The sequence below is a fragment of the Vespa velutina genome, chromosome 9, assembly GCF_912470025.1.
Source record: "Vespa velutina chromosome 9, iVesVel2.1, whole genome shotgun sequence".
NCBI lineage: Eukaryota > Metazoa > Arthropoda > Insecta > Hymenoptera > Vespidae > Vespa > Vespa velutina.
The window spans coordinates 1,924,162-2,212,519 of record NC_062196.1 but is presented as its reverse complement, the minus strand read 5'-3'; the positions used below and the strand labels follow the sequence as shown (position 1 = coordinate 2,212,519).

The following is a 288,358-nucleotide window of genomic DNA, read 5'->3' as shown; positions in this document are numbered from 1 at the left end:
ACGTGCTAAGATGAGAGAACTACATTTTTGAATTATCGTAAAACGCTTTTACCGGTTCGACAGTTTAAACGTTTAATGTCACGCGCACCTTTATTGTGTCTAGCAAAGCGGAAAGTATCGAACGTTGACGATCTCCCGTGGGATAAAACCAATATCCCGTCGTCAGAACTGGGTCAAAACTAACACCTTGAAAGCATTTAAACTTAGTCGCCGAGAGAGATAGAGAGAAGGAGAAAGAGAGAGGGAGAAAAAGAGAGGGAGAAAGAGAAAGGGCGAAAGAGAGAGGGAGAAAGAGAGAACGTCTCTTGGGTTTCCCATGCATATTGTCTAGTCTACATAGAATGCATATTCCACGAATGGCGGAAACTTTGACTGCGACAGATACAGGATATTCCAGACGGCGGACTAGTACGATCCTTCCTACTGATTGTAAACTAATATCCCGTTAAACTTCGTGTAAAATCAGATAACGGAATAAACACGAAATACAGTCATTAAACATTATCCTCCAAGCAGATCTACATATTTTGTACAGGTCCATGCGTAACTTGTCGAACGATTTGCGGAATTTCGATATGGAGATTTCACGACAATGATAACAACAACCAGGCCGGTCCAGAGAGAGAGAGAGAGAGAGAGAGAGAGAGAGAGAGAGAGAAGAGAGGAAGAGAGAGAATCGCTTGAAAGCGTGATGCGAAGCTTATTTCCGTGGGAAATCGCGTCATATATACATATATCGAATGACATAATATGATACTTTTTTTTTTCTATATAACCATTTTTTCTCGCGATATTTCATATATAAAAATGTTAATATCCCTATCGAGGCATTAAATATATTTTATTTTTATCCTGGATACTTTTCTTCATATTTGCATGCAGATATAAAAGATTATCAACATTTATATCCTATTTATAGTGTTCCTTTATTGACAATGTAATATTATTGTTGGATTATTGTAACAAAGAATTTGCGATTTTTAACAGTAGAATAAGTGCTTAAATATCAATTATCGATGATGCAAACGTTTCATTCTATTGTTTGTCAAATATCTATTTATAAAGTCAATGAGTAAATTTAGATGCAGAGAATTACTCAGTAAAGTTGGAAAAGAGAGATGACTGGCGGAGGTTAAGAAGAGAGAGAGAGAGAGAGAGAGAGAGAGAAAGGGAGAGAAGGAGAGAGCAAGATTTGCTTTTCATTGGGAATTCAAGTGTGTTACGCTTCGTGAAAACACAGGGAGAGCAGTAATTAAATGTGAATTATTTAGAGTACGTTTTTGTGCAGAGTCAGCTGCAGATACCAAATATCCATGAGCAGCTATGCCAAAAAGAAAGACGGTCCGTTTCGCCGCTGGCGAATTTCTATATGTGTGACCATGGAAGAATTGCAGATGGACTCAGAGTAATATTAGGAAGTAAATAAATAGAAAAGATATCATGAACTAAAAGGAAATATTCAGGAAAATAAATAAAAAGAACTAAAGAATAGAAATCACCAAATCAAATAGAATTCATTAAATCTATCAATTTTTCTCTTTTCTTTTTCTTTCTCTTTTCTAATTTATTTTCTAAAATGGATTTTACAGATTTCTCATATTTTGGTTATAATATATGGTAAAATATTTTTAATGAACGAAGACGATGAAAAGGTATTATAATGGTTTCACGATAAAAATCGTGAAACTCTTATCGAGAAGAAGGTCGAAAGTTCGGTTAATTACCTTCGAAAAATCTTTCGCTTGAAGTCACTTTAGTGAAAGACTACATGGGAGAAAATACAGCGAAAGAGTTGTATAAGAGAGCAATAGAATTGTAGTAATCGATGGTGGACGGTAGGTAAGCAGATATAATATTTTCCACTCGAAACTTTCGACGAAAAAGCGAGGCAAATCGCGAAAATCCGCTGCCCGATGTAACATACGTTCAGTACGTTCATTCGAGTATGATAATCGGTATTGATCGGTTACTACCAGACTTGAGAAAAAGAAAGAATGAAACAAAGAGACAGAAAAAGAAAGAAAGAGTTAATTCTACTATTCTGGCGTTTTTCTCTCTTCGAGCTTTCCTTTCTCCATTTTGTTCTCTTTTCCATCTCTCTCTCTCTCTCTCTCTCTCTCTCTCTCTCTCTCTCTTTCTCTCTCTCCATTTCTCTTCTTTCTTGAAGTCCTGCGTGTTCAACCGTGGCCACTGTGGCTCAATATATCGGATGAGAAGCCACCCCTACACTTTCCTTCTCGCTCTTTCCTTTTCTCTTCTATCTTCAACCACGAAAACCACGAAACCCTTGTCGTCGTCCACATCCTATTTCGAAGAGGAGTATCCCGTTGTTCCGCTTAACCCTTTTCTCTGTTCACTTTTTTCCCTTCGTTGAGTCCGGTGTTTTCTCTCTCTCTCCCTTTATTTCTTTCTTCTTTTCTCTTTCTCTCTCTCTTTCCCTTTCTTCCTTTCTCTCTCTCTCTCTCTCTCTCTCTCTCTCTCTCTCTCTCTCTCTCTTCTCATCTGTGTCATTCTTGCCAATAAAGAAATCACGTACCAAGTTCAATAATACGCGACGTGACCTTGGTAATTACCGAGAATGGTTGGCTCGAACGTGATGACTCTTTTATTGGCGACTTTTAATTACAGGAAAGCTTCCTAGAGATGGTTGATATTGATCGAGCTTGTGGACGATCAAAAGTTCGATCTTTTGGTTCAAGTGAACCAAAGAAATATTTTATTTTATTATATATTAAGGGATACTGTTTTATGAGATTAGATACAAGATATAAATAGAATGCGTATAAATACTTACTGCGAAAAAGATGAAGGATCGTAAAGATAGATGAAATCTTATAGAATCTCATCTTTCACGTTTAATCCAAAGCTCTTCACCTTGACTCTCTTCGTTTTATCTGGCACTTTGTCATAAATAAAAAGGTACGAAGGGTTGTCTCGCCGCCTTACCTTTTATAAAAGGCGTGATTTACGAGCGACTGTTAACATCCGTGTAAAAGGCGTTTTAATCCACACGTGACGTTGCGCGCAATAAAGGCGTCAGCTGGAAATATTTGGTCCACATTGGCCGTTCCAAAATCTAGCTTACGATCGCAACTGCTGTTTCTTGATATCACCAGAACACATTGTCTTCGTGTTAACGAGTACGATGTCATCGATTTATTAAAGACGTCATTGACAATGAGCGTTTTAATAACAATTGCATTTAATTGCTTTTTCTGGAATAGGATGCATCGTCAGTGATTCATTTAAAAGGTAACATATCAAAATTTGAACCATCTATTGTCTAATAATTTCTCCCTATTCTAGATTCATTAACAATTTTTTCTAATTTATAGTTGTTAGATATATCGTATTATTCGTTCGGAACGAAAGATATCCTTGAACAATTAAGAGGTAGATCGATACATTTATTACATGTTACTTCATCTAATAAAAAATACGTCCATAAAGAACCGTTATAGATAACGAACTAATTGAATGATGAAGTAGAAATTACCTTTTATTTCTTAATACTTTCTCATATTGCTTTTACAATGGAAGCAAGCCGTATTAGATATTATCGACGAAAAGTAAGACATAAAGTCGTAAAGTTTCATCTTCTCGTTCTTGGGAATTTGATGAAAAGACGGTCTCTTTCTGATGGTAACTACGGAACGCCAACGCTTAGAAGTTGAAAGTTTCTGGTTATTATTAGGAACATCATGTAAATACCTTTGAGCGTTTATGTACGCCTTTTTATTACCTCCAGTGGCCGCTTCTAGAATTTTCTTCCGCGCGAGTATCCAGGAAAAGTTTTGTAATCGGATGACGAACTTTTCAAAGGGAAGGAAGGCCGAACTTTTCATCTTAGCGGCTCTCTGTGTTTCAAACGTCGCTTCTACTTTTCCTCCTTCTCTTCCACCTTCTTTTTCTCCTTCATCTCCACTCCCTCCTCATCGTTGTCTATTCGTCTTCAAACTTCTAACCCTCCATTCTCTTTCCCATCGTTCGGTTGCCTTTTGATAGTTTTTGGAAAGGTTACAAATGAGTGCTAAATATCGTGAAAATTCGTAAAAAAGTACTTTGTTACGCGTCGTTTGTACAAGAAGAACTTGTATAAGCTTACCTGTCGCAAGTGGATATTAAATTGTTTGATCTTACTCTTTTGCGTAAAATGCGTCGCACATGAGGTAATTTACTAATTGCTTGCTTTTAACTACACTCGAGAACTACATAGTTGCTCTCTTTATCTTTCCTATATGTCGTATTACATACTACACATAAAGTAAAGTGTCACGAAGGAATAAAAGTGTTTTGCACGGATCAACGGATGGATAACGTAAAAGAATGTAGAAAAATCATATAAAATGTTTGAAAAGCTAATTCGATAAATTTGATAAATCATATATTTCTTCGTTAATTCTTTTCGGTTGTCGTATAAGCACACCAGGCAAGATTTATCTTGGAGTCGTTCATAAAAAGCTTAACTTTCTCACAGTCTGGATAATAGAAGCTCGGTCCATCGATGCTCGGTCTATTCAGCTTCTAAAGAATCGGTTTCGAAGGCGTTATCGTCCTTCCTACAATAATGCACCGGGATTATCGATCTTCGACACGTCACGTTCGCCTTCGTCTTGCGTCACTCTTCAGAGCTCATAGACCGAAAGAAAAAGAAAAAAAGGAAGAAGGTAGGTAGTATAGACGAGGTTAAGGGAAAGTGTCGGTGAAAGAGGAACGAAGCGAGGATGGTCCAGGAGCAGCCTAGCTAATGAAAATCCTTGAAAAAATCGACTTTCACTCAAGATGGTGTTGGTGGTGGTTAGCTCTCATCCTACCGCCCGTAAAACTGGAGAAGACGAAGGATTTTCTCGTAACCTCCGGCTCTATCGGCCATACCACCATCGAGTTCCATCCAGGGCCGTAAGCTTGGAAGAAGACACGAGAGGAATTCAATCTGGTCGATGTGACTAATGAACGAATAAAACGCTTTTCCTTGCAGCATTCCATCTTCCCTTCTTCATCTACTTTTTCATGGTAGCACAAGATAACTAGACGGCACTACTCTTCTTAAGAAAAGAAAGAATTTATCGAGATCATCGAATTTTCAACTATTTTGAATCGATGCACTTAGATCTGTACATCGATCGAAATCATTTTTAGGATCTCTTTGAATTTGGAAACTCTATCTTTAGTTTGTTTATGCCATAGAGATGGGCAACTTTTTTTCTGCCGCGACCCACACAGTTCCCACTAGGAATTAATCCGTTCTCCATTATTTATGTAAGTTCACTAGCCATTACTTCAACCGATTATTCATAAATAAATAGAAGCAAAAGTCGTGCCAACTCACGAGGGTGGGGCTCACGAGGGTAACATCAAATAGTAAGGGTCGTCTTCTCCCACCTTTTCGAAGCAGACAACTAGGACCGTGAGTTACATGTGATCATCAGTTATCGACCTCTGACTTACGTGATTGATTTTTGTTCGTATAATTGTTTGTGATTTAAAACATCAAACAATTTATTCGTCAAACATAGTTTCGACTATGCAATTAACGTGTGTACAGTGCGTATGGCATGTCGATTAAACAATTCTGATCTATTTCATGCTTTGATAGTTTCAAAAATGTATCATTGAATTTTTGAAAGCTTAAATCGATTTTGAAATATTTCTCCATCAAAAATATAATAGTCTGTAGGTTTTTCGATTTTTCACTATCAATGCAATATGATTTAAAACTTTAGGGATGATTTAAATCTCTTTAAATCGAATTATTGTAGAAAAGGAAAAATATGTATTTCTTATTTTTATCTGTTGTATCAAATCATGAAGTATCATTAAAATTAAAGGTAGCTATTTTTCAGATTCACCATTAAGTCATAATACGTCCATGATCATTTACAATATTTCTTGTTTTATCTAAGTTGAACGACGATCCAAAGATGTCAATTCTCTGTAAATCAATTTCTACAATGTTTCAGAATCGAAATACATGAATTTCGAAGTGTAGTGAAAAATAAACTTCTAAAGTTTCAAATAAGTGTTCATATTTTAATTAATTAAATCATATCCACAAATCTAGGCAACTACTTTTGAGAAACTACTCTTTTCATATTCCCTAGGCGATAATCGTTAAATCTCGAAACGTAGAACGATTTAATAGAGCCTCGCATCTCGCAGGAAGCTTTTACCTTTGGGGAAAAATTTTATGATTAATGGCGCGGTGTGGCTGTAAGGCACGGTGGTCGAGTAGGTACGTGCGTGTGCTTTGAAACAAAGCGCGGCGCTTACTTTACGAGCGCAAAAAAACGAAATCGTACGGCACTTGAAGTACCAACGCTCGGAATAGGGAACGGCATCGATAGAGATTACGATTCGGCACGAGCTTGCAATGTTGCTTGAATCGATTTTTCCACGAACGCCATTCTCTCTGCTTTCTCCTCGAAGCTCATGCATCATTTTTAATGACCGACAATATAAAGTTCGATGTGTTTCGAGTTACCATGAGAGTACGTTGAAACAAAGAACGACGAATAAAAGAAAGATAGAGAGAAAAAGACACACAGAGAGAGAGAGAGAGAGAGAGAGAGAGAGAGAAAGAAAGAGAGACAAAGAGGGTGCAAAATAGCGTCATAGAAGTTTGAAAAAGCTCGCTAGCAAAATGGGTATATTCCGAAAGAAAGTTTCAAGTTGCTCAACTATATGCTGGTTACCATGTAACTCTCGTACCATGAAAACGAAATTTAAGGACACTCGAAAAAAGGGACGATGATGTACGGAAGTAGGAAAGAATGAAAAAAAAAAAAAAGAAAAAAGGGGAGAAATACGTATAGGCACAGAATTTAGAGGAAAAAATTACTATGGATTTACATGACAAAAGTTCGTAAACGCTTGCAACACTGAGAAATAATCATTAATTTTTTATATTTACAGATTTTCATAGTTAAAATTTTACTTTTAGAGATATAAAGAATATACAGTTTAATGAAATTTCTTTCATAAATTAATTGGATTGTGATATATTCTGAAAAATTTCAATTTAATACGTCTCTCGTACTGACTCTCATTTGTCATATAATAATTTAAAAATTCGATATTTGAAATAGCCATCGAATGAGTCGCATATATCTAGAAATCGTGTGTGACACGCAACGTGATCTTTTCTTCCTTTTCTCTCTATCTTCCTTTTCTCTCTGTCTTTCTTTTCTCCCTTTCTCTTTCTCTTTTCCTGTCTTTGTTGTTCGTGATCGGAAGATGATTTATTGCCAGCGCGTATAAATTCTTCGTAATTTATGCACAATGACTACCACATTTACATCTTTCTATCTATCTATCTATCTATCTACTTCTTTCACATATCCTTTCCGTCTCTCTCCACATTTGACCCTGCCTTTCTTTATCTTTCTCTATTTCAGTCGATCAATCTTTCCGTTTCTCATATTCTCTTTGTATTTCATCATATATCCAACTCTCTCTAACTTTCCTTTTCTCTCTTTTAAATCCTTTTCACTCATATGCTCTCATTATTTAACTCTATATAATGTCAGAGTTTTATTCGGCTGTCCACTATTTTAAGTACGCATTGTGTAATTTTCACATAAATATTCAACGACCGTGATTTATCTTTCTTTAAACTTTTTCCTTTTACGTGCATTATTTTGGTGCGTTTACGATGTGAATATTCCATTTATGTTTTTATTGTAAGTTTTTTATATTTACATGAAAAATCCACATATTAGATGAGTGTTACGATTATCTCTGCATATTTTTTAAATTCCATTTAAATATATATATATATATCTCAGATGTTTTCAGATGTAATAAAAATAATAAACCGTAAAATAATCTTTTCTTTTGTGAATGATCAACACGCAAGAGAAATACTCAATAATTATTTCACGGTATCGTTGGCCATCTCGTCGTCGGTTAATTTTTCCGAGACGTTATTTTAAAAAAGAACGGAAGAAAGGTAATAACATGGAACGATCGAACATAATGAAAACGCTTTTGATGTCCGATTAAGCAAGCGACAAACACGATGCCATTGTGCGTAATTATCTACGAGTATTACGCGTAATCACGTGCGCTTTCGAGCAAGAATGGCGTGATCGATTCTCGTGTTTATTTCCTGTTTCGGTTCGTAGCTTTTCCCGTATTATTTAGATATAATAACGTTAATGCCTGGCTGGCTTCAATCGTTGCGTTAAAATCACGCGGTATTTCAAAACCTACGTGAATTATTCAAATACCGCGTATATTTATCAGATTATTTGTCATTTATTTATTGATAAAGCCATCGATTAATAAAGAACAATTAAGAAACAAACAATTGTCATCAGATAAAATCTGGTTTATTATACGATCATATTCTTTAAAGATATTCATAATCATTATTTTCTATTTAATTTCATTGATATCGAGATTTTAATTCGTGATTTTAAATTATATTTATCATAATTATCAACATTAACTTTAATTTCCTTCAAATAGTTCGCTGTTTCTAAATATTGATTCTAAAATAGCAAATTTATTATTTTTTTTTTACAATGTAGACAAAGTAAGAAAAGAGAAAAACAAAGAGAGAGAGAGAGAAAGAGAAAGAGAGAATTTGGTGCAACGGCACAAGTGTCTTTTGTTAGGGATTACAAAACGCTCCGTCCGGAACGGAATCCTCTTTCGGAAATTAACTTCTTCGGTGCCGCGGCGCGTCTCACGCTCTTCCTCAAGCTTCTCTCGTTGAGACATCCTTTTCCTACACCTCTCTTCACTCTTTCTAGGAGACCATTATCGTCGTGGTTAGATACTCTCTTTCCAGTGACACGGATTGCTTCTTCTTTTCTTTACGATGGCGGTTTTGGCAACAAGCTCATCGTAAATTTGGCTGATAATTCTTCCACTAGCCGCATTAACCTACATTACATACAATTTATTATAGTTTATAACTTGAACGCTCCCCCGTAACCCTTCCTCCTTTGCGGTCGTCTCACAGTTTGCTAGTTTTGTCCTTGGCGACTCAATGGCTTGCCAAGAAAAAATTTCTGATAATTTAGAAAATGTTTCTGTCGCTGTTACAACAGTTTTTGTTAATTTTTAAACAAATTTATTTAGTACCTTTGTGATTAAAGAATAAATCAGATTTTAAAGGTTACTGGAAGTTTACAAATTATTCAGGATCGATATAGACCAGAAAGATTCTAGACAATAAATGATATACAATTTGTACGATATAAAATATATTTGTATTTAAAAGTAAAACTTTTACATTGAAATCAAATTTATAGATTATGACTATAGAGAGATTTTGAAACTTAGAATTCATTTTGCTTATATCTATGGTATAGACTCAGAATCTGAAAGACTAACAACCGAAGCAGAACTTATAATCTAAACAGAACATATAATCGAACAAAACTTTGTTCACGGTATTTAGAATAAGGTGACTTGGATAGAATCTGGTACATACGACCTTATTGTAAAAGCCCGAACTGTCTCAGAAATCTTTGATTTTAGAATCAAAGATTATGCAGACTAAAATCAATATTTTAGAAACGTTTAGGTTTGCAATGATCAACGCAAAATGTAATCGGTTTTGAAAAAAAGAATCATTATCGAATCGCAGTTTGCTTCGACAAAATCTATTTTAATTGTTAACACCGTCAAAGAAAAGTATCAACGTTTTACTTGTACATATTACAATAAAGAAGAACTATTTCTATAATTTAAAAATATTATTTGCCTCGTATATGAAAAAAAAAGATATGAAATATTCCATTTTTTCGATAAATATAAAATTGTAAAAATTATGAGCATATTTATGGTAATTTATATCGGATATTAGATAAGTTAATTTTAATTTACTATGCGTAAATATTCACTTTAAAATATGATAATGTTCAAGTAATGATATATAAAGGATAGTAATGTTTCTTTCGTTTTAATGTCTACGCGTCATTTATTTTGTTGATCTTCTTTCTTTATTTAAATGAAGAAGAACAACATTTTCAAGTGTCTTTCAAATTCTATAAAACCTTGCAACAACGTTTATCGCGGAAATGCAAATTCATAATGTTGCGTTTAAAATGTCGTAGGAGAAGAAGCCTTTAAATGTACATCACTTTAGTAAGAATTTATTATCTCAGTAACTCCTTCTTCATACACAGTCATATCCATATGTGTATCTATGTATATCGCATACGTAGTCACTTGGTATCTTAATTAGTAACAGAGGAAAAATATGGGACGAAAGTTACTTGGCAAATAATTCTCAACTAGGAGGTTATATTTTATGCTAGAGTACGCTCAGTAATACACGTGAGTTCGTATAAAGAGAGAAAGGAGAGGAAATGGGGAGAGGTGGGTTGAAGGAACGAGGAACACCAAATCCATGATGGCGTAAATACGTATGCTCGGGATGCAAGTACACCGATACTGAGCGCGTTGGCCCTACAGAATGTACGGTGAGTTTGGTTTGTTTGCCAAGATATCTGGGTTAATGAGAAGTTAGCTAAGCTATAAAGTAGACGTAGTCCTATTGCGTATTCTCCGCGTGAGTAAAACGAGTACCATCTAGTGTCATCTCTTATTTTCTTTCTAAAACTTAATATCTTAATTATCAAGTAACGTCGAATGATGATTGAAAAATATTTCACATTATTCACATTCAGAAATATATGAACCTCATATAATCTTGCGATCCCCCTTTTTATTGGTATATATATATGTATATATAGAAAGAAGTTCATCGTCATTTCATTTTCAGAGTAGAAAGAAAAGAACTTAAGGGTGGATCTGATTGGGATAATTCTATGTCGGGAACATTTTCCTTTTTGTTCTTGTAATTCAGTTTTAGAGATAAATATATAGATAGATAGATAGATAGATAGATAGATAGATAGAAAGAGAGAGAGAGAGAGAGAGAGAGAGAGAGAGAGAGATGCAAATAAGAATTTCGTGCCACGTCTCTCATTAGACCGTCTTGATTATACTCTTTCTTTGAGTGCTTTCTTTTATTCGTGGAGGATCGAGGTTTATTTTTCCAAGATTTGCAAACGAAATGGAAGTCGTCTAATCGAATGGTTCGTTTTTTGTTTGCAACGAATAATTTGATAAAGAATCAATTTTGAATTTCTTTGTTTCAAATTTAAAGTTTACTTATCGCACGTATAATTAATTTGTTTCTAATGGATACGTTTTTAAAAAATCTCAGAGTTAGTCGAAAAATGTAACCATTTTCTTTTTATGAACAACATTTGGTATCACGGCGAAAAGCGTATAACCATTGAAAAACGAATGTCCACGTAGGAGGATTTTCAGCTTTGTTGTATGAAAGCGGCTTAAATACAATTTCTTGCCGAAAGAAAATATAAATTTTCGTGAAAAATAAAATCACGAAGTTACAGAAAATATTAGTAAATATTATTAATATTATTATTATTATTATGAGTATTTCGAAAACATATATATATATATATATATATATATATATATATATATATACGTATTTAGAATTTTCAAAGAATGAATATCAAAGTGATATTAAAAATCTTATCGCTATATTGTTGAAAATTATTTCAAATTTTACTTATACGATTTTTGCATATACAAAATTCTTTGCAGAAATAAAACGCGGACATCTCATTTCCGTAATTGGATTTGGAAATGCGAAGGAAGATTCGTCGACACGTAACTCATTAGTTCACCTTGGCACGAATCTCTTCTTTTTACTTCTTTCTCATCCTCTTTCTCTCTTTCTCTGTTATCTATCTATCTATCTATTACTCCTTCCTTCCCGAGGATTCTTTTCTTTAGGATCACAGAAGCCGTTCAAGCCATGTGCCAGGAGGCATTCACCGGCGTCTCATTTTCGCGTTCGGTATCCTCGAGAATATGACAAATGGATCTCTATCTGTGGCCCCTCGAGAATTTCGATAGAGATTGGGCAAGGAACAAGAGACGGGGAAGAAGATGGAACTTAGAAAAAGAAGAGAAGGGAGATCTGGAGGACGAAACTCTGAGAAGCTTGAATTCGAAATCCTATTTGAATGTGATCCCTTTAATCCAGACTTGCAACGGATTACAGAGATAATTTTGGTGAATCGCGCCTAATCAGCTTTCGAATTTGAAGTGTGCGGACTAAGTGCTTCCATGGTCCGTTTATTTCATGTCGATTGAAGAGGCTAAGTACTCTCTAACGGATTTTAATATGGAACCGTTCTGTCCATATCTCAAGCTTCTAAGATATGATCGAGCTTTTCGACGACGTCTTGGTTGGTCGACAAGAATATGAACGGGATTATCGGTAACCTCGATAACAAGGCTAAGGAATCAGAGGGAAGAAATGGATTTTCAATTTGAAGATTTTACGAACTTTCCATTTGACTTTTTAGGTACTTCTCTGGAGGTTCTTATTTTAGCGATAAAAGGAAAGAGATAGTATGAGTTACTTAAAAATAATATAGTCGGTGACATTAATTCTTCTATTAAATCGGAATGATAAGAAAAATTGTATCGGTATATAAGAAAGAAAAGAAAAAAATTGTTCTGGAAGTTAGTGAAGAAAAGATCGTGCAAGAAATAAATTTAACTTTTTTCGTTCTAACAAAATTATATGTCAATAATAACATATCTTCGATATGTTTCCAAAAGCGACCAACTCAATTTTGTGTTTCGGCTAAGCGTCGAATCCGTTCGTTTACGGTAGACGAGCTGATCGAGATTAATCGCATTCCATCGGTTGAGAGCGGCCTTCTCTGATTGACGACGACTATTAATACAGGTCGTCAGGTTGCACGTACGGGATAAATCGGGGATGCCCACCTCCTCGAGCCACACGCGGAATCGAGCGTGACTACGCACGAACGCGCGAGTTCCCACCATTATCTATGCGTTATCGTCCGTTCTCTCTCTCTTTCTCTCTTATATATATATATATATATATATATATATCTTATATATATATAGATATAGATATATTATCTCTCTCTCTCTCTCTCTCTCTCTCTCTCTCTCTCTCTCTCTCTTTATATATAAAGAGAGTGAGAGAGATTATATATATCTAGATATATCTATCTATCTATCTATCTACTTATCTATCTTATTTATTTCTTTGAATTTTATACGCAGGAGAAATTCTTTTGTTAGATAATATTTAATGAGGGTTACGATAAAATATATAATATATATATGTTTTATGATATATAATATATATATTATGATATATAAATGAATATTTAAATAAAAATAATAACCAATTGATATTAAGTTAATGTAGCTATACAACGAAAACAACTGAAATTTTATAAACTCGTATGATGGATAAGATATTATGATTCGGAAATAACATAGGTTTTATGGGTATTATAAATTGAAATTTTTTGATGTTCATTTTTCTCCATTTCTAATAGTTTCAGATATATTTAAAATTTCAATAGTTATTAAATTATTTGATATGTCTACATAAAAAATAACATGAAGAAAGATCAATGATAATTAAGATCGTCTTTAATGAGACATGATTTAATAAAACCTTTGCTTTCAGTACTTCCTGTCATAATTTTACGGTAACTTTAAATTTCGTCTCGAATCGCTAATCGAGTGTAGAATTCGGAAAGTGCCGGACCTTTTTAACGAGATCGAAATTTGGCGTATGCCGTGAAAGAAAAAGTTTGGAAGTGTTAGCCACTGACACGAAGTTGTGTCATTCACCGTCGATACATGCGTACACATCGTTTCCTCGTTACTTCTCGCTTGCTCATGCGCGCGCGAATTTGAGCGAAGTGGAGAGGAGAGTCGGAAAAGAATGGAGGTGAATAATTCATTGAGTTTCATCCGCACTTGCGGTTGCTCGCGGCTAGTACAAAAAACGTTGTTCGAACAAATCTACCCTTCCTTTTCATTTCCCACTCTTTCTTTTTTCTGTCTATCTCTCTTTCCTTCTCTCTCTCTCTCTCTCTCTCTCTCTCTCTCTCTCTCTTTTTATCTATCCATCCAACTCTCTTTCCTTTCTCTGTCTATCTTTTCTGACCATCGTCACGGTTTACCCTCCCCGCGGCATTTATTCCTTTTTTGCTTTACGAATTCATAGTTCGTTAGCACCTGGACAAACAGAACGTAAACGCGACCAGCATGAATTTTATTCAACGCTGTTAGATCTACTACATTTTGTTTCTATCGTCATCGGTGAAAATTACACAAAAAAGATAGAAAAATAGGAAGATAATAAAATTTATTTGACTAAAGAAGTGGTGCCTAAGTTCTTTTTATAGATTCATTATAGAAAAGTACGATTTTCTGAAGAAAATGTCACAATAAATACGTATATCGATTATCGTATTGAATGGTCAAGTCTTTTAGCAAAATCAATATGAAAACGCTATCGTCGTTTTATTTGTTGTATAATATCGTAATGGGAATGGACGTTGTTTATAACAATTCATCAAATAAAGTGAATGTGCGAGAGAAAATTTTGAAAATCAATGGTAACACGAACTATTTAAAAAGTTTCTCGTTCATCTGCATTCCATATGAATTTTGTTCTATTTCGCTAAAATTTAGCTTCTCATGTACATCGAACATGACTTTATCTGGTGTGTGTTTCATCGAAACACATATCGTTTACGCTTATGTAAAAAAAACACTGTAAAATTGATATAACACTTACCATCAAGTTTTTATTTTACAAGATTTCTTTTCAAGTCAATTACGATTGAAAATCGATAATATTGGAACTTATCAACGTTTCAACACTATGGTTACCTTCTTTGAAATTCTATAGGATGAATAAAAAGGAGAAAACAAATTTTTCTAATCCGAGAAATCAACATGCACGGATCTTGAATGTTTATCCGTATTTATATGTTTGAACTGAGAAGACTGATGATTAATTTGGAGTTAATCCCCAATTTTTGTGGGTGACGAAAATGTATTCGTTGTTTTTCTCATACAATTTATCAAAGATGTTTTTATATCATTTGAAAAAGAACGAAATCACCGTAGACATGACTATTTGCAATCTCATTTGACTAGGACAAAGAAATAGCATCTGTAAAGTCATAAAAAAGCGGCAGTTTATTTCTTCGGCACGAAATGGTCATTCAGCTTCTCAAATTTGCCGGAGCAGTGTCTCGTTGCGTTACGACCATCAATCTCGATGCCCACGTTATTAATCGTTATACGCTATGTCATCAACATTTTCACTGGTCAGCCGACGAAAATGGTACGAAGAAAAAAATGCGTTTTTCACGACACGCACGCAATACAATAACGATCTATGCGTGTAACAAATTTTTATTGCACTAATGTCTCTCTCGCGATCTGAAAATATACTATATTGTAGCAGACGAAAAATATATAGGATCCTTTTTGGAAAAAGTCTTTTTCATGAGTACTGAAACAAATGGATAGTACTTGATTTCTTTTCACAACTATACCAAGAGAAACTTTATATCGGCGAATGTGAAGATTCATTAAAGTGAATTTTGAATTTTGATAAGAAAGTTTAAGAATTCCTCTCGAATTCATTTCGTGAACAAATCAATAACGAAATGCAATAGAACGAGTTGAAAAGGTTAAGAGGTTAAAGTAAACCATTCATAAATCAAAGTTCGAATCAACTTTTAAAGAGAAAAAACTTCATACTAGCAAAATAAAGTAGACTCGATCGAAATATCAATAAAATTATTTCGAGTTTTACGATTCTGAATTATTCTCTATTTCGACGAACAAAGGTAATTCTTCGAAAAAGTACTATTCATTTCTATTTTTAATCACACTGCTCTTCACTTAATAATAAGTTGTATTTTTAATGGAATTATATTGGATATGAAAAGTACAAGTACAGTATTACTATTTATTGTGGAATATTGCATCTTCAGCGCAACATTGGAAATATGAAAATTTGTTAAAAACTTTTTCAAAAATTTTATTTTCTTAAAAGAGCACATCTATTGTGAAAACGAATTAGGGACAACAACAGAAAGGACTTTTACATATTTATTTTGTAGCACCTTTCATCTTTTTCTTACATATCGATTACATATATTTATAAATTTATATATGTTTCGGTTTTTTTTCTTTTTTGTTGAAAATTTTAACCTTTTCATCTTTCTATTTCTTTCCCTCTTTTGCTTTTATTACGCATACTCTGTTTTTCTGAATATGTCTCGTAAAAAAGTTAGGTTCGTAAGCGTAACTAATGCTTTTAACGACGGTGTCCGTGCCGACTCGATAGCGGATGTTGTTTCGAGTCTTGTTAAGAGCCGCAATAATCACGAAACGTGGCTCATCAATTTTCAAAACTCGTTACGTTTCGAGTATACGCGAAACGGTGTTGGTATGGGATACAACTGTAAAAGAGTATTGCATCTAAACTGATATACAATTCGTAGGTAGATACGTGCAAGCGAACTCGAGCTCGAATATATGAAAAACGAAAATCGATCGATATAAATGAGATCAGGCGAACTGCAAATTTTCAGATTGTATTCAGCGCCTATAGATATTTATCTTTCTATGGATTTTTCGAAATCAATGAAGGGCCATCACGTCGTGTTTTCGTAAGAGATATAGATTTCTCGATCGTTTTAATAGAATATTTCCATTGGAGATTTCCAATTTAAGTGACTCGAGCCATTGTTATCGTATGGCGATAAAAAATCAATGGAAAACGAGCGTTTATTTTGATCCCATCATTCATTCGAACATTTCAAATATTCTTTATACGATGTTAAATTTATATCACTAAACATTGCATAAAGATACGGAAAGATCAACGGTTTAGAAAATCGATTGTAATAATTCATTGAATATCTGTATCAAAAACATTTTTACGAAGTTAATCATATCATATTGATAGTATTGGCGTAAAAATATTTGAACAAAAATTTTTGAAATTGAATAACTTTATAAATCAATCAAAAAAGAGTGAGAGTCAAAGAGAGAGACAGAGAGAGAGAGAAAGAAAGAAAGAGAGAGAGAGAGAGAGAGAGAGAGAGAGAGAAAGAGAGAGAAAGAGAGAGAGAGAGAGAGAGAGCGAGAGAGAGAGATGGAGAACTCTAAAATAGTAAATAACGAAATATGCATGGAAAGTATATGCTATACGAAATATATCTCAAGGCTGTTCATCACCTTTGATTTTATAATGGTTTACGTCAATAATGAGTATAGGCGTAATTTTTAAAGAATATTGATCAAGGAGATTTTATTTTAAAGATGAAGGTTCAAGCGAGGATATGGGTTTTTCGTATTTTATATGGATTTCTATAGATATCTATAGATTTCAAATGCATTATTTTCTTTTAAAAGAATCATGACAAAAAATAGTGTTTTTTCGACAATTCATTTTTCAAATGAGATCATGTTCATCAAAATTTTTCACGAAGTTGTTTCGTTTAATGATCTCCTTGACACATCGCTGCAAAAGAGAAGAAGCACTTATCCTCACTAGTGATTTTCATATAAACGCTAGAATGGTGTGTGGTTTGTTTTCATGAAATAGCCGATTGCTTCCTTGTTTGGTATGTGTAAACTGATGCTCAGATTCTCTAATCCATTCTAAACACAAGGAAACGTGTTTCGTCGTGCTTATACGAAGAGGCCACGGTAATTTATTCAGCCATTTTAATGAGCTTTCGACTGATGAATTTATGATAAAAATAAGCAAATAAAGGTTCAGTCGTTCATGCTAATTAAAATAATTTTGCTAATCTTATAAATAATTTTCATAATTATTTAAACAATCTTTAATATATACGGAGTACAATAAACTAATATTTAAGCAATAGTACATTCAGTTTAACGTTACAAAGCTCGTAACACGCGTTAAATATAAAATAATTTTAGTTAATGTCTTAATAAAAATAAATTTTCGAATGCAGAGACAATTGCCTTCACTTAATGTCAACACAAACGAATTTTCAGAAAATTTTGTTAGTTATTGCATTAGTTTTCTCTTAAATATTGACGAGTAAACATCTAAAATCATTCTTTCTGTACGGGCACTCTTCAATACATTATAATTTTCACAATATTCTAATTATTTAAGCAATCTTCAATGTACCCGAAGTACAATAAACTAATATTTAAACAACCGAATATTCTTAACAACATTATAAAGATCGAAGACACAATAAATATTAAATAAATCCAATTTAGTCTTTCAATAAGCATAAGTTGAGAACTTGGGAGGTAATAATTAATAAATAAGATTATTTCGAGGTACGTGAACTGTGATCAACTAATAATTAAGCGATAGAATATTCTTAATAACATTATAATGAATATAAAAGATCAATAATGTAAAGTACTTAAAAATTAACATTTCAAGTACATCTTCAATTTAGCTTGAATAATTCATACTTTCAATTAATTTATAATAATTGAAGCAATATGTAATCTTTGCGTATCATAATAAACTAATATTTAAACAATAATACATTAATTTAAATATGTTATAGCTCGAAACACACATTTAATATAAAATAAATTTAAATTAATATTTTGAAACATTTACATTACGAAGTCGCGGTACTTGTTTTTTTATAATTTGAACAATAATGAAGTTTTTACAAATAAAGATTGAAACTCTGCCTTTTCAAATGGGTAAGCTTAAATAAATTATACTTTCAATTATTTTTAGAATTATTTAAACAATTTAAAACATGTGCGGAGTATAATTAATTAATAAAAAATAGAATTAAATTAATATTTAAATAGCGTTAAAATTTGAATGCGCGATCGCTATCTGTTTACGTCAGCAAACATTTCGCTGACTTTAATTATTATTGAAACAGTTTTCTTTCGCATTCAGTAGATTAAACATCGAATCAGACTCTTTCTAAATGAGTACATTTAAATATATCATACTTTCGATCAATTTATAATTATTTAAATAATTTCATACGTATGCGGAGTATACTATTTCATATTAGAACAATCATAATAATAATTTTCTGTTTCAGAACAGCATTACAATCGCGCGCGAAGCAATAATATAATTGAGTGTTTGTATTTCTAAAACAAAAATCAAAATATCGCGAAATAGAAGGAGTGTTTATTCGTTCTCAACTGCGTGGAATGCAATTTAGAATCAGTGTTTTTTTACAAAATTTTTGCTTTTTTAACAATCACTTACTACTTAAGTTTTTGCTTTTTTTTTATAACACAAACTGTATTTATAAAAGACATTAGAATTTTGCGAATTAACTTCAGTGACCATTGCGAATTAGAGTTAGTGCATTATTGAAGAGGATCAACCAACATCAATGTCAACTTATCTTATTTTTAACCACTTACGGATTATCCATTTCCAATTTCATCCTAAATAGTGAATAATTTTTTTGGAACCATCTCAGAACTCCTTAAGTAGTACGAGAATTTTTAAATCCCTCCTATCACTCAATCATGTCGAGGACGAAAGGTTCGAATCGGCATGAGTGATTGATTGTAATTAATTAGTAAAAGAGCATTAAGTGATCACGAATAAATTTCTTTGGAGATTTATTGGTGAATAGTTTCTTATTTTTTGATTTATTTATTAGATCAGAATAGGGTGTTCTTGTTTCATACAGGTTTATAATTATTTGCAGTTTGAATATTTCAATGCATTTTTAAATATATTTCTCTCGCGGAAATATTAAAGAATCGGTATTAACAAGTTCTAATAAAGAATGAGCAAGAAAACATTCGTGATGGAACATTCTAGATGGAACATTTCTAGATTACATAATTTAATGATTTTTTTTCTAACAATTAGGGTAATATTTTGTAAGAAGGAGTGTCCAAAGATTTTTCATTATATTTTTAAATAAAAATTAATTAAATATTTAATCAATTTTGTTGACGAAATAAAAGTCTCGATTGAATCATTGCTTTTAAATGATAAAAAAAAAAGAAGTCGAGTAGAGTCATTACATTGAAAAAAAAAAGTTGAGTAGTCATTAATAAAGAGACTTGCAAAATTATAACCCGTAGGTTCTAGAATAAGTTCATCAATTTTTAACTCAGGATTTTCAGAAATGAATGAACTAATTCCCATTTGCGAATAAAATTATTTCATATTGTATACATTTTTAATATTAAAATCGAGTCATTAACTGTTCATTTTCTTCTTTTCTTTAAAATTAAATTAAATTCATACTTTTATCTCCCATAAGTACTATATTTCTTATTTTTATAATATTATTTTCTATTAAAATCATAGTCACGAAACGTATAAGATATGACGATTATGGAAATCACTGCAACTGTACCGAATAAAGATGCACATGGGGTTGAAACATGCACGCTGGGATGCGTGTCAAGTTCTTTCTCTGCCATGTGTTACGGAAATGAATATTTATTTAGATTAGAATCGAGAATTTTTTATTTACTTTTCCTTTTTTTCGTGTCAAATAAAATTAAATTCAAAATTTTATCTTTCATAAGTAATACATATATATACGTATTTCTTTTTTTTTTTCTTTTCATATTTCTTTTCTTATTTTTTTTTTATTTTCTATGAAATCAAATAATATCAGAGTCATTAAATTAAAATCACGAAATGACTTTTTAAAATCACGAAATGAATATAAAATGACAATTGTGGGAAAAAATAGCACTGTACATGGGGATGAGACAAGCATCCTTAAATATATGCCATTCTCTTTATTTCCACAGGAAAGCGATGAAGAATTAAACATTTTTCATTTTTCGATAGAAATAATTCAATGTAAATTATGAAATATATCAAAGTTATGGATATTTGAAAATTACATTTAAAGGAACATAGATTTATTCGTGATATACGCGGGTTACGAAGACGATAATGAAACGTATATAGGAAATAGATAACGTGATAGTATTGATTTAAAGTTGTTCGTATTGAATACACAAATTTTTATACGGAAGAACATAAAACCTTTTCGATTAGATGAAATGTGAAATGGTTCTTTTCTATTTTATGATTAAGATAAATGTATTTCGTCGTACTAACTATTTTCTACGCTTTCTTCTAAAAGACATTGAACGTGATTGAGATTTTATTTGATGTTAAAAGAATAATAATATAAAAGTAAAATAATCTTTATATTGTATTTTTTAACGGCTAATTTAATGGTACGGCTAATTTAATGGTACGACTAAGTCACCGGCTATTTTAAGCACCCTAGGATGAGCCCTTGAGTGCGGGGCTTTGAGCGAATTGCTTTCTCTCAGTATTGCGTAAAACTCTCCAGTGAGATCCTTGAGAAAGTCCTTTGGATATGGGCCCTTGGGAGGGGCCCTAGGTGAGTCTTCTTCTTGCTATTTTAGTTTTGCTCGGATCGAACGATATTCAATATGTCTACCTCTTGTTCTGAGTTTCATTCTCACGCGCACGCATATTTCGGTTTTTTTATCTTCTCTTTCTTTTCTTCTCATCTTCGTTTACTCTTCTTATTCTTATCTTTGCTTTTCCTTTTTCTCTTCTGATCTTTGGTTTTGCTTTTTCTCTACTTCTCATATTTGTTTTCGCTTCTTCTTCTTCTTCAGGCTGGATAATCAAGAGATACTTTCATCTGCGAGTGTTAGTCCTTAAGAATTCGATTTATCGACTCAGATTCGATGTATCATCGAACGGCTTGGTTCACCATCGAGTATTTTACATAAGTAGGGATAATATAGGGAGAATACTCGCGCGTATGTCGACAGACACAGGCGTGGGTGTTCGTGGACGCGATTAAAAGTCCTATCATGGACTTCATTTTATTGTTCGTAATTTCGATTAGAAAATCAAGAATGCGGACTTTAAAGTAGTCATCGTCAATCCGTAGGTCTCCACAAACAGCAACCTCCACGTGGTGAGACCTGGTTGGTATTATTTGTTATCTATTAAAATCTGATCTGATGCAAGTACTACTGGTCGAATGGTTGCATATTTCAATGTATTTTCAAAATCCCTTTAATCTAATTCTGATTAAACATTAAAATAATAACATTTTAAAATGATAATAATATTTTCATAAATTAACAGATTCGATATAGTAGAATTTTATGAACAATATTAAGTATATAAATTAGCGACCAAAATCAAGATTTTGTTAATTATTTGGTCAAAAATAATAATTAATGAATATATACTTATATATTACATATTATTTTTATAAAAAAACAAAACATTAGTTCGTTTCCTCATTATCTATAAAGAGAAACTCCTAGCATTATTCTTTTCATGATTAAATTGGAATAGTTTTATTTATATTGTATTATTAGTATTACTATAGTAATGATATATAATATAATAATATAATAATAAGAATAATGACAAGAAGAAAAAGAAGTAGAGAAAGAAATATATTTATATATATATTATATAAAATAATATTTCATATATAAGTATTCATTAATTTTCTTATCAATTATATTTATTAACCTTAATGCATTTATATCGTAAAAGCTATCTGTGCTATATCGTATTTATCACGGATTACTCGCACAGACACGCTATCATAGGATATAAATGTGAGAGAATGAAACGCATGAGTTCATAGTCTACTAGCACTATCTATTCTAATCCAAACTAAACCGATCATTATATTATGTGCGAAAGGGGTATAAGCTACTCAAGCTTATAGACTGATATGGTAGTGCATGAGGGTGTTCTCAGCTTGCATTTGTAGTATATAGTTTGTCCATATCTGTCGCTGAAGTCACATACGTTTCAAACAAAAGGTGATGAATTACATTAACAGGTTTGTCGATTTTGGTCATTCTTACAAAATGCAAAATAACAAGATCTCTAAAATATATTCGTATTTCTTAAAATTCTTAATATATAAAAATTTATAAAGAAATTTTATCTTTTTTATTGTTGCTATAACAATAGTACAACTTTAACAAATTTTTTAAATACTTCATACATTTACTCAAACGTTTAGAACATTTTGTTTAGTCTAATCCAAACCGATCATTATATTATGTGCAAAAGTGGTATAACTCAATCAAATAGACTGATATAGTAGTGCATGAGGATGTTTTCAACTTGCATTTGTAAAACGTAAAAATATTATTTAATTCCAAAAGTATTTGAATACTTTTGTAATTAATTGTTATTAAAAAACAGAGCATTTTTCTCTTTAAAACGATTTATATTTCATGTTTCTACAACTTTCCATTCCGAAGATATGACTTTTAATATTATTATTCAAAATTCTATAATGTTGTGTAAATAGCAACGTAAAGAAGAATCATAGTAAATAGAAAAAATTGTTTATATTGATCAGTTGGCAGGTGTTCTGTAAATTCCAGGAATTCATATAGGTCACTGTGTCAATGGCTTCGTTAAGAAATTATATAGGTCAGTAATTCAATTCGAACATCTAACATTTTTATAGAAATATCTTTGGAATTAAAAGTTGTAGAGACTTCAAACAAAAATCATTTCAAAGGAAAAATTATTCTCCATTTTATAGTTAAACAATTAACAATGTTTAATAATATTTAATAACAATATATTATAGACAATTTCTAATAAAATATTTTTATAATCAATTTCTTGTAAAAGAACATCGTATAATGAATGTATATTTACACATATATACTAGTTTAACAATTTGTTATAAACAATTTAAAATAAATAATGTTTGCATAATTAAAATTTTATAAAATTTATAATCAAAATTATATAAATAATATGATACAAACAATTTAATAACATATTATATTAACACTACGTTTGTTGAAAATGTATCAGAAGGGCAACTTATTTATAAAAAACATACGAACGAATAGATCATTAATAAATAAAAAAGAAAAATTAATTTATATTTACATACATATATCAGTTTAACAACTTGTTATAAATAATTTAAGATAAACAATTTTTATAACTAATTACTTAGTTATGAACAATTTATTAAAAAAATGTTTATAAATAAGTTTTTACAAATTTAAATACATTATATATATTCGTTTGTTAATAATATATCAGAGGTGCAACATGTCTCTAAAAACATATGAACGAGGAGGTTATTAAGAAATAAAGTTATTAACAAATTAGCAAATATTTGAATTATTTTGAGAAATATATAATATTTTAAAATAGCGAAAAGAATATTTTCAAAAATGCTAAATTAAATATAAATTACAAGCTTTGAGAATGTATTATACATATAAACAAATATTTATTTTCTATCGATCGAATACAATTTCTGTTGTTGAAATTTTTATATCCTTTACTTACTTACAAACGTGCTATATCTCTAGCATGAAAATTTTATTAGACGACGAATTACCATTACACCGAGAAAAATTCCAAAAGGGTTGGCCGTTGCGAATTTCAGTTTTCTACCCTTCTGATATAGCTATAATACTTGACCATGAGGTTGGAACGTAGATCGCCGGCCAATTCTCGTAATTTCTATTTTTTCTCTCCACTTACAGTACGCGTGCTCGAATGAATCCGGTACGAAATTTGAGAAAGTAGGGAAAATATAGAATAGACTTTGAAGTGGAAACTTTCGGAAGTAGTGTTCGTCCTTTATTAGGGATTTGAGAAAATAATGAAATATTCGGCGAATATTCGAATTATCCATCATGAATTTTAAAATTAATTATCGACTCTCATATTTTATTTCCAAAGTAAAAAATGTCTGCTATATCTAAGATATTCGACATTATTACTCATTGTTGTGTAGCTGTATTTTTCAAAATGTGTCATTTTATTTAAACGAAAGGTATCGGCATCACTTTTAATTTTCTTTAGCAATATATATGTATATATGTACACATATATCGATCTTATATTTATTTGTCTTGTTTCGTGTTATGACGATTGTTAAAAATTAACTAAAGATTCAATTATTTTTGTCTGAACATTACTAAGATTATCATCATCAGGAGAATTGCATGAAGTAGCAATTGAAAAAATGCCTTAAGGATAGTGCGTACTACGTAAAGGAAAGGATTGACGGATGACAATTATTACTCGGGGAAAGTGTCAGATATTCGAAGCATCCGAAGCTCATTGGTTCACAGCTGACGTGTACAAGGAAATGGCATTTAACGGATTAAAAGCGTGCTTGCAGAGTGCTAACGTGCGAGCGTTCGATAACGGGAGGCTAACGCTACGATTTTTCGCACGGTCGACTACTTTTTCGAACCGTCTGCGCGTTAACAGCCAACCGGACTTATCGATTTCGAACAAAAGCACCTCTCGCTCTCTCTTCGAACCACCACCATCGCCACCTACCCCTCATCCTCCTTCTCCTCCACCTCCTTCTCCTCCTCCACCACTCTTTCTCTTCCTCCTCCTTCTTCTCCTCCTGCCACCGCTTTACGCTCTTTTCCCGACTTTTTTTTGCTGGTACTGCTGCTGCTCGCAAATTGCTTTTCTCCTCGATAAGATCTATCCGCGAAGGCTTCCATTTCGGTTATCGCTGCCATTCGAGTACCTTTACTCCTCGGCGTTCCAGCAAAGGTCGTCGAGAGATATCGAGATATTTCTTCTCGAATATCGCGATACGTTTCCTTTTAAAATATTACTCGACGATATTTCGTAGTATGGAAATCGGAATACATTGACGGAAATTATAGGATTCTGTTTTAGTCCTTTTGAAAATATACTAATTTCATCTGGTCAGAGAAACATATTTATTTGTTAAAATCAAAGTTGATTGAGGACACTTATAATTATATGCAATTTGAGTAGATTTCTCGTATTCATGGTACGAGGTAATGATAGTAGTAGCTTTGATTGCTCGATATTGATGTATATACGCTGTTATTGACAGTATTCTACGCGGATAATATTGATCAGAGGCCTAATGTATACACCTAACTTGCTGTGGGTAATTAACTACCGTGAAATGGTACTGCAAAGCTAATTTATTGACAAATAGATTATTCCATATATTAATGGTGAATATTCTTACAGATGTTTGTCCATAAAAAATTAAGAATTTAAGAATTAAAAATTATTCATTATTTTTGATGGCGAAAATTTATTTGAAGAAAATTTACGAACTGAAATATTAAAACAAAACTAAATATGAATATATTTGCAACCAGAATGGCAAAACTTTATTAATTCTACTACTTTCCTTACTCTAAACGTATTACTTCTAACGGTTAGTAAAGCGTAAATTTTTAATACACGCTTGCCATTAACTTATGTAGGTATGTATAATAAACGACTTGTATAGGAGCATCTGCCCGGTATCGTGGCACATAAAACCTCGTAATTAAATGGTGAACTCGTACGTCCGGAGAAGCTCTTGCTCTAGGGAATTTTGCATATTTTAAGTTAAACGCTGTATTCGCGATCGAACGGAAGAGGATAACTCGAAAAGTTTCGTGAAATTCGTATGCCGTAGAAGATTTCGAGATATCAAGCGCGATACGTGTGTGCCTAGAAGCGCGCGTGCACGCTATCGTACTGTGAAAGTTTTTATAAGAAAACCGTTTAACTCGCATCTACGTGTGCGGCTGCGAAAATCGGTAGAGAGAGTTAGGAAGAACAAAAAGACAATGAAGAGGAGTACCTATTCATACGCGAGTCTTGGGAAGAACGTTAAAAATCATTTATTGCAGTAGATATTTGTTTCGAGCCCACGAAATTGAAAAAGGAATTGGTATTCTCGTTTTCAGAAAGATAAACTTATAACCGTGGTAAACTTTATACACTCGATTTAAAAGTTATTTCGCGCAGAGACGTGAATAACGTTTATGATTTTTAATGAGATTTTATCTTTCATATGTTATTTTTTTATTTGTTACACATGCGGTAAAAGGTAAACAAGTATCATACTTAGAAATTCTCTGTTAAATTTATATCGGCCTTTTTTCGTACAAAAATTTCGTACATAAGTTTCGAAAAAAGTATCGTACAAAATATTGGACGAACAAATCGGACGAAAGAAGATGATAGTGGGAGAAACGGCTGTTTCATAGTATGCCGGTAACACGAAATAATATTTTTCGGTTTATCCACAAAGGAAGAACTCGTGTCGGAATCCAGGTCGCCGTTGGAAAATCTCCGCTGGTCGTTCGTTACGTTCTCGTCTAGTTGTTCATCGCTCTTTCGCTTCGCGAGATATCGCAACGTCACGAGCTATGCGAACGCTGGTAAAAAGATGAAAAAGGATGAAGGAATACGCGAATACAAGAATGGGATAGAAAAATGAGAAACACGAAGTTGGAAATGGAAAAAAGAAAACTAACGCGAAAAAAAGAGATAGAGAATAAGAGGTATACGGATATGAAACATTCGTACGAGAAAGAGAGAGAAAGAGAGAGAGAGAGAGAGAGAGGGAGAGGGAGAGAGAGGTAAAGATATATAGAGAGAGAAGAGGAGAGGTCTCTACGTCCTGAAGCTCATAAATTTTACCGGTCTGTGAACCTCCACCGGTTCGTAACTCGTTCGACCGCGATCCGAGCTGCCTGGAGCTTCGTTGTAATTAACATAGGACGATGCGCGGTGTAAATTACGATTATGCATGATTTACCGGTCGTGATAGACCATGGTTGAGCCATCTTGCGACCGTTCCTCGTCCTTCGTTCCACATTTCCTGGCAGATTTACTTTAACATCGATCTATTTCATATTCGATACATTTTGAATTTAATGAAGTATAATATTTTCGTAAAATTGATCATTTGAACGATTTAAGAAGAACACTCGAGAAGGAACGATTTATTGTACAAACTAACGAGACAGGAAAAATGTTGAATTTTTAAGCGTTTTTAAAGTTAGTAAAATTCTTTTGTAAGTGTATTGCGTGATTAGGCTATTTCAAATAATTATTAATTACAAACTCTGTCCGACGTCAAGATTTGATTAAGGATGATTAAGGGTCTTTGTTCTTTATCATTCATGTCATTGTCTAGCGCATGATTCATGCGTGGTATAACTTAGTACATTTTCAGACATGCAAACAGTCAATCCAATATACGAAACGATGATCCGTCCGATTTGGATTCATCTAGTTACTTCGATATCATTGCATTTTCATTCTTATTATGGAGAATCATACATATTAGAAACAGAATACATCGTTTCTAATTTCCTAAATGTCTGAGAGATATATCACATGTTCTAGTTGATAACTATTAAATACTTTAGTGATATAAACTATAATAACTAATATCAAGATCTCTGAGATTATAGAATAAGAATTTTTCAATTCTTGGTAACTTGAGAGCAGATAAATATTGCTACGAAGTAATAAATATTTCTTTTTACGACAATTATTTGTCATAGTCTCTTTGTGAATTATTTGTCATTAAGTTTATCATTTGATTACTACGCAAATTCTAGCAGTTTAAATGGAAAAGGAGACAAGACGAAAAGTGATAGGAAAATGAGAAGTGACTAGACTTAGAAAGTTACGCGACGTAAAACTAAGAATTGTGCTTGGCCTTATGCTTGATTCCGCATGCGGACTTTAAATGGTTACATTAATCTACGTCTCTCTTTCCGTCTTGATTTATTTCTGTATGTCACGGACTACGGATAATCGAGTTCCGTCATTACCATGGAGATGCTTGGAATTCTACTCTCCTAATACGACATGCATTTTCTCTTTCTCTCTGTTTCTCTATCTTTCCCTATCTTTTTCTATCTTTCTCTATCTTCCTTCTCATTCACCTTCCAACTCTTGCATATACTTGTCCATAGATTGCGGAAGAAACGTAACGTGAGAGGCAGATCCGTTTCGGTGGAAACATGGAGTATGACGACGTATTCTTCGTCAAATTAACTTTGAATTCTCTTTCGTATTCTCGTTCGACGGTGGAAACGAAAACTCTATCGTTCGTATTTCTTTATTTGAGTTCCTCGTTGTCGTCGTCGCGAACAGTCACGCAGGTAGCAGTGCCATCGCGAAAGAAATTTCATGTTTTTTATTATGGCAAACTATTTGCGAATTTATTTTCGAGGAAGTAGCTGAAAGACCAAAGGCAGATGGAAGGAAATGAGGACGTTAAATCTATGAAAGTGGAACAAGCCATTATGCGTTTAAAGCAATTTACGAATATTCGATAAATGATGGCAGTCATAAATACTTTCTGTTAGTTCCAAACGTAGACGAAAAGGATTATACGCGAAACTGGAGGATGAAGGGGTTCATTGTTAGGACTCAGACTGATTCTCCTTTCTCGTTTCTTCAATGTTCTTTCTTGGATATGTCAACAGTGATCGATCATTGCCTATATGAGGAAAGATTAATGTCACTATTTTATTATTATTACTCTCATATATGTATGTTCTTAAATTTTAGGAGAAGAAAAAGAGAGAGAGAGAGAGAGAAAGAGAGAAAAGAATGGACCAAAAATGAACAGCTATAGTGAAACTATAATACTAGTTAGATACTGCTATGTTATCAGGTATAATTAATTGCAAGAATTTGTTATATCCCGTTCATTGATTTATTTGATTTGTATTAATTTCAGTGATATATGCCATGTCAAAATCATTTAATACATATATGACGTTAATAATAGAAAGCTTTATGAATTACTTACCATTATCTTTTGTTACAATTAATCATCTTAATGAACATAATTATACGTGAATAATATGAAAAATATCGTAAAGATTCTTTGATTCGTGAATTATTTGTACGCTTAAAGTTGATATTTCTTGAAAAGTTATCGCTATATCTTCGTTTATCCCTTGGGAAACAAAAGGGAAATCCGTGCCAGAGAATTTACCGCGACGTAGAAACTGTTTGTAAGGTACCGTAAAGAAGGAAGAGAAGGAGAATGCAAAAGGAAGAGAATGCTGGATTTCAAAGATGTGTCGCTTGAACGGGCAAATCGTAGCGGAAGTGCCATCGAGCGAGCACGATCGATTCGATGTTTCCTCGTCGCTAAGATTTGCGCACGCACGATGCCGTTTCCTTCCTTCCTTTCTTCCCTCAGTTACTTCTTTTTCTTCTCACTTCGAAGCACACATTCATATACGTGACCTTTCATACGTGTACCTTTCACATTTTTCACATATAAGCGCGTCTCCATGATTTCTTCGATGATATGAAAACGGAAAGATCGATGGTACTTTGGCAAAATATCAAAGACTTTGAGCTATATTGTGCAAAACTTTCTCTCTCTCTCTCTCTCTTTCTCTTTCTTTCTCTCTCTCTCTTTCTCTCTTTCTCTCTCTTTTATATACTCTTATTTCCGCTTTCGTACTCGTACATTACGTACAACCGAATGCATGAATATCTAAAACCGGAGAAGGTCCTTGTATTTGGCTTTTCTCGAGCAAACGGAACAACTGTTTGCCAACCTTACCGACCCAGAAACGCACGCGAATGCGTGGGTGCGAATTCGGCGGCAAATGTTTGGTTTCGTAGGATTCGTTTTAGGTGCATGTACATTGGCAAATTTTCCAATTCTTCGCTTCACTATCATTCCTTCTTCCCACTTATCTCATTCCTTTGGAAGAATCAAATGCAACTCGTTTATCTTTTTCCAATCAACAAGATAATAAAAAAATACAAAACACAAACAAGATAGTGAAACTCGCGTGAGAATGTTTTATCATTTATTTTAAGATCATATAACTTGAAGATGTAAAACTTTAGGTATTCGATTAAACTCAAAATTTACATCATATTAGCGAAGATAATGTAAACTTAGTTTTTTTTGTGAACAATCAAAGAACATTTTTAAAATATCGATCAAATTTAATAGATTTATTTTATGTGCATAGAAAAAAAAAAAAAGATGAAAATATATTTCGTTGACATTCGAACGAAATAGATAACGTGCTATATTTCATCTGTTCATATCGACGGACATCAGAGAGAACGTTTCAAGATTGAATGGAAAAATAAACAGACGGATATAAAAATAGAGAGGTGCAATGGCATTTCTTCTGTCTCGATTTCGTCAAAGATTCTTCGTTTCGCCCGCTCCGTTGAACACGCTCTCGAGAGAACTGCCCACTATTACCGTTTAAATGAATTTCATTCTTTATTCCAAAAAACGATTTCACTTTGAACCGCTTGTCGTATTCTCGTGTAAATTGACTATGAGTAATTTTTATTTTATAAATTTGAACAAGCAAATTGTTATATCTTTCATTCGTATAATAGATAAGAGTATTTTAAGATTAAGATAAAAAGGAAAAATTTTTTAAATAAATAAAAAAGATATTGAATGTGTATCTTAATAGATGTTTTACATAGAGATAATAATTATTAGATAGTCAAAACTGATTGCTATTATATAAATGATATCGTAATTATGTAATACTGGCTAATAATACAGTAGTTTTTTTAATTCATCAAGAAAATGTGAACTGACATTTGGAAATGGATGAACGATAAAAGAATTAGCATAAATGAAGAACTTTATGATTAAACGTAGAGAAGAATCCAAAAGAATTAGGATTACATCATTTTAACGGCTCTAAGAGTCTTTGAACTCGATCTAGCATAAAGTACAAAGAAAGAAACGAACGGTTACGCGATCTTTCTTGAATAAATGCAATCGATTGGAAACTATGTAAAAAAAGAATGACTCTCCATGACTCTAGATAAATCGTTTATCTTGCTCTTTGTTACAGTTTCATTCGTTTTTCTTAAAAAATAATAGCTTGATTTCATCCCAAATTCGGTTCTACGTGAATGCTATAAAAAATGGCTCTTTAATCTTAATAATGTTAACTATATTTTTATTAAAATAGTGGAAATAAATACTTATCAATAGTTTGATTTTAAATGACTGAGTCACTGAAATTGCGACGAAAGTTATAGATGACAAGCAAATTATAGGTATTATGTAACGAGGTATACTTGGATGTTATAATTGCTTAGTCATGGAATTATAAATCTATTCAAACACCTTGCAGGATTTAATAGATTGATCTGATAAATATAATATTTATATGTACATATATTCAAATCGTACATTTTTTTTAGTTTATTGAAGTACATGCATTTTATCTGTGATATGTTGTTGAAATTGTTTCATAAATAATTACTAAGAACTTTGAAACCATATCATTCATTTGAAAGTCGTAGTAATTAGAAAGATAGCGAGATAACAATAAAGAATAGAACTATATAAAGGAAGATAAATGGCATTATATCCACTAATTATAAGTTAGAAGACACTTGAATATATATATCAGTTATGATAAGATTCTGAAGTAAAAATTATTATATGTGAACGTGCATACATGTAAAATACATAATGTATATATAACCAACGTATTATTCGAATGAGTTTCTTATTGTAAATAAGTGTGATTAAGCCACAGTATACTTACCTACGTATAGGAAATACAATCGGAGGAATCGTTGTTTCAAGACCGTGTGAACTTATTGTGAACTTATTGTTTATTTTTCTTTCTTTATTCCTCTACATCGTATCGTATTTGTTTAAAAGTTAAAAAGAAAAAAGAGATCATGAAATCATCAATCGTTACTATAGTAACATATTTGTCGATTCTCAATGTAGGACTTATTGACAGTGCAAGAATTTTGATTATCATTTCAGTTCCTTCTTATAGTCATCAAATTGCCTACCAATCTATTTGGAAAACTTTGAGCTTACGAGGTCATCAAATTACCTTGGTAACTAGCGATCCAATCCCCGACAAAAACTTAACAAATTTCAGGCAAATTGACATTAGTAACAATTATAAGTATATACGAAGTATTAACTTCCTAGAAACAAAAGGCAAATACTCGTGGCAGGCTATCTTGAACAAATATTTTTATGAAATTTCAAGTATTTTAGCCGAAAACATTTTCGATCATCCTGATTTCAAGAAAATCTACGAACCTAATAGCGGGGAAAAATTCGATCTTGTGATAACAGAAGCCATTATAACGCCATCCGTTTATGTCTTTGCACACAGATTTAAAGCTCCTTTGATAGGTAAGCATAAGAAAATTTTTTTACCAAAAGTGAAAGAAGTATACACGATTAAATATAAGTTTGTTAATCTACAAAAAAAAAAAAAAGAATAAATTAAATTGTAAATAAGTTAAATTATTGACAAAAGACAATCGAACGACAATTAAACGTATTATTTTTTTGTTCAGAATACTTAATTTTTTTACTAATTATTAATTCATCGCATAATTGCGATCATATTTATAAATTACTACAACATGTAATTTGATTAACAATACGAGATTTTTTTTTTAAACAAACCTTTGTCCCTAACAAATTAATATTTGTATGAATCAGTATTTCTCCAATAATAATTTAGAGGAAATTTACTAGTCGAGATACAAGCACGTATTACTGCGGAACTTTGTCATTAACGATATGATAAGCTATAATAAGAATGGATGAATTTTATTATGATTTCTATAAGATTTATAGGAGAATTATATTCTGGAAGGAATTATTTTACGTTTACTAATTGCAAAATTATGTAAATAATGTTTGTATTATAGATTCTATTAAGATTAATTTCCTCTTATAGATTAGAGTTAATATTATTTTAAATAATCTTATAGAATAGAGTTAAAATTAAAATTATCTTATAGAACAATACATATATCTACTCCAGTAAAAAAAATACTTTTTTTTATCAAAAGTCTAATTTTATCACCTGTTAAATATTTTTAATAAATTCAAATATTTTTAATAAATTCAATGAAGTAAAATCTTTCAGAAAAATCTTACATATCTTATCAGTTTCATCTTATATAATTCATTACGATTAGCGAATAAAATAGTAAGGTAGTAATATTATAATAATTTATTTGTTGTAATTTTCTTTTATAAACAAAGGTATCGTAAAAATTATTTATTTTATTACTAATATAATTGTTAATAATAAAATCTTACAAATATTTTGAATGAGATTTTAAAAAAGAATTCTTATTATTGTGTTTCTATTGTGTTTCTATTCAATTTTAAATTCGTTTTCATTTTGTCTCATATCTCGGAATAAAGATCCTGTTCAGCGGATCAAAAGATTTTTTTATCTCAAATCTTTATTTTATTTTCCATCTACTAAATTTTGCCAATTCTGTTGTTTATAGGTACATATTCATTAGGCCTTTTACAAATGTCTCATTTTGCCTTTGGTAATCCATTATTACCATCGCATCCTTCAACTTGGGAGATTGATGTCACTGGTTCGAATGTACCTTTTTGGACAAGAGTACAAAATTACGTTATAACGTTATGGCACATAAAAGTAGATTGTTATAACATATTCTATAAACCTCAACAAGAAATTGCAGAAAAGTATCTAGATAATATACCTTCTCTTAAAGATTTAGAAAAGAATATGAGTATCGTACTTGTTAATCAGCAAGAAGAAATTTCGTTTAACAGACCTAACGTTCCCAATATTATACATTTTGGTGGTTTACATATAAGAAATAAATTGAATCCTTTGCCGAAGGTAATTTTTTGTGTAATTCAACCAATACTTTCCATAGTTATTTTAAGGTCAAGTATAATGATTAAATCTTTCTAGGCATTACAAGAATTCGTAGATAATGCATCGAATGGTTTCATTTATGTTAGTCTTGGAACAAACGTACATCCATCAATGTTCTCAGATAAGTTGAAAAATATATTTTTCGATACTCTATCGAATTTATCGGTAAAGGTTGTGTGGAAATTCACGGAAAATTTTTCAACTATACCTAACAACATGCATGTCGCAGGATGGTTTCCACAACAGGAGATTTTAGGTAATATAATTTAGTAATTTAGAAATGATTTTTCAATTCCTCGTTATGAGCCTATGTATTCTGTAGATAATAATTAACATCTTTGTACTTTATCTGTTATAAAATGAAAATATAGCACATCCGAACTTGAAGCTGTTCGTTTATCAAGGTGGACTTCAAAGTACGGAAGAAGCTGTATATTCTGGTGTACCTCTTGTTGGAATACCAATATTAGCTGATCAAGACATGCAGGTTAATAAGATGGTGAGTTTAGGGGTGTGCAAGAAAATCGATATTTTAGGAATTACGAAAGAAGTTTTAAACGAAGCGATTATAGAAGTTTTAAATAACAAAAGGTAAATTTATAATTATAATAAGTTCCCTAAAAATTAGAGAAATTTCTCTGATAATAAGCAAAGAATAAAGAATAATAATAATATTTTTTCTTCAGTTATAAAGAAAATATGTTGAACCTTAAGAAACTCATCAAAGATAAACCAGTTGATATGATGGACAAGGTCATTTGGTGGATAGAATATGTTATTCGCCATAAAGGTGCGCCTCATCTGCGCTCTAGCATCGTGGACGAACCTTGGTATCAAAGATACAATACCGACGTCATCGCCTTTTTAGCCGTTGCATTGTTTAACATCGCTCTCCTTAGTTTATATATCGTTTATAAAATACTAGTACTTATTATAAAATATTACGCAACATCGGTGATAGATGAAAAGAAGAAAATTAGTTAAATGAATATATATAAAAAAGTAAAATAAGATTTTAAACTGTTTAAATAAAATTGTAAAAAAATGAGGCTTGAACCGATAAATAAATATAGAAATCAAAATTTACATATATAAAAGGCTTTAGTGTTATCTCCATATCATTTATTTGATTAAATTAAATTTTTATTTTAATAAATTTTATAAAAATTCTGTTATCATACGCAAGCGCCAAGTGTCGGTTTATCGATCGCATAGAAATTTCATGAGACACAACGTATCGAGAAAAACGAGGCCATTGTGACTATGCGAAAAAGTTATATTTGGTGAAGCATTGGAAATTGACACAAGAATGTTATCGCTTACAAATCGTATTCATAAAAAATGATATAGTTACAGATAGAGTCTTCGGTAAAATTTTATCGTAACTATGAAAATTTCCATAGTTATATGAAATGTTAAATATTAATTAATTTGCAAAATGAGCTATAAAATTTCCATTTTGCGTCATTTAGCATATTAATATTATTTATCGTAATATATGCTAGTATAAATTTCATAAACTTAAAAATGTTGAACTCTCGTTATATTTGGTGAAGCATTGAAAATTGACATAAGAATATTATCGCTTACAAATCGTATTCATAAAAAATGATAAAGTTATAGATAGAGTCTTCGGTAAAATTTTATCATAACTATGAAAATTTCCATAGTTATATAAGAATATGTTAAATATTAATTAATTTGGAAAAAGATATAAAATTTCCATTTTGCGTCATTTATCATATTTATATTACTTATCGTAATATATGCTGATATAAATTTCATGAATTTCAAAATGTTAAACTCACGTTATATTTGTAAACTTATCTGATGATTACGTTACAATTGAATTTTTTTCTTAGATACAAATAACACACAATAAACGAATCTATCTTTTGATTTATCAGATTAAGAAAAGGTAAAGATCAATGAAAAACAAATGAACGATTTTCTTAAGTTTTATTAAAAACTTCCATTAGAAACTAAATGATTCAAGTCGATAAAAAGAAAAATGATGTTCCAAATTGGACTATAAGATTATAATGCTTCAATTACTATGCTTCTTTGCCAAAGAATATTTGTATATAAGACAAAAAGATGATGGAAACGAAGAGAGAGAGAGAAAGAGAAAGAGGGAGAGAGAGAGAGAGAAAGAGAGAGAGAGAGAGAGAGAGAAAGAGAGAGAGAGAAAGAAAGAGAAGAAAAAGCAGTGAAATCTTTTCGTACAAGTAAAATTTATTTTTCCAATTTATCATCGTGGATTACGCTTCGAAAACAATTTAACCTTCCCGATAAAATTTTCTGAAGAAAGAAAGATAGATAGATTGATAGAGATAGAAAGAAAGAGAGAGAGAGAGAGAGAGAGAGAGAGAGAGAGAGAGATAGAAAGAAAGAGGGACAGAGAGAGAGAGAGAGAGAGAGAGAGAGAGAGAGAGAAAGAGATAAAGAAAGAAAGAGAGAGAAAGAAAGAAAGTGTAAGTAAAAGTAAAAACGATGTAGGAAGACGCGAGGGAGATCGTCGTAACTCCAGCATCGAAGACTTTACGATGTGACAGCAACAGAGAAACGAAGAGGCGTATCAAAAGATTTCCAATGTCCGTGTCGTTTACTTTATCCTTTCGCTAGGAACTCTCCGTGCCATTATCAGTAGAAATCCTTTTTTATTCTTAATGTAGCATTCCCAAGGGGTTATCAAAAAGAAAGAAAGAAAGAAAGAGAGAAAGAGAAAAACATCGAGATCAAAAAGAGAAAGGAAGATATGTATAAAGGGCTTCACTCGAAATTCATCTTCTAGAAGGATTTAATCGTTTCTTCGCTCGACAGTATTTCCTTTCGCTTTTTTCTTTTTCTTATCTTTAAATCCATCTTACGAAAGATAAAAATCTTTAAAGGATTCACAATGTCATGAACCGATAATGGCACGAAAGTTATTTGTCAGAAGATCAACTGAAAGATCACAAATAAAATGATGGCTGACTCGACGGAAGTATTTATGCGTGGAGAAAAGAAAATATAGAGAAAATTAAGAAAGAAAGAATGAGAGATAAAGAAGGAAAGAACTAAAGCTATACCATGATTTCGTTTAATGCAATTTAAACGCCTGTTGTTCGTGTTCGCGTGTCGTTATGGAAAAAGTTTTACAATTATTACGAGCGAAGATGATTATGTCTTCTTCTTTCTCTTTCTTTCTTTTTTTATTTTCATTTCCCTTTTTTTATTTTTGCTGCTCACAAATAACAACTTTAATTTAATTCGGTCTAATTGTAAAACGAGAAGTTATGCCTCGAGAAAGATTGTTATTATTTTGATATTATATTAAAAAAGATAAACGATAATCGATTTTTTAATCTTTGTTAATATTTCTTGCAAATGTTCACGAGCAACGAATATTATCATATGATCGATCTTTTCTTTTATACCAATGAACGTTACTACATGAAATCAGCCGGTGAGATACGATCGAGTAAATAAATAGACATGACAAATAATCTACATTCGACGTTGATTTCATTTATGTGGTGCGCACGATGTGGTTAGTTGATTTACAGAGATATAGAATTGTGGATATTCAATTCGTTTTCGATAACCATTTAATAGCCTATAATGTAATTATATAGATATTACATCGTAGAAATGTAATTCAATTTTGCAGCGACGATAAAAGCATTAATTTAGAATGGACGGAAAAAAAGCGAGCGGTGAACTTTCACCTATTCGATGCACTCATCATTATTCATGTAATAATTTCCATAAGGATCTTACATTCTTAAAATAAGTTTTATTTAATATAAATTTCGCCATCTTTAAACGAATAAAACTATCCATCTGTTTAAGTTCAAGATTTAAAAGAAACACATTTGAGTATTTGTGAACTTGCTAGAATGTATTGTCGTATAAAATCGGTGTAATCAAAAGTACTATACTATCTTCTGTGGTGAATTTTTTGGTGGAGCGATTTTGTAGCTGTCGCCTGAGGCATCGACGAACGTGATATGGATACGCGTATAGCGTTACCCAAGATAATTACGCGAGATTTTGCTTGCCGAAGCACGATCTGTTATTTCCTAAACCCTTTTACTCTTTCTCTTTTTTCTTACCCGCCAGCTGCAACCGCAACAGAAAGCTATATAAACGAAATAGCCTCTCTTTCTCTCTCGTATTTCCGTAGCCAGCTTTTGTTTAACTCCTTATTCCGTGATACGAAATTCAATCTATCTTTCTTTCTCGTGAATTCAACTATTTCTTTCGTCGATTGATCGCGCTATTTAACTTCTTCCTTGTTTAATTATTTTCATGGACTTTTTTTTATTAAAAGATTAATTTTAATATGCAGTTATTAGTACTTACACATGTATGTACATTTCTATAATATTTATCTAAAAGATCTAAAATATATTATCCTTCTATTTAGTTATAATTATTTTTAAGAAAATTGATTGTTAATGTTGCGTCGGGAGGGGCGCAACTACGAGAGTGTTTTCAGATACACGTCTATACATGGGACCAGCGATGATAGCCGATTTGCACGGAGGATCTTTCTCTTTTTTCTAGTTGTCAGAGTTATAAACCTGCGATGAATAAGAACGCGGCATTAGGATACCGATGGATGAAGGTCATCAGCAAAATGCCGCTTGCCGCTTTCCCGTAAATAAAATGAGAAAACGCACGTTCTTGTAAAGGATCCTGTGTAGCTCATGAGATAGATGCGCGATAATAAATATTGCGCGAATTGAAGTTATCACAGTATATTTATTGAAATAAGATATAATTGTTGATGCTCTTGTATGATAACGTGTAGTTAGTTGTGTTCTTGCGTTTTAAATTATGCTGGATACTTCCGATTAAGGCATAGCCAGTGATATTAGTAAAACTCGGCTGTTTTATTGATGAATGTGAATGCTTTGATGCGACTATTTATAGATTTCTCTCGAACTATCTACGAAGGCATTGATGAATTAGGAAAGAAAAATGGAAAGAGGAGTTTAAATAAAAAATGTTCGGAAAGGAAAACCAATATCCTTATTCCTCGTGGGCCTGTCAGGATAGTTCGTTCGAAATGTTGAAACATTCTCATGTGTGAACCTTTGTCTTGGTGACCGTGTGGACTCATGAATATTGCATTGGTATTTAAAAGTTAAGCACCAGACAAATTCTTACCTCCTCTCACCTAGGCGTCTACTTTCATTATTTATTATATACACGTATTCTTACCATATGCTCATTTTCTTCTTAAAAGTAATTGTTCACTTAAAAGTTTTTTAATAATAGTTGTTTTATTTGCTCGAGAGAAAATAAATTTTATATCCATTTAAAAACCACTTCGAGTTTACTTTCAAATATTCAGTGCCACACTCATTGAGGGGCTTACTATCAAACAGAACTCATAAAACTACATTTATTTGACATTTATTCATGCTTATCTATGGTTATTTATTCTGCAATGAATTTTAAATAAACGTGAAAGAACGTCCAAATTGACCTGTGGTCGAAAAAATTGAGAAACACATATTTGCATCTAATAGTGTACAACGATCGTTTTCGATAAACGTATATATGTGTCCATAACACTCAAAGAATTCATTCGAAGGTCTCATATTTTCTCCATTATTTTTTCACAAACATTTTCGTACTACTACTAACTTCTCTCAGAATACAAAACCGATTCATATTTCCAAAAAAGCTCTTTCATAGTAATATTTCTTTATTTCTATTTGAGAGCATGTTCCAATGTAATTATTCTTAGATATGTAGTTAAGATAGTTCTACATTCAAATGAATCATTGCTTTAATTTTCACTCTTAGAATAATCGTCTTTTGCGTATAACATTCTGTTGATTAATGACGAGAGCGTTTTTAAATGCGCTTTTTGCACCGGACCAGCGATGATAGTCGGTTCGCACGGAGGATATGTCCCCCGTCTTGTCCTTGTTGTCCGAGCTATAGACCCACTGGTCACGATGAATAAGGGCGGCGGTACTATGCTAGGATATTGTTGTAGGCTGTCAGCAAAATACTACTCGCCGCGTTCCCGCAAATTAATGGGAGAACGCGGATTCTTTTAAAGGATCCCATGAGAAAAGGAGAAATAATTGCACGATATTAAGTGATACGCGCTATGTAAATTTCTCCGTGTATTTGATTAGATAAGTTACAATTGTTCGTGTGCCTCGTATATGATGTGTAGTAAGTTGTAATGGTTGCTTCTGAAGGAGGCTTGAGAGCTTAGATGTTGTGAGTATGAAAGACGTGGCTTGACTGCATTTTGGTCTATTTTGAAGTATCCACGTAAATTTAAATGAAATTGGTAAAGAGCGGAATTTGACATATGGAAAGGGAAAGAATAAATGCCCATTGGTCAGGTATAGTTCATTGGAATGTTTAAACATTCCATGTATGCCCCTTTGTTCTGGTGCTCTTGAAGATTATAGGGTGTCAATGGATATTTCTAGGCTAGGCGCCAGACAACCCTTAGCTTATTGAACCTAAGCTTCTACTTCTACTATTTATGTATTGGCCGGGTTGATATATTATAGAAACCCAGATACTTTACTAAAAATGCCTAAGGCCAGACAAAGGTGACCATGTGTTTTTTATCTAGCTAGCATTTTGTTTAGCTAATAGTCAATAGGTTCCCAAGGATAACTATTTCCAATAGTGTTATATGATCCTTAAAAGAAAGTACTGTTAACAATGAAGAGACACACGTGTGCGTCAACACATTCTTCTTTCATACCACGCATATTACTTTTGCCTATATATTTTTTATCTATACGATACATATCATTTTCATTCACATTTATTCCTTCACGCATGCTAGAATAGTGTCAGTTGAGAGGCTTACTCAATAGATATTAATGCATTCCACTTGATTAGGGTACGTTGTTAAGGAGCATGAGAGGAGAAGGAAGAGAAAGTGCTAATCGATGTAGAATTTCGCGCTTACACCTATGATGACTTGTCGACGGCTATTAATTATTGTCGCCATTAGTAAGCTAATTTCCAAGTAATTATTCTAATTTCTAAGGTAATCAGACTGCGAAACGATGGATAATTTTTAAGCGATTTAATTGACCATGAAAATTATTAAGGCATTTATGATAAGTGAGTTGTCAATATGTCTTGATAGCTAGCATAGTTCTACATATATTAGTGATACTAATAATATGTATAGAATCACTACTAACTAGTGATGATGATGTTACTTATACATAGATATTACATTCGATTCTAATAATAAATAGGTGTCCGTGATTAGCATGTTCAATTTATAATCAATGATTAAGCACAAGTCACATTAATTTCTACCACACCAGTATAATTATTATCTATGATTCGAATATGGATGATTACTATTATTGTTACTGAATTGTTGTCGTAAACTATTATAAAATTAGGGGAGATGAACATCCTTAAAGTCTTCTTTTATATTAAATTACTATTTAATTAAATTTATTATCATATTCTTCATAATTTTACATGAATGCTCTTTTCCGAACATTCATGTTTCAAATTAGAAAGAGAATACGCATTTGAAATGTTTCATCGTTGTTATTCAATAGAAAGATTATATAGTAATATGTCAAAGGACAAATAAAATAATTCAATATCTTATTTCGTATTCTTGGCCTTTCTTATGAGAAATAATAATAGTTACAAAGAGCTTGTGAATACAACATGGAAAAAATCGGAAGTTACAAAGAATTGTCATTCGATTCGGCAAACATTTTCCTCGTTAATCGGAAAATCGGTATCAATTCGATTTAAAACGTTTCTTCTCAGTACGATGACGGAGATTAAATCTTTTTTGTTTCATCTTATTCCTTCACTTTTCTGTTTTTATCGGAAATCGAAGATGGGAATTTCATTTCCTAGTCGACTAACGAAGTTTACTGTCTACTTTCTCTTTTGTCACTTCTTAACGATCATATAATATACTTGAATAAAGACAATAGTATCGATAAATGAACACTCATGTAAACTATCTGATATATACTAATTTATTTATAAATGAGTGAATACACTAGATAACATATCAATGATATATTAAGATTATCTTCAAATATCAATTTATATTCGCTAAAATTTCTAATCAAGCTGATCGAGTATTCTTTAATGACAGATTTTATCTTTAACGATCAATCACGCATAAAGATGTATACTGATGCTTAAATAGGGGAAATAAATCATGTTAAACACATATATATGCACAACGTTCTAAATTATTATCGGCAAATTAAATTTGATTTCTCCAAATTATAATAATTTAGAATTTTAAAGAAAAATACTTAAGAGATATTATTCTGATTCAATGAAATATATATAATATGTCATTAAGTTTTATTAGTAAATAATATAAGTATATAAGCATAATAAGTAATAAAATAAGTCAATAGTTTATTATGTAACAAATATATAAGATTCTGTATCTATGTACAAACCATTCTTTTTTTTTAAAGTACAATATTTTCAATTTTATATATATGAATAAAATCAAACGCATATTATAGTGACAATTCATAAGAAAATACATATTTTACTTTAACGAGCAGATACAATATTGTATTTGTTTGTATTTGGTATAAAATTAGTTATTTTCCGTTGTTTGATTACATTTTTGTACCATTCCATTGACATTTTGGGAGTTCTCGTTCTGTTGGGAGATGCAAAATCAACTTGGACAAGACCAAATTTTTCACTGGAACGAAAAAGTATCATCAACAAACATATTTTAAAAAATACTAAAAGTAGATAACTTTTATTTTTAGTTTTAAATTAGTAATAAATATTACAGGTAGCCATTTTCCCATTCAAAGTTGTCTAGCAAACTCCAAGCTGTATAACCTTTGATGTTACAACCATCTTCATATATAGCTTGCAGCATAGCCTTAAGATATTCAGAAAAATAATTAATTCTTATTTTGTCCATCAATGTACCATCGTCGGAAACACCATTTTCCGTAATAATAACCGGTGGATTATTGTATTTATTTTTTATTACATTAAGAATCTTTCTAAATCCCTCAGGAACTATCTAAAAACAAAATTTTAGATTTTTAGTATTGTACATTCATGATACTACATAATATTCAATTACGTTTAGTTCAGTATGTTTCATAAGTTTATTTAATTATAATATAATTTTTAAAAGATTAGTAGTTGTTTATTCGATTAATGGTAGAAATCGGTAAAGTTTTATTGTAATATTCATTAAAATCTTAAGTTAATAGAAAATATTATTAAGAAAACGTTAGGTATTTTTGAAGTATGATATCCGATAACTTTTATTTTTATTTTATCAGAGAGACAATTCGTTAAATATTCAATAAATTTATAAAGAAAAAGCTATCAGTATCGTGGCATGAAAAACCACGTAATAAAAATGATCAGGTTCGAGAATAAATGTATATATTAAAAAATATTTCATTGATTTTCCAGTATTTCCCTCCGATATCAATTTTCTTTTCATCGAATATTCTCGCATTGTTTAACACAAAATCGATTGTGAGCATAGGTTTATATAAGTTTATATCGTGGAAACTGTGTTTATGATAAGCATGCAATCATGATCAAGCTTTGAGCGTTCTTCCACGGATTAAACATTATGCATGAATTATGTACTGTGTAAATTATTTATAAGAAGAGACTTCGGGCGATCGTTACACTTAATTGCGGGAGATACATATTTAAAATAAATCAAAAGAAAAGGTGAGAAAGAAGAAAAAACAAAAAAGAAATCGTTAGATGTATTCGCTTGAACAGATAGTCCGATCGAAAGAAAATCTCTATGTAATAATAAATTAGAATTACGAAGTAATGTTTATAAAAATATCGTTTAAAATTGACCTTTAACCACGATGATCCAGAGGATGGCCATTTTGGATCGTAGCTAAATTTAACTCCGCTCTCTCCGTACCAAGGATCGTTCGGTCCCTTTGGTACAATTTCGACCAGATTAGAAGTATAGTGATTTAAGGCGAAGAAGTCTGAAGTTCCTCTGTGTTAAAAAATATATAGGAACTTGTATTATCGTAAGTATAATAGTATTAAATTATTGTAATATCATTTATGAGTTAAAATACATATCTACTGTATATATTCAATCCATTCTGGTGTGAATTCGGGCAATTTTGATTTGGAGTATCCTTGAATCCTACTATTTTCTGCTATACGATTCTTCATAATTTCTGGATAATCACCGGTTTTCGAATAAATTGGATGACTTAACCATCCGCAAAGAAATTGATAGGCTATTTCTTCCGCTTCTAAATCATTTTCATTCTTGGCAAAGTATGCGGAACACGATACGACGATAGAGATCAATCCCTTTTGTTCAGATCTGAATTCTTTGTCGTACATATGATATACCTTGGCGTGCGCTTTCAGTACATTATGCATGCATAAATAAGATCCAATTTCGGTTAAATTTTTCCCTGAAACCATCATTCAAATAATATTTAACGTTTAATTTTATTATGCATTTGATATATAGATGTATAATGTGTACGAATTTTAATTTGATTATGTTTTAGACTTACCTGGAGCTTTCGTAATTGAGCCGTAACCTTCTCCACATAATATAGCTGGTTCATTTATGGTATAGAAAAGTTTTACTTTAGGACCAAGCTCTTTGAAAACGATCCTTGCATAATCAACAAAATATTCGATGATTAATTCGTTAGTCCAACCACCTAATTTTTCCAAATTTTCCGGAAGATCCCAATGATATATTGTAACGTGTGGTTGAATATCCTTTGCGAGTAGTTCGTCGATAAGATTTTTATAATAATTAAGTCCTTCTTCGTTCACTACATTAGAAAAACCGTTTGGCAAGATTCGAGACCAGCTAAGTGAGAATCGATAAAAGTCAGCCTAAAAGTAATGATAATTCTTCTATGATTCACTCTTTATTTAGTCGAAAGTTTGAAATTAATTAAATACGTACATCTATATCGCTAATTAACTGGACATCTTCTTTATACTTATGATACGAATCGCAGGCTACGTCACCATTACTGTGATCCCTTATTTTCGATTTATTATCATGAGTAAATACATCCCATATATTAACACCTTTACCTGTAATTATTTCATATAATTTAATTGTTTAATTTTTACCATTTTATATTTGCATCATTAAAGAATTTACTATATTCGATTTATAATTATATGATATAGGCAGTGATTAAATTTAAAAAAAAATATTAGGATTCATGAAAATGAGTCCTTTTTCTTGCGCAACTTTGTAAGATACACGAAAAAAAATTGGATCTTCGGATGGTCTAAAATGGAATTCGGAGTAGTAGATTCTTCCGCTTTCCTGGCAACTGCTCTAAATCACTAAGCTGTCCAGGCCTTTGGGTCAATCTTTTCACGAATGCCTACTTATTAGATATGAAAATGTTCATTTCTATAATACCATTAGTGTTCCAGGCTCCTTCAATTTGATAAGATGCTGTAGCGACTCCCAGTTGAAATCCTTCAGGGAATTCCATATTTATAAGAGCTTCAGTCTGTTTCAGCATTGATCTGAAATTATAGACAAACATAATTAATTTATACTATATAGAAAAATTATATATATTATGTATATAGGAAATAAGTACATACTTCGCTAGTAGCAACATACATACTGTCGTCTTTAAAGGAAAAAAATATTTAGTAATAGCCATTACAAAGTTCATTAGTTAGTCAACAACGTAATAATAACTCTTCGTACTATAGACTGATTGTATCCAAGGTTATATATATTTCACTGTTATCAATATGTCAATTTATCTTATATTTATCGAAGATAATAGATCTTTTTTTTAAAAAAGATGCTATAATCGACTTTGCTAGAATTAAAAATTAATTTAATTAATCTCAAATAATTATAGATATTTTAATAAAAATTTATCGTAATTAATTAAAAAAATTTTATCAGAAAGATAATGATAGCAGATACATAAGTTTCCAAAATATTTGGAAATAATTTGCAATTAAAAACGAAAGCTTAATAAACGACATTTAAATTAGTCACTGTTCTTTGTTAATACCGACAGAAATAATAATTATAAGTGAAAATAATATTCATAAATAACTAACTTGGAATAATTTAATAATCTATCAAGGTGTTCTTTTCTGTACGGACCTATTATCATGTAAGTAATTGCAGTCAATATCTTTATTTCGAAAAAATATTACAAGTTTATGTTAGTTGATAAGAGTTATTAAACTGATAAGAACTTTACGATTAGTCTTTATTTACGACTTTAATAAATTTATATAAAGAACTCTATAGTTAGATATAAGTATTAAAGAAAATGGTCTGCTAATAACATGTAGTTATGAATTCTATTATCTTATCTTACTGTAAAAATATAAATATATTTTAACATATCCATTTTGATAAATTTTGACATGTTTACCGTGACGTATTTCTATTTCCATATCACCTTTTTTTTATCTCACTTTTCGACTTCCTGTCTTTATGTCTATGTTCTTGCGCGTTATTTTCTATTTGTCGAACCTCGTCCATTTCGACCGCATTAAAAATCTCTCTTTAAATGTCTTATGCGCTATTATATCTTTTATCATTTGTTTATCATCTTACGCAATTTATATTGAACATCCAAATAAACAGTACAGTTATATAAACGTATTATCACAAACTTTTTTGATTTTCGCATTTCTATTTAGCATTGATAAATGTCTATTTATTTAGATGATAGTTCAAAATTTTCCATAAAATAACGTAAATTCATATTATTATTTGCTAAGCCTGATAACTTTAAAATTATAAATAGAATTTGCTAATATAGTATTAAATATACGAATGTATGTCGAATAGATAGTTGTCTCATTTCATGTTTCATTATAAAACAAATTTTACCAAAATATTTATAGAGTTGAATGATCATGAATAGCAACTGCTATTTTTACATATGTTGTTGTAATTGCTTTAAAAAAATCATAACTAAAGAATCATAATTTGAAAATCAAATAATTGAAAACTATAGTCTCCTTTATGAAAATTTACGTTTCAGATGTGGTATCATTTTCAAAAGAGGATATGTTCAAGGTTCTATATTTTATTACTTTTCGCCACCAATAAGCAGATTTTTTCAACGTTCTCTTCCTTTCCGGATCAGTGAAATTGACATGAACAATTCCAAAATTTTGGCTGCAAAATAGAATGATAGTGATTCATCTTTTTTTCGGATTTCCTCGTAGAACTAATACCAATTTGTCTTTGTTTGACATCATGACATATTCACGATAATATATTTTATTGATATAATCATATATTATTATATATTATTATTGTTAAAATATATTATCTTATGTGTACATGTTTATATATCTTTATTTATTTAATTAACAATTGGTCAATTTTGTTATATCTAGATTTCTATATAAATTACGTTTTATTAACGTGAACAGTCAAATTGCAGTCTAATGATTTCAATTTACCTATATCCACTTGTCCATTCGAAACTGTCTATGAAAGACCATAACAGATAACCTTTAATATTAACTTTATGACGATATATGGAAATAAGCATCTCTTTTAAATATTTCCAATAATATCTCACTCTATCATCATCGTTGATGGTATTTTCGCTGGAAACACCATTTTCCGTAATATACATGAGCGGATTATTATATTCAATTGCTAATTTTCTAAGAATGATATCAAATCCTTCTGGTACAATCTAAAAGTAAAAAATATATTAATGTTCATCTGTAAGAGTATTTTAAATTTCCAACTTGAACATTATTTATAAACAATGAAATATTCTATTCGTTGTATCATAAAATTATGCATGTTTTTCCATATAGTGCGATTATGAGGATGTGATTAGATTAGATTAGGTAAATTCACCTTCAGCCACGGAATAGTATTATTTTCCCAAGTAGGATCTTGATCTTCTATTAGTCCTTGGTCGTTATAGAATGAAGGTTCTAATTCAACGTCTCCCCGTTCGACTCTTGCAGAAGTGTAATGATCTATTGACAAAAAATCGGAAGTACCGCTGATAGAATGAAAAGATTCATGAAAACAATTACAGTCTGAATGTTTGATTAACATTCGATATTTTGATTAATTACCGAATATAATCCACCCAATTATCTCCAAGCTTGAGTAATCGAGATCGTGAATAACCTTGTTTTTGACTCTTCATATCTATCAAATTTTTCATTATATTAGGATAATCACCTGTTTTAGAATATATAGGATGAAGCATCCAACCTATTGAGAATTGAAATGCTATTTCTACGGATTCTGAGTCATTTTCATGTTTTGGATAAAAATTATTTACGTGAGCATTGATACCAACTAAGCCATTATAAGTATCTTTGAATTCTTTCTGATACATTCGATAAACACGAGCATGAGCCTTTAACATATTCTCTCCACAAATATATTCTCCAATGCCGCGTAAAGACGATTTAGAGGGTGCGTGAATTCCCGTAGTATAAACGTTAATACAATTATCCGATGGTTCGTTCAACGTTATGAATTTCTTTACTTTTGGAGCGAATTCGTTGAAAGCGACTCTAGCATAGTCTACAAACCAATCGACCACGTGTGGATTCAACCATCCTCCAGCATCTTCGATTACTTGAGGAAGATCCCAGTGATAAAGTGTTATGATAGGTTCGATATCATTAATCAATAATTCATCAATAAGGTTATGGTAATAAGTAACACCATCTTTACTAATGTTGTTAGAAAAACCAGTTGGCAATATACGTGGCCAGCTTATGGAAAAACGATAGGCCTTTATCTATTAAGTACGATATAAATTAATCTTTTAACGATAAAACAATAATCATGTTTCAGAGATTTTGGACTAAGAAAATCTATAATATTTGTAATTCAATTATACAACAATATTTCATACTTACCCCGACATATTTTAGCAGAGATACATCTTCTTTAAATTTATGATACGAATCACTAGCGATATCACCGGTATCGTTATTGACGATAAGTCCATTTCTTTCGTGAGAGAATCGATCCCAAATACTTTCTCCTTTGTCTATGTTTTCGTATCACAAAGAGATAGGAAGAGAAAGAAAAAAAAAGACAAGTTGGAAAAGTTTCGAAGATATAGTCACAGACTGACAGATTTGAATTTAAAAGAACTACCGCTAACGTTCCAAGCTCCTTCGATTTGGTATGCTGCAGTCGCAGCACCCAGGAGAAAGTTCGGTGGGAACCTCAGGTATTCCTCATTCTCCTCCGACAAGTTGTTCCCCTGCGTGGATCTAAAAGAGAAAAAAGAGAGAAAGAGAAATATATATATATATATATAAAGAGAGAGAGAGAGAGAGAGAGAGAGAGAGAGAGAAAGAGAAGAAGCGTGAAAAGAAACTTTAGAATTTCGTTGGTCGAACTAGTAAGTATTTTATCGCGTATCGATCGTACTGAAATTTCAATAAAATCCGATTTTTGAAGAAGTTTAATTTGCGGTGCTATTTCTCTTCTTTTGTAGATTCTTCCCAAATCTAATTAATATTCAATAAGTTGAATAAAAAAAATTCAAAATAGTCTTAAACGATTTTAATATTAAATAAAATTTTAAATAACAATAATTCTTTTTGTTTGTTCCTTTCCAATTGGCAATAATATGAAATTGATAAATTTTCATTATTTTTATAATGTTGGATTTATTAAGTAAAATAATAAACTTACGCAACGAAAATAAAGAGAATAATAATTTTCCTTGACATGATGCGCCTCATATCTTTCGTAGAACTGTTACAATTATTTTAGTTATGCCTTAAATATATGATAATCATTGAACTATATTCGTTGAGGTTATCGAAATACTTTAATACAGTTGATTAAATACATTTTATCGGTTTGAAGGAAATATAATGCGATTTGAATAAGTAATTTTAAACACAATAACAGAATAAATTTACGAATTTAATTACTTTGCTTTCTTTATGGATTGGAATAATATCATTCCTCGTAGAAACGATTAGAAGCATGTAAAAAAATTTCATATGTTATTAAATATAATTGCTTGTAATTGATAAAAAAAAAACCGTGTAGAACATTAATTCATAATTATAAATTTCTAGGATATTATTTTTGCCGTCAGCGTAGAACAATACAAAGATGATTGAAATATAAAACTCATTCGGAGACACTTCTCTCTCTCTCTCCCTCTCTCTCTCTCTCTCTCTCTCTCTTTCTATTTCGTTTCTCATGCTCGGAAGTTGACTAAAAAAAGAAGAAAAGGTTGGAAACAAATTAAGATTCTTTATTAGAGGTAGAATACTAGATGGAACGAAGTCTTTTGGTTGTTCGGGATATCGTCACCATGCACCATCATTCCCGTTGAGTCTTTTATCGCGCCTTACATTTTGTTTCACCAGCGCCCATTTACTTTCATCCTTCCTCCTCTTTTTCCGCTTCCTCATCTTCACCTTTACGAGAAATTAAAAGCGAAAAAGGACGCTGACGGCAAAGAATAATGCACTCAGTTTCTAAAAGGACTTGCCTGCCACATTGAAAGATTTTCTGGCTCCTCCCTTCCTATCTCTCTCTCTCTCTCTCTCTTTCTCTCTCTCCCATGGGAAAAATCTTCTCGCCTGTGGGAAATACGTATCCTGACAGGTAATCTGCGCGAAACATTCGGTTCAGAGGTTATATAACCCACGGATAGAGAAATACGTAGACAAGAGAGAATTTCGTTTCTACGTTTGTACGAGCGGAACGTATCTCTATCACTTTCTTTCTCTCTTTTTCTTTCATGTTCTTTCATTCTTACCATACAGTTTCTTTGTTTTCCCATACAAATGTACCATACGAAATACATCCTAGCTGAATCTCGTTCATCGTGACGCTAGGCTTAAGGATGATTTCTAAGAAAATGGTTCAAAGTATATTCTGTTTTTCCTATTAAATTCTATATAACGATATACGCTTCTCCATGTTTATCTATCACCGTTATATCTATTTCCTCCCGTATTTTATTCTACTTCCACGAGAAAGAATGGTTTATCGACCTCTATAGATAAGTAAATAAACCATATTTTTGTAATAAACAGTAAGCGACCATATTTTCGTATTAAGTAGATATAAAACTTTTATTATAAAAGATTTCGCTAAAAATGAATATATCTAGACAGATTATTTTTAAATAGACGATCATGATTCTTAAGTTAGCGTATATGACTCAAGCGAAATTTTTATTTAATTCCAATTGAACGAACGAAAAATCTCGAGAACCATCATTGAAATCGAATTTACTTCATATTATAGTCTTAGATCTGCAAATGATACAAATGATAATACTATAAATTTTTCGTGATGTTATCGTCCAGATAATAAAGTCGATATATTTTTCTATTTACCTTACCTTGATGGTTGGTGTAGTGGACATGAATAAATAGGATTTCATTGATTGAACATCAACTACTTAATGATGATTCTAGGACATCAAATATAATTGATCTAAACATTTATTTATTAGACTTACTTTGCCCTGTCTTTCTTTTCTTCTTTCTTTCTTTCTTTCTTTCTTTCTTTCTTTCTTTCTTCTATTTTTTCAAATATCTTTTTATTACTTTAGGTTTTAACAATTTGTTCATTTGGTTTTAATTTGGAATACGACATTTGTCGAATTGGTTTGGCAGATAAAGTCGATAAGAAAAGCAAGATTACGGTGTAAAGCAGTATTTTGTTGAAAAGGACGCAATATCACAGTTTCTTTGAATTAAGAACAAACGCTAAAGTCTTATGTATAATTACGACTGTCAAAGGAGAGATAAAGGAAAGTCGTAGGAGACGGTAAATACGTCGTCTGCATTTTGAGTATCGTCGGAGACACACCAGTAAGGATTTGAGAAAGTTTAATCCGCCTGTCTGTCTTTCTATCTTCATTTCTCTTCATCTACGTATCTCTTAGAAGGAGTAAGAGGTAGAATCTCGCACGACGTAAGATTTAGATTCATTAAGGTGCTTCTTCTCACTTCTCTCATACTTTCTTCGTTTCTCTCTTTTACACTCTCTGCTTTGGCTTCTCACTAGTTTACCCCCTTATCTTAACCTAACAGGCTATTGTTCGCATAATGCTAACCCCACGAAATATTGCATCAATAAAATTGCCATGAATAAGTTTACGGTGGCATAAAATTGCTATCGTAGTTTGTGTTCTTCTGAAACGGGTATTCCCTCGTTCAAATAGATTAAGTCAATTATATTTGAAAAGAGGAAGAATCTATTGAGAACCATTGCACTTAGATCGACTAGTTTTTAGAGTATGTATTAATTTTAAAATTTTCAAAGATAGAAGGAATGGTAACACTGATTACCAGTTGTTTCATGAATAATACACTTACAACGATAGGGCGAGAGTATTCTTATTATCGTTAAACCATGATGATTCTCTAATTGCTCGTAAATACGGTAAATTAGATCGGTCATAAATAAATTTGTACGTATACGTACAAATTTACAGATACCACACTATAGATGTACGTATATCAATGATTAATGATTTCATACGAATTCCAACAAATCTAATTATGCGCAACGTTTTGTTGCTGACATTATTCATGCATTGTGGAATTAAGATTTAATTCTGTCAATTAGCTTTTTATATATAATATAATAATACAATCGAGTTATTAACACGATTTACGAATGAACTGCACATGTGTTCGAATAAACGTTAAATTAATGATCAATTGATTACGTTAAAAAAAAATGAAAATTGTTCGAGTAGAAAGGAAAAGACATGTTTGCTGTTTTAAACGCATGTATATCATATAGACCAAAAAAAGAAAAAAGGAAGGGTAAACTGTGGCAGGTGACGAAGCTATAGATAAACGAAGATGTAGAATTCACGAGTAAAAAAGAGAGAGATAGAGATAGAGAGAGAAAAAGAGAGAGAGAGAGAGAGAGAGAGAGAGAGAGAGAGAGAGATAGAGAGAGATAGAGAGAGAAAAAGAGAGAGAGAGAGAGAAAGAGAAAGAGAGAGAGAGAGAGAGAACGATAGAAAGGGTTCGTACTGTACAATAAACCATTCTTCGGGAAGCAAAACACGACGGCCGGCGCCGGCATGGTCGAAGCCTAACGTGCTGCTTCATTATGCGGTGCGACGTGGCAAAGTGCCAGGGCCTTTGATATAGAGGGTGGCCACGTCGTACCACCAACACCACTACTATCACCACCAGTATCACCACCACTATTACAACTACTGCGTTCTAGTCCTCGTTCATCCATCGACTCACCCTTCCGTCTTTCTGCCATAGCATGATCAAAGAGTATGTGTATGTGTATACGCGTTTGAGGAAGAAAGACAGAGAGAGAGAGAGAGAGAGAGAGAGAGAGAGAGACTCGAGAAGTAGTTTGTGTGCTCTGATGATGCTCACCAGACTTTCTTCGAAAGATACAAGCGAAGAAAGAGGATGGAGATGCTCACGAAAGTAATTATACGGCCCCTACGTGCGGGACGATCGGCTTCTTGGATTAAAGGAACAAAACTGGTCAAAGGGAGAAAGTCTTTTGGGTTAATTTGACGGAAATTTTGTTTCTACTATTGTTTCTTTTCTTTTTTTTTTCTCTTCGAAAGATCAGTTCTTTCCTAACTATAGTTTTGGTTTTTTGTTTGAGCCACGAAATCGCGGGCACAAAGAACAAACTCAACATAACTTGTTGCTGAACTACGGTGGCACAGTAAAAAGTCATCAGTATTAATCTTGCGCCGACTTTCTTAAGTTATCTTTTGGCCGATAATTTCATGCGAGACTTAATTAATTTTAGTAGACTTTCCGAAGAATGTTATCAAGTTCAAAGACCGTGAGACGTTAGCTTTGGCTAATCACACCACAATGACTTTATTCAGTCGGATGAAATTGTAACAAAATTTCCATTAGATTTTATTCTTAGATTAGTTCATTCAATTAGTATTATAAAATAAAATTTACTTTCTTACATTAATAAACTAGTTTAGTTCACTAGAGCTTAATTCTTATATCTATATATACATAGATATATACATATATATATATATATATATATATATATATAAATATATATGTATATAAATATATATATATATATATAAATATATATATATATATATATAGAGAGAGAGAGAGAGAGAGAGAGAGAGAAGAAATAAATCTCGACAATCGTTCTCATATTCTTGAAAATAGGGCGGTAGAAACTAATAAACCTCAACGCTTATATGTTTCAAAATGTGAGGCGTTACGGAAACAAAACGTGAAAAGAGTTCACTTAAAAGTGGCAACGGAAAGATCGTATTTTCTTGTGAGTATTAATAGTTCGTATAACCAATAGCGTATAAACGCGATACAATACATCGATATTATGAATCTTGAGGTGGAAAGCATTATTTGCCCTACTATCTCATAAAAACAGTCTCGAATACGTGGATAGCTAACGGAACTATTCTAGAATGCTTGAAAATGGACACTAGGTCAAAAATATTTCGATGATTAATGTAATGTGTTTTGGTTGGAAGTTTTCTTTGATCGTTTTTTAATTATCTTTTTACTTATATATATGTATGTATATAAACGAACCATTAGAACTTGTAAATACAGTCAAAGAGATTTTGTTATTAATTATGATAGTCAGTATCTATTAATCGTAATGAATTTTTTTGAAACATCGTAATTCTTTCAAATGCATTTAAAAAATTAAACTAAAAAGAGAACAATTATAATAGACAGGAAAATTGATCATTTTAAAATTGTTCGTTCGTCATCGATAAAGTAAAACGAATATGCTCAGAAATATATTTTGATTTAACTCGCTTTTCAGTTAGCATTTATTATTTTTCCATTAATTGGACGAATCTCTGTGTAGATTATAAATTTAATAAACGTTGATTATAATTTCAAATTCTATGTAGATAGATCTATTAATGCAACACTCAAGTTTTATCGATGAAACATAGATACCGATTTACTAGTACTTTGTTATTAATCCCATTCGAATATCGCAATAGGTATGTAGGAAAAGCTCCGTTTAACCAAAACTCTCCGTTAGGATTAGAAATCGTTAAAATAATCCTCATGGCCCTCGGGGATTCATTAAGTGTTGGAAAAACGTTATCAAATGGAACACCGGAAGGTGTTTAACGTCTATCTACAGTATATGATAATTACAATGCAATATGTAGCATATGTACATAGGATCGATAATTATCTATTTTGCGAATATTACTCGCAACACCTATTGCATTCATAGGATTGTAAATGGTATATCGATACCGGATATTGCAAAACACGCTTTTAAATTATATGCTTTTCATGCTGAAGGTACCTAGATACATTAAAATTTATTGTTTCAAATAAAATTCTCGTTGGATCTCTTTTCCCTTTTTCAATTCGATATAAAGCTTTTCCAACGAGCATTAGGACACGATGGAAAGAACCAGGCAACGATACATCGTCTTTTTTTTATGTCGAGTAACGCGTAGGAAGTTTCACGAAATGGATGATAAAGAGAAAAGATGACATTGGATAACGAAGTTAGCCAACGTTGTCTGTGTGCTACAGAACAGAAAGAAAATTGGCGAGTGTCCTCTCGTCGACGTCTCGCGTTTTTAGAAAAAACGTTCGGAGACGCGCAAAAGGCGAATGCTTGGAAGAAGAAAAAAAGAGAAAAGAAAGTGTAAAAACGTGGATAGAGAGAAGTTGGTCAGGAAAAAGGGGAAAAGCCTTCGTTGCTTCGAACACTATAGCAGTTGGCAACGTCGCCTAGAAAAGTCGACCGTTTATTTGGAGACTTTTATTTTCGCGAGAAAGAAAGAGGGAAAGAGAGAGGGAGAGGGAGAGGGAGGAAGAAAAAGAAGGTAGAAGGGGGCGAGTTAACAGTGGTAGATCGAGTTACCCGAGGCGCTTAAGGATGCGACGCTCATAACAAATGGTGGTTCGTCTTACGGCGAGCTACCAAGCACTTATTTTGCATACTGACGGATAACTTTAGACGAGACGATGATGGCAACGTCGTCTCCTTTTCCATACGATGTTAAAGTAGTACTCGTACAATTAATGTCAGCCATCCTCGTTTTTCTTCGTGGATAAAAGTCTAAATCGGTTTATGGACCGATAAAAATAGACATGATTTTTATTGCTTAAATATAAATTTAAATATTACATTGAATAAGCAATAGATCAAAGAAAGAAAGAAGTTAATAGTAGTATACCGTATTGTATCAATATGAGCCTTTCATCTTCTTCTTTCAGCTTGATGTTCAGTACTTTTGCAAAACTTTGATAATAGCAGAATTTTTTCGTAACATTCACAGATTTTTCAAATTACATTAGACACGTCGGGAAAAGGAAATTATATTTTATTTCATTTGAAGGATTGCATGTTAAAGATTTTATTCATTTATTTATATTTACTGTACATTTTTTAGATGGATTTATAAACTTTCGAAAAAAGTATATGATGATTCCATTTCTTAATATCTTAATGTTTGTTTTAATAAAATAGAACGAGTTACGATGTTGCAATTAAATGTGCAATAAATCTATTTATAAATATAACATTCAATTTATAGAAATATGATTCCCGATGAATATTCTTTTTTCAACAACAATATTATTTTTTTTTCGCCATATATTTAGTGATATTTCTAATATTTAATGATATTGAATGATAATTTAATATCATAATTTAATATCGTAATTTAATATTTGATAATAATATATTTAATAATAATATATTTAATGATATTGATATTTCTAATTTCATCAACACAATCTCCATAGCTACTTCTATGATAATATCATATTTAAATATGATATATAAATTAATTTAATATACTTGGCTTGATTTTGTAAAATTATTATATGAAATAGTTCGAATATTGATCATATTTGTAATTAACCATTTATAAACTTAATAGGAATTTATTTGGGGATCTAGAGGCAGTATTAAGATGAATTATTTATTAGAACTCGTATTGAAAGTAAAATTAGATTAAATCCAATAATTGTCTAGTTAATGCGAACTAATGACAGAAAGGAGATGTTATCAGAAATACATTAGAAATAATTTCCAACCGACAAATTCTCTCAAGTGATTCCCCGCAGCTATAATATATCGAATGTGTTGCAATTATAAATGTGTTAGAGTTTTTGCTTGCTCATGTAAATATGGATTGCTTACTTAATGTTTAAGTTGGCAAAAATTCGTACATTTAAATAAATAATAAAAAGAAAATCTTTAACAGTAATACATTAGAAAAATCAATTAAGTCTTTTTTGTCCTTTCTTCTGTAATTTCATTTGTCGAAGCGATATGAGTAGTAACGATAGTAGTAATGAAAGCACGACAACGAAAGGCATAACATTGTCCGACGTTTATGATTTACGATCGACATGCGGTCGATGATACCTTTTCTTTTCTTCTCTTTCGTGTACGTGGAAAACACGTACACCCACTTTTCACTCTAATCGACTCAACCTCCATCATCATGCAACGACCTTTCAAAACGCGTCAAAGAGATTCAAGATGGAAGAAAAGAGCAACTCTCTCTCTCTTTCTCTCACTCTTTCTCTCTCTCTCTCTCTCTCTCTCTCTCTCTCTCTCTGACTCTTTCTGTCTCTTTCTTTCTCTCTCTCTCTCTCTCTCTCTCTCTCTCTCTCTCTCTCTCTCTCTCTTTCTCTCCTCTTCATCTTTCTTTTCGTGCTTGCTGTTAGAAAATCGAGGGTGGTTTGACTGATTCTGATTTTTTATGATGAAGTGAAAGATCTCTCTCGATTTCTTTTTTTCGTGAAAAGCATTGATAGGCTCTCGCAACAAAGAAATAACCCAAGAAAGCAAGATATAAGAGCTTGAAAAATACTAAACTCTGACGCGTTTGTATTCCTATCAAAATGTTCTTTTATGTATTTATGTTTTTCTAAAAAATAATAAATCGCAATCTTGGATTGATGATAATATTTATATTTTTAAATCGTATCTGCCATCTTTTTCTTTATCAAATGTTTATATTTATTTACGTATCGAATATATAATTCAATATTTCAGTATAAAGTGAAACATTTTCAATAGTGAAACATTTATGACGATCATTCTTTTGCGTTCTTATATAATGTTCATATCATATTGACCTAGTTTATAAAATACCTTATGCAAAAATGTGGAATATATCAAACGGCTGATGGTCAAAATGCGTGATGGATCAAATTCTAATCGATAATAGCAAAGCGTACTAGTGAAATACGTTTACATAATTTATTTTCATCTTGACACATAGAAAATATTGCATGATGCAATATTATTATAAAATTACGTTTGAAAATTGTTTGAAATAATATTTCTAATAGAACAAATAAAATCTTGTAAAATCTTACTAAGGAAAAGCAATTTATTGATAAAATTTAGTCTTGTTAATAATAAGGAATAAATTGTTTGATTATTTAGAAAAAAAAGAGTATTAAATTTATACTAGATTTATATAATTTTCTTGCAGATTTTGGTCGATAGAATTCTATCCGAATATAATTTATTTATGAATTAAAAAAGTGAATATATTTTTTACGTATTATCGAATGGTCTAACTTTACGCATATTAAAGAATTTAAACTGATGCTTTTTTATAATATTATAAAATGATCTTCAGACGATATTCCATGATATCGTTGAAATCGTCGGTATAACGGGAATTTTTATCAAAAGCGTCGCGTCGCGTCGTGAAAATCAAGAAAACTTTTCAAGTAGCCGACCGTAAAAGTAGCGGCAGTAAGAGAGAAAGAAAGAGATAACGATAGACTAAGAAGTAAGAAAGAGAGAAGATGGTCAGAGTCGAGTTCAATACGATTCCTTTGACCTTTTTGCCTTTTACCATCGTCACTTTGGCCTCTGCATTCATCCTACGGTATATTAAAGCGATTCTTGGCTCAGCTTTTTGATACAGATCCAAGAATACTAAAATTTAATGTTTCGTGCATTCTGCTAGGATTCTAAAGCCGCTGTCTGTCTATAAAATTTCTAATGTAGTGCTGTGACGTTTGGCACCGTGAATCTCAAAATGTTATCATTATTGTCTTATTGTTCTCTGTTCAGTGCCCGAGAAAATATACTTTAAGTAGATTCCAAGAAACACGTTTGAGATTCATGACATCAAGAAAATGTATCGAGTAATATAAGTACTTACATTTCCTCTTCATGTAATATCATAAATGATCTTCTCTTTAAATTCTTTTCTTAGATTTTTTTTCAAGGAAAGCAAACTCTTTGAGAAAATTTCTTTGAAAATATGATACATATTCAGTAATATCTTTCTTAAGAAATCCTTTGCAAGTTCGAAGCAATCGAAAAGAAATTCAGTGTCGCAGTGAAGTTCCTTTTTATTAAAACGAACAAATCTCTATACTTGATTCAAAGTCATGCTTCAATATCTTCTTTATTAAAAGGCAAGTATTATATATTCTTGGATTCTACAATGTTTGATCGATGAGATTTATCACTAGTAACGTTTTCATAAAAAAAAAAAAAATTCAGATCAAAAGTTTCAAGATAAATTAGAGAATTAGTTTCATTTAATATATCTAATGGATAATGCAATTCTCATTAAGATCGAAAAAATGGATTTATTAGAATATTCAACATTAGATACGTTCAAGTTTCGAAAACGGCGTTATTGCATTTGAAAAAGTTACACCAGTCCGGCGATTACTTTGACTCCATCCAAAAATATATCAAGTACGAACACGATAGCTTGCGTTCTGATGCGATAACAACCACTTTAGCATTGTTTCTCGGGCACTATCGAAGTCGTCTTTTCAATGGTATGAATTATAATATAGCGTTTCTCTATCTTTGATAGAAAATCTTTCATTTCTTGAATAGTCCAAGTCATTCAATCGATAGATAGATATACCTATTATAGGTAGATAGTACTCAGTTTTCTATAACTATTATTTGTAAACTATTTGTGGACTATTTTGAGATATAGATTGTAACAAAATGAATGAAAAGTTAGATACAATAAATTGTCTACAACCTAAAGTAGATTACATCTTAAACTTTAAACTAAACTTTCGAACGTAAGTATGCATCTTTTTCACAACTTCCTAACTTGTCTCGACGCTCATGGTGTTTCGTGCTTTCCAAGTTTAGATCTTATCTGAATCTGCAGTTTCGTTTTGTAATTTATTCGTTTCCACTTTCATCGAAGCACTCTCTTTGACAATAAATTAGCTAGTGGATCGTAAAACGTAAGTTTCTAACGTGCTTTCGAGCTTTGTCGAAGTGTACAATGTCGCGGTGTAGAAATGCGCATGGTTACGATGCCGCGACAAAACTTGCCAGAAAATGTATGTAAATAAGGTTTACATATTCAGATAATGCGCGAAGTACACAGTGCCGCGGTGAACAGCCGGTGGAGCCTGAACCAAATCGTAATTATGCAAAGAACTGATGAGAGAACTAGTGTGAGTCTCTGTGTAGCCGAGAACACGAAGATAGATTTATATTCGAGGGATCGCAAGTGAGTTGCTAAAATGTTTAAGTTATTCGTCGAGGTGACGCCAAGCTAGACGATTTTCGAATTAACTGATCGATTCGAAGTTCGGTCGTTAATCTTCTTTAAAAACCTTTGCTCTCAAAGTTATTGCCTTCTTCATTAATGCTAGGGAGTCAGTAGTTGTCGACTGACAAATGGATGGTGAACGATATAGAGAAGAAAAGGACTTATTAACGTACAACAAAAATTTATGATTTTTGGAATTCAACAAAACCGGAAGGATAGAAGAATTTGAATGATATATTCGGTTTTTTTTAAAACGAGAAAGCACAAGGAGAGTAAAGTTCTTAAGTTTTTTATTCGAATTTCGAGGGCAAGATAAATAAATTTTAATAGGAACATTGTAGATTAGAACTTTCTCTCTCTTCGTATTATATCAGGAGATTCTAGCAGAAAAGATACGTCGATATTTTCTTTTTCCACGTTAATGCCAAATTACCGAAAGTTCGTACTTTTCCCACGCAAGTGACTTCGCGTATTCCACTTATAAAAGAGAGAAGATTCGGTAGACCAAGAAATCTTCTGAAATCCTTTGTAGAAGAAACAAAGAACGATCGATCGACCGAGGAATCTTCGAGGATCCTTTATAGAAGAAACAAAGAACGATCAATCGATATTTTTTTAGAATGACAGAGGTCATGGTTTCAAACTTGTTTGGAGTATAGTACCGAGAGATATCGATATAAGAGATGCTTCGTGTGAAGGGTTTGCTGCTTGGAGACAATAAGACATTTCTTCTTTCCGGAGATTAAAACGATATTTCCTCGCTTTTATTCTTCTTTATTTCTTTCTCTTCTTTTGTTTCATCTTTCCACCTTCGTACAATATTTTTAGGAAATACTTGTCGGAAGAGCTTTAAAATCTCGTTTCCTTTTCAGAAACTTATAAGACAAGATCTTCCTTTACTATGTTTTACTATTTATAGAGAAACTTCGACACATATTATTGGGTTGAAATTTCTGTTGTTCTAAAAATAAGAACTATATTTCTATCTACTCTCGCAACATGACAATTACAGATAACATGATTTCCTGTTCCTTTCAAGCTGGAAAACATGTAATCGGTGTTTCGTTCGATTCTGACGACGTTCCTTCTCCGAAAAGCAAATCACGCGCTCTCCTCCCTTCTCACTAATACTTTCTATTGCGCAGCCAGAGTCGCGAGCGGGTTGATTCGATCTACTCCCTCATACCGTCCAAATTAATCCCGTTTTAATCAAGAACGAACAACACCCGACGATTCCGCGTAATCGTGCAAGAGAGAAGATCGGATGAGGAGTAGCGGATAGGAATGGAAAAGAGGGTAGTGAGGTAGAGGAGTTTGGAGGGGGTGGTAAACCGTATCGATGAGATTTCACGTACAAACGGCACTGGAACGGATTCGTCCGATCGTACGGAATTTCCTTGTGCCGGGGCGCAACGACAGTGCAATTTTTTCGTCTATTAAACGAGAATTCGATTGCCGCTTGGCCGGGCCAGCTTTGTCGATTCCGCGATGGCGCAGAAAGCTCGCGGCCATCGCGCATTCTAACCCACCCAATACCCTTTTGCACCTCTTTTTATCTCTTTCTCTCTCTCTCTCTCTCTCTCAATCATTCTTTTCTCTCTCTCTCTCTCTCTCTCTCTCTCTCTCTCCCTCTTGCGAAGCTACATTATCAGGCTTTCCTCTTCACCGTCGTCGCCCTGGCCTGCACGCAATCTCGTTTTTGCAGGCAGACAGATGGAATTTGCATTTTGGATTCCAAGAGAGATAGATAGATAGAGAGAGACACAGAGAGAGAGAGAGAGAGAGAGAGAGAGAGAGAGAAAGAGAGAGAGAAAACGACGAAAGCGATACGGCGGTGGCTCTCGTCGGTAATAAGATAAAGCCGCGAATGGCTCGTTCGAGCCAGCTCATTCAAAGTGTTGCCCGTCCTTCGCAGTTTCTCTCGCCCTTTCGCTGCTGCTTTTTGTGCATATAAACCGATCACGAAATTTCAAGAGGCTAGCCACCATTGACCGTGCGAACCAACTTCCTACTATTATATCGCGCTTTGTCCATTTCCTCGCTGATGGATTTTCCAAATTTTGCACATCCATTCTTTGTGTGTCCGCTCTTTCTCTCTCTCCCTCCCTCTTTCCTTCTCTTTTGAACTGTTCAATATACATAGTACCTATACACATAGTACCTATATGTGTATGGAAATATATATAAAACTTTTCCAGTTTTGTATATCCACTTGATAGACAATTGATTTTGATATAATTGGAGGAAATAATCTACAAAATATAGAAACGCAAACTACTATTAAATTTAATTAATGAATTATTTATTTTTTTAAATATCTATTTTATATGTATAGCAAAGAAAATAAATTCGTAAATACGGTAAAAAATGGACATAATGAATAGAAACTGTTGTTATTTGCAAGAAAGCACAACACATGAATGGAGATTCCTACGAATGGGTTATATCATAGATACCGCTTAAAATGCTTTTCGATAGTACATAAACGTTTGAATAAATTATTCTAGGGTAAGCCAGGCAAGAACATAATCGTCGATCGTTAAGTGCATTTTCATGTAACCTACCTACTTCGCTTTCTCATAAGTATCATTTTCGATGAAATAAACTTTAGGATTCAGAATACTACATAACAATGCGTGGCAAAGGGAATAAACATAAATAAATTCTTATTTTATGAATGATTATTTTTCAAAATTTTTCAACGATTAAATAGTAAATAAATCAATCATAAAAATTGAACGGTACGACTAAAATTTGAAAAAAAACAGTAAAATGTTTAAGAATGAAAGATATTTAGGTATGAATTTTTACAAAATTTTAACGTCATATTTATTAAAAAGTCTTCGATTTCCTTGGATTACGAGCATTCAGCATATTCTAGAGAATTCTGCAAATTGTGAGAAAACTTACTTCGCAATTGATCACTAAAGTCGCATTCGCATCGTTACGGCAACGTCGTCGACAACGTAGATGATCGTAGTGGCTGCGGCTTTTAATCAAACTACCTTATAGCACGTACAAATATTTGGCCAAGGAAAACTAGTCGGACGAGATTATCGGCCGAGATGGAGGCGGAAGTGGAAAGTGCAAAGTGCGCATTCGGAAGAACGCATAGATCAGACCAGATTGTTGACCAGCCCTGTACGAGTTCTTCCACTATCCACTCCATTCCTTCTAGTTTTCCATCACAAATATTCTATCATTTATTTGTAATAATAATAAGAACGAAAGGAAAAATAAGACGAAAGTATAATCTTCATGATTTCACTTTTCAAATAAACAAAAATCAACGATTTTATTCCAATTCTTTAGCAAAATAAAAGATAACTGTTTGAAAGTGATCCTTTTCATTCTTTCAAAGATGTTTGTTGTCTGTGTTTGTGTGATAATAAGTTTTGTACGTATTTTCAATATTATTGGGAATATTATTTTCAAAATCAATCTAAAGCTATTTACTTTTCATTAAACTCCGTAGATTTTCTCCAAATAAATAATCAAGGAACGAAAGAAAAAAAGATAATTTTTAAAATATCATTACTGAATTTACGATTATTTAATAATATCGTAATTGTTTTATTTTGTTTACTTTTTCATCATAAAAATGTCACATTTTATGGCTTACGTAAAAGCACGTTTTAAATATAAATAAAGGGAAAAAAGGATACCGGAGGAAACACGGCTTTGGAATTCGTCGGTAAAAGTAGACACGTGAATTCGCGACGATATACGTGCGAGAAATCCTGACTGACGTCGGAGCTCGCAATTCGAATACCAAATCGCAAAATAGTCGTATTCAGCATCAAAGAAAGATGTGCGTGGGTAGGCTGCTCTGAGAGTAAAATGAAACAGGAAAGAAAGAGTAAAGAAGAAGAATATATGAAAGAAGATAGTTTTTCGCGTGGAAGCAGAGTTATTCGTGAATTTAACACGATTTTATTATTTATTTAAAAACGAAAATCTTTCCGTACTTTCTTTTACTCTCTTTCTTTTTTCTTCTTATACCATTAATCCTCTCGCTCCGTCTCAATTCAATCATGAACGTGAAGCCTGTACCAATCAAACTAGATTAATTACAGTAAAAGATCAAGGAACTGTCAATATTTATTATTAATGTTTGTTATTAATATCGGTATCGGCGATATTTAATTGTGCGTTTTCTTATATTGTAATATAGATAGATATATCAAGAAAGAAAGATTATCAAACTCATCGACAAAATTAAAAAACTGATATAAATTCATTTGATGAATCATATATCATTTAATTCATCTTTATTTGCAATTATTGTAATTATCTTCTTTCATTATACAAATAAATTTTATTTCATATACATTCATAAAATGTTTGAGTAAGTCCGATTGAAAGAAAATGTTAAATCGTTTAACTTTATTTTTTCAGGTTAAGAGCAAAAAACCTCTTTCAGGAAAGGGTAAAAGTACAATTTTTCAAGGGTGAACCAGCAGACTCTACAGGTGTACCGTGTGACTCTCGTACGCATATATCATTGGCGCACACCTCTTTCTCTCTCTTTCTCGCTCTCAGTGCATAAACAAAAGAAAGTACCGCCGTAAAGAATCGGCATCTACCCTCTCCTGGCCTGACTCCACTTTCCTCCACCCTCTTCAGTTCTCTCCAATCCGCCCTAGCCCGCCCCAGTCCGCCCCAGTCCGTAACGTAACGCAGGAAACAAGACACTTCGCGCTTAAATAATGCATGAGGAAGAATATTTACTGCCTCGGAGGCCGAGTGTATAGCCATGCGTTGCACACAATGCACTTTCAGTGGCGCTTGTATCTCGTTCGTGGGTGCGAGTCGCATTCAACTGCTCGATATTGCATCGAGATAGCGTTCATGTTGCTTTTTTAGATCGGTGAATATTTTCGACTTTTTCGAAAATGAATAAATCTTTTGAAAATTTCATTTTCTCTCGAATTATCGTTTTTATTATGAAATCTTTCAATTACTTCAAATTATTTCTTAAGACTGATAATATTATATTTATTTTATGTAATAAAAAATAAAGAAACAAAAATTCGTAGCGTCAAAAATATCCAATCAAAAAGCTTCTGACGGTCGAAAGACTCCTTAAATAAGTGACAAGCGTGTCAGAAATAATTTATCGCGCAACAGTCTTTGCCTCTAAAAAACAGGTCGAGTCAAGAAATAAATTATTCAATAGAAGGAAATGGGTCTGAAGGGTAAAAATTAGTAATCTGTTCGATTTTCCATGGTAAATTAAGAAACATTGGGTTCGACGTTAACACGTCGAGCTTACTTTTACTTTCAATGTATTACCCTTCGTTTTTTTTTTTTTTTTGCAAATAGATGAGATTTCTGAGAAGTAAGAAAAATGGGTATTATATAGGAACGATGGGTCGAAGGAACACAAAAAGGATAGAAATATCGCTCATAAGTCATCGTGTGAAAAAAGATCGATGAGGTGTCGCCGAAGATATTTATGTCGATTCTGTCTCATGACGTCACAAGTGTTAAGGGAGTAATCAAATTTTAGCTCGGGATGTCGGTAAACACGTCGGATATTTAACGAACACTCAAGCGAGCCCCTTATCTTCAATGATTTTCAACTATCGGGACGAATCGTTTAAAGCGACCGGAATAAAACCTTAGGTTACATTACGTTACGTTATATCATTTTCTATTTCCGAAGAAGAATTTCTACATTCATTTCTTTTACTTGCGATCTCGACGAGAATTGGAGAAAGTTGATTCACGCGCCCAACCCCAAATAAACCATTCCTTTTCCATCTTTGTTCCTTAAAGATTATTTAAAGTTCATCACTATTTTTTTTTAAAATAGATTTATAATATGAAAATATTTTATAATATAAGAAAAAAGAATTTAATGACTGCATTAATATGATTTTGCAACAATTTCTCGATACATCGGCTTTGAAGGTAAGTATGAATTTGAAAATAAACTACGACGCAAAGGATATAAGTTAAACATGAAGAACACTTATACCTTTGATCATGACGATAAATGTAAATATGAACAGCAACTATATTTGACATTAGCTATAACTCGAGACTCTACTGACAGAGAAAGATTCTCTCGGTAAATCAAAATCGAAGAATGTATGTAACTGTATTTTTAGATAAACTTATATAGATCGAAAAATAGAAATCGAATTCCGTTTAGAAATAGAGTTGGTTACGACTATCGAATGGTTTAAATTCATTTTACCAGTCTCGGGAAAGAGTACGTATTCCGAAGCTTGCAAATGCAAAAGGAGTCTGACATGAAAGAGTAAAAAGGAGAGAGATAGAAATATCTAACTTTTAACACTTTTGGCAATTTTGTATCTATGCTGCGCCGTCTCTAATGGTCTCATCTTCATAATTTTCATTTGCATTTATATTCCGTTATTATTCCGGAACGCGAAGTTTCACTGACATAATGGCATTCATGTGATTATTTTAGCCAGTGTGAGTGGAGAAGAAGAGGACTGCAACGTTACGCCAATGCATGCTCCGCCACAGCTCTGCTACCGTACAGTGACGTAAATTACGCCGAAGTTTCACGGTAAGATTAATACTCATTACGCCATTCTACGAACACTAAACGCTATGACACTTTAATCGTCTGTAGAATATACGTGAACGTCACCGTAGAAAGAGAAAGAAAAAGAAAGAGACGATAGAAACGAACAAGAACGAAATTCCTAAACGAGCCATTAAATCGTCCCATTGAGGAATCGCAAAAATGCTCGAAAAAAATCCCTATTTAAAAACCTATTTTTGTCCTATTTTTTGTCAAGATATGTGTGTATCGCAGAAATGTTAGTACCAATTTCAAAAAATACATTTAAAATGGAACTTTACAGAAAGTAGTATAATACGCAATCGAAGAAAGAATAAAAGAAGTATTCCTAGAAATTCTTCTTTTTCTTTAGAAACTTTTTACAATTTAAATACTTATTATCTTATATATTTTATTTTAATATATTTTATATTTTTTAACATCCTAATTTTTAATACTTATCTCGTAGTTAGATGAAATATCATAAGATATACACCGTATATTTAATATCTCGAACGAGTTGAGGGAAAATGTTCAGAGATTTTCTTGGCGTAACTAAAGATTCGTACTTTTTTTGTATCTTTAACCCTTCCTTGTGAGCACGGAAAGGCGCGATAAAATTCACAAAATGGAAAAAGAAGGAAAGATAGAAAAGAAAGAGGAAGAGAGAAAGAGAGAGAGAGAGAGAGAAAGAGAGAGAGAGAGAGAGAGAGAGAGAGAGAGAGAGAGAGGGCAAATACGAAGGCTGCTTTTGCTATCTCTTTTTTTAGTTTTAGTTCTATCTCTATCGCAAACCCGAGACCGTTTATATTTTCTCAGCAGCGCATTCAGACGAGGTTGCGTCCTCATTTACTTTGGAAATGAAGGTGTTACGACGAGAAGGACGCAGGACCAAGGGCTTCCTTTTTATTGGAACTTTCTACAAAGCCATTTTGCATTTTTCTTTCTTTAGAGCAGTACAGCACCCGTCATCGAGCTTTGCTCTTTCCACGTGTAGAATTCTTCTTCATGCTTTCCTTTCTACATTCTTTCTTTCTTTCTCTTCTTTTTCCTATTCTCTTTCTTCGTCCTCCTTTCTCCTACGTTCACTTCTGTTCGTCTGCACATCGAGCAAATTACTTTCCGAGTGGCTCCTCCAGTTCATTGCTCGTTGCTCGTTGCTCGTTCGCTTTCATTTATCTTTCCCATCCGATCCTTAGTGTATCTCAGCCTCTTTCAGGATATCCTCTCAATGGATATCGACCATTATTAATCTCTGAAAAATCGAGTGGTAATCTCATATCGAAAAGTTTTAGCAAACTATACTTATGCTATGTGAAATATATATATATATATATATATATATATATATATATATATATATATGTGTGTGTGTGTGTTTCTTTTACATATGTGATATTGATCGCCAAATTTTTTCAAAATACTAAATCAAATTTGTTCACTGTATACACTAAATCTAATGGTATAACTTTTGGTTTGTGTAAATTTGAAATACTTAATTATTGCTTTTTTTTTTTAATTTCAATTTCTAGTACTTATATCAGATTTATTTGCAATAACGTTTATATAAGGTTTAAAAATATACCATAAACGTATTTTATCGATCGAGATACGTGTATTAGAACCATTAAATTCATAATTGAAAGCGTGACATTTTCGATGAACTAAGTCGTTTAATCACAGAAACGTTTATCAAATAATATTATAATAAGAACAGAGCTAAAAGAATAGCTTAATTGTTATGTTACTATGATTATATATGATATATCGATTTCGTATCTAAGTTTCATTTATTTTCAACTTCTTAAATCAATATGAAAAAGACTATGATATTGTTCGAATGAAAATTATATCTATAGTATTATATAATCGAATAAAATTATACTTTATTCTTTATTACAAATATAGTAACTTTTAACGATTTATATCTATTTTTATATTGAACTTGAGCCTTAATCGTAGCAGAATACAAAGTGATATTTTTCATATTTTATGGTCCAAGAATTATAATTATAATTTTTTTTCTTTTCTTCGAAAAATGTATTTCATGTTTTTTGAATAGATATAAATAGTAGGATATTTATCAAAACTGTTAATCATGAAATTGCTAAGAAGCAAAATTTGTGATAAAAGCGGTTGAAAAATTAATGTATTTCCAATTCGTCTAATTACAGATATTAATATATATAAACTTAAACTATAACCTATTGAAATATTTATATATTTCATATTTGAAATATATTTATATATTTCAATATAGATGTATGGTTGATACCAAAAAAGATAAAATAATAAACTCCAAATAATAACACTTTTGTTAACAATTGTATCAGAACCATTGAATAAAAGAGAAATACTTGAAGTTTGTAAATTTTGAAAATAGTGAATAAATGTTTTCAACGTAACAGAACATGTCGTGTATATTCCTGGAGACGTTGTCGATTCCTTATTCCGAAGTAAACGATTAATTATTTATTTTCCCATTTACCGAGTGGTATACCAGGCAATATTCAACCACCCTTCTTGTTCCCTAGTTTCATGGCGGTGGATGTAGCTATGCGTTTACGTCCCATCGTGTTCGTCATATACGTTGTACTTTGGCATAGTCGGCATGGCAGACAGTCTAATGTATTCGGCGCCTTAGATATCGACATATACAGTATCATTATATAGATACATGAACATAAGTGACACATAAGTTCTTGATATGAAAAATTTATGAATAGCGACTATGTAAAGACCAAGCATGCTTCTAATAAAGCTTTTAATCCTTTGTCTGTCCACGAGGTTAATGCACATCGAATATGATATAAGTGACTAACCGACGAAAAAGTTTTCAAATAAATAGATTATTTAAGGTTTTTCGAGTTAATGAGAATTTTATTCTTTTGTAATCATAGGTGATACCAAATATGCGCACGTTTCTAAAGATCTTTTTTCTTCTACAATTTTTGCTCTTATCATTAATTGATCTTTATTTGTATCTTTACGCAAAATAGTAAAAGGTAAACAATGTTCGTTGTAGTTTCAAGGAGAGTTCGATAACATGGAAGTTTGGTTTACTGTGTCTTTCGGCTCTGTCGAGGTTCGTTTGCTGCAGTAACTGCATCCTCGAATGAAAACAAACACATCGTCTCGCCGTTGGATATAACCATCGTATTATGGTATCATCGTTTGAGCACAGAGAACAGCTAGCAGGTAGAAATTAGCATTCTTGCTAATTCAATGCTAATTCCAAGAGCACATGCATATACATACATGCGCCCATATATATAGACAAGCCTTAACTGTAGTGTACCTCAATCTTACAATATTTTAATCTTTATGAAGAATTTGACAGCAGACCTCGTGACTTCATCTTACGATTTTCTCCTAAATGTTTCTAAGACGAGACATGAGCGGACGTTAAACCCGTCTGTACCATATGAGTGAATCCTTCTTGGGAAGAGATTTAATAAAGAATTAAATATTGAAGATAAGTCTGATTTTGCAAATGGATGGATTTAACTCTAGATTTATTAAGGGATCTAACTATCCATAGCGCTCGAAAAATGGATTTATTTTTATAAGTCTACAAACTCAAAAGTATCAAACAAACATTTTTTATTTCCAACCACATGGTAGTTAGCTTAAACAATATGTCATACAAAAATTATTTTTAAATATTTGAAAATAGTAAATAGTAAAAAAGTAAAAGTAGATCTCTGTAGTGGTACTTTTGAAAAAAGAAATTATTTTCCTATTCGTTAATATTGTGGCTATAAAGTTGTATACGGATTTTTTCTTATATTGAGAAATGGGCTGTAAATAAACGAAATACTGTTTATGCACAGAAATTTGACAATGAAAAAATTAATATTAAAAAAAGTAATTTACATATCGCAAAAATCGTAGGCTACTTTGTAAATAATGTATCTGGAAGTATTATGTCCAAATTTCAAGTCGATCAGTCCGGTAGTTTCCGAGATTTCTTTCCGATTAAATCGAGAAACATAGTTCCGAGAAAACTGCAGAAGAAAGTCAGTGTCCGGTTATTTGAGTGATAAAGTGATTTCTTTTTACTCACATTTAATCAGCGATTCCTGGCCCTTATAATGTTCTTTCAGCAGCAGAATGAGTATCTTGAAATCCTTTCTGAGATGATCTGCGAACTTGGCGAGCATCTCTCATATTTTCTTGTGCTCGGATCTCCGCAGTATCGCAATGCTGCTTGTCGACTTTCATTCGTAACATCGATGCCCGATTTGCAGATGCATCAAGTTCATCATTGACAGAACGCTTTTATAGCCATCGTACACAAACTTTGCAGTACGAAGATTTAACTATTAAATTTATCACTTTGCCCGAGTAATACCATTAATAATCGTCGATACGTAAAGCGAAGAAAATCCTCGTTTGCGTCAACTTCTTCAGAAACAGTCGCAGCTGTCCAATCGTACCTAGAAACATCTATAACTCAATTTTTCAAATTTTAATATGGCTTAAATTGTTCGCTAAACTTCAAAGTTAATAAAAATGCAAAAAAATAATCGATTTTTTCAAATTTCTTTGGTCAAACCTCTTGAGACACATACTATCACATTAATGGATTTAATGCTTGGATAATTAGGAGTAATTGTAGCGATAATTTTTCTTTAGATTTTTTCGTAATATTTAATTCAATAAATATCGCTGTATTAGTAAGAACGTAATTCGTTCCGTCGTAAAGCTCGGAAGTGAAATACGATAATGTCGTATAGTATCAAGAAGGAAGGAAAATTGTTCTTTAATGAAGAATTTCGAAATACCTAATCAATTTTATTGTACGAAATCGGAGGTGCGAAACTACAGCGTAGATTCGCTCATACCGCTTACACAACTCGCACGCAACATAGATCCTTTCTAGCGATACCAAGTGGAACGATCTCTCGTGCCACTTACAATTTCCTTTCCGAGAAAGTCGGTTTTATCTTTACTCGTTGTAGATGCACACGTCGGAAAAACGATCTTTAAAAGGTTAACACGATTTTCGAGGTTTATCTCTGTCTACCTCTAATCTTTCGAGCAAGTATCATACGATACGTTGTTCTCCTTCAAGCTTACGTAAACTTTACACTATGATGTTAAGGATTTTCGGGGATTACTGTATAACGTCTCGAAAGATAAATCAAGAAAGAGAAATTCGTATTTCATAAGGAGAAATATCAGACTGAGAATTTTAGACGATGTTTTAATATGCAAGGATAGCTTTAAATTATGAACGGAATAAATTCAAATAATTTCTTATTTTGTTTATTTTTGTATCTGTATATATGTATCTACATATATGAATCAGATATTAAGTAAATTTATAGAATATATTGTATACGATGGAAAAGCTGAGTTATAAAGTAAAACTTTATCACATTTTAAAACTATATAAATGAAATCCTTTCAGATTGGTACAACATCACCGAGGGAATCATCAAGTTCTATGTGTTCTACATTGAACAAATCCTTCAGAAGAGATAAATGATATGAGAATACATGGATGGCGTTTTGTTCGTACTCATGATATATATGTAGCTATGCGAATTTATACATAGTATTATTATGATACAATCGCACGAAAGTTTTTAATAGCTAACTTTATTTAAAATCGTTTGACTATGGAGAACGCAAGGATGAGATCTGAAAAATCATGATATTGAAAGTTCAATATAGAGGATTGTAGTTATTAAAACATATAATGGTATCAGATTTCGAAAAATACATTTATATCAGACGATGTATACACAGATTAAATATAGTTTGTTGATAGAAAAACTAAATTTATATTCATAGATAAAAAATTAATAAAATATTTTGTCTACGAAAAAGAAACAAATACATGCACGATGATAAAACGTATAAATCATAATTGATGAAAGTACATCAATATAGACACATAATGATAAGTAAATATAATATATATTTAGCAAATGTGCTTATATAGAAATAACGCAAAAAATAATCAACGTACCAATTTATAGTCAAGGATCATTATAGACTTTCGGGTTCCTGGTCGTACAGGAGACATTTAATTCATGTCGTAATTTCCGAGAAAGAGAGAGAGAGAGAGAGACAGAGGAAGAGGGAGAGAAATAAAAACAGAGAAAAAAAGAGCATCATCAGGAGCAGACCGGATGCTGCAATTCAATGTAAGGTACAACATTTATGACTGGGAAGGGTTTATGCTTTAAGGACGATCTACGTGGTGCTTTCCTTTCGTGATTTACGACATCGTTAAGTGGTGCACGAGTAATTTTAATTGTTTCGCCACACGAAAGCCAGCTCTCACGCATGAACACAAGAATGGAGAAGGGGTTAGCGCTACCGAGAGACAATGCTAGCCGATTAGGTCGTCGTTGTTCTTCCAGTTGAAGATCCGACACTCACAGTTTGAACGTTATCGCTGTCGTAAACGAGCTTCGAGGCCGATTTGAAAGCGAGTTTCCTGCGTTACGATTCTCTCGGCGAAGTATAAAGGAACGTTTAACGGGACGTTGGTTGAACGGCTTGGTGCGTGGCTGGGCGAACCGAAATGAAGCGCTTACTGAAATTCGGTTTCAAAGTGAGATAACAGCACTTCCGGTCAAACTGTCCCACTATTGTGGTAATTAACGAGAGTCCCTTATTTAAGCGACTTGGTTAGTTTACGTTTACTCTAATAGCCATTGTTCTAGAAAATTCATATTGAAGATCGACCGTATTAACATCTCATTCCAAGTAATTACAAGTCATTGAAATCAAGATCGCAAGAAAACTTTACCGATAACAAAGACAAGACTGTTATCTTAACTTTCTTAATGTTGCCATCATGCAAATTGTATCGTATTTATAAGTTTAAAAGAAATCGAAACTTTTTACTACTTAATTAAAATTGTATCTAAGGACTAATCGTATGACGATTTTTTTCAAACGAATATTGATCCATCTTCCGTGTTTGAATGTATTCCCATCGAATATGAAATATAGTTATTTCTATCTCTACACATTCTTTCATTTCTAAGTCCTGTGTTACGTAATTACACAAAATTCTTCGTAATTTTTCATTTATTGGAGCATCAATATTTCAATCCCGTTATATCGAAGAATCAGGAATGATTGAGTTAATTGAATTAATTTAATTCTTATCTACAAAATTAACAAAAAAATCAAATACAAAAGGAAATACCTAATAAAACGTATAATTTCATATTTATCTAGTAGGTATGTATTTTATGATGAAAAGAAATTCAATTAATTTATATTAATTTATATTAAATCCTAAAAAAATTCGATCTGCGAAATTCAAATAAATACGATCATTCGATTTGCTCTATTAGTTTTTCAGTTGATGCTACGGTTTGTTCTTATTCTACTAGACCGACCTTCATATTCGTAAAACGTATCTTCCTTCTTATCACCGTTTCATCATTTCATCTCACAAAAAAGGTAGATGGGAGACATCATAGCTATCTCTAAAAGCACCTAACGTAATAAGATTTTTTTTCTGTGGTAACATAGATCCATGGTCCTCTCAAATTCTTCCATCCATCGAACATCGTAGACCCTAAGATACAGGAGAAAATGAGAGGGTGAAACGGTATTCACGAGGGTGAGGGGGTGGATAAGGTCGACGGGCTTTCCTCTTCTCACGCCACTTCCACCGCTTCATGCATAATTCCAATATGTGATAGAAATTGTACGGTAAGATAGAAAGAGAAAGAGCTAGAGAGAGAGAAGAGAGAGAACAAGGGAAAGAGATGGAGTCTCTTGAATAACTTATCGGTCGCTTGTTATCGTGCGCATCCGAGGTCGAGCCGAAGGATAAAGGTAAATTATTTATTACCTTTCGAAGACAGACCTTGGACATGAAGAGGAAAAAGAAAGAGAAAAAGACCAAGCTGAGAGAAAGACTTCTTTGATACACCATGTGATTACTTCAGAGAATAATGCATAATCCAAAAGAGGACAACGTTCAAATTATGAGCGCTCACGAGCACGACGATTTCCATTTGATGGTGACTATACCAAAGAATACTTGAACAAAGAACCATTTTCCCTTTACTTTTGTCCACTTGTAGATCTCGTATAGGAAATATCTAGTATCCCTTTTAAATGTAATGGTCTTCTTTTTTTTTTATTATAAATAATAAAGTTAAAAAATTAACATCAAATTTAAAAAAATGATACGCTGATGGATTTAACAAATAATATGGAATTTCATTTATTTCAAAAATATTTCGAGTTGTATATAATTCAGCTATATGTATTTTCAAGTTATAGAAAGGAAGCTGCTCAAGTTGTTTATGATTTCTGGGTGGTGAAGTTGGAATTATACTAAATTAAAAGATTCGGAATAATCACCAATATACGACGATGACGTCCGTTGGATCGCTTTTTTCATCGTTAATATTCGATGGAATTTTCCATCTAACGAGACGTCAGGGGGTACCACTCCCACCCTACCCTCCTCTTCCCATTCCCAATTCGATTCCCTCGAAGAACTTTCATTCTTTGGCGAAATTCAATTTCTACTTGAATCGCAGATCCTGCCCTTTCTACCGAACGGAAGGCAGCTAATTAAAACGCCTCCGAGATTTGCATTCTTCGATGAACCAAACTTGGCCTCCTCCGTCTCATTCCCCTTTACCGATTCCTTTGCTTTCTTTTTAACGTTAAAACAATTCAGGTTTCCTCGCTAATTCTACTCATCGAGATAGTCCGCCTGGATGGAACGTTTCGATGAAAGGTGAAAATTTTTAAGAAATTTCTAATTAATCGTTTCTATTTTATTTTCTTAGGGACATATCTGTTGAGCATATTGTTCAATGAATCAAAAAAATCGTTGAATTTTGTTATTTGAAGAACATAATACGACATCTTAAATCTTCAATTTATAAATCTCATCAATAAAGATTTAACGAGGACCTATTAATCAAATAGATATCTTTGAGATGTCGATTTTATCGAAGTAACTTTTTGGTTTGTCGATTGCTTGGTATCATGAACAGTGATACGTTTCTGTTAAAAGTTAAACAACGTTATCGAATGAGGATTTAAAGATTCTCTGGTAAGGTTTGGCATTGAAGCGAAAGCTAAAGGAAACGGTACGTAGTGAAGGGTCGATAGGTCGAACGTGGGTAGGATTCTGCCGGGATTCGAGAAACTGCAATCCATCTTCGTCCTATGGTCGAGCAACGGTTCAAGTAACGGACCAAGTGTTGGTCTTCAGACCGGTTCGAAGCATACTCCTCCATCATGTTCACCGATATTCTCATCTTCTTCTCCTTCTTCTCCCAGGTGCACACGTACATACACGTATATGGACCTTCTTGTATTTCCTTTTACCGGTTTTCTTCCTGTGCTTTTCTCAACGATCCGCTTCTTGTTCACCGTCTGTTCCTTATCTCTAACCATTTTCCGAGTCTAAAATCTCGACTCGACTAATGATGCCCCGAAGGAAAAATAACAGCTTTAGCTTACCTACAATTCTCTCTCTTTCTCTCTCTCTCTCTCTCTCTCTCTCTTTCTCTATCTCTCTCTCTTTCTTCTGTTTTATATATTTTCTTTATTGGTATAGACACTTGAAAATAGAAATCGAAAAAGAATATTGAGTATGTAACAAATCATATTAGTATCGAAGTGCATTTATTGGCTTAAAAAAGTTTTTATTACGTTAGTCATGTTTATTAGAGCCCTTAAGACGAAAACATGTTAGTATTATTCTCTCATTCACGTAATTTTCGCGAGATAATTCGCGAGATTAAACGGTCTCAGAGTGTTTGGACTCTGAAACAATTTACTCGCATCACATTTTATTAGCCATGTTTGTATTTGCAGGTTCAAATGCAATAAACACATTTGTTATACAAACGAGGACGTCCTTAAGCAAACATGCTGTGCAAAACTAATTAAAGCCGAATTAGAATGGGAACCAAAGTACCATTTATCTAACAACAAAATTATTCTTTTAACTATCCATTTTCCGTTGCTAATTAAGAAAATTGTTTATAATATTCGGGAAGAATTTTCAATCGATCTGGGATCAGTCATTCCCTTCTTTCTATTTTCACACAAACTCTGCCTACATTTCTTGTCTTTTCTTTTTCCTATTTCCAAAAATTGTCGGATGGTTTTGCAAGATTGTAAGCTGTGATAATATACACAGTTCAATCATTGCTACGAATGAAGTAACAACTAAGATTGACGCATATCATTCATTGGAAATTAGGATTCACCAAAAATCAATCCTATAAGCATCCATCAACTCTCATGATAACTAAAATCATCACTTATAATTTAAGACTCATCAAGAATCTAAATAGCGATTAGTGTAATATCGATTGTAAATCTTCTTATCATATATGATAAAATATAATATTCGGTATTAGTGCCCAGTATTAATAATTTACTACAATCTTTGAGTGTCTTCGGTATTAAGTTACCAAAGGATAAAGCGTTGCTACTAACGGTCTACATATCTTACAAAGGAAACACAGTAACGTGCGTACGCTAGTCGAAGTTCATTCTTGGCATATGGATAATTATAACAAAGTATTTCGTAATCGTTCGATTCAAGTTCTATCCAGGTCAGAAGACTTAACAAGATAATCACGTTTGGCGGGCATATTTCACGAGCATTCTACTGTGTAGCCGATAAGATACGCTAAAGGATATTCAAGCATTTGGATTCATCTTGTCTTTCCACAGTTCTCCATTCCCACGAAACGTTCGAGTTCATCTTACTAATTCGATAATTATTAACGTATCACTTAACAATGTCTACTATCATGGAATGTAATATCATTTACATCGTTTCTTCTAACAAGACAGAAGACAGAAATGTATTAATCGGATAAACGTGTTCTTTTATTTTATCTACGTATATTTTTAGCCCCAATAAATTTGTCTCTCATCGATTATAAAACATCAACCGATAGAATAAAGACAACAATTTTGGATTAAATTGTACAAAGAAAAAACTTATGATTTGGGTAAATTTATTTCGCTTTCTAATTCTTTTCTTCTTATCGGACATTTGTTGTTTCCTTGAACTACAGAAAAGAAAAGGAAACGAAAGAATAAGTCTGCCGTTTTTCATTTTCCGGAGCAAATAGCTTGAACCAAAGTCAGAGCTGCCATCGGTATCTCTAAGCCCGTGCATTTCTTTCAAATAAACAAGATCCTTTTCTATGAGCAAACCATTAATCGCGCGTCCACGGACAAAGTGATACAATCCGTTGAGGTAGGTCGAGCAATAATAGATGCTACCGCTGTATTTCGAGTTGTTCGCTCCTTCTTTCGAAGGGTTTTTTACTCAATCTCATTTGCTGGTGCATTCGAGCGCGTCTAACGAACCTAAATACTTTTCCTCGGGTTGATTCGGGTGGCCGCGAACCAACTCGCAAAAGATTATCGCTGTGTTTCGTCTCTCCTTCCTACTCGAAACGCTACTAACTCATTCTTTTTCTTTTTATTTTCGATCCTCTCTTTTCTCCTCCACCTTTTCTTCTTTTTCATCTTCTTCTTCTTCTTCTTCTTCTTCTTCTTCTTTCCCGCTATTTCATTCTTCATCTACCTCCTTCTCCTTCTCTTACCGATTTCTAGCCTCTACGATCCTTCATCTCCGCCCCAATAACCTCTTTCGTTCGACTCTTTTCCTGCCTTGACCAAGTATTTCCTTCGCGAACCAAACCAAGCAATCCTTCAAACCCACACCACCTATCCGAACCTCCTTTTCACCTGCACGTTTCAAAATTCTTTTTCTTTTCTACTTTCCTTGGTCTCTACAAATCCGGATATGCTCGACGAACCGTAAGAATGACTATTTCCACGTTCTTGTACCGACATTCTTAGATGACTTGCTTCATATCGACGACTTAAAAGTGTTTGCATTTTCTTCTTTCCCTTCTCCGTTTTTTTTTTCTTTAAATATTCATCTATATTTTTATCTCTTCTAGTATACGATAGAAATCGTTTGTCTTTGTAAGGATATATTGTATTTTCGAATCTTCTTTTTTTTCTCTAGCAGATAAAAAATCGTCTATGAATATTTTAAGTAATATTACGAGTTTTATGGATCATTTTTAAAAGTTTAACTTAGAATTAAGTTATCAATCTTTAAAAAATAGTACGATAGTATTATAATATAGATTTTATTGTATCTTAAACATTCGGGAAGTGAGAACAGTATGTTCCCTTTGATGCGATGTAAATCGCATCTTGCACTTTCTATGTAATATTTTTCAGAAAACATTTTCCCTCACATAACATTTATTCTTTCTTATCACAGCTTATAAAACACTTTAGTATAAAGGAAATACCGTTCTTGTCTTACGTACTGCCTATACTTATGGCGAGATACTTTAGCAATATGATATTATAAAGTCTAAGTACACGTTGTAACGATTCTATTTCGTCACCACTTAAACCAACACGATCAAGCATCAAAAACAAACTCAGATATGAGAAAAGTTAATAGTTATATTTTATTTAATGAATAGAACAAAAATATGTGACAACATATCGTATTGTATAATATAGAACAGTGTAATGTTCATATCAAGTCATCTGTTATAAAAACTATATTTTATTATATATATAATATTTTTTATATTGTTTAATTTTATCTTTCACCTATCTTTCATTTCCTGTAATTGAAAAATTAGAAAAATTAGCCGTATCAAGTACGATCGAATTACAACTTAGTTTGATTTATAATACAAAGCAAATCGATTAAAAAATGAAAAACCTTTACGTACTTTTTAAGATTTTATAGAAAAAGAAAACCTTTACTGATACATTCAAATGATATATATTTCCTCGCAGAACTCAATCTATAACGATCCATAGAAATTTCTCGTTTTACGTAACGAGGATTTCAACTTCGTCGAATCATTTGAAAGATTTTCCCGTTCCTTTCGTAGAATCACTAGAACGTCTTCGAAAATCGCGAAAGTAGTTAAACATGGAAAAGAAAAAGAGAAGGTCGAGTTTGAAGTTCGAAAGAAGAAGGAGGAGTTTCTCGGAAAAAGAGGATCCGTATTTTGATCGATAGCATCGAAGATAAGATCTCATTTAAATTAAGTTTCTTTCGGGCCTTTTTCTCACCTTTTACCTTAGAACCTCGGAGATCCTCTTCTGTAACAAGCTTCTCCCTCGACAGAAACATTGGCTACGAGCGAGAATGGTCTTATCAGATCCGGTCTGCTTAATACTCTATTACCGAGTACAAAAGCGCGGAGAACGTTCAGTCGAATTTTAACGAAGTCGACAGCTTTTAACTTGACTTCCTCTAAATGTTAAATTCAAAATTATGAACACAAATTTCGCATTCGTTCTGTCAACTATCAGTGGACAACTTTTGAAAGAAGTAAATCGATATGATCAATGTAAAAAGTAGAAGGTATTGAAATTTAATATCACATCATTTGACAGCTTACGTATTGATAATGAAAATTCGACGAAAATAATGTAATACAATATATTTCGTTCTAATTTTTTAATAAGAATTATACGATTTAAAACTATCGGTATCACAAATCCATTTAAAACACTTGTAAGATCGTTAAGGATCGTAAAGCGTTCTGATCTCTAATCTCGGTAATGAATCTCTGCTTGAAATCGGATCAATCTAGAAAAGACAAAGAGAAGAGTGCATTGGAAAAGGAAAGGCTAGGGTGATCTCTTTGGCGCGACCTCGATTTGCTAAACGTCAGACGTCGCATTCTCAAGAAAGAATCTTATCAGCAGTTTTTCTGTAAGAGACAGACAGAGAGAGAGAGAGAGAGAGAGAGAGAGAGAGAGAGAGGAAAAAAAGGGAATATATTCTACCTTGCTACTTTTTCTCAGATTCTTTTAAAGTGCAATCTTTTGCGCAAATGAGGTAAAATTGAAGTGCTTGGAAATAAATGGGCTATCGCAACGGGCACTGCGTCTGTCTGCGACAAGGGAAAGCATATTGAACGTAGCTGCAAATTGGAAGCTCTAAAATAATCTCTGTAATCTTTCTTCCTCCGCTTTCTATCTGCCTTCCCTTTTCTTACGTTATGCCGTTCCCTTCTGTCTACTTCCTTCATCTTTCTTTTTCTATCTTTCTCTTTCTATCTGTCTATCTATTTTTACCCTACAGCACATTCTTCGTCTTCCATGTATCCTCTTCACTCCTCTTTCAGCTTTTATCGACGAGATTGCGTGCACCTGCAAGGCTTTCATCACTATACTAAATCTATGTGTGTATATATGTACCTAGCTAGCTACGTGTTGCTCACGAAAGGGCTTGCTGCTGGTTTGATCATATCTACCAGCTTAAAATATCATGGCTTCCTAGCTGGAAATGAAACAAGCGTTAGTTCTTTCCCTCGCATCAGTTTTACCGTATGGCGCGTATAAAAGAGTTGCAAGTAATAGCTGTTGTCCCGCGAAGGGAATACAAGGAGGGAACTTGCGAAAGGGAAAGACTATGCACGAAATTATCTTGTAAACTATTTTGTTCTCTCTTACGACGATCTTGTTTTTCCCTGTTTTTCTTTCTCTTTTGTTTTTCATTATACAAAAAAAATGTATAGTCGTCTTGAGACGGGATTAAGAACATTCGATAATCCCCTTCAATTTCTTTTTTAATAAATTACATAAATTTCGATTTAATTAGCGAAGTATACTCTAATAGTAGAATATAGGACACTTAGAATTTGTTCGAATATATTATCAATTATTCGTCTGAATTGTTTCCAACATCAGTTGCGTTTCCTTTCTATATATATACATCATAGTCTAGTTATACGGTTTATCTTCTACTAGGAAACAGCTATGACGTTGATTCGTGAATAGGAATGATGGACTACTTTATTTACTGAGAAATGGGATACTACGAATTGCCATCGACGTTCTCGTTATGATAAGTATGTATTACTGACATAAGTGCTTTTATATTGTACCGTTGCACTTTAACATTTCCAATCGATTGTGAGATATAACAAAAATTGAAAAAATTAAGATCAATTTTGTTTATTTGATTAACGTAGGTTTCAAAAATGAAATAATTTATATCGATGAATTTAATCCATTTTTCGTTTTAATAACTCAATGCTTATGTAAAGTCACTCTTATCGTCATAAAAATAGTAGCAGTACGTTTTCTCTTTCAAAGCTTCTCATGCAAACTGGATAATCGTCTATCGTACGCGATTTACTTAGATCGTGAATATCGATATCCTTTATCCTGTGCAGAATATCCTCTCCGTCCAGATCCCACGAGTATTTATGGAAGGTCTTGGCCAAGAACCGATGTATTATCGATAGTATGTTAGGGACACGCTCGGTGGAGATAGGATAATGATCCGATAGGATGAGAGTTGGGTTGAACTTTTGAACTTTATTTTCTGATTTCAGTGTGTTATCTGTTATCGAATCTTTCCAATATCATTTTCTTCGATTTATAATAACATAATTACGAAAAAGATACGGAGAAGAACGTATTATTCTGACGTTTATATTATAAATCGTAGATTGGATAAACTAACTCTTTTTTAATAAAAACTATATGAATTTATAAAATTGAAGAAGTACAATTCAACAAACACTATAAGTAAAAAGAAAGTTCTTAGCAATACTATCAGAATTTATGTTCGGATTATCCCATAAAATACTTATTTTATTGATTGTATTCTTGATAAATAAAAAATAGAATACAATACGGCTAGAATTTGAAAGTGAACTTCATAAAGTAATATGCTATTTTATAGAGTTTAAGTTGCATCTTTGGAATATCGTAAATATTCGTAAGCTATCACGCAGCTCGTTTCGAGAGAAAATCTTTTCTGAAACAGGGTATTCCTTGTACGGCCACATTATAACTCGATTACGTGACCGCTACGAAGAGAGTAGCTCAACGTCATTCTATCTTTGTTACAAACTTTGACTACGAAGCTTACACTGATGTTAGTAACGATAATAACTCGTTATCATGCTTTCTTGAAGGAAACAATTGGATATTAAAACACTTGAATGATTGTTAATTTTTCGTAATCGTGTTTTTTTTTTCGTAAAAATGTGTTTGTTTTCTAAACAATATTATATATATTTACAATCATATTCAATATTTCTAAGTATTTTGGCCAATAAAACGATCGAACACCAATAAGAATTCCAATAAGAAAATGAAAGCTTTTCTCGTTCAAAAGTGGAGGTATGAAAGGGGAATTGGAAAGGACGGTAGAAAAATCGTTACGACGAAATCGCACCGTCCATAGTGCAATGTGTATACGTACACACACGTATAAAAGTATATATACTCGATGGAAACGATGCTTCTTCGAATTCATTTGCTCGGGGTTAAGATCGAGCGGGAAATCTGAACTAGAACCGCTTTTTAGATTGGAAAACCATTCGAGCCGAAGTGTGCGATAATTCGACCTGACCGGAGCTTCGAATTCACCATCGAACGAATTCAACCAAAGCTTTCGAACTTGCGAAAGAAGAAAAGATGAGGTGGAGAAACCGAGCTTTGAATTTTACACACCCGACATGTCCAATGTTCGATACGGTGTAAACGACCGTATTAGGTTGAATATATCGTACAAGAGAAAGATAGAGAAAGAGAGAGAAAGAGAGAGAAAGAGAGAGAAAGAGAGAAAAAGAGAGAGAAAGAGAGAGAGAAAGGGGGAAACAAAGAAGGAGAAATAAAAAAGTTGAAGAAAAGAAAAAAGAACAAACAAGAAAAACAAGAATAAACAAGAAAAGAAGAGAATAAAGAAGAAAAGAAGAGAATAAAGAAGAAAAGAAGAGAATAAAGAAGAAAAGATGAGGACGTGTGTTCACCGTTACCTCTATATTCGCAAAACTCTAGTGGCACAATTCAAACCATTATTCTGCATTACCATTTTGTCGATACTTTTCAATAGATATTTAAATAAGACTGTGACTACTTGGAGCTGAGGCGATTTTTCAATTGCTGTAATAACCAATTCTGAATAGCTGCATGGCTCAAGCGTTAGCATATTCTAGTAGATGTAAGTAAAGGAAAGGATAGCAAAAGAGATATAAAAAGATAGCAAAGAATGAATAGGTTTTCTGAGAAAATAATCTTAAAATGGGTTATCCAAAGAAGAAAAGAATTGATCTTGCTTCTTTTTAATATTACATAATTACAAAATCGAAAGATATTGTGGTTTTATCTATAGCTCATCATTTTCAAGATTGTGATACTGGATACTGATGGAAAACATATGTACTAGAAAAAGATAAAAGACGATGACAGTAAATGCATCGAGTTGGCGAAGACTACTTGGAAAGATTCGAGCCGTTTTACGATGGATTTATATCAGCCGGCATGAACCGTTAACCGCTTCTCGGTTCGTTCTTGTCAAGAGCGATTTCTTTCTAAGATCGAGAGGTTGACTCTCGATTGACCTTTGCATCGATCGTCAACGAGGTTTCGAAAGGTCGAACAGAATCCATTGAAGCTGGAAAGTCTCTTTGGAACTCGATCAAAAGAATGTGCTATGGACTTTCTTCGCGTATAATCTGTTAGACGTTTTATATAGCTTTTCTTGTTGTGAAAAATTATATAAACTAACTCCAATAATATTTTGTTTGACTATTACTTTATTACGAATATCAAAAATCGATATTTATGTAACATTTTTGCATGCTAAACATATAACATTTCGATAAATTAGCTAGTTTATTATTCTATTCTAATGAACGCGAAAATGAATGGTGGAGTTGGAAAGATAAGTTAGATTCGAATGTAATCGATAATTAATTAAAAAGCTAACTCAATTAATTATTCAGTTAGGCGATAATACGTGGGGAAGTTGCGCGTACAGAGATCTAGGATTTTCGTGGAATTTACCAAATGGATCTCTCTCTCTTTCTCTTTTACTCTTACACTGTTTCCTATCGAATGAAATGATCGGCGTTTCGCGGCATTGACGGTGGTAACCTCCTGGTATGAGTCCAAGCGTGATGGAATTGGTAGATCATGGAATGGTCGCGGCAATGACACCGTGAATCCGACGTATACTGGGAAACGAGTTGTTGAATTGCCCATTGATTGCCTTCGCTTGCCATTTACACCGGATAGCATTACGTGAGATCTGGCTATGGGTGTTGGAGGAGGAATCGAACGAGGAAATAAGCTATAGCTGCATCGACACCATAAATGAAAAGCTCTCTTTGTCTGCTCTCGCTTATCCTGAATCCTGGAATTTAATCCTTGTTTCCTCTCTCTTTCTCTCTTTCTTTCTCGTCCTTTGTTTTAGTCTTGCTCTCTCGTCCTTTGTTTCGATCTCTCGCTTTTTTTTTTAATTCTCTCTTTTTCTGTCTCTTTCTCTCACTCACTCACTCACTCACTCATTCATACACACACATATCATTCTTTGTTTCTGTACTCAACTTCGAAGTAATTTATAATGGATTATTTAAAAGTTCGATTTAATAAAAAAATTGATCGAAAAGTTAATTTAATAAAAAATTTACATTTGTCTCAGGTTTTTGGTGATTATGACAGTTTATCAATCCTAGTTTTATAATGGTTATTTTAATATTAGCGATGAATGAATAATTCTTGAAAAAATTCAAAAAAAACTATATCCTTGTATAGATCTTCAACTTCAAAAATTCATTGGATTCATTGCTGGAGTAAACACTGTTTTCGATATTTTTTGTAAAAATAAGTTTCGTATAACGGTGCCTTTTTAAATCGGCGATAAGAAAAAGTGAAGGTTCTATTAACAAGAGACCCACTACAAGGTTCTATCAACCCACTACAAATTTTCATATACATGCTTGAGTGATATGTGTTTTATTTCCGTGAATTAGCCTGTTTGTTTGTATACAAACAGTGATGTTAGGATCGTTTGGTCCATTCACAATAGAATATTTGTTTAAACGTTACATCGTTCATAACATATGTTAAATATAAAATAATATTAATTAAATATTCAATACACTTAAATCTTAAACTTCGGGTTGTTGCTTGTCCAATAAAGCAAACATTCGACTTTAATGATTATCGAGTCAGTATTATTTTATATTTCGACAAATAAACATTGAAATTCTCTCTTTTCATACAGTTAAACTTAAATAATGTACACTTTCAATTATTTTATATTCATTTAAACAATCTATGATGTACATATAATACAATTAACCCATTTATTGCTATGGACGCACATATACGTCCAGCAAAGGCTATCAAAATGGCTTATGAACGCACATATGCGCCCGGCGAAGACTTTAGTTGTTTACTATTGTCTCATGTATATGTTCAGTCCCCAGCGATTGCATCTCGGGTCGCATGCCACTCAAACGAAGCACTTCAATTTAGAACAACTCGCAGTCAAAGAGTTAACCAATATTTGAACAACAGTATATACAATCGCGAAGTAGAGTCAGTATCGGTCGTGATAAGAAATTCATTTATAGTTTTTTATTTTCATCTGCGTTTTTTATCATATTTTGAAACAAGATGTCTATCGTCCAAGCATCAATGAAGACTTAAAGTAAATAAATTTTAGTATAAAAATTTTCTCAATAATTTCAAATGATTTTTCATTATAACAATAATATTAATAATTCTGTTCGTGGTTTTTTTTAGAACATTATTGCAATCGTGCGTGAAGAAATCAAATGTTGTATTGCTAAAATAGAAAGGCCAAAATCGACGAATAGAATCAATGTTGATCACCGTTTATAAACATTTTGAAAATGATAAGAAACTCATCTGTAGTTAGCTTTTCGTCAATTAATAATAAGCGTTATTAAATTTATATGTACCGCGAGATACACCATCGTGATATTGGGGTTTACTCCATTCGAAAGAAACATAAATATTTATTTCCTTATATATGTATATTAATTTTATTCTATTTAATTTTGAATTAATATTGCAGATAATTTATTCTTTTGTTCTTTTTTATATTTTTGGTGTAATAACAGTTTTTCTTTCTTCCTAAGAAAAAGAAAAGTGAGTTCTTCGATGAAAGTTCTTATAAAGAAAACGAAGGAACTCTCCGATCGCGTGACTACTGTAATTGCTGTAAAGTAGGTGTGTTTTGAAGCCATACTTCAGAGAACTTCTCTAAGTATTGAGTGAATTTTTAAGTTTCTTCTAAGATTTTGAAGTTTCTCTGATCACTCAATCATGTCAAGGACGTGGTGATTGGTTTTAATTAATTTGTATAGAAGAGCGTAGAGTGAATATGAGTAATATTTCTTCGAAAACTTATTAGTGATTATTTTTTTTATTTTTTTTATTTATCCTATGTTATTTATCCTATAATATTTATTGGATAAAGTTTTCTGATTTTTTACGCGTTTATAATTATTTTTACTTTTAATATTTCATTGCATTGTTTTATATTTTTCCCTTATGAAATAAGTGAAGAATTTGGTATATTAATCATGCAAATTTATTAATATGATATAAAATACATGTTTTATATCGTAATTCGTAGCAAACTAATTATACACAGATACATTGGTATCCTATATTCACTAGTTTTAATAAAAAATAAATAAGAACAAATTCACAATCGCCAGTAAGACAATCGAGTCATATCAATATCATTAGTTATGCCTCAATCGAAGATATCCAGGACAATCTAAATCACAACCACACAATTAACTATACATTATTACACAAGAACATCGACAATTGTATCTTACTACAACAAATATGCTGTGATAACTTCAATTCGCACAATATTTATTATCGTGCATCTACTTCATGAGCTCCACGGGATCTTTTAAAAGAACGCGCGTTCTCCCATTAATTTGCGGGAACGCGGCGAGCAGTATTTTACTGATGGCCTTTAACGTTATCCTAGCCTAGCGCCGCTGCTCTTATTCATCGCGACCAATGGATCTTAAACTCAGACGATTAAGAAGAAACTATTAGAGAAGAGATTCTTAAGAAGAGACTCCTTGCAAATCAACTACCATCGCTGATCCGGTGCGAGACGCGTATCTGGAAACGCTCTCGTAGTTTGAGCCTCTTTACGACATACAGTTTTTATACCTACACAAAGCGTATATAAAACAATACTTATTAATAAGCTTATATATCGATACTATAAGTGTGCGGTTGTAACTGTTTTTTCCTATTGAGCTTGTCATTTATATTTTATCCATATCTATCGTTGAAATCACACACTTTTCGAGAGATAATAATCAAAAGATAATAAACAACTTTAATATTTCCATTGATTTAATAATAATATCAACAGATTAAACTCTGCTTAGCATAATATTAAATATCGAGATAGAAATTAAGTCCATCATAGAGGGAAGAGCAAATCTTTACATATTTGCTTATATCCGTGATTTTCTATCTACCAATATTACTTTCATTTAACAAAAATTTATGAAAAAGACTACGTTGCAAGAAAGATATTAAATTTCTTAGCTACGAAACGGTTGAATCTCGGGTCAGGTTAAGAGAATAAGGTCGCTTAAAATCCAATATTATGTCCTGGCTATATTTAAAAGACACTTAAATTTCAAACTACATTCAGGATAACAAAAAGAAAGAAAGAAAATAAAAGAAGGAAAGAGAAAGAACAAAAAAATACGAAAGTCATAGAACAATTCCATTTATGTATGTAGCAACATCAGAATGCTTTCCGACATACCGAAAAAGGAGTAAGAGAACTAGAAGGGGTTACGTGTCTTTCAGAACAAGGATCCACCTTGCTCATCCACCCGGAAATTGGCCACATCTGTGTGGATACTCGTTACTGCCAGACTGGAGTCCATGTAGTCCGGCTTTATCGGCAGCTACGAACGACGAAAAGGAAGGGCTGAGAGAAAGAGAGTGAGAAGGACAGTCTAATTGAACTCGAGGAAAACTGCTTTGGAAAGCGTCCTGTTGTTTCTAAAGCGTTGTTTCCCTCAAAAAATAACGACCTACTTTATCTGAGAGTATAAGCGCGATAATCGCCCTTGGCTTAGGACTACACGAAAAACAGGAAACAGAAGAAAGTAGAAAGAGTGAGAGAGAATGAGAAGAGAGAGAGAGAGAGAGAGAGTTCTTTTTACTTCTCTCCTTCGTATCGCGAAGATATTAACGTTCATAAACGAAATCAACGGATTATCTTTTATTGTTTGTCGTTTTCGTTATAACGCAAACTCTCCTCTCCTTCACCTCCCTCACTCTTCTTTATCACGAGATTCTTTTCCGAGGTGTAGCTCTTTGTTCCATTGTTCGCATAACGATTTGTGTCCCTGCTTTTTCTCACATAAAGTAATAGCCACCTTTCTCTTCTGCTATGTAAAGTTTTAATAGAACGAATCGCCATATTAATTTCACTTGGTACCATAATTTCTCCGACGATTTGGTATTTTACGAGCTTTTAACTTTTTTTACGACTCTTCCATGATGACAAAAGATTTTATAAGTAAAAAAAAAAGTACGATTTTTTGAAATATTTGAGAGAAAAAAAATTATTTTCGAACCGAGAAGAAAAGGAATGAACTTCTTGTAGAAGAGAGTGAGAGAGAAAGAAAGAGAAAGAGAGAGAGAAAGAGAGAGAGAGAGAGAGAGAGAAAGAGAGAGAGAGAGAGGAAAGGATTAATGTCCTGCTTCTATCTTTTTAAGAAGAGATGAAAATCTGATTGAACAAATTGTCAACGCGTTTACGCACTGGCTAAAGCTGTGGACAACGTTATACCATCTTATACTACATCCAAACGTAAACTATACTAACTCTAAGCGCATTTCTCTGCAGACATTGTCTTAAACCTTTTGCCAAGGAATTGTATCCGAACGTAAGAGGAGCAGCTGCTGGTATAGCAACAGAGGAAGGATGGTTTTCTCCTGTACACATGTACATACACGAGTTTTGTTAGTTTAGGAGAGCGACTTTAATGATTGCGACGTTAATCGCGTTTCCCTTTCTTATGCGTTTCCGTGTTTCAGTAATCTATCCTCGGTGAATGAAAATATTCAAAGAAAATGGGAATTGGAGATACTACGTAGTCCTATTAGTGATTTATCGAAGAAAAAATACTAATATATTATCTGTTTGAAATAGAAATTATTGAAAAATATATTGCGTCAATTGTACATATATATATATATATATATATATATATATATATATATATATATATATATATGTTATTTAAAGAAACATTTTAATATACGCATGTCATTTATTTATACATCAGTACAAACGTATTAATAAATTATATATTTCTGACTCGTGAAAATCTTTAAACAATTATCATTTAATATGATCTATAATTTTTCAATACTAATATCATATATATTAAAGATTTAAAGAACGTTCTTCATAATTAATCAAATGAATTCTATTACTTTTTCTATTTAATTTAGAATCTTCGTTCACAAAAATATTTTACAATCGATAGGAATCGAACACGTTTAATGTCTACTAGTCGTTCGTGGTTAACATAAAGGTCGACGATTCGGAGAGATACGTAGAAAGTTCAAAAGCTCGAGATTATAGAGTTACGCTCAAGTGCACTGATCGTATTATTGACAGTAGATCGGACGATAGTAAATAATATTCGCCAGTTAATATATTTATTGTATTTATACAGGCCACGGTAAATTGATATCGACAGATATTCATATTGTAACGAAGAAAGAACTATAAGAACGATATTTTGCTAGCTCAAAAAAGGAAAGAGAAAGAATACGCGGATTAAACGTCTCTTATAACAGACGTTAATTATGTATTTATATGTACGTAAATATGTACTAGAATTTGTCATTTACACTATATGGAAACATTTTCTCTCTGTCTCTTTCTCTCTCTCTCTCTCTCTCTCTCTTTCTTTCTCTCTCATCCTATTTCGTTAACTCGTCAAATGGAGAAGTTAGAACACAAAATATGAGTGAAACACATGAAATGAGTGAATTATGAAGTGAAACACGAAAGGAGAGAGAATACAAATATATATTTGGTTTATGTGTTTACTACTCATTAGAACAAGTCATGCATGAAAATATTTATTTCTTAATTTTCATTTATTTAACTATGAATCACTTTACCATTGCAAAAGAATCTAGAATTATCATTGTTCTAATATCGAAACTCGCAATTTTTGTTTTACTTCCTAGTAAATCGCTGAGTTTTAGTTCACAAACTATTCAATTAAACAATCATAAGAGAATTTTTATGTAATAGTGGATATAGATCGATTCAGTTATAACAAAAAAACATGGCGAGTTTCAATGTGTTTTAATATGTTTTAATTACACTTTATTAACACCGAAGAAAATTAATTTTTATTTTTTGATATAGTTTTCTTTCGTTTATCTTTTTCTTAATACGAAAGATACTTTTGCAAGAACAACTAAATTATATTCGTTGAACTGAAATTTTTCTATCGGTACGTGAACATATGTATGTTGGAGTACGTAGGTAGCCAACGTGGAGTACGATTACTACTCAGCTTTATATCGCTCGTGACACTCGAACGTGTCGACTTAACGAAGCTTTTGCACGTAAACTAGTCGGTTAACACGAGCAACGATCTGGCGGACTTTTGCTGGCGCTGTTACCAGTATAGATAGCATCGAATTTGGCGTCTGGTAGCACGACTCCATTTTTTCCCCTCGATATGGGGGTTATTTTGCCAGTTCGGACGGTTAAAACGCATTTGCTCGTAGAATCTAAAAAATTCCAACACAGGCCGTAAATGAAACGCAAAAAGCGTTATGCTGGCTCGTTCCCCGAGGAAATCACTTTACTAATTCGTATCTACAATTTTCATTCGAGCTCACGAGTTTGTTTTTCATTTTCGTTTCTTCTGTTTTTCACAATACAATTGAAATTCTATTTAACATAGTTGCAGTCATTGCTTTCAGAATTCAACAATAATCGTTATAATAGAATAAAGAAGATATCAATGATTTATTTTTTTTCAATTGTCTTTCTCTCTATTGGCCTCTCTCTCTCTCTCTCTCTCTCTCTCTTTTTCATTTTAAAAATTCCTCGAAGATTTTAATTATACATTAGCATAATTTAAATATAATAAAGAATACGTTCCTAAAAATAATGAGAAAACTTTCTTAATGTGCAATAAACAAATGAAGCTTACATCATCATTCACTCCTTTCTAAAATATTCCGTCACCTATAAAGAGAGTAAATTTTTCGAATATATTTTTCAATTATTGACGTTTGAGTGAAATACTTGGCGTGAAGGGAAATTTTCCAACAGAAAGAGAAAGAGTGAGAGAGAGAGAGGGGGGGGAGAGAAAGAGAGAGAGGGAGAAAGCAGACCGCTTACCATTTCTGTAACAAAAAATCCGACTAGTCGAACGATGCAGCTTAAGTGGGATTGTGTTTGATATGTATTTCAAGGAATAGAAATAGGTAGATCCAATAAACATTATTGACATTGCGTCATAGGAAAAACAGTTAAAGAAAATAAATTATCTTATATTCGTCATAAAAAATATACGTAAATACTATTTCTGTATTAATATAATTATAAAGAGAACAATCTTATTAATATATTTTATTTGCAAATCGTTCGATATTAACATTAAAACATTAAGTAGTTTATATGATTATTAAAGTTGCTTATTTTTCACAACAACGTTCAGATTTAATTCATATAAATTCATCAGATACCGATATTTATACGAGATTACATGACAATACCTTAATAAATTAAAATAGATAAATTGAATGGAACAATTAAAGAAGACACTGAACTGATTAAGAGATTTAAGTAATCGTAGAAAAAGAAAAAAAAAGCATATATAACGGGTGTTATGATTACGCTTGACATTTTATAGGTGAAATCGTAGGTTGGTATGAATACTACCAACGGAGAGACAAACAACCTGACGGGATTTTAATGTTCGCCATAAGGGTACCTGATTGATTATCGAGAAGTTCGATCATTTCCGTTCGAACTTCGTTCGAATACCTAAATTGGCGATCGTTGTAATCTGACTGACATTGATGGATGGAATATTTTATTCGGTTATAAGCCATGAATTATAGGCATTTCACCCTCTATTTCCCTCTCGCTCTTTCTCTCTTTCCTGTATGCGCATACGCCTTGTTTCCTCGCATGAATCTGTCATCAGGTATGACGACTTTATTGTGATGAAATATCCGAGCGATGAAACGGAAAACGCGAGCGTATTTTAGCGAACAAAAGTGCAGTCCCGATATCGACGTTGATTGGGCTATCATATTTTACTAAGTAAATATTAATTTCGATATAAATAAACCACCTGGGTAAAGGTAGACAGATATCATATAGAAATAAGTCAACTTTCAAAAGAATCTTTTTGTGTAATATTTGCACATATTTGAATCATTAATTCTACGCTGAATGAATTTTTATATTTTATTGAAAAATATCCTATCAGAAAGGAAATTACCTTCTAAAAATAATAAAAATTACCATCAGAAAAAAAAGAAAAAAGAAAAATCAGAAACAAAAGTTATAACAAAACATTTTCATATGCATAATACCATGCGTTTAAATTTATTTACAAAAAAAAAATATATGAACGAGTTATATAACAATAGAATGTTATTTACTTATAAATACATTAATTATTGCTAAAATTAAATATTACTTCTCTTTTTTTTCTCGAAAATGTAAAACCTACAATTAATTTTGATCTAACACTCGTAACAATTTCATCATAACGACTTTTAAAAACTGAGCTTACAATACAAAAGTAAGTCGATTATTTTAGCAGGACTCTTTTTTATTATATAAATAAGATCAATAAAGTGTATATAAGTAAATATTTAGCGAGAGTTGAAGCGGAACAAATAATTATTATAACAATTATTATAAGAATTATGTATCACCATTAATACGTTTTAAAGTGTGGGGTTAAATTTATGACAAATCAGCTTCTAATAAGTTTCTCTTTATTTAATATTTTTAGAAGCAGTAAATAAAATTTAATAAGTGTTGCTAAAGACGTAGTTTGAAATTTAACGCGATGTAAATAGTTTATTAATAAACTTTTTCACCGATATAGCTTATCAAATCTGTGTTGTAATTAAAGTTTAGTCATTTTACTGTTATTCCAATTTAGTGAATTACGACTGAAATATCTAGTCTTGCATCGAAGACAGCTCAAGTTGAGCATTCCTTTGATAAATTCTTTAAGATATCTTGTAGACAAATCACTCCATCGAATTCCTCTTGAAGTTCTCTTGCTTTCAAAAGATACCTACCTACGTGTTTAGAAGCGAACAAATTCAAAGTTTCTTGATAACTACTTTCAACCTTTCGATGAAAAAGAAGATGAGCTCATTTAATCCTTAATTTAATTACTATCTCAGGAAAATAATCTTTTTTCATAGGCGAAAATTATATAAATGTTTTATTTTATTTTACAATCTAATGACATTGAATATAATGAAGAACGCAATATATAGGAAAATTGTGCTCTTATATATAAAAAAATAAATAAATAAATAAATAAAAAAGAGAGACGAGTTTTATCAGTAGAAAGTTCTTAAGCGACGTGCCTAGTTTAAAGTCCCTGCAATCACCCCGAGAGAGAACTTTTCAGTGGTACTATCCATCATGATCGGTCTTACGTGTGTTACTTACAAAACTATGCTTGATAACACGGCTCATTGACGCTCCTGTCTCCAGATTCGCAGGTTTCTTTTGATCAATCACAGGGGAGATTAATCATGGCGCTCCTGTCTTGACTAAACTCGTAAATTCTGTTTTTCAACCATGCTCGATTCGTGTTCTCTATTATTCATTAATCCTAGTAACGTCGAAAAAAGATCGTTCCCTATCGTCTGTCGTTTCTCATGCGGATTGGACGACAATTGGTAATTGTCCGCATCGATTCAACTGATAAATTAAAAGACGAGGACTTTTCTCTCGGTTCTTCCTTTTAGATATTGAATCCATCGAACATGCCAAATTACTGATATGTTCATATAACATTTTTTTTATCGTATTTGAAAAAATTTCCTTTGCAACAAAAGAAAAAAGGAAGAGAGATGCAAGGAAAGAAAGAGAGAAAGAAGGAAAGAAGAAAGGAAGGTCCTAGAAAATATTTCCAGCTGCTTGGTGTCAGACACGTACTGGAACTCTAGGTACAGTGTTACATACCTAAGTAGCTCTCAGAACCATAGCACTTTGGTAAAACACCTTGTTCCCACTAAGAGAGTATTTAGTATGCGAGTTGAGCTTTGAACAGATTAACTTAGCTATCGTGGAACATGCTGGTTCCTTGCAAAGGTTTTGATGTTGACGTTGCTCGCGTGCCACGTGACTGTCTCCAAGAGATTTCGATTTCACCAAACGCGATCGAGACGAGAGGTTCAAAGGCACCTAAGGAATATTTTCATCGAAAACATTATACATCTTGCGCTTGTTGATGTAATTGAAAGATTTTGAAAAAAGAACGATCCTATTTCATTTTGTTTTACATCGCCATCTTAGTTACGTTACATTTAATTTTATTATCGAGATAATATTTATAAAATTCTTTTAATAAATTTAATTAATTTTTAATTTTCATTACCATGTATTCTCGTCACTTTTTTGTCAATAAACATAAGGTTTATTGAGGTTTATATAGGAAGGTTAAATATCGGTAATTAAACAAGGAAAAAACTGAATTTTTTTATTCATTGTGATTAAACGTATCGATCTTTGTAATAAATACAATTCTTTATTTCAACAAAGTACAGTAATCGAAAAAAATGATAAAAATTTGTATAACTAAATATTTCTCTTATGCATTTCACTTAAATGACTCATTACGTTGATTCTTGATTCGTTCATTGTTTGCGAGTATGTTCGAATAAAATCAAAAGTTCGATGTTTCTTGTTTGGATTAAAATTATTGTTTACTCTGTTAGATACATATATACATATTCCAGTCGCTTGATTTTTTTCTCTATTTCTCTTCTGATTCCTTTACTTAAAAAAAAGCCAATCGCATTACGTGCGAAGAAAAATAATCGAAAGATTTTAATTCATCTCGTATTACTTATCGTGAAAAAGACAGAACATAAGCAAAATAATGCAATTTCCCATAGTAATAATGAAAAACCATTTCGTGTACTATTTTTATTTTTCTTATTGATTTATTAGAAATTTGAACAGAGATTTATATCATTTAAACAAATGCAAAATATTTAAAAATATTTTGCGTCATAGTTTAAATTTTTCTTTTACTTTTTTTCTTAATTTTCTTAATTAACAGTAAAAAGATCGAACAAAAAATATCATCTCAAGATAGCTCCTTCCTGAATAATCTAGCATGGTAATGATAATGGTTCCAAAACTTTCTTCAGAAGTAAGTAATATAGTTGTTTTTCTTTTAGATCGAGTGTAACTTCTTATCGGCTTTGAGGAAAAAAGGGCAGATACATCAATGCTGCATGGCTCGTATCCTTCGTAATAAAGGTAAAGTGCATTATGTATAGATTAATCTACAATAAAAAGTACTTTTATGTTTATTAAAATGCAACGCGGTGTAAAATACTTCTGCAAGTATTGTATTCAATAAAACGGCTAAGTGTTCGTTTCAAGAATCTGATAAAAGCTTTTTCATTTTTTTTAAATATACTAATACTTATATGATAGACAATGTATGTGTGAGAGAGAGAGAGAGAGAGAGAGAGAGAGAGAAAGAGAGAGAGAAAAAGAGAGAGAGAGAGTTGATTCTTAAAATGGATGACGTGAGGTGAAGAATTTGCACGGATCATTTTACGTAGATAAAATATATATCCTGATCGTGTTTATCCGAGATCGCATGGGAATGTGCGATCGTGAAATAATGCAGAAGAGGAATACCTATCTACATCGAACAAAAGGATAAGTTGGAAAGAAGAAAACGGTGAATAGTCGACTGTAGTTTTTGTGATAAATTGCACGATCTGGTATCGGTGTACCAGAGGTGAATATGAGCCATATGTTAAAGTTCAAAATACACTCAGAAATAAGGTATCCGGGTGCATATCCATTGGAAACTTCTGACACTTTAAAGCGTGCGCATACTGCGTTTTCCGTATCGTGTACATGAAGGGAACGACAAATCACACAATCACAACGTGCGCGGCTTACTATTCACTCGATTTATTTCTTGTATCCCTTACCTTGTGAAACGTAGATATGTTTAAAGATGTTTATTTGGTAAACGATAAGCGATACGTCATCGTACCTACGTTTTGAATCTGGAATCGAATTTTTCAAGAAAATTACACTGCCTCATGGTCGATTTCGCGTACACCAAAAAAAGATAGAACGATGGAATAAAAATATATATAAAGAAAACTTTGGAATTCGACGTTTATATATTTAAAAATTTTTGTTATACTTACACGTATTAATAATATGTGCATATTATAATAAGACGTGAAAAATATTGTGCTGCAGGAGTTACTCTGAATTATTACTTATCAGTCACAAGGAAAAAAGTTTAGCAAAGGTTTATGGTTATCTCAAGAGTAAACAGCGATAAAAAATTAATAAAAACAAAAGAAAAAAGAAAGGAGATAAATAAAGAAGGGGTACAAAGACGACAGAGTTGTCAAGGAAAGAGAAGTAGAAGAAGAAGAAGAAGAAAAAGAAAACAGTAAAGATGGAGAAGAAAAGTGGAATACAGCAACGGCAGCATCCGCATAATATATCGAGGAGGGCTTGATTCTGGCAGCGCAAACTACTTGCTAACTTTGTAAGACGAGCTACGCAACTCTGACGAAACTCTTTGCCGACTACTTATAAACTTATCTCGCACAGTACGCCTTTAAAATGATATACATACATCCTTTCCTTCTCGTAAGGATAAACGATAAGGATTACCATGGAACGGCCTACAAAAACAAAAAACTATACATAGGTAAAAAAAAAACGAAGAGGATCATTCAGAAAGAGCAAGCGAGTGTGCTACGTCGTTTCCGAAGAGAAAATTAGTTTTTTATGGTCGGCTGATTTGGAAGAACGATAGAAGCCAAAAGAATAATGGTGCTCTTTTCTTTTCAACTTTCATTCTTTTCTTTTCTTTTCTTTTCTTTTCTTTTCTTTTCTTTTCTTTTCTTTTCTTTTCTTTTCTTTCTTATTTTTCTTTCTCTTTAGCAATCGTCATGGTGGTCATTGGTGTCTTTAGAAGCTTTCAGCGTTTCATAATTAGTCGTGGTATTTATTTCTATCTAGAATAGGTATCGTGACAAGGCGAAAATATCTACCGAACATCTTTTGGAATTTTTAACTGTGGATAGAAGAACAAACCGGAGACTGAAAGTAAGTTTTTCACAAGACTTTCCTCGTTCATCTTTTTTCGAAGCTCTCTGTTATTCCTTGTTTCTACTTTGTTTCTTCCTTTTCGCTTTCAGACTGACACCGGAGACAAATCGACGTCACCCAGTGGTGCAATATCTCTACTGATTTACAACTATTTTTTTTTCTCTTGAGCGCTCTTCGGATTGTCTAGCGAGATAGCGTATTTCAAGCGGAGATCGATTTATTTGTATTCGCCTTCGTGCTTGGTACTTCAAACTTCGTTTTTAAGCTCTCCTTAGATATAGATTTCTCTTTAATATTTTATTATTTATTAAAATTATTACTTTTATTGAAGAAATGTTGAAATCAATTGGAAACAATTCGTTCCAAATACATAATGATTCAAGAACGAAAAGTTAAATATTCGAATGTTCATTGATTCATGTTTTCATGTAAAAAATTATAATAAATATAAAAATGTAGAGTAATTCTGCGATTATTTGTACATGCATGTGGTATGGTACTGGAAATCGATGCGTGCTCTAACGGGAAAGCGTAGAGAATCAAACAGAGAGAGAGAGAGAGAGAGAGAGAGAGAGAGAGAGAGAGAGAGAGAGAGAGAGAGAAAGAGAGAGAGAGAAAGAGAGAGAGAGAGAGAGAGAGAGAGAGAGAGAGAGAAAGAGAGAGAGAGAGAGAGAGAGAAAGAGAGAAGCAACATCGTATAAAACACATACAAACGTAAATACGTGTACACATGTTTCTGCATTCGATCGTTCGTATCGTATCTCTGCCTCCTCTCTGGTCGCTCGTCTATTGGTCCACGCATGTGTTTGTGTCCCGGATATTTCGTGCATATATGCACGTGTGTTTCTCGTTTCAGATAACTTTTCCGCGCGAGGAGGTTAACGAGGGCAACGTGGAGGACAGCGAATGAATATGGATGAAATATGCATTGCTTCGTTATTGTTCATCGGGCGGCTTAGAAAGCTAGTACTTCTCTCTTTACGCTCGTCTCTTTCTGATACGTTCAGCCTTCTCCCTTTGTATATTTGTCTCTCTTCTATTCGCCTTCTATTCCTCTTCCTAGGGTTCGGCAGGTTTCCACTTTTCATCACCATATATAAGTTAGTATTCAATGGTTATACTGGTAGATCATACTCAGGAGAATATTATCTCTATCTCTCTATCTTGTTTCCCTTTATCATCCATTTTCATCTTTGTCTATCTTGTCATTTTGAACTATAATGATTCGTTTCTGATTTTGACATAGCTGTCTATAATAATCCATTAAAATCAAGAAAAATAAATAATAAATAAAATATCGTGAACATTAATTTCATATTTTAACCGGAAACCGCTCAGGAAAATAATATATGCCATAGTCAATATTATTTACAAGACAGTATCGTTTGGAATATTGCTCGCGATGTCACAATTCACAATACATTTTAGTGGAATATTTTTGTTTCATCATGTTTTTGTTTTTTTGTCGTTTTTTACATCACTTTACATATCCGTTAAATTTTTATATAGACAGAAAACGAGAAATATTTTTTTTACGATAAATAAATTTATTAATTGAAAAGAGTTTCAAGTTCTAAAGTTGAAACTACAATGATATTGGAATTTATTCATGGGATTCAACAAATTTTCAATCTCTTTTCCTTTATCATAGCCTCATTTTCAAAGTCACACATCGGAGAAGAATCAAAGATATTGCTTCAAATATATTTTTCTCACATTATTCAAAAGAGGAATGCGACGGTTTTTGAATGAGTCCGGTTACGCAGTCGCAAGAAAATTTCACTTTTGGTAAGCATCATATGGAAAATGTTGAATAGAAATATCCTTGAATTCTTTATCACTGGAATCAGGAAAAAATATCGATTGAGAAATATTTTGACGTCAATTTAATTATGGTTAAGAGTAAAAAATAAATAGTATTTGCTTATAACACATATTTCTTCTTGGATAAATTAGTAAACAAGAAATGAAAAAGAAGTGTGACAAGACGAAAGAAAAATAGAGAGAGAGAGAGAAATTTAGTAAGGATTATAGACCACACAGTCACATACATAATATGTGTTTTTCCGTAACTATTAACTACGACATCGGCCTATTCTGTATCTGCTTCAGTATAGTTGAAACAATTCCATATCAAAAAGTCTCATCATTCCATCCTATCCTCTTTCCATAATTCCAATCGTATTTTATCAATTTCTAAAGATCATTTGATTTATTCGATCATGCTTCATATATCATATATCCATGTGTTGCGATAATCTATAATAATAATTGCAACTATATTTTCTTAATCAGTATATTATTATATTTTCTCACAATGTATGATAATTATAAATTTATGAATTATTATAGATCTGCGGAGGTCTATGCACATAGTATCAATAAATATTTCCTGATGGAAATAATTCATGTAGTATGTTCGTGTAATCGTAATTGGAGCAATGGATTCATTAAAGTATCTAAATCAAAATGTTCTCAAAGGATAAAAGAGAAAGAGAATACGCATGTTCAGAAATTTTTATATAGATAAAATTTCTGCAAACAACCTCTTTATTTCTCATATGTGAGCGAAGGAACTTTGAGATCTGGTCAAACCGTAATGTTCATATAGATATATAGGTACTATTTGTTTGTGTTACATATACAAATTCGAAGCAATTAATCGTGAGTGATATTTATCGAGTTCCATCTCTGTTTTTTTGATTCAACTTTATCTTTTAATTCTTTAACTCCTACAAATTTAATTCTAAAATAACAAATAGGATTTCAAGGTGAACTTGTAAAAAATGGATATTACGAATTAAATTGTTTATTACGACACTATTAAAATTAGTCTTAATTTATTGCAGTACTGTCAAATATAATTCGTTCTGTAGATTGAAGTAGGAAAGAGAATGCAATATTGTCCTTTAAATTCGGAACAAGAAAGTAGTTTCCTTTATGAAAGTAATATGGTAATTTACGGGTCACTTTTCAGGACACCTAACGTTGTAACGTATGAAACTAATTGTTTATCAATGCACAGCGGGATTCTTTGGCATTGCAGCAAGAATACACGAAGATAGAAAACTCGTTAATAAGGAAATAAATATTCATGTCCAGCTTACGTACGCGTTGACAGAGAACTAATTTATAACTTTAAAACAGCACTTCATCGACATAGCTCTTGACAGGTTCGTTATTCATAGAATAAATAATTCATGTAAAAGAAAGAAGGAGGGAGAGGGAAGGGTGTCAGCACCTAAGCCGAATAATCATAAAAAGCGTTTCAACTCTTTGATCAAGGTGAGACGGCTTTGAAATGTCTAAAGGTTCACAGAAGGAAAAAGGAAGAAAAATTTACAAAGTCGTTCTGAAAAACCAGCTAAATATTCATAAACTCTCGAAAGATACACACCTAAAGACTCATCGAAAAAAATAGTTGACGTTCAATAGTTACACAATTATTTTATAAAAATATTGTCTGTAAAATTTTGCGGAATTCCCGTCTACTTTCAACAACAAATCTTTTTATATACTGTCGTCATATCAGAGTCTATAAGTATTTTCTTTTGAAAACTATATTTAAAATAAAATACATATACATCGTTGTTATGAAGACATCGTTACATCAATAATGACATGATTATATAAGACTCTTGCTTCGCGAATCGATTATTTAGTGGATCGATTTCAAAGAAGAAAGCTCGTCTTGCGAAAACAAATAGCAGAGCTTTTGAGCTTTCGGGATAAGAATCGACAAGGAACGTGCCGAGCTTACTCGGAAGTTGATTTACGCGCGCTCGTAAGACTCCCGACGTTATGAATATATCACTGTCATATCGATGTAGTACTGCAGGTACCTACTGCGCTTGAAATTAGTCGCTTGACAAAGTACTGCAGACGGAGTTTCCAAGTTTCTTTTTTATATTTTTTGCGCACTAATAAGAATGCTTCTGTAACATAATATATAATGTCTTTGTTTTCAAAATACAAGAAAGTTAAAACATAATATACAAATATAATATTTTACCGATAGATAAATTTAATAGCGATATCTATTAAATTAAAAATCAAGAAGATTTTTTGAAATAGATAACAATATCTATTTAACCAATCTAATGAAATATCATATATAATTTCGATTAGTTTTAATAATTTTTTGATATATATATATAAATTAATGTAACAAACTTTTATTTTATCATGCAGATCTAATTTGAATAGTATATAAGATAGTTTCACTGTTACTAACTTGATCATCAGAACAGTAGTTGATAGCATGACAAGCACAGAAGGTAGTTTCTTGGAAAGTATATAAAAGAAGTTGAAAAATCGATGCGAGAATACCGTCTGTTTCGTCGCATCTGCGACTTTTTGCGTAAAAGTTCGTCGAATTGGTAGACGAGACACCTTTTAAAAGCGTCACAACGACGTTAAACTTTGGCATTGAATCCCTTAAATCGTTTTACGAATACGTTCTTTTTTGTTGGATCGTTAAAAAAGATATGTCGTACGTAAAGAAAAGAAGAATAATAGTTGAAGAAGAAATAGAGAGATTTGTAATATAAAACAACCGTTATATATGTGTATAGAAATAATCTTTAGTTACGATATTGCAATATAAGATTGTACACATATCTGTGTGTAAATATGAAAGAACTAAAGTAAGCTATTTATCTGAGAGAGAAGTGGAATTTTCTTTTATCTCTAAACAGCTGAGATTTCGAACGCATTGTGGGTAAGGAATACAAATACATTAGATAGTATTTTTAATAATAATATAATATTTTTATAATAATTTATAAATACATTACATTGTATTTATATTTTATTTAATACTTCATGCTTGATGTTTATATAATATTATTTTCGTGTTTCGAGATTGTTGAGTATTAATTAATCTATTTTGACAACGAACGATGAGATTCGTTTACAATTCGGTCGGTCGATTTTTATCTTTTTTTTTATTTTTTTTTTTTTTAATTTTCATTCTTTCAGAGAACATCAAATTAATAGCGGTGAATATGTATACAGATTTGACTGAAATTTGACAATATATAAAAAGAAGACGTCGAAGTTTAATGAGGACACACAAGTTTTAATCTTATTTCGAATTTATTTTTTATTATTTCATATATCGCAAGAAAATCTTAATACATATACGTATATTCTGAAACGTAGTGATACGGTTTCAGAATAGCAATAAATTTTCCTCTGGGTTCTCAATATTTCTGTTACCGAGTGACACCTCGTCGCGAGCGTTGAATCGATAATCGTGTACACTGCCAACGAACACGCTCGATGAATCGTGAAATTACAGATGGCTACATATATATATATAGATAGTTCGTTATGATCTAGAACTTTGACGATACACGAAAATGTAATCCATGTATTACCATTAAGAATCAATAGAATATTTCTATATGATAATAAATTCAACACCATAGAAAGGTATGATATTAATCGAATTATAATCAGCATTTCAGAGATTGAAATTTTTAGACGAAGTTTTAACATCTTAAAAGATAACCAAATACCACAAATAATTTCATCTTTTTATACTTTTTTTTTTTCTTTATATCGCGACAGTTAAACGCTTGCCTTTTTAAAGAACCATTCTATTAACGAAACTATCGATCAAGCTCATGTCGACAACGTAACTACGTCATACTGTGATCTTCACCTTTCGTACTTCGAAAAAGGTCTTGCACGGTTATACATCGAAGTAGCTCATAGAATTATGCAAAACGTTGTTCTTCCTCCCCCCCCCCTCCAAGAACAAGAAGAAATCTTGTAAAAGAGATAGTATAGTATAGATATAGTATGGTAACCATTGTAAGAAAAGACCTTGATTGTCTGTAGAAGGAACAAGAATGAGATAGAATTTTTAAGATAATTTTAAATTTACATTATTACAAAGAAGGAAAATTGTATTTTGGGAATTGGTCTAATTTTTATAATTTAAAATTAGTAAAAGTATACGAATATCATGTGTTCTATCATGCGTTATAATACAATCGAAAATAATTATCTGTAGCAATTGCAAAAATATGAAGAAAATGTAACACCTGTAAAAACACGGTTATTAATTATTTTCCTGTTAGTATAGTGATAAAAATATTCATAAGATAATTCAGTTATTCTTTTTTAGGTAGATCATCCTATACGAAAGATTTGTAAAGCAACATAGCAGATATGGAAAGAGAGCTGAAGGTGGGGGATTGTATGTAATTGACCTCGGCAGGAACAAAGCTTACTCATTAATCAACGGTGACGTACGGTTGACGTCACGTCCCACGAGCCCTGTGCAACACAGACGAGCTTGCCGGTCCATTTATTTACCATTAACGGCTCATTAGTGCAACGGTACTCTCGCCTGTCGATCTCTTGCGAACGAACGTGCGTGCTTGCTTGCTTGCTTGCTTGCTTGGTTGAGAGCAAGCGAGCGAGCCGATGTGGTTGCTCGTTCACAAACGATGATACTCTTTCAGCTTGCGAACGAGTATCGGCCTACGGTTTTCGAAATACCGCCTACATCGTCGATGAGCATTTTAGTAGCGGCTAGATGGTATACCCTTTGCCATCATCGTTGCTGTTCACGACGATTATTCGCTGGTTTGCGTATGTGTACATTCACCAGAATTCACCAGAAATTCATAGAATGCTACGAATTTGAAATAGAATTCATCATTAATACGTTTATTATTACATTGGCATGGACGAAGAAAGAAAAATATTAATTAATAATAATCTAAAAAAAATGTCTACTGGAATAATGTTATGTTTGGATATAAATTTTCGTTATCTTTCATAAGTAATTTTATTTATTATTTTTAAAAATTTGTGTTATTATGGATTATGCGAATTTGAACATTTTTCGATTGAATTCGATATACAGAAAGAAACGTATGTTGCAACACAAAAATAAAAACTAACATGTCGAAATGAATTTTATAAGAAACGAGAGAAGCGACCTAGTCCACGATTGCAAGCGTACTATCGTTTATCGTCTAGTCGAGTAGTGGGAGTATCGATTCTGCTGATGCATCGTTCCTTCCTGAGTGTTCCTCTTTTTTCGAATTCTTTAACAGGAGGGAGTACAAGGAAAGGCTTTCAAGAGTGCAGAGAAGCATTTTGCAAATCATTCTGCATGGCACGATCTTCGCAACGTTACGAATGCGTTCTTATTAGTATTCTCGAATACTTGGAAAGAATCGTGACTTTGCGAAGTATTATTCATTTTTCTTTCTTCTTTCTCTGTCACAAAATTTTTCCCTCTTTTCTACATTCCATTTGCAAACTGAGTCGCAGTACGCCGTAAGCGTAAATATTTTAATTGTCACGCTTAAATGATATTCCAAATGCTAATATAACAAAAAGGTCATATAAAAAGTCGTAACGCATCGTCACGAGTAGTATACAGACGTGTAGTATAAGGAACAATAAATGTAATATGCCAAAAGACCTTAAACGTTAGAATAATTTTTACATCGGCAAGTTGTATTCAAGGTTCAGTGTCGTAAAATCGTAGGATGAAATTTCAACTTGTAATGGATGCATTCGAAAAAAGGAAAGTTGATCCATTCACATAGTAGTCCTGTTTCGTTAAAAATTCTTCAATGGTAAATATAGAACCTCGACTAAGAAAAAGAGAGAAAGAGAGAGAGAGAGGGGTTTTGCAAAAGAAAGGATCACTCCATGGATTCTTGTTGAAGAAATAGAAGTTGAATAAAACAGTGGAAAAACTGAGTAAGAAGAAGAGACAAATAAGAAAGAAGGGATATAAAATCTCTAGAGTATGTGGTCCAACAAATAACGTGTGTATTCAATACACGTAGCGACGTTATGGTAATAAAAAGAGGTAATAACTTGCTTTAAGAGAGATCTACGAGGTGTCTCGTGTCTCCAACTTCCTCCATCTCTTTTTCTATTTTTTCTTCGTTGCCAAAAATGGCCATACCTTTCGGCTTTCTTCACGGAAGAGATAAAGAGAAAAAGAAATTGAAGACAATTACGTAACGTCGTTCGTAACGAGTGTATTAAACGTACCCACGCTATCGTTCTTTTTATTAAACTCTTTGAGACAGCTTTATTAGTTTTTCAAAGTAATGTCGTGGCTGTTATTATGAATTTTTTGCTACATATAACTTTCAAACGATAGAGCACTTTTAGGGTATTAGTGTAACATAACGATAAAAACAATCGTTTTCTGGTGAAAATGAAATCGATGGAATGAAACATATTTTCTTATTTGTACGTTTCAATGAGTCTTATGAAAATAATGTCGAAATAATATATGCTCGATAATAAAAATACTTTACTTGAAATTTTGGAATTTACTTTTATACTATTGTAAGGTTTTTCTCTATTCATAGAAATGTAAAGAAGATTTGTTGTTCCATAACACTATGTATATATATACATACGTATACATACATCATGAAAATGTCCTTTACAATGTTCGTCTATTCTTTTACTTGGAGACAGTACGCGTAACGTGTTTCTGCGCAATTCCAATGGGGTGCAATCCACAGTGGTTTACGGTACATAAAAATGCAGAGCGAAACGATACCACGATTTTATATCGTGATGCTTCATGCTCGTTTCGGTTTGCCACGAAATTCTCCGGAACAATGCTACATAGCCGATAAAGTTTTTTCGATCTGTTATCTTTCTCTTCCGACCATTCTGTAAAATTACTTTTCCCAAGGTAGTCTAAATATAAAAAAAAATAACGATCACATGTTATATGATCTTTTTATGAATTTAATTATTATTGTTATTTCTCGATTTATCGATTAAATGTATCTATTGCTTATTAATTCTTATAACACGTTGATAATTTTTATAAACAAATATTTTTAATCAATTTAGCAAAATTTTACACAAAGAGAAACATATTAAAACTTTCGTCGCTAAATTATAATAAAATTAAAGACAATTGGAATACTAGTTCGAATTGAATTTCTTGCACTTTGTTTGCTGCCAGAACAAACTTGGAAACCCGAGGGAAAACTCGAGTAATCGTACTAAAATCTCGAAACCGATTCTTCCCGGTCGAACGAACGTATCGTTTCGTTTCTATTACGCATGGTGAGTCCTCGCGTCGCTTTCCTGTTGATCGGCCTTTCGGCTTCCGTCGTTTAAAACATTTTGGATCTCGCGCTTGGTAACATTGAGCGAGATAGGATTGTATGCTGTGCTATGCTGTTCTGTGCTGTGCTGTGTTATGCTATGGAATGGGAGGTTAAGGGTCATTAGGCACGTAAAGGCGTATTCTACGAGAGCATTCGACGAATCCTGATCACGTAGGTAGAGTCGATGCAGGACCAGGTAGATCCATTTTACGTTTACCGTCTAGGTAGTTGTTGTCGTTGCTAGCGAGCTATCTCCCACGCATGCTCTCATTCGTTCGTTCGACCGTTCGTGGAGTCCTCGCCAGGATAATGTCCGGATTCGTATTCCCACGTGGTGCCAGGATCATGTAGATCCGGCTGCCATTATCGGGAAATCCGCCCATCGAAAACGTGATACCTACCTTTCGCGCCACGTAAATCAAACCGCATCGTCAGCGAGCGCGAGATATTCCCAAACGCTTTACTCTGACCGTGATCTTTCTAGACCACTCCGAAGTATACGAAAGTATTCTCACTTTTCTTCTCTCTATCTTCTGAATAATTCGTCCCATCGGTATCGGAACTGACGCATATCACGTTTTTAGTACACACATCGACGATCGAAGAGAGAGAGAGAGAGAGAGAGAGGGAGCGGGAGAGAAAGAGAGAGAGAAAGAGGAAGAAGGAGAGAGAGAGAGAGAGAGAGAAAGAGTGAGAGTTCATCGGATTTAACGATAGGATATTTGCTTCTACGTGTGAGCTTTCGATCGCATTGACAGAGGAAATACTTGTTTGCAATACTCTTTGTAAATAGGATTTTAGAGATACGATTTTCTTTTTTTCTTTTTTTTCATTTTTTAATTTTTTTTTTTTTACAGAAACCTTCGTTTTCAATTTTTATCATGCACACAGCATAGATATATCGTACAAATATGTAATCTGTTTATTCGCACTTGTCATGTTCAATAATAATTCTTATCTACGATACATTTACAATGTGAGTCAAGAGTTGTGGTTATTGCTGTTTACAAAATGATATCAATCAGAGTTAAATTTATTGCAATTTTAATTTAAGCCTAATCGAAACCAATTCTATTATTCTTTGGAGGCTTTAGATCAAGCGTCGATTATTTTAATTCAATTTGGTTAATTGATAAAATACTTTTTAAATCGTATTATTTGCGTATGTTATTTTGTTAGGAATATTGTTTATATAATTCTCAAAATTGCTTAATGGAAAAGATGATAGAAACTTCTTTTTCATTTTTCTTCTATTTCATTTCTTTTTTCTCTTCGTCTTCAATTATATTTGACATTACATCAGATATATTTTCTTCGAACTTTGTTTTTTTTTCCCTTTATTTTCGTATCGAGGCCATGAAATTATGAGTATAGGTGAATGAGAGCTTTATTGGAAATGCAATATGAGATGTACTGGGTGTTGTACTTTCTCCCATTCTCCATAATTCCATTTGAGAAAGGAATTTATTTTATTCTTAGCATTTCGTGTTCAGTCACGGGATTTCTAGATAGAGCCGCTGTAACGGCCCGATGGAAATATCATCGGCTTCTATACTCTCACGTCTATGTATCGACATCGAATCTCGGATGAAAGGGATTTTTTGAACGTTTTCATATTGCTTTATAAAAAAGGAAAAGTTATATTGTTGGATCCTTGGTGACAGAAACGATCTTTTTCATCAAACGTTATTTCGATTCTAAAGACTTTTGATATAAAAAAAAACGATTTATAATTTTTGATAAAAAAAAAAGAGAGAACATCATTATAATCGAGTAAATTAAGAAGCTGTAATATAATGATATCCGTGACAGCGAACGTGTTAGGCATAACTAAAATTATAAAAATAAAAATCCAAGATAACAAATGCTGTTTCGTATTAATCGTTTTTGTCATGCACAGAGACAGAACATTAGCCGTAGCTTATTCCGTTGGGAAAGCTTTTAGGTTGGAAAGGTGTGTGTCGAATGAAAGAGAAAACGGCGAGTTTTTTTAACGATAGCCATGATAAAATTTAACGTATCTACATCTGCTTTCCATTCTTTTTTTTGTCCTTTTTCAACGATCTTTCGTCTTTGCCTCCTTCCCTCTCTCCCTCTCTCTCTCTCTCTCTCTCTCTGTCTCTTTCTCTCTCACTCTTTCGTTTTTTCTCTCTTTACAACATCCTATCTTGCGCCCTACAGTGTTCCAAACCCGGGCGACAAAATAAGGGCTATTTCAATTGTGGCGCGTTAAACCGCCGGCAATTACCGTTAAAATTACACGATACTTACTGGCGCACCGAAATTCTGCATTGCGGCGGGCTCCATTATTTCTATGGTACTGTGGCATAGGAAGTATAGGGTGAGGCAGCAGAGAGGCAACCAAGGGCGTGGTGGTAGTATAGAGATAGAAAGAGAAAGAGAGAAGGGGAAAGTGAGTAAGATAGAGAGCGTTTGCACTCATTCATTGTGAATCGAGCATTATGTTAACGACTCTTCAAAATCATCTACGTGCGCTTTTTGTCTGAATATGCTCAGGTGTGTAGAATGAAAGAGTCACTGATTTGCCATCCTTTCCAAAATACAACATTTAATTTTTCTTTTTAAATCATTTTTGTCGGAAATATCAAATCTTTTTGATTCAAACTTGCAATAGAAAATGAAAGTATTTTTTAGTATTTTTTTACTTAGAAAAGAATTTATATGAATAATTGAAAGTAATGTTAAAGATTAAAAATTAAATTTAAAATTAATGTTCGAATTTCGGGAGTTATATTTAGCGAAAAAAAACTTAAGATTCTCAGCTATAGAGATGATATAAAAAAGTTAATTAGTCATTGATTCACGTCATTTGTCAATAGATTCGAAGAAATATTCATATCGTATATTATATAATCTTGCACGTATTTTTTGTTTAATCCGAATTCCTTATAAAACAATTAACTTTCCGAATGTCTAAAATACCGCTATGGTTTCGCAAATAAAACACCTTTCGCAAGAACGACCCTAATTCGAGAACGCCCGGGAGATCGATGAGGAGACTTGCGTTCTAGAAATTCTTGTCATGGTTTGTTCGATATCTTGGTGGTGCCTGGAGTAATAGAAATTTGCGGTGCGAAAATTCGGGCTCGTTTATAAGCCACGATGACAATAGCTGGTACGACGATAATTAAATAACGAACCGCGAGGGTAATTGATTGAGTGCGAACAACGGTGACGTTGTCGTCAATATTGGTATCGAATAAAATACGCAGTGGAAGTGGAAGTGGTAAAAGGAAAGGATATCTAATAGAGGTAGGTGGTTTAATAAAGCATCAATCCAACAGGCTCTATATGTATATAAACATACACTTTATTATGATAATTTATAATTGTTGTTATTCACAATGAGTATGCGTGGTTAACGTACTGTAATTAGATGTACAAACTGGTCTATGGAATAATAACCTAGAGAGACTAATCGAATTGCGACTAATTATTGCACACGGCCAACGTTTCAGCGTTTCCGTGGCGATCTCTTCTCATTGATCGGCGTGATGACATGTTATTGTAATTTCGTTATTTCTTTTATCTTTCTATTTGATGACAATGAGCAAAACGTTTTAATTTGTGCTCTTTCTCCCGCCCCCTCCCTCTCTCTCTCTCTCTCTCTCTCTCTCTTTCTTTCTTGTTCTCTGTTTTTTCTCATTCTTTTATAGAATTTAACATCAAATGATAATCGATTGTTCTCTCGATTCTCAAGAGCGGTAAAATTTTGTTGAATCTACAATACTGATCGAAATCCTTCGAATGAACATTTGTTGTACAAAACAGTTCTTGTTTTCAATTTTGTAATATGTTCGGTACAGTGTAAATATATGAATGAGATATTATTGTTTTATTTATAAAATTAAACTCAGTATCATGCATTTCGAAATGTACCGCATTCTATTAGATTATCCAACATATTGATGTTTCTAATTTATCACATTAATTCTAGAACATATTTTGTCCTTTCCTTGTTCGATTCGATTTACTATAAAATGAGACCAGATATGATAAATGAGAGAGAAAAGAGAATGATAATAAGAAAAAGGATTTAATTTAACTGCAAATTATAAGTAAACGATTATCTTAGATCTTTCGGAGAAAGATTTAATTTTAAAAGAACAAAAGTACAATTTGATTTTATTAAGGTCAAGTAAGCGATTTCGTTTAACGTTTCTACAAGAGAAAATCGATCGACTGCACCTTTTAATATCGATGGATTTTCTGTTTCTTTTTTTTCTTATGATATTCCTGTTCTTTTCGTGTTAAAATTTTTATATTCTCACAGGCCAAAAAGAGAAAAAGAAAAATACAAAGAGAAAGAACAAATATTTTCAGAAATCGAAATGTAAAGAGAAAAAGATAATGGATAAAGATCAATTTAAAAAAAAAAAATGTATAATGTTTTGAAAACTTTATTTCACATACTTCTCACATTTTATTATTTTTTTCTTTTTCAATTTAATTTTTGCTAATTCAGTTTTGAACATTGCAAAATAAATATATATCGATATAAAAGAAAAAAATCAAATTGTTAAGAAAGATAATTTCATGATGTAAATGAGTTTGTATGATTTATAAACTAAAAAATAACAAGCAAAAATCAGTTCGTTAAGAGAAAAATATTCAATTCAGTTTATTTTCGTATTGGTCGTTATTTATTAATAGAATATCTTTTGCTAATGAAGGGAGAGAGAAAGAAACAAAGAGAGAGAGATAAAGAGAGAGAGAGAGAGAGAGAGAGAAATAGAGAGAGAGAGAGAGAGAGAGAGGGGGGGGGGATATAATTACTGATGGAAACTCTTCGTAATAAGCAAGAAAGGCATGTTAAATATGTGGAACAGTGCACCTGTGAAAGTACAATTTATTTGCATTTTTCATGTTTATCGACTCTGGCGAAGAGGATAACAAACTATACCATCAGCATATCAGTGACCGAATATTACGAGTGTATTATCGATTGATCATTAAAGCGAAAGGTAAAATATACTTGGCGTAATTAAAACGATTGTCTGATACATTATAATCAAATATAAAAAGTTATTGGTGGTTTCCAAGAAAAGAAACTTATTGGTTTTTTTCTAAAAAAAATATAATTATCTGATGTTTAAACGAATATTTTTTATATTTTTATTCTCATAAAAACAAGTTTACATTTAAATTTGATTACTTTTTGATTTTCAAGACTGACTCAATTAATTAATTTAAAAGTCTATATTTTTTATAAGATCAAATATTCAAATGATTATCATCACCGTCAATTTGAATAATAGATATTTTGCAAAATCTATAGGACAGTAAATTTCTCTTATCCGACTTAATTGTTCGAGATTATAGCTCGCGAGTTGTTAATACGATATGTTCTTTTATCGACGTATAAACGTTGTAAATAAATAAAAATTAAGATAATTTATCGAAAAAAATTCTTAATGATTTCGCCAAGATATTTCATGTGTTTTATGAAATGAATATTTCATATTTATAAGATCATATAGCTGATTTTGTAGCACCGTATAATAAAATTTCTTAAAAATAATTATATACCATTATTCGACATTTTTATTTACATGCTAAATATTATTTTTAACATAATATACACTTTCATATTCGCTCACGTACATGCATGCATATAGAATCGATTTTATCGAAGTAAACGTTAGTCGATTTTGTAATTTCTTTCTGATTTCTCTTGCTGTTTTTTTTTTGTATCCACCTTTTGCTTTTTATCTATCTATTTCCTTTCTTCTTTTTTCACATTGCATAGATATACGACCAATCTTCTTGCACACCTTTTTATCCGTTTTAAAAAAAAGAAATCTAGTTGCCAGCTTGTAATTTAATTAAATCGATTATCTCACCTCGTTAACCTTTATTATCGGGAGTCAGGGATAAATGAGTTTTCGTTGAAACGCATCAATAGCACTGATTAACATTTTTGAAAGGGAGAGGAGCTGCATCAAATATTTCATAAAGTAACGCAAGACTATACATATATTAGTCTTATCGTTTCGCATGGGATATTCAAGGAATTAGGTTGTATTAATTGTATTGATTTTTAATATCATACGATGAATTTTTACATTGCACTTTTCGCGCATTATTTTTATCCGCCGAAGCCAAGAGCCATTTAAATATGGAGATTAAAAGTATCGTAAAATAATCCTGTCCTATCCTATTATTTTATTAATTACGTTGTGTGTGTGTGTGTGTGTGTGTGTGTATGTATGTATGTATGTTTGTATTTCTTTTCCTATATAATATATATATGTATATTTCTTTTCTTCATTTCAGCTTCCTATGTGTAACATATTATAAAAATATGTATGTGAAATTCTGATCGCACTGTAAAACGAGTTCCTGTTCCTCGTACGAGGCGTATACTGTCTTCCTACGTTAAATGTAATTTTCGAAAGATTTATTTACAAATTATACAAAAAACAAAACTTTTATCTTTTAAAACACGTTCGATGTATACATTTTAACATTCCTTTTAACATCATTCGAATCTTCGAAAATCGAATACGACGAATCTTTCTCGAGAGAAAAGAAATCATCTTTTTAGAGATCGAAATGCGTGAACCATAGAAAAAATAGATTTTATAAATCAATAATTGTCTTCTGCAAAATTGTTATTGTAAAGCAAACGTTTTTGATGATAGCGAATAAATAAATTAATGAATACACGTCAGCAATGTATGACGTGTATATTTCGAATCACGAAAAACGAAACAAAAGAAGAAAATTTACAAAGCCTCTGCGGTATATCATATATATATACTATATATACAAGCGTTAGAATTTTTTTTACGAAATGTTCGAAGTGAAACGTTTTCGTGTAAAGCTCAAAAGATTTTTTCGCGTCTTTCTTTCCTTTCTCCTTTTTCTCCTTTTTCTCTTTTTTTTATCAAGTCTTTCATCTAGTTTTCATACAAAAGCTGTACGAAACGCCTTAAATCAATGATACCATTCCTTATATCCTAAAATTGGCACCGTGTATGTATAGTATACGTGCACAAAGTTATAATTTTTTTATGTTTGTGTCAGTAAAGAAAGAATGAAAGTGGTGTGTGTGTGTGTGTGTGTGTGTGTGTGTGTATGAGAAAGAGAGAGAGAGAGAGAGAGAGAGAGAGAGAGAGAGAGAGGGAGAGAAAAGAGAAAAAATAACGATCAATTAAAAAAAAAAAGAAAAAGAAACGAAGAAAGATTCAGAACGAAACAGAGAAAGAGAGAGAGATAGAGAGAAAGAAATAAAGGAAACTATGTTACTTTGCGTGACTTGTAAGCATCTCGCATAGCGTTACTTTTCGTGTGAAAAATAAATCTCCGGTACCGATACTTTTCGAATTCTTCTTCCCGAGGAAGAAGAAAAAAAAGAAAGAGAGAAAGAGAAATAGAGAGAGAGAGAGAAAGAGAGAGAATAAGAAAAAAGAAGAAAGTAGATAATGATATTTACAATTACGTGATATCTCTTGGCGGATCCTTTTTCGCGTTTCTCGTCGAGGGAGATCGACTTTATTGTTCGTAGAAACGAGTTTCGCTTTAGGAAAGAGCGGCTAAGTTCCTCCTGTTCTCATTGAATTGATAAGGTTTTGTTGAGAAAAGAAATCAAATACAAATGCATTTAATTTCTATTTCGTTTCTTTTTTCTCTTTTTTTTTTCTCTCTATACTTAATCTCATCCTCAAAGTCGATCGCTGTAATATATAGAAAGTATTAGTTTGACGTATTACGATCGATCGACTACAAACAGTTTATAAAAAATTTATAAAATGCTTTGTTTGAATTTATATGGTAATTCATAAATTAAAATAAACGAAAAAAGTAAAATATTAAAATTTGTAATTATTTATTATATATAATGTAAATAATAAATTATAATTATTGAACTCGTTTCATCCAAACGCGAACTTGTGAAGTTTCTTGCGTTTACAACTAAGATACCGGAAGGATTAATTGTCGTCGTAGCAACACGATCTCTTTGGATCGTTGATAAAAATTAATTTTACAGTTTCGGACTTTATAAGAATTTTGTATAGCATCGTATTGTCAAATAATCACACAAAACGAAAAACTTTTTTCTTTCTCCCTCTCTGCTCTTCCCTTTCACGCGCTCTCTCTCCTTCTCCCTCTATTTTCTTCTTTTAGACTTTTTTTTACCTATCTCTCATCCTTTGGTCTAAGCTCACAAAGTTCCATTCGAAGAGTCTGGGCCAGTGTCCTCTCTTGATTGACAGATAAAAAACACCACAGATAAAACACGTAGAAGACGTAAAAACGATAAGAGACGTTGAAACGCGTTTTCTTTGCTATATTTCTTTTTTTTTTCTTTCTTTCTTTCTTTCTTTCTTTCTTTCTTCCTTTCTTTCTTCCTTTCTTTCTTTCTTTCTTCTTAACGTACAACTATAAAACAGTTTCATACCACTCACGAAATCGCGGGTCGCAACGTTCACCGAGAGCGGATAAACACTCGCGCTGAAGATTCTTCTCTTCTTTTTCTTTTTCTTTTTCTTTTCCCGCTTCTTTCATTTCTTCTTCTTCCGAGTATCGTAGAAGCATCACGTTCAATCGTAAGACATTCGTTCGACAATAAAAACCGTGACTAAAGTGTCTCAAGAAGATTTTGAACCAAAAGTGCTGGTGCTGTCACACGAGATTTTCCCTTTCTCGCTTGGCGACAGGTCCGTACACTGCAACGAGGTGCCCTTTCCAATTGTTCGGACTTGTTGCTGTCTTGTTCCAACTGCACCGACACGCTCGCGACACGAGGCGTTGAGCAATTCTCCTCCTACGACAGAGGATAATTTGACTTAAATATACCGTCATCATGAATTGATCTTCTAATTTTAAGTTTCGTAGAATCTTTGAACTTAAATTAAAAAATGTAATAGTAACAAGATTTGGAACTTGTATGAACGTTATTTAAAATCTAATTATTGCAAATTTATCTAATTGGTAGATTTTACTCAGTATATAAAAGCCATTTCCATAAATTCAGCTATATAAAAATAATAAATGTTGAATACGATTGCGAGTACGAGAAAAGATAGAACTCCTAATAAGTTTTTCTTGTAACAGTCATTATCGTAGTCTTTCCTGGCCTATTTTCCAAACTCGTTCTACTTGACACAAGTCGAACGAATTTGCAATAATTATAAGGGCTAACTTTGTCGAAGACGAAAAAGAAAATTGAGGAAAAGAGAAAATAGAGCTTGTAAAAGAAACGAAGGAAGGAAGGAAGGAAGAAACGCTACGATCTGAATTGCGTAAGTTTTTACGAGTTGAATCTTTAATGACTGGAACGAATCGTGCTCGGGTTTTTTCTCCATCCCGTGAGAAGAAAACTAGTGAAAGAAGGAGGGGAGAAAGATAGATAGATAGATAGAGAGAGAGAGAGAGAGAGAGAGAGAGAGAAAAGAGAGAGCAAACGACTCGATAGAAAGCTGAATTCATTCGATCGAAATTATAGCGATACTACGTGACCAGGGAAGTTTAATTAATCTTTTAAAGGGGAAACGCGCTAGGGAAATGGTCAAAGATACCACTATGTCGATACATACCAAAGCTTTCCAGTAGAGGAAAGACAAGATCCTCTCAAATTAATCGTACTTTGGTAGTTTTTCGTGAGAGATAAATGATTGATAGCGGTTGAGGAATTTTTATCGAGAAGAAATTTGCTGAATTAAATAAAGCTTCTATGACAGTGTACATATATATACATACATATATATATATATATATATATATATATATATACATAAATATATATATATATATATATATATATATATATTATTTATTTACGAAAATTTTATTTTAATAATCTTAACATGACATACTTGTAAAAACATTATTATCGAATAACAAAAAGACATTCACAATTGCTAATCGGAAACGAAGATACTGATTAAATCTTAAACGCAGAAAATAAAAAGAACTAGAACAACAAAAAAAATCGCTCGAAATTCATTCGATTGTGGCTAATAATTCGATTTGTTTATTTGAGACACTCGAATAAAGGATTTCCGGATGATGATAAATTTGTAGAAAGAGATCGGAAAAAGGAAAAAGACCAACGATAAAAGTTTATTGAAATGTCGCATAGTAAAGTTGGTATCTATTATATTACGTGTCTATATATTTATTATGGTCGTAAAATTGTGACCCTCTTTTGTCCGTTTCTCAATTCGCATTGGCACAACCTTCGTGCCTGTTACACTATCGTGCCTGTCGTTATCGATACATTATTAAAATTTATTATTTGCCGTGCTTTTGAGTGCCCATACGCACATAATCACATGCAATTCATCTAGAGCGAGAAGTACTCTCTCTCTCTCTCTCTCTCTCTCTCTCTCTCTCTCTCTCTCTCTCTCTCTCTCTCTCTCTTTTTATGTCTCTTTTCTCTTCTTGCATTTTTTATATTGAAAATATATATCTCATTCTCGTTTTATATTATTCATATAAAGTCAGTCGAATATCAATCTAATAATTTTATATTTCATCTTATTAATATTAAACTTATTAATATTAATAAAGTGAAAAATCGAACTTACCGATAGACAAAGATTTCGTTGGTGTTGATGAGCTCTTTGACGAGATTCACTCTGAAGTTGCCACGCGCGAATATAAAGATCACCTCGATATATTAAGCCACCCCTTTTTGCTCGTAACATTAGGTGCCATCTGAAACACAATTATATTATCGATTCGACGATGAACAAATGTATTATTCAAAAATAAATAATTTACGCCTCATACACAATTATCTTGTCTAGAAATATCTATCATATGATAATATTTCATTGTTTCTAGAAAAAAAGAAACCAACAGCAAAAAGAAAGGGATAAAGTCTGTCTATTAGATCATTAAACCAAGTCATCATTTTCATAATCAAAACCTAAGCCTAAAAAAAGAAAAAGAAAATTTCTTCTTGTCCGACTTGAAATAAATTCATCACTGACTATCCATCCGAGTATGCTCTTATAAAACAAATTCGTAAGGAACATACCCTTTTTATGCGTTACTTTGTGGGCAAATTTATTCACGGTTCCCTACCATAGATTATCTCTCTTTCGCACATGCGCACGCGAGAATATCATATTTACGTGATGGAGAAGAGGCTGAACGGGGTGTTTGCATCTGGAGAGTAGGTCGACGCTTGTCGTAGGGGTTATAGGGGTTGCTGAGAAGGCAAAGGCACACGATTCTTCACCCCTTCGATATGTTTGACCCGTGACTTTCCGATGATGCTTACCATCTTCTCTTTGTTCGTCCTTTATACGGATCGATCGATTTTCCTACCCTCCCTAGTATGATCATTCACCGAAAGAAGAATTCATAGCTCATTAATTCCCGGTCCAATCATCCCTCTTCTCTCTTTCTCTCTGTTTTTCCTCATAACACCTTTCACATACGTGCTTTTCGGGGGTTAAACTTTCAACAGAGAGTTCGTCAAATGATTATCGATTATATCGCCTTTATTAAACACGAATAGTAGTATAATAGCGCAATAGAGTCAGCGCTTTGACACGAAAAGCATTACATTCGATTAGTTTGTTTCGGAGGAGAAGATGAAAGAGCGATTAAACGCTCGATTACAAACTAACTTTAGTCGTTTATGAATCATACCATCACCATTGACAGAGTGTTCAATGGTCAATAATTTTCATGATTAGCTTTGAATTTAAATTACATATTATCCGATATATGTGATACGAATGGATGCAAATACGTAATAGTTTACGTTATTCGATGCACGATTCTCTCCGCGTTTGTCATTAAATAGTCAGATTAGATCGAGAAAGCGAGTATACGCTATTAATATTACTACAATTGTGATTTTAATGATGTTAATGTCAAATAGCTATTTTCTTATAATTTTAGAACTTAACTTTCGTGCAAGCTTAAGTTTTCCATTTAATAAAAAGTACCTATATTTTGTTTTCTTCTTTTTTCCTCTCTCATTTGTTTTTTATTTGCAAGAGAATCGACGTGCTTCCACATGCGCAGAATTTACCTCTTTCTATTCAACTGTCTTCTTTCCCGAGCATTCAATTCTCATCAAAAAACGTTTAGTTTCCCGCGTACCTTTTGCACGTAATTTTCATAACTGCCATTTATTCTATCGTATGTAACTGTCGTAAATGCGTTTTCATATCGTTTGAATGATTCATTGCAACGAAAATATTAGATGACTAAAATACATTAGAAAATATTTCGTTTCTTTTTCCACATTACTTTTTAGTGTAGTAAACGTTCATAAGCATAATTTGTTATAAACAGATAATCTTTATAATTTGTCATTCTTAACCATTCCGTTATTTGATAATAGTTGGATACGTAAGAGAAAACATAAAAAGTAAAGGACGAAAGCAACCCCCTCGAAAGATTCAGTCAGTCGTGTAATTTAGATCGTTCGAGTCGGACTATTTCATTTACACAAACCCGTTTAAGATCGTCCTGCAACATTCACAATAGAATGATTTCAAGCCTCGCAATCAATCGTTCGACGATGTAACATATATAAGTTTTTATTTTTCATTTCTCGTCTGCGATTTCCTTGCTCGTTAAAGGAGCTTCAAGAAATTCTGAAGAAGGAAAAATCGTCATTAATAAAGAAAGGAAATAAATCTTTCTTAGAATTATAAATGATCAATATAATAATTATATAAAGATAATAAAGGTAGTGTTGATAATTATAATGATTTTTAATGGCATTGTTCATAAATAAACTTAGATCACAATGGAAGAAATGAAGCAAAAAAGAAGCCTTAAAGATTCTTCGAACGATAATCCGATTGAATTATCGTATAAAAGTTTGAACGACCGGCAATTATATTTGTAATATGGTCAAGGAAAGTAGTTTAGATTGTGACAATGATGGTCTTACGATCGCGTTTTGATGTTCGTTGCAATGAATTCGGCAATGAAACAAAGTCCAGACTCGACGCAAGAGTGGTTATAACGAAGTGGTAACACGCACAACTTCAACCAGTGATATCGGCCATATGGTGGCTCACCGATAGACCGGATGAAACACGGTACTCCATGAATTATAAAATCGCCATTTACGTTGGAAGATAAAGACCACTTCGGCCGATAGAAAGAGAGAAAGATAGAGAGGATGAGAGTGGAAACGCCTCTCGTCGTAATATCGCATCGAACGTGTGAAAACGATAGCGACGAACTTGATTTAAAAGTATGGCTAACTGCGGTATGTCCTTTTTGTATTTCCCGTAGGAGATATCACCTGGTCCCAAAACACTCTCAAATCTCTCGACACAAGGGTCGGTATCGTTATCGATAGCTATCAGGATCGATATCATCGATCTCGAACGATTTTCACTCTCTAATAATAGTGCAAGACTATCGTTGACATTTTTCCACGTGACGACTAGCTCCTGCTATAGAGCTTAAAAATAGCGTCGGTGTTGGCAGTGTCACAGAAGCGAACGCGATAGTGTCCCGTTGAAAACAGATACGCATTCGGCGGCCGGCGGTAAATTTTCGATTTATCGCCGCGCCGAGCGCTTAATGCAACAACGACAACGTTATCGCCGTATCGTGACATTATTTCACGGATGTTGAATCTTTTTTCGGATTTATGTTGTTCGTTCCAAAATGAAATGCATGGAACGTAGCTAACTTGCGAATATTTACCATTTCTCGATCGACACTTCGTATCGAATATGGTAAAATTTCGAGTTGCCACGATGTGTGTGAATGTGGTTACGTCCGTATGTGTATTTGTAATCTGTAAATGTGTGAGGCAAGAGCTGGAAAAATAGTTTCGCCGAAAATTCATTCCAACGAAGTATTCTATTTTTTCTCTCGTCAACTAATACGATCAAAGAGAATGACATGCACATACACAAAGAAAAAAAGAAAAAATATAAAAGAAGTGTGAATTCAACAGCGATATCGATTGTTTCAAAAAAAAGCTGACTGTTTCAATGAGATAGACACAAGTTAAATGAGCGACGAAAAATTTTTTTCCACACAAATTTGTCAATTATTCGTTTTGCGGTAAGTATATCATTTAAGTGTTATTTCGGTAAGAGATGTAGAGTACATTGAACTGATGGGAAAATTATGAATGATAGAGACAGACAAAAAGAGAGAGAAATAATGATAGATACATATATGTATGAATGGTTTTGCAAATACATAGAATGTGAGATTTACCTGTAACGATCAAAAGGTCTGCTAGCTTTCAACCTTCATCAATCAGTTGCCTCTGTTCACCGTCATCTCTTTGAAAGATGAGAGAGGAAATAACGTATGAGCGTATTACTTCCGGACCACCGTGATAACGCAGTAACGTGCTTAATGTTTGACCGATACAGATTCTGCAATATTCGTTGGACATGAACCAAAAAGCTTTATCATTTTTGTTTTTTTTTCTTTCTTTTTTGTATGTTTTTTAGTACTCGAATATCTCAATGGAAATGATTGAGGTCGAGGGACGGTCACCTCGATCCATTGCCTTTTTAAACAAGAGACAAGGGAAACGAGTTTTTTTCATAACTATACTACATTTCAGAGAACAATTTTTTGTACAGTCAGTATATCTATTCGGAAAATTTTTATATTTTATTGCTTTTGATTAAAATAGTACGCATATATACGACGTATTGGAATTTGTCAACTAACCCATGGTATGTCATATAACGGTATTATTCTAACAGTACATATATATAACTACAGATATCTGCTTGTATATTGCTTTACGTTGACATATTTTAATGGAGATGTATATGTATTTATAAATATATATGATATAATAAGTGCTAAAAGTTTTAATGGAAAAATGTTTAATATTAAACAAATCCTTTTATTCTCTGTTTTCCTCTATCATCGAGATAAAAGCCCATTACTAACGTTTATGTAACAGAAAGAATTTCGTCAACGAGTGAAAAAATTATTTTTTCTGATCACTTATAGCTTCTTACACGAAAACCACCGATCCAATTTTTGCACCTTTTTCCTCTTTTCAAATAATACTACTACGAACGATGTTAAATATTTTTTATAAAAGTACTTCTCTCTTTATTCCTATGCTATGACCTTATACTATGAAATAAATTTTTTCTTCATTCCCGCATATTTTTCGAAAATTTATCAAATATGCCTGCGTTTATCCAAAACAGTATAAATATATATTAATACAAAATCACATAAATTTAATCTTTATTTTTCACACGATGACGGAAGCTGTTGTAAATGATTGGCCCAGAGGAAATGTCCCGTTTGAATTTAATAAGAAATAACATAAGGGATATAAATTTTCGTTTTAATTTATGTAAATCCAAACATTGCTTTTTACAAATGATAATAATCGATGTAGATAAATCCAATATTTTATGTCAGATTATAATGGAAACATTTAATTACAAGGGAAAAATATTATTAATCTTGCTAGAAATTGATGACACATTAATATGTACCTCACTGATAAGCAAGCGCAATACTGAGGAAAACAACGTTATGCTCGATTACTAGTTAAATATTTTAGAATATATTTAATAAATGTAAAAGTATAAAAGAAACAATATGACATGCTGTTCACTGACCCGGTTCGTTTTGCTGTTATGCTATTTGTTGGTTGCTCTCGCTTGTTTTACTGGTACGTCACTCGCTGAACGTTATCGCTGTTTCGCTGATACGTTGTTTCGTTCAAGACCACGAATCAAGATTCTATTGCCCATTCACTCCCGCTGCCTTTTATTATTCTCTCTCTCAATATCTCAAGCTCTTTTCTTTCCATAATCATACGCACCTTGTGCATACATGCACACAACTAATTAGTCTATTCATTAGTCTGTTCCATTTCTTTATTCATTATCGATCGGCTTACCTCACATATGACACATATACATACACACACTACTCTGGAATCTTCCGTCTATTTGTTCATCCATTGATCGGCATATCGCACACACATATACACGACTAGTTAGCTCTGGAACCTACTTATCCACAATATCATACAATATCTTCAAATCATTGCTAATGTTTTACTAAATAATAATCAACGTGAATTTGTTCGTCAAAATTTAAGTACAATATATAAAATTAATGCAAGCGTTATTCGGTGTTGAAAAGTTGATAGTAAAATCGTCTTTGAATATACAATATGTAGATTTGAAAAAATCTATACCAAAAATAGGTTTTATTAAGTGCCAGTCAAATAGTAGTTCATTTTTAATATTCATTTCAAATAAATGGTTTGTTTCAAATCCTTACGATCTTGATCGAGAGAAGGAAAAACAACGATACGAGGTCAATTTTCAATATTTTACAAATTAATCAAGAAAAGTGGACAAGGCAGTAAAAAGATTTATAAAAGCTATAGCTATAGTGATAGAATTGTTTTTTTTTTTCGATTATAGAATGTACTTACATTGTGGGACAAAAAAAGAAGAGATCGTTGTAATGCGATTACGATTATTGTGTCATTTTCTTGTCGCGTGTGCGCACATGTAAACGCGAACATGAGCACGCACCCTATCGATCGTAGCACGTGTCATATTGCCTACGAATATAATTCACTACGGCGTTACGTTGGAATATGATTTGTATCTCGCAGAATGGTGAGTTACGAGCTAAACGTTCTCCGTGAGTTCTACATTTCTTTTACGGAACAATTCGTACGATGAATAATTCACGGATTCGGACTGAAGAAATAGTATGGGACTACCATAATGAAATGTTTGGAAATATGTAGGGAGATTTGAAATATTTACATGTATATATATATATATATATATATATATATATATATATATATATATATATATATATGTATATATGTCTATAGATATCTATAGATATCTGTATGTTCATACACACACACACACACACACACATGAAATATTTTATGATTGCTTAACGTAACCATTTTGTAGAAGAGAATATAGAAAAAATAAAATCTCGGAAAAATCAGGTCCATTCAACGGATTTTTCGCATCTTCTTCGTTCCCCAATATCGAAGTTATGCCGTCAAATGGTTTGATTCGTATTTATATTGGAAATGCGAAAGGGATCGAAATATTTGTCAATTGACCCATATTGAAAGATTCGTCGAGCCTTCTCTACATTGTCATTGGTTTTATGAGTAACATCACTAACACTTTAACTGAGTTTTTTAGAGCTCTTTTCTAAAGCTTTGACCACGCCTATGTACATCTACTACTCTTAGGTTCTCGAGTGATCTTCCTTGCTAAATTCGTACGTACTCGGACATGACATCGAACGAGAAAACACCGGCTGCGAAAACAACGCGAATTCTCGCTGGTAAATTTACCGTCCGCGTTTTATAGACGTTATTTGCAGAACTTTGGGCAAAGAGAGAGGATTACAATGCTGCGTACGAATGCGAGAGAGAAAGTCGTAATCGCGAGATCGAGAAAAAACACTGGAAAGCCATTCCAGCCAGTAAACGCTTGAGTTAAGTGTGCTGAACGACGAAAGTCGTATGGAAATGCGTGCCCGAAAAGTTTACGTTTAGTTTTCAACGAAAAATGGATCACCGTTATATTGAATGACTGGGATTATTTTTCAACAAAACTGCACCGACATTTTTCCTTCTCTAATTTAACAACCCTTATTTAAACGAATTAATTATCAATTCAGAAAAAAATATAAGTCATAAATATTCAACAAATTTTTCTACGTTTTTGTTGTTCTAATTATAAGCGTAATATTGGAAACACGAACAGTTCCTACGTGTATTAAGAGAGGACGGCAAGATAGTATCAGTTAAAAATTCATTATCTCTTTTATTATGACCATTTCATCGGACTAATATCAAAATTGCATGCTCACGACTTTCAGTAGGTTTAAAAAATCCAAATTCATCGTATGCTCATTAATCCCATTCTCTCTCTCTTTTCTTTTTTTCTTTAACTTTTTCAACAAGCGACTGATATTACGAGTATAGCCGAATCGAACAAATGTTATATTTATAAACGCAGCTTCGAAAATATAAAAGAAAAAATAAGACTCACCTGGTTATGAGTTGATGCACTCTCGGCCATTGACCTCTCGACCTAAGAATCCTCGCTGTACCTACGAGCGACGATCTATGCGATGGTGAGACCTCCATGCCCTTGAGATAGTACTTCAGAGAGGGTAGCCATTTTCCTGGAAAAGAGACGCGAAGAGGCGATTTGGCATGAAGTTTCGTGCCATACTAAACTCGTCGGGAAAACTCACTGCTCGGTTCTCAATGCTGCTACTGTTACTACTCTTGGACTACTAATGTCGAGCTGTAATATCGTCAAGTCACTTACGCGGTGAACTTTCGGCTCTGGGGATGGTAACATAAAGACTCTTTCATGTCCTTTCTCACCCCTCTCTGTCTATATATCTCTATATATCTATTTATTTCTCTCTCTCTTTCCCTCTCTTTCTCTCTCTTTCTCTCTCTATCTTGCTATTTCTCTTTCTCTTACAATTACTATTTCTCTAACCTTCATTGTTAGTTCTCATCGCTCACTTATGTAATGTGCGAGACAGGTTACTCACCGTTTTGATATAACCATGTAGCATACTCCGCGAGATGATCCGGACTTCGAGGTTGCAAACGAACGACGTGCCTTAGAAGAACTCCCGTTGCGGGACCGGTTGCTAATCTCGCGAGGACGAGGTATGCTGGAATATAAGCTGGATCTAATGATACGCACTTCTGCAACATCTTGATGCACTCCTCCGTCCTATTCGTCTTCCTATTCGTAACATTTTTAATGATCTGTTGTGAAAATCATATAAATTTGATAATTAAGAATATATAAATCTTATTATTACGGCTATAACGTAAAAAGATTTACGTTTATTTTTATAAGTTACTTGAAATCACACGCATTCTTAATTCACTCTGTTGTATTTTTCCTAAGAATAGTTTTACTAAGAAACATTTTTACACGTTATACTTAAGCAAAATTATAAAAACAACTCAATGTAAACTACATAGATGTTTACTCACGTAAACACTTACAAAGATAGCTAAATATCATTGAATTTTTGTAATGTAAATTTATTGATCATTTAGTTTCTAGCAAGTAGTCGTTATAATAATTAATCATGTAAAATTAGGTATTTAAAAAATGACTAACAATAAAATTAAATCGTAACTATATCGCGAATTTCGACATACACAGATTAATGGAGAGTGGTGGACATTAAAACAGTCAATGGATTGATTGGGCTTGTAAGCTTTATGCGTTTTAGTATAGGTTGCAGGCAATTTCGCAACATACGTTCGAACGAATTATAGTCGTGCGCTTCGCAGTAATTGACTTGACGCTTCGTAAAAGGCTTCGTAATGATCGTGAATGACAACAGCAGGAGTGACAATCGATAATTGCATTCTTTACCGTTTATACTCATTGCACAAGCGTCAATATAGTGAAAGGTGAATCGATGAGTCGTTGAAGAATATAAAGGTTCAAAAACTTTATTTCGGAACAAATACTTTCATATATTATAAAAGAGTTGATATAAAAAAAAAATTACGGGAAAGAATCTCCTCGTTAATACTTTCCCTAGTATCTCTACATTGATCTATAAAACCGATATATCAAGCGAATTCTAAGAGAATAGATATTTTTGTGGTAGTGATGGTTTTATTTTAAATTTTCTTTACATGCACAAGTTAAACTAAGCCGCGAGAAAATATTATCGGTGCGGTAATACATGGTATGAGTTCTCTGATGAAAATTCTATTTACAAAAAAATAATGGAAAGAAAAAAGAAAATAAGAGAATAACGAAATATAGGTAAAGAGCAATATCCCATGCAGAATATTTTTCCACGGCATACGGGTACTAGAAGATAATTTTGCGATGCATGGGGTTACTGATTTACACTCGCGGGGGTGTTCTCCTAGCGCCATTAATTAAACTTTAATTTATCTAGCAGAGAGCGTTAATTAAACTTTAATTTTGGCCGTAGCTTTGGAGTTATCGCCTTGTGTAAATTTACTATTAAAAATAAGTGCTATATATTCCTTAATGAACAGTTCGTTATGGTATACCTCGTAGAAGCATTTTGTATCTTGTTGATTTACGTATTTGATACTATATGCAATCGAGAATGAAATCTGTTATACGATTTATGATTGGCTCCATCGCGGCGGATAATATTCGAAATTGAAATGTCACAAAAAATGAGAGCGACACAAAGTACAAAAGAGAAAGAGAGAGGGAGAGAGAGAGAGAGAGAGAGAGAGAGAGAGAGAGAGAGATACAGACAGACAAAGACAGAAAGAGAAACGTTTTATTTACCCATCACTGACCTGTACAATTGTCCTAAATTGTAGTGCGCATTGACGTGACCAGGTTGGGCATGGATTGCAGCCAGAAAATGTTGCTCCGCTTGATCGCCTACCGTCAACGTCCCAAGATTATTGTGAGCGCTCGCGTAAGTTGGCCATAACCTACAAACATGAAAAATCAAATTTATTTATATTATCAAATGAATATGTAGCTTTTATTATAATCTCAATTAATGGAGGAAAAATAAGAAATTCAAATTAAGAAAATCAAATTTTATTACGAAAAATAAGTACAAGGAAAGATTTTGATATTAAAAGCTGTCGACATTTCGTTGGCTTCGTTCTCTTGGAACTTTGGAACTGCCCTTGTTAGGAAAGTTTCGATTGTAAACTTAATTATATGCAAATATTAGCCACTCTCTCGAATGCCAAAACGTGCGACAACGAGACTAGAATGGCCGCCATTGCAGTAGCGTCAGCTCGTAATGACTGTAGTAACACGAACGAGCTAGCTTGTAATCCGATTACTAATCGTATTACAGTAGACCGCTAAACCGCGGCGCTAAACAAACAATTGTACTACTTTTATGTCGCAATTATCGGACAATAGCAATGTTATATTCTGCTTTAGTGATGATCGATGCGAGAAGTTGATTTTAATGATAATTTTATGATCCAACAAAGAAATCTTCTTTTATAAAGTATGATTATTTGTACATCACGTTTTGGTGAACAAAATTAACAAAAGATAAAAATCATGCAAATAAATTAGTCTCTGTCAAATCTATAATCTAACTTTCTGATGATTTTTGTTGTTCAATAGAAATTGTACTTTTGATAATGGGAATAATTGTTTTCGTCATCTCGTGAAATGTGTACCCGAAAGAGCACGCTTGCCAATTCGTGTAATCCGCGAATACAGGATTTTCTTATCATGATGATCGAAACTCGATCGTCCTTTGTTAATACTAGGAAGCGATAGGAGATAGCGAAACTATCCTCGACAGAACAACGTCCGTCTATTTGTGATAAGCTGTCGGATGTTCACTATAGTGTTTCAATTGAACGAGAATTCTCAATTGTGAGACTAGTGGGATTGATAACGAGACGAAACACACAGAATAATTGGATATAGAGAAACTAGCCCACAGATAACAAATTCATTTATTATGTGAAAATACTAGTAAAATGTGCTTGAAATAACGATGCAGAAGACTCTTTGAGAATTAGTGGAAAGGAAATGAAAATATTAAATAATCTATTAGAAATTCCGACGTTTATTTTATAAATAAATAAAGAATTTAGGACAGTAGAGCTTCGATAATTGAATCTCGTCTTTGACTTAAAATAATACGAAAAATCGATTCGTACAAATATAATATTATAACATAAGAAGAAGAATGAAAGGTTATGGAAGGTTAAATAAAAGATTAAACCATTCGTTATTTTATTATAATAATGGATGTTTAGATTCACCCATTTGTAAATATAATCTACGAATAAAGTAGACTAATAAAAATACTTCATTAAGAACAGTTAGAAGCATTTCAATGAAATTACGTTTTTATAAAACCTCATGCTATCGCTTTAACTGCAATAATGAATTCCATCAAGGAATTCCACCAAAAAGTGCAGAATCAACGATGGAAAAAGAGAAAGAGGTGTCGACTTTATCTATCAGCTCTTTTCATTGCATTTTTGTTAAAATATCTTTTTCAAGAGCATCGTGCGGCTATACCGTTCATATCTCCAGAGTGTGAAAGGGGCGATCCCATTTCGTTCGTGACGTATCGCCACGAGGGACAAATTGACATTATTGCAAGCACGAAAAGTTATTGGCTATGCGAACGTTGAATGTCTGCCTCGTTGATAGATGATAAAATATGTGAAAATTTTGTACAATGACAAATTGCCACATATGTCCTTTGTTAGACGTTGATCAATGTTAATCTTTTACCTATCTCTCTGACTCTCTCTCGCACTCTCTCTCTTCCTCTCTTTTTCTTCCTCTCTCTCTCTCTCTCTCTCTCTCTCTCTATCTCTATCTACCTATCTATCTCTCTATATCTCACTTTTTGTCTTTCTCTTTTTCTCTTGCTCATCAATGAAAATCGTCGGGTATCGTATTCGCAAAACGATAGTGACGATGCGCGTTCATTAATTATGTATAACGAATGCTTTGTATTTACGTTACAACGATTCGCACTCGCTGGGTTCGCTTGATTGCAAGCGTGAGTTTACACGGGGACTATATACGATGAATATATAATCCTTCGTTATGATGTACACTACAGTTCCAATGGATCGGTATATTTTTTCGATGAAAAACAAAACGTGTTAGATTCATGATCGATGATATCAATGATAGTGTATTAGAACGTGTTGTTTCCAAATGAAAATCGATGTTGTTCGAATGCATGTTAGTTATGGATTAAAAAAATATTTAACTCGTTATTATTATCTGATAATTAAAATGTTTAAATGCAATGTCGAAATTTATTAAAATAATCGTAAATTGGTAATAAGAGTTAAATTAAAAATTTTATACAATAACAATATCTACAAATTTCGCCTGGTATTCAATACTTTAAAATCGAAAGAGGTAATCTTTCTTCAATGTTATAAGTAAGATCAAGGTATTTCTCTAAGGCTTTTGTAACTACAGATTACATTCCACAGAGCTGCAAAATTCCAAAGTCCTGACGGGAAAATTGCAATGCGTGAAAGATGCGAGAATCGGTGTGGTGAGGAAAGCTTATCGAATTCCTTGAGAACTCTTACGGTGTTTTAAAAAGCAAATACTCTTTGCGTTGTGACAGCATTCAACTCCTTTTGTCCTGAAATTCCTCGAACGATTTCTCATTCGTTCCTTTTCTCTCAAGTTAGCGTTCCTTGAAAGAAGGGTTCTTTGCGAAGAATGCAATTCTTTCGACGAGAATAAGTCACATTCATTTAAAGCATTAAAAACAGGCGCGAGTAGTGTTAAGACAAGAAAGAGAGAGAAAAGGAAAAAGAGAAAAAGGAAATGACATATTTCTGGATCTAGAGATCTAGAAAGATGCAAAAACTCATTAAAATGTGACAATGTAAAAGGTTAATTTTGTAAATTAATCTTGTTTCAAAGACGCTAAATATTTTTAAGTTGTTTGTAAGTTATAGACGTTTCGTGTAATACATACGAACTAACAAGAATAAATAGTACTTGAAAATTTGTCAGATGAAAAGCAACAAAAATGAGATAGAATTTGGATTCTTTCAAATGATTGTTTGTCAAATATCTTCTTCATCGACCTTTTTCTAAAAGTTCAACGGATCTTAAAAATACATTCACGTACGTATCTATATCTACTTCCTCTCTTATATCAGCGACGCTATCAAAAGTCTCTCGAAAGCGATAGCAAGGCGAGTTCCTACAAGCATCTCCCTCGAGAAGAAGAACGCTAAAGAGAGTAGGAAAAAAGAAGTAAAAGAAGGAGGAGTAGAACTACGCGATGCGTCTCACGCTTGCGAGACCAAACTCGAGATCGAGTTAGGAGAAAAATCTATCGGCTGCAGGTCTCGAAACTCAGTTAAAAGTTTTCGGGTAGCAAGAAAGTGAACGAGCGTGCAAATATGTTTGAATGAGTGTGTGTATGCGCGCGCGCGCGCGTGTGTGTGTATGTGTGCGTGTGTATGAAAAAGAGAAAGTCAAGAGAAGTGAATAAGGGAAGAAAAGATGGTTAGGAGTAAGGTGAGCGTTTCACGATGAAAACGCTTGGTCGAAAGACGAGAAGGTTGAGGTCTTTCGAGACATACTTCAAGCTTGTACTATGAAGTTAAGAGGGAGAGGGTGAAAGAAGGGGAGAATTGGCCAAAGATAGAGAATACGCGAAGTATTTACCCGATGTTTTTGAAAGACCCTCTTTAAGAAGCTAAAATTTTCATATGGTTTTATTTAGTTGATTATAAAGTAAGCTATTATTAATGGTTGTCATTCCGTGTTTTCCTGATTCACGGTTAATAATCGATGTGCTATTCTTCGAGTTACTTCCTAAATATTGAACATTTTGAAAGTTGCCATTCTCCAAATTCATGTACTATTCAAACAGGTAAAGGGCAACGAACTTTTAAAGCTATTGTGTCGAACATTCCAACTATGCAATTTGCTGGATCATAAGATCTATCAAATTTCTGTATCGCATTTTTTACTCGCGAACAGGTAATACTAACAAAGAAAAAATAATAACACCTGTGGTTAATTGCTAGTTTTTTTTTTTTTTTAAGTATGGCTACTATTATCTGCTAAAAAATAATATTAAAGATCTTACAAAAGTTTGAAGGAGATAAGTTTAATTTTCTTCGTGTACTTAACGTTAATTTCAATTTCATTTTGTTCAATTCATCGTAAATTCTTTTTAAGATTTTTCGTTCGTTTTAAGATACATACTTTGAAAGAATTGGTTCTACATGAGTTTGTTGAAATCAAGAGTAAAAGATGAACCGAGAACAAGCCAGTCCAGGCCGGTCTCAGGAGAGAGAACCACATAGAAACCTCGATATTTACACGTCAGCCGATGCTACCCTGTAAAGTACTCGCCGGGGTGCCGCATGCCAGGAGTGTCTCTTTATTGGATAATAAATAACGTGTTTCATTTATAAGAAGAAGATAAAGCGTGGAAGCGTGTGCTCCCCAGATAGATCTCTACCTTTGGCTTTTCCCTTTATCTGTATCACGTCATTCTTTGCAATTTCAAAATACCAGCTATTTTGTGGATACCTACTCTTTCGACTTACCCTTCTCGTTATGACGATATCTATTCAATATTATTTTATGTAAAAAACATTTGAATGCTGATTTGATGTATATGTGCATAAAACATATATTTCATAACATACGAATCTTATTCCATTTTATATTTCAAAGTAGGATTTATTAAAAAAAATTTATTTAACTTTAGTACTGCAATAACAATTTTAATAAATATAAATACTTAGAAAGTTGTAAGATTAAAATAAAAAGTAATATTCAAGTTCAAACATTATTTAATATTCTTAATATCGATATTAATTACATGTATAATACCTATATTAATTTACACATTAGATACCCAGAAGTCCATGTAAGCATAATACAGTATTAGAATATTATTTGAGACAAGAATATATAATAGCTAAGCAATTCAATTTAGATCAACTTGTGACTGTATTATCCATCTCTGTTGTTTGGCATTTCGAATCATATTACATCATATATTCAACATATGCGATTATGTTATCGAATTACGAAAATAACTCAGAATCATAGCGTTTATAGGATTGTCGATAAATAACGAAATAATGGTGCCACGGTGTTGCCGTCGCGCAAGAATGCCTTCAAATGATTCATTCGTGAAATTTATGTGCGTTCAAAGCAATTACGTGATCAAAGGATATCCCGGTAAAGTGCGATGTAATAATTTAACTATAGAACGATTTTGAATGCGTAGTTTAATCGTTCTGCGCGTTGATAATAATCCTTCTTTCGCAAATCCGTTTTATAAATCAGATAAAAGATGGTAATGTACTCACGTTCGATATACAAGGTCTGTCATTACGATTGATAGATATTGACTTTATACAGCTTGCGATCTTGTGTGAAACATGGAATAATAATAAAAGCACAGTGACGTAAAACCATGCTGACATGATGCATTATCGTAAACACACCTATATAATAGGTAATCTATAAAACTCCGATGGCTGATCTATATTCTTCTTCTTCATATCGACAGTAACGTAGCGTAAAAGAGAAAAAGGTTGTGGTTTAAATATTTATATATTAAACACTGTAGAAAAAGGAAGAACAAAGGATAGAAACCTGGACAAGTTTAGAGCGCAATAAGATGACATAAAAAATGCGATGAAAGTACAAAATATCAGACAAGCTTTAACATTCCGACATCGGAAGAAAATAAAAAAAAATAAGAACATAATGAAAGAAATAGGTAGAACTAACTGTGACGTAATTCAATGTACAAGATATATAAACAGATAGATAAAGAAACAGAGAAAAAGATAGAAAAAGAGATAAATAGGAGAAAAGAAGAGCAGAAAAATGAAACAAAATACTGACAGGCAGAATGTGCTTCGAAGAAACGCACTGCTTTTCCTGGTGAATGAAAAGTAAACAGAAAAGTCTCGCCTTTTCCTGATTTTTACTTCTAGAAACTACGTTTCTTTCATCTCATTTCTCTTTTTTTCTCATTCGGTCTTTTTGCCCATTACACGCCGGCTTCTTTCTTTTTTCATCCATCTCTTTACTATACTTAGAACACCTTCAGCTATTTCTCACAAGCATTAAAGCAATAAGTACTTTACGATAGTGCAATAAAAACTTTATAAAAATGAATTATCTTAAAGAGAAAAAGAAATGGAAAACTCCATAATCTTTCAGCAATGCTCAATTTTTAGTCGTTTACATAGAGTATCGTTTTCCAACTTCTTATATCTACTAAGTCAACTAACGTCCATGCTACAAGTAATTTTCTTGGAAGTAAACTGAAGACTCAAGAGAAAACTTTCTAATACCTACATTTTTCTAATCGTAAATTTCAAGATGACATAATTACCGGTACGAAAAACGCGACAATCGCAAAAACATTTTAATCATGATTACTATACGTTAAGGAATAATCAACAATATCAAGTTATCTAACATGAATGCTAATTCCAATGAAATTCTACAGTAGAAGAATGCCATACGTTGAAAAAGGGTATAAAAAGTGCTTACAATTAGAAGGAAATTGCTAGTTAGTTAGGTAGTCCGATTTTTCAAAGTCGATACTCGTCGACGAGACAAGTCTATGTTGACGAACCCACGTTGATGGTGATGTGGTTAGCTAGGAACGAAGAAAAGACTTCAAAAAAAAAGAAACAAAAGCAATACCAACGTGCAGTGGCTAGTGAGTTCGGCCTAGGAAATGAAACCTACGAGTGAGAGGAAGTGGATTGGGTTAGAGTGTAGGTGGAAGAGTGAGAGAGAGAGAGAGAGAGAGAGAGAGAGAAAAAGAAAGAAAGAGATTGCATCCGTGTGTGCGCGCGTGCTCGCTTGTGTGACGACGAAATGCAATTTTCATCTGCCTGCCGACGCCCATCGTCGGTTGCATCGGCTGCAGCTGCAGCTGCTGCTACTCTCCTCGTTTACCACCCTCTTTCGTTTCTCTCCCCTCTTCTTCCTTCTCTATCCTTCCATCTCCATCGATTCTACTACTGGCAAACCTTTCGTTCTCCACCATTCCTCTCCCTCTTTCTTTCTCTCATTCTCTCTCACATATACTCTCTCTCTCTCTCTCTTTCTCTTTTTCATTTTCGTTCTCGATCTATCTCTATCTATTAATCTCCCTTTTTTCCAACGCTTGTCCACTTTCCCGATGTGTTTGCCAGACTGATTGCATTTTCGTGGACAAATATTGTGGTATTATGACAAAGCTGATTGGTGAAAGGCCACAGGGACTCACGCCATCTTTCGTGTCATTCGCGACGGCTAACTCTGCACAGTCGATTGCATCGTACTTCGAGCCATTAATTGGATTTAAGCGCTTCCTTCATTCTTCGATCACGCACTGTCTTGTCGTATCTCTTTCAAAAATAGAGTTTAATTACAATTGCATTATATATTTATATATGTATATTTATATATATATATATTTTTTTTTCCTGACAATTATTCACTTTGATAACAATCTTTAAAGATTTATTAAATAACTTTTTAAAATTATTTTATAATAACTTATTCGAATTGAAAACTTATTATCATCGAAAATTACTTAATTCAGAGAATAATTGAAATATAAAGAAAAGAAAAAAGTTTGTATGGTATACAGTTATGTGTTGGCCTCGAAGTGATAGAAAAAGAGAAGAGACAGTGGTGAGGGGTGTGTAATAGAGAGATTGGAAAAGGGTGGGAAGGTAAAGAGAGAGAGATGGGTGAATTTGAAAACCGAAACAGAGAACGAGTGCTTCCCACACCTCCTCGTACGCAACCGAGCTGCGGCTAATTAATGCACTTTTGTTTGTTTGCTACCACCCTGGTCTGACTATGCACTAGGGGCCTGCTAAAGTGGTGATGGTGAGTAGTGGTAAGAGTGGTTGCGAGTACGAAGAGGTCGAACCAACGGTAGATCGTATACCCTCCCGCCACTTTAAGCTACCAACGGTGGCACGTACAAAAGCGTCAAGTTCCCTTCGCAGCTGCATCCCCTTTTCCCCTTTTACCCTCCCTTTCCTTCTCTGTATATATTCGTATATCCTTTCTCATTACATACCTATACATATACGTACACTGACACCGTCCACCGTGGGGGTAGTAGATAACACAAACGACGGGCTGCGAAAGCTCATCCAAAATAATTAACTGGTGATGATGAGAATGCGATATCCGTGAGTCGTTATAGCTTTCTACCCTCTGAAACCTCTTATTAATACTCACTCAAGGATCATCGAGCTAGTTCCGATCTCTTGACGTTGAGAAAATGGATAAGTAAAATAAAATATAGGTTGATTTCATACTTTTCCAAAATAAGATATTATATAATTGTAAAAAATTTGCAAATTAGTTCTCACAAATAATTGTAATGAACGCGTTAGTCCATTAACTAGAAAACTCTGAGAATAGAATTCGAATGGCGTTAAATCGATTTTCACGTTAAGGAAGTAACATTGTAGAATTAAAATCTAATATTCTCAGCATTGAGATTTTATTCTAATTCAAGATGTATTCCATTCTCATAAAATATTCAGTGAAACCTTTCATTCCAATTTTAAATGATTTTTTCTGAGTTTCTTGTGTTATATGATGTCAGATTTACTATTAAAAGAATATATTAATTCAAACAGGTTCACATTATTTTATACGCTTGTAAATTAATATTGCATTGCTGTTTCTAACTTTTGTTTTATTATGTTAGTAGTACAGACAATGATATCTTTGTTCGTCTCAGAGTTAGCAGAAGTGAAATGAGAAAAAATAATCTCATTTGATGACACACCCTCTCTCGTTATTATCGTCGTGTCAATACAACCTTTTCCTGAGATTTTTTCTTCGAGAAAACGCATAATACCAAATGCTTTCCGTGCGAAGCAGACGGCAAAACACTCGATTTTACGGACCGATAATGCATTGAGTGTTTTTGTAAAGGTTGTCGTTTCGCTTCAGCTACCACGTAATACCAAAATCTATAGTATGAGTCTGTATATGTAGACGCGTGCACGACGAAGGAAAAGGGTGCGCAGAGTTAAAAAAAAAAGGGTGCATGGAACCCTCGTTGCGTCGCCATGCACGAATTATTTAATTGGATGATGCTTTTAATATGTCTGTAAACGGTAAATTCACGGTCGAATTAATATACAATATCTGCTCACGAACTCGAATGAATGGAATTGCAAAGAAAAAATAGTTTTCCAGAGTTACTCTTTTCACGACACGTTGTCTGGAAAGAAGCCAAACGAAGAGACAATGAGAAAAGGAATAATAATGCAAATGCTACTGCACATTTTTACGCTTTTTTATTTTTCCATCTCTCGAACTTGTTATGGAAAAATCATATTGTTTTCTACTTGGACTCTAGGACCTTAGGACATCGAATGAAAACGATTGTTTATTCTTGATATAAAATTTACAATCCACTTCATTTGCTCCAATTAAAATATAAATGGCATGTTACCTGTGATCATTTTAGTATATAATTTATAATACTTGTTTTCACATTATGACGAGCGTACACGCTTGGACAAAAAGATAACATACGTGTGCTATCATTAGATTCTTAGTGACGCATCCAATGTAAATTACCACAAGATTATATTCGTGGATTAATACATTATAGAAAAAAGAATGATTGAAGTAATCGAAAATAAAGGAGGTCTCATATATTATAAAAAATGTTATACTTTTTTCAATTCGTTTCATTTTTGTGAAATATACATTTTATTTTTGAAAATGTGTTGTCATTTCGACTACACTTGTTTTAGAATTTTCTTCATACACTTAAGAAAGGCTTTTTGTTTGTAATTATATATTATATTACTACGAAGTAATGTTTATATACTATTCGTCATATTGAAAGAATTTCATAGGTGGTTTTATTGACAGAAAAATATATATAATATATCTTGTAATTTCTAATAAAATCAGCAAAATATCTAAATTCTTTTAAGTCTGACATGTGATGAAATGGATTTATACAATTAACGATGTTTCACCTAATACGATGCGTAAAATGTTCTCGAAAAAATAACTGCACTTTGCAGCTGAATCATCTATAGGAGTTATTTGACTGGTTATCGACACAAAGAATAAACGAAAAAATAAAGAAATATGTTCATACTGTCGGATAATTAAGATTTATATGTTTGAAGTATATACGTATGTCGTCAGATAAATGTTTTATTGTTATAATATTATTTATATCTTGTTACTTTTAACATCCAAAGCGAACTTTTTATCGTATAAATATTTCACTGATAATGAATCTGATTACGAGAAAAAAAGAAGAATACAAACGATCATTAAAAGTTAAATTCTTTTTTAACATAGTTCTTCATTTTTTAAGTAGTCAGAAGATTAGTTATGTAAATTAAATCGATTGACATTCATAAATATGTTATTAAACTTTGAAATAAATGCGTCGAATATTTCGAAAAGAAGGATAAAGAATCTCATTGTAAAAAACAATTGGAATCACAAGAACGTTTACTTTTTGTTCCTGGGTTTCTTCATAAAAGTGAGATGACATTTTCTTACTTACCAGAGGGCTAACTGGTAATGGAGAATTGCACGGTTCGGTTGTGACGTATCTCTTAGGAAGTTGGCGAAGTTGTAATGCATCTTGGCATTGTGAGGCAGAGACCGCAAACCAGCTCTGCAACAAGACGATCCGAGGTCAGACAAGACATAACCTCTCGACCTCGACACAACCTAACCACCCTCGTCATTCCGTATCTATGTTAGTTATGTTTTGCGTTCGCTTTGCATGGCCCAATCACTGCTAAGCGATGCCACGAAGTCATCTACATATAGTCTAGATGTTGTGTGCGAGCATATATACTCTGGCTCTCAGCCAGCATTCTTGTCTCGGACTATACGATTACCTTTACTCTTAAGTTTAGATGTTTTCGTATTATCATAAAATGCAACAGACTCAGAGATAAAAATTTGCTTTTTATTCTGAAGTGTTCTTTCCAAGAATTAAATGGATTCTAATACAGATTATTATAAGAGAATGAATGTATGATGTATACTTTAACTTTACATAATATCATAAAGCGTACCTAAGTAAAGTCTCTCGAGACGTCCAATCATTGTTTCGAAGGAAGGTTCTGTAGCATCCTAAAATAAGAAGCAAGACCACCCCAGCTGTAATAAAACTTCTTCGCCGTGGTAGAGCTGTCCAAATCACTTGAATACCATACACAACTAATAAGGTCCATCCAACGCTAGAAAATATCAAACAAATATTGATCAAACGTTGAATTAAATACATAATTTCATAATATATAGCATTTATTTTTTTCATAATTTGAAAATTTTATATTAATTATTAACATATTATTAATATTGTGTAATTACTGTTTACTAATATGTACAAGCGTAACAACAAGTGTAATAACTTTACGATTTTATATAAACGAATGGCAGACACCTTTATATACAAAAGATTTGGTTTCGATTGGTATTAAAGCTTCAGTATTACCTTGGCATGTACAGTACGCGCTCCGCAACGACGAATCCGACAGTTAAGAAAAGATTAGACGCAGGTAGGAACGGTAGCACCAGGAACATCCAACCAAGGATAAGGGGCGGGTGCCTTTGTTGCTGAAAACCAAAAGTGTATTTTTATTTATTACTATTTATTGAAAAGTAATATGTATGTACGTATCAATAAAATAATATCTGTTTTTATAATATACAATTGCAATAGCTTGGCGTAAAAAAATTTTATTTGCATCAAATATTCTCGCTTTTAATATTAACTAAAAAAAAAAAAAAAAAAAAGAAAAAAAAAAAATAAAAGTTTATGAATTCTAAATTATTAATATAAGATCATAAATGTAGAAAATAAACATTATTATTAACATTTATATAACCTTGATTTTTTTGTGTGGTATTTTACCAAAAAATATAAGCATTGCTTTATTTCAATCATCTTTATACACGTACAATTTATTTACTTTGAGTATTTATTACAATATTGTCTTTTTTCGAAGAAGAGGGCATTGTATTCGATTTGAAAGTATTTCTTGTAAATAAATGAAAATCAAATGATGAAACGACTCTGTATATGATTAAAACAACATTTCAAGATTTATGCATGATATATAGTCCAACAGCGCACATTGTTTTTACAATTGCTTGATACGGTATATAATCGACGATTTACTGAAAATACACAGCACTTTAGAAGTTTCAGTCAGAATGAAGATTCTGACGGTATTATTGATTCCCTTGTTCTGGGAAATCGTTTCAGCTACTCCGCCGTTCAGAGAAGTTAATTTGATAAAGGACGAATTAAGTAATTTCAATAACCACGAAAAGCAGAGAAAGATTTCTGACCTAGGAACGGTTATCCCTGATGAAGGCAAACTTGAACCTGATGCTACGAGAAGCGAGCTCTATAAAAGATCTCAATTTCGAAAGGTACCTTTCAAAAGTATCTAAATGTACAACACTCCTACGCTTTAATAAAACTCTTGTATATTACTTGCGAAGTTATGTAATTAAAATTCAATTTATTGTTAGGATTCCGACTCCTCCTTAGATGAAGAAAGCAACATAAATATCGTAAATTTCGGCGATACTTTTTTAAATGGACTTAAATTTGGGAAAAAACTTATAGATGACATAGTACAGTCATTTTTTAAATTTATTCCGCAATTCAATAGTAAAAAAGATTTATTGAAATTTGAAGAATCGAATCAATTAGTAGGTGATGTATTCAAAAACGAACTTTATGAGATACAAAAAAGGGGAAATACGAAACCACAGAACGCAATAGGTAAAGTTCAAGATATATTAAAAATGATATAATTGATTGATAGCCTTTAAATATAGTAAAACTTAAATTATAGAATATAAAAATATAAAAACATTTTACAGTTGACAACGAAAAAGGATATACAACTAAATCTGATAAAAGTTTAAAAAGTATGTACAATTTCAAAAATGAACAGAAGATAGGAAAAATCGATGAAGAAACACTTCATTCAATAATTCCGCAAATTACAACAAATGAAAATCAAGGAAGTAGTAAATCAGAAAATAATGAACACTCTGATAAAAGTAATAACGATGAATTTGAAAGTAAACGAAGACAATTATACACTGAAGCAACGGATAATGTGTTACGAAATAAAAGAGATACACATATACCATTATGTAACACTCTTAATGAAGATAGTAAGAATTGTCTGGTAAATTCTAATAGAAAAAATGCAATTCTAAAGAATAAACAACCATCGATCGTTGGATCTTTAAATAATGATCTTGCTTTTACAAAAATGATACAAAAAGCGAATCCAGAAACACCGAATTTTAATGAGTTTCAGATAGACATTTCGGATGGTGAATTTAGCAAATGGCTTGATAATGATGCAGAATATTATTTTGATTACCCAGAACCTCTTAATACCTCACCAAAATATCCACCAATTGCTATCAACATGAAAGCAACATCGACTCAAACACCATTAAACAAAAAACCTGATAAATTAGCACCTATTAAAACATACATTGAATCTGATTATAAAGATCTAAATTTGAAATGGCCAAATGACGAAGAATATGAATTTAGTAAAGATCTTAAGAAATCTTCTAGAACGTGGCAGGATGACAGTGCTATTGATGAAGCTATTCTTATACCAGCAGAATGGGACTTAAACGACAAGACTATGAACGATAATAATAATGCTATATTCAATGCTAATTCAATTTCTAAGACAACTACGTCTAAAACAGCTAATCTAGAGGTCGTTTCTGATAGGAAAGAGATTTATATACCACCAGATTGGATTGTTAAATATAAAATGATGAGTAATAAAAACGATGACATATTATTTTCTAAAGTAGCTTCATCTGTTGGAACTCATGCTGGAGCTAATTCTAAAACTGGAATAATTCATGAAGATGAATATAAGGCACCAAAAAGTATACAGTCGATGATACAGAAAAGCAACGTTGGTACAAGCAGAAGTGGTACAGACGATGCTATTTCAAAATCTAAACAAGTAATATCTACTACAACTGAAGCCAAAACTTTTATTAATGGAGAAAAACAAAAACTATTAACATGGGCTGTCGATGATACCATCGTAAATGGCAAAAATAATATAGCAGTTGCTGCAAAGTCAACTATATTTACTAAAGTTAATGCTGGAAATGTCACAAATAGCGAAAACAACCAGAAGCTAATAAAGTGGAATATCAAAAATACAACCGTCAGTGATAAAAATACTACTATATCAAATGATAAAGCAACTGCACCTGGCGCTGTTTATCTTGCATCAGATGCATCTAATGAGAATAAGCGTGAATCATCTCAATATAGCATAAAAAACAATCAAATCAATTGGTTACCCAATAATCAAATTAATAATATGTCTAAAAATGAAATAAAAGCCAATGCTACTGCTAAAAAAGAAGTCAGAGCTCCAAGAGAAGACAAAAATGAACAATTAAGAAAAACAGTGAATCAGAAAAGTATGTTAAGTAATAAAAATAATTCTGCAATAATTGAAGAAGAAATATTATCTAAAACAGTTAATTTCGGCGTTGGTGTAACTTATCCGGCGGAAAATTTGAATACTTATGAAATTCAAGTACCATCGGAATGGATTGTCAAATATGAAAGTCTTAATGATAAAGATGATTCTTTAAAATTCGCTAAAATAATATCAACCAATTCTAATGTTAGGAATAATAAGGTTATCGAAGATACGTCAAACTGGACAAACGAATCAGAAGTTACAAAGCAACGAAATGACAAATGGTCTGGTTTGGAAACAAATGCAAAGACCTCAGCTATACAAGCAGCTGCCGTTTCAACAGAGAAAATAGAAAAATTACCATATAAGAGAGTCAAGGATAATACACAAATTAATAAAGTGATAGAATCTACTAAAACAGATGCCGAAGCTACAGCAGTTAATAACAAAGATAAAGAGCAATGGAACAACAATGAAAAAGTTCCAAGTTTAACTAGTCAGTCAGCTGCGTCTGTTGCGAGTAATATTGAAGTTGCGACCACTACCAAAAGTGAAAAGGAGCAGTGGAAATGGAATGACACGGATAAAGATCTAATAATTAAAAATGATATTAAATCAGATAATAAAGCAACTACGTCTGTTGAAATTAATGCGGTTAATGTCGCAGGAGCTACTGATAATAAAAACAGGCAATGGAATTGGAACAGTAACGAGAAAACTCAAAGTATGAAAGATAATGGTATATTAAATACTAAAGAAACCACATTTGCAGCAGGTAATAGTAAAACAGCTGCGTCTGTTGCAAGTAATAATAAATTTGCGACAGCTACTCAAAATGAAGAAAAACAATGGAACTGGGTAGAAAATAAGGTCGTGAATATGAAAAATTATGATATATCAAATAATAAAAAAATTGGAATTGTCGAAGATACTTATGATGCTGGAGAAGCTACTAGTGATAGAAAGTTTTCATGGACATCTAACGAAAAGGAAAAATACAGTTTAACATCAAATAATAAAGCAATTACGACTGATGCTACAATTATCGAAAAAGACAAGCAGAAATGGAAATGGGATAATGAACATTCAAGTATACAAGACAATGTTTTATTAAATAATCGAGCAAAAGCACTTATTGTGGCTAATAATATAACTATGGCTGGTACTGAAAGTGAAATAAAGCACAGGAACTATGAAAACAAAATGTTAAATGCCAGAAAAGTTATTGCATCAAGTAATGAAACAATTGCGACTGTTGAAGTTAGTGCTAATTCTAAGCCAGTTATTGAAAATGACAAGCAACAAGGGGAGTGGGATAATAAAGAAAATGCTCAAATTTTAAAAGAAGATGGTTCTTCAAAGAGTGTAACAAACTCGTCTGCGAAAGCTAATGCTAATGCTGTAGAATCTACTCTAAGTAACAAAAAGACATGGAAATGGGACCGCGCTGATGAAGTTTTGAGTGATAAATATGACTATTTAACAGTTAATAAAATGGAACTAACTTCAGGACCAGATGTTATAGCTCCTTCAGCTACTAATGGTAACAATTACTCATTAAAGTTGAACGACAAGAATGAAAATTTTAATGAAAAAGAAAATATTATATCGAATAGTAAAGTTATTGCATCCGCTGGAGTTACTACTAATTCTCAGGCGGCTATTAAAGACAAAAATTTGCAATCGATATGGGACAATAAAGAAAACGTTCAAATTGTAAAAAACAATGGTTCTTCAAATGGTGTAATTATTTCGTCTGCGAAAGCTAATGCTAATGCAGCAGAAGCAAGTTCAAGTAAAAACCAAATATGGAAATGGGAACACGCAAATAAAATTTCGAGTAATAAATACGGCTATTTAACACCAAGTGAAAGAAATTTAGCTTCAGGAGCTAATGTTAAAGCTGTTGATTCTACCATTAGTAACTCAAAATTATTAAAATTGAGCGACAAGAATGAAAATCAAAATGAAAAAAAAAGCGTTATATTAAACAGTATGCCCACTGCGTCTTCTGAGGCTAGTGCTAATTCTCAGGCGGCTATTGAAGACGAAAATCTGCAATTGGTATGGGACAATAAAGAAAACGCTCAAATTGTAAAAGAAGATGGTTCTTCAAATGGTGTAACTATTACGTCTGCAAAAGCTAATGCTAATGCTGCAGAAGCAATTTCAAGTAAAAACCAAACGTGGAAAAGGGAACACGCAAATAAAATTTCGAGTAATAAATACGACTATTTAACAGCAAATACTACAGAATCTACTATAAATAACAAAAATACATGGAAATCGAACCGCGCTGATGAAGTTTCGAATGACATATATGACTACTTAACAGCTAATGAAACAAAGCTGATTTCAGGAGCAAATATTTCAGCTACTGTAACTACCGATGATAACAAAAAGTCATTGAAGTTAAACGATAAAAATAAAAATCTTAATGAAAAACCAAATATTATATCAAATAATAAAGCAATATCATCTACTCAATCTATTACTGATGTTGCAGCCGTTTTGGAAAATAGTAAGAACCAATGGGAGTGGAATATTAATAACAAATCTCAAATTGTAAAAGATGATCTTACCATAAATAATCAATCAGCTGCATCTGCTATAAGCAATGCTAATGCCACATCAATTATTGCACGTAATAAGTTGCAATCAAAGTCAAACGACGAAAGCAACGATCCGAGTGTTAAACATGATGTTACATCAAAAAATAAAACAACAGGGTCTATTAAAGCTAATAGCGTAGCTGCAGTAGCTATTGAAAGAGAAATGAAGCAGAGGAAGTTTGAAGACAAAAACAAAAATCTGAGTGTCAAAAACAATGTTTCAATGAATAATAAAACAACTGTTCCTACAGGAACTAAAATAAATGCCGCAACAATTATGACAGATGATCAGCAGCAAAGGAAGCCGGGCAATGAAGACAAAAATCAGAATGTCAAATATGATACTATATCGCCAAATGAAGCAATTCCATCTACCAGAGCTGATGTTGATGCTGATGCTGTAGCAACTAGTACAAATAGCAAACAACTATTAACGTTTAATGATAAAGACAATGCTTTAAGTGATGAAAACGATGATATCTTAAATTTAAAAAGTGTTGCGTCTATTCGAGCTAATTATGAAACTGCTGATGCTATTGCTTACGAGAATCAAAGAATATTGGGTGATAGAAATAAGAATCCAAAACTTAAAGTCGATGTTACATCAAATACTGAAAAAACTGCATCTGCTAGAACTGATGAAGAAACTAAAACTGGAGTTACTCTAATGACAAATAATGATAATAGAACAATATTTGGTGAGAAAACTTCGGAAATGAGCAATCTTAAGTCAATTTCTGAAACATTCCCATCGACAATTGATACAGTAGACACTAATTTAGAAAACAAAAACAAGAATATATTACCTGAATATAATATTAATGTCAAGAAAAAATGTGTTCGTAAAGATTTCATATCTAATTCGATGATAGCTGCATCAGCCACAGCTGCAACGAAGACTAGTTCTGCTCACCAAAATAAAGAAAAATTATCTGATAGAATTGCAGAAACATCTGTATCGAGTGTCACCAACTTAGAAACTGATTCTATAAATGAAAACAAGGAAAAGCTTCAAAGTTTAAGATTAAAAAACAGTAACTTGATTGAATATGATAATTCTACGGCAGTTTCTGAGACATTTGTCAATAATCAAATAGAATCTAATATTTCAAAAGAAGAAGAAAACAAACTATCTGATCAGAATAATAAAGGCAACAATGCCAAAGATAATATCGATGCGATGACAGTTACTAAGGCAATTGCATATACCGTCAATAAAGGAGATATCGATACTTTGAGTAAAGAAGACGCTAAGCTCCCCGAATGGAAAATCAAAGAGACAAACGAACAAAGTCATCAACATCTAATATCTCACGGGAAAACAATGGTATCAGCTACAGCTCAAGCAAAAGATGACTCTGTAATGGGAGATCAGAATAAACCATTAAATAAAAAGGTTGAAAATAATAACTCGTATAATAATGATCTTTCAATTGTAAATATATCAACCGCCACAAAAGCTAACGTTGATCTTTCGATAAAAACTAAAAGTAGTCAGTCAAAATGCAACAGAATTTTAAAAGATACAGAAATAAGTAAAAATTCATTGGAAAATACAAAAACGTCAGCATTAGCTAATATAGAAGCAGAAATGAATTCTGTGAATGAAGATAAAAATAAACAATTCGATCGAAAAATTGATAATAAGAATTTAATGGATAATTCGAGAGTTATTATCGAAGCGACTAAATCAATTAAAGCTGAATTAAATTCTGTTTCAACAAGTAATGATATAGATAAACAAATAAAATGGAAATACAAGGAGGAAGACAGTGTTAATGCAAAAGATAAAGTGACAGATGGGATAATTGACAACGAAAGTAACAATCTTGCAATAATTTCTTCGAAAGAGAAAGATATAATTAACAGCCTGAATAAAATATCCAATGATCTTATAAATTGGCTTGTAAGATGGAAATTGATAAATGTTAATGCTGTTGAAAGTAATAATAATGAGCGACAAAACGAAACAGATTTAAATTATTGGAAATTTGGAAGTTCTAATGATGGAAAATATACAATTGATGAATTAGACATTCCCACTATTACTGACGATAAAATGAAGGTATGTTGTGTCCTAATTCTGTCTTTTCTTATAAATAGGCATACATATAGAGATAATAGTCATTAATACTTTTCTGTATGATGTGTTTATAATGTGTTGTATATATATTATGTACATGACATATTAGTATGATATGTTAATTAACTTCATCATTTTTTTCATTCATCGTATATAAGATAGATCTTTCTAAATCTAATCTTAAAATTTATTCATTGTATATAAGAAAGTTATTATATTATATTATATTTTATTATAGGAATCAAAGAAAAAAATAGAAAAAATGGACGATGCTGATCTCATTGTAATAAAAAAACCATACGGTCACCAAAATACGATTGGTATTACGTACATTAAAAATTCGGTACCTCCCATGGTCATATATAGAGTGATTCCTATAAGCTTGTTTGAACAAGTACGTAAGTTAATTAAACAATGGGAAATAATTTACACAGAATATGCCGAATAAGAAGTATAAAAAATGTAAGGCATTCTATACAATATATTCTATACAATATTAATATCCTTTTACAATTACTTTTTACAAAAATAGATTTTTCATTTCATAAAGAAGTGTCACTTCATGTCACAAATAATAAAAAAGGTCATTATCATTCTGTTTTCATACAGTATTCTAACAGTCATTTTATTTGCAAATGACATTTGAAAGAGAACATTTTTATGTAATATAATAAATGACCATTAATTATTCATTATAATTTGAGAAAATATGCAAAGCAATTAATTAATGCATGTACTTTCCATGTTAATAATAGGAAATAAGTAAATGATATAATATATTTGCATCAGCGAATATAGATATGTAAATTAAAAAGCGTAATTTAATCGCTCCCGTTAATGTTATCACAGGAAATATTTGTTTAGATACGTGAATTTTTTTTACTTAATTCTTTGTGATCATAAAATTATTAACGAACACACAACTAGTCGTAATAAATTAACATTTTCTTTTAAATATGTTATTTTTATAAAGTTTGTAAGTAATTATAATATTGTCAAATATACTTTTATATATACCCAATTATGATTATTTATCAAAGAAAATAAGAGAGTGAATGAAGAAAATAAAATAAATAACAAAAATAAACGACTTGTTCATATGAATTTTGGAACAAAATGTAATTAGAAAATATAAAAGAAAACAAGGAAAAAAAAAATAATCTGTTATCACTTATAAACCTATATATTTATTTCCGCGAAAATATTAGGTAGAAAGATCGCAGTGTAAAATTTTAATGAAAACAAAGCCTGTATAGATTTAATCATTATGTGTTTTATATATTTTAATGAACAGGACAAACATGGAAATAAATAGAAGTACTATTATCTAATGCATTTAAATGTTTGAAGGACCTTGTTAAAGTAAAAAGAAAATGATTCATAAATGTCGTCTATGTAATACATTGCAAAAAGAAGAAGATATAAGAGGGTTTTTAATTAATTCATCCGTTAGTTACCAAACTAATATCGATCAAGCATCCTTATATGATAACCCGATTAATCCAATAATCACACATGTTAGCTCATTAATGTTAATTCATGTTTGACTTTAACCTTATCGATAACACAAGTCTAGCCGGAAGTTTAGCCTGTGGTTTACATTAAAACGCTGACTCGTCGAAGCATGATTCTACCTTCGGAATGATCGCTTCTCTGAATACGGTATGAGATATAGATATGTACATACATTGGAGGTAGTAATGCTTGGCTTGTTAGCCATTCTTGTAATTTACCGCGATTTGAAAAATCGATACATAACAAAACTCGCTAAACCAACCACATAACTCTTTACATCATTCATGTGTGAACCGTTTAAAACGGTATATGAAACCTTAGTTTAAAATCATTACAAATTTGTGTTCAGCTTGTAACAACTTTTTTTTCGTAAGAATGATAAGCAACGATAGGAAGCACTTACGTACGTTCCTAACTCTCAACGCGAAGCAAAGATATGACCTCTTTCAAAAAAAAAAAAAGAAAAAAAAAATAGCTCACTTGGAGTTCTTACCGTGAGTTCAACTACGGATCTTATTCGTTGCTTCGTAGAAAGATGGGCATTAAAGCCGCAGCTATGGTTTTCTTCAAGAAAAGGGTCATCATAAAGTCGTACACTTTAAAGAGTTCATCGCGTCGAACATGACTCCGTTTAAGTTTATTTCTCTACGATTCATAATCCTTACGAGAATGGCGATCCATAATGGACAATTACATTTTTATTATCGTAATTATATTTCTATCATCGAACATATTATAACGTCGATAAGGAATGATGCAATAATTAAATTAATACGTAAATGAAAGAATTAAGTTTGAAAGGAAAATATCTTTCGAAGATTTAAATAAATTTTCGAGCCATACAACACAGATATATAATCCGGTAAACTATAGATTCTTGTGTTACGATTCTCGAAATTGGTGTGACTTCATCATCGACCGCTATACGGTCCGTCGTTGGTTGAAATACGAGCAACAAGGCCGCAAGATCGTTTCGAAGGAAACGTTTCGATGTGAAACAACTTTTAGAGGCCGTAACTAGCAACCACTTCGCTTGATGTCATTCGAATACAGTCGCATCTGAGATCGAAAATCCAGCAACGTTGTTAAGTATCTATATACTCTGGATTACAGTGTTCATAGAGATTTTGTAAGAATTCAAGTAAAGTTCGAATTTTTTACAAAAGAACTTTTATGACATAGAAATATAATGAAACGAAAATGCACATAAGATATTTATGATCGCGTACATAAAATATATGTATATATAAAACTTACCTCAAAATCCGTAAAAGCTTTGTACGTGAGAACTAAGCAGCCGCCAAAAAAGAGACACGTCGCCAGGTTCCTAGTATCAGCTAAAGATGTAACCAGAGGAACGGAACCCATTTGCCAATCATGAGAGAGTGTCACAGGGCATAGGAGTAGCCAACAGTTCAGTGCCGCCAAATAACAGAACGTTAGTAATCTATAATGATAAAGTGTGAATGTGTGATTAGAAACAAATAATTTATTATATGATATATACTTTATCATATGAAAACGAATTCTGTCATATATATAGAATATTTGTATGTGTGTATATATGAGGTAAGTCTATCGTTAAACAAAAAGATGAAAGGTTCTAACATTAATTAGCTATGTGTATATGTATATGGGACAAATCGATCAGCAATTGAAAAGAGAGTGGTCTGTCCTTTGTAAGGTGCATTGTTTATGAAAGTTAGAGAAGGAGCTGAGATTGGGAGAGAGAGAGAGAGAGAGAGAGAGAGAGAGAGAGAGAGAGAGAGAGAGAGAGAGAGAGAGAGAGAGAGATGGAAATGCAGCATGGGTGAGATAGGCAATGAAACAAGGAATAGAACAAAGAGTGATAAGGATTATTGAATGCATATGTACGAAGGTAAGTGAAGATGAGAAAGATTACGTGAGAAAAGAACAGAGGAACAGAGGGACAGTCTTGAGTAGATCAAGCGAAAAATAACGATAGAAGATTCTGAGTGGACCATGTATTGAGTAGACCAACGAGAAGAAGAAAGATCAGAGCTGAAAGTCAATCAATCAGTCAATCAGAGTAATCTATCGTTACGAATAATTAGCGTTAAATCTGTTGTTATTTTCAATAAACATTCAATTATATTTCACTTATAGTTTACTATATCTCTCGTATATATATAATACTATATCTCTCGTGTATATATGTATATATATATAACGACATTCTATTATATAACGACTTTGACGAATAGAGAGTTTCATCGACAGTGCTCCTCTGATCGATAAATCTACATCGTAAGCACTACATCGTAAGCACTACATAGAAACCAAACCCCCAATCCATCGTTATTCGCGATAGCTTGATGCAAAGTGCCAAAAGATGTCAATGGTTCTTTTCTGCGAGTCACTCGAGAAAAAATGAAAGCGATCGAGGATCATGGCTCGTAAAGTAGACGAGCTTCAACGTACGGTATTGTTCTCACGCGTTCGTGGTGAACCGCGAGAGAAAACCATTAGGAAGAAGAAGAAGAGGATCGTCGCGTCTAGTGCTGACGTTGAATCTTTCGTTTTCTCACTATCAGCATTCACCGATATAATCACCGATATAATACCCACGATGCTCCATCATCGAGGCTGCGTATCCTCGACATCGTCTTCGATGAGGCCGATGCTCTCTCTCTTCCTTTCTCTCTCTCTTTCTCTCTCTTTCTCTTTCGCTTTTTCTCTTCATCCTTTACCTTCTTCGTTTCTCTCCTTCACCCACTCGGCGTTGTATCGGCTCGACGCCCTCAGGCTGGCTTACTCGGCGGGTCTATTGTTTCACGAACAAGCCCCGTCGTATGACGACGAGTCGCATAACATGCCGGCAAATATTCTCGTCACTACGCCACCCTGAGTGTTAATACCGACGAAGCGTGATCCCCTCTAATTGTCCTCCGCACCAGCTGCGGATTTACTGAGAAACGTGCTTGTTTATGAGAGACCGACTACTAGACCAAAGGAATACGAGGAGAATGCCAAAAGCGCCGTGGCAATGCACTTCACTTGAATTTCTTAGAAATCGAGACATTGCAGAAAGATTTGTCGAACAATTTCTCACGTCGATCGAAAATTTTATCACGAGATAAAAATATAGTAATACCCGTATTAAGACTGACATCGATATCACTGTTTATTTCAACTTCGTATCAGGGAAAATTAGTAAGAATAAACATTGAGATTTGGTTCAAAATAATATTAACATATTTAAGAAATATTGTTTTATTCTTATAAGTATCAGAAGTAAATAATATACAAATAAAAATTTTTCTATGTAACTTCAATATAAAAGTTAAAATTTTTATTCAAGAATTTCAGTTTCTACCGATTTTCATCTGTTTGCCATCCTTACAACGCTGTACAATTGCCAACTTGTTTTCATTATGCTTTATTCCGAATTATTAACGCTTTGGAAGAGTATTCTTAACTTTGCATTCTATTGAAACTGAAACACTCGACGTGAAACAAGTGAAGTAGCTTAGTTGCCTGCTTCAATTCATCTACCGACATTGTTGCGTGCCGAATTGTCGAAAAGGTAAATTACATAACCAAGATTAAGTTTTTTACTCGCGCGTCATAATTTTCTAATTGTAAGTATCCTTTTTGTGTTAATGACGTAATTAAAAATAAGTATTACTTGAAAATTTCTATGACGAGAAGTTCATAAATGTTGATAAACGCACTGGAATAGCGTAAAAATATTTGTTGATTGTAATCAAAACGAATGTACCTGAATTACTATTTTCTGACATTTTTAAAAGATGGAGGTTACATTTGCGCCAATTCACATTTCGAGATCATGAAAGATTAGATGTTCAAAGAAACGAACAGAGTCGATTCGCATTAGTTCAAACGTTTTCGCACGAGTCAACCCGAATGGTGCAAAGTGACATAAAACCATCGAATAGAGCACGAAGCGACGCGCATGCTGATGAACTGCGAAGAGCTCTCTGAGCTTACAATCGATCGCATAGAAATGACACGTTTCTCTGCAATTTGCTTTTTGAATTTTTACCGAAGTGAATGTCGAGTTCGTATCTTTTTAATTTACTAATGATTCTTTTAACACGTGCCTCTCACGAAGAGCGATAAAATTAGCAAAAAGAGGAAAAAACGATTAAATTTTAATTACACCTTCGTTTCGATATTTTTAACAAATTTCTAACTTGTTTAAACGAAACAAATTATAAAGAGTATAATTACTTGCTTTTTCTCTCTTAAAGTTTTTATCAACCTGGTAAATTTTTTGCTTTATCTTGTAACACTCGAATCATTAGATCTTGCGTGAAAGTTCATACTGTATCGAACATCCACTTTAAAAACAAAATTATTTGACAAAAGTGGCAGTAAATGCACTGCGGGACCATTACCTGTATGACAGGAATGGCGACTCGGATGGAGGATACGGGATACATGACATCCCGAACTGCATTGCGGTATACTCGACTTCCCCTTGAGTAAAGATGACCTTCTGCTTTACTTTCTGAGACAGCAATGTGGCGCACGCGCTTATAAATATTTTCCAGCAATACTTTTCATTCGCAGCATGAAACATTGCTCTACGTTTTATAGACTTTAACACTTTCTCTTCTCTTTAGGTTAAACCAAATTTATCATTGTGTATAATAATCGGTTAGATGCTCTTTAAGTGCCTCATCAATGAATGTACAGTTTGTACTTATTACATTTTGACATTAAAACTCTAATATATAACGTAATTAAAAAATAATATCGATAGGAAAATATTCTTTAGAAACTTAGTCAATGTCAGATGAATATGAGAGTTTTTGCTTTTTGCACTAAAAGTTATCTCCATTGATTTGTCCTTTTTTTTTTTAATTCTTATTATATTCTCACTAACGTCAAATATTCTATATCATCGTTACATCGATTAATATCAGTCCTCGATGTTCCCAATAGCTATGAAACAAAATCGGCCAGGTATACCGGTGCTTGGAAAAACAATGACAATAATGTATTTCAGTTTCCCGTCACTCATTGATCCTTTTTCTCAGCATAATTTTTTCTTCTCTTTTGAGTCAGTCATATTTTTATTTCGCCGACATGATTAATGGGCCAGTCGGAAAGAAACGGAGACTCGAGTAAAGGCAGAGAAAGAACCACGGTCGACCCGAAACGTCAAAATAATAATTCTCGGCATACATCAAGCGCAATGCACGTACCGTAACGTAAAAGGATAGGATTTCCTTCGAAGATGATCTTGCGAGCACGCGCGCACGTGTTTTACAAAGGATGAAGAATTCATATATGGGCTTTATCCTTCTCGAATATGGTAGAAAATGGGTAGAGATTGAGATAAATCTTATATATCTGGTTCGAAACATCCGTGAGACCTTCGACTCTTGATAAGATCTGTATTTTTTTTCATGGATTTCTACGATCGATCAAGGGGCTTGCTTTGATATCATAAAAGATATATCTATATATGAGTTTATGGTGTTACTCCGAAATCATTAATCATTTCTCTGCAAAGTCATGAATGAAAAAACGATTTTCATGATTATTTTGAGCGATTATTGCCGTGAATAAATGCATACGTTAAAAATTATATATTATCTTCCTATTTCTCATTTTATTATTATTATCATCATTATTATTATTATCGTTTATTTATTATCTTTTAATTTTTTTTATTTTAGTTCCTTTATTTCCAAATATATACGTCATCCCAATCAATCTCAAAATTCTATGTGAAATTCTCTTTATAACAAATAATATTAGCAATGTACGTTGTTTAGTTAAATGGCGAAAATCGTATAATGATAAAGTAATTGAAATTTAACAATTGAAAACTCACTTAACGATTATTGATAAATTAGTATTAGCTAAATTTCATAAATATTGAGTTTTTCAATGGTTCGTTACTTCATAAAATTTATGAAAAGTTTATCGATGAATCCGAAAGCTTTCTCATTAAACAGATATCCAATATCCTCTTATAGGGTTGCTATAAGTTTCATATAAGGCTTTTCGTCGTTGTTACTCCATTGCAGTTCATTGCGATTATGGTGAGAAAAGATTGTAAGACTATTGTAACAGGTCGCTCTCTACTGGATTTGTTTCAAATTGGTATATAACTTGGTATGCGAGAACGGTAATACATCCCGCACGTATTCGTATTATGAGAGTAACGCACTTGGAGTTTTATGGTCATGAAATTTGAACAACGACTAGAGCATGCTATTCTGAAACGTAATAACCGTACGTTATGAAGCGTTATTACGATGTATTAGTATTCCGTTGGCTTGCCCTGTCCTTACTTTTTACGCGTTTGCCGGCTATACGATCGAATTTATGTTGGCAAATCCTCACTCCACCACAATCTAAATGGCATAGCTAACCGAAGTGTCATTTTTTCTATTTTTCCTTTTTTTTTTTTTTTATTCTAATAGATCAATGTTAAAGACGTCCAAAATCAGGACGAGAAATTACGTATACGTTGGTAACATACCACGTTGATAACATATAACTTTTGAACAAATATATTCAATTTTCTTTCTTAAAATGCAGTTGAATATGATAATATACAATAAATGAGTAATTTAAAATCAAACGATTTTCGGTGTACTATTCAAACAACCATAAAAAGAAAATATGAAAAAGCGGATATATTGGTTCTGTCCAATCGAAGCGGGAAAACGTTGATAGCCATGCAAGCGAAACTTATGGAAATCAGAGACGGATAGAGGGATGGGTTTTCGACAGTACGAAGAGCGCAATCTGTTCTTTAATATCGACGCTTCAATCCGCTCGGCGAATTCAAAGCGGGTTCACATTTAACCACAGAACTGGCCTTTATTAACCCCTCTCCCCTTCTATCTATCCTATCCACCAATCTCTGTCGCTCGAAAACGCCGATTTCGAAGGTCTTCCTGAGAGGACGTTTGTTCCGTGCGAATTCTCGTTAGCTGTAATTCGATAGTATGTCACGGTCGGTTGGAAGTACTCCGCAATAATTTTCTTTCGAAGCATCGTACTGATTCATGGAGAAACGCGGTGTCGTTAGCCTCTAATCACGCCATTTCATCGATCGATTCTCATGCCCCTACCATCTTCCTCGTTTCTCGTCCCTTTCCATTCGCCTACTTAAACACCTTTTCTATCTATACGCATACACATTTTTGTTGTACATACGTATATGTACTATATGTATATCTATTTGTATATATATACGTATTTATAACCATATGTGCATTTACAAACTTTAATTCTTCGTTAATTTTATCATTTTATGGTCATTGCCATAGGCACAGTTATCGGTACAATCGTATGTATGATAATAGAATCATTATTTATTGTTTCTAAAGTTTTTATATCAAGTGAAATGATAAAACGTTTAAAGGTGATATTGCAAAAGCAAAATGGATATATTTTATCAGATTAAAATTATCTACAATGATGTATAGCTTTGGTAAAGGAAATTTAAATCAAAAGTAGGTTATCGTTTTTGTGATGTAACAACAGTTGTTTATTTGATCGATTTACAAATATAGTAATCTTATTACATTCGAAGTAATATTACCTAAAGAGCAAAAGTGACAGTTCTGGATTGCACGACAGAAACTCAATCACGATGAGATAATTTGTGGAGCGAAAGGTGCGAATTGAAAACTTTAATTGATACTACCATATTAAGTTTCTTTTCTCATTGGCTTTTTCTCTCACTTTTCTTTTCTACCGTTTTACGCAGAAACTTTGATCTTTTACGGGAGCTTTTAAACTTATACGAAAGCAATTTTGTTCAATCGTCAGCAAGTAAAGAGTTATACCATGAACGAATTTATAAGTATACCTTATTTCCCGAATCCTAATGATTAATTGGAATGCAAAATTAATTCATTATATTTTTCTTTTAATTTGTGATTTAACATTATAATTAATTAAGAAAGATAATATAGATCATTTACTACTCGTAAAGATAGAGTTTAAAAATTACTAAAATTTTTGTCGACAATTCCCATACATCATGACAACTTTCTCTCCTTCGTGAAAGGAGTTGATAGAACACACGCGACAATCTATTACGGTTGACTTAAAACGAGCGACATCGCTGACTGGTACCTGACAAAGTCCTGACCCGAGGTGTATCGTGGTACACTCGTGAAGAATCGTCTACGAACCAATGAAACACTTCGGATTGAAGTTCCTATAAATCAATCAGGTTCATAGAATTGATTCTTCTATTCGGAGACAACCCAGACATCTTCAATTGTATCGTGTTTTATTCGTTGTTATTCATTAATGTGTTCTACATACCGATGTCTACATACCAAAAAAAATTGTTTTGAGTCATTCTAGTTTAATAAAAACTGTAGCGATGAAAAAAAAGCACCAAAATAAAACTCATAAATTCTCAAATTGAATAAAGCATTGAATTGCAGTACGAATCTATACATTTGCTAACGAACAATATAAACTTCATTCAAAACGTTTGGTTATTTTTAGTAACCGGCCCATCATCGGCTAACCCAACTGGATCTTCGTTAACGATAATAAATTCTCACACGGAAGCAATCGTACATTAATCGCGGATCGTTGTATAAATCGATAGCCGGCTTGGGACGATCGCGAAACCACGAGAAGAGTGACGGTATCGGAAGAGGGTTCTGTAATGGAACTTTGTTGGCAGTTAATCTTGCAGGCCGGATGGGCCCGCTTCGCTGGGCACGATACACTTCCGTCTCACCGGATCGTCGGTAAACCAAGAGAGAGATGTATTGCGTTCTAACACGAAATCAAATGTTTCCTTTTCGTTCTCTCTCTCTCTCTCTCTCTCTCTCTCTTACTTTAACTATCGTCTAATCTACACTTTGTGAATCCTTTTCATCGAGTCTTCCCGATACAACTATGTTATATGTACGTTACATTGCCAGAAGAATAGTAGAAAAGTCTTTACTTTACTGTCTTCATAATATGTATTTAACTAACAATAAGAAATATACAAAAAGAGAAAGATAAGTTAGTAAAAGAGGTAAACATTGATCGTTCGAATATACAGAAAATTCGGTCGTCAAAGTGTTATTATTATTTCCAAGAAAACATCGAGAAATTTTTTATCAATTCATCTTTTTTCTAACAACAGAAAAGTCTCAAATCAATCGATTTTGACACCTTTCGATTTTACTCTTTTTTACCATGCTACGTGAATAATTTTTTATCTATGTCCCAACTATAACATGTTTGTATGATGTCATATAATAATTAAGACGAATATAGCATTCCAACATTCAACAAATCGTATATGTCAGAGTGCGAATAATTTAATTACGTTCACAGTATTAACACCACCGTAGCCGTTCGATGTAGGAAGAAACCATAAATGGAAGAAAAAACAAGAGGCGACGAGATCGATGAGAGAGGGGTCGCGAATAAAGCGTGAAAACCAGAACGAACGGTAGCGAGTGTACGAGCGTGTCTCGTTCCTTTTGCCAGGATATAGCATACCCGTACGATATGATCATTTGGCGAGGTTCCGCGACGAGTATTGGCCGGTGGATTATTTTACAGGTAGTACACAAAAATACATCGAAGGGTTTATTTTCGATTATTCAGCGAGCCGTATAATGTTCAGAAAACAGGAGAGATGGTGGGGGTATCGTATACGGGTGATTTGTACGCAAAGAGAAAGAGAGAGAGAGAGAGAGAGAGAGAGAGAGAGGAAGGGATTGAAGGAGAGGATGGAGAATGATGGAAGGGGTGCGAGGTAGTGGAAGAGGGTATCGGTCACGTACAAATCGATATCCGTTATCGGAGAAAGCACCAAACACACATATACATGGACAACACATACAAAGAAATATGATGGTATATATTCAATATATCCCTATATATATTCACATGGAATAAAATGTTGAGGTGTTTTGTGAGACTCCGGTAATTATTTTTATGACAATCGCTAATGCTTATCGCTATGGTTCAGGATATTATTTCAATAAAATCAAATTAACAGTTATTACATTTCGAAATCCCACCTGGAATGATAAGTGGTCATGACGATAGTAAGGGTTAAAATTACGCGTGAAAAAAGTTACTTGATATTCCACTTGAATCGAAAAATTATTTTTCTTTTCTTTTCTGTATGTAGCTGGAAAATGAGTCAGAGGTAAAAAATAAATAGATATTTATATCACGTAGCGGTAATGTTTATTTACATAATCATTTTTACATAATCATTTTTACATGATAGAATAATATTGAAAATAAAATTAGAGAACTAGATTATTGAGTGAAAAAAATTAAATAAAATCAGTGATGAAAATACTTTTAGATGTTAACCTATTTCTGTTTTTATCGAACGCCTTTTCTCTATCGTGGTATTGTTTCTCTTTCTCTTTCTCTTTCTCTTTTTCTGGAATATACGAACGTATACACACATATATACACAGAACTACACAGTATAGTACACTCAGGTATACAGAACGAACACAGCCCTTTACTCTTCTTCGAGAATTGACCTTTCTCCTTTCATTAATGACCTAGCTCGTATTAATTGGTCCCTTGCATCCCGTTTAATTAAAAGCACACACAAACATCAACTCTCTTCTTTAGCATATCTTTCCCACTAAGAAAAGAACAATTACTTATATTGTGGGCAATAGCAATGACGTGTACGATGCTAGTCCCGTATTGTTGATACGTTGATTATTATTTCGAAATACGATTTATTTTAATTTGGTAAATGAACCTTACTCTTTGTTTTTTTTTAATCATAATAATATTCTTGAAAAATTATCAATACTATTGACGTAATGATAACGATATTATTAAACTATTCATTTTCAGATTTGTCTAAAATTGATTACGGCAACAATAAAATAACGATACGATTTATTTTGTAAAAATCAATAACAATAAGAGTTTGCATTAATTTTATATATAAAAACTATCGCAATTGCTTTTTATTCGCAAAGACATCTGTACGAAATCTGAATACAGAAATAACTTCAATTTAACTTATCCGAGGAAGATTGATATAAAAGAATAAGAAGTAGGATATTAAGATGTCTGTGATAAAGAAATCTCGATGAATAAAGTTCTTTGAGAGTTTTCGCTGGATTCCTCCTTCATTACAATGCACGCGTATGTTAGAGAAAAGCGAAGAGATAAAGAAAGAGAGAAAGAGAAAAAAAAGGAAAAGGAAGGATGGGGAAATGGGTAGAAAAGTACATGCTAGAAGTCACTGATGGTGACAGTGATGGTAGCGGTACGGGGCAAAGAGAGAAAATTAGTAGGTGGAACCCCTTGTGCTAGATAATTTGTGGTATGCAATCCCGGTCCAACCGTGCATTTAGATAGATAGAACGTAAACTCTATTTCAACGATTATGTTCGTGTTAGTAGAGACATTCGCGGTAAGACTCGTTCAATATATGGGCTTAACGAAATAATTCGTACTTTTCTTCTTCGAAATAAAGAAGAAAATAACAAAATAGATCAATTTATTTTCTATCTGTGCATTACTTCTTTGAGGAAAAAAGAACAAGAATAAAATTATTCTATTTCTATTATATTTCATTTTGAGAAAAGGAAAAGACGGAAGTACTTTATCGTTAGAAAAGATATTTTCTTCTTAATAATATAAGATATGAAAATTAATAAGTTATAGATATAAATTATGGGAAATAAGATAATATCTCATGAGATACGTATAATGTACAATTAAAGTCAAATAAACGAATGAGATAGAAAAGATAAATTTTCGTGAAGCATACTGTTGTAACTTTAAATCAGTTGGGTACTACGTTGCTACCGATAATTCGTAATGTCCTACCTGTTGAGTCCAGTTCAATGACTCGTGTAACGGTTTATGATACAAAAAGTTAATGTTCGATGATAATTCATTTATAAATAATATAAATTATTATCTTCATATTAACTCGTTAATCGAAGATTTTAGAACAAATGTTTGCATAATAATCTTATTTCATTAGAATTTTCTTGCTTGGGAGTATCTTTGCTTTTCATTTATCCAACTATATCTTCTGTCAAGTTGTAATCAACGGAAGATGTTGATAGAGATAACGGTATGCGGAGCTTGCAGGACATGCTGAAACATCAGAGCTCGTTGCGCAACCACGTGTACGGAAATACATCGCTGAGAGATGTCAACGACATCCCTTGCGGTCTCAACATCATGCATGTAGCGGCCACAGAATAATGATATATGTGCGAGAGCTGGAAAGTACGTATGATACTCCGATTGACATTACACGTTCGTATTCTAGGTTTACTTTCAACACTTATACTTCAAAGATTCTATATTTGAAGATATTGAAATTATCGTGGAACGCATTATTTGCAAAAATCATACTGTTATAAATTATAAATGCATGCTTGTTAATGTGAGCAATAAGTATTAACATCTTATTTTTTATACTATATTAATATTTACTAGTTGCTGTATTTCCTATGGAAATTTACACAGCAATAACAAAGTCTAGGAACAACTTGACCGCATGTAAAACCATAGAATATACAAAATTTATGCGCCAACATTGCCACGACCCACTATTGCAGAGCTGAGAAGCTCGTCATAAATGCGTACCATGCAACTTTAAGATGTCCAAGTTCCTATTCCTCATCTCAGTTGCTCGACGAAACTTCAAAATTTCATATAAGCTACATATACTCATAATGAATTGATACATCGATGAAACATTCAAGTAATTTTGATTATTTCGTTTTACGTGAAAAAAAAAATGGAACAATGATAACGGGATGTTTTGTATTTGTTTGATTCTATATGAAATTTGAATTTTTTTTTCGAATATTCGTATTTGGAATCCTTCACTTCTTTGAAATTACTTCGAATACAATCTCATTTATTGTGAATTTAACAGAATGGTGAAAAGCACTTTATAAAGATATAACGCTTATAAGAAGATACGAGAGAATGAAGTCTCTTCATTATGATGCTACAATCCATTTGTAGCAACGGTAGACGGTCTCCTTCTTCGAGTATAAGAGTGAATGAAGGACTTCGTGTGGAAGGAGAAGCATCCCACAAGAGAGGGGTTTGGGACGATACGCGTTGGAAAGCAACGAAGCGAAGTTAAGTAGTCCTTCTTGTATACCGCAAGCTATAGCGCCTCGTGGAAATGGGCTAAAGCGGGTGGAGTGGCAGATGCACAAAACTACAAACCACGGGGATGTACTACTGTAGTCGGTTGATTCTAGGCGGAGCTACCTCAAGGCGTTCTTCACTCTACAACTGTGTACTGTCCTCCCTTGAGTGTCGACTAATTGGATACTCTGTAGCTGGCATATCCGATGATGCTTTATTTTTCCTACCTATCTCTCCACTACTATCTTTTTTTACTCTATCCTCTCTAGCGCCTCCTATCTATTTTCTCTTTGAGGTTATACTTTAACATTATCTCTACGAACGAAATAGTCTGGATAAGCTCAAATCGTTTTCACCAAATACATCGTGAAACTTGAGAAAATCGTATCTCTCGTTCGACGTAATAGGAGTAACTTAATTACTTGGTAAATTATTCTCGAACATGGAATAAAATGTATCCGTCCGCTCCTTCTTTGGTTTGCTTAAATCCAATCCTAATGAGAAGATTTATTATATTCTTGAATTTGAAAGAAAATGGGTGTAAAAAAGGCTGTAGAAAAAAGTTTTACCATGACGTTCGCTATTCTAAAGTTTCCAGCGTATACTGGTAGGAAAGAAAGTTAAGATGTTCTACGGTCCCAGTGATAAAGAAGACCCAATAATATCACGGTCACTAATTCTTTGATGTCGGCCGGAAAAGCCGTTGAAAAAGCCACAAAAGCTGTTTGATATCATCTAGGTGCCTTTGTTCCACCGCGAAGTATAAAATTTTCTACAGCCTGGAAACTTGTCAGAGAGTGCTTTCCTAGACCCTCCGGATATAACTAATTACGTGCAGTCGACAGCACCTACGCCGCAGCTTTTGCTGGAGACGTTTTATTCCCACATCAGGATCTCCGGTGATTCGAACAAAATGAATACGAAAAATCAAAACTCCTCATATGTTACTTTACAAAAAGAAAAAAAAGAAAGAAAAAGAAAATGTTACATAACATCATATGAGAATTTGAATTCGTCATCAATTAATTTAAAGACACCCTCTATAAAGATTGAAGCCTTTATATATAAGGTGAGGCAATAACTTTGATCACCTTGAATATCTCCACTATTTTTAGAGATATGGAGAAACTTTGTTTACAAACGTCGTACATTGATTAATAAATCTTCCAAAAAAAAAAAGCAATATAAAATTTATATAAACATTTAATTTTAATACTTAATGATAAAAAAATTTTAATGATTTCATTATAGTTATGTCTTTATTACGAAAGAAAAGAAAATATTTAATTTTAAAAATGATTAACAAAATAGCTTTTATTATACCCATATTATTGCAATATTTAAATAAATAAAAATTTAAAAACGTTTTACAATGATATTTGCTTCAAGTCTCTATGATTTTCTGTTCCGAAGATATCTTCAAAAGATTTCCATTCATAATTCGTATAGTACAGTTATTCGTTGTAATAGTAATAGTTGTAGTAGTAATAAGCCGAAATATTTATGTAAGTCGGAATTTATGTAAGTCAATGTGTCATCAATGAGACAATTGAATGAAATTATGTCGGTTACTAGGTCAAAGTGAATGTATTTGATTTAATGAAAATATCTCCAGAACTAAACGTCCTGAATCAACTATCATTTTAAAGGGCAGAATTTTCTTTATTTTTTGCATATTATTAATAATTAATTAACAATTTTTTATAAACTATTTTTATAAACAAATTCTTACGAACTAAATTTATCTTATTCTATCCAAAAAAGAATCACATGAGATAATAACTGATTTATAAAATTACATAAATTAATAAATAATTGATAAATAAATGATTTGTTTAACAAAGAAACAATTTTTACAGCATTATTAATAGCCACATCTTTCATTTAATGAGAATATGCCTCGAAATTAAACATCGAAGAAACTTGAAACAAATATGCAAAATAAATGCATGGTAATTAAAGAAACTATCACTAACTATTACTATTTGCTCTTATTTTATACTACTATTATTTACAATAAACTAATAGTAAATTTTAAATAAACTAATAGTCATCCCTCTACATGATTTCTTGAATGAACCAATATTCAAATTAAAATATTTCCTAAAATAAAACTTTTTCGACATACATGGATTAATATTTTTTTATAGAAATTGTTGAGCTGTATCAACCAATTTTATTAAAAACATATAATTCTATTTAGAAGAACATAGTTGATCTTCATATGTCCTTTACGTTTCCACCTACGAAAAAATTATTACTGTCATATTATGGCCACTTTCGCATCGTATGACTTTTGTAAACAAAATTTCCTGATGATTCTCTACAATGAACCGGAACATTCAAGGCGATTAATATTATTGCCTCACCCTTTATATCGTGTTATATAGCGAACGAAAGATAATTATCTTCGATAGGAATAGACAAAAAACAAGTAATAAAAAATGTTCAAAGTCAAGCATCTAAATAAAAAAAACGAAATAAACTTTTTTTAATAATATCTTTCATCGTTGATTTAAGATTTTTAGTTTTATTAAAAATTTTACTAGATAACGCACATTTTATTGATAAGTAAATCCTGAACCTAAACCCAGCGTCAAGAAAGACGTATCGTTAAGCGGTATGCTTTCTGAAACGACAAAGAGATACTTTTTCTTGATGTTTCATGTATCTTGAAAAATCACCGCTTGTTGTCGAATGTTTTTCCAGGTTTCTTTCGTGTTTTTGTTGTCAGCAACAAATGTCGCCGCTTGTTTCCTGTATCCATTCGGAGCGGTAAAGATCAAAGAAAAACAGGAAATACGTAACAACAGAAACAAATACTTCTTGTGTGTGTGCAAATGTAGTCTTAAAATCGAAACGAAATACAAATATTTCTCACATTATATTTCTTCAGTTTAAACAAAATGTTTCTATAAGTTGATATTTCTTGTTAATGTTTTGAAACATTTAGCAACAAAAACCAGCAAAAAGTTCTTCACTTAGTTAATTAAGTGAGCACACAGCTTTAGCTTACTACATTTTACTCAAAGAACCTTTCTGCTTATTCTAATCTATTAATCTCTAATCTATTTGTTAAGATTCATTGTAAGTGATTATTACATACATATTCACTTTTAAAATAGAATATTAAAGATAATACTGTTTTTCAACCAAAGATAAACTAATTTATATTTACTGATGCTGTTAATTCAAACAAAAAATCGCACGGGATTGTTTAAACATTTTAAATGAACTATCCGGACGCGCTTATGACGAATCAGAGATCAATACTTCCCTTTTTGTACATTTGTTTACTTCTAAACTCCTTCTACGCAATTTCCCTTTCCCTTTCCCTTTCCCTTTCCCTTTCCCTTTTTTCCAAATTATTTTAACCGTTTTGCCCGACAGTTAGTTTTTTCAAGTTACGACACAAAATCGAAAGTCACAATGTAACATGCTAAAGCGCAAGTTAGAACTATCAAAGCAAAACTTAGAACTCTAATATATCGCATAGCGCGACTCATTAGTAAACTCTGTGTATCATAATAATTATAAGAATATATTGTTATATTATTATACTTCGCAATCCTATTTCAGTAATATACAAAAACTAGATCTCGTTTAAATTAATTTCCATTCGAGGGTTTGATGATCGAGTTTTCAAGAACAACGTATAATTCTTAGGTCAATTATGTATTCCCTGACGTATGATTTTACAATATCATCAACGCGCAAAGTTATTTTTTCATAAATTAATTTATAATTCTACTTCAATAAAATTTGAGATTAACCCGATAGTTTATTAAAAATGATCCTGAATAAATCTATATTTTATCTAATTAATTCGTGAATTTAGATAAAATTATCTTTCAACTAAAACTTGTCTGGACATTCCGTGAACAATGCTAATTATAGGCATCTAGGTGTATATTATCCATGAATCTTTACGATAAACTCCTAGACGAAGTTTCCCGACGCTTGGCATTCCTACCAGTTCTGTAAGCAGGTGCTTGAATGAAGCATAAATTGCGAATGGGGAAGTACACAAAGTTCATCCGTAAGGAAGGAGGGTTGGACGTGCTTATAGCAAAAAAGAAGCTCAGTATATCCGTAGTTGACTAGTGGTATTAACTGAGCGTGACAGTGTTGGTTTTGGTAGTTGTATAGGCGTAAAAATATAGTTGAAATCGTAAATCCGTCGGGTTCTTGAGTTAACGTAAAAGACGTTTTACAGTCTCTTACGATTTTAATGTCCCTTCTACTTTTTTACGTACTTGACTTTTTTTCCATTTCTTTTTTTTTCTTGTTTATCTTTGATCCTTTTTTCTTCCTTTTATTTACCATTCGTTTAGCATTTTACGTACATTTTTGAAATAACAAGGAAACGCTTCCACTAGTTGAGAAAAGAGATACTAAAACGAAACTCTGAAGCATCCAATGCTTTTATGCTTTTGATGCTCAAAAAAAAAAAGAAAGAAAAAAATGCATACACATACATCCGAGTGCAAGAAGTACTTACTTATAGATATCGCTTTGATATTAATCATTTAAGAGTAAAATAAAAAAAGAATTTTTATTAATATTATTTTTAAATACGTTTTCAAGTTAAATAACTTTAAACCGATAAGATGAGACGAGGAAAAATAACAAAAGAGCTTTATTCACTCTATTGACAATCCTGAAAGTAATAATGTTTTCTGTAAATCTATAAGAAAAAAGATCTATCAGAAGATCCATCTGTCTGGTATCGGTTTAACGAGTTCCTTTTAAAATTACAGATATACTACGATCTTACGAGATAACTTTTTTTTTTACGATGTTACTAAGAACGAGTTTACTGAGATCGATTCAGTAATGGTTTCGAAAGCTTTCCTTCTCTTCTTTCACTCTGTTCTTTGTGGATAGTGGGATAAGCAGAGTCGGGTTAACACGATACACTTACAAGACACCTTAAACTGATAAATGGTTTGAGTAGGAACTTTCTTCGATTTCGAGCTTGCGATTCGAGAAGATCGTGGGCCGTTCGTTTTATCGTGAAACTTTCGAAGGGTAACGAGAATTAATCGCTCGACGATGAGGCGAGCCAACGAAAATGGATCCGTGGTTTGAACGTCTTCAAGAGTTAACTTCGATGATCGAAAAAAGGCAGCTGTTGTGGTATCAACCGATCGATCAGCGGAGACAACACTAGTACGACGCGGGGTTCCTTTCTTCTTTTTCTTTTCTCCTATTCCTTCTTATTCTTCTTCCGACAGGATCACGTTGACGATTGGAATCCGAAGCTCGAAGTTCTGCTCCCGATGGCACGTAATTTACGAGAAAACTTCGGTCTGTCCTCAAAGTAAATCCCCTTTTCTCTTCACCTATTGACGCTCTGTCTTTCTAATGGAACCTGGTTTGAGATAAGAACCAAAATGCCTGTGTCATGTCTATCCAACGACATCACGATCCAACATTTATACATACGAAAGATGAGTATCCAAACTGACTCTAACTCTTAGAAGGCTTAACAAAGCATTTCTGTCTCGCTATTTGCTATAATCAAAATATTCTTCTAGCTAGTTAGAATCATTAAGAAAATCGCGGTAAATTATTTTTTAAATCAAAATCCTTTTATTGTTTATATGTGTAGAAACGATTAACATCGCGGAAAGCAATTATTTCTTCCTAATTGCTTTCTAGCTACAAATACGATGTGAAAGTACAGAAATTCGTAAAAGCTTTATTCAATCGGTGTTGATATCTTATTAAATTCGTGACAGATCTAAAATCATATTTCATTGAGATAAATAATATATAATATAATAAATAAATATAATTATATACTCAATCGCAGGTGAACGTGTTATTTGAAAAATAAATTTATACGATATAAAATAATTGTTTAATTATTTGATATCATTTGTTAGAACCGTTAATAGTAAGATAAAGTGTCGACAAAATTGCTAGTGTTTCAATCCAGGTTACAAGGAGTACTTTGTCAATACTGTCAGAAAAATTAATTTATCTCTCGAAATCTGAAATGCTCTTTATCGACGAAATACTCTGTATCATTGAAAATCACACGTCGAATGCAATATATTCAACTTGATTGGTAAAATTACAATATATTGCAAAATCAAGAGGAATATTGTTTAAAATAAAATCGCAGTTGATGGACTTCTTGTTTGAAATTTAATTATTCAAAAATAATTTTTTTCAATCATTTAAATAACAATGCGTACCTATGGTTAAATCATTAAGATTATTTATCTGAATAAAATGCGGTAGCTTATGCTGCATTACAAATCAATTGATTTATATATATATATATATATATATATATATATATATATATATATATATATATATATAAATTTACCATTGGAGCGAATTTATTCATAGTAACAGCAATACGCCAGGCAGAGACTTTCGTTTGCCGCATATGTCTTTAAAAAACCAGATATTAAATACGCAATCTGAGTAGAAAGTTCAGCAACTTTTTACGAGAAAAGTTATGTAAATCGTTTATCGCATTACTTCTTCCGCTCTGCAATATATTTTACAGTGTCTCCGAGCTAAACCTTCCCAAAGTTATAAATCTTCGGACGAGCAAACGTAGAGAGGAATTTTCGAGTTACAATGCGATATAAATTCCAATGAACGTTCTCGGTCAGTTAAAGAAAAAAGTAAACTTTATACGTCTTGCGACATATAAAGGGATTTACTTAATATTTAATGTTACTATTAACCTTATACGATAATACTGCAAAAGAAATAAATAGTGCTTTAAGCGTTTGTTTTTTGTTTAAGTTTCATTTGAATCGCTATTCATAACAATTGTTGAATTTTCAAAGTGAATCTGTATGAATAGCTGATTATAATGACTTAGCGTGATTGTGTAATTTTAAGTTTCTCGCAGTTACAAAGTCAGATGTAAAACTCGATTTTTTATTTGAGGAAATTAACTTCTTATAGTTACTTCCTGTGAGACTCATCGAGTTTAAAAGGGGAAATAAGTTTTGGCCAATGTAATGAGTTTTGGTTTATATGGAAGGGTTTAAATTGTTACTATACTATAACTTCCTGTTCTTGAAAAACAAAGTCATATTTTTATTTAAAGCTTTTTAAATAAAACTTTGTTAAAGTCACATTTTTATTTAAAGCTCTTTATTTAAAGCTTTTTTAAATGTAACATTGGAATTCTCATTTTATAACTTAAATATTATCGAAACGATTAATGAAAAGCCATCGTTTAATTATCAATCGATCTCAACGACGTATGTAATGACTCTCAAAGCGCTTTGACTTAGTTATACCATTGGCATCTAATCATTTATACTTCCATGTATAATACATCGTATACTGCAATGAAGTTAACTAAAGATGGAGAATCGTAGAATTTGGATATATCTAATAGGAAATGTACCTCCATAAAGTTGATCTGATAGGCGAAATAGCAAATTCGAAACAGCAAGAGATGAAAGAGAAAGAGAGAAAGGGAGAGAAATGTAACGCGTCGAGCATATTTCCTAGTAGACGATACGCTTATCATCATTAATATTTTACGCAAAGCTACTACGGAATACGTAAAAACGATCCGTAATGCAAGGGGTATTAGTGATATCATTATATACGGCTATGAAAACGACAAAGAACAAAATATGAGAAAGAAGAATAGGGGGAAACAAAAAAAAATTGAATAAATGTTCTAAAATTCATCATTATGAAAAAATTGTGTTAATGTGTAAAATCATCCTTTAATGTAACCCTTTAATGAGCTCAAGGGATCAACCTCATACACCATATATAATACTTCGTGTATCCACTACTTTCCCTCCCTTCATTTCTCTCCATGTAACCTCTAAAGCGAGAACGCTTCAAGTCCTCGTTGGTTAGTATTCATGGTAAGTCGGGGATATTCGTTCGGGTATCACAACGATGTAATACTTTATTCTAATAACGATCCTCTCAAGGGAATGTTCCTTGTATACGAACATCCAAAATTCACTTTATCTATCGATACTATTTATGATATCTACATATATGTAAAAATCTATTCAATGATCGGATATCTGTTATGTTGTCAAAGAAAAGTAAATATAATGTAAATGTTATACAAATGTCGTTCAAGATTATACGTGATATATATATATATATACACATATATCTAAAAATGGTATATACACTCGGAAAAATCGTAGGCGTTATTTTTTACATTAGTACAAATAAATATCAATAAGTGATAATTTTATTGTTTTAAAATACGACGCTTGATTTTTATTTCGACCAATAGCAATTCTTATAAATTGCCAGTCATGACGTCAATCATTTTCAACGAAAATAGAGATATATTAGGATCTATTAGAGTTTATTTTCAACAAAATTTACGAAGATTCAAAAAAAGATCGTGAGAAGAAATATAAATTCGAAACGGAATAATATAAAAATTTTTGATATCTTATATTGAAAACTTTCTAAACTTTAACTAGATCATTTATTTTTGTTAACTTAATAGGCTGAACTATTTGTTTAAATTTTCGAAATTAAAACGAATTAAAGTTCTTTACAACATTTTAATATTTCTATATCTTATTCATGTCTTTATTTACTCTTATGAATAGTACAAGCCTTATGTATTATTCTTATTCGATTTTATTCACGATACTACAAGTTTACTTTATATCCATCAAAACGGCCACAGTTTAGGAAAATATACTGGTTATAATTCAATTGCACACAAAATGATGTTTAAACGTGAAAACAGAAGATTTAATATAATTTTAAGCTATCTACTGATTGTGAAATAATAATCTATAAATATCTATTTTCTAAGAAAAGTAAAGTGTTCACATAGACATCATATTATTCTTTTAATGAAACAGAAGACCAGATGTACATATATACATATATAGAAGAAATAAAAAAACATGACTGAGAATGTAGCGACTTGCTAGGATATCCTAAGAAGACATGTAACATTTGTGATCCTTTTGCAAGGTCAAATATCTAACACCTTGAAAGCAACATGTCGTAGACTAGAGCAATCATAAATTCTGTAAGAAGGTTGCTACATGCGACCGAATTATACATCTCATAAAGTATTCCGAACCAGTTTCTGGAAAGTAAAGGAAAAGTATTTCGTATAATATTCTAGTGTATCTGACGAAAAGAAAGAAGAGAGGAGTTGGAAGGTGGAGGGTTTCGACGAGATTTGGTAAAGAGAATCGATTCGAGGGTGGAAAGAAGAATAATAAGAACGAACAATACGCTGGAAGAAGTATCGATACGATGCTGATACGACGAAACGGTTAGGGAGAAATGAAATAATATTTCAATATGCTAAAATTATCGAACGAATTCACCCCTCTACTCGTTAACTGTAATCTTGAAATTTGAAACTCTCGTTTTATTTTTTCTGATTGATCCTTTTGTCCCAGGGAGCATTGATCTTTGTATTGAACACTTTGAATAAATTATAAAAATAAATTGAATATATTAGAAAATCTGATTGTTTATTGCGAGACATTGAATGATTAATTACAATTTTATGTTTGACAATAAGATTGCGTACAATTCGCATTTATCTCGATGGGATTTAATAAAATAATTCTACTGCCGAAGAAATAAAAAAAAAGAAATTCTCGACCCTTCCGTTATACATTACTAAAGGCCCCGATATTTTGTCGAGCTTCGATTTCCGAATATTGCAGATTCCTCAAAGCGGTCGACGAGAAAATTTCTCCTCACGTAACTGCAATTTATCTTTCGGACAAAGTAGCCACATGTTTTCGCAGATCGCTATGAACTGATCGTAGGCGATCGGAAAACGATACAGGGTTGCGTATTGCTTTGCAAACGAACGATTCGATCTTTCATTTTATCGTGCAACTGAAATCATCAATACAAAGTCAAATACACTTTTCATCAGGTATTATCTATAATTAAAAAACGTCTATCGTTTAATAGCTATATTTTTTAGATTGTGATATTGTTTTTGTTATTATTATCCGCTTGGAAGATTTATTTATTTTGCTATCAAAAATAATTCGCTATGAGGAATTCGATCATCTCATTGAAATATTATCAGACTGAATAATGAATCTCAGTATAAAACGTAATACAAAAACTAATCCGATCAACGAATTGTAATAACTCACGAACAGCATTCTTTCAAGATTCCCAGAATAGGAGGCAATATATACGGGAAATAAGAGGATGGGTATAGTTGGACGACTGGAATAAATCGAAATCGGATTCCTCGGACACATTCGTCGATGCGTAAAATCTAATCGTATTTTTGAATCTTTTCCTATGCTCGTTCGTGTGAGTCGAAAAGTTGAAGCTATAATATACAGAATAAGTCGAAAAGAGATGCTATTCCCGGTAGAGGGCGAGAATCGTACTCTCGCTTCGCCATTAGATCGATCGGAAGACGAATGGAATTTATTTTCTACCTGACCGGTCGAGTTGTAAAATCAAGAAAAAAGGACTGACGACGGAAAGGATGATCGTGATAAAAGATTGTAGGAAAAATCAAGAAAGTTTGAAATACGACTTTCTATCCGTTGCTCAAATAAAAATTATACTTTTTCATAACTAACAAAATATTTGATTGAAATTTTTCCAAGACTAATTGATATTACCTTAATTTTTTATTATCTATAGTTTAATGGATATCCTAGACATCATGCAAACGTCACTTCTTTTCTTGGAGCATCTTCAAAGCGAAAGGAACGTAAAAGTTTTGTTCGAAATCAGGGAAAACGAATCGAAGTTCGTAAAATTGTACGAATACCGTATACTCCTGGCCACTTGGGTTTCGAGTGGTTTACTAAGATATTTTCGTAAAAGTTGTAGAAGAAATTCTAGGCTCTCTTTGAGAAGTGAAGGCGACGCCTCGAGTGGAAAAGAGTTTGATTCTTCCTCTTCTAAGTCGGTCAGAAACGGGCATCAGAAGTGGAGAAGTTGGTAAAGAACGCTTTTTCGGTTTAAACCTCACGAAGTAGTACTGATCCGAAAGGGCTTTTTGAACGAGCAATCGAAGAAAAAAAAAAGAATCAGATAAAACTTTCAGATATCTTTCGTTTCAGTTCATGCTTTTTAACGAGCAACGAATATTTAAATTCATGCACAATCTAAACGTAGATTTTTATCAATTTGATGATACTGTGGGATAAAATTATTTTCTAAATATTCTTTATTTTCTTAAAATAGTTGTTATCCCAAAATAAAAATTTTATTTTCGTTTTACTTTTTGATGCTTGAGAAGATTGAAGAAAACCACCGTTAAACTTTTGATCTGTGATGATTATCATATAAATATATCGTTATATAACTCACCTAACGTGGAAACAGGGATGAAAAGCTGCAGGATTATCCTGTGGCGAAAATTTCGGCAAAGCACCGTGAAGAAGGGCGAGCCTTACTACCAAAAGTATCCCGAGCTGTGAAGAAAGAGAAAAGTTAATCAGTTTCAATTTCGTTCCTTTATTCATACTATCATAAAAAAATAACTTTGCTGCTTTTCAGTCAAAGATATAATCAGATTTGATAATCAAAGTAAATAATATTATTTTAAAATTTTGATATAATTTGTATAAGTAAAAATTCGATAACTAAATATATTGAACAAATATTATATAAATATTAATAATAATATAATTACATTTTAGTTCAACTAATCTTATTCAGGCTATTATAGTAAATGTTGAATTTGTCTGTAAAATATTTGAAAGTTTTCGAATTCAATTAAACTAGTCAAAAAATATCATATTTAGATATCGTCATTGCAGATGTTGGGTATAAAAATGTTTGAAATTATTATATTTTTTCTCTACTCGGACTACAGAGTTTTCACGTGACTATGCATATTTTCTATCTTTTTGTATCGTCGTTGTATATGCCTGGCCAATCGTAAACAACTACTCGAAACGAGACTACCTCGTTTAACGTTAAATGCGAATTGCGAATGTGAAACGTTACTACAGTATAACGGTAATATTTATGCGTTGCAATTTAACGGCTACCCCTAAATATTTTCACAAATAACGGCAATTCACGTAACTCTTTTCGCGTGACTTAAATTCGTTTAACGTAATGTGTGTCCCGCTTGTGAACAAGCTCACTCGTTGCCTTCTGGTAATTAATACAAGAGAATTTCGATCGTTACAGTCGAACAAAAATATCTATTCCATGAATAATGTAACAGTATAATGTTATAAGGATGAAGAAAAAATAAAGAGCTTAATAAAACATGGTCATGAATTAATATTTTTTCGGATCGTATACCTTTGAAATGATCCTTTAACTATATCACACATTATATGTCTTCAGTTTTTTTTGATAGCAAAAATAATAATAAAGATTATTGTATATTAATACGAATCACTTTTATAAACGTTTTACGTGCTTTCATGTATTTTTTTGATATAATTATAAAATGGAAATTACAAGCGAAAATAAAGAGAAAAATTTGCTCTTTGATATGGTCTTTGTTTGAAATTTCTTTTTATCTTTATTTTTAGCTTTACTAACAATAAATTAATAAAGGTAAAGATGCTAGAAATCAAAACTGTAATTATGACAATAAAAATATCAAAAACAAAAGAAAATCGAAATCAAATAGGAAAAAGCAAAAGAAACATTACACACTAGCAATGACAACGGATATTTAAATTGTTATTTCTCTACTTTTATTTTTATTCTTTTTGTAAAAAATGCATATAATAAATATTTTTATAACATACACGGATTTTTATCGATTATTTTTATATAGGCTGACTACATTTTTGCAATTTTCAACATCGTAAAAGAAAATCATATGGAAATACATCAATTAAAGAACTATTAGTGTATATATAAAATATTTAAAATGTATGAATCAATAAATTGGGAAAAAAATAATATCTCTCTAAACATATATTCATGCGATATCGAACGAATCTAAATCGAGTGTCGTATTTCACAATAGCGGTATTCTTTTTCCTGTAAATCCCTCAACGAATGATCGAATTGCAAAAGTACATAGTTTGACTCGTATATCGAATATCAGTGACAAGATATCTTTCAGAATGATTTCTATTTGTTTTGAAATAAAAATAGGAAACAATGATATCCTAAATAGAAAAATAATTGGATACTTAATTGTAAATAATCAAACCACGATTTCTTTTGTTTTACTTTATTTTCATATTCTATAAAACGAATTCTAATATTTATATCGAAATCCTTTCAATTGAAAAATTTCACGTATTTAAGAAAGAAAACCAAGTGATAGTATCATTCCATTTCTTAAACTTTATCGATATATCAATACTTAAGTACCAGTCGAAATATTTTTTAAGAAAAGGTCCGCACTGAATTTCTTCATGAGAACGTCAAAGAACACTAGTAAGCTTTTTCGTCCGTAGGACTCGTTGCTAACGTTGAAACGTCGTCACGTTCTCGCAAAGGCACAGCAGAATTCGTCGTCACATTTCCGTCACGTTCCACGGTAGCTCGCTAACCCAATAGCCGGCTGACTCGTCCTCGAGCAAACCACTCTCCGTTCTCAACTCTGAGAATTCGGAACGAATGTTAGCAGCTCTTTCGTCTTCTTCGCTTTCTGTCCACTATCTCTCTCTCTCTCTCTCTCTCTCTCTCTCTCTCTTTCTCTCTTTCTCTTCTTCTCTTTCTTTCTTTCTTTCTCTCTCTTTTCACGTACTGTCGAAAACACACTGGTAAAGGACAAAGAAAGAAAATAAAGGAAAGAAAGAAGGAAAAGAATCTAAGAGGAAAATAACATGAAAAAAGAGAAGAGAAAAATAAAAAGAAAGAAAAGATCTCAAAGAAGTATAAAGAGATAAAGTTGGAAAAAAAAAGAAATTATATAACAAGAAAATATATTACTTGAGAGAATTCTAATAAAAGACAAGAAAGAGTGAAATGATAAAAAAAGAAAAACTAACATAGAAGTGGAAAAATGTCATTTTCTTGAGTCATATTTATATCGTATTCGATATATACCGATATTGATATCGTGAAACATCTTGTTCTTTTTAGTTATCCGACATTGCTAACCATTTGTTTCTAAGGGATGTGTATGAATTTTTCATGTACTTTCCATTCTATTTACATATGTAGACGTATGAGTATACATGTATAAAGTATTCAAATTATTTCGAAAAAACTGACAATTATTGAACAAATAAACATAATAATAACTCGTAAATAATTAGTAAAGTAAAGAGATAAAACAGATATCATAGGAAAAATCGTTTTGTCATTTATATGAATTTTATTATCCTTTTAATAACGTTGTTTTAAAATCGTATTTAAACATTTATATTTACAGAATACATAATCCCATTTACGCGAAAAAATGTGGAACACTTTCTATAATATAGTTGTCTTCTTGATCTATCGACTGACTCCTATAGAATATCATATTACTTTGCCGCAAGACATCGACTGACCCTGCAAAATGCATCGAATCGAATATAAATTCAATTTCTACGAATGTTCGGTGCCACACTAAACGACTTTACGTCTTTTTCACAACAAATTTTGAAGATTCGAGGATTGTCTAGTAATTTCACGTTCGAATTGTGTCAAGAGATCGATTATTATTGATGGATTAGGTTACATCAAAGTATTATATTCATGGTGTTCAAATTTTATTTTTCTAAAATGAAATTGTGAACTTTGTTCATTTTTCCTTCTTTTTGACATCCTTTTCTCTTTTTCTTAGAACGCATCTTCATTCTTCAATTTCTTTTATTTTTTCTTTTTTTCATTTTTTGTTCACAAAAACGTTAAAGAACGACAGAAAATCATTCGGTGATTACACACTCGCGTTCTTATCTTCACGTGCATGCACTGGATATATCAGAAGGGTGATTTTGTGCCGTTTGCGGTGCATTCCGGAACTATTTCTCCCTTTTCTACCCTCTCTTCTCTTTTCTCGTTGTACGGCTTCGAATCGTTGGAGAGGTAAAATGTTTCCTGTCACTGTATACATATTCGTAGAAGTGAGAAACATATACTTTCGTTCTTTTCTCTTTCTCTTTTTCACTCCTTTCCGAAAAGACACATACGGCTTCCTTGAAGCCAATCCGTACTGAGTTACTTTTTTTTTCAGGCTTATCGACCAAGTATATTTCTTTCTATGTTTGCGACATGAATTTCTTTTACGCCTTCTACTCCAGTTTCTTAGAAACTGCGCTTTGCAAATATAGAAAGGAACGAACGAAATTTAAGCAAAAATCTGCATCGAATAAAATAAAAAACATAAGACGTTTATTAATGATCGATGAATGATAATTTAGATTTATTTATTGATATTTGTAAGATATATAAATTTTATTTGTCGATATTATGATATTTAAGACCTTATATGTATTCATAATTAGTAGTTTCGAAGTTATTTCTAATCTTTCCAAATATAATCGATTAAATCAAGTAGGCCATAAATCGTACGTAATACTAATATTAGCACACTCGAGAATGGTGAACAATCTGCAAGGGTAAATCGAAGTACCTTATGGTAATGTTAGGTAAACACATAACAGGTAAGAGGTAAATCAATCGAGAAACAATAAACATACCAGCACACAATCGATAAACAATGTGTGACTCTAATGGATTTGTCAATTGATTACATTCGCCAATTTGATAGAATCTTTGTTAGCAAACTTACTAACATTAATAAAAAACTAATAAAAAAACTAGGGCATAAGACGACAAAAAGTTCCAATTTGATTAATTGTAAATCGATATAATCTATTTTTTGACGGTAAAAAAGATAATTATCGAACTTTAACGTAAATTAACGTAATTAAATGAAAGAATAATAATCGTAAAATAACAGTTAATGAAATTTCTGTTTTATTACAATTTACTGAAGAAGAAATAAGAAGAATTAAAAAAGTAAAGGATTTTTTTTTAATTCTACCATTACTATTATTAAAAGGTAAAAAAGGTAGAAAGAAAAAAGATTTTTACAAGAAAAGTAAAGAAGAAAAAAGTTCTATGCAGTCTAGCTCTAAGAAATGAAAGACGGAAATACGGAAAAATAAAAGAGTATACTGAATAAGAGAGATTATAAAGTAGTAGATAACTACATGAAAGGTAGTCTATGCTTGCACACCTTCTTTGTTTCTGACATAAATTAGCATAATTCAGTATCGCGTTCGACTAAGGGACGATGTGTATGCGCACGAATCTCTACATCGGTGGTCTGGCGTATTAATAAACGCTAGCTTGCATGCTTTCATGATTTTCTTCGATACAACACAACATCCATGTCTCTAGTTCTGTCCGTGTTGAACGTGAAAAGAACTTTCCTAAGTAGATACTACGAGAAACGGCTTGAACGACGAAAAGACTTTGTATCGACTTACAACGGATTTCAACTACTACCACGTTGCCGTGACACGTTTAGTTTTACTTCATTAACGTTCACTTCCTTCGAGCGATAAAATGATTTATAGTTGCCTACAAAGCGATGATAATATAATTTACACGCGTTCATATTAAATATACGATATAGATAGATATAACTTACGTATCATACGTCTGATATGTAACAATATTAAATTATTATAAAATAAACAAGCAGATTAGAATCTTGGACAATTTATAACGACGTTCGCTTCAAATCTTGATATCATTATCCATCAGTTAAATATGCATTAACCAAAAGCGAAACAGAAGATGTTGCATCGGACCAAACGTTTATATTGCCAAAAGTCCATTATTTCATAGATACAGCATGACAAAGCCATTTAAATTAATTCACAATGGAGCTACGATGAGGGTTTACGCCGCAAGTCCGCCCGTTTCTTAACTATGAACATCGAGTATACGTAAAGCACGAGGATTTAATAGCACCTCGTAAACTTCCCCGAGGGATTACGCCGCGGCGATGTAACGCGTGATTGGTCCTCGTGACCTCGGCACTTTCCTACCTTCCGAACTACACATTCAAAGTCACCCCCTTTACCTAACTACCACCACTAGTATTACGATTTTCCTCGTCCCTTCTCCTTTTGCTCCCTCTATCTATCTATCTCACTCTCTCTCTCTCTCTCTCTCTCTCTCTCTCTCTCCCTCTCCCTCTCACTCTTTCTCTCACTCTCTCACTCTCTCACTCTCTCCCTCTCTTCCTCTTTACCTCTCTCTCTCACTCTCTCCCTCTCTTCCTCTTTACCTCTCTCTCTTCCCCCCTCTTTCCTTTCCCTCTTCTCGCTTCATCAAACGGAATTTTCAACACTACTCGAGAACCCCTTGCAAAACCGACAGAATTCGCTCCACCGGATAGATCCAGTTATCGATAGAAGTTTGAATCTCGAAATACACTCGTTTAAAAATTCTTAAATATTCGCCAAACGATCGTCTATGAAAATCCTTTCACATAGAGAACATTCCCTTTGGATAACATATTTTCAATTATTTTTCAGTGAAATAGAATGTATAAATAGCAGAGTGTATCTATTTGTTATTTTTTTCTTCTTTTCCTTTAAATGAATCCTGTGAAGATAAACTATATCTCTTTTTCAATTGATATATTTAAGAAGGATTTAGATACGTGGGTTAAGAAAGTCCTTTTTGTTTTTTTCCTAATTATACCTAAGGATCGTTATTTTTTATATCTAACGATACATCTTATGTTGACCACTCTTAATTAGGTTTACCTCGTTCTTTGGTCACCCTGACCTATACCAATTTATCTTAGCTGCTTCGTAATTCGGGCCATGCCATTTATTCTCCGTGATCGTAAAGGGAAATTCTCTGGACCAGTTGTATCTGTGTTAACGATCGTTAAACTTACTCGAAGCACGAGAGGCTGTAAACATCGGCGGTCGACTGGTGGGTTAAACGATAAAAACGAAAGATATCGGTCGTTAAGAATTAACGATGCGAACACTGAGATCGTCCACTAATACGTAGGATTAACTAAGAAAGATCTGCTGTTTTCTCGGAGAAAAAGAGAAATCAAATGTCTCGCTTGCTTAATTGACATAACAAAATATTAATGAATATGCAATGTTTGAAACTCATTGTTATAAGATAGACACAATAAATATTCTGATCCGTTCTATATTTCTATCATGTAAACATTAAACTATTATGTAAATAAAGATCTCTTTAGTTATCAAATTCAATGTGATTAAGGATCGAATTCTAAGAAACGAAATGGAAACGAAAAACCAATTCTTTAGACTACGATTCTTCAGTCAGCTAAGTTTTTCAATGATGGTAGTTTTAATGGTCTAACGATTCTTTCTCCCTCTCTCCTCTTTCACATAGTAGTAACTTACGCCTCGGAATTTTCCATAAACTCTTTTAATATATCAAGCAATGTGCGTTTAAGGTTAAGTAGCGTCAAAAGCAAAGAACTTACCCTTTTTGCTAAAATTACAAATGTTTAAACAAATTATGAGTTTACGAGTTAGAACAAATGCAAGCTCTCGTCTTAATGTTTATCAAACTTTTCAAGCAATCGACACCTTTGAATATGACTTTAAATATTTACTATCCTAACTAAATATTTAATATATTTCTAAAGTTCCTCTATTCATTGTATCTGAGCGTTTGGTTTTACAAGCCAAATATCTCGGACCTCTCGAATTGTACCCTTAATTAAATTCTTTTCTGAAACTTCAAAACTTTGGTATTTCCAGTTTAGATTACCAAAAAACAAACCAACAGTTGATAATTCATTCTTAATAAATAATCATAATTTTCTTTTATACTTTATAAATTTTATTAAAAAAAGAAATATTAATTTTTAACATACCGATCAAGTTACTGAACAGTGACATACAGTTCGATTTACCATTTTTGGAATGTTAATTAAAAATTGTCTTTATATGTAGACATCGATACCACCGAGTTATTTCACGTAATAATGTTGCTCGGAAATAAATAATAAAAATTATAAAAGCTTCGCATTGTAAAAGTTTTATAGTGGCTTCAATGTTTTTGTCCATGCTAAATTTTAACTTCAACTATTAGACATACAGGCTAGATATAACAATAACATTGCTGTATCGTTAACTGAATTAGCATGTTACCAAAATACTCCGGTCGCTTTCTTTTAAATGTGTTCCCATTTTTTTTCTCAAACGTAATAAACAATTCTTCTTGATAGCGAAACGATTGCCGACGATATAGCTTTATATATTGTATATCCATCTATCTCGATAGCCCAGGTTTCAAAGTGAACTCAATGAAAATTGAACGTCGGTGGTTATCGTCAAAGTGGTTGGTCGATTAAAATTTCACGTCGATTTTCCGTATGCAATACTGTATTTCCAAAAGCAATCGTCATTAACGAGTTGCGCAAAGCTGAATATAATGGTACTTATTTATCAGCGGTAAACGTAGTGCTTATCGGCGGAATTATATTTTTATCGTGGCCAACCATCGTAATTTTGAGACCACCGAGGCTGTCGATGACACGTATTTTTCACTAACTCGATAGGGTGTTCGCAATTCATCGAATCGTTTATCGATTTTCACTCTTTCGTTCATTTCTCTTTCTCTTCCCTCCCACTTCTATCTCTCTTCCTCTCTCATTTTCTCGTTTTTATATTTGATTACCGATACCTTCCTTTATTGTGACGCTTACCTATTATCGTAATTTGTATTACCGGAAAATGAATTAAATGCATGAAATTAAACACATTATTTATACCTCTTCGCATTGGAAACGTGATTTTCATTGGCCATTATTACAAATGAAAATTAAAACGCAAGCCAAATATGTTTTCAATTCGTCAAATTTTTTATAATTATAATTCAGACTGCCAATCCTATACGTGTGCCTTTTGTAGTTGGATTATGAAAGAGAAAAAGAAATAAAAATAAAAGTCTCACACATGGAATATATAATCATACGATAGAAGAAAGGGTCTACAGTATATATTAGGGGTAAACGGATCTGACGACTCTTTTTGCATTACTCTATTCATCGTACCTACTGTCGATGTAGACATTGTCGGTAATACAATAGTAACAATACCATTTATATATGTATATATATATATATATATATATATATATAGATACGTGAATGTCACGTAAGAGTCTTGAGAGTGTGAGTGGGCGATAACTGGACGTCTGAAAGTTCTGTAGGGCTTCTACGCACGACTGATTCTGCGCGCTTGGTTAAGAGGATTTTTGACTCACCCCTATTCGACCACAACACTCAAACCACCCTTCTTTTCTCTTTCTTCTTTTATCCATTGCTATATAGGCATCACTCAGTTTCTTTCTCTTCCTCTTTTTCTTTTTCACTTTCTCATATATCCTTGTACACACACACACACACACACACACACACACACACACACACACACACACACACACACACACACACACACACACACACACACACACACACATACACATACACGCACTGTATCTCTTTTTCACATGTATTTCTATGTCCGGATACGCAACGATTCCTTTTCCGTTGTCCTTTGATAATACGATCGGTTCGATGAGTTTGCAAAAGCGATGTTCTATTTAATGAACAATTCCATTCGATCTTCTACCACTAACGTTTATTGATAGTTAATGGACTAATAGCTTAGGTCAAAACATTAAAGGAACCGAAATTGAATTGTACGAGTATCTTATCTTATTATGTGCCCTTTTTGATTATTTTTTTAAAAATCGATTTGAGATCAACTCGATATTAAAAGGCTCAAGACGATTATGGTATATATGTAAATCGAATGCCGAATAGTATATTGAATTTGTTAATATTTGATATGTAGTAAGTTATCGATAGGGATATACATAAATATGTCGAAAAGAAGGAAATAACTTACGGAAACTAGTAAAGCGGCTGCACGCCTGGAAAAGTGTCGTGAGTCTTCGTTCCATCGAGCTTCGGAAATAGATCTGAAATAAAAAATGTAGATATTTTGCGGAATATATTTTAATGCTCAATGCAGTATTAATTTAATTTAAAAAACGAAATTTTAATTAGACCTGGTCATCACATTTTCGCACATATATATTAACTAATTTGATCTTTTTAACTTAAATACTTAATGCTGAATCGCTCTTCAATCTGTCACTTTTTATCACTCGTATCAAATACGAAAATTTGCATGGATCTTAATAATTTATTCAGAAGAATAGTTTTATTTTTGAATAAATTATAAAAATACGTATGAATAGGAACTTTTCAGAAATTCATTATGCAAACCAGTTACTTTTAAACTTTATGTGAAAACGCAAGCGTTTTTATATGAAAATTTCACGAGATTATACAAAAACATTAAGTTAGTTGTTTAACTAGACTACAAATTAAGCGTTAATTAAAATTTATCATCTGTATCTTTAAACAGAGCCACTATTGTTCGTACTCTTTGATAACTCAAATGCATTTTTATCTTATTACGTTTATTAATTAAAATACTTGATGGAATATCGATCAAACAAGATTTTTTTTTTCAAAAGGTGTATCACAAAAATATTATTCGCAAGAAGATGTAATTCTTACTGTTTAATAATTTATTAAAGTATATGGTCATTTTTTTATAGTTTTAAATAAATAACCATTTATGTATAACGTAGTTTATAAGAAGTTAAGTCCATATTAACGAAGCATAAATTCTATTTCTAAAAATGAAGAACCTCTATCGTTATCGTTAATTTCGCATGGCTATGAATGTGTTCCCGCACTTAAACTCACCTCCTGATTGAATGCCAGGAACGACAAAGGTCGTAAAGAAGGTTTAGGAGTAGAACTGTAACACCGGTTTCCTTAGCCAACATTGACAGAGTACCAAGACACACACTGCTCCACACATAGGCTGTCTGCTGACTGTAACAAAAGCAATTCCCTTAGGTTTAATTAAATAGGTTCATTTTATGAGCCGAATCACTGCTAAAGAAGAAATGTCAACAATTTTCTCGTAAAATGTCAAACACATTACGCGTCATATTTATGATTTTCTTTGAAAGGATTGTATTCTTGAGAACAAGATTACATTGCTTTCATAAAGTGTAGTACAGTATCGTATTTTCTAATAGGACAAGGAATACACGCATTTATTTCATGTGAGTAAATACTTCAACGAACAAAAGTATCTACAAAACTATTTAATTATGAAATCTCTTTTTCTATCCTCTTTTTTTCTTTTTTTGAACACTTTGCATTCGACTAGACTATTGTTTCGTTCCGGATAGCTTCGAAAAGTAAGATAAAGAACAATCATACATTTTCTCACAAGAACTTATAATTAAATATTTCGACTCGTCCAATTAAATGCTGAGCTCTATAGATCTATATTTAGATGCTCGTTAATATCTTTTGTATGCTTCATCCTTACTTCGAACAAGTTTCCACAACGAATGAATTATTATTAAAGAAGTTGGTAGAAACTTGACATTCCGTTAAAATAGTTTCGAACGATTTTTTTGTTCAAGAGAGAGAGAGAGAGAGAGAGAGAGAGAGAGAGAGAGAGGGGGGGAGAGAGAGAGAGAGAGAGAAAGTCGAAGAAAGAAACTAAAGGAAGAGAAATGCCAGTCTTGAGAAGTTGTCCAAGGGTGAATGACCTACTATGAAACTTACGCTTCAATTTATTTCAAGTTCTGTTAAATTATTTTTATTTCGGTATTAAGCCATACATATGTTTTTATTGAAACTTTTCCTCAAATGAAAAATGGTCTGATTTTTTTCTCTCTTTTTTGTTTCTCCCTAAATTCCTTTAAGATGAGATCGCTTACGAGAAAATAAAAACGTCGATGTTGATAAACAATTTTCACCAATCTTCTTTTCTTAGAATACGATAGATGTATTGGTATACATGATCGTCTAGCATTCTACGTACATAAATCAACGCTGAGAGGCAGATCCGTTACAAGATGTCATTCGGGATTTCGATAGTGACAGATAGAGGGTTCAGGAGGCATGGGCAAAAGGTTGAAGAGTGGAATGACGTGAAACAAGAGTGCTTGACCGAATAGACTTGAATATATATATGGGTTCAAGATGAAAAGAACGTATTGTACTTATTAAGGTTTCTAATAACATACTTCGTCGATATGAACTGAAAAATTGATCTCAACAAAGTTATAAGTGATCTTCAGTTTTTGGATTTCAAATAACTCGTTTCTATTCTCTTCTGCTAAAAAGAAATACAAATTTTTGTAATATGAAAGTATAAAAATATATTTTTTTAATTATCGAAAAACTTTCATAAAAATTTAATTCAAGATTTTTATAATCTTCAGCTATTTTTATAAAATGAACATCATTTCGATTGAAAAATACTAAATCATACTGTGATTTATTCAGGAATAGAATATCGTTTCTCAAAGACATTCATCGACTACTTATTGAACAAGAGGGTCGTCTTTTAATAACAGAAATTTGATTGTAATAAACTCTTCGCTGTGAACGTTGCTACCTTCATATAAACTTCGTTTAGTTGATAGATTCAATGAAGCTACAAATTAATGATGCACTTGTAATTTACTTAACAATGCCCCTTTAACGCGTTCGAGGGAGTTCCTTTTTCGGACTTGTAATGAGATCGAACCAACTTTCAATACAATTATTAATAAGTAATGACATCGAGAGCTCGCTTCAAAATGCTGATTTTCACGTTCACTAGACTTTTATTCTTTCAGTGAACTTTTTAATATTAATTAAATGAAAGTAGAAATCTTTATAGAAATATTATATAAAAGACATAGATGTTTAATTTCATGAAAGAGACCTCTTCAATCTATGCCCATTTATATACATAAAGATACTTATATTTCTTACTCTAGATAGAAAATGTAATTATATATCTTAAGATTAATTTATATAAAATTATGGCACTTATCTGATAAAAGAAAAAAAAAAAAAAGAAAATGAAAAAGAACAATATGAGGGTTATTTGTTGTGGCAAGGAAAAAGGAAGAAATGGAGAAAAAGAGGAAAATGGAATAAGGTGGAAATATATGGCACTATGAAAACATAGGTTTAATAACGTAGACAGATAGAAACTATACACACATTCCATCGTTGAATACAAGAATAAACAGGAACAATGAAAAAAGTGGAACACTGAACGTAGTCGTGTTCCTCGTTTGCTCTTTCGTATATATATCCGTGATTCATTACTTAAAATGATGACGGTTGACCTATTAACCTTCTTTTTTTTATTTTTGTCGCACTCTTTGATTCCTTCATCACTCTCTCTTTTATTCTCTATTCGATCATATTTTATTCCATTTCCCTCTTGACATGTTAATTTCTAAAGGTATATATTTTTTCGAGTTAAATTATCAATAATAATGCGAAGGGTCATTACGATATTCAATATCATAGCGAATGATTAAATAAAATCAATTAATTAAATTCATTGTAGATGTATAGGACGAAGTCGAAAATAAATGCAAATATTAACTCCTTTGTTTTGCATCTTCATTTACGAAAATTAATATTATCTCAGGATAGAACTTAGAAAATATCGTGGCATTGTAATTTAAGAATTAATTAATATTTGATTAAACAATGAAGAAACTATGTAATTTCTGTCATAGTTTCATTCTCTCTTTCTTATTATCATTTATAAATTTTAAATTAGTATTTTTAAATTAGTATTATATTCAATGTTTGTTTGAATTTTTAGAAAAATATGGCAATAATAAAAATAGAATAATGGGCATCATCCAAACGGTTAGCTTTAAAAGAGATTTATTTATTCGCTTCTATAATAAGACAATGTAATCGTTTTAGTTATTTATCTTTCGTGTAATATAAAGGAACTAATAAAAAATCGGACGGCTATTTTAATTTAACGTTTCTCAATGTCACTTCGATTATTCGTAAGGTCGACAACGAACGTGCGCGCGCACGCAATACTTTCTATAAAGCATTTACCAGCAAACTGATACCTTCGTTTTTCTCTCTTTCTCTCTCTCTCTCTCTCTCTCTCTCTCTCTCTCTCTCTCTTTTCCTCTCTTTGGGAATATCGCGAACGTTTACAAAGAAATGCATAGAATTTTTTAACGCAAAAGCTTAGGAAAAAAGTGGGTCGTCTTGCATACAATATGAAGCAGACAAAATGTGAGCAAAATTCCAAGAGATGTCTCGTTTTAGCTTCCTGCCATAATGATTTCTCAGACGAAAAACCTAGTTTCTCTTAACATTCAGATACGATGGATTTACTGAGACACGTTTCAGGTCGCGCAGTATTCAGAAAACGTCCCAAATGTATCGACGAAATACAGATAAAATCTTGACATTTACAAGCCACATTGTTTATATATTTCTATTTTATAATATAACTTCTTACACTGAATAGAATACTAAGAGTGTTTATCATTGATTTATATAATATAGAAAACATTAAAAATATTTCTTTCATTTTTCTACAACTCATTTTGAATAAATAATCGTCTTATTTTTGATCAATATAGGACATTAAATGTATAATTACATCAGAACACTTGTTACGTTCATATATCAAACAGTCCATCGATGTTACGCATTATCTGTAAAATGGAAGATCGATGACCCGAAAAAATTGATGTCAAAATAAGTTAAACTCACCCATGATAAGCCAGGAAGGAGAGTAGGAAAAAGATGCAGGCGAGAACATCCGCTCTCCCGACGATGCCAGTCACCTGAAATAAAAAGAGAAGCAAAAATCTTGAAATGTAATATCGTAAATGGCATCCGATTTATCGATTTTTCTTATATCACTTCTTTCTACTATCAATGACATTTTTTTATATCTTTCCTAATAACCCATAAATTATTACAATTACTTTGTGAACAACGCGTTGATATCATAGATATCTATTGCTTTTTATTTCGAAATGTTTGAATCATTTATATGCTTAACAAGATTAAAATTAAATATTTATTATAACCATAAAACGTTAAATTTAATCGTGGCACTGTACTAATTACGATGACAACAATTTACATTACACGTCAGAAATTAAACGGGTCTCTACGTTTTCGAAAGATAAGAAAGAAATGAAAAATAAGATGAACATTAAGAACGAAATAGAAAAATCAGAAAGAGTAAGAAAATGAAAGAGAACCCTTAGTACGAAGCTTATCAGCGAAAGCATCGTCAGTGAATAATCGTAATTCCAAAGGATTTCGGAGAACTACCGCCGGAAACTGGACTTCCTTCCTTCCTTCCTTTCTTCCTTCCGTTCTTTCTTTTTCTTTTACTCCTTCTTTTGCTTTCACCCATCCAATTGCAGTACCAGGTGCACTTCGAAAATTTACGGAGCCCGTCTATCACGATAGAGTATCCCGACTTGCCATCCCTAACGAATTAATTCCGCGGGGTAGTTCCTATATAGCGCGAGAGAACGAAGGCGAAAAAGGGGAAAAAACGAAGTCAAAGAAACTAAGATATAAAGGATCGAGTCAAAAGGAAAAGAGTTTGGGAATATGTAAAAACGGTGAGAAATCAAGGGATTTACTCGAATCTATCTTATTACGGTGTGAAATTATAGTCTTTCTTTTATTACCTTCCTAAACAGATACATCGAATAAATTTTCAACAGTTCTTTTATTTTCTCCTTAGCTGAAAAAAAGGCATTTGGAAAGTAGCTCTTTAAATTTACGATATACTTGAAAACGAAAACTAATTTATACTTTTTAACGTAACACATCACATTTTATTTTATATTATCAGGTATTCGTTCTTAAATTTCGTCTACGAATTCAGTCATATTTTAGTAAATAGTTCAATGACATCTATAAACAGAATCCATTACGGATAGATATTAACATTATCATTAAATTGGAAACTGTAATTACTGATACGAGAGACAGTGATGAATATTCACTTTCAATCGGGCAAGGGGCATGTCGAGAAGTAATTAATCACAGAGTTAAAACGACGTGACAACAAAAGTGGGTCATGTATTTACGCACTCGAAGAAAAAACAGACATCGAATCATAACTCACGTTCCTATAATTTCCAAGTTTAGATCTCATTAATATATCTACAATCTATATATATATTTACAAGATGTCCTGTTTAAAGTTTCAAGCACGATTATTGCCCAAACTAAAATGAACAATGAAATGAAACAAATTATTATTATTATTATTGATAGATTTATCTAATTCTGTGGGTTACAAAAGATTGGTAGAAATCACGCACAAAGGATAATATTTTATCAATGTCAAGGTGGATAAAAACAGATCATGGAGTATTTTATTGAAGGTCGAAGAACCATGATCGAAGGTCCTACTTAAGATAACAGAGATTATCCTTACTACCTCGTGATAAATTTCTTATGTGCCCTCGGATATATTGGAAAGGATAACTGACAACATACCAAAATATCAAAGATTGTTCCAATCGACCGTTATATGATAAAGATTTATATCGAGATTTATTTATAAAGTGCATGGAATGGTTTCAAATACCAACAATTTAATTGCTTCATTTGTTTTTTATAAAATGCCATATATATTATTTGGTTATTATCGTAATCGTACATTTTGTGTATTTACAATATTGATTCCAAGCATATTTATGACAATAAAACAAACGGTAAATACAATAAAATGGAATAATACTTTTATTAATAATTATTAATACTAATCATAATACATTTATAAATCTTTAGAATAAGATATGAAATATTTATGTTTTCATAAAATGAATGGAAAAAATATATTTCTCGAAGAAGGAAAAAATATTTTTAAAATTCTTTCAAATACCTAATTGTATATCGAAATTATTTCCCGAGAAATATACCATTAACTCGATAAATCAAGCCGAACTTTTTATTAAATTGTATGGAACTAGATCACGTTTTCCGACGAAGATTCACGTTCGTCGATATAAAAGGTCCTCGCTTTTCTTTACCTTGTAAGAAAGGTTGGAGAAGGATAACCATCGAGAGAAGCGTGCGTTCGGCCAACTCGTTGCTAGTTTGCTCCAGTTACTGTACTTAGCTCTAACTCCATTACCATCTCACTCGTTCGAGAGTTCTAATTGATTATATGGAGCGGTAGTTCCCTTGGAGTTCGCTCGTTACTTGGAGGCTGCTCATCCACCCTTCTTATTTTATCTCTTCTTACCCTCAACTTCTCCTTCCTTCTACTCTTTCTACGCCGACCATCGTATCTTTTACTTGGAGGAGTTATATTTACGAGTTACGTTACGAATAAACGACGATAATATAGAAAAGATACTTGGAGCCTAAATAAGTATAATAGCTTGGTTGCTAGAGTAATCGACTAACTTTTTCTTTATGATCGTTTTTTTCTTTCTTTTTCTTTTTTTTTTTTTTTTTTTTTCTTTTAGAATCAAATAAACAACTTTTTCAGTTTACATCCATTAAAAGTCTATTTTTTTGATATAAATAAAAATTATTTGAATATTTTGTAGTCATCACGTACAACTGTCTTTTTATATTTGTATTTACAATTAGAAATATAGAAATATAGGGAAAAAATCTACTGTAGATAAAATGCCCTTTTTGGTTGGAAACACACATTTCACATATTCACACGCACGTGGTTCCTAAAAGTTTTGGTATAATTTCATCTCTTTTTTACGGCGAGTGCACCGTTTAATTGCCTTTCAACGTTTAATTCTCATATTTTTACTCGGTAACTGGGGTTGCGTTCAACGGTGACTGATTTTCCATTGATAAACTTGTTCCTTCTTGTATTAAAGTAATCAAGAATCTAGTATTCAAGGATAAATATGTGTTAAAGATCTTTTATAATATCTCTCAGTAAATAAATATATTTTAATAACAAATATAATAAGAAGAAAAAGAGTGGATCATATTGATAAAATAAAATATAAAGATGAAAAATTTATCGAGAGAAAACAAAACGAGAGAGGAAAAATTCGAAATAGAAAATCGAACAAACCTTATCATCGTGAACTGTCATTCTTTCTTCTGTTTTTGCTCTAACAATATCTGACAACGACATTTCGTATGATTAAAGAGCTATTATTCACCTCGGTAACCCTGATCGATCGATAAACCTCTATCATATACGAATGTAATGCGTGTTTCGAATTACGTCGAGAAGTCGCGAAAAATATTTTTTGATACTATAAAAGTCTGATAATGATGATCAACAAAATGACGAATTAATAGTCAATTGTTATTATATATTTTTATTTGCAGATCTTTTCTTCTTTTTATCTACGAATAAATATATTATAATATAAACGAGATCTTTAAATAACGGATCACAATAGTTTGTAATTACAATGGGTGACAGAATATAAATATTGTTAAAAATGGAAAATGTTCAAAATTGAAAAAAGCATTTGTTGTCAAATTTTCCCTTTTTCCTTTGTGTTCGTAATATAGATAAGTTCGTATACTATCGGAAAACAGTACATATATCTCGTCTATGTGTTTCTTTGTAATCGTTACGTAAGAAATCTTTCGTACGGATAAAAGATCGACGCGTATATCTTGTTAAAGCATCGCAAGCTACTTTCGGATCTTTCTTTTCATTCTTTTGTATGCATTAAAGCAAGAGTATAACGATCAAGTACATAAAGTAGAGGATAGATCATGAGGATGAAATGTATCAGCTCTAAGGCTTGTATTATCTTTCACGTATAAAAATAAATGGATGACGAGTAATATTCGTTTAGAAGAATATAAATTTTTCGTATAACGTTAAGAATTTCGATTTTAATCATACGAAAATCGATGGAAAGAATGAAAATAAGAAATAGCTACGATAACAAAGAAGATAAAAGCAATATTCAAGAATCAAAATTTATGTCGGATAGCACGATGCTTTCAGCGAATCTTCAACATAGATCCCTTTTATGTTGTACAATTTAAAAGGTTTAAAGGCGTAATCCGAATGGAGTGGTACAGTGCACTCGTTTGATCTAATTAACGTACAACGAGTGTACGTGATCGCGTCCTTCGCGTAAAGATAAGAGGACATTAAATGTATGAATATAAAGAGAATGTTAGTTCCATTGATAAGATGTCAATCACACTGTCATTATATTTTAGTACAGTACTATCCTGAGGTATCGCTGGCTTTGGACTAAAAGCTGAATTATTCATAGAAAACAAAATTATATTAATATAATCGGAGAAAAATCTGGTTATGTAAATCATAAGGTAAATGATCATTGTTATTAATCGATTAACTTCGTAAAACATATTCCATTCAAATATCTTACATTTGTATCACAAAATGTATCTTTTTTTTTAAGAAATTCAATATTTTGAAACTCTAATGTTACAAGAGACTTTATTATAGTACATTTTAGATAAGAAGTGAAACGATGTCGTTAATCTTTCTTTTTATTTGTTCTATGAGAAAGAAATAATAGTCACGAAAATCGTTAGAGAAATGAAAATGGAAAAATGTATAAAGAAAGAGAAGAATAAAAAGAGATTAGCTATCTTTTGAATAAGAAAGAAAGAGTACAAGAAATGAGCTATCTTGCCAAAAATCTTTAATGTTACAGACGGCTTATTTAAGAACATTAAATCTGCCGTCTGATAATATAAGACTGTCACAATTCTGGAAAATGCTACTATTTCCCATTCTTAATTTCTTATTTACTTTCGTTTCCAACTGTATCCTGACAACGACGTCGTTAACCTCGTCTAAAACTCGTCTCGGTGGTTGGCAACAGGAAAGGGTAACGGAGTGTAAACGTTGAAAACGAAAAGAACGACTAGGTATTTTGTTTCTCTTTTCATTTCTTTTGCTTTTTATTTTTGCTACTCATTTTCTCTCATTTTATTACGATGAAGTTTATAACAGTCTGATAACTTTTTCTTTAAATTCTCGAAAGTGAAAACACGATTAGTCGAACGAGGAAAATCTTACATTTCTAACTACATTTCGCATACAATGTTCTTACTGAAAGTATTCCCTTTAATTACCGAATTTACTTCTCGATATCGCAAACTCAAAGTGTTTAATTGAATTCTCCTCGATAGCGGTCGGTATCGTGCACTTGACTACACTTAATAAGTTTTCATTAAGAATAAGTGCATAATCGCTTTTCTCCAAAGTTGTACTTTATTTTCTCTAACTGCTTGATGTTATCCTTGTAAAAATAATTGCTGTCTATTCAACCATTTCTTTCTTTTTAAATACGGTAGGACTCGTGATAAAACTTATATCTTGTATTTTGACGTTAAGATTATTTTTCGTATTAACGTTAAGAACACAAACTGTGAAGATTTTGACGTACAATATCGATCATCCGTAATTGCAAATATTTATTATGTGCTATATTTATCGATCGAATTGTAGCCGAGTTGAACGGGAAAGGAATCTCTTCGCGATAGCTTTGGATCTGTTACTAATACTATTACAGGAAGAAGGTAAAGGAGAGAATTCGCAATGTACGTTCATAGACGGCGTTACCACGCTATCATCGACGGCATCCACAAAGCGGTTCGAGCACGCACGGACGGTTCTGGTTTCTCGAAGGAGAACCTAATAACCAGAGAACGTCGTGTTCGAAGTTCCTTTCCTTTCTCCTAGGAAGAAGGTCCAAGTCCACGTCTCAAGCCAACAGCCAATCCGATCGCGAGCTTCTACACCCTCGACCCTTTCATCTCCTTCTCTCCCTCTCTCTCTCTCTCTCTTTCTCTCTCTCTCTCTCTCTCTCTCTCTCTCTCTCTCTTTTACTCTTGAAAGTTTCTCGTTCCGTAGAGCGGCAATATCCTTTAATGAAATGTCTAATCGGCCGTACGAGACAACCACATCACTATCATTCCCAATACTATCAAAAGATTTTTCTCCGTTTGTCCACAATTAACGTTTTATTTTCTTTTTTTCTCAATAATCTTCCTTTCTATTGATGTTCAAAGATTTATTTATATATTAGGAGAAAATTGCCGATCTGGCAAAAATAAAGGAACTATAGTTAATGAAGAAATACTATAATAATTCGTACTTTTACAGATACGAATGTAATAAGTCAATCATTTATTAATTACTTATTTAATTAATGGATAATTCGTTTCGTCTATCAGACGCGATTACATTTCATTTTTTTTTTTTAAGTTTTAAAAAAGATATATAAATATCTTATTTTCTTTTCATCACTCATTTGTTCTTTATAATTATCCATTATTCAGTTCACGAATAAAACATGAATTGTTTTCAAAGAAACTGTCGATAGGAAAATATTAACGATAATACGAACGGTCATACAATAATCTATGCCGTAGGTATTATCATTCTATTCGAATATCTAGACCATATCGCATTTTTCATAAAAAGTTTCGTAACATTTAAAGACTCTGCTCTGAGAAAATACCAAAGAAGAGGATAAACGTAGCTACATAAATATATAATATAGCGATAGCTAGATGCACATATATACATACATATGTACGTACGTACATACGTAGGTACATAAACATATACGAGAAAGCAAAGCTTTCGATAAGGAACGGAGAAAGAAAGTTCGGTTGCCTACAAGCCGCCTTTAAAAGGAGAGACGTCGATGTTGGAAGGAGCTCTGAGAAAAAAAGGAAGAAAAATATAGAAGCATGGATAGTGGAATAGGATAGAACGAGGAATGGAAGATGTGAGAGAGAAAGGTCGAACGAAGTAAACACTCCTCGAGCCAAAGCCCTTTTCCCAGGAGAGCTGGCAAGCCTCTTTTCTTGCAACTTGCATAAAACCGTTTCCCAGTTTCAGCCAGGCCGAATTCGATGGACTTTCCTTTTACAAACAACTAATGCCGTGGTCTGAAAACTCGAGCTTGCGTTTCAAATTATACCGTATATGCACCAGTTTCGTAACGCCCATTCATCGAATTACATTGGATTTGTTGTTACTTCGGCAACATTACGAGCACTCTTATCGTGAAAACACGCGATAAATTTTCCAATTTCACTTCCAGGCACTCGTACGTTCGATATCGGAAACGATAAATTATGAAACTCCTAATACAATAAGATTATTTTCACTGAATACTTCATTGATTTTCCGAATACGAAGAGAATTAAAAATGTGTGTGACGTGAAAATGTACGAGTTTCTTTCTTTAAAAGTATCTCGATGAGTATTGAAAGAAGGAAGGAAAAATCGATTTCCAACACTCATAGAAATGTCTCTTTCAAGGAGCGACGTAGAATAGACAAGATTACGAAAGTTAAGACCCTCTTTCTACGGTATTGCTAAAGGGCCTACCCTCAGGGTCGATAACACACCACCAAGAAATCTAGTGCAAAAAAGATAGGAGATACCTACTATCTTTCTCTCTATATTTCTCTTTCCTACTCGTTTCAAGTCCAAGTACTGAATTCATGGGGACGAACAAGTGACGCGTTCCAACAGCTCAAACGTTTGCGTACTATCGAGATAGTCGAGTGAGTTACGTTACTTTTCCCTCCGTTTTCAACGCTTTTCAAAGCTTTCTCCCATTTCGCAGCACCATCGTATATTGTTTTCTCTCTCTCTCTCTCTCTCTCTTTCTCGCTCTCTCTCTCTTTCTCTCTCTCTCTCTCTCTCTTTCTTTCTATCTCTCTTTCTTTCTTTTTTTGGAGTTACGCTATTACTCGTATTCCACAAAATTCACTTACACATTTTATCTTTCTATAAGTAAAAAATAGATTTCTTTTCTTTGTGTTCTAAGCAATTTTCTTTCATGATTTTTATATTTCGAAAAATCTGACCTGCATAATATGATATACCTGTTCTGAAGAAATAAAAAATCGAAAGAACAGATCATTACATTTTGATAATAAACAATTACTAGAAAACTTATCAGTTAATTAGAAAATATTTTAGTGAATAACATTTTGCAAGACAATTTAAAAAAGGAAAGAGAAACAAGATTGTTTTCCAACAATAATCGTCAATTTCAATGTGGAAACAAATTTTGTCGTTCCGTAACCCCATATATAATACATTCGAATCCAAATAATGCTTCGGTTACTACAATTTGAGGTGCTTTTCAGTCGTCATTGCTAAAAGAAAAAAAGTTTGTTTGAGAATACTTTTCTCTTTTTCAATTATCGTGCACACCTGCGTTCCGTATAACTCTCCCTTTTATTCTACACTTTTCGCCTCTTTTCTTTTACGTCAATGTAAAGTATTCGATTTTATAGCACATCGAATATTCAAATACTTACGAACTCTTTCATATTACTTGATTATATTTCTTATCTTTTTAACTAATTTTCTTTCTACCTATATATTTTTATTAATCTCGAAGTTGGCGTTTAAGTGATTATTTATCCATATATATAGATTGTAAATGCGATAATTTTAATTTTCTTTCCTTTACTGTACCGCATAAAGAGCACGTTTTCAGCCTTAACGAATAAATTTGAACTTCTTCCCGAACACTTCGTCGAATAGATTTCCAAATGAAGAAAGATCAGAGAAAAAAGAAAAATAAGAAGACGAAGAAACTAAAAGAGAAGGAAATTCTAGAATTTCACCGTTATGAATCGCGCAATCAGAACTGAAATCGTTTTGAAGTCAAGATCCCAGGCAGCTGATGCCCTTTTACTTCCGGTTCTTCCAGAAAAGGTTAGATCCAACGATCGAGGTTTTAACTCGGTTCGAGGATTAACTTTCCGTCGAAACGAATTTACTCTCTTTCAATCGTTCCAATTCCTTTACAATATCCATAGCGAATCAGATTCGGAAGTTCTTATGATCTCTCTTGCCATTTCTAATGACGATCAACTTTATCAGTAATCATCATTTTCAAAGGAGATAGAAGTAAAGTTTTGTAACACGGGAATGTTCTTCTTCACTATTCCCATTTAGATAATCCTAATATGTGACTCTATCGATGATCAAATAATTGCGTAGCTAATTCGTTAATAAATATACGTTCCATATATTTGTTATCAAAAATACTAATGGAAAAGTTAGGAAAATGTAAAAATCGATATTACTTTTTTCAGAATATAAAAAAAATAATAATAACGAAAATAAGTCAAAAAAATCAATCTACTTGACATCCATGAAAAATTGTAAAATAATATCAATCGAAATCAATTGCTAAAAAAAATATGACTTCGAGATCTATCAACATTGAAAATGCTTTTCACTTACGAACTCACTAAATTGCAGAATATTTTCCGAAAGTCCTTTTCGTTTTAAAGTTTAGTCAACATCCTTCGGGAGAATCTCACAATGCATTTTCAACAGTGTCTCAACATTAGGCTTCAGGAAAGAAACGAAGTCTAGAGAAGACGAAAGAGAAAAGTTACCCGTTCGATCGAGAAAAACGAAGTTAGTTCTTTCGCTTTGGGCGAATAGATCGCGCATAGAATTAAATCCATTATGATCGAATTCCGTATATTATCGATATTTCACAGTGGAATATCATAAAACATTAAAGTTCAAAAGAAATAAAACGATATCTGATCTATTCATCGAAAATCAAACAATATCTAATTTATCAAATTAATGTGAAACATCGAATTGTAATTAGTACAATATACAAATTATCAATATGCGTTGTTTATAATTTGATCTAACGAAAAAGATGTGATTATTAAATTAGAAGACAAATGAACTATTTAAAATGAGTAGTGATATCCGTGACATTGAAATTTACACGAATAGTAAATCATATTAGAAATTATGTTCTAAATTGAATTATGCTAATCAATCATAAATTATTAATATAAAATCACATTTTGTGCATTTCTATTATAAACGTATTAATTTGGATAAAAATGCTGAAATAATTCTGATGTGATGCCAATCTGATTCTGCTGATTCTGTGCTAATATTCATAAGTGTGATACCAAAACTGGAAATAAAAATGATCGACGCGTAAATGAAAGGGGAAAGCATAACCCATGACAACAGGTGGCCGGAAATATTGAAAAGAATCCTAAAACTCGTTTCTTAAGACCTGTTCGATTGATGGTTCGATAGACGTGCGCAATTCTCCTCATTCTATTCACGAAATATTCGAACTTACGAGGAAATTTCTTTCTTCGATAAAAAGAAAAAGAAAAAAGAAAGAAAAAGAAAGAAAAAAAGAAAGTAAGTAGATATATCCTATGCCCACTTCTTTCCTCTTTATCTTTTCTTTCTCGAAACGAACGATCCCGGTGGGATTCGACGTGTAAACGATATCACTGACTGTCCATTGTTGCCGACCGATAATTCTTTCCGCTTCGTCGCCAAAAAGTCGGGAAACTTTCGGCTTCCGGACCCGGATTCTTTTCCTTCATAAATCAGAGATAAATCACTTTTAAACTGGTTCTGTTAACTCCAGGTCGTCGTGGACTTGGATAGGCCACTAACGTTCCCAGTATCACCAGCACCGTCATGACGCTATCGGAGTCACCGAGATCGCCATCCTTGAATTCCCTTTGGTACAAGAAGGATCGTTGGAATCGATGAGCCACGAGATAATGAATATGTCTCCTAAAGTCTTTTAAAGTTTCACGCAAAAAAAAAAGAAAATTTTCTCGGAAGAAAGAATTGGCTAAGGGGAAAAGGACTGAACGTCCACGATTAACATAATCGAATCGAAGAAACGCTCGGAAGTCCCTTCGTCGTTTCTTCCTTCCTTTATATATTAACGGAGTCTCTCTCGCGGAAATTTCTATTACCCACTTTATCTACTTTCCCTTGATGCTTTCCCACGAATTATAGTTAGACAACTTCTTGCGGCCGGATATTCTACATTTTTGTGTCCTATCAACGAATCATCGATAATAGAAAATTCCTTCTATAAATCTATGCACTTGGAAATACGATCAATGTCTTTAGAACTCTATTTATTTCAAGAAGCTTATCGATATCTGATTTCTGATTATACTATCCTCAGTTATTATGATTATATCTCACATAGTAATATCACGTATTAGAAACGCTTCGCAAATAATCGATAAGTAATCCTTCGATTATGTAATAATCGCGCGGGCGTATTTGATGTGAAATACATTGCAATGTGAAACTTGGCAACCTACCGAGAATACAGATTAATTTAGATCTATTGGATTGTTTAATAAATGATAGAATAGTAATTATAATGGATTCCTTCAATATAAGACTCCTTCTAATTATATAAGTTACATAATTAACATCATTAATTTTATTAATAACAAGATTTGTAATAATCATTGTATAATTAAATTTTTTCGTATTAAAGTTCTTTGTATTGAATATTGTAATAAAATACCTTACTGATACAATAATAATTCTATGATCCACTATTCAGTATCTTATATATTCGCTAAGTTATATAGACCGTTGAAAACGGATCGAGAATTTCGGAAGTGACTATTCCCTTTTCCCTTTAAGCCTCTAGAAGATAAAGCTCTCGTTTTCAAAGACATCCACTTCTCTTTACCTCCAATTTCCTCGTTATTTACGAGACGTCCGAAATGACTCCCAGTGTCGTTTTCTTCTGAGTTTTCCCGCCCTCTCAATATCCTTAGTTCTCTTTCTAGACGATCTGTGCTTTCTCCTTTCGCAGATCGACCTTAAAGTAGACATATGCTCAACGAAATGTTACTCCTTGTGGTTCGCTCCATAGTACTATTGTTTGTTCGCACGAATTCTAGATAAAATTTTTTGGTCGTTTATTCGGAAATGTTTCTTTCAAGGCACACAAATAGATACCGTACAAAAACTTTTTGCAAATCACCGATACTTTTAGCGAATTTACATCGATAAAGTTTCAATAGTTATTCATGAATCGATATCGAAATTCCTTAGAGTCATACGTATTATTCTTACAGTTATGAATACAGAAAGTGTTTATGTAGAATCGAAAACACAAATTCCATTCACCTATATGAACGTATCGAAGATTGTTTCGTGCACAGCATCTTGCTTCTACCGAATTGAAGTTACTTTTGAAATTATTTGAAGCAAAAAATTCAATATGTAGAAAATAAAAAGTTTTCTTTAAAAAAAGCTGGTAATTAATAAAAAAGAAAAAGTACACCTGTAAAATAATATATTAGTAAAATATAGAATTAAATAAATATCTATATATCAATAATTTAAAATTTAAAAAGTCTGTGTAATTACTATGTAATTCATTATTTTTTTCGTCTTAATGAATTCAATTATGAAGAAGAGAATTACGTATTTCATTTGAAATGGATTATATCTTTGTCAACCAGATACTATGATGTTCATATAACAAGGGATTGAAAAATAGTCAAGAAGGATGCTTTTCAAAGCAATGGAAGCGTCTACGATTTTATGAATGATTTCATGAAAATGGACGGATCGAACAATACGTAGAAAATGTTCTACTCGTAATGATCGTCCTTTACCTACTTCAAAAGTAAATAGAAGATATGTTCATACCGCTTGACTTATCTCCTTTTCCGCTAAAACATTCGCCTTCTGCCAAGGTTCCATAACGAACACCTCCGTCATCTCCCTTCTTTTTTCCTAAGCCGATACTCCTCTCCTCATTATTTGCATACTTTTTCTCTAAGCTCTCTTTGTTCTCTTTTTCTTTCATTTTTCTTCCTTTCTTCTTTTTTTCTTTATCACTTTCTCGCTTTTACTTTATCTCTCTTTCCTTCTTATTTAAATATGAATATCCTAACGCAAATTTCTATAGAAGTAACCAAAAATTTTATTTCTTTTTATTTCATCTTATTCCATTTTATTTTATTTTATTTTCCATCTTTCTTCTTTTTCTTTTCTTTTTTTCTTTTTTTTTCCACTACGCTGTACCTATCACTTAAACGTATCTCTGACGTTCACGTTAATGTACGCAACAATTTCGATTTTAATACTCCTCTCTTATTCCCGATAAAAATGCAGAACACGAGGGAGTCGTTAAAACGAAATATCGATTACTCGTGACATTTCAGACTGAATAGCGTTGCCACACGAAAAGCAACACGGCGAACGATCGCATTCTGACACGTCACGTTTACGTTACAACGTTCGTATGTTGGGACACGCCGTAGAACACGTCTATCACGTGCTTACTTCTAAAATTAAGTATTTCATCGCGAAGTGTTAACTGCACTGTCGTCTCTACAAAGTGACGACGTACTATATAGATGTACTATAGACAGCCTACATTAGCAACGACGCGGTTTAACGGCGCGTGTAACTCGGAAAATTATGCGAGAATCGTACCTACCGGAATTAAGCACTAACTTTTCCGCACTTGTTACTCAGAGCTTTGAATTTCTACCCTCCAACGCCGGCTGTCGTAACTTCCGTTAAGCTTTACTTCAACCCGTATATTCAACGATATTATAAGAAATAAAATTGTGAACACTGACAGGTCTGCTGAAAATTACTAAAATCTTCTTGAAATTCGTCGAATGTGATTTAACATTACTTTCATTCATTATACGTTCCATTACCCTTCCTTCAGGAGATGGGCTACGAAATATGTAAATTACGTTGTTACGTATACTTAAGAGAAAATCAGTGGATCTAATTTTACGTTTTATTTATAACATCGAACATCGTCGATAGCTAGAAGGGATAAGAGAATATCGAAGGAAGATACGATACTCTCGTAAAATGTTATCGGCTAAGTTTGCATTTTCCTGAAAATCTTCTAACGGAATATTGGATAAAAATGAAAGGTAGAAAATTATCGGAAAAGATAAAATAACCAGGTAAAACTATAGAACCGTACGTTAATGTCATTACCCCTCCGAAATTTAAAATTCGCGCATATATATTATATTATATACCAACACATATGTATGTACCTATTACGTGCAGGAACTTTTAATAAAATATGCTTGAAATGTTTCGGTCAATTCACGTGAGAAAAATGGAAGAAGAGAAAGGACAAAGTGAAAAAGTCTTGAGAAAAAGGTTTCGAAGTCCATCGACTCTCAATTATGTAGACGGATGAACTCTTCGAGGCTTTTGAAATTCTTCGATATAAATGGCTGGCGTTTATCACCATTTTCGATACCACCGGAGTTAGTGGAGTAGGAAATGAACTAATTCAAAGGCAGCGACCCGATGTTCCTTTAAACGAACAGGGAAGAAAACGATGAAGAAATGGGAGGAGAGGGTAAGGTAAGGAAACAGAGAAAGAAAGAGAGAGAGAGAAAGAGAAAGAGAGAGAGAGAGAGAGAGAGAGTTAAAGGAAGCATATCGATCGGTGCACCTTTAATAGAGGGTGTTTATCATCGTTTCAAAACTTTCGGAACTCTTTCTTCCAACATAACACGAATGACTAAGGAGTTAAATTACAGACTCTTCATTTTCAGCGAAACGGAAAAGCATCTTTTGTGACAAACGACCTTTGCCTTTACGAATATATAAATATATTTCTCTTAAAACTAATAGCACTTATTATGTGACTGCACTATCGTTCTTGTATCTGGAACCAGCATAATTTTAACTTTCAACTTCTTTTACATCCGTGCCAATGTGTAAATCAATATTCTCTAACAAATTATATTTTTTCTTTTTCTCCACTCATTGAGCATCCAATTAAAAAAAAAAAAAAAATGAAAAGAAAAATGTCGGGTGAACAAATGAACCGAGAAATATCGACACCAATAATTATTATTAAAAAGCATGCAATAATTCTCATCCTATTTTACATTTCTATTCCAGTGCCCGATGTTATCGTACTACTTATACTATTAAAGAAAAAAAAACAAAAAATAGATATCTAATTGGTAGACTATTGATCTAATTAACGATTTAATTGAATTTTCAGCCTATTAAACCTTTTTCAAATCGAAAAAGAAAATAAGAAATTGCGAAAGGGTGAAGTTTTACAAGAACCCGATCAATCACTAACGCACGACCGACTTTCGATCATTAACGGGAGTTAAGAACTATGTACCAAATGAAATCTCACCCTACAAAACGAACAAGAAAAGCTGAAGCCTTGTTGATCGATCGATCATCAGTATTTTCCGAATCGTCGTTGAGCAACGAATCCCAAAGGCTTTTCCATTTCCCTCTTTCTTTCTATGTCTCACTCACTCTTCCTCTCTCTCTCTCTCTCACTCTCTCTCTCTCTCTCTCTCTCTCTCTCTCTCTCTCTCTCCTTCCATCTCTTATTCTCTTGATAGAGCAGTTCACTTTGCTATTCCAAATCAGCCCGAGTCCTTTGTCCGCATCCGTTTACATTAGGATCGAGCGCTTCGACGGCGTCGCACTTAATTACCGAGTTTCCTTTCAGCACCTGACCAAAGGCTTAATCCGACAACCGGAAGCGGACTGCGCTTTCACGGCTTGATCATTTTAACAGACACCAACTAAGCGATGCTAATCGATCGAGGAGTAATACCGTGCCATTCGTAAATGTCTATCCACTTGATTCGCACGATCCATAGGTCAAGCTAATAAACTATAACAGATTAAATTCTACGTTCGTCTTATGTACGAAAGCGAAATTGAAAATACTTTCGACACGATATAAAGGATGATGTTGTTTTATGGAAACATTAATTATTCTTTAAAATTGTTTATTTTGAAAGAAGATATCGCATGATTACGTACTTGGAAATTTCTCATTGTTAAAAGAAAAAAGAAAATTAATCATGAAGGGAATTATGTGAATAATATTACTTTGAAAAGTTTGATTTATCTGGATGACGGAGCTGTTATTTACAACAATGTTATGCCATATTTTAAAGAAGTACACAGGAAAAATGCAAAGAATGTTTAAGGTACATTTTAAACTATGCAAAGTAGAAAAAGTTGCACCAGTGGTGACTTAAACGGACTGATCATTATCCAGATTTAACGGGTAGCAAATAATATCTGATTTCTTCATCCGGCACACAACGTGATAGCCGAGTGATCGCGGTCAGCGAAAGACAGACGCACACGCAATAGCGATAATGCACGCACCTGATGTAAACGGATGCGGTGCGTGACCGGCCAAGTTGGCTGCTTTCGTAATGAGTGGTTAGAACGCGCGAATCGATGTCGTGTGCCATTGGTAATTCTCTTTGATAAAGATCAATGAACGATTTAATAATTTGATGCTCAAAGGAAAATACATTTTTATATTTCACGAAATTAAATTATATTATTCCTGAGACTATTTTCAAAATATTTATGAAATTAAAATTGAAAGGAAAGATGTATTAACAATGTAATAAACCAACGTATTTAATACAAAATGTACTATACAAAAGTTACATATAATCTAAATTGTATAACGATTTATGTAAATACTATCTCGGAAAATCTTTCATAAGTGTATACATATGACCTTAGGAATCCATACATTTATTTTAATCATTTCTTATAATTTACCTGAGATTAAATCCCATGTGTACTTAAGTTTTCAAAAATTATTTACGAATGAAAATATAAAAGATCATTTTCAAGGATATGATTCTATTCTCGAGATAGATATAGTTCTACATCCACGTCTATTCGCAAATATATTATAGACTGTTATCGTTTAGCAGGCTTTACTCACTAGTTTTGTCTATGAATAGAAAAGGTTTGAGGGAGTAGATGGGACGTGACACTAAATCAGAGATCAAGCTACATTCAGGGCGATTTTGATATCAGACGAATATGTCATAATCCTTTGTAATCACCGTCACGTCGATCCAGTGGTGGCTCACCCTACCAAGCCCCAATCCCTTTCCGGTCATCCCTTTTCACTCTCCTATCTTCGACCAAAAGTCTCATCGTCTGAAATAGCAGATAGCCCCGACAGGGCCAATGAACACAACGGACCGAGCGTTATGCGCTTAACCGAAGCAGGTTAAGTAGACCAATGTCGTTATCACCACCAACGAATTTCATTGTTCACTCGTACCCTTTCATCCCCTTCTGTGTTCACTGACTGCTTCTCCTACTGATCTTCTTGACGCTTCGATCGGCTTAACGAAAATCCGGTGTTACCTGCACTTAATATCAACGTTGCACGTAAGCAGACATTTTAAACGAAGTATCCATTAAGGCGGATTATTAACTATTAACAAGAACCCTCATCCTCCTATAGAACTCCCAGTAGGATACTAATCGTTTGCCATAGTCGTTTACTCGAACCGAAGTTGTCCTTGATTTCGTGAGAATGATTTTGTCCAACTCGATATTTTTTAGCACTATCTAAATATCCGTTAATAAATAATCGTTAAATTTTCTTATGAAATCGTTCGATTACTGTAAAACGGCAAAAAATAGAATGTAACTTTCTATATCTTCATTCTTTCTATTTAACTGATATTATGTTTTCATAGTTAACGATACACTACATTTGTATCTTCAGAAACCCACTTCAGAAGGTGTGAGAGAGAGAGAGAGAGAGAGAGAGAGAGAGAGAGAAAGAAAGAGAGCGAGAGAGAATATTTAAATTTTAAATATTGAAGAATTACTCTAAAATTAAATAGCATGTTTTAATTAAAGCATATTTAAATAGAACAGAAAGGAGTAGTTTAAAAGAAAAATGCGTTTTATAAGAAAATTCCTACTTACGGCCTCGGTATGAATAGGATGAGCGGCAAATAACAAGCCGGTCAATGCCGCGAATCCAGGACGAAGTGACGCCACGGTTAAGCTCACTCTGGTCACTAAAACGCATGCCGCGGCGTGTAACGCGACGTTCGTTGCGTGATACCACGTTGGCGTCAAGCCTGACATCAGATAGTTCAATCTAAAAAGGGAAAGAAAGAGATGTTAATTCATGCTCTTATCGTACGTTTTATCATTCCTTCTTCTTTTTTGTTTAACATGAAGAAATTATCAAAGCATGATTTAAATATCATAATTTAATAAACAGTCAACAATATTTTTGAACATATATAGTAATATTGTTATCAATTTCATAAAATATTTATTTTAAAATTATTATCTTTCAGCAGTGATTCTTAAATATAGATTTACCAGAAGAAAGTGCCTAAATAATATAACGAATTGAAGAAAAAATAAATAAATGGACATTTTGGACACATCTGAACTGAGACTGCATGATCTTTGCCAAATCCATTTCAAAAATCTAATCTTCATTCTCGGTGGATAATCGCATTTCGTCCGATCTTTGCCAAATCACTTTATACTCCCAACACCCTTGTATATACACGTACGTGTACATGTACTCACGATGAGAGCAAACGTTTCATGGAACAACCCTGCTTTGAATAGAACGCTCGTCGTGATAAGCAGCTTCGCTTCTGGCTCTTGTCCCTGGAAGGCAAATCAGGTCGAAGGTATGTATGCCGAACACATACACATACACATACATACACACATATACAGAGAGAGAGAAAGAGAGAGAGAGAAAGAGGAAGAGAAAGAGAGAGAGAGAGAGAGAGAGAGAGAGAGAGAGAGAGAGAGAGAGAGAGAGAGAGAGAGAGAGAGAGAGGAATAAAAGTAAAGCAAGGAAGAGCAAGGGCTGAAATAACAGAAAGAATAGGTAGTGCACAAAGATTCGTGCGCCTGGGTGAAGAGATGAAAACAAACACCGTAGTTGCTGACGTGGCTGAACAATAATTTTTGGAGTCTGCAGACAGCATAAGTTTGAAGTTTCTACCCATGGAACTAAGTTTGGAACTGTTCCAGGTGTCAAGGTGGAAACGTATCCTGTCGCCTCGTTGGCCCCGAATCAAACACCACGATCAAATTCATCCTTATATTCTACTAAAATTTACCTCTTCTTTCTTCATTCTTATTGATAGTTTTTTTTATTTCCAATGTATCTAATATTATGAAGAAAACGAAACTTTTATACGTATCTGAACGGATATACGTATTTGAATCTTTTAAGTTTCTAATATTGAAACTGCACGTTACGTTTCTCGAAGATTTTTAACGTATCCACATGAAAATTAAAAAGAGCTCAAAATTATCCACGTGTTTGCTCGCATGAACCGCTCGAACCTCATGCTTCGAGACTCGGGCTATCTGTCGTGAAATGAAGTATGTTGGACCGGCAAGTATATTATCGCTCTTGAACGTCGGTCAAATGTTGACAGAGTGCTACTATCCTGTACGCGTGCAAACAAAATCTAAGTAAGAGCGTCGCTTTTGCAGGCAAAGGATTAATATTTTCAACATTTAAATGGCTCACTTCAACTAATAAAGTTCGCTTTGACTGTTCAAATTTAACAGCGATATTGATATTTATAGAAAAATGAGATGTTTAATGTCAACCAACGTATATTCCTCGATTATGAATAATTTTATTAAGAAATTAGAAATTCTTCGATAAATATACCATAAAAAGTTTTATATCTTGAAATGATATGACAAAAGGAAAGTCGTGAAATGAGATTTTAAGCAATTTCTCTCCTGTGCAACACTTTAATAAGAATTATTCGTTTAGTTATGTTTTTCAAGTTGTAAAAGAAAATGTGTATAAAAAAATAAAATGGCGATCAAGTAGAATCGTTACTCGCATCTGACCATAGTAGGAGCTGATACTAACCGTCTGACCACAGGTGCTCTCTTACTACTGACCAACCACGGCCGGCTCTATTACTATTGTTCGACCACACCAGCTTGTAACTACTGGATGACCACATTCGCCGAACGATGCTTATTCGCACTCTGTCGTTGTTATCGATCGCCATCGTCCTACATTTCTATCGAAAAGAATATTACAGCCTTCGAAGAAGATATGCCTTTAATAGTTATTCAACTGATTCGATAATAACAAAATCTTTGTTCCTTGATACGATGATTCACGTCATAACGAAAATTGAATGAAATTTCTTAATAATTAATCTTATATAAGATCATTAGAAAATTCATTTCTCATCATAAAATCAAACGTAATCATCTAATTACACAATTTGCTTAGATTTATAACAATGTAGAGTATTACAAAACTCAACATACATTTAATATTTAAAAATTATAAAAGATTTTTTTCAAGCGTCGTATTTCGTCATATTATATATTTACGAAAGTTTGTACAAACAACGATAAAAATCTTCAAAAAGCAAAGTTTAAGTAAGCTCGCGTAACGTTGTCGACAAGACACCTAATCAAAGGGTTTAATTAATTAACGACGTTATATATAACGAAGAGATAAATTGTCTTGTAAGCTTCTTAAGAAACTGCTCTTTTTTCCTGTATACTTCTCTTTTTAGCTAAAAGTCCTTTTTGAAAATGGTATATAATGAAAAGGATGAAAAAAAAAGCAACGAACCTCATCATAATGAGACATTAAAGCCTTGAAGGATGTCGTTAAATCTGACTAGCTCAGTTTATTCTCGACTACGTTTTTACCAAAGACGACTCCCTTTCGCCCTTTCGTACTTTTTTCACTGCCTTCTTTTCCTTCAACGAAACTTCTCGAGATACGATTCGAAGTAATAGTCCTCCTCAAGGTCCTTAGCCTTTTAATTTAAAAATTGACATCTTTTAAACAGTATACCATTTACATATTTAATATCTATGAAAAAAAAAGATAGCAACCGTTAACTCGTTTACTAATTGTCGAATAAACATGAATTTTGTATAGTATTTTCTTTTGTTTTGAAACACGATAAGAACGTTAAAAAGGTCGAAAGAAATTTTTGCAAAATTTTAAGCAATTAAACGAATGGAAAGTTTCAAACACGGATTCCTTTAGATTAAGTTTTACTTAAGTAGATATAATTAGATTTATCTAAAAGATAAGAGAAGAGATCGAAGTTCGAAAAATTTTATTAAAAGATTGTATCTTGAAAATATTTATCAGTCCTTTTCGACGAAGAAACTTAGGCATATACAAAGAGGATTATGGTAGCTTTGAAATATTCAATGATTTATTTGATTGATTTTCTTCCCACAAGATATGTGATCAAGAGTTTCGAAAAGTATATAGCAACTCTCTTAAATCATTGAGTTCCTATCAATGTATCGAAATCGTTATCCAATGTTAGTATATTCGCTACACGAAAGAATTTCGATAACGTCTTACCTGGCTCTCCTGGGTTTGTCTACTCTTCCGGAACGATAATCGGTTCTACTGGCTATAGAGAGACTACGGAAAGCCACGGATCTACAACGGCAAGACAAAGAAAAACTTTTATTTCCGTTCTCAGAGAAACTTCCTCGCGCGTTGGGTTTTCTCTTTTCGAAATATTATCTATAGAAATTCCATTAGCTCACGCGAGCAGGATACGTGTGTCTCTTGGATATAATAGAAATTTTCTGAGACTAGTTTCTTCTTGTACTAGTAATTCTATAAGTTAGGTATCCACTTGTTTTAAAATTTCTGAAAAGAAAAAATTTTCAATCTTTCTTTAAGTTTTCCTTTGTTAGATTTTAATCGTAATAAAATAAATATAAAATAGAAAAAAAAAGAACTTGGAAATACTAATTAACAAATTATATTCTTATATATGTATATTTTAATTTAAAAAAATACATCGAAATTGAAAAGAAACGTTGTTCGATTGAATCCTAACAACCTCGAACTGCTTGGCGATGTTCGATTTATCGGATTGCTTTACCTTTAACTAAGAAAATAGCAACGAAGCAAAGTCTCGATCTATTCCAGTAGAAAATTTCGCTCTTGGATTTAGAGCACTACGGAGTGATAAAGGAGGAGGAAGAACGATAAAAGATGCGGTGAGCGTATGGGTGCAAGAAAAACGTAACCGAGTCCGAAGTTTCAGATACAAGGCACGTACACCGTCGTTCTTTTGTGGTCCGCAAATTCGAGGGTACATCTTCGAAACGGGCAGGGTCAAATCTAAATTCTTTCCTCGGTTTAACCTCAACGTTCAAATACATGTATTTGTCTCCTAATTATTTTGTCGCTCTAATTATAAGTAGAGTTAAGAACTTTTCTTTACTAATGAACTCACAACAGGAGCCATATCATCTTTATCTTTATTTGTATTATGAGTTTTTATTTCTACGTGTTAAAAAAATTTTTTTTTGTTATATTGTCTATCGTATTAAAAACCTTATTAACGATTATCCTGACAATTAAGAACTGAAAAAATAAAAACCACTATAAAAGCATAACTTTTGGTAGGATTCTTTATTTTTTATCAAACTGCTCCTTGTCTGGGCAATAAATTTAACTTCGAGTACGAGGCAACGACAAAGACATTTGTGCAAACACGGATAATACGCTTACACTAGCAGGAATTCAACACTATCGTAGACAAATTTTTCCTCTAACCAAACATTGTCTCTTTTCCTTTCTACGTCAAGTTCTTCCATTTACCCTGTTATCCGTTTTAGTACCACGACTCTCATATCTTTCGAACCTTTCCGAAGCTTACACCGACGCTGTCTCCTCCTCATTTTACACAGCCACGTATCTAGATCTGATAATACCATGAATTACGAGCGCTTATGTGCCTTGAGTGGTATCATATATCAACGGACGAAACTCATTCCTTTTACAGATTCTGTATTGGAAAATATGGCGTGTCCACGCCGAACGTGATGAAGGGCTCTCTTCCTGCTTTTGGAAAAAGGTACATACACATTCGTATGCACGCACGTAAGTGTACTTAAGTACACATTTACACTCGTTCAAGCAATAGACCTGAAATAATACCTTATAATGATTATGCATTACACCACGTCATGTCTGGACATATATTTTGAAATTACATACTACTCCCTTTTTCTCTCCCTCTCTCTTTCTCACACTCATTTTCATCAAGTTATCAACGTCCTTGCGTGTAAAGTTCACACTAGTCGAACGGTCCCGACATTACGAACCGTTGTACCTTTTTGAAGAGAGAAAGAAATACGTTCTTATTTTAATGACTCTTTTCCATTTTAGCGAACGATCAAATTTTGTTCCAAACCTTGATTGTTATTAATATCCATGATGCTGCATCGTATTCGAACTTATTATAAGGACAGATCAGAGCACATCCTTATTTAATTCAATTGCACATATACGATATGACATTCTGTGGTTAGTACAATTTAATTTTTTGCTAAAAATTAATTTATTGATTTATAGTCTAATAATCATTTATAGTCTATTTAATCATTTTAAAGGATATTTCCGCTAAAATTGTACACGTTCGATTTAAAAAAAAAAAATACCTACTAATTTCTGTGCAAATTAATTCGAATTCGAACATATTATGAAAACGTTGCTATAAAATATATAAATGAAACTGCAAGATTAAATGTTCGTGGAATCGTAGAAAAAAAAAGAACAAAAAACAAAAAAAGAGATTCTTTTAAAAGTGTAATTTGGAATGCTGCCACAAATCAATGATATCGGACATCGTTGATGCCTCTAAGCGAGAATCCGACTTACGGATTGTTCTCAATCCTCTGCATTGGTTTTCGCTTGGAAACACTCGGGGTCGGTTTCATTGCGGGCAGATTAGTTTCACGATCGACCGTGTCATCGTGCCAGGAATCGTTAAGAAATGCTTCTAATTGTGAGCTTTTGGTAAGTTAATGTGAATGAAATTTGAAATTCACTATGAGTCTTTAGTAACTGATGCTTTTGGAATGATATATTAAACAATAATAATATATTTGTAACCTTATTACCATAAATATTTTGATAAGAAATATTAAAAATCTTAATTTGTTATTTACTTTCTTTTAAAAAAATTAATACATACTAAGTTGATAATAATGATTGTAGAAAAAATATAGAATTCTAGAACACGTCCTATGTAAAGTAATAAATCATTAGAAAATTAAGTAAAATACCAGCCATTAATGTCACTAACTATCGGAATTCAAAGAAAAAGAAAAAGATAGGTATTAAACTTTCGAATGGCTCCATCCATCACGAAATCCCATCAAGCACGACATCCACACCTTTACGACCCTCCTTAATCGTCTCCTTTTATCGTCAACGCACGATCAGCTCGTTTAAAGCATTTACGACGAGCCTACTCTCTTTTTCAGTCGTCAAATAAAGACGACGTAAAGATAATAACAGAGAAATGAGCGAACAACATTATTTCTTTTTCTCTAGTATGTTTTCTCTTTCTCTCTGTCTGTCTGTCTGTCTGTCTTTCTCTCTCTCTCTCTCTCTCTCTCTCTCTCTCTGTCCGTTTGTCTGTCTTTTTCTCTCTATCTCTCCATCTGTCTGTCTGTCTGTCTGTCTGTCTTTTTTTCTCTCTGTCCGTCAGTCCGTCTGTCTGTCTGTCTGTCTGTCTCTCTCTCTCTCTCTCTCTCTCTCTCTCTCTCTCCATCTGTCTGTCTGTCTGTCTGTCTTTTGTTCTCTCTGCCTCTCCGTCTGTTTGTCTGTCTGTCTCTCTCTTTCTGTCCGTCTGTCTGTCTGTCTGTCTCTTTCTCTCTCTCTCTCTCTCTCTCTCTCTGCTTCTTCTTCTTCTCTTTCACTCAAAGAGCTATCTAGGAGACTGTAAAGGTAAAGTTCTCTTCTCTGCCACGAAACTAATTGTATTCAAGCTTTCTCTTGTCTCTTACAATCAGCATTAACTATGAGGTCTGAACGATTCGTTGCAATGAGAAAGAGGTGGCACTCGTAAAGGTAATAGAAAGACATAGGAACGAGAGAAAGAGAGTGATAAAGAGAAGAAGAAATAGTAGAGAAGCGAACAATGTAGGACGAAGCTTATTAACGTCCTGGTCCTGTACTACCATAATGAAATTTGTACGTTTGCGAGTGGACCAAATGATGCATCGTCACGAAGAAAAATGGCTGAAGGACCATGTATTAAATTTAATCAAGCCCCGAATGAATGAAAATTTTCATTTTAATCACGTCCTAATTTAGATTCATACGAACGAGTTGTGGGGGAGGAGGTATAAAATGGACTCACCTTATTAATTTTGCTCTGTAGTTTTCAAGATTTTCACATCTCATTTTCTCGGTAATTTTTTAACGAAATATTAACGTAATTGGCATTTCTTTACCTAGTAAAAAATGTTATGTGTATTTAAGGACATTCAATCGAAATTCATTTTATTATTTATTTTTAGTTTTCGATAGTTGATTAAAATTCATTAAAATAATAAAATTTGTCTAATTAAAGATACGCATCCGTTATTTATTCCTTTTTTTTATAATTTATTAAGTAATCTAGAAAACGAACAAAAAACAAAAAAGTTTTAACATGTGAGTGTAGTATCTCACACATAACGAAATTAAATAATAGCGTACTACTAACGAATTGATCTCGCGAGTATTCAATTTTCAGACGTATTTGCACAAATGAAAAGACGTAGGAATCGGATTTACAAGCAACTGTAAAGCTCCCGTTTACGATTCTGCTCATGCACAACGACGTTCCAGATTTTTGTTTTAATTTACGACCTCACCATGGTAGCTCGTAAATATACGCCAACGCATTGCGTTCGAGCTAACAGCGTGCGTGCATGTTCTGAAGCTATTTCCTTCGACATCGTTAACCAATTCAAGCAAACACGATCAACGTCCAATTTAAAAGCATCTACCATTTTCTTGAAATTATTATTCATGTAAAACTAAATTACGTTATTCTAAACGAAACGATTTTATAGACTTCGTGGGATAGGATAAATACGCCAAAATGGATTAAAACAACAAAGAAACGAAAATGGCAATTTTCATCGTTAGCCTGACGTTACGTTTCGCGATTTTAGTCGCGTGTCTTTGAATGATAAAAAGTCATATATCAAAGAAGAAAAATCCTAGAAGAACGAGAGAGCCAACCGAGAAGCGTGATCAAGCAAAACGTACATTACGTTGGAGTGGATTTTTCAATCGCACGATAAGGCGACTTCTGACTCTATCGCAACTCGAATGAGCAAAATCACGCGAAAGGGCGGAGTCGAGTCGACGGTATGACGTAATTTTCTACCTCTCAAAGAATTTTCTTCATTTATCTCACATGTTCGATCGATCGGTTTTCATAAAGAAGACAATGTACAATATTTGGATGTAAAAAGTTGAATCTTCGTTTGTTTCGATATACAGATCGATTTCTAGATAATCCTCCTATGAAATAAATTCTTGAATTTCTTCGTTTGTATATATTTTGGTACTATGACGCGCACGCAGTCCTCGAGGTATCCGAGCTATATCCTTCTCCGGTAATGGGTGGCTGTTTGCAAGGTGGAGGCGCGTATAAATTGCCTCGCAAGAAGGTACGACTGGGAAAAAAGGGACGAAAGAGACTCGAATGAAAGAGAGAAAAAAACGAATAGGAGAAAAAAAGAAAAACAAAAGGAAGACGAGAAAATAGAGGAAAGGAAGGTAACTTCTCTATCCTCCTAGGATATTCAGGGCTATTCAGTTGCCAGCCAAGGAAAGAACGAGACCTACAATTCCGCGAGAAGAATACCTCTGGGTATTTAAGGGATAAAGTGCCACGCCAAACTAAACGTCTCCCTGCACCCCGTGTATATTCCATCTCCTTATATCTATTTCGGTTATCTCTACCACCTACCAGTGCAACTCAGTAGTACGACAGCGTACCAAAAGCGTATGAAAGCTAAGCTTCACAAGAGACACATGAAAAAGATGTACCTACATATATATATATATATGTGTAAATGTGTGTGTATGTGTACATATATATATATATATATATATATATATATATATATATATATATACATATGAAATAGAAGGAGACAATATCTTTTCTAACCGAATTGAAATACGTTTCCCATGCCGGATATAACGACGCTTCGAAAATAGAAAGACGTGGCTCGATCGAGACTTACATCTAGTATCAAGTATGATCACAATGACAATGACAATGAAAACGCGAGGATATACATCTGAGTTTCCTCCTTCCTCGAAAGTAATCTTACTTAACGCAAAAGCCACAACAGCTCTATCCGACGGATTCGCCAAGGATTATCCCTTTGAAATTTTCGCACCAACTGATAGAAGAGTTGTTTAAACGTTCTTTCCGTTCTTTCTGTAGTCGACAACGCTAGAAAAGTGTAACGATTTAAATACTCCAAAATTATATTTAGCATATTTTATATTATATTTCATGATTTGTCAAGGAAGGAGGATATCTCATTTTTATTAACCAGTTTTCTTTATATATTAATCTTGTAGAGAGAAATAGAGAGAGAGAGAAAGAGAGAGAGAGAGAGAGAGAGAGAGAGAGAGAGAAGAGAAAGAAAGAGAAAGAGAAAGAGAGATCAAGATTGTAGCAGTTAGAGGTTGGAGATCTAGACAGCTGTATCATTCTAAGATTGTAGGGCCTCTCTTAAAAATCACAGTAGGAAGTGGCTGTAGATCGCTCGCAACGATCGCAGTTCTCTTTCCCTCTTTCTCCACTTCACTTTTTCGTCTATCTTGTTCCTTCTCTATTATCTCTCTGAAGTAAATTTCTCACGTATCCTATTCTAGCTCTCTTTCTTTCTCTCTCTTTTTCTCTCTTCATCTCTTGCTATTTCTTGCATACATTACCCAATATCACATCATACATTGTTACACGAATACTAACCTATTTATTTTCATTTATTCAGTAATAAATAAATAATAATCCAATTTCGCGGTTACAAATTTAGTTATGCATTTATAGAATTATGTGGCAACAGTAACTATATATATATACATACGTAATAATTATGAATAATAATTATGAATGGGATAAAACTGATTTGAAATAATGATATTTCATATTTATCCGTTTAATCCTCGAATATGAACGATGTTCAAATATCCATTCGCTTAAAGCGAATATGATTCGCAACGATGGAATATTCACAAACGATTTAGTTAATGAGTAACTTTAAACAACAACGCTGATTGCTGGATACTAATGATATCGAGAAACAAATGTTATAAATATTATAAAATAATTGTAAGAGCACCAGATGGATTCGAAGAGTATTAAATTAGATTTGAGAGAAATATTATAGGTCATAATGATATTAGAAAGGTTCTAATTCGTAATATTCATCGTTTGGCATATAGCCTGGACCAATCGTGTATGCGATTAGATCATACGATAATTATAAAAATTATTTATTAAATTTTGAATATTTTACATGAAGCCACATTTACTGTTAATAAATATAATGTTAATAAAATAATGTTAATAGAATAAATGTTAATAGATATCCATTAATATTGAAATGAAAAAAATGGTGACGAAGAAATAAAATAAATCATTTAGTACAGAAGAAAAAAATACTTACACTGAACTGAACACCTGTTCCGTTCCGTAATAAATTTTTTTTTCTCGTACAAAATGTTCCAAAAAAGAAAAAATCTAAGGATCCGAGGAAGTACCGACAAATTTTCAGTTGGAATTCGCAGAAATTTATTTGCGATTTATCATAGACCGCGGACAGTCGGCTATAAATTTTCCGTATATTTCAACGAATTAGCGTCGCAATGGGTCACGCGGGAACGTTTCCCGACTTTACGAGATTGTCCTCAATAATTATGCGTCAGCGTAACGACACCATTCGTATATTAGATTATTATCATACATTAAATTTATTACCATGACGATTATATCGTTGCTCGATCGAAGTCGACATTCGTGAGCTGTACCACGCCATAGTCTGGCTGGTGCAACTGCAATATTTTCGTACTACTCGTGCTACGTTGAATGACGATAAATTCAGAAAATATAACATGGTCACAGTTTGTCGAGTAATAATTCTGCACGCAAAAGATAATTTCGTGACTTACATTTAATTATTTCAATTTCCTATTGAAACGAATATAAAATATACGATTAATCATTAAAGAAAAAAAGAAAAAGCATAACGACAGTTCTATAAGTAATCAAATTTCTTATTCAACATTTCCCTCGTTTTGCAATCATTTTACAATCTCAGAGAATATTGAATAACACGAAATTTTATCTTTAAAAAAGAAAGAAAAAGAAAAAGGAAAAAAAAGACGACAATGATTTAAAAGAACGATTCGTTTGTCATACCTGTTGTCATCGTTGTCCTGAAGAAATTTGCTCGCAGTTCGTGCTCTCATTTCCGTAAAACATAACGGAAAAGTAAGTTCGGTATAACGAGGCCGGTGTTCGTTAGGGGATTTTCAATTTTTCCTGAAGTTATTTCCACGCTTCCACGCGTTGTCGACTCGGTCGTGAAGCCAACGGCACTCGGCCCAAGAAGTATTATATATTTTAAATTCCAAGTCGAACTTTCAAAGAAGCGTGCTGTGTCACTTCAAGATGGGAACGTGTCGTCGCAACCCCATTCTATGTTTGTCCCGAGAAAAAGTAAAGTGCTGTGGAAGGTCACGTAAGATCTCGAAAGAAAAAGTTGTACATACGAAAAGTTACAAGAAGAAATATATGCATATTTCTTTGCTTTTACACTTTTAACGTTTCAAAATTGCATTTAACGTTGGTATCTGAAGAAAATCTATAAAATCCCCTTGTCGCTTTTTGTCTATTCACGAATACCTACGAAAAAAAAAAAAAAAAGGTAATAGAACTCTTTTGTACGAATCAACCGAACTAAATCTAATACACCTTCAAATGAAACTCTGTCCTAATTCTCTGAGATTATTCTTGAAGAGTTGACTTCCCTGACATCGATCGCTTTTATTTTGAACGCATGGTTAATTTAAAATAATCCTAAATGAAAAATCAAGAGCAATGCATACTTATCGGAAAGAAGAAGGAATATTTTTTTTAAATATAAGAGTTGAAATTTAAGCATCCTGACCGAAGAACTTCCTCATTATTCGAGATTAAATCGTCGATGCTGAAAAACTTGTATTTAAACTGTAAAATATTTTCTTCTTTTCTTCCATTCTTAATGAATTTTTTTACCGAGGAAAAAGAGTTATATTAAGCTTTATCATAGAGTTCTGTATTTTTAGGTAACTATCAATAGCTGAAAATCAAAGTTTAATTCATCATCAGTGATAATTGTATTTTTAAGAAATAAAAATAAAAATCTAGATGTACGATAATAGAAGCACTTGAAATTCATGCGGAATACTTGGTGTTACCTTCTAATTAACGTTGAAAACTAAAGGTAAAGAAAGGAAGAGTAAAAGCAATGGTATAAAAAAAATAAAGAAAGAAAAGTGAAGGATTTCTATCATACATAAGATGTGTATATTGTGATGCTTCAACCCTTCGCAAGAGCAGTTCGTCCAGCCGGACACCTGGAAACGCCCTTATCAGCGTCCTCCAGAGCGGAAGAACGAAACAAGGCCAGCCTCATTATAACGAGAAGCGCAGACTGGGCCTCTCATCTCGAGGATGGTGTGTATTGTCTTGGGAAGATGTTTCTACGAGAATACTGAAGACCATTCTTAAGGGAACTGGAAAAAGCACTTACCGTTCGATGAAGCATATATCTATAGTATATAGAACATTTTTTGAAGAGAAATGAAGACACCCGTCTTAGTAGACAAGATAAAAGCTTAGAAAACGAAAATAAATAATAAATAATAATAGTACAAAATACCAATCAAAGTAAACTACAACTATTTAACAAATAAAACTGTTATCCTTTTTATCAAAAGTCCTTGAACTTTAATCTTTAAAACGAGAATGAGAGTATCTTACTTGTAACATAGTTTTTTAGAAATTCCATGACCGATTTCAAAGGAACGATCAAGCCGAGACAAGAAAGAATGCTCCTTCCCGTTTTTCTTTTCAGCTCTCGACGTCTAAGTTCACGCGTGATAATGCTTTAGCCGTCTCCTCCACTATCCTTCAGACGAGTCGTCGTTCTATGTAGAGTGAGAAGGTAGAAAAAAGTAAGTGGAAAACTGAAACGGATACATCGTTTCTACGTGTCTGGGAAGTTTTTAAGCTCGCCTTTAACGTCCGTCCAACGTGGCAACGTTTTCCGCCTCGCTTTCCAGGCCGGCCGAGTTACGAAATAAGAGAATTTCTTGGGTTCCTTTCCACCTAAGTAGACATATACATTCAACAAGACTTTCTAGGATAGCCCAAACTCGTATATACTCGACTACATACTATATACATACGTATCTATGGTACGTAGGTAGATTTTAAATACGCGCGTATACACATATATACCTTACCTATATAAACGTGAAATACAAGCACGCATGTATACACGCACATACTAACTCACGTACTTGCCTCTAACGGACGAAGCCGCCACAGCCCACAGGCGTGCTGTAAAATTAGCGATTAAAACTTTTCGTGGCTAATTTCTGCCTTCCTCGCGGACGGTTGACCGCATTTCACGGACGAGCTCACAGCGAATTTCCATTTCTGCGAACCAACCGACGACGACTCATTGGTCTTAACTCAAATAATTTCACTACATTCTCCTTTTCCATCCGTCTTCTTCCTTCTCCCCTGACACTAATTCGTCTTACAAAATCCTTCCCAACTTATTCCTATTCCTCTCTATCTTCTTCTATTACTCATTTCGCTTTTTCTTCTTCTTCACCTTCTTTTTTCTCTTTCTCTTAAGGTCATATGAATCATCGTTATCACCTTCTTCTTTCATCTTCACTTGTTGCCGCGTGCATTTATGCAAGAAATGAGAGGATAGAGCGAGATAGAAATTTTATGAACTTCTCCTATCATTTTCGCACAGCTCTTTAAAATTTGTTTTGAGGAAGACAGAAAGCGTCGAGTTTATCTCACGAACTTTACAAACGAGCTACTTGATAAATATTCTAGATAGTTAAATTACGGAAAATGAAGTCATTCTTTCTAATTTCTTTTCAAGAATATCGAAATTTTCGATCGAGTTTGTTTTAATTTTCTTCTACGAATAAAAATTTTCATTCGAACGGACTCCACAAGAGCACTCGTAAAATAATGAAAATTAATAAAGCATCTCTTTATTACGATAATACCTCTTCTGGTGCAAAGTTCGTACGAATTAGTACTAATGAAGTTAGTTAGAAGCAATAGAATGCGAATTAGAACTAATATAAATTATGCTTTTTATTCCCATTACTCCCTTTCCCTTCTCTTTCTCTCTCTTTTTCTCTCTCTCTTCCTTACCCTCTACTCGTATAGTTACTCGTAAATGCGATTAAACGAGAGTTTTAAATTGTTGAAGTATTTTATTTTCTTCAAAATCAATCTAATGAACATCACAAAACTTTACCCGTTTTAAACGAATATTATCAAAATAAAATTATATTTACAGACACGTATAAATTCACAGTATTTAAATAAATTCACAATATTTAATTAATTTCAGATATTCTAAAAAATGGAATCCTTATTGTGAAAACTTCAATGAACAAAAGTATTTAGATCGTTATTTATTCTTCGAGTTGTAAATATAATTAATGATGTAAATATAATTAATGTAAATCTTGTAATTTTTATCATTCGTCCTTGCTAATTTAAAAAAAAAAAACATCATGCATAATATTCAAAAGATAACGAGAAATACTTTCAGTTTGACAGAAATGTGTAATCACGTAGTGGAATGTCCGGTGATATGCAGAAATTCGAATTACGTTCGTATACGATTACCGATGTCTGGTGTTATCTAGGGATTAGCATTGATAATAGTTGGCCCGTTCGGGATATCGCATTTCACGACTGAATTTCCTTCGACAGGCGGGGCGTTAGATTGGGAAGTAGGGACAGACCAATTATCGATTATTATCCATGCGTACGATTCTACGGTAGAGATGTGCTCTTTAATTCTGTAAATCCTTAACTGTTATTTCATCGATTTGAAATTATCTTACGAAATCATTTTTTTTTTCTTTTTTTTGACGATATTGAAAATTCATAATGAAATTTTATAAAAAAAAAAAAAGCAATTTAATACACTTTATAGCTTTTATAGCTTTTAAACAAATTCGTATGAATTAAAATCTGAAAAGGTTATTACATACATAATTATATATATATATATATATATATATATATATATATATATATATATATAACGCAGAGACGTTACAGGAACGTCAAAGAAAATCTCATTTCCATTTGTGTTTCTTTGTATATTCTTCATAGAAATATTTCCCCTTAATAACGTACATTCAGAGACTGAACGCACAATATTATGTCTCCCTATAATACGGCCAAAGCAAAAACATTATTCATTTCTCTTTGCAAATCGTAATTACGATTCACGCCGGCATCAGCATAATTCTAGGAAAATACCTGTTTGCACAAATATGGAGAAAGAAATAATATGCACAGTGTCGGCTTTTTTCATGGTCTGATAAGTAAAACATATAATGGCCGTACTAATGTACGAACGCGTCAAGAGTTTTGATTGTTATCACCATTGAAGTTAACATTGTATCGGGTTTATGTATTTCCGTCATTTGTTTTATTCTTCCCGTCTCTATCTCCACAGATTTCATGCATGATAAAATGAAACCTTCGTCCCTATAGGTGGCCAGAAATTAAATTTACTTTGAAATCGTCATATCTATAGAAGACATTTTTTTATATTCATATGCCACAGTAATTGTATATAATTATTTTCTTTTACGAATAAAAAAATCTATGATAACAAAAAAACAGATAAAAAGATAGAAAGACAAAAATAAAGATTCTTATTTACCCAAAATTTTGCTTAAACAATTTTGTTGTATACTGTATGACTTGATCAAAAAGTATTTTAATTTCGGTGATATCGGTAGATTACAAAAACTAAGAAAGATTTTTATATAATATTTGTCGGAGTCACAGTTTATCGTATAATATCGATGTAGTTGATGTTAAAGGAGCAAAAAAGAAAGCATTAGAGAAGAGAAAAGCGAGATAGTAGATAAGTATAAAACAGAGAAGGAAGAGATGAAAAATAATACGATGAGAAGGGAAAATAAAGACGGAAAAGAAAGAACGTGGATAACGGGAAAGAAGGACGAAATTGCAAGCTTTGTCTCGTGTCGAGAGAATAGTAGACGAGTCTTATCTGTTCTATATTTCTTTTCCTCTTCTTTTTTTCTTTACTTCTCCTTCGATCCCCTCATTTTCGTCATCTCCAAGACTCCTATGAGGTTTTCGAAGAATAACTTCGAGTTCCATCCGTCTCCATGTTAGATCGTAAATATAAGAGTGTGTTTTGTGCATGTATTCGTGCACGTGGTGACAGACATCCAAGTATCTATATTTCGTACAGCAAGAAAACTAGGTCAACCTTCATAAATCGATAGTAATCCATGAGGAACCCCTACAGAGTTGTTATCTTACCTGAAAATCGACCAAATGATGTCACCTTTGACGTCCATCAAAGGAACCTTTCCGTCAACTTTCTCGTAAAATTTATGTGTAAGCCTGTGTTTATGTGAAGCGAACAGAGATAAAGAGTAATCGAACGAAAAATCGTGTAAATGATAAATATGGGGTTATCTATCACAACTAAAGAAAAAGAAAAAAAATAAAGAAAAAAAAGAAAACATAAAAGCCGTATAACTATATTCTGATATTCCAAAATTTTATAATAAATTTTATTATAGCTTTCGACAATAAAACAGATTTTAAATATCCTTTCATTAATATTGTTTCATCGAACTTTAAAATTCGATTAAACGATTGAAAAATATTCTAATCTATAAATATTTCCAAGTATTTTTGATTTTTATAAACAGAAACAAAATTGTATAGTTAAAGAATAAAACGTGCATTTAATGAAAAAAATTAATGATGAGACAAAGAGAATCGAAGACTGCTGAAATAGAAACCAAAATGTTTTATCAGAACGATGACGCTCTTGATACAATCAAGACTATCGGCAAACTGATTGTTTGTTAACAATCTTGAGAATATAATAGGACGATCGAAAGATCTTGTTCCTTCGCCAATACTTTTTCATTAACACATATGTAAATACGAAGAAAGTTAAGGAAATTTATTTTAAACGGTGTAAAATACTTCAAATTAAAGATAATTTTGTTATTAACTAAATAATTTTCTTCAAATATTAATTTCAGAAAAATTATTTAATCGACAATTCATGTAAAAAAGTAATCAAGCGAAGTCAAGAAAGAAGAATCAATGAATAATTAATAATTTAATATTCTTCAACAATTTTACAAAGAAGAAATTTTCTTTTGGAAATGTGAGAGAAAACACCTTGGTATTTCGAGCAACTTCACGCCAATTCCGAAGACAAAGTCATGGTTCATTTGCGCCACCTCCTCCTCCTTTACCCTCAATCTTACGCTTCAACTTAATTTACCTACATCTTGTTTGTAAGAGGACAAGGGTACTGGAAATTACAGCGATATTTCCAAGAGTCAAGATAATTCTTTTTCCTTCTAAACGAGAGTTAGGCTTTTGAGTTCCCACAAAATAAAATGAGAAAAACCTTGACCATGATAAATATTAAATACGATCTTTCAGTGCAAAACAAACATCTTTATTCGAACTCAAAGAAAAAAAAAAAATACGAATCGGTGATACGAACCTGAATTTATTCACATTTTTTTTTCTCATTATATCGTGATTTTTGTATGATTATTATTTCCATTAAAATTTTTTAATCATTAATAAAACATCAATTATTTCGTTTCGATAATGTTTGAAGTTCTCAAATTATCTACCATCATTATAAGACGATCTCTACGAGAAGAAACGAAAATATTTAAGCCGTAATCTTGCAGATTACTCCTATGTTCAGAAATTACGTGAAACGATTTGAATTTCAACGAGAGTTCACCTTGTCTGAGTTTGTCTACGTAAAAAGAAAAAAGAGAATAAAAGAATAAAAAGGAAGACTTCGATACAATGGAAATAAAATATAATTACAAGTCTTTCAGTCGTAATTCCATAGAGATTTCGATGCTGAGAAATAGAATGTGACAGATGAAAAGGTCAATACATTAAAAATAAAGTCGAGAAGTTGAAACGCTCAAAAATGTTGAAAGATTTGAATAAATGTATGTAATACTACTAAGCACTGTTAATGCCGTATAAAATAATTCATAAATCGCGAAATAAAAATGAAAACTCAAGAAAATTAATTGCGATACGAAAAATGAAGGAATACCAAGAGAATTGAAATGGAAGTTGTATCAAATATATAACCTCGAGACAATTTTTAAATTAACAGAAAAAAGCTTTATACTTGTTAAGAACGTTTAGGTGTTCGTAACGAAATTCGATTGATCAATAAAAGAGACATTTTTCCCGAAATTCTTTCTCGTTTTATCCGTTCTCTATAAAAATGTACTCTTCGAAAAATTTCAATCGCGAGTACGACTTACTGATTTATTCTTCAACAAAAGAATTTTCGTTCAATGCCGTGTTGCTTCGTCGTCTACCATAGATAGCGAGAAATTAAACGTTTTCACGGACCCACCCTTCTCACAAATATCTTCTTCGTTCTTTCGTTCCTTCCTTCGTTTCTTCCAGAAATCGCAAGAGAACGTGACTAATGACGCTGTTTCACTCGGAAAGAAGAAAATTCTGTGGTTCGCGAAAAAAAAAAAGAAAAAGAGAAAGAGAAAGAGAAAGAGAAAAAAGAAAGAGAGAGAGAGAGAGAGAGAAAGGAAGAGAAAGAAGAAAAGTAATAGATCATGAGGCGTGTCGGACAATTCCATAATCTCCTTCCATTTTCTCTTCTCTTATTTGTAATCCCCAACGTGCGTACCATGGAAATATTTTAAAAGAATCGATAATGTTCTGAACGATGGAAAATCAGAGATGAGAAAAAACAAGAATGTTGGATATATATGTAATAAAATCTCGATGGCATGATTAGAAATCTTCTCGACTGACAATGAAAAAGAAATGAAAGAAGAAATGTTGTAGAAGAAGAAAACAGGGGTTTCTCGAAAAGTTAGCGAAAAATCGAAACAAGAAGATTGAGAAAGTTTCTAATCGCGGGTTTATCCAACGGTCAAGAAATATTTCTTGGCGGGGTTGGAGGATGATAACTTGTGGAGTACGAAAAAAGAAAAAAAAAAGAAAAAGAAAAGAGATCTGTGAAGAGAAGGTTAGCGATGAAGGTGGGCGTGACACGATCAATCATTCCTCCCAGTTATTCCGCGTGTCTTTCGCTTAAGCTCGAACCCCTCGACGCTATACTCTACTACCATAGCTACTAATCCTCCCTTAATAAAACAGGCCAACAGTACATTGGCCTTACTTTCTATCAGCTAGTTATCATTCCTTTTATTTCTCTGTTTCTTTATCGATTTTCGATCAAATTCCTTGAATTATAATTGATTCATTTCTTCATTGTCATTTCTTAATGGTAATAGATTAATAAGCTAATTATAGTTCAAGTTTATATATATATATATATATATATTTTATATATAAATTCAAATATATGTGAATATTAATTTATATAAACTTGAATTTTTATATTAATTAAGATGTTTCCAAAAGTTTGGAAAATCATTTTTCTACTTTGTGAAATGCGTTAAATATAAAATAATAATACAAATTAATGATACGTTAGAATATCTCCCATTAACATATACTTGTCACCGATAAAGAGAAAGGGAGAAAATCCAGAAGCATGTTGAAATTGTGATAAACTTCAAGTAATCGATTACGAAATTGGTCAATTTAGAAAACCATATACCCTCAAACCTCGAGATTTCGTACTCAACCGCAATATCGATCACTATCACTTCCTATTACAGTTTGTAATACATCTGGAAAGCTAAACGGTGATCATTCGAGCTCGATAGTTTGCTGATCACGTTACCCTGGTTTGTCTTCCTTTATATCAGTTTCTAGAATCTTCTATCTCCCGTTAATAGTTAATACTATCGAGACCAAAGTTGGAAGGAAAATTGATTCTGATGCAGGTCATTGTTCTGACTGAAATGAAAGAATTCTTTTGTTTCTTCACTGTAATGAAGAAAAACGAGGAGTGCGTGTTACACTGACGAGCTACTAGATCATAAGAATAATATCATGTAGGTTTGATCAACGTATCATTGAAATTAACCATTATGACTAATCATGAAATGAAAGTTTGATTTTTTCCGAGGAAGTAATTACGAAATGAAATAATTATGTTATCCTCTCTTTATTACTTTCATTATATAAATTTAACATTTCTACAAATAAATAGATCAATGAATAAAACTAGAATTTATTATTATTAGAAATAGAATTTATTATTTTTTTTATAAATAAATTATATATACAAGCAACGAAACGAATGGTTGAAGCAATCTGAATATGATTGAATCGAGCAACCGTCTATTCAAATTGGTATATAAAAGCACATCGGATTTAGTAATTCAACATATTAGATTGAAAATTATTACGGAGGATACGGATAAAATCTATTTCGAATGATATGAAAGCTGAGATGGTACGAACTAAATATTCGGATAGACTTCCAACAAACAGAGATCATCCTTTTCGAAATAGAAGAGGATCGCACGTGTCGAGCGTTCTTAAAGGCGGAATATCACGGCGGTCACTCCCGTAGGCTCGTCTCTTTCTCATTTGAGCAACTTTCATCGATCCTTCTGAGGAAAGAGAGACGGTGGATTAGAGTATTAGCCGAGCGTGACGCAGCCAAGGCTATATCGATCGGAAGTAATCGATCAAACGATCTCGCGTTGCCAGCTGAGGTGTAGAGTGCCTGCGGCTTTATTGCGTTACACGAGTGCTTCTACCTCTTCTCCCTCCCACTCTCTCTTTCTCTCTTTCTCTCTTTCTCTCTCTCTCTCTCTTTCTCTCTCTCTCTCTCTCTCTCTCTCTCTCTCTCTCTCCCTTTCGTTTATTTTTCTTTTCCTCTTTTTATAATCGAAAGCAGGAAGTACCAACCTAGCTTTATCCATCGCTTCCTCCTTCGCTCTAGTATTACACGAGCGAAAAGGTTATCTATCGCGCATAAGGGTGCCGATCAAAGTATTTGCGATCAAAGAATTTCGATGTCGAAAATCAAATAAAAGAGCACGATTTATCTAAAATTATCGTTTCCTACATGTAACATTTCATTATATTCGACAATAAGACCTTTTTTCCTTCCTTTCTTTCTTTCTTTTTTTTTTCCCTTCCTTTTTTTTTTTTTTTTCTTTCTTTAAAAATATATCTATGAAAAATATATAATGATATCATTAGTTGATCTTAACGACGATTTTTTTAGATCGTTAAAGTCTAAGAAAGGTTACTACAAAGTGGTGTTAGAAAAAGGAGGATTATCCGAAAGAAATCGTCTTTTGGCTGACAATAGAAATCACTTTGTCGTTGGTCGATCCTCGAGAACGTGAAAGTCGCAGAAACAAGGTCGACTTCTCTTCTCTCGACTCTTTCCTTTTATCTTCTTCGAAGCCGTAGAAGAACTTTTTCTTTTTTGGCTTTCCGCAAACGCGTCTCTATTGTATCGTAGGAGTACAATTTCACGCAGAGGCTAAGAAAAGAAAAGAGATAGAATGAGAGAACCAGAGAGAGAGAGAGAGAGAGAGAGAGAGAGAAAGAGAGAGAGAGAGAGGGAGAGAGAGAGACTCATTGCAAAGATCGAGAGACTTTTATCTAAGGTTCGATAAACTTCGAAATTAAATTATCTTGAAAGCGAAACATAGTTTTACGATAATTGCGTTTATCGAAATACAATTAATATCGTATTATTTTGTTATTTTCCTCCTTAACTCAAATTTTTCGTTTAAATAAATAAATTATATAATATCAAACTGACTAGTACAACTTATAGTTAATACAAATACAATAGTATAATTTATTCTACTATCGTATAATTTATTCTGGATAAGTTTTGTAATAAAAATTAAATAAGACCTTAAAAATACATGATTAATTTTTGCAGATTTTAAAAGCACAAGTCTAACTTGTAAAACTACAAGCCTAATTACAAATCAGAAAAGTTTCGAAAAAGACTAATTAATTTTTAAATAGATTAGAAACCTTTGATCCACCCTGTATATTATTCTCGTATCTCTTCGTTAATTTTTTTTTCAATTTCTTTACCACAAAAATCTTCGTCAAAAAAAAAAATTTTTTGATTCGATGCCTTTTCTCTTTCTTTATTTTTCTTTTCTTCTTGAGATTATAAATGCAAATACGGTATATACGCACACGTAGAGAGTAATTTGAAAAATTCGCGGCTTTTTTCTGAATTTATAAATATCATTCTTAAAGTACTCATTCTTCAAATGTGTTCATTCGTTGAAAAACGTGTTATCTACAAACGATACCTGAGCACAACTTTATCAAATAATTGATATAAGATCGATCGATCTGACATTGCTTGAACAATTCTTAATAGTTGATCAATATCACCCCAGAAAGTGAGAGAGAAAAAGAGAGAGAGAGAGAGAGATAGAGAGAGAGAGAGAGAGAGAGAGAGAGATAGAGAGAGAGAGAGAGAGAAAAAAAGAAACAGAGAGGGAGAAATTATGAATTGGTTGGGTATGAGAACGCGGAAAGGGTTACCCAAAACGTTGGTTGCAGATGTCGGCTACTAAAACGAAAGCTCGTTCGTCACAGTGAGTCAACGACAAAACCACTTTTATTGTCCATCGACATTGCTAACTACCACTGTGTAACGCTATTTTTCGAGAATAAATATCAATCTTTCGAGGGCTTGTGTTGTTCGTTATAATCCGAATCTCGCTTCGATGCTACCAACTTTGCTATTTGAGTATCGATGACCCTGCCTCTCCTAAAATCACGATGCCCTTTTTATTTATTTTTTCTTTTAACACGAATATTCATAAAAAAAAATTGTCAAGAAGAGATTGCAAATCCTTGTTTATTCTTTTCGAACGATTTTGTAACGGAATGTGATTTAAACGTCTCTATATTTTTCCTTTTCTTTTCTTTCATATCTTCGATATTCCTATCCTGAAATTTGAACGTGTATCAATGTTTATACATTCTTGTTCAAACTTTACTAAAACGTCATATGACATTTTGTATTTCTAATTATTTCATTCGATCTGTATCGAATAAATTCTACGATCACATATAGGATCGCTCAGAGCAAATATCAATAACAAATAAAACGATTGAATGTTTCCATACCTGTCCATTTTTCATGTTTGCATTCGATTATACGAACAGCATATTGTACAATGCATTTAATCCTTTGCACGAGAAAAAGAATTTCTTTTTTTTTTTTTTTTTTTTTTTTTTTTTTGATAGAAGAAGTGATAATTCCAAGTTACAATAAAAAAAAAAGGACAAAAACCATAAAATAAAAACTGACAGTGCAAAGAATTAAATAATTGAACGTGTTTTTAAATTGCTGAAACAAGATATAGCTGTTATTCGAGAGGAATTACTGTGTATTCTGAGAAAAGAAGATAAATTTCAATACTTAATATGAAAGAAAAAGATAAAGGAACAGTCGTACTTAATGAATTTCGGAAATCACGTTCTAGAAGCAATATCATTCTGGAAAAGGTGCAGCGTTCCAAAGCGGAAAGACGAGTATTCGCTCGGTCCTACCTCCGAAAGGGAAAGAGGAACTTTCGATAAATCTTGTAGGTTCCGTACGACAGGGTAGGAGGTATACGGATCTGGTTTCATCTTCCGTTATACGTAGAAGGAACACGAGAGCCAGCTTTGCGGGGGAGCCGAATGTAGATGGAAGGGGTAGAGAAACGGACGAGTAACGATTTGTATTCGTCAGAGGAATACGAAAGGCTCTCCTTTCTATCTCTCTATTTCCTCTCTCTTTCTCTCTTATATTACCGTCCCGAGAGTCTTGTTCTCAGAAACTTCGTCTTCTCGTTACCATTCATCATATTAATAAACCAAATTCTCCCTCTTCGAGGGAAACGAGATCAAACCTTGCACTAGTTGTCGTTCTAGATGTTACTTACATATATTATGTAGTATCTATATAAGTAACTATAACCTAGTTAAATGTAGTCGTCCAAAAGAAGTTAACGTCATCGAGAACTCTCTCTCTCTCTCTCTCTCTTTTTCTCTCTCTTTCCCTCTCTCTCCATCTCTCTCTCTCTCTCTCTCTCCCTCTCTCTCTCTCTCTCTCTCTCTCTCTCTCTCTTGCTCTTTCTCTCTCTCTATATTAATTTTTTTGTTACGTATTGTTATTATCACAAAATGAAAGAGAATAATTTAAAACATTACAACGTATCTATTATTATTATAAAGGATAATTTATTTATTTTTACTATCTCTCTTTTGTTCACAATTTTCGATTATATTAAAATTATCGGATAAAATAATAATAACGAACAAAGAAAAAAACGGAAAAGCAAGAAAGAATAATAAATAATAAACTTATCAAAAGAAACCCTTGAGGTATTTCTCTTTCAAACTTACTTATCGCATAAAATTCGAAGACATGAGTATGTTCTCGATCAATTCCTTCGAATATCAAAAGATGAAATAGTCGAATTTCGCGAATCGTAGAAAAGCAAAAAGTTCTTCGTAAGACATGTATTTGTAAATATGCGTGAAATTTGGCATAGATTTTCCAAAGTGCTTCAAGAAATATTCCTTCGAATTTTCCAAGTGGAATAGAAAGCGATTGCGCTACTTTCTCTCTCTCTCTCTCTCTCTCTCTCTCTCTCTCTCTCTCTCTCTCTTTCTATCTATGTATCTATCTATCTATCTATCTATCTATCTATGTATCTATCTCTACCTATCTATATATCTATATATCTATATATCTATATATCTATTTATCTATCTATCTCCTTTTCCTGTACATCTCTTACCACAAATTATCATTGAATTTAATGGAAACGAAAATGAGAAATACCGACGCGCCAATTACTTTTCCAATGCTCATTTCGTAATCTCATTCAACTCATAGCCAGACCGAACTTTCCAGTGCAATTAGCACGACCGAAATATTATCGTGCTAAGTAAAATTACGTGCAATATTACAGTGATTAGAAAGGCAACGAATAAATATACTATATATAATACAACTATAATCCATAAAAGAATATAGAACTCTATTTTTTATTAAATTATTGCTTATTCGCGTAAATGTGAACAAGCAAAGAAAAGGGTCTCCTTTAGGAAAATTACCAACGAATTCTCGGAATTGTCCCTCTTTGGGGGTATCATCCCTCCTAATTCATTCACGCTCAACGAAAGCGGCTGCCCGACAGATGCGGAGATAGGCTTAATGCATGCAAATGTCGACGGAAAGCAGAAGCTGAATTCGTGCCGTATCTCCTCCTTTCGTCGCTTCGTCGTGCCACTCACCCCTTTCCGCCGCCTACAACTCCACCCTTAACTCTCTTTCTCTCTCTCTCTCTCTCTCTCTCTCTCTGTCTCTATCTATCTATCTATCTACCTATCTATCTATCTAACTTGGTCTGCGACTCGTATGAGAAGCTCGCTTTCACTAAAATCCAAGCTCCACTCGATGGAAGGCAGAGGCAAACTCTGTGAATACTACGGAGCAATTTACCGATTACCCTTAATTGAAGACGATGACTTTACGTTGGCTCCTACTAAACGCTCTTCCCCAAGAATGAAATAGGCGAGGTTTTCATGGAAGAACCTATCTTATTCGTGACTCACAAATATTTGAGAATGAAATCGAAATTCGTACGTTCTGTCATTTTTCTCATTTTCTTTCTAGGAAAAAATAAAATTGGAACTTTCATAATTGAAATATGTAGAAAGAGAAATTTCGTAAATTTTAACGAACGCGTTAATATTCATGCGAAATAGTATTAGTCATCGATCGTACATAAAAATAAAATGAATAAAAGTTTTAAGACATTACGAAATTATAACGAATATTTGTAAAAAGTGAATATGTGAAAATGTGTAAAAGAAAAAAGAATGATCAGAAACACAACACGTCGTAGTCGTTAAAACAAGATAAAATACTATTAAAGAATACGATTGCTTCCTTAGCTCGTCAATCAATCGACCGTGATGTACCCACGAACGATCATTAATCTTCATTATGAAAGACGGAGTTTTCAATTAAGCGAATTGCTTGTACTTTTTGCTTCTATACCGAGGAAAGGGAACGAAGGAGAAAGCTGGACCAAGCACGGCGTGTCTCTTCCATCATTTTGACAGTGAAAGAGAAAGACAGAAAATACAAGCGTATAAATTTTAGAAAAAAACATGAACGAAACGCCAAACAATAGAGTATTGGATAATTGTAGTTGTTACTAAAGAACTTTCTATCGTAAACAAAAACAACTATGTAGAGGAAACAATTTCCTTTATTTGTCTAAAACACGCTACTTCTCATTCATAAACCTTCATCAATTATTTTATTATTTGGAAATATATAGAAATGGAAATTTCAAATAAGACAAAAAAATATTTAAGTAGATTTCTGAAATAGAGTTAAACCTCTTACTATCGATAAGTCTCTTAGTCACATTGTTATCAAAGCTATTCAATCATAAAATATTATCGACCAATTTATTACACAGGTGTTCGAAGACAAAGTAAAAATCTGAATATTATATAATCTGCTCGGTTGGAACTACCTATAGGAAAATTCGATACGATAATGTAAGTGCGCATGCTGGTTAATTCATGAGAATAAAAACAAGAAAAGAGTATTACGGTGAGAAAAACATAAGAGGAGAAAGAGAGAGAGAGAGAGAATGCTAAAGAAGAAGAAGAAAAGAGAGAGCCATAGCCAACAAGACCGAATAAGTCTGTGTATATACCTTGATCAATGTAAAAATCAAAGGCTCGTCTTCTCTTCTTTCACTTCATTGATGCGAGAAAAATTTTAATTTTTTTCCACGCTTTCCAATAACTGTAAATAATTCAATGTATCCCAGTTGAATGGATATTTAGTTAATGATCATAGTTAATAATGTTTCATTCGAGACTAAAAAATTTTAAATATCATTAAATCGCTTTCATTGATAAAAACAGGAAATTCAAAAAACTGATAATTTCTGTTTGCAAAATTTGTATAGAAAATCGTATGATATATTTTATATTTATTTACCTTGACGGACTTTGAAAGTAGTAGTAAGATCGAATAAATATATTTAAAAAAAAAAAAAAAAAAAAAAAAAACAAGAAAAATCGAATAAAACAAGCTATCCTATATTTATAATGGAGTTTTCCCGTCAAAACATGATTGACAGGATTCATCAAACTCGAACACTCTCTTTTACCTGTCTGTTATGTGCGGAATTAAAGTCAACACAGTCAACGAGTATTCTATAAATAAAACGAAAGGATCGATCAAAAGCTTAAACAAATTATACTGAAAATAGCTTTCAAATAAAATTAACAGTAAAAACACAGGAGTGTCATTCTCTGATTCATTGTTAATCTTCAAAGAACAATTTAGACATAGTAGAGATTACCACAAACCACTTTACTGAATATATCGTATATACTTTCTAAAAAAGAACGAATAGGAATATAAATAAAAGAGAAAAAGGAATGAGAGAGAAAGAAAGAGAGAGAGAGAGAAAGAGAGAGAAAGAGAGAGGGAGAGAGAGAGAGAGAGAGAGAGAAAGAGAGAGAGAGAGAGAGAGAGAAGGAGAGAACGTTTTAATCACCAACACGGCAGCCGGAACGTTAATGAACGCTCGACAACTTTGCCGTATGTTCGGTGGATATTTCGAACGTAGCTTCGTTTATGCATATGCCGACGATGGAGGTAGGTGATGGTGGTAGAACGCGTGAATATTTGTCAGAAGTTATCACAACGTGTCATCGCACCAACTCTGACTGCCAGTTGGTTTTGTCGATGCTACCGATGGCGGCTAGAAAGGGATAGAAAAGAGAAGATAGCTTGTAATGAAGGCTGCACATAACACATATACACACACACACACGCACGTATATATATGTATATGTCAAATGCGAAACATATGTCGAACTGTTATGCCATGGCGAAGTCACGCCAAACCAAATTCTCTGACCGATTCACGAAAATCCATCCAGCGTAAATTATGAATTTACTGCTTTCACCTCGGATTTTCCTCCGAGTCGCCTCTCTATAAAAGCCCGATATAATGTTCAGAGAATTTTAAAAAGGACCCTCTAGATGAATATGAAACAACAATCGAATTGATGTACACGCTTCCTGTATGGGATTTTTGTTTTTTTAAAAAAGATATTCAAAAACATACGATCTCAACGAAATGTACGTTATAACGAAGTGTCCAAGAAATGAAAAAAAAAAAATGCTTCGCTCTGATAAAAACTAACGAGAATTCGTTGGAAAAATTGATATTTCATTCGGAAAAAGCAACAATTTTAATTAAAAGAAAAAAGAAAGAGCCAATGTTGAATAAACAAAGTTTCAGGGATTTTCATATCCAAAATTTTAGTACTTAATCTTCATAACATTGTTTCCTACAATACAATATCAAGCTCGTTGGTGACTTCATTAGTGAAAATAAAAAACTGAATATAACTCTCGTTATTTTACCTACCTAATTTCGATGTTTTCCTAACAAAACTTTATAACAAACTAGAAAGACATGTACGTGTATCTTCACAAAGTGGTAGTCGAATAAGGAAGAATATTTGATCACGCTAATGTTAATGACTTTATCTTTCAATGCTATCATTGTTATCGACACGGAAGCTTCTTTAGCGAAATTATTAATAAAACTTTCTGTACACGTTTATATTTCGTATTTGTGAAAGTTCTCTATCTCTCTGTCTTTCTATTTCCCTCTATCTCTCTATCTTTCCCTCTTTTATTTTATATTGAAAACGAAACATTCCGACTATAAAGTAAAATCGAAAAAGATCAACAACATTGCACGCGCTTTGCCAAAATTCCATTATTTTAAGAAAAATATTAATAAACGAAAATATCTGCGGAATAAAATTAATATAGTTATCTATCTAATATTTAAGAATATTTACTATTTTAAGCGTTCTTTCTCATAATATTGAGAATCAATATCGATAAACGAGTGTAATAAAAATTACGAAATAAAAACATCGAGATTTATCCACGATAACTTGTACGATCTTCGAAAAGTTTCTTCTTTTATCGAAAGATTCCTATTGATATAAAACATGTAGGATCAAAAATAAAAGAAGATCGAACGATGCTGAAAAGCCATACCATTCGCTATTTCTCTCTATTTCTCTCTCTCTCTCTCTCTCTTTTCTGTTTCTAGTTCACTCTTTTCTCTTTTCTTTTCTTCTCCTCTTTCCTCTTCTACGTCTTCATCTTATCCATCAAGGATTTAATATTAACGAGATTCTGCCGTTTCTTTTTCTTTTTTTTTTCTTCACGTGGACCACTGAAAAGGCATATTCCCTCGAGATTGCGAAGGGTCGGCGAGGATGTTAAAGTATCTGCAGATTGAAGTAACTTTTTCTTCCCTCCGCCTATTAATCCGACAGAAAACTTGGAAGGTAAACCATCGAGGATGTTGGTCGTATGTATCGTTGGAAATTTTGAATAAAGATCGCCCTTCCAGTCTCAACTTTGGCTAATAAAAAATATTTTAATCGGAAAGAAACGTCCATCCATCGTTTTGTATCTTTTAACGAATTACAATAGAAAACTTAATAACATACATAGCTAATTCTTTCATTTTTTTTTTGTCTTTTTATTAATTAACGATCGATAGTGGGCTTTCAATAGAAAGGAAGGAATAATTTGCTTACTACTTCAAATCCAGGCTAGAATTTACGAGCGAAGGATGAAGTACCAGGTGGAGTACGTAGTCTCGTAAGGACAATGTGACGTGTAATAAAAAGGATCGAATGATAGCGCAGGAAACAATTATAAGAAGGAGATATCTGACGAAGGAAGGAGAAAAAGAACAACAGCAACAGAGACAGCGGCAGCAACAGCAGCAGCAGCAGTAACAGCAGCAGCGGCAGCAACGACAACAGCAGCAGCTGAGATAAGAGAGAAGCGAGAAGAAAAAGAGAGAAGAGTTCGGTAGAAGCCGCAGACATAGCCGGAAAAATTATAATGGAGGAAAAGAATAGATATAATAGCATCGTTCTGAAAAGGAAAAAGAGAGGTGGAGAAGGAAAGAGAAAAAGAAAGCGTAGTCGAAGGAGAATGCGAAGGAGGAGAAAACGAAAGAGAAAAAAGAGAACGGAGAAGGGAGAAGGGAAAAGGGAAAAGAGAAAAAGGGTCGAATAAGGATAAAAGAAGGTAGTGCCGGGTAGAGAAGCGAGAGCAGAACGATTTGCGCAGCGCCAATTCATCAAGCATACGACTCCATACTACTGAACAGACCAGCAGACCGCGGCGAGCCATTTCATCGTTCATCCTCATCAACAATGCTTGCCAAGAATCACGGTGGGTGGGGCCGAGGCCCCCAACGGCCGCTGAAACAATTCCGTCTAGGTATACGATTCCACAAGAGTCGCATTATTCCTCACGCTGGAAGCCACCGAAAAGCTACTTTTCTTTCGTTTCTTTCTCTATTTCTTGCTATATTTCGTTCTCTCTCTTTCTCTCTCTCTCTCTCTCTCTCTCTTTCTCTCTCTCTCTCTTTCTCTCTCTCTCTCTTTCTCTCTCTCCTTCTCTTTTCTATTTTCCTTCCAGATTATTTTTAAAAAATTCTTTACTAAAACTCATTGTGTAAAAATAATCATCACCCAAAAATTGACATTTTATTAATAAAACAAAATAAATATATTTGAGATGAACTGAATACTGATTGTATTAAACAGAAAAGAATAGTACGCATCTCTGAGTTAGCCTATTTTGTGCATTTATAAGATCGATTTAATTTATTTATTTACTTATGTATATTTAATATCTGAATAAATCTAGAACAACATTTTACGAAGGAAATTATATATTGCTTTTTTCCTTTTCTTTTAGATTGATCGCGTTGATACGTTTGTCCGAAGAAAAAGCAACGGCAGGATTTCCGGTATATGTATGTCCTAGCTACAGGATTTTCATTGCACTGTTTCCTGTCTTCTCATAAGAAAGGGATATAAAAGATAAAAAGAAATAATGTGTGTGTGTGAAAGAGAGAGAGGGAGAGAGAGAGAGAGAGAGAGAGAGAGAGAAAGGAGTATTCCTTCCCTTCATGGCTTCTACAGCTCAAGCTTGATTGAAACGGGTGACTTGCCAAAATTGCGAGCATTGTGAATCGTGTAGCAAGCATTGTCAGCCCAGACAAGGAGGATTCGACCACGACGGTAGTTTATTTTACGGAATACGTCCGCGTGAAAAATGAGACGGGAAACCAATTCTCGTCTTACTTCACTTGGAGTCTCCTTTTTCCTTTTCTATTAGTTGCCCACGAAGACTATGCTATGTTATCCACAGGCTGAACGAATTGTCGACATTCCATAATGCTTCTTACGCTTCTGTTCACGTCTTATAAATTGACCTTAGTTGACGAACAAATGAACAAAAAATAAGACGACGAAGAGAAAGTTCAATAAAAGTACCAACTTGTCAAACCATTTAAGATATCGTTTCGTGTAAATCAATAATGTCAAAATCATACAGACCTTGAAAAATAAAAAGATACAGTGTAAATATATTTTATTTCGAGAATCTACCTGTATAAAATGTACATACTAATAATATTAAAAAAAATCAACAAAGATAAAAACGTGAAAGAGAAATTACATTAGTAATTTTTGCAATTAAATGCTCATCATGAATAATTTAAATTGAAAGCTAAAGTATGGAAGAGAAAGGAAAGCGTTGAAACGAAATGTCATGTGAACAAAATAACGAGAGAACGCACACATCGCCAACAGATTTGGTGAACGACTGAAACGTTTCTTTACGGTTGACGAAATAATTGTTATTAGAGGACCACGATTATTACGAACCCGAGGCATCGAGACGTTCGAAATAAACGTGATGGTGACGGACCGCGTCGGTGCGTTCAATAGGATTTTCCGAAGCGCAGAAATAATTTCTTTCGAACGATTTAATCCTTTTCGTTTGATATTCGTAAATCTCGTTCAGCGGAATGCAGCTTAATGAAAGATCACAGCAGAAACCGCAAAGGCGTGGCTGAAAATTTTCGGCCAGTGAAATGTAAAATTTGTTGGCGAATATAATCCTCTAATCAAACATTCTTTGACGAAGCGTGAACACTCGTATTTCATCTACTTTTTTATTACAATAAAACGTTACGCGTTTCATCCTAATCTTAAACATTGTGCATTGTTATTATTTCATCACCGAGAACACAATTTTTCGCGTTACGTGAGGTCTTGGTTTTCATTTGATTTCTTTTTTCTTTTAATTATTTCTGGTATTTTCAACATCAACTGTTTTTAGCGATCGTATTATCTAAGAATAATTAAAGATAAATAATTCTGTGATTTTTATTTTTTTTTTTTAATTTCTAACGATTCCAGTAATTAGCTAACTTTTTCTATTTCATTTATATACCTTAAATTTAAAAAATAAGTTTTATGATTCTTTCATTCAGCACAAAATATTCTAGTAGTCTATATGCGAAAGAAATTGGTTCATTACAATATGAACATAATATAATTTTTCCCAAATATTCTAATTTATTTCTCACACGTCATATATCTAATAACATACTAATATTAGTAGATATATGATATGATAACTTAATAATGTAAAAAAAATTGCTGTGCTTCCGTCCGTATACGTATGTACATAGATATATACAATACATGAAATAATCAATGAAACATATATTTTCAAATAATTTTCATAGTCCAAGATAGACCTCTCTCATTGTGAATTCCTGTCGTCTGGAGTCTCATTAACTTCAAAAATATTCTCAAACACGTCGCTGGTAAAATAAATGCGAATTCTCGCTTATGGATAATTGCGAAAGATGAAGCTGGAAGTTTATATGTTTAATAATACCGTAACGCTTCTAGAAAAAAAAAGAGAAAGAAGAAACGGAACACAACGATATACATGATATACACTATTCTCTCTGGTATAACTTGGATCATGCTTATGGCAAACATCCATCTAGTCTGGTGAATACATAAACGTACACTATAGTCCCGACAGTGTTTAAACTAGAGATTAAAAAGCAATATTTTTCACTTTTCTGTTTTTACATTTCCGTCCAAGCTTCTTCTTCTCCGTCTCTATGACGTCGTTTTCATAGAAACATTATCTTTAAATTTGCAAGTCCGTCACATTTTCATTACATGACACAATATATATCCATATATATATACATATATATACATATATATATATATATATATATATATATATATATGTTATATATTATCAATATGTGATTGTTAAATGATATTGAACTGCGATTCAATCAAAAAAATCACTACTCTTGCAAACTTAAAAGCAATTTCTACTTAAAATTTGATTCAATATTACTATAATTAAATATATCGAATGTAACATGAGATTTTTCTTTTGCAGAAATTATCTGTTTCTCAATCTAAAATAGAACTATGAAACTATATTCAATCGATTGTTATCGGATCTACAATATACATAAAGCAAAAAGTTATATATGTACTTTGAAACAAACCGAAGTTTCATATTTCTCGTTCGGAGCGAAGCTTGTGAAATGATGAAATCTAATATTTTTACCAACGATTCGATCTCTTATTCCGGTTAGAGTCATATAGCATTCTCAATCCGAAAATCAGATAAACAAAAGATGAGTTTTAAATAGAAAAAAGATATAGATTGGTATATAAAAATAAAAAGGAAGGAAACAAGAAAACGTTAGAAAGAGAGAGATAAATTTTTCATTTGTGTAGGTAGACAAATCTTATTACTCCATAACTAGATATTAAATATAAAAAATCTTTTGTTTATTTTTGAAAATACAGATAACAATAAAGAATCCACCTAGAAATCATTTATAATATATAACAATTCCAAGCGTTCTACATATGTTATTATCAGACAATAAGAAAGATGAAGGATGTATGTATATATGAACAGTTTAATAAATAATAAGGTGCTTCTGAAAGCAGCTTTACATTACCATGGATTAATAATTAAAATACCCATTAATCTATCTCAACGGGTTGCGTCGCATTAGCTTTCTAATGAAATAATAAACAAGAGCGGTTACCATCACGCTTACCTGGATACGAAGGATTCGAATTAACTAGTGTGCTTGCAACGACCTGCAATAATTTTCTCTTCCATCAACATTCAACTTCGTTCGATATAGAAACAAAAACTGAAAGGAATTGTTGAAAATAACAGAATTAATTATTTTAGCGTGTCCAATTTCCGTTGAATTTAAATATAATAAATTAGCTTTATTCTTCGAACGAATAATTTAATGTTTATAAATGAAAAAGTTATTTTCGCATTTTTCATGATATCATAATAATTATTATAAGAAATATTCTAAAAATTATTCACTTAAGTAATTGTTTAAAATAATATAAATGTATGTAGCATTAAAAATTATTAAATGCGAGATTTATGAACAGACAGGTAATGAAATTCCTGAAAGTAACGAATAAACTCAATTATTGAAATTATTATGATAATGATTATGATGGTAATGGTGGTAACAATATTAGTATATACGTGTGAGAAAGGTAAATGGATATATTTCCTGTTTTTACATTCTTGTGTATAGGATGGGAAATTGTATACGATTTTCAATTGTAAATTACAATAATATAAAAGAAATTGAAAAAGATAAAGAACGTTAAAAAATCTAAAAGCAATAAAAGATCATAATCCCAATGTTTTATAGACTGTCACGTACATCTTCTGTGAAAGCGGAGATGGTAGAAGGAGAAGTAAGAAATATCCAATGCGAGGAAAGATTTTCGGAATTTTTATGTCGGAGAGTATTCACGGAAAAATTCAATAGAATTTGACGGAGAAGCGTATTCACGAACAGTTACGAATACACGTGCGTATTTGCTATCGTCGGACGTGTCTCAATAAGTGAAATTGCATATTTCAGGAAGAGACACAACGCATTCTGCTTTTATCTTCGGCCCGACTGCAGAGAAGACAGAGAGAGAGAGAGAGAGAGAGAGAGAGAGAGAGAGAGAGAGAGAGAGAGAGAGAGAGAGGGAATGGAAAAGGAAAAGAGATAAGAAGAGGAAGAGAAAAGTAAAGGAAGAAATAAAACGGAGGACGGAAGGAAGAAAGGAGCGAACTCTTGTCCTCCTGCACAACCCTTTTAACTACCACGTCCGTTTTAATAGGCATAGGTTTTACTTGCACAACGTAGTAGACACGAGGACACGCGGAACACACGGAATGATGCATATAAACGCAAACACGTTTCCCCATCGCGACGCGTAAAGAGAGAAAAATGCGCTGATGTAATTTATGAAATCTCACTCGTTGCATACAAACGAGGTTGAAATTATTCACGATACGAGCACGACCTCACGTCAAGGCTTCTTTTTTTGCAAATAACGGACTGCTCCTCCACCCCTCCTACTTATTTCGTACCGGTATTAATTTATATAAGGGTTGAACTTGACATTAAAAAGAAATAAGGATGAACGATGCATGCGAATGTAATTAAAGGACCTGTTATACGTAAACATTCGAGGATGAGGATTTAAATGTAACCTTAACAATTTCGAAATCATTTAAATGATAGTTATGAAAGTTTTATTCATCAAGTCTTATTTCATCTGTCGTAATTAGACGGTCTTCGTAATAACCGACTGTTGTGGTGAAATAAAATTAAGGAAATAATTTTAATATCCACATATGTTCGTTCTTTTTCTTTTCTTTTTAAGAAGAATTTTATAAATACTCCGAATTTTTAAAAGGTCATATTCTTTTTCGGGATTTGGAATGAATCGATATTATATTATACTTAATGTACTACATAATTTATCGTATAATAATTCAAAATAAGGTATTCAATCGTAAATGCAATCTCGTCAACAGACAATCCTTCATATAAAATGCGTATTTAAGCATTTTTATTTTCTCCTATTCTGCAATAGAACCGGAGAAAATGCACTAAAATTGCAGAGTCTTAATACACGGAAACAGAAATTGTTCCTGCATAACGACGCGTATGCAGCAAACTAACATTGAGGAAAACTTGCTAGTATTTCCCTCGCATATTTCACTAAGCTCATTGAGCTTCAAGTAGAAGTACGTACAAGCATATACATATACATACACATTTATGTATATGTATGTATGTGTATATATATATATATATATATATATATATATATATATATATATTCCGAGTACCTTATTTTAAATGACGTAATGAAGTATCTCCGATTCTATTGGTTTTATAAACAAATATTTTAACTAAAATTTGTTAGTTATTGAGGAGAAAATGTAAGATTTGTTGCAATTAATTCCTATGGAGGAAGTAGGAGTCTTGTTAAAATGCAAATGTTATATCATGTTTGTTTTAATGTAAATAAATATTTTAAACCTACCAAAAGTTGTAAAAAATATCAATAGGAATCCAATAAAGACCTACGTTATTGTCATTTTTAGTGGTATTGTTGTTATAATTTGTAATTTGTGATTTGTGATTTATGATAATCACCTCAAAAAAGAAAAACTTTTTGCTTAGATTATGACTCACTAATCGAATTGGTTTTTCATACACATTAAGATCTATGTAATTAATATCAAATTAGCATAATCAGTTAAGAATAACCTTCTCATAAAAAATTTTAAAGAAAAGATTTAAATGATTCGTTTGTAAAAATAAAACAATGTGACTAAATAATAATCCAACTCAAAGTGTTCTTATTTCGTTGACCATTCGAGATCGCTATGTATAAAAGAGACGAAGAGAAATAGTGAAATAGAGAAAGAAAAATTGGATGAGAAGAACGAGGATAAAGAGGAATAGAACGATAGAGAAAGGGATTTAGGATGGGTAGGAACGCGACATGATTACTCGACGCCGCGCAGACACAAAACACGCACGTGCAACCTTTATCTTCTATCGTAAAGCGACACGATGCCTAAGCTGGTTTTACGCTTTAAACGACACGTCGAGATAAACGGTCCAAATGCGTTTCTCCTACTCTCCGAAAAAAAGTAGGTATTCCATGCGAGACTTTAATCAAGCTCATACCATGCCAACGCAAAAAAAAAAGAAACCAGTGGCCTCGATCATGCTTGTTTCTGCTAATGAATCCAGGAAACGAGGCTAATTTTCATAATCATCGAAACGGAAAAAAGAAATAGGCAAAACCATTGTAAGTCCACTATTATAAGTCCGCTAAAAAAAAACGCGATATTTCTTTTTTTTTTCTTTTTTTTGTTTTTCGAAAAGAAGTTGCATTTTTTTATCTGTATCAAACCAAGAAAAAAATTTACTTACATTTGCTATTAAAAGCATTTAGTGCAATATTAAAATATTAACATCCTTATAAAAATTCATCATGGATCCAAGAAGCAAACTTCGTCTTGACAAAATAACGTTTTTTTTCAAAGAGTATAAAATATAAGAAGGACGATACGCTTTCCTATCTTGAACATCGATGAAATAAATCAGGAGCAGGCCGAGAACGGTCCATTCGTCTTGGCATCTATCTGATGCATCGTATCTTATCCTAGATGTCCTTGCCACCCGAACGAGCTTATCGGCCATCCTCATTGTCACGAACGATCCTAGGCATGGTACCTTGGTGGAAAATGGCGTTGTCAGTAGGATAAGACAATACGGGATCCTCGCACGTCGCTCGGAAATGCGTGTTAAGTCACGTACGATCCTGACGGAAGCAAGTCTGTCTAGATTTATACATATACATATACACGCGTCCAATACATACAAACACACACAGTTCATATCGTTGACGTATGAACATTTATTTGGAGACAAAGTTCATGTTCGTGTTCATATGATACAGATAAATAGATAGATAAAAAGATAGATAGATAGAGAGAGAGAGAGGTTAGGAAGGAAAGGGTTGAATATCAGGATGCAAATAATAATCACGTCAATTAAGGTCTTAACTGACAAGGTGGAACTGCACACGATGATGTCATAGCATGGAGCACGAAACGGCATTGACCGCAATGCAGATAATTTTGTGTTAATTAGAGGTACAAGATAGAAGCAGGTGGAGAAAAACGAAGAGAGTGCATAAGTATTGAGAAAGTGAGAGTGAGAGAAAGAGAAAGAGAGAGAGAGAGAGAAAGAGAGACAAGGAAGGATGGAAAATGTTGACTTAACGGATTATGATTTTCTCGATTAAGCTTGGAATATTGTCCTCGAGTGTGATTAAATTCTATTTTCGGATTCATTTTTTTCTTTTATTCTTACTTCCAACCACATAATTTATTCGTCTCGTTATCCCTTAGAATTGCATGCTTAAAGTCAACATCAAACAATCTGAACGAGTAAATCTTTGCGATCGAATTTAGCTTCCTCGATATCGTTCGTATCGGACTAGTTACTTCCTTCGTGTCTATAGCAACGAACTGTACAAGTTCGTGAACGCTGCTGAAACTTCGACTGCGTCCACGACGACGTGTCTACCATTCTACACTTCGTAGACACGTGCAAGTTCTCTACCAAGATCGTAGATCCCCTTTCCTTCCTCGTAAAACTCGAATATAGTATCTAGCACGTTCTTACGTGAAATCCTTCGAAATCTTCTATTCGGAAGAATGAACGAGCTGTACACCTGCTGCCACTAGACCAGAAAAAAGTAATCGTTCAGCCATTTTTCCATTGGAAATTATAGCGAATCTGAAGCGACGATTTTATGATTGGTAGTCAAGAAAAGGATCGGAATGATCCAAGATATTCAATTTTATTGCAGAAATGGGGAAATAATTTTATATAATGATATCAAATTTCATTTAATATAAAAATAAAGCATTTTTAAATTCCTTTAAAATAACAAAAGTAAGATTTTTATCTTAAAGAGATGAAGGAAGTAACTAGTCCGATACGAAGGATATCGGGAAATTCGATCGTGAGCATTTTTTACTTTTCTTTATTTAACTCGAAGTAATATTTTTATCGTTAATTATTAATTTAAAAAGAATGCTCTTCATAAAACAAACAAGAATTGGATATATTAATTTTCAAAGCATACCTTTGAATAAAACTCCAATGTAAATCCTTGGCATGTTCGTTTGACCACAATCTACCTTACGTAGTAGCGAAAAGAACGAAAGGAATTACGAGGGCGAAAAGATACGTTTTAGGAGAAAAGGCTAAAGAGAAGGGGAATGGAAGCAAGCGAGCAGTGTGGTCGGTAGAGACGCCGTGCAAATCGGGTTTATCGAGCGTAGCCCTCAGGGACCTTGGCAGCCTTTTCGTGGCGCCTCTTTCCGAATTACTCGGCAGAGAAAAGCTAGGGGATGCTAGTACTAGGCGCCGAGATTTGTTGGATGTATGCCGAGCCGATCCTCTACGATTTATCGTCGCTTCCTCGACTCGCTTTAAGAGCGAAGAGGTCAGGCTGTCTTCGCAAAATTCATTACTCCCACGTCACGACATTCACCTCTTTGCCACACCATCACCCATTACTTGCACTCATTCTCCCTTTTTTTTTCTTTATTTTTTTTTTCTCTATTTTTTATCTTTTTTCTCCTTTTTTTCTTTCCTTCTATAAAATGAGATCTTCAATATCAACACCTTTGGCAAGTTTACTTCTTCAATGGAGTTTGTCCAATTTGCAATTTACGTATTTGTTGTTTCATAGATTAGTTGTTCCTATCCTGATGTAACTTGTAACAAGTTCTGACAAGGAACTTCGGAGTCTCGGCGAACTGAACTGGCACGTTTAACAACATGAATAGATTCAGACATGATAGAATATAACGATGTTTCGAATCGATTTCTTTTTCTTTTTTCTTTTAATAACGAGATGAAAAGTAGTACGTCAGTTAATATTACGATGGTACGATAAAGTGTCAATGTGAGTGTGATATTTGAAACGACACTCACTCTTTTTCTCCTCTTTATCGAATGCAAGAAGACCGGTAAAGAAGTACGTTAGCAACTTTAGTAGAACTTATAATACGAAAGAACTCGTTAAGACGCCCTGGACATCCAAACGACCTCTCGTTAGCATAATCTTCAAAGTTAAAAGTGTTCTGAATTTCTTTACAAATAAATACAAGAATACAAAAGCGAAGAAGCACAACAACCATCTTATCTTTCTTAAACGTTCGCGATAATTATATTGTTTGTTTTTTGACGCTTTATCGAGGGCACATTTTAAAGAAAATTTCAATTTCGATGGGAAATATCCAGAAGATATTCTATTATTTTTAAATAATATCTCATTAATTATAAATGTATTTGTTGATTTCAACCGATTAATTCGATTAGCAAATTTTTGGAATACCCTTCAAGAAACTCCATTCTCGAGAATAAATCATTATTTTCAGAATAAATTAATATCGTCAAAGAAATAATTAGAGATATTTCCTCAATCTGTCAAAACTATTCAACGAACACCAATTACCAGAATATAAAATTTTAAGTGAAATAAATTTAACTGATAAACCTTAATTCATAATAAAAAAAAAATATATATATATATACATATATACTCCTCTATTATTGGTAAGATTTGTAAAATCGATAAAGATAAATCTTTAATTTTGGGAGTAAAAAATTGCTTCAAGGATACGTCTGAATGCATGTTAATATCATATGATATATTAGGGAAAAACATATACAAAAAAAAAATCTCAGTGACATTTTGAAAACCTCAAAATAGATAATGTTGGCACAAAAATATTTTTTGCAACGTATCCGTAGTTCGATATCATTCGAATTGCATATAAAATATTTTTTATATTATGCATATTACAATATTATAATTGAAGGAGATATTTAGATGGCCATCTTGAGACGAGACACTCTGCATATAGATTCATCGGTCGAGAAATGTGAATAAGCCCACACCTCCTCGATGAATACCGTTTTCCCCCAATTTCAGCCAATTACGAGAATCCAATTATCGTCGCACCATGGCCACGGAATCGAAGCTGTACTGTACGCGTTATACTCACGTACATACAATCGAAACACGTTTCAGATATCGCCGTTGCCGATGCGTGCTTTCCATTCTCTACCCTTCTACCCTCTGACCTGGTTCTCTCTCTCTCTCTCTCTCTCTCTCTCTCTCTCTCTCTCCCTTTCTCTTTCTCTTTCTCTTTCACTCTCTTGCTCCATACATCCACCAGCATCACACAAGCTATCCTCCGAAACAGCATCCTCCCACACCCTCTTCGCTGTTCCCCGGAAACGATGTCATACGTCATTGCCGGTTTCATTGTGACTCTCGTGTAGAGCGCGAACTGTAGGTAGTAACGACGGATTCGAGCGTGAATTCCACGACGTACTCGATTGCGTTTCGAACTCGGCATTTCAATTTCATATGACGACCCCCTTTATTCCTTAGTCATGTTCCCCATATAGCTACTTTTTGCGGCATTGATTGGCGTATATACGAACATCTATAAATTTACGATCCCTTTATGAAAAGCAAAGCTGCCCGGACAACTATAGATGCCTATATCAATCTATAGTTGTAGTATATAGTCTATAGTATAGTAATATATCTAACTTATATGTTTTACTGAATGTATTTACTTTATTTATGAAAGAATTCAACGATACTCATACTTTTTATGAAAAGGTCACATGAATGAGAATCAATATCAATTTATGTGAAAAATTAGATTAAAGATTTCATTAGTTGATACATAAAATACATAAGGTGGATACATATTATCAATTAATAAATTTGAAATTAATGTAAGCGAGAGGAGTAGATATAGGTCAATAGAGGTTATGAGTGATCTATACAACCAGTAAATATATAGGAAAGCACGGATGAATATACTGCATCAATAGCTGATCTTGCTTTTGTTTATAAAGGTTTCACATATTACAAATCCTCTAATGAAAAAGGAAAGTCCAATTATATCAAGTTTTTTCAGAATTTTCTATACGTACAATACACTATTGCTTATAGCAAATAAAGTATAAAATGTAATCAAAAAAATATGTTTGTCGTAACTATGATAATTTTTAATATTTTTAAAGATCTGTATACGTTCATTTATTTAAACAAGAAGACTAAAGTTTATTACATATTCTGTTTTTCAGGAAAATAGAAATATTATTCCAAAAAATTGATCAATTTCTCATAAAATGATTCGCTAGTTTGCTTTTGTGTATAATTGTTGTACATAAAAGGCTGAAAATTCTTTTTAAACTGTCTAAATTCTGCAAATTAAAGAGTAAATATAAGAGAAAGGAAAGTTTACTACGACTTTGTGACGTAAAAGTTCTAGAAATCCTCTCTCTTCTTGGTACGAAACGTCCTTTGCATTTGCATGAAAAAGGAGACGGACCTTCGAGCAACTAGAATACCTATAAACTTCTCCCTAAATAAATGCAAATTCTTCTTAGAACGCTCTTCCAATGAAAACTAAGAAATTTACTTACGTAAATACTGCGTTATTGTACGATGAAATATTCCTTTGTCATCATGCTCGAAAAAATATTCTGACATGGGATTAATCGTATCAAAAATTTAACTTGTTATTATAGATTCCGTAGATTTTTAATTATGTTTGTAATATTTCGTTTTCATTGTACTACATAAGTTTCAGACCTACACAATCTAATCAGACTTATTCATCAGACTTACATATATAAAAGATTAAATCGCATACGTTTTCGGAAGGTTGCTAGATAATTGCCTGACACTAGGTAGGAAAACAATTACCGACTCGAATTAGAACTTGGTGTGTCACTGTGCGAGTTCTACAATGCATGGCCATGGCGTGCCTCGAGATAGTAAGTATTCTCCGACTATTTACTATGTGTCGTTGATCGATTGATTGAAAGAAGATAACGAAATTCACAATTCACCGAATAAATAAATAATTTGAATTAATATCGATGAAAGATGAATAAAAAGTACCAAGTTTTTTATGAATATTTTAACATCTTATATCTCTTATATCGCTGGTATAATAATTATGAAAAATAACTGCAACAATAATATTTAAATATAAAATTACGTTTCGAAGATTTATCTCGATCTGTTGAAAAAATAACTGTAACGTATATATCGCAACGTACATTTACGTTTAAAAACTTCTTTTTTTTTTTTTTTTTTTTTTTGTTACGAACGAAAATAACAAGGGGAAGGCTTCACTTTTTCTTCTTAGCGCACCCATCATTTCACTATCAAGTAAACGAGAGGAGGATCTAAAGAGAGCTCTCAATGACACTTCCCTCCCGTTAGTGAAATCGCCAAGACGACGATATTGGCCCAATTCGGAAACGGCCGACCCTTTGGAAGGAAATGGATCTTGGCAAGAGGCTGCGGCAGAATCGAATCGAACCTAATCCAGCTGACCGCAACAATTTCACCCCCTTACCACTGGCAAATCGAACTTTCGAGTTCCGCAATACTCGACTGCCTTAGTACTCTCGCAACTTCGATCGAAGTGTAGAATGCATGTATTTTAATTTAGTAATTTAAATGAATAAAAATGAAAGTTTTCAAAAGAAATTTTGTATACAAATGATCTGTCATAAATGTAACATTTAAATCTTGAATCTTTCTAATTATATTTATTTTATATTGCATTTAAAATTATTCTTTTTATCTAATTATTCTCATTTTATATTGCGTTTAAAATTCTCTTATTCTCCATCTAAATTATCTACTAAAATAAAATTTTCTTCATAATACTACTTTTCTAATCTCCAATTATAATCGTACAAAATCGATATCTACTGGACAAATTCCTTTCTACTTGCATACGAAGTTATCTTTTCTTGTTGCGTTATCTAATGAAGACACATTCACTGTTACGGCGATTACAAATATTTGAATAAAATAAAATAGTATAAAACGTAAGTCCTATGAGAGAAAGCATTTGCAATCATGACTATTCTACTTCTCTTCTCTTCGCTCGTGTTTTACCATCTCCGCGAAAACGTTGAGCTTCGCTAAGCTTCGCAGATAACGCCAGCGTCCTCCTTCCACGTTGTTCCAGGACTTTAAACAGATTATGCGCGGTGCTGTTTAAACGTAAATTGCTGCTCTAACTGGTCTTTCGTCGAAGGACCGCACCTGACATCGTCTTTACCATGAGATTTTCCTGGGATAAAAACTGACGTAAAAGAATGGACGAATAAAACCGTAAAGTCTATTTTAAGAATTAAACGTTCTACACAAAAATCAAACATCCAAGAATAATACTTTAATAATAACTACAACAACAACAACAGTAATAATAATAACAACAACAACAATAACAATAACAACAACAATAATAATAATAATAATGATGTTAATAATAATTCATTTTCTTTCATTCAAAATGTAATTATATAGATACCTATAAATCTATGATGTTAACAAATAAAACGAACAAATACAAATAATTTGTCTGCGGTGGCTGAAAGACAATCCGGTTAGGTCTGAGTGAAAGACAATCCGGTAAGTCATAGTGAAGTGATTGGCGGTAGACATTAACCGACAATGAGCCGTTCTATCGAAGGACCTTGCCATTACTGAAGCCACGTGGAGAGTCGAACAGCTTGTAGTAAGTCAAATAAATTATCTGACTAACTGCTAATAGTTTTTCATTCACGATCTACAATATGGAATTTTATATGAGACGTGAAAACATTCATTAAAACAAGATTATATTAATGAAAATAAAAATCGAAACGCGATTAACGTCATTAGTTAGAGTTAAATCAGTTTAAAGAAAGTTTGGTGACATTAATTGATTTTTTAAAAGACTTTAAAGTTATTATCTTAAAGTAATGGTATCGAAATAAGTAAGATATAATGACAAATTCTTCCATCTAATAGTCACATGAATTTCGATTGAAACAAATCCCATACAACTAAATGGTACGATTTCTTGAAAACATTGTTACGACAAAATCGATAATTACAGAGTAATTAGGATGAGAATATACAAGAGAATGAGAAGAAAGGACGTGTATTCCCTGTTCTACTAAATCCTGCAAACGATGGAATTCATCGTCGGTCTAAAATCATTCTTTTTCACTCGGCGAGTTCTTTAACAACGATCTGCCGACTACTTAGAGAAGAAATAAAGCATAAAATAGAAGAAGCAAAGGTAGAAACGGAGAAAAAAAAAAAGAAAAAGACAAGGCCCGGATCCAAGAAACAGCCTTGGCTGCCTTCATCCTCTTGGAAAATGCAGCGTAATGGCGCAGGAAAAGCTGGAGTTCGTTGTATTGTAATACTTAATGAAGCTCGGTTCGCAACGACTCAATATCTACGGTGCGACGGAAGCAATGGAAGCGTAGCTGGTGCGGATTACAGCGACAAGAGGCCATATATTTTATATTACTCGGTTTACGATTGCACGAGATTAATGTTACGGTGCCCTGCTTATACCGAAACGCTTTATTGCTGCGTATAAATAAAATCCTTATGTTGTCTCGAAGTTCTTCTGTCGTTTTTTTTTTCATTTTTTCTTTCTTCTTTTTTCTAGAAATGTTTCAGTTTTAATGGAACTAAAAAAAAGAAAAAGTAAACGAATATAATGAAAGCTTGAGGAATAGAGATACAGAGAGACAGAGAGAAAGAAAGAGAGAGAGAGAGAGAGAAAGAGAGAGAGAGAGAGAGAGAGAGAGAGTGAGAAAATGAAAACGTCATGGCGATTCATTGTCACGCAGGATGCTCTTGAAAGAAAGATAAAGATTATGACTTTATTCTTTCTCCTTCATCCATCCTTTCCCATCTCGTATATAAGCTACGTAGAAAATGTTAAGTTCGTTTTCGTATATTCATTCTACTGCTTGATACACTTTTTTAGAGAAAAAGAAAGAAAAAAGATAATGTAAAGAAGAAACTTTATTCACGAAAAGAAATTTGAATGTGAAATTGAAAAAAAAAGTATTGAGCAGATATTTTTGAATATAACATACTTACGTCATAATAACAATAGTTTGTTTCTATCCATGTAATGATTATCGTAAACAGTTTTATAATATTGAAATATTATAATAATAACGAGATAGCGGTATCAAACGGTATATTCAGGGTATACAAAGACGAAGACAGGAAAAACATTCCTTCGTTTAGGATATTAGAATTTACTATGCACTGGTTATTTTTCCACGAAGAAAATGCTTTTACACATGGTTCGAAACTTTTTTACGAAAAATTCAATAAACGTGTTCCACAAAAATGAATTGAATTTAAATAAACTAGAAAACTTTATTATGCAAATATAATGCCTTAACGTTCCAAAATAGACTGTAATTGAATAATATCGGAAATAAATTATGATTATGATTATTATTATTGTTATTATTAACATTTTCGATCTAATCGTTTACGCATATGCAAAAATTGAATAAATTGTTTCTATGATTTTCTTATTTTTTACGAAAAAAATTAAAAAAGAAGCAATTGTTTTCGTAACAGTGATTATAACGATATTCTTAAATATCTCAAATTCTTCAATACCTAAGAACAGAATTGCAAAACACAATAAAGGTAAGCCAAAGTAAGCGAGCAGAAAGCGGCGATTCCAAAGGTTGCTGCCCAAGGGAATATACTATCGAGGGATTTGTTAAGATGCGGTCGAAGTTTTGCGCGTACTTGCGCTCGGGAAAGTTAACGGGAAAGTTACGTTAAAGGTGCAAGTATGGAAGCTCGAAGAAAACGACCAGCATCTGGGTTGCTAGGAAAATAACGGAAAAAGAATGAAAGGTAGGAACAAAAAAAAGCATGCGTAAGACGATAACGAAACAGCTTTTTACATGATGAAAACGCAAGATACAAAAGACGAGTTTCCTTATCGAAGAGAAAAGAAAAAAAAAAAAACAATAAGTGCACTTTCAGAATTGCATCCACATCATAAATTACATTAAAAAATAGTCGAAATTTTCGAGCTTAACAATTTTAAAGTATGAACAAATTTTTAAGTAAATACAGACAAAACAATGTCAATTAAATTTTGATATTTCAAGGCTACTGTTGAAAAAAATTATTACTCAAAAAATATTATCATCGTTTTATGAACTTAATACAATATTAAAAATGGCAAAATGTGTCTCTTAAAAATAAACAATATTATAGGATAATAATCAATGAACAAAAAGTCTGATATAAATCCAACAAAAATGGCCAACTGAAAGTACTTTTTAACTTGATTCGACTATATTTTGCTTTCATTATTCTAGCAGTGAGTAAAAGAAAAAAAAAACATAATTATAATTTCAGCTTGGGTCAAAAAAAAAATACCTTCAAATACAATTTCTATCATCTTATTTGTACGTAGCCCATTCCGTATAAATACGTATGTATGCCGATAGCCGTTTGACAGTCGGATGTTAGTATGAAAGAAATATCAGACATATTTACGAATAACGTCGATTTCTCGTTACACGAGGAAATGAACAAAAGCGGAGATGCGTCAACGAGTCTATGCATACTCACCGAACGAACATTTGATACTTCTGTAAAAGCGAGTCAAAGCTAAAGAACGTTATTCAATACACATTCATGTGTACATTTCAAAGATATGTGATAACTTTGATCGTCCCTTAAACTAATCATAAAATCGGCAATAATGTAACGAAGAAAATTTGTTTAATTGTAAGATTATAGTTTATACCATAGTTTTATCAATCCTACTAATTATTAAAAACGAATTAGTTAAGAACTAACGGTAAATATGTAATTTCTACAATATGTGAAATGTATACTTTATCATTATAAACATTGGTTCAAAATATTAAAAAATTGAATTATTACATAATAATTATATACATAATTTATTTATTATTATATAAAAATTATATACGTAACATATAAACATTAAATTATATTATATAATAATATTTCGCTTGAGGTAACTCTATTATTTTCTTGTTCGACAATAATGAATAAGAAAGACAAGCCACATTTTTCTGCATCGAGATGTTTCTGCAGTTAAATAATTCTTTTTTTCAATATAAATGTATATATAATATATAATATATATATATATATATATATATATATATATATATATTAAAAAGTATTTACAATACTTTGTGCAAAATTTATTGAATAAATTCATCGGCATAATATCGTGATAGCATTTTACAAAATTCGAATTCTTCAATTCGATGAACTGCTAAGCAAAGTTGAATAATTCAGATTTTCTAAACTATTCATATAAGGAGTAATTAGATTCGTAGGGAAAATTTAACGTAGAAAATTATTCCATACACATGAGTAGAAGTACATGCGTTACTTTATTACCAAGATAACAGTAAGTAAGTATATAACGTGGCCGTTGTAAAGGAGTGCCTTACTGTCGCGACGATACGTCAATCAAGAGCCTTCATGTACGCTCAACCTCGTAGCTGTGAACTAATTACGGCAACGTAATTAAGTAATTAACTATCTGCCGGAAAGCTCGTAGTAACGTGGTCTTCCCTTAACTTCGTCAGCAAACGTGTATGTGCATGCATGGGTCCTTGCAATTTCCAGAATTTATCCTCCAGTCATACCATTAAATCGTCCAATTTTACTAAACCACGACACGAGATTTGCACGACTCATTTGTTAAAGGTAACGAGTCTCGAATGAATTTCTTCAATTGCTTACAAAATTGAATGAAATTATAATTTACTTTCAAAGATGATACCAAGCGTTTTGTAATATAAAGTCTAAATTGGAAACATTCAATACATTTATTCTTGTTAAGTCGAGAGGTCGACGTCGACGAAATATCTCGAATCATTCAAACATCGTGTCTTCCAATTAGTTTGGACAATCCATACCCAATTAGTTTGAACAATCCATATTCTATAATAAACAGTATAGAAAAAAAAAAAAAATATATATATATATATATATATATATATTCTCAAATCTATCATAGATTCGACCTTTACCACGAGTCTTCATGATTTTATAAAATCAATCCTCTTCTGTTTTTCACTTTGTTAAACGATAATATAGAAAATATCGAGTCTACAGTCAAGTTACGAATCGGTTTAGTTATCGGAAAAAAAATATATCAATGTGTCGACGTATACTCGTAGGAAACCTTATATTTACACCACTAGTTGATGGAAATTCTAGATTATTTTTCCACGAAGTAGAAGATTTCATAAAACTAAATTCCATTACTAAGCTCATTCTCGAAAGATGAAAGAATCGAAATTATACGTATACATATTGTTAATAAAATGAACACGATGAAATGTACAGAAAATGCTGTTTTACATCGATCGCATGAAAAAGCGTTCTCTAATCCATATATGTACATACATACGTATAGGTATATAGATGTATAATATATTTACGTACATGTGTAGGCGCACACACACCATCGATTGAACGATTGAATTTACTATACTTTTTCACGGCATCTTTTCTGCCGACAAGAAGGAAGAGTCACGAAATGTGCGTTTTATCCGTCGTGCCTTTCTGCTCGTGGAAGAATCGTAGCACGACATTAAGCTCCGACGATAAGCGCGAAAACGACCACTATTCCTCTATTTCTCTCTCTCTCTCTCTCTCTCTCTCTCTCTTTCTCTTTCTCTTTCTCTCTCTCTCTCTCTTTCTCTTTCTCTTTCTCTCTCTCTCTTTCTCTCTATCTATCTATCCATCTATCTATCTATTTTTCTTTCTCTCTCTCTCTCTCTCTCTCTCTCTCTCTCTCTCTATCTGTCTATCTATCTATTTATCTTTCTATCTATCTTTGGCTTCGTAGTATAAAATCGAACGGCGATACATTCGCTGTGCCAACACCGTGCCGATGACGAAATTATCGCTTCTCTATATCCGCGTGTTTCAAACGCCAATGAATTTTCCTACTAGTACACCATTACCACGCTTTTAATAAATATAGCACGCTGTAAACTCCAAACTTGCTATAAATAATATCTGTTCGTTCGATAATTTCCTCCTTACCGATATCGATTAATAATAATCGAAAATAGGTACCTACATATAAATCGAATATTATAAATTTTAGAATTCCAATACTATTTCTGTCAAATTATGTAGATATTATATTACATGTATGTATGTATATATGTGCCCATAATTATGAAAGTAGTCTAAGTCTTATATTTCTTATTTCGAGATATTTAATGAATTGCGTTTGAACGAATTAAAAAATATTTTTATATTATGCGACATTTTAATTTATAATTTTCTTAGTCTTGATTAATGAAAATTTATTATGAATATGAAATTTTGTATGAATTTCATACGAAAATGTTGTTTTTAAAGCTCTTAGACCATTTTTAAAAATAATTAAATGTTCTATAAATGACTTAAAGCAATAAAAAAACTATGAATTTTATTTGAAACAATAACTTTAATGAAATAATTCATGAACATTTATTAATTATTTTTAAAAAGTAATCCATTTTTATCATTTTTTCTGGTTTTTATGATTCTTAAAATGTTCCTGATAAACTGGAGGGATGTATGGTAGTAAACACATGATTTCTTTATATTTTTATTCCGCTACTGGTCTAGGGGTGGTGTATAATGGAAATAATTTAATATTTTCGTATATTTTTGGTCTTCCTCTTTTAGATGAAAGATCCAAAACGTGGAATTTAGAATCAATTTTCATCCATGTCAATGCTACTTTAATGTTACGATTTTGGCCTGAACAGGCATCACTGTAAGCTATTACGTGTTTTTGAGTAGTTATAATATCCTCCATATACGCTAAAATGTATGATGCTACTTCCTGTGCACCTCTTGAAGCTGTAGTTTCATCCCATACATACATCTTGACATTGTCATTATGGAAATTATGGAAACCCAAGTTGTATACGTACATATTTCTCTTATAATAGGCTAACGAAACAGACAGTTTAGGGTACGGAAATGCTTTTTGCAAATCAATTGAGAGGGCCACGAGCTATTTTCAAGTTATGTATATATGTAATTTCTTCAAATTTTTGATTTAGACCACTTTCATAATTAACACTAAATGAATTCCGTATAACGTTGAAATTATATCCACTATCTAAAATTTCATTTTTGACGATATCGCAAAAATTACATTAAATACATATAGTTTAAGATAATGTGGATGTGAAATAAATAATAAACTGATTTTTTTGAAATTTTAACTTAGACCACTTTCATAATTATGGGCACACACACACACACACACACACACACACACACATATATATATATATATTCGTACATCTGAAATACTATGATATTTAAGTCATTTACGGTTATGTATTTTTTATGATACGACAACATATACAAAATTCGCTTTGATAATACTTTCTTAAGTATAAGAAAAAATAATTTACTTTATGTTAGAATAATACAATAATAAAAAATTCCAATTAGAAATAAATAATCTCTTATTTCAAAGTCATTCATCAACTGATTATACAATACCTTTATGAATATACTACTATGTTCCAGCAAGAGGATGAAGAAAACAATCGCATCCATTGATCAGAATTATAACGTGAAGCTTGCTCGAGCGAATCCGTGTCGATCGTGTGATTACGGTTTAAATGCCTCCCCAAAACTCTCCGTTACCCGTTCGATCGTACGTGGGATCACCATAGAACACGCGAGAATCGATGAATCCGTTCGTTCGCTTAATGCGCGTAGAACATGCGTCGAAACGCATTGGAATCCGAACCCAGCCACGTTTCGAAACGAAACGCTCATAGTGTCTCGTGAACACCGGAAAAGCATCGCTATGAATGTGTTCGAAGCATGCAAGATATTAAATCTATTGAAATCGTAGTTCCTACGACGAAAGAACCGAGGACTATAAAACGAGTGCGCTCACGCGCGCGCGATTTTCATTTTTATATACCTATATAGATGCACATACACATATGAATATATATATATATATATATATATATATATATATATATATATATATATGAGACAGAACTATAAATTTTAGCACAACGACGGTATTGACGAAAGTTGAGCAACCAGAGGCAACGATTTTATAGAACTCCATATACAAAGATTTACCGGCAAATATTTGAAAGAAATGCTTTTGAATAATACACTCGCAATTTCTCATATTCGCTGCTTCGTCGATGCGATATATGTATGTACATATATATATATACGTACGTATTCCTATATCGTGAATTGTAAAGCTAAGAAAAGAAAAAATTCATTGTACCAATTTCTCTTTTGTTATTAGCATATATTACGCGAGAATATTTTGTAATAAAGTAGCAAACTTTCTATAAAGATAATATGATAAAAAAATATTTGATAGAGTAAAGTATATTAAAATTGAAAAATAATTTAATTACCTTCTATATTCCGCTGTAGAGAACACATCACGTCTACATCGTAAGACTTATCAAAGACAACTAACTCCCAAAGGAACTTCGTGAAGGTAACCTACTGGATAAACACTAACACCAACCGCATACGTACGAGCTCGAACAAAGACAAAACACAAAATACGTTCTCGTTAATTAGAAATCTCATTTCATCTTCGATATATTTATATGACATTGGTACATAAATGTATTGTAACAACATATTCGATAATGATGGATAATAATAAATACGTTCAAAGAAAATTAAGATACGAAATAAAAATGAATGAGAGAATTATTTCTTAAATATTTCTTTCAATATTAGAGAAATATTATTTTGTACCATTCCGTGACGTCTTTTATTTCGTTTTCTTGATTTTCGCTTTCACGAAATCTTTACTTCATCTCGTTTCATCGTCGGTTATTACATACCTCGAAGCAAAGTTCATGGATCCGATAAACGTACGAGTACGTCGAGGAAGACAAATGCGCGCTTACGATTCCTCATCACGATCAAGTCAAACTAATACACCAACGTAGAAATGTTCCCGTAACACCGACCATATCGAGAATTTCTCTTTACCACTCATTTACTTTAAAGATACAACGACGACAGAAACGTACCTACCGTAAGAAATACAATTGAGATAAAGGAACGAATTGCAGTTGGAATCGTGCGACGAGATTAAATCTTCGATCGACTGTTTAGAACGAATCGATTATGAATCTTGATTCTTTCAACACGAAAATCTTAATAAGATTGAGTATCAATAAAAAGTTAATTCTCCGATTACATTATTATAATAAAGTGCATCAATTTATTTTGTTATAATTATTGATCGATTTTATATGGATTCAAGATAAAGAAAGAAAAAAAAAGAAAAAATTAAAATTTTATCGCGCGTTTTTATTCTAACTGATCGTTAAAAAATAAAAAAATAAAAAAAAAAAAAAGAAGAACTTTCAATTCTGATCGAAATTAGAACTCCCGATTATCGTCATCTTTAGAAAATTTAACGACGATCGTCCGGAACACTTAAAATGAAGCGTAAAATCTTCAACGCTCTCGTACTTTTCTCATAAATCATCGTCGAACTCGTTCTACGTGAACTTGACTCGTTGATCGCGATTTAACCGACACGATCGCGTAAAACGTCTAGCAGGAAGATCGCTCGATCTCGAGGCACGATATTCTAGCGGATAACTACCATAAACGGCTTCCTGAGTATTCCCTTTTGCAAAATGCTCGACCAGCGAAATACTTCTTCACGCGAAACGAGTCTTACACGCGAGAAAGCCGAATCCTGATAGCTTCCTATTCATTATCTTGCATTACATCGACCGAACTTGGCCGATCGCCATCCTCGTGCTTTCAAAATACTTTCTTGCAAAGTGTACACTATCTTAAATCTATTAAAGGTCTCCTAATCTTCCTTCACAGACAAACGAGGAGAAGAGGTTGTTACCTTCTTTCTCTCTTTCCCCTCTCGCTCTTTCTCTCTCTCTCTCTCTCTCTTTCTCTTTCCTTGTCTCAGTCTTTGTAACAATTTAAATTCTTTTTCAGACTTTCCAGCATTAACACGATCCTATTTAAACAGCTATAACGATTAATTCTATCACATCGACCGTACGAACATTTTTCGCCTATTGGTTTATTCGGGAAAGCGCATTTCGTATTCGTCTGAAAGTCCAATTCAGGTAATCGCTCTCTTCTCTGCCTTCTTTTCGAAGCAACTTTCGATGAACTCTGCTAGAGTATTGAAAAGCTGCAGGACTTTGATGATGCACAACGACCCTTTCAGCTTTCTCAGAGATCGCATCGACTACCCTTTCTACCTTTCTGTCTCTCTATCTCTGTTTCTCTCTTCCTTTTTCCTCTTTATCATTCTCTCGATTTCTCTCTCTTTCTCTCTCTCTTTCTCTCTCTCTCTCTCTCTCTCTCTCTCTCCCTCTCTCTTTCTCTATCTTTCTATCCTTCGCCACTCACACTCTTCTTTCTCCCGTAACCGTACACACACCAAGAGAAAACCGCCATAGCAAAGCTCCGTCTCGTTACGTTTCTGTTTGCTTCGGCCTCTACTGGCGATAACGAGATAAAGCTGCTGTAGACGACGACGAGAACGACGAGGACGTCTTTGCCTTCGCGTTTTCCTGAATTTAGCCTCACCCGACCCTCTACCAGAACCAACACCACTACCATCGCTACCAACATCAGCAGGTAGTACCGACTAACTCGACGACTACCACTTTCTTCGGCTAGCAGCTTCGAGTCTCGTCGGTACGATGATCACGAACGTGCCCGCTACATCGTTCCGTACAACCGCGATCTCCGCTCGTTGAAAGTGACTCAAGCGGAAAGTACGGTGAAGAAAAAAGTGTGTGTGTGTGTGAGAGAGAGAGAGAGAGAGAGAGAGAGAGAGAGAAAGAGAGAGGTGTTGAACCAACCGCTTTCTCCATTGTTAACGTCCTGAAGTGAAGCTGAGATTTCTTGGTTACGATGTGTGCATTCTAGACGGTAAAAGAAAAAAAAAGAAAGAAAAAAAGGATAGTGAGAGTTTCCAACTACTCGGCCTCTCGACATAGCACGCTATACTCGCTGAAGTCGAAACGCTCTCTTTTGTAAAGTTTCTATTACGTTCTTTCTTTTTCATTCTATTCTTTTTCTTTTATCCTTTCTTTCTCAACAGAAACAAGAGAAACGGGGAGGAAACGGAAGTAAGAGAAATGTTGTTATCATCATTGAAGGAATAAAGCTAGTTCGTTAACGATACATAATATAACTAGCTTTTTCGATGATGGATCGTTGAAACAGAAACTGATCACTCGTGGAAGTGAAAGAGAACTTAGAGCAAGCGCGATTATAACGATCATTATAGTGCAACTACGAAGATGTCTATCCTTTCTTCCATTTTCTTTTCTATTTTCTTTCTTGTATATAAGAATGAATACGCGTGAACAAGTAAATGTTCCTGGAATAATATCGAGTAATTTATTGAAAAAAATACGTATCTACATCTATTGATTTTTTTTTTCAATTATTGAAAAATGCATTTAATTCTAAATAATGTAGAAAACGAGAGAGCGTTATTTAATAAAATGATATTTTCGCTTTGTTCGCGAGCTACAAATTTTAATGTTCGAATAATCTAAAAACGCCTTGCGTTGTTTTACAATTTTTTTAATTAACAAGTTAATTATAGTTCTGTTAGTCTCCGCTGTTGTAATTATTCATAAAATATGTATATTCCAGTTTTCCAATTGTGATTAATAAAAATTTTCTGTTTCATTCTAACGTTACAACATCCGTTATAACGAGAGTGTTAAAACTTGCAAATAACATTTCATTCATTGTTAATTGTCGACATTTTATATTTTATTTTACATTTCATGGATATATTTACGTGAATATGTATATATATGGTTATTTTCTTTTCTTACAACTGTCCATTTACTAAACCTCTGCACATTTGTTTTGTCCATTTACTAGAACTGCACATTTGTTTTATCCAAAAGAAAAGAACCTGGAAGAGAACAACCGAAATAAGAAAAAAACACGTAAATACGATACGTCGCGTATAAATTTTCATCCCACAAGAATTTTTAATTATTCTTAAGACGTAAAATAAATATTAATTCTCGAATAAAGAATTAAATGATATTTTAAACATTAATAACATTATTTCTCGAATTTTTTTTAACTCGTTTTTTATATACGTAAATGATAAACAAACAAAACAACATGCATACTAATCGTTTTTACATATTAAACGTTCGTGAATACTTTCGTCAACAGTTAACGTGATCCCAACAAATGAAAAGAGAAGAAATACCAAAAATTTATTCGAGTAGTTATATCTAGAATATCAAATCTCAAAGACATTTTCAATTCGTAAAGCATTAAAATTATAAATAATAATACCGATGTAGATAAAATGTGTAGGAACAAACCAAATTTTCTCCTTATAAGACAACGCATTTGATTATTATTAAAAATAATTCTGTTAATACTGACTGGATCTGATATCGTATAATTACCGTGGCAAATTGGTCTTTTTATTCAACATAAATGTGGGAATTTATACAAATAAACGACTTTCGGTAGTTTTCTACTTTTCCAATAATGCTACCTAATTACGAATTAGCCGGCATTGAAACGGCTTTTACCCTACGTTGAGTCCTTTAGTCCTTTAATCCTCGATTCGACTAAAACAACAGGCAACGATAATGGAAACCTTGAAACTAATCGTAAGAATTAAAATCTTACCAAAGAGTAAACGTGACATTGAAAGTTTATAGTGAAAAAGAAAAGGAAGCTGAAAAAAATTATTATAGGAATAGAGATCATAGGTATGTTGTCATATCTATATATGTTGGACGCGCATAAAAATAAAGTATAATATGCAGTTTGGTAAAGCAACCGGAAATACAGCGGAAAGTTTAGAACGATGCGAAAGGCGCTGGGTCAACCGGTACGAATGCAACCCTGGACTTTTGGGGTCGACCACGCAGTTTCATTCGGGCACTCGAGCCTTCAAAGCGGACTAACGTGAGCAATGTCCGAGTTTCGTGGCAATAAAGAGCTAGGTATGTGAAAAGAGAGAGAAAGACAGAAAGAGACACAGAGAGGGAGAGAGAAAGAGAGAGAGAGAGAGAGAGAAAGATAAAGAGAAGAGATAATCACCAGAAACAGAGATGGGGAATGAAATGTGCACGGTTGAGAAAAAGAAAAGGATAGAGAATTTTGTTCAAAGGCTAATGGCAACCGGAAAAATTTTTGCGATTGCAACGGGTAAAAGGATTTGAGTGTGAGCACCAAAAGCAAAAGTCGGTAGAATCACGACGAGGACGAACTATACTCATGATTCGCAATATATTTCTTTTCAAAAATTAAAACATCTCTATCTTTGCCTGATTAAAGCAATATTTAGCTGCTCTTTCTGGATACAGTTTAATATTTTTTCATAAAAAAAATATAATAAGAAATATATTAAATTTAATCCCTTCGATGGCACGAATGACGAAGTAAAAAAGAAGTCAGGAAAGATTTGAAAAGAGGGAAATTAATTTGCAAATTCATCATTCCCAAACTTTTTATCATTTGAAATAATAAAAAGAAAGTCATAAATCTCATAACAAGTACTATCACGTTTGTGAAGTTATTCTTGTTATAAAATAACAGAATAGAATTAAAATAGAAATAAAATAGAAATAAAATAGAAATAAAAGAAAAAACAAAAAATTTGATTTCATGCTAGTTTCACGATAAGAGCTCGTCGTTTGCGTTGAACGGACACGACGAACGCCGCGTCGACGTAAGGATTAAGACGTGAAGAAGGTTACGAGGTGCTTACGTAAACTACTTCGACGTGGCGCCATCAGAATCGTTAATATCTCATAGTACGGAGATAAATGTGACTCGACATATCCAGTGAACACACTTTTTCCTTCTCCTTGCTTACTTCGACGTGAACTATTATAGATACGTTCCACTTATGGTAGTATGCGAAACGTAGGATCCTATCCTTCGTATAGCCCTTTCCTTTCATGGCGAAGAGTAGTACGTATGTAACTATATATATGTGTGTCTGTATACGGGCAAGTAGGTGAGTAGTGCTGCTCTAGCAAGACCCCTTCTCCTTCTTGTGCTACACCACGAAGTTGGCAAGAGCATCTGGAGCGTTAAGGCGGATGAGCGATGTGCCGGTGTCTTGTGGCGTGATGGATCGTCCAATACCAGCCAATATGCAGTATTGCACGTGGAGTGGCAAACTGGTATCCATGCATCAAATCGAAAGTGGTATGGGGTTGTAGGATAAAAAGAAAGAAAAAGACAGAAGAAATAGGGGTTATATGGTATACGATTCGTATTGTTGTAACATGCTCTACCGATTCACCTAATCCTTCGTCAAGGATTTTCTTTTTTGCTAGAACATCTGTGGTAAACTGTCTCTGCCACTATCGAACACATACGTAACATTAATCGGATTCATAATCCTCATTTTCAATAAGAAAGTAAGACGAGACTGTAAGTACTTGCCATTGTATCGCGACACGATGAAACATCAGAAATCTATTTATTGATTAACAAACGTTCTAGTAAATACAACATGCTATCGAAGTCTGATCTTTTTGTGACGTGTCCATAGTATAAAATAGGCATCATAAAAACAATAGGAACTTAATAAGTAGAATAATCTTGCACCCATTGAAATACTAACAAACGAAGAAACTCTAAGAAGCTTACTTCTGAAACACTGATCTTTTATCTTCTAATGTATAGAAAATATACAGCACTTTTTTTATCACAGAACCAAAAGAATGTCACAAAATCAGAAGAAAATCGACTTAATTATAGAATGACATTAATCGATTTAATATAGTACATGTGTATCTCAAGTACCAATTCAAGGTTAAAAATGTCTTAGTATTCGAAACATATCGAAAGGAAATCACACTCTAAGTTTATAAAAATCATACTCACCGAAATGTAAGAGTAGTAAGTGGACGATAACTCTTGTGGCTATTGACATCTTGCATCGGCGTACCCCAAAAATCGTCCTTTAAAACGTTAGCGATAGGGGTTTGAGCGATCACATCCTTGTTCCTTACAATAGCTGGGATATCATCGTGCACAAAATCTCCACCAAGAGCGTTCAGATAACAACCAATCGCGACAAGGGTAACAGCCGCATAAATGCACCATTCCGGTGGTTCGTTGCCCTCCGATTCATTGCAACTACCACCAGCAAAAGAACGATTTCCAGCTTTTTTCGCGTTTTGGCAGCAAAAAGCGACATTATTGCCGCCAGCCGTAAAGCCGTTGTTACGCCGCCTCATAACTTCACCGGACCACCCAAACGATCGCGATCGTTGAATTTGACCAGCACGCTCCTTCTTCCGCGTGACTCACGGAAACGATGGATCTCATGAGGCTCGAAGATTTTAATTTGTCCGATATCAGTAACAGAAAATGAAATACATCTATCACCTTCTACTTAATACGTTCTAAGAATTTTAATGAAACTACATAAAGATTATCGCTGCTATGATAATCTCTGTCGTCGATCTTTTCTCGCGAACTTTTCCCATCGGACGTTTCTTCATCGCGAAGACAATGCTTTCTTAACGATGACGAGCTCATTCGTTAGCCCTTTGTTTGTTCCTCAAAAAATAGTCGAGCATTTTAACCTTTCAATGCACCGCCGACGGCAACGTTCGTTCTTCTTTGAAGCGAGCTCGATGAACGATTACAAGAGTTCATTATTTAACAGCCAAACCGATGTCCACCAGTAAAACACTCTACTCTCTTTTACGATACCCTCTTTTTAGAAGCATAATATCTTACAAATCGGAATAGGTCGTTCTTTCTGGAATTTATTCATCATAGCAATTCGTTAAAGTGAACGTATATCGCTTGACTTTTTGTCTTTGCGATTCATCATACGAGTCGATTTGCGGATGCTTTCCAATCAAGAAGCAATGACCAAATCGATTGCACTTGCGTGCTTTCGACAGGCAAGCACCGCAATAAATGCAATGCTTCTTTGATCCCTTTTCTCTTTGCGCGATCGACTATTAGGATCGATTCATTGTTCTCTCTCCTGCAATTGGATACCTGTTATTCGATCGCTTTAATCCAAATAGCATCAGCTGCATATCTTCCTAAAGCACCTTACAGAAATCCGCTACGATAGATTCGATTGGAAGATTCCAACCTTTCGAGAAGAATGAAATGGAATCGTTCACTCTGCACGATGACGTCGTTTTAATTACAATTCTATCCAACACTATCTCGTAGATCCCAATTCATCCATTCTCTAATGTCCACCAGAAGAGAGAAATTTAAAGGAGAACTTTGGTGAACACAAATCCTTCAATTACACTAATCTCATTCCATAAATTTTCGTGAACGTTCCTGAAAGTCGCGAAATTATTGTAAGATAAACGAGAACGTTATAACTTATAAAATCCCATTTGGTCACAAATTTTCTATAGATCTATCGACAATCATTCGTATCTAGCTCGAAACACAGTATCAAGAATTTCTCCTTTCTCTCCAACTCTCACCTCTTTTTTTTTCTTCGTTTCCTTCGTTCTATTATTTCTCTTTCCTTCTCTTCTTCTTTCCCTCCTGTCTTTTTATCAGCGGCTACTCTTGCGCACTACCTAACCCTTCCACTTTCCCATCTCCCTGTCTTTCTCCTTCTCCTTCTCTGTCACCCTTTCTCAACCCTCGCACCACCGAACGAATCGAATTTCTAACGGAGTATCGCAATAACTTTTCCGGTTTCGCTTATCGACAAGGATTGCATCTTCTCTCGAACGGACCCTTTTTGATCCCGGAAGACTGCTCGAGGCACTTCCAGTGACTCCTCTTCTACTCTACACTTTAAAAAGACGACCACGTTTTCGGATCAAAATGAAAAGAAGAATGGTTCGATATCGATGATATCGTAACCTTGTTTGCACTTCGAAGTCGATCGGTGATCGATATCTTCGATTGATTGTCCTTCTTCCACGATAGTACTTTGACCTACTATTCAAAGATACATGCACACAGGAAATACGTGTCACAGATTTACACGGACACCGGCATTTTATTAAAACACAACTATGATCGACCCATATTAACGAGAACACAGGTTGTTGTGGTTGTTGTTTTTATTATAATTATCATCATTATTATTATAATTCAATTGATCGTGTAGGATCATTGATCAATGATCATAATTATTATCGATATTAAACTTTGAAATCCAACAGTTTAAAACTGTCATTAGTATTTTAATAACTCGTAAAAGAAATCCGTTTATAAAAATATAACTGGCATATAAGAATGAAAGACAAATTTTTTTCTCTTGATTTTTAATCCACTCATAGAACGTCACAAAATACCCGATAAAGAAAAAACGCGCGCATTTTTATCATCGTACGTCACATGTAAAATAAGATCGCGCGAATCGTAACAACGAAGACGACAGTAACTACGGCGACGTTGATAATGACGATATCGATATCGACGCAACGACGATAAACGCGAGACTAAAGGACGACGGCATCCGCCCGGTTATATACCCAGCGCACTCTGACCCGCAAAGCCGCGCCCGCGCACCAGCCACCCCCAGGGCTTTCCTTCTGCGTGCGTGTCCTCGTGCGATCCCACTCTCTCTCTCCCTCTCTCACTCTTTCTCTCTCTTTTTCTCTCTCTTTCTCTTCTTCCCTCTCTTTCTCCCTTTCTGGCTCACCCACCCTCGGTTCAAAGTGCAAGAAGAGTCGCGCACCTACGTCCAATATCTGTATTTGTTTACACTACTAAAGACTTCGTTTTGAAAATAAATTGTTCGTTTATACTAACATTTTTTTTAAACTCTTTCTCACGATCAATAGTTCTAATGCGTTTCGTGTCACGTGGCTCATCGATGATTTAAAGTAAACGTTATGGCTTACAACACAAACGTGCTATGAGTATATAAGATACCCGATAGAACACACCTCTCCCATTTGCAATGCTGTTTAATCGTGAATGTACTCATAAACCATGGAAATGAATATAGTGGAAAAAGAGGAAAGATTATTTATGATTTAAAAGATAAACGAGTTCGGTTGTCGTTCTTACTATCTCCTTTGTTTACTTACTTGTGGCAAACGGTGTCCAAAAATACTTATTTAATAATGTATCTAACTCGCGGCGATATGTTTTCATATTTTCACATAGAAACGAAACAGTTTTAACGACCATGAAAAAGTATAGATAACATAAAGAACTACTATAATTCCGATTGATGCTTCAAAAATTTTCTTGAAAAAAAATATAGAACGAATATATTTGAATTCTACAGGAAAAGAAAATTTTACGTTCAATAATACTAATGAACCTAATAGCAACCTAATACCAATCTAATACAACTAAAGATTTTGAACAGACCAAAGACAATACATCGAGCATTAACGATTCGATAAAAAACCCTTACCTAAAACGCTAGTCTAAGGTAAACAAGCATCCGAGTCGAAACGGTGAGAGCAAAATATACGTGAAATTACATCAAGAACGACCTGCAAAACGAATGACTTTTCAAAAGAATCGATTTCGTGGCTCTATGCAATCATCTAATCAGGCGTTAACACGCAACTTCATCAACACTCGAGATATAGTAATACGAAACTCAGTTGAAAATGAGTTAAGCTTTCTAATAAATTTCGGTTAAACGAAGCATGGCTAGGTTGGCTTTAGATAGATAGGTGGAGAGGGATTTCATCAAAACGCCGTAGCTCTGTAACAGCTTCCGAAACTAGAACTAAAGCATCACCACAATAGGAGTTCCATGGATAATCAAAGGTGCGGGACATTCGGCTGGTTAAAGGTGCAGTGTGCACACGGAGAATGTGGAGAGAAGGGTAGTAAAGGTAAAGATAGATGGATAGATAGAGAGGGAAAGATAAAGAGAAAGAGATAGAGAGAGAGAGAGAGAGAGAGAAAGAGAGAGAGAAAGATAAAGAGTAAGAGAGAGAGAGAGAGAGAGAGAGAGAGAGAAAGAATGAGAGAGAAAGAATGAGAGAGAAAGAGAGAGAGGATGAGCGACAGAAGACAGAATGTATTTAATTAATGTACCCGAACAGCAGTGAGCACAGAGTACACAGGTTCTACCAACCAAGCTATCCACTCTGGACTTCCTCATTTTGTGTGGGCGTATGTGTATAAATGCCTATCTATGTGTGTACCTACGTCGTTCATCTGAATGTGTGTGTACATATACAAACCATCGAATTTACCGCAAAACTCATGCGTTTCGTGGTGGGACTAGACCTCGAAAAGACAGATAGAGAGAGATAGATAGATAGATAGATAGATAGATAGAGAGAGAGAGAAAGATAAAGAGAGAGAATTCAGGAAAGACACCAGCCGCAATTTCCGGTAATGTCGCACGAGAATGCTTTGACGCGGCCGCGGCCAACATCGAAACTCGTGTTCACGAAATCCAATGAAAATTCGCTACCCATCTACTGTTTGTATGCTCTTCTACTCTCGAACTATCTATCTCTTTCTATCTACATCACTAGAGTTTCCTTAGGAAGTAGCTTCCACCCCTTTGTCGACCACTGTAGGCGGAGTTCTAGGCTTACGAGAGAAGGGCGTAAACGTTCGTGCGGATAAGAGAGAATCGAGAATTCCTTGTTCCTAATACCACCGACGTAATCGAGATCCACCTGATTATCTTCCATCATCGTTCGTGACATTTCTGATTGCTTCATGTTAGATCGCTTATTGCACTTTCCTTTTCTTGAGAAAGAACATTAATTTCTTTCTTTACGTTCAAACTTTGAAAAATCGTATTTTAAAAATATTAATAATATTTCTGATGTCATAAAATTCGTATTAACATTTCAAGAGAAGAATCGAGACTTTTAGTCTGATCGTAACTATGAGAAATCATGGTAATCCGACTAGCAGAAGTCTTTACTTGCATCATTGTTCGGTACAATGAATCAGCTATTAGATCTGTTTCCTGACTGTCTTATCCAATGGCAAGTATTTCCTTATGACACGTTCCTAAGTTGCTGATTCCCCTCGGGCAATAAACCAGTACCGTAGAGCTTGTACACCACAGGCATTCGGAAATCCTTGAATGGTGCGAACAAATAGGTTTCCCACACTTTCTCTTTGCAGTGTACAAGCGAAGGGCGTAGACATTGTGATAGGAGAAAGAAGAAATTTCTTAAGAGATCTGTCACGACGTAACAAGACCGACTTAGACCATGTCGGCAAGGATACCAAATGATTTTGTTCGACAGAAAAGAAATCGTCGAAGAATGTTATTGCTTCTTAACTAAAAAACGCTGACACTTCTTCGAATGGGATAAATCTAAAAAAAAAAAAGAAAAATGACATATTTTTCAAGCGTATCAAATACTTTCGATGAAATAACAAAAAAAAAAAAAGAATAAACGAAAAATACAATGAATTTATTAAGCGATAACTAATGAAAGATAATTATAAAAATGGGGTCAAAGAAATAAGAGAAAATTAGACGATTTCCACTGCAATTACTCGTTTCGTTTTATTTCAAAATTGTTTTCTGCTGGGCGACGAGTTCTTTCAGTTCGATCGATTTCAAAGTTCGTTTAGACGCTAATACTGATCGACGTTCAGCAGAGAGCAACTTTCGACTCGAAAGTTTACGTGATCATATAAGATGAAACGAGACGACGAATGATTTCGACTTCTCGAGAGCTGACCAAACAGCGATACGTGGATTCCAATATAATAAATTCACGCTTTCCTTGCGATTGACTCAATGTTACTGCCAGAGCAACCATTGCAATTTCTCAGTAACTTAAATCGCATATCGGTCGAAACCCAGAGCATGATAAAAATAAATAAAATACTATAATCGAATATCTCTACACAACGAATTACTACACGAATTTTATTAAACCTTAGAAACGATTATTTATTTTGTTTTATACGGAATCAAAAAAAATTATAACAAACTAGTCAACTCTATTTTTGATTTTATAACTCTATTTTTGACTTTATATTGACGTTATAAACTTTGACTCAAACATGATTGATAATATAACAAAGAGATGTGCGAACCGTATTTTGTAAATTCCTATTCATTTACGATAAACATTTTGTCCACTCCCTATTATTTCCATTATTGATACATGCATTAATGCCGAAAAACAAAGAGAGTGAAAATACATATATTGTGTAGACCTAGACATGCTCTTTAAATAAACATTTCAATAAATCGAACAGTAAAACAGGAGGAAACAAGAATCGACATTTATACTGGCAGTACGCGTTATAACATCTTCCGGTAGTATCATTCTCATACTTCCACCATTTCCAACCATTCATTCCTTTCTTCTCTTTCCATCTAACTTCACAATTATTTACAGGGGAACAATTTGTATCGAATATTATCACAATTCCAAAATACGCAAACATTTGCAGGAGTTTACAGCCCCGTTCATTCGTAGCTACGACCCTAGTGAGAGAGATGGAAAAAATAGTCATTAAAAATGATTGGTTATGAGATAGAATATAATACGATAAAAAAAGAAAAAGAAAAAAAAAAGGAAAAAGAATTTGTTTTGCAACAACTAGTGCTTAATGCGATACCAGTAAATACCAGGTATCGGAAAAAATGAACGATATCCAAGGAAAACCGTCGATGCGCCAGGTCTAAATCGAAACTTTTCCAATTTCCAGGACTTCGTATTTATAAGTTCGCATGCCCTTCCTTTCTTTTTCGCAGATTCTCGTACTCGTAGTCTACTACTCACCCCCCACCTCCCCACTCTAGTCATAGTCGTACTTTCGCGTGCTTGATGTACGATTCCTCGTAGTAACATAAGTTCCAAGGTAGACTTTCGAACGCTAAAAATGTATCCCGAGAAGCTAACCCCGACTCTTTCCATCGATGTTTCTTTACGATCTTAAGGAAAAAGTAGTGAATTTAGCTTCATACGAAGAAACGTTTCGTCGATTGCGAACTAAAACGCTGATCCAATAGTCATTATCGATCGGCGTAAGTAGCAAGAGAATTTCAGGATTTTAAAAAGTCTTAGGAAATGTTCGTAAAAGTTCTTAATACTGCCTCAATCTGAAAATGTAATGGTTACGAAGGTAAGCTTAAGTCAAAATCAATTCTGTTAATTCACAATTATACGCTGAAATCAAAATTGAACGATAATGAGATTCATCCCGGGCCGAAATTTTGTAAAGTATCGTTTAACACTTAACCTTAACATATCATAAATGAAACTTTATTGATCAATACTCAATGGATGTTGTGCAAGCTTCGACATGATTTCTCTTTAATAGAAAAAATATATTTTCTGTTAAAACCTATATTTACGATGACGAGGTTACTGTCAAGCTTGGTAAAGATATTTTGAAAACAATGGCAAAAAGTATAACGAATTCGACATTTCGAGTAAATAGATTAGGATTGATTTGTGTATATACAATAGCGAGCATATAAATAAGAAAATATTTATTCTCATACTAAATTGCTAATATAATCTTGGATTGTTTATATTTTTATAAATATTATATATCATCAGAAAATGCATTTTATAGACATTGGATAACTATAATTGTTAAACTAATTTTACCTTTATTTTCAACATAAAATCAGATACACTTAGTATGGATATTCAATAATCTCCAAGCAATTATATAAGAAAACATTATAAAACTAAAATTTGTCAATTTTATTTAACACAAAATGATTTTTGTAATATAATTAAAGTTATTTAATACTTCCGTACAGTAGCGGACAAAATGATGGGGCGTTTGATGTATTTATTTATTTCATATAATATATTATAACAGGATATATATTCATTTTACTCACTCTACATATTAGATATGTCGTCTAGATTTTACTCGGACAGGATGATAGAACGTTATTACAAAAATACAATTATTTGAACAGAAATATTTTTTTAAATCAAAATTAATATGTAGTGAAACCATCTTGTTGCTGTATAATATCTAATAAGCGATTAGGAATTGATTTAAACAATTTTTTAATATATTTCTGTTTTAAAAGACTCCAATTTGTAACAATACTTTATTTTAATTCCATGACATTTTTATATTGTTCTCTATTCTCATAAACATTTCTTAAAAGCTCTGCCTATATATTTTCAATAATATTAAGGTCGGCTAAACGGACTACCCACTCAAGACATATTACATTTTAGAACTAAAACAAGTTTTAACACACTTTGCGTTATGTATCGCAGCATTATCCTGTTGAAAAATAAATTTACTGCCTGAAATATGAGCCGCGTGTTTATTTAATTGATCATCTATTAATATAATATATTTTTCGCTGTTTACACGGCCTGAAAAAAAATTTATGTTAATTTTTCTTTGATATACAATATCGACCTACACCATAACACTATTTTTTTCTTTCCTTAGATCATAGAAATAGAAATACCAACCATTAGGACCATCCAAATTAAATTTCCTTTTGTCACTAAATATCACATTTTTCTATTTCTTTTTCCATAAAACATAATCCCGAGCAAACTTTAAACCAGCTTCCTTATGTTACTCACTTAGAGGGGTTTCCCTTTTAATTTTTTTCATTTAATTTGTTTACTTTTTCGGAGAATATATCACATAGTTCTTATGTTAGCTAAAACACCTGCTTCTTTAGCGATTTTTCTTACAGTTCTCTTATAATCGGAAGCTACGCGTAATATGACACGTCTGTCGCGTTTTATTGTAGCACGATATCTACCACTATTTTTCCTTTTTCCGTAGATTTTTAGATTTTTAAGAAAGTTATATACAACATAACGGCTTCTATTTAATAACTTTGCAATTTTTTTCATAGAATGATTTTATGACAGCAATAACAAGATTTCAATTTTGTTTAATTGTTTTCTTTGACCCATTTTAACATTAATGGCACAAATGTTCTAGATAAATGAAAGATTTACACGTCTACTTCTAATCGCTGCTGATAGATTACTGCCAAAGTACATAATAATAAAAAATATTACACGCGTTCTATCATTTTGATCAAGTAAGGTCAGTTTTTGGAGGACATATTTAATATATAGGGTGTGTAAAATGTACATATATCTTATTGTTATATAAAATATACAAATATATTAAACGTTCTATCATTTTGTCCGATACTTATAGATAGATCTAGAGGCATAGAATTTCAATTTTTCAAACTTTTCAATTTGTTAAACTTATGAATGATTTTCTATGGGCTACATGTCCTTTTAATCCAAACTCATTCAAACGTCTCCGCACTGCTAAAATTTCAACTACAGTTTTGAAACGTTTTCTAAGAGCCGATGAATTAAACCATCAATGCGAGGCGTTGTTTTTTGTGATCTAGGGCTTCATACCTTGTTAGAATACTTGCCATTCTCATCTATATGCTACAAAGTTTAGTGACAAGCAGTAATGGAAATACTCAAGCGATTTACAATTTCACGAAGTTTCACATTCTGTTTACGCAATTGCAGAATTTCTCGTCATATATCCAATGTAATGTGCTTGCTTCCACTCATAATTACCAACCAGGAAATTAAAAATAAACAAATACAGATTAAACAATTCTAATTTAACGAACAGCATTCACAGTACGAGGAATTTCGTACAACTGGTAATAATAAGACGTTTTCTTATTTCACGTGCTCGCTTCAAATGTGCTGCTTATCGATTATCGTCGTAGACGTCAAAAAGTAATTTTAGCCAAGATGTATTCTATATCAAATTCTACCTTAGAATATATACTTTTCGAAAATATTGACTTTATATGTATTATCATTTTATATGCAAAAACAGATTAAGTTTAAGTTTGCAAAAACATTTTTCATGCAAAAACATTTATATGCTCGCCACTGTATATATCGTATCTTTCATCAAATCTCGAAATACCATATCAGCTGATATCTGCACGGCGGCGAATCTAAAGAAATTAATTTACATCGACCACTATGAAGAACGATTTTGATGCAAACAAGTACTCATAAACTTCTGAACGGACAGAAACTTTCGAACTTGAGCATTTCGACTTCTTCAAAATTCGGTATTGTTCTTGAATCGCTGAATAAAGTGTACAATCATCTTGGATGATTTAATCATTATAGAAGGTTAAGTGACTTTCTTATATTACGGTTAAACTATAAACACATAACTATTATACCTAATAAAGTAGCTTTATGACCATGATTTAGAATAAACCAATATAATTCAAATAAACGGACAGTATTTAATATTCATAGTCTGATTACAATTCCAAACATTTTGATTAATTACTCATTCTAAACAAACATTATTTTTGTTATTTATAGTTCTTCGAAAGCTCTTTACAATCTTCACGAATTGTTACGAGTATTAATTTCCCTAATTAAATAATGTGGTTAAATTTTACTGTTTGTGAGCACCATTCGGCCCGAATTTTTGAACTTCGTCGAATTTTCTACAGATCTACTCTATTACATTTAATTCAGGAATTTTACACGAACGGTCTACATGCCATTCCATTTTCAGGCATCGAATTCGAAAATATTCCTTATATAACATAAATACTGTATTATTTATTTTTCGAATTTCATTGGGTGTTTCTGATTTGTGCTAATTTTTTTTTTTTTTTAATTTTCATTTGACATCTGACAAATGTAGAATATATACTTATTATTACGTACATATTTATGTACATTCATACATAAGTAATTATCGCGAAAGTAAAGCGAGAATTCATTTCGATCATGCTACGTACTGGCGTGCCTGCTCGAATAATCATACATAATAAAATATCTCACAACGATGATTACTATCGTTATTTGGCGTCAGAGAAAATCGTTTTCATGATTCGGACAAAGGCCGATAGTTCGCAATCACCGCGGTTTTCTAGATACATTATTGCATGTATGTACGTAGAAATATACATATATATAAAATATTCCTATAATTTATCCATAAATACGTCCATTGTAGTCCCGATTCGGCGCCTACACCTGTCACGGGCTATCACTTCAAATCTCGCGACGAGATCGAAATCAATTCAATCGATTGTAACGAACGTCCTAACAGTGTGGTATGTGGTGGTGATAGTGGGCAATGATGGGAGTGAGAGAATAGAAGAGTACAATAACTCTCGAACAAAGGGATGTTCGATAAAATCGAGTTAAAAGCCTCGTACAGAGTGTTAATAATTTCACAGAACGTAGCTATAACATATTATAAATTTTATTGAGATGAATTTATAATAAAGATAAAAAGTTGAAAAAAATGATCGCGTTATAAAGGAATAATCTAGAAAATAAAACTGCTGCTATGTTTCATTAATTCAATATCAATATGAATAATATAATACTTATCGATTTACTGAAAATATAGATCGTAGAATTCGTACGATTGCAGTTCGTACTTATCCTCAAGAATTCACCCTTTTCCTATTACTCGCGCGTGTCGAAAGTCGTGATGGCTATGGCGATGATAGTGGGGATATGTAGAAGAGACGGCGAGCTGCGGTAGGGAGAATTTAAGGCGTAAAACTTTCGCAATTACCGGATGTTCGGTATCCTTGAAAAGTTGAATAAGTGCCATGGATGCCTAGCACTGAACTCCACCCTCCACTTTCTCACTCTCAACCTCTCATCCCTATTTCCAACCCTTACTCTCGCTCTTCTGTTTCTCCTTCGACCCTTGTCTCTTTTCTGTCAGCTGCGAAATCAATTGAATATAAAAAAACTAGAATGTACGATGTAACGCATGCGTATGCAACGATAAACTATAAAGGATTTTTTTCACAAAGTGCATTGTTACATATCGAGTAACGTCAACTTTGTCTTTTATACTATCTCGTATTTTTATGTGTAGTCCTCTTACTCTCTGCATTTTTTTCATCTACTTCAAATCAGATCTTTTTGCTATTCTATACATTAATATCGATTGATACTAGAGATGAAAATCGTCGTTTTTTTATAGTTAGGTATCAAATCGTTCGAAAAACTTTTAAAATACTTATCTACTTTGCCTTTTATTACATTGTGAAATATATCTAACGTTTCTTTAATTGTGTATTTTTTATAATTAATATCATTTATACGTTGCTTCTTAATTATATTAAATAACTTATATATATATATATATATATATATATATATATATATATATATATATAATAAATAAATCTATAAAACTCGTAACACGAACGGAAAATTACTAATGTCCTTTTCGATTTAACGAATTCGTTTACTGGTACCTACTTACGAAACGGTCTTGTTAAGTCTATCCTTTACGAACTAACAAACGTGAAATACAAATCCTCTTAACTTCTCTCTCGGAAAACCAGAATTTACGATCGTACGGGAGAATTTAAACTATGCGGCCTTTCTTCTTTTTTTCTTCGTCTTGTATTTTTCTTTTTTTTTATCTTTTCTCTTATCTTTATTTTTTATGAATGCCAAACCAAATGCTAGTTATAAATCTCCTTAACTTTTATTTCGAATAAAGAATAACAGATCGTAAATAACATCGAAACAAACATTTCTAGAAATACATATTATCACAAACATTTTTTAATTTTTTTTAAATAAAAATTGATGAATGAAAAAATAGAAAGAAACTCATTGCAAAATTTTATTTTAAAAAACTTCAATCGATTTACATAAAAACATCGAGATAAGAAATTTAACAAATCGTTTAAATCTAAAATGACCTATGAGTCAGCGAAAGTGATGGAATAAACATGAAATAAGTCATCGTTCGGCCTTCTCATTATCGCGGAATGTAAGAAAATTCCAAGAAATTCCGTAGACTTCTCTTCGAACTTTTTGTCGCTTAGATAGGACAAGGACGAGTGATATACTCGGAAGGTCGCATGAATAAGTCAAGACAGAGCCGCTGGTAAATAAAGGAATACCATGGACGGTCGCGAGCCACGCCAAGACACTCATTACGTTGTCTTACAGACGTACTATATTGAATTTTTAATCGTGCAACTATGACGGAGAAAAGGAAAAGAAAGAGGGAAAAAAGAAGAAGAAGAAGAAGAAGAGGATCATCCAAGCGATCTCGATGCGAAGAATGAGAGAGTTTTGAAGGTAGCAAAAGGACAAAGAAAAAAAGAAAGAAAGAGAGAGAGAGAGAGAGAGAGAGAACAACTTAACTTTGCGTTTGGGAAGTAAAAGCTGTTTCACGAATAAGCTGTGCCGAAATCTTTGGTCGTGAATCTGTAAACGTACTGACTAAGAACTGCATCGCGTAATCGCGTAATTTACATTGCAAAAGAATAAAAAGAAGCGTACTGTTTTCTACTGTCCTTTCTCTTCCAACATTTCCTTCGCTCTTTTATCTCTTCCCTTCGAGTCACGAAAACGTTAAGGAAGAAAGCAATGAGAGCAGGAGATTTCGCCGTAACGAATGCAACGAAGCGACAAGTCGACTGGCGAAAAGGGCTAAAAACGTCTCAGATGTTTATCTTCTAAGTTACGCGAAACACCAAATTGCACGAATATACCGTGTCTCTGCATTTTCGAATCACAAATCCCATGTTATTTGGAATTATGACATTATGTCCCTAATCTTGCAATGGTTAAAATATGTTTTTCTTCATCTTTCGTTTCTCTTCGAATTGAAATATGATAACCTTTTTATATGTCCAAGAAATTTATCATTTTATGATATATCATAATAAAAATAAAAATCTTCCTGAATTTTATAAGCTAAATCTTATAGTATAAATTATATTCAAAATTAAATTAAATTTTTATTTATTTAAAGGATAATTCTTATCTTACAATCGATTTTTCAGATACCTGATAGTTAATCTACGATCTCAAAGTAAACTTTTCTAGATATTGGAATTCCATCTTTGAAGTAACTTCGATATACTTGATCTATTTAATGATGATATCAACATTTTAAACAAGAGATCGTAATTCGAAGAAAGGTAAGAAGAGAAAAGAAGAAGTTGTACATCGAATAACAGCGAGCATTAAGATTGCGATCGGCATTAATCACGGCAACGAGAACGTATCGCGTAGCCTCTCTTTGTCTTACGACTCTATTCATTTACTCGTACAAGGTATAGAGTGACAACGGTCTCCTCAGCGTGATATACTTTATCCTTTAACACAGCTACTCCGTAAGTATTATTCGTATAAATACAAGAAACATCAAGTTCTCCAATAAAAATACGAAATTTGATACATTAAAAGTGTTTATATATGCAATTAGTTGAACATCGATTGAATATGTATTCAATGAATAAAGAAAAACAATGATTTAACTTATCTTATTATAAACCTAATCTTCTCTTCGTGGTGCTCTTCGTCCTGCCTCTTTCTCTCTCTCTCTCTCTCTCTCTCTCTCTCTCTCTCTCTCTCTCTCTCTCTCTCCACAAACGTATATCTGATGGCCCAGTTCGCTAACTTGCTTCGTAACACCAGCAAACATATCTCCGTAATAGATTTACCCATGTGTCAAGCTAACGGTGATAACAGCGTAGCTATCATGACTGTTGCGAAGTTTCTAACCTTATTTTTGCATTGCCATTAAAAATCAAAAAAAATAAAAAATAACAAGAAACATGAAGCTTAGAGATGTTTGTTAAAAAAAAGTTTATGGGTAGAAAGACACATCAACAAAAATATAAAAAAAATATCACGAGCTCTCTTATTACGTATATAAGTATTATATGATGATGTATAATAATGATGTAAAATGTACACGTCGTCGTTGTAACTATTGTAGTAATAAAAAATTAAAGAATTATTTGAGATACAGAGACTTATTTACTGTGTGTGTAGATAAAATAAAAATAGAAATTTTTAAAAATGCAAAAATAAATTTACTTACATAACTCATTCTTTTATTTAATCGAGTTAATCTTCTCGAAATAAAACAAATTCAACGGAAGTACCAGAATATCTGATTTTCATTGGATAACTCTTTTAATGACCGAGCAAAATCCAAATCCGTGGAATTTTAACGAACGCGCACGATGATTTTCGCTTCCATCTGCGCAATTCCCTGAGTCTTTCTCTCGCTTGTAAGCGAGAATTCATTAGAAAGCCTCGAGGGAATAGCGTTTAAGGGGATACTATCGGGTTAACGGTTCGTTCGTTTCTATGCTAGAACTGTGAGAGAAAGAGGAACAGAAAGAGAAATAGAGAAAGAAAGAGAAAGATCGTGAGAGAGAGAGAAAGAAAGAGAGAGAGAGAGAGAGAGAAAGAGAGAGAGAGAGAGAGAGAGAAAGAAAGAGAGAGAGAGAGAGAGAAAGAGGATGCGATGCTTTCGGACATTTGGATGGTTGGAAATCAGTGATTCGCGGTGTACGAGCCATAAAACTCAGTGTACACCCCATAAAAATATCCGGGACGTGCGCGTACAAAGAGAGACCATCCGATTCACCGACGCGCCTCGCGGTGCTATTTTATTTTCTACGACCCGCGTGTCACGCGGCTTGCAGGACATTATTCGAAATTAATTCCGCGCGTGGGAAATGGCCGTGCATTCCTCGTCGTTGTCGTCTCTCTCTCTCTCTCTCTCTCTGTCTCTCTCTTTTTTTCTCTCTTTCTCCACTCTCCCTTCATCTCTCTCTTTCACACACACACTTTTTCGTTCTTTACCTTCTGCACACTGGATGTTCATATATCAGTCATCGCGTGATACGTGGTTGTCTACAAATCTACATTCCCTCGTTTTATCGTAATACAATAGAATCACTTTTATTCTCCAAACTAATACGAAAATGTATACCAAAAATTCGAGAAAATGAATTTTTGTATACATACGTATATTCGTATTTTCAGTTTGATAGATGGTCGAAATAGAAAATATACGTGCAATAATTAAATTACGTTACAAAAATTGCGCATTTAAAAGTGTATAAACTTGCCAAATAATCGAGAACGAACTGAACTGTATAATGTTTTCGCTCATATTATTGTCAAGACGAGTCTACAATGTTATTGATAAACGACCTACGAAAAGGAAATACAAGTTGCTCGTGACTCATACAGTAGTATCGAAGTAATATATAAATATAAATAGTTTTTAAAAATAATACTACAAAACGTAGTATGTTAAAAAACGTCTAAGTGATATAATGAGTAGTATCGAAAGTATACATAAACTATTTAAAAAGAAATAAATACTTTATCAGCGATATCATTGGCGATTAAATAATAATATATAAACTTCCTGCCCCCCGCCATCTAACGCGTAATAATTATCTCAATCCATGGCATTATTCGTTTTAACGTACAGGATTACCGAAGATTACAGGAATATCTATTTCGCTCGTCAGTGAAGCGCTAAAATTCATTCGAAAGCGATTAAATCTGCGACAAATGAGGATTCGCGTGAAAATCCTCTTATTTATTTTTAAAATATGTTTATATAGTCATATATATAAACTTTTCATAAACACGATTGATTATGAACTACGAAAATTAATAAGGAGGATAATTTTATACTCGATCGAAAAAATTTTGCTCTTTTCTTCCACGTAAACTAATTACGATCCTTCAGAAAAATATAACATCGTTCTAAACAAGCGACGATTACTAGGATCGTATCATGCGATCGAGTGCACAATGGAAAACAAATTGCAACACGTTGCTGTATGAGTTATTAATTCCACGCGGTTGCGAAAATGAGAGCCGTAGGGAAGCGTTTTAATTAAGTACAGCGTGTATATCGGACATCGCCGATACTCAACACATGAAATTACTGATCAGAAAATTAAAATCAGATTTCCTATCTAGTAAAGTATCCTTCGATGAATGAAAAATGTCCTGCTATTATTCAAATATTCTTCATTTCTGTAATAATAATGTAAATAAATAAAGTTGTTGAAGTCATCAATGACATATTGATATTAAGTTTCTTTTATATTCATTATATCATTTCTATGTACTACATATACATATATATATATAAGATATATATATAGTCTAAGAAATAATTTAATGTCTTGAATTTTTAAACTACACTTATGTTTTAAATTTAACTATAATAATGATCTTTTATAATGAACTATAATATTGAACGGATTGCTTATATATGATTTTGTCTTACAACAGACGATGGTTATAATCGAGTAATTTTATCGATCGTATCGTAACATATTACAGTAAGACAGAAAATCGATTTGTCTATTAATTAATACCGAGCAGATGCCATTTAATTCGCTAGTAGTCGAGTTGTCGACATAACTCACTTAAGATGCTCGCAATGCGGCATATCCTTCGAGACTGACGTAAGCCAGACGCGTCCGACACAATGATGCGAGGGTAGAAAGCAGTAGGAAGCAGTAGGAAGCAACATGGAAGGAGAAATGGATGGAAGGAGGGAAGGGGAAGGAAGTTGCACACGGCAGGTGGTGAAACTAATAGGACGTTTCTTAAGGCTGAATTTAACTGGATCGGGATATGAAGCGGCAGCAAGTTCAATGAGCAACTCGAGCAGCTAATGGAGCAGGCACTTATGGTTATTATATCATTTCGAACGTTTCAACGACAGTAACTATAATCTCATGCAAGGTTAGCAATTAGAGAAGACGTTTTTGGCAACTGATCTCATTCACACCTATATTCACCTAGCATAACGTGAAAACTTTTTATTACGCGTAAAATAATAATTCTATACGTTTTTGGCACCGTGTAATGATGTAAAAAATCGTTAAAGTTTTCTTCTCGTCTTTATTATATTGTCATTATTATATGATCATCGAGATAATATTATATTTTCTTTTTATCGTTTCTTAATAATCGCAAAATTTGATAAACGCAGGCATACGATTCATATTTTCATACTCGTCAAATTTATTTAAATTATATTACGAATAGGTTTCGATTTATTTTTCTAATATCCCATATTCCTTTTTCTTATCATTTTTCTCAACGTTAAGAGATACCCAAGATTACGCAAAACGTTCGTAAGACAAACACATTCAATCATTTAAAACTAATGCGCGAACCAAGAGAAACCATCCCATCTAAGAAGGAAACTCACTAAATCCCTCGATTTGAAACTGGCTAGATAAAACTCGAAGGAAGTCTCTTCCATCGATCACAAACGCATAGATATACTAGAAAGTGAAGGAAATTGTTCGATTCGTACATGTATACACGCGTATCTTTTCTTTCCTACGACACTTTTATCTACGCAATAGTATTGGAATCGGTCAGACTCGCTCGAAAGGATTTTAAAGATTTAAAGCCGCGTCCAGGGTTTGATTGAAATCAGTTTGTCGCTATTTTATTATACTGAAATTGATGCTGCAACGTGAGCGTGCATTCATGTTGAATCCTTTTCTTTATCCCTTTATCTATATAAAAAATTTACTCTCTCTCTTTCTCTCTCTCTCTCTCTCTCTCTCTCTCTCTCTCTCCTCTCGCTCAATGTTATTCGTCGCCGTTAAACTTGACACTTTCATCGCAGTAATAAAAGATAGACAGGGCAAACGTAGCCTTTCACAACTCTTCTACTTAACTTTGCACCTACTACGTATGTACTACGTTAACACGCACGTGCGCCAAGCCAGCAATCCGCTGATATGCACGAAATGTCACCCTTACAAGTACCGTCGCGATCTCGTAACTCTCCAATATGACGTAGGTGATACCGCAAAAGTCAGGATGCGTTACACAACCTTGCAACAACAATGTAGAGAAAGCTAGAGAGAGAGAGAGAGAGAGAGAAGAGAGAGATAGAAAGGACCAAATTTCTCTCCTACACATAAACATAACGCCAGTACGTGATTACGCTCATGTGTATCTGCCTCTTACGCGTTTTGCTACACCGGATATGTGTTTTGAACGCGGTTCTCCTCGAATATGTATGCGCATACATACGTACACGATGCGGATGATCGTAAGCCCAGGGAAACGACGTTCGCACCGTAGTTTCTCGTGGTTTTCGTCCGCTCTAACGTCGAAACGCATTTCGATGTCCCTTTAGATAGGGATGTTGCTTTCGTTGAAATGGCTAACCGAACGACCTTGCGCCCGTTTTCTCCTATACCTTAGCCGATCCCGATATATGAAAGTACATACATACGTATCTGCAGTCGTCAAAGTTTCTCTATTTCCGTTTTACTCTTTACATCATCATATGTATGTCTTTTTCAGGATTCGATAAATTTGTTATCGGTGACGTTCGACAAATCAAAAATGTTGTTATTTATAGTCGCAAAAAATTCTTCAAGTTATTTATTTATCTATATACGAAGAATCTACGAAGTAGAATTTCAAAATTTAATTTGCCAATGATTAACTAAACATCTTTTATGTTTCTATTTTCATATGTTCATAATTCATCTTTATTTGTACAAGTTAAGCCTAGTTAATAAAATAAAGAAATAAAGACGAGTTAAGCTAAGATTTTTACGAAGAAAAAGCGGCTGCGCGCAAGATAAGAAGAAGAGCGGGTTACCTTGTAAAAAGTGCAGTATAAAAGCGCTACAATACTAACGGAGTACGTCTGTAACTGACGTGAAGGTCCAGCTCGGGGCAAAAATATATTTTACCCACGTCGACGCAACATGACTTTGCGATACATAGATATCTAAACACATATATATGTGTATATATATATATATATATATATATACACATACATACGTCATTGCGTAACGTTACTTTTACTCCCATGTAGCGAAAGATGACAGTTTTATTTACATTTGTCCGATTCAAAAACCGGAAGAAGTCCGACTGCCTTGTCCTTGATGAAAAAACGATTTTAAAGAGGAGGTCAAAGTCATTTTATCGCCTGCCATTTTCAGCACGATTTTCATCTTGAGTAATTCAAGTCAGAATAATATTTTGCATATGCAAGAAATATTCGCAGACATTTGAATTTGATGCATAAATATTACACCAGACTATACTATACAGACCAGACTATACTATACATGCAAAACGACATAGAAGAAGAAACAAGATTTAATACTTATAATATTAATAAGATTTAATACTTATAAAAATATTAGATACGTATATATTTAATATTGCTATACAATCGAATTCATAACGGAATCAATAACGAAATTCATTTATGTCATGTCACGTTCAAGTATTACCTACTTCATGAAGATCCTAATTACGATGACGTGGAGTAACGTTAAATCCAGTCAATGAAGGATACAAGTCGAAAATTTGATGAGAGATCCTCCGTTTGTTGATTTGAAACTGATCAATGATACACGCGTTAATTACCAACCAGCAAAAGCTCATTCTCACCGGATTGACCGGTCAGTGCCGTGACAGGATTACGTATCTACGTTGTACATACGAGCTAGAGCAAGGATCAAATCCAGCTAATATCGCGTATGAATTATGAATCTGTATCGTGCTTAACACTGGAGAATCAACTCGGTAATGGTAGTTATCCGATAGCTGTAACAACAACGGCCTAATACGGATCGATCTAACGTCTGGACCTTCTAGTGACGTTATGAACACATTATGGATTCAAACTTGAATACCTGTATAAAATGATTCTTATGAGTTAGAACGTGTACGAAAATATAAAATAAGACCATATATAAGTCATAGTACATTGAAAATATTTCAATTGATAAATTCATACAAATCGAATTTTATTTAATCGATAAAAATTGTGAAGAAATTATTTAAAACGGTAAAGTAACGTAAGTACATTCTACTAAAGATTTATCCTCCACGATTTTAAAAGATAAACTTATCTAACGCTATTCCTTTTACAAATGCTATTTTATCACATGTCAAATCCGTGCATAGCTATTTTTTCGATATAAATCCTATACGCGTTAACATTTATTTAAGCAATCATATGTTACACCCAAGGTGTTAAGTTATTTCACGTTAAGTATATGTATACCTACATATATGTATGTACATTCCTACTTGATGCCAAGTACGTACTTGATCAAACACTGATTTGATGAAATGTATATTGGTATATCCAACTGCCACGTTGGTCAATATGTAAAAGAGTGATTTTAATTCACATAGCTAAACAATTTTATTACATCTTCTTTTAAAAATCCGTCATCAAATTTTAAACATAAGACATAATAAACGTCAAAGAGACGCGAGAAAACGAGGTTTTAGTCTAGAAAATGCTTAAATTAAATTACTATTCTATACTTTTATCCCCAACGCTCTGACTTAACTTTCATTCTCTGTGCATCTTTCCATCTGAACCTCTCGTGAAAGATAATGGATTATCTTTATATTACACATTTTAATACATGTATTACATTAATACTACCGCCTTTTGGCTAAAATAATGTCGGACAGCTATAGTGTTCATTTTTTTTCTTTTGTATCGAGTCATAATACGCTTGCGTTTGATGAATGTCCGTATCGATAAAAAAAAAAAAAAAAAAAAAAAATCGTCGTGATAAAAAGACCACTTTTAAAGTACTGAATTTTGGTTTCGCTCGCTCGAGTATCGATAGTCGAGCGTTTCCCCCATCGGATACAGAAAGTGATGTGATTTCTACCCCATCCGAAATATACCCTCAGGAAATATTTGAATAAAAAAAGAAGAAGAACAATTATTGAACGAATATAAAATCACTGCTATAAATAATCGCGAACGATGCGAACCGTTAAAAATCCATAACTTGAATAAAATCGATGCGAGTTTCGTTATTCTTCTGAAATTCTTGAAACGAGATCGAAACTTATACTCACGGTGAAGAAGAAACAGAAAAATTTCGACGACCTTTCAAATGTTGTAAATTACAAAAGAATGCGTCACTCATCCCTTTTACTTTCTTCACTCTCTTCCTCTTTTTATCTTCTTCTTTACTCTCTTTCTCCTTTCTTCTCTTTCTTTTTTCTTTCTCTTTCTATTCCCTCTCTCCCTCTCTCTCTCTCTACGATTTTTCTGACTTACCTACATTAATCTTCTCTTCTACCGCGAACGGTGTGAGAGAAAATAAGATTGATGAGCAACTCACCTTAATTAATGCAAAGCCTTCACCGTTGAGAAAGTACATCAAGCACTTAAACGGAAGCTCAATTATTGTGAAGGCTAATTCAATTTTAAAATGGTCATACTTGAATATATATATATATATATATATATATATATATATATATATATATATATACATTTGACTTTTACTATTATAAATATAATGGATCTATATCTGTTATCATCATGTTATAATAAGATTTTCATCTGTTAATGACAAAATAGAATTTTAATTCCATAAAGGTATTCCAATTATATATTTTTTATATCTATTATTTTCAAGTATCTCTTTCTATCTTTCTCTTTATTGTTAAAGTAACACTTATTACAGTGGATAATTTAGTGTCGGTACATGGGTCTACGAAAACAGTCACGATATAAGGAAAATATATGCGTATGAGTAATCCGGGATGGAAGATAGCAGTAGCAGTAACAGTAGTTAGTAAGATTCCGGTACAAAGGATAAAGGAACATTATTTGCTAGGCTTTGCCAACAATTTAGATCACCTAAGAGAAAAGAGAAATTCGGATTACATAGAGACACCTATTACTAAAAAATTATTATTAACGATCCCTCCTCTTTCTCTTTTCCCCTCTTTCCTTTTCTATTATCTCGACATTCCTTAAAGAATCTTCGAAAATTCAATACGAAAAAAACGTCACAAATTTTTTGATTTTATAAAACGTAATTATTTTTTTTTAAATATCCTTTATACGAAGGAATCAACTTTACCTATGTCAAGTTCTATTGCTTTCTTATGCTCAAATTATTAAATCCAGTCCAGTATTTGAAAATGAAAATTAAGACTTAAGAATGATAAATCGCAATATATTTATAATTTATAAATTGTCCTTAAAATTGTCAGTATTTAAAATAGAAATTATCAATATAATAAAATAGAAACTCTTCGAAGAATAAAATATTGGAATAACAGTTATCCACTTTATGAAATTTTCATCAGGCAGATGAAAAATAATTCATTTCGAATGAAGCAAAAAAAAACATCGTGACAACTTCTCAAAAGAAATTTTTATTCGAAACGTAAAAGAGTTTCACAGATATTCATCGGATTATGAAAAAATATCATGTCTATAGTTAATTATAGTTAATTATAGTTAATTATAGTTGTTGCGAGTTTCCATGTTCAATGATAAGAGCTTTGTGAATATGGCGCATAGGATGAGAACTCGATAACCAAGGCGCACGTAAAGCGATAGCGGGATAAAGTTACTAGCGGAGTTTAATTAGGTACGTTAACATCTAAGATGATAAAAAGTATCTACAAAGTGATATCGTCAAGTTTTTCTTGAAAAGTAGTAGATCGGACTTTCCTAGATGCCTTTGAATAATACTATTCTTTTTAATCAAGGTGTATAACTGGATGGTTCCTTTTTAATCATTTTAACTTTTGAAACAATATTATCAATTGAAATATGCTGTTTAGCGAAGCATATTTTGTTTTAATAATAAAAGGACTAACACACATAAAATGAACTTAATAATCACAATACATGATCATGCTCGTGGTTGAAAGCTTAAGAGGATTTGGAAATATCGCGTAACTTTTCTTTGATAAAAGAAACATTGATTTAAATATAAATCGTCTAAAGTTGAACGTAAAATATTTGGCAACGAATATCTTCGACGTTATTATGCTATGAGAAATTTGATTTCTTTTATAAGATATAGTAACGAAAATATCTTGTAGATCCATCGAACAAAAGTTGTATATTCTATACAACACGTCGTTTCAATGATATATCGTAACTACGTATTCGTTGCGCCATTCAAAAGGCGATATGATTTATTCCGAAATCCGTCCTATACTATTTTCTATACGTATATCTTTCCATTTGCATGTTTTTCCTTTCAAATATCTACTAAGCTAAAGAATCTAGTATATTTTTATAAAATCGAACTTGTTTGAAATAAGAGAAGCATAACTTATTGAATTTTCATTGACAGAAAAATAATTCATTTCATTGAAACAAATATGTAATAACGAATTGATTATCTTGAATTGGCATTATTACATATTACTAAATATTTTATAAAAACATAAAAAAATTTATATGACCATTTGAAATATTTTATGACAATTTTGAATGAAACTAGTTTATTTTCATGAAGAAGAGATACAT

General features: G+C 32.8%; 4 protein-coding genes and 1 long non-coding RNA gene across 14 annotated transcripts; 1 reads left to right on the top strand and 4 right to left on the bottom strand.

Annotated features, from left to right (window-relative positions):
* The first annotated feature begins 32,044 nt into the window (after nucleotides 1-32,044).
* Nucleotides 32,045-35,370, top strand: LOC124951620 (UDP-glycosyltransferase UGT4-like). The gene is made up of 5 exons (XM_047500308.1): nucleotides 32,045-32,819; nucleotides 33,941-34,308; nucleotides 34,384-34,603; nucleotides 34,719-34,938; nucleotides 35,034-35,370. Exons 1-5 carry the CDS (start codon nucleotides 32,345-32,347, stop codon nucleotides 35,329-35,331), a joined length of 1,581 nt encoding a protein of 526 aa, XP_047356264.1. The 5' UTR covers nucleotides 32,045-32,344; the 3' UTR covers nucleotides 35,332-35,370.
* A 7,351-nt stretch (nucleotides 35,371-42,721) lies between these two features.
* LOC124951579 (myrosinase 1-like) lies at nucleotides 42,722-46,138 on the bottom strand. Of its 2 annotated transcripts, XM_047500180.1 has the most exons (9): nucleotides 45,955-46,138; nucleotides 45,764-45,873; nucleotides 45,290-45,423; nucleotides 44,883-45,216; nucleotides 44,435-44,777; nucleotides 44,191-44,341; nucleotides 43,346-43,378; nucleotides 43,137-43,231; nucleotides 42,722-43,042 (listed from the first exon to the last, which is right to left on the bottom strand). In XM_047500180.1, the coding sequence occupies exons 1-9, from the start codon at nucleotides 46,026-46,028 to the stop codon at nucleotides 42,886-42,888; spliced, it is 1,431 nt and encodes a 476-aa protein (XP_047356136.1). In that variant the 5' UTR covers nucleotides 46,029-46,138; the 3' UTR covers nucleotides 42,722-42,885. The 2 variants fall into 2 exon arrangements, with proteins under 2 accessions (XP_047356136.1, XP_047356135.1); XM_047500179.1 differs by having other exon boundaries at nucleotides 43,137-43,378; nucleotides 45,955-46,095.
* Nucleotides 46,139-46,495: 357 nt separating this feature from the next.
* LOC124951580 (myrosinase 1-like) lies at nucleotides 46,496-50,081 on the bottom strand. The gene is made up of 7 exons (XM_047500181.1): nucleotides 50,030-50,081; nucleotides 49,484-49,602; nucleotides 49,240-49,373; nucleotides 48,439-49,118; nucleotides 48,212-48,362; nucleotides 47,800-48,041; nucleotides 46,496-47,509 (listed from the first exon to the last, which is right to left on the bottom strand). The coding sequence occupies exons 1-7, from the start codon at nucleotides 50,077-50,079 to the stop codon at nucleotides 47,362-47,364; spliced, it is 1,524 nt and encodes a 507-aa protein (XP_047356137.1). The 5' UTR covers nucleotides 50,080-50,081; the 3' UTR covers nucleotides 46,496-47,361.
* A 63,262-nt stretch (nucleotides 50,082-113,343) lies between these two features.
* On the bottom strand, nucleotides 113,344-266,986 carry LOC124951476 (protein O-mannosyl-transferase TMTC1-like). 9 transcript variants are annotated; one of them, XM_047499927.1, is made up of 20 exons: nucleotides 210,650-210,773; nucleotides 210,454-210,568; nucleotides 210,055-210,381; nucleotides 208,795-209,091; nucleotides 208,149-208,228; nucleotides 205,989-206,072; nucleotides 205,365-205,542; nucleotides 187,569-187,642; nucleotides 183,711-183,842; nucleotides 182,839-182,911; nucleotides 173,360-173,463; nucleotides 150,218-150,407; nucleotides 139,744-139,865; nucleotides 139,322-139,486; nucleotides 138,799-138,912; nucleotides 128,057-128,197; nucleotides 126,289-126,488; nucleotides 125,769-125,904; nucleotides 118,314-118,443; nucleotides 113,344-116,548 (listed from the first exon to the last, which is right to left on the bottom strand). In XM_047499927.1, the coding sequence occupies exons 6-20, from the start codon at nucleotides 206,006-206,008 to the stop codon at nucleotides 116,363-116,365; spliced, it is 1,965 nt and encodes a 654-aa protein (XP_047355883.1). In that variant the 5' UTR covers nucleotides 206,009-206,072; nucleotides 208,149-208,228; nucleotides 208,795-209,091; nucleotides 210,055-210,381; nucleotides 210,454-210,568; nucleotides 210,650-210,773; the 3' UTR covers nucleotides 113,344-116,362. The 9 variants fall into 9 exon arrangements, 8 of the variants coding, with proteins under 8 accessions (XP_047355883.1, XP_047355878.1, XP_047355877.1 ...); XM_047499922.1 differs by lacking the exons at nucleotides 205,989-206,072; nucleotides 208,149-208,228; nucleotides 208,795-209,091; ... (1 more) ...; nucleotides 210,454-210,568; nucleotides 210,650-210,773 and adding exons at nucleotides 264,227-265,660; nucleotides 265,813-266,970; XM_047499921.1 differs by lacking the exons at nucleotides 205,989-206,072; nucleotides 208,149-208,228; nucleotides 208,795-209,091; ... (1 more) ...; nucleotides 210,454-210,568; nucleotides 210,650-210,773 and adding exons at nucleotides 264,227-266,132; nucleotides 266,283-266,970.
* On the bottom strand, nucleotides 239,269-243,068 carry LOC124951477. The gene is made up of 2 exons (XR_007101618.1): nucleotides 242,788-243,068; nucleotides 239,269-239,673 (listed from the first exon to the last, which is right to left on the bottom strand). It is a non-coding gene; the product is annotated as an uncharacterized LOC124951477 (long non-coding RNA).
* Nucleotides 266,987-288,358: the final 21,372 nt, after the last annotated feature.

Bases quoted from the DNA above. Each gene is read 5' to 3' on its own strand.
- LOC124951476 (XM_047499922.1), bottom strand. From the start codon at position 264,582: ATGAGGCGGCGTAACAACGGCTTTACGGCTGGCGGCAATAATGTCGCT. The intron at 182,912-183,710 runs GTGAGTTTAAGT...TTTTTATTTCAG, and splicing joins TCCTGGCATTCAATCAGGAG to ATCTATTTCCGAAGCTCGAT. The intron at 150,408-173,359 runs GTGAGTTATATA...TTATCATTATAG, and splicing joins CATCCCTGTTTCCACGTTAG to ATTACTAACGTTCTGTTATT.
- LOC124951579 (XM_047500179.1), bottom strand. From the start codon at position 46,028: ATGAACTTTGTAATGGCTATTACTAAATATTTTTTTCCTTTAAAGACG. The intron at 45,874-45,954 runs GTATGTACTTAT...CTATAATTTCAG, and splicing joins TGTATGTTGCTACTAGCGAA to ATCAATGCTGAAACAGACTG. The intron at 44,342-44,434 runs GTAGATATGTAT...TTTTTAACACAG, and splicing joins GAATGGATTGAATATATACA to AGGAACTTCAGACTTCTTCG.
- LOC124951620 (XM_047500308.1), top strand. From the start codon at position 32,345: ATGAAATCATCAATCGTTACTATAGTAACATATTTGTCGATTCTCAAT. The intron at 34,309-34,383 runs GTAATTTTTTGT...AAATCTTTCTAG, and splicing joins AATTGAATCCTTTGCCGAAG to GCATTACAAGAATTCGTAGA. The intron at 34,604-34,718 runs GTAATATAATTT...ATGAAAATATAG, and splicing joins TCCACAACAGGAGATTTTAG to CACATCCGAACTTGAAGCTG.
- LOC124951580 (XM_047500181.1), bottom strand. From the start codon at position 50,079: ATGAGGCGCATCATGTCAAGGAAAATTATTATTCTCTTTATTTTCGTT. The intron at 48,363-48,438 runs GTAATTAATCAA...TCATTCTATCAG, and splicing joins AATTGGGTGGATTATATTCG to CGGTACTTCCGATTTTTTGT. The intron at 48,042-48,211 runs GTGAATTTACCT...TTTTACTTTTAG, and splicing joins ATACTATTCCGTGGCTGAAG to ATTGTACCAGAAGGATTTGA.